At 48.9% G+C, this 283,530-nt stretch overlaps 2 protein-coding genes and 1 long non-coding RNA gene across 4 annotated transcripts; 1 reads left to right on the top strand and 2 right to left on the bottom strand.

Moving 5' to 3' along the window:
* The first annotated feature begins 29,070 nt into the window (after positions 1-29,070).
* Positions 29,071-179,416, top strand: ATRN (attractin). Its single transcript, XM_064151189.1, has 29 exons — positions 29,071-29,418; positions 62,528-62,611; positions 67,097-67,210; positions 76,209-76,337; positions 78,067-78,272; positions 79,763-79,931; positions 81,491-81,581; positions 81,738-81,981; positions 83,257-83,440; positions 84,586-84,740; positions 88,203-88,287; positions 90,437-90,657; positions 91,765-91,886; positions 92,378-92,516; positions 93,881-94,062; positions 95,324-95,540; positions 96,953-97,138; positions 98,048-98,281; positions 98,954-99,091; positions 105,315-105,408; positions 106,295-106,347; positions 108,344-108,438; positions 108,945-109,023; positions 109,423-109,580; positions 128,497-128,558; positions 140,301-140,379; positions 155,160-155,267; positions 172,491-172,605; positions 174,032-179,416. Exons 1-29 carry the CDS (start codon positions 29,087-29,089, stop codon positions 174,154-174,156), a joined length of 4,200 nt encoding a protein of 1,399 aa, XP_064007259.1. The 5' UTR covers positions 29,071-29,086; the 3' UTR covers positions 174,157-179,416.
* An 8,253-nt stretch (positions 179,417-187,669) lies between these two features.
* Positions 187,670-260,854, bottom strand: GFRA4 (GDNF family receptor alpha 4). 2 transcript variants are annotated; one of them, XM_064151190.1, is made up of 8 exons: positions 260,209-260,852; positions 200,154-200,432; positions 197,349-197,429; positions 192,752-193,097; positions 191,260-191,369; positions 190,042-190,176; positions 189,633-189,790; positions 187,670-188,627 (listed from the first exon to the last, which is right to left on the bottom strand). In XM_064151190.1, the coding sequence occupies exons 1-8, from the start codon at positions 260,246-260,248 to the stop codon at positions 188,481-188,483; spliced, it is 1,296 nt and encodes a 431-aa protein (XP_064007260.1). In that variant the 5' UTR covers positions 260,249-260,852; the 3' UTR covers positions 187,670-188,480. The 2 variants fall into 2 exon arrangements, with proteins under 2 accessions (XP_064007260.1, XP_064007261.1); XM_064151191.1 differs by lacking the exon at positions 189,633-189,790 and having other exon boundaries at positions 260,209-260,854.
* LOC135179737 (uncharacterized) lies at positions 224,741-231,101 on the bottom strand. Its single transcript, XR_010304097.1, has 3 exons — positions 231,065-231,101; positions 228,782-228,929; positions 224,741-224,822 (listed from the first exon to the last, which is right to left on the bottom strand). It is a non-coding gene; the product is annotated as an uncharacterized LOC135179737 (long non-coding RNA).
* Positions 260,855-283,530: the final 22,676 nt, after the last annotated feature.

Consider the following 283,530-nt stretch of genomic DNA (forward strand, 5'->3'; position numbering starts at 1 on the left):
CTTAACTAGGCCATCCAAAGTCCTCTAAGGGAGGTGGCAAAAAGGTGCACACAAGATGTGGGTCTTTTTGCTGGTGCATTGCCTGTAGGTGTCAGCCCTTAGGCAGCAAGTAGTTGACAATACTCTGTTGTTGCTGCATGGCCTCCATTCATCCCTTCTTGTCCACAGGAAGCAACATCCTCTTCAATTCCTTTCTTGGACCTTTAGATACCAGAGAACCCCAACTGCCTGCCCAGCTCTATTTCTGAGGTGTCTCCCCACAACAGGTTCTACCATGACCACCATGATAAAAGATCCTTGGCCTCCTTCACCTACACAGCCACACCTCAAAACAGAATTAATGAACAAAATCAAACCTCAGCCCCTCTCTTTAATTTCCTTTGCTGCCAGCTCCACAGAACTCGTTTGCTCTGAGAGATCAATATCCAAATGTCTGTGTGATTATTGCAGCTTCATGAGTCTACAGCTGGAGGTCACCTTCAGGATCATTCATAAATAAATCATAAATTGGTATTATTTATATAGTGTCAACAGTGTGATAAGTGCAACATAAGGCAAATCTGTTGTGGCAGCCAACTTCCAATCTGTTTTCCCCCTGCAGATTTCTGATCCAGTCAAACGGAACACTCTGAGTGCAACTGCTCAGCTTCTCCCAGGAGAATGATTTCTGCCCCTTGCAGTCAGTGTGGTCTCAGCATAGATCTCCATATCAGATTCACCTCTTGCACATATGCAGGGGCTGGGGGCATCTTTGGAATCTTGTTTTCCCCCCTTCAGCAATTCAACCTGAGTACAGATGCCTACAAATGTGTCATTGATCAGTTTGCCTGTCTCATAGGGCACCGTGCTGCAGCCACGAGCATGGGGCAGTGATGGGACTTACGGAATCATAAATGGCAGGAAGACATCTTTAGAGGTCTTTAGAGCAAGGACATCTGCAGCTACAGCAGGTTGCTCAGAACCCAAACAGCCTGACCTGGAATGTTACAGCAATGGGACATCTACTACCTCTCTGGCCAACCTCAGCCAGGGTCTCACCACCCTCAGGGTAAAAAAAAATCTTTCTTCTCTCCAGTCTGAATCTCTTTCTTTTAGTTTGAAAACATCATCTCTTGTTCTGTCACAACGGCCCTGACTAAAACTGTCCTCAGCTTTCAGAACTTTTAAGCACTGCAAGGTCACCAGAAGGTCCCCCAGGAGCCTCCTCTTCTCCAAGCTCAACATCCCCAACCCTCTCAGCCTGCCCTCACAGCAGAGCCCTTCCTTCCTGCTGTGGCCTCCTCTGTCCCTGCTCCAACAGGTCCCTGTCTGTGCTGAGGACTCCAGAGCTGGCCCCAGTACTGCAGCTGAGGGCTCAGCAGAGCAGGGGGCAGAATCCCTTTGTTTGACCTGCTGGCTATGATGTAGGTTAGAAACAGCTTAAGATAGAGAGAAGTTTTCCACTTCCCACCAGTCTGCTCAGAAATGAAGGCTGCAGGCAGCTTCTTGCCTCTAGCAGTGCCTGGGAACATACAAACCCTGCAATTCTGCACAGGGAATGCAGGAGAGTCAGGTTCAGAGGAGCATTTTGCCCCCAGTGTATCAGAAATGTGAAGGCAAACAGAGGCTCCAGTAAGGCAGAGCTTTGGTTGGCCAATCAGACAGGCACTGCCAAGGAGCTTTTCCCACTGCAGAAGCCATTTCTGCTGCTGGGACAGTCTCCTGTGAGGGAGAACAGCAGCAGATTGGTTCTTTCTAATTGCTTCATTTAGACTGTAAATATTATCAGAAGGTGACCTTTAGTATCTACCACCATGGTGTGAAACCTGTCCCTGCCCACACACCTGTTTCACAGAGCTCTGAAACGTTTCCCTTACATCCAAAGCACCCAGGAGACCTTTCACTGCCAAAGGGCAAACTGGGCACTTTGGGAACAGCCAGAGGAGAGCCTGCGCTCTAACTCGGGAGCCAGACGAGCTGCAGCAGGCTCTCCTCTGGCCTGGGTTTGCACCACCAAAGCATGAACCCAGCTGTGCTGACACTGAGAGCAGCCCTGTGTGTGGACTTAGAGTGCTGGGGATGGGGGGGACACACAAAGCTGGACAGGAGCTGGCACCGAGTGCTCACAGCCCAGAGCCAGCCCTGCTCTGCGCTGATCCCCAGCAGCATGGGCAGCAGCGGCAGGGAAAGGATTCTGCCCTGCTCTGCTCTGCTGAGCTCTCAGCTGCGGTGCTGAGATCAGCTCTGGAGTCCTCAGCACAGACAGGCACCTGTTGGAGCAGGGCCAGAGGAGGCCACAGCATTGCTGGCAGGGCTGGAAAGGCTCTGCTGAGAGGCCAGGCTGAGAGAGTTGGAGTTGTTGAGCCTGGAGAAGGCCCCAGGGAGACCTTCTGGTGGCCTCTCAGTGCTTGAAGGGGCTGAGGAGAAAGCTGGGGACAGTTATTTGCAGATGTCCCTGCTGAGTGCAGGGTTGGACCAGATGACCTTTAAAGGTCCCTTCCCAGCCAAAGCATTCCTGGCCCTGTGATTCTGTGAAGCTGAGGACTCCATGGCCTGACAGCACTGACAGATCTCCACATTGCTTCCAGAGGCTGCAGACGAGAAGCCAAATTTTCCAGCCCGCTTCCCAGCCCATCGTTGTCTTGAGTAGATCAGATGTTCTTTGTTTCCTGCCCTCAGTGACTGGGTGCTGTTCCCGCAGGTGCTTCTCTGCAGCCCACTGCATAAATCACCTCTGATCACCAGTGGGTTCCAAGCAGGGCACAGCTTGGGCAGGAAAAAATGCCACACTTCCAAAGCAGGTTCTTGTTCTGAGTCAGAGCAACCTTTCCCGGAGAAAAATCCCCCAAACCTTCTGGTCACTCAAAATGTTGTTTCTATTTTGACTGTTTTTCAGTCTGTAAGACACTAAAACAAAAGTCCCTTCTGAAATGAGAAAGGGGAAGGCTTCTCTCTGGCATGCAAAACAGCTCTGGGGTGATGCCTTTGGAGCACTTCTCAGCTTGAAAATGTTTTGTCAAGCTGTGTTTTAATTAAATCTTCACTCACCAGAAAACAACCTCTTTGATTGGCCTCTTCAAATGTCTCCACCTGATCCAGTTGTAGAAAATATGGATCTGGAGGGTTTGCTTCATACCCAGAGGTACAGGCTGCCTCCTGATTCCTCCAAAATGAGGGTGAGGACACTGCAGGTAGAGCTTCTCTGCAGGGACCTGTCCTTCCTCCAGAGACAAGAGGACCAGAACAAGCTCGGCCCCACTGCTGAAGCCTGTGAGTCCTGGTATCTCAGATCACTTTGCCTTCAAATGCAAGGGGGCAGGCAGGACTCTAGGTGAACACACAGGGAGAGCAGCACTCAGCCTGCTGGAGCTGAAGTGTGTGGAGCCCTGGGCTCCATAGGTCCGACAGAGTCATCACAGAAGGGGTTGGCTCGGAAGGGACCTTAATGGTTCTCTAGTTCCAACCCATGTCAGATAACCCAGGTGCAAGACTTCATGAGGTTCACATGGAAGCTCTTCCAGACACTGCATTGCATCACACTCCCAAACTGAAGGCCAAAGTGATGGTCAGGGGTTTGCACTGTGTTCCTGAGTACAGGCTCAGCAGAACAGAGCAAAGTCCCCAGTATCCCTGACTGGTTAATGGGGCAATGTGCTTCCTCCCCTCTGCCCTCCACCAACGTGGTCCTAGGGCTCTGGGCAGTTACAGCATGGTCTCTGGCTCTCTTTAAGACTGAGCTGCAAAGTGAAACAGTCTCCAGCCCTGACATTGTTTATTGAACAACCTCGATGTTCCTGTGCTGCAGCTCTGCAAATGAGTCCTGTGGCTGCTGAAACACAGAGAGACCTGGAGCAGGCTGCACATGAAAGCAAAGCCAGGGTGGAGAGGGGTTGAGTCACTGCTAGTAGGGAGGTAGGCTCGGGGGGTAGAAATACAGCCAGGGAGATCGATGTGCTCCAGTTGAGAATCGAAAGCACTGCAGAGAACCCCATCAGCAAGACACAAATCCACTCACAGAACACCCTTTACCTCCCTCCCTCCTCAGACATTTGATCCGTGACTATAAAAGCACACAAAGGGCAGGGGAAGACAAGCAGCTGTAGGTGGTTGGCATCTCTGTATGGTGGGCAACAGAGAGGAGGAGAAGCAGAGTGTGCAGCAACATGGGAAGAAAGCAGGGATGTCAGCAGGTCTTCAGATGAAGAGGATCTCTTTGGCACTCCTCATAAGGAATGACTGCAGTTGACAGCTGGTGGGACCTATACCCATGGATGCAACCTTCACCACTGCTGCTCCAGCTTTGCATGCCCTAGTCACCAGGAACCACAGCTATCCAAGTGGGGGCACAAAGCTGGGGGTGTGAGCTGCAAGGGGGGCAGAGAAGGAAAAGCAAGGAGTTCATTTTCCTAAACTAAAGCACAAGAAGTGAGCTTTTTCACAACCCCGTCAGGGGTCAGGGCTGCACCAGGCACTAGAGGAGTGTCAGACGCCCTTTGTGAGCCCCTCTGCTTTCCCAGTGCTTCTCTCAGCTAGGAGCAGCCTGTGGCTGTGCAGCCCTGTCCTTAACTCAGAAGTGCCTCAGTGAGCAGAGAGTGAGCTGAGAAGTCAAATCCTTGAGCAGAACTGGTTCTGGTCTAGCTCAGTCCAGCACAAGGCTCCTCACCTGGAGGAGAGCACAGCTGGGCTGAAGCCTGCCTGCCAAGGTCTCCCTGCCTGCAGAGCAGATTACAGCCAAGAGCAATTAAAATCCAATTACTTTCCATCGTGGTGCTGCTGTCTGCTGCTGGGCACCCTGCAGCAGGGACAGCAAAAAGACACACGGCACGAGTTTGTGAGCCCCCTTGCTCCTTCATCGGTGCCGTCAGCATGTCTTGAGCCAAGGCCATGGCTCTGTGGGTTAGGTTTAATGTGGAGGAGAGCCCTTGGATGTCACAAGCAATACTGACACTGACTGAGACCCGACAAGGAACGATCTGAGGAGTGATAGGTGGCAAAGAAGGAGTCCTGAAAGATTTGGTCCTGAAAGATGAGGAAAAATATCAAAAGTGATAAACAGAGAAGCAAAAAGCTGATGAGCTGGGTGACATATTTAGGTGAAAACCACTGCAACAAACCCTGTGTGTCAGGCATCAGACACTCTCTAGGTGAGAAAAAAGGGATGGAAATGGAATTTGAACGAAGTAACTGCATATTTATCTCCTGCTTTCAGTCTTGCTAGTTCAAAGAGAGAGAAAAAAATCACCAAAAAGCCACAAGATCCTTTGTCTTACTGTGTTAAATATTTTGCTTTCCCAAATCAATAGAAATGAAATTCCTCTTTCTCCCTCAGTCCTCTACCAGCTGTTTTGTCTCCTGTTCAAGAAAGGGCTGTGAATACATTAACATATAGATGCACCTGATCACTGCCTGAGCTAAGACTAGGAGCTTGCTCTGGAGCAGACTGAATGCTGCAGCTGGAGGAATTATCACCTCACCCATCTTGGAGACAGCAAAATTGGTCTGGGACATCAAAAAAGGAGGAAGAAAACAAAAGAGAGATTCATGTCTTCAATTTAATTAGGTGATGGCTTTTCAATTCACACAGATGAAAGTTTTCTTGTGATTTCAGCTTTACCCTTCACACATCTGCCAGCAGAAAGGGAGCAGATCAGAAGAGGGAAGTTCAAGACAAACACTTGTGGTCCAGATGGCTTTCATTCCTCTTCAATGCTGAGCTTGGGGTGGTTTCTCACTCAGGTAGTTAAATGAGGACATCTCACATCTGGATGAGCTTTGTACAAAGATGTCTTATATCCATGGCTTATTTCCCCACTGCACTGTCATGGCAGGACCATGGTTACATCACTGTCACCAATGCTGCACTAAGGCATCAATGCTGTGACTCTTTGGGCACTACTCCAGCAGCTGGGCTGAAGGCTGGATGCAGATTTAATGAAGACTTCATGATCCTCTTATGCAAGGGGTTGGACCTGATCTGCAGTCAAGCAGGCAGGAATGAAACAAATTTTGGCACTGTGCTTTTGTGCATCCTGCAGGGACAGTGAATGAAATGTTATCAGCTGGAATAGATTCTTGTGCATTTTGGGAGACCTTCCTGTGGCCTTTCAGAATTTCAAGGGGCTGATCAGAAAGCTGGGGACATCTTTTTAGTAGGGCCTGTTGTGACAGGACAAGGTATGATGGGTTGAAACTAAAAAAAAAAGGAAGACTTAGACTAGATGGAAAAGAATTATTTTTTTATGCTGAGGGTCATGAAACACTTGAGGTTGCCCAGAGAGGTGGGACATGTCCCATCCCTGGAACCATTCCAGGTCAGGTTGTTTGGGGCTGTGAGCAACCTGCTCTAGTTACAGATGTCCCTGCTGGCTGCAGGGGCTTGGACTGGATGAGCTTTCAAGGCTCCTCCCAACCCCAAACATTCTGTGCTCATGCCCAAGGCAGGTGCCAGCCAGGCTGTATAAAGGCAGCAGGGACAAAGTCCCCTCCCTTCCCCCGTGGGGGAATTTGGCAGCCTGAGTGGGTTGCCAATGCCAGGATCTGTCACTGACTCATTGTTTTTATCTCTTAGAAGCCAATAAAGCTGCTCCAGCAAATGAAAGCCACCCCAGGCATGGCTGGTGCCACGTGGCTGCTCAGCCGCCTCCAGAGCCACAGCTGATGCTGCAGCACCTCTGCTGGGGTTGGGACCAGAGGGGCAGGAAGGCCATGGCAACCTCTGCCTTGTGCCCATGGCCCCCTCCACCCTTTCCCCTCCTAGAACCACATGGCTTTTTCCACAGCCAGTGGCCCAAGGGTGATCCAGCACCTTCCTCATGCCTTTGCTGGACAGTCTCTTGTCAGTGGTGCCCAACAACAGGACAAGGGACAATGACACAAACTGGAACCCAGGAGGCTCTATCTGAACTTCCAGGAGGCAAAACTTCTTTGGTGTGAGGGTGCTGGAGCCCTGGCGCAGGCTGCCCAGAGAGGTTGTGGAGTCTTCTTCTCTGGAGAGATTCCAACCCCACCTGCTGCTGTGGGTGCCCTGCTTTAGCAGTGGGGGTTGGACTGGATGATCTCCAGAGATGCCTTCCAACCCCCACCATGCTGAGATTCTGTGAACAACCTCTGTTTTAATGAATAGGCTTCAGGAATACTGCAGAATCTGGCTAAGGAATCAAATTAACTGAATGACTGCAAGATAGACAAGTGGCATGGCTCAGTGGAAGGAAGGAAAAGAGAGAAGACATTGGAAATTGCATGTCCTTTTCCTCCAAAGATGCTGGATTTAGCTTCTCTTGCCTTGGTTCAGCCAGGCAGGTTTGAAACATGACCTGCTCCATCTCCAGCAGAAATCCTTGTACAGAGACAGAAGCCCAGCTGTGCACCCAGGAATTCCTGTCTTTGGGCAAACCCTTCACTAGGATTTAAGTTTCATTTTTATTGAGTGTTTTTATGCAAGCTGGAGAGAAATCATCTTGACTCTTCCCTTCCCTTGTGGAAAGAAGCAAGGCATGGTGTCCTAAATTGATTCCTTTTCCTTCACACAGGGATGTTCACTGTTAGCTGTCCCTGTTAATATCTTGCACTGCCTGGTAATGCAATATTTACTGCCAAGGTGTTTATGGCACCCTCGGACTTGCCAAGACCACGAGGATATGCACGATGACGTTAATTGCAGCAGAAGAAAGAAAAGGCCTGGAGAGGTCAGGGAGGTGTCTCAAGAGGAGCCCAGGAGCAGCAATAGTAAAACACCTGTGATGAAGATGTTATTTCATGGAGGTGAGGTGCCCCCTGTAGTAGTGAGCAGGGAGTACTTGCTCTGCTGGGGATGGGCATGTGCTGTGACCTGGGTACTTCAGTCTTCCCTGGGGGACATCACAGAATCATAGAATGGTTTGGGTTAGAAAGGCACCTTGAAGATCATCCAATTCCAACCCCCCTGCCATGAGCAGGGACACCTTCAACTTGCTCAAAGCCTTGTCCAACCTGGCTTTGAACACTTCCAGGAAGAGGGCACCCACAGCCTACCTGGGCAACCTGTGCCAGCGTGTCCCCACTCGTGGAGAGGAGACATTTCCACAACTAGCTCAGTGGTGTCAGCTGATGCCTGATGCCAATTTGGCCACAACTTTGAAAGAGCCTTTCTGCATTGCAGCCTTTGGCATGTGCTCTCCCCATCAGCTTCTCCCTGCTAGGAGCAGCCTCTGAGTGTGCAACCCTGCCCTGAGCTGCAGAGAGTGCCTCAGAGAGCAGAGCCTGAGCTGAGAAGTCAAATTCCTGAAGAGAATAAAGTTTTTGTGGTCTAGCTCAAAACAGGACAGGGCTCCAAGGCAACTCCCCTGGCTCCAAAGGTAGAGTTGTCAGGAAAGGGCTGATCTTTTGGTCTTGCTCTGCCTTCCAGCACTTAGAGCAGCAGTAAACAGGCTGCTATGTAGGTGCAAAGCCAAGAGGTTGTTTCTCCTGTGGGATTATGCCCAGGGAAGGGATGCTGTTAGATTTCCTTCCACTGATCTAATCCTTCTGGTTTTCCCCTCAGTTAGCTGAGGTCATGAGTCACTCCTAGCTCAGTAAAGGCAGTCCTGGCAAGTCATGCCAGCTCAAGCCCAGCCTCCAAGTGAATCCAACCTGACCCTCCTTCCAGAGACTTCAACCTCTCCTTCTTGGCATAAGTGGCCCAAAACTGAACCCAGTATGCAAAGTGTGGTCTCACCAGTGCTGAGTCAGGGGGACCATCACTGCCCTGGTCCTGCTGGCCATACTATTGCTGACACAGGCCAGGATGCTGTTGGCCATCTTAGCCACCTGGGCACACTGAATCTTCCTCTCCACTTCTCCATCTTTCCAGGAAAGCTATTCCAGTCTTCCATGGCTGATTACCAGGTTTATGACTGTAAAAAAAAGGGATTGTATTGAAGAAACCAAATGTCCTGCTGCAGGAGCTGCCTGTGAGGCACTGACGTCCACAGGGATTCCTCTGGATGTCCCTGCCAAGGGTTGTGGCGCTCTGTAGCAGAGTCCTGCAGCACTGCAGCAGGCACCACTTTGAGCTCTGTTTCACTTAGGTACATGATTAACTTTGAGGATGTGCTTAATTCCTGGGTTGGACTAGATGACCTTCAGAAGCCCATTGCAACCCAACCCATTCTGTGCCTCTTTGTGCAGCGAGAGCTGAGGCAAGCACCATCCTCCACTGCCAGGACATTCACCTGGAATTTTTCAGGAGCCCTGAGCTCAATAAAAGTGCTTTTCATTTCTTACCAGGAAACAAGTTTCTCTGTTTAAAAAACCATGATTCCACCTAGAAGGATTCAAGGCATCCTTTGATTGCTCCTTGAGTAGGAATTGAGCTGCCTTGAGTTGTCCTTGAAGAGAAGCAGTGGAAGGGGACAGAATAACTTTATACAGCTGCCGGCAATAAATTATTAAACCCTTTATGAATACAACATATTATCTGTCCCAGGGCCTTCAGGCATTTTCTGTTCCTTTTGTGCTTTCAAAGCAATTAATCTTGCAACTGCTCATCACTTTCCAAAGCAGCCTTACAAGTCTGAGGAAGGTGTGAAAATCAAAGGGATTGCAGCTGAAGAGTGGTGGCTGAGCCCAGGCAGCCAGTGTGGGTCTGCTGCATGGGACCATCCCCAGCAGGACGTTTTCTGAGGTGGTACCTATCAGAAATTGCAAGTTCCTCATGCTGGGACTCTCATCCTTTTCTTGGAGAGCTGCTGCTGTCTGTTAGAAAATGCCTGTTTCTCCTTCTTATATTAATCACATTCCTCCCAGCTCTCTCATCCCTGCGACCCCTGAGTCACTCACTTGCTGGCAGTCTTCGTCTGCTTCCAAAGTGCCAAGGAGAAAATTGAGCTGGTTTTTATTCCTTGTCATAACCCCCAAATCAAACTCTTCATTTATATCTACGCTTGTCAGGATTGGTTCACTTGATGTGAAGCCACACAGCACGCAAGTAGCTCAGCTCTTCATAGCCTCTCTGCCTAGGCAGTTTCTCATGCCGGGGGAGATGGAGCAGGGTGAAAGAGAAGAGAGAAGGATGCTTCCATTTTCTCTCTTCTGGAAGAACGTCCTAGAGATGTTCCAGCATCATCTTGGTGAGTGCTTAACTGCTTGACCCTTGGCTGAGCAGCTTGCTCAGGATAGCCCATGAGAGAGCTCTGACCCACATGGAGATGCCACCCAGCCTTCTTGTTGTGGCAAAGAAGCATTGCTGCGTGGCCTGTAGGGACCCTCAGGCTGTCTCTTTAGACTGTAGCATGGAGTTGAAGACATCCCATAGACCTTCAGGGTGAGTCCCAAGGGCAGGTTGGTGCAGCCACCACTGCCTTTACCAGTAAAACAGGGCTTCACTTGTTGCTCCAGCAACCTCTCTGCTCAGATTCTGCAGGGGGTTTTGCCTGCCAAAAATGATTTGGCCTGAATTTGTAAATAGTCTGAGCTCCTCACTTTGGCAAATGCATCCTGGTCAAGAAAGCTTCTCCTGGCTACAGCAGAGCTCCTGGAGGCTGGGCTTCTCCATGTCACAGTGGGCTGCAAAGCTTCCTCTCAGCCACAAAGGGGAAGAGCCGGTGGCTTGGGCAGGGCTTCTTATCTCGGAGATGATGCAGGCATCAGCCAAATCCCCTGGTAAGCTGAAGAGTGACTCAGCTGGCAGGTGCTACAGATCCAGCCTGAAGTATGTGGGGATTCTATCAGCTCCAAAGGAGGGCCAGATGGAGATACTTGGTTTGCATCAGGAGCACACCCTGGGAAACCCGTGGCAACTGGGATGTGATTCGACAGCTTTTTAGGGACAAAGCACAGCTGCCTGGAGAAGTGTCCAGGAGGGATCAGAGAAGGTGGTGGTGGTGGTGGCAGTGGCTCCCCAGCTGATGTTGCACTTGCTGGAAACTGGACTGTGCTCAGCAGCAGGGTCGGCGGCATTGGGGTTTGCAGAGCAGCCAGAAGATGAAGCCCACATACAAAGCTCCAGGGATGGAGCTTATCTCACCCCTGCCAAAGCAGGGTGAATGGAGAGCAGCAGCTGGTCTGGTATTGCTCTGGTGAGAGGTGGCCCTGGGCATCCTCACACAGGGGATCTGCAGAATAGGTCATGTCACCTCCCCATCTGCTCCGGAGTCCTCCAGGTACAAATGCAGAGCCACTGAAGGCTTCTTTGTCTGGATGTTCTCAACGGCCCTGACTGTCACATGCCTCACATGACCCAAAAGCAGCCCCCTGCACGTCTAGGGCCCAAACTCCTTCACCTCTATTTCAGTTACATGGTTACTCTCTGGTGGGTGTCAGTGAAGCTGCCTGGGGCAGATTGCCCACATCAATTGGCCAGCTTCCCAAAAAAGCTTCTCATCTGACTGGGAGGACACTCTGAGCAGGGAAATGAGAGCAATGATCCCACCCCCAGCACATGGGAGCCTGGATCCAGAATGGCTCCAGCAGAAAACATCTTCTGGAGATTCCTCCTTCCCTCAGCTCCCCGTGGGAGAACCTTCCTGGCACATCCTGCCTGCCTGTGGGGCCCCTGCTCATAATGTCCTTTTATAAGGCCTCACAAAGCCCTTCTTGGTTCCTATCCAGGCTGCTAAGAAAGGTTGCCAAGGGTGTCTCTGCACACAATAAGGGGCCTCTGTTTGTAAGGCGACTGTGGCCACAAACGCCTTTTTTGTGACCTCCAAATGAAAACAGCTTCTTCTTTCCCAGCAGAGCTCCTTCCTCCTGTCTTCCAGTCATAGCTGACTGCCCAAGCACGCAGGGGCTGCTCTGCCAGCAGCGTGGCAGCAGCAATGCTGCCTGGGGGGAGCCAGCTCTCTCCCTTTGCTCACATCCTCACCAGCAAGTCCTTGGTGCAAGCTTTTTGATCTCTCATGGAGTCCAAGAGCCTCCAAGCACAGCTGGCATCACCTGCTAATGATCTTAAGGAAATCCTGTCAAGTGACTCAGCAAGCTAGGTAGGAATCCTGCTGGACTGCTTGGGATGTGGCTCCTCCCCAAGCATGCCACCAGCCCAGGCTGCTTGTGTGTCAGGAGCGGTCCCAGTGGAAGGCCCTCGAGGAGTGTGCAGCTAAATCTCCCAGCTGAGGCCATTGCTGCCCAGGCACATGGCACACTGAATTTCTGCTGGGTGTAGCTCCTATAACCATCCAGACACTCAGCTGCAGAAAGTCAGTGCCACCAACATGATGCTGAGTCTTCAAGCCCCTGGTAGTGCTGGAAGGAGATGATTGTGCTTGCAAGGACATGATTTGCTATGCTAATGAATTTTACTTCTGTTCAATACATTAAAGATTTGCCATGAAATTCTTCACTATGAGTGTAGAAGAGGTTACCCAGAGAAGCTATGGATGTTCCACCTCTGGAAGTGTTCAAGGCCAGTTTGAGTGGGGCTTTGAGCAACCTAATCTAGTGGGAGGTGTCCTTACTCTTTTCAGAGGGGCTGAAACCCTTGGATGATCTTGGACATGGCCCTTTCAAGCCAATTCTATGACTAGAAGTTGTATAGAAAACAAAATTAAAGGATTCTGCAAAGACTTCTACTGTCCTGGTGGTGGCACAGAGTCAGAGTCTGAGAGACAAGACTTCCTTGAGATGCAGAGCAAAGAGACAAGATACAAGTGCCAGGAAAAAGATCCCCAGAGAGATAGAGAACTACTGGAGAGAGTCCAGCTGAGACCACAAAGATGTTGAGGGGCCTGGAGCATCTCTATGAGGAGCAAAGGCTGAGAGCCCTGGGTCCGTTAAGCCTGGAGGAGAGCAGCAAGAGCTAAAAGGCAGGGAGCAGGATGCTGGGGCCAGACTCTTTTCAGTGATGCCCAGTGACAGGACAAGGGGCAATGAGCACAAACTGGAACTCAGGAAGTTCCACCTAAACATGAAAAACAGCTTTCTTATGAGTGTGCCAGAGCCTGGAGCAGGCTGCCCAGAGAGGTTGTGCAGTCTCCTTCTCTGGAAAGATTCCAACCCATCTGGCCATTATGATCCTGGGCAAGCCGCTGTGGGTGGCTAGCTGGGCTGGATGAGCTTCACAGGTCCTTTCCAAGCACCACCATGCTGTGATTCTGTGAAATCCCAGCTCAGCAGCAGGGATGGATTTTTTTGGGAAGAAGGAAGAGTTTCACCCCTGGGCTTTCAGGGAGGTGTTGGAAGGAAGGCTGCTCAGGCACTGAAAAGGCACCACTTGGAGCAGAAGATGTGCAGCTACCTGCTGCTCTGCAGCATTGACTCTCTGCCAGCACACAGCCTCGCATGGTAGCTCTGAGACAGGCACAGACTTTGGTTCCTTTGGTTGAAGTGCTAAAGCCTAGGAGGGGTGGAACACTGCAGAGAGATGGGGGATGTAAAATTCATCAGCACATGTTGCTGCACACTTGCCTGATCCAGGCACCTCAGCCTGGCTGGTGTCTGCCCCTCTGGCTTCTCAAGAGCAGCACCATCTCTTCATTAACCTAACGGCTGAACATTCAACAACAAACACAGGCAGATCACCCAGGGATGAAAAGTCAGGTGGTGACACGAGCAACACAGTCCCAGGATGAAGAGCTACTGTCATGGCAGGATGGATTGTCCCTCCCGTGATAAAACAAAACAGAGCAGGACTGATGGCCTTGGCTTGCAGAGTTAGCTCTTGAGCAACCCTGCTACGGCCCTGCAGGAAATGCCTAGGGCTGAAAAGGGGCCACAGTGGCTGTGCAGTAGCTGAGCATCGTCGCCACCAGGTGATCATTAGCAGTGAGTAAGGAGCACTGGCCAGGCTGCTTCAGCAAAGCTGCTAATGGCCAGAGGAGCTGGTGGCAGAGCCTGAGCCCCTCCCTCCACATAAAGTGCAGAGCCATGTTAGAAAGGTCAGGTGTGAGATGAACTGCTCAGACAGAGACTTGTTCTGCTGGAGAGTCCTTCAGGGGCTCATCTCTAAGTAATATAAACTCATTTATATTGGGAATATTCCCTCCTGACCCAGAGCTAAGGATGGCTGGGTCTGAGCATGGAGAAGAGCTCTGAGGCACAGCAGCCCGTGCTGGGAGCTCAGATATGCCATAAATCCATAACCCTCTACCTCAAGTCAGCCTAGCATGGAGAACTTGCAGAGGATTTGGAAAGATTTGTCTTCAGATCGTGCTAAATCCATCACTTCACTCCATTACTTTGTTAATTGCTCTACCTGAAGACTGTGGAGGAAAAAGGCTTTGTGCTCCAGCACTGCTGCAGACATGCCAGGCCTCTCCTCTCTGCTCTCAGTGCTTACTGGAGACACAAACCCTTGGCTCAGGGTTCCTTGATGACATGCCTTGATGGATGGATCAGCAGCAGGACAGTGTGACTGCTGGTCCCAAGCTTTGAGCCACCTCTGACCCAGCCTGGTAGATTGTGGCTGACCACAGGGACCCAGAACATTCAGCTGGCTTTATCAGCCCCCTTTAAACAGCCCCATGGGAGGGACTACCCTCTTCTGTCCTCTGTGCTTGTAGCCCCGGATGCTGCTGCAAAGCCAGTTAATATTCTTAATATTACTAATAACTAGTGAGAGAGTTCAAGCTGTCCTCACAGAGAGAAACATCTTCCAGGGTAAGTGTCCTCCTCCAGGATAAACGATAACCATTTGCTTGCACACTGACAGTCCCCTCTGGCCACCTTGCTAGCAGGAGGGGGCCTTACCAACTCCCTGAAAACCTCAGCCCCCAACTCCTCATTGTTTGCCCCCAAACTCATTGTTTGCAGCCATGTCCTAAATCTGGGTTCTCCAGATCCAGCTCTGGAAGCCTGTGCAGCTCAGCTGGAGGCAGGACAAATAGCTCATCCCATTTCAGAGCCCCCAGGGCTGAGTCTGGGCCATTAGGAGATGATGCTCAGAAAAAGGAACAAGATAAAAGAAGTGCTGCCTCAGGGACGCACAGAGAGTAATGAGGGGACTGAGAGACTGTCTGCAAGGCAGGGTCCTACCGGCACAGTCAGTCCAAATGCAGGCATAGATAGAATTACAGACCCATAGAGTCAGAGAATCTTTTCTCCAGACTAAGCTACCCCAGCTCCCTCAGCTGCTCCTCATCAGCCCTGCTCTCCAGACCTGACAACAACTTCCTTGCCCTTCTTTGGACCTGCTTCAGCCCCTGAGCATTCTTCTTGAAGTGAAGGACCCAAAACTGAACCCAGTACTCAAGCTGTGGCCTCACCAGTGCCCAGTATAGGAGGACAATCCCTGCCCTGCTGCTGCTGGCTGTACTATTGCTGATCCAGGCCAGGATGCCGCTGGCTTTCTTGGCCACCTGGGCACGGTACTAGCTCATGTTCAAGCAGCTGTCAACCAGCACCTCCAGGTCCTTTTCTGCCAGGAAACCTTCCACTCTGTCCCGAACCTGGGCGGTTCATGGAGTTGTTGTGACCCAAGTGCAGGAGCCAGGACTGGACTTTGTTAAACCTTATGCAATTGAGTCAGGTCCATTGATCCAGCCTGGCCAGATCCCTTTGCAGAGCCTTCCTATGCCCAAGCATACAACGGATGCACAGATCTTGTTTAGTCCTGTAGTTAGACTTTGGAAATTCTCAGCTCTGGGTAGGAGAGGGTTAAGAGAAAGCTCTGAGCCAGGCCTGCTCTGACTCCATGGGATGCTCTGAAGGAGAGATGAAATCTCCCCGAAAGGCCTCCTAGCCCTTTGATGAGGCTCAAAAAAAGAATGTCTCTCATCATTAGAGTCAATTCTTCCAGGATGGCAGGAGGGGCATTGTCAGGGCTGATTAGCTCTGCACAGCTCAGGCCAGCTCCTCTCTCCTGGGCAGACAGACCCTGCTCCTGCCTCCCAGTTGCCTGCCCATCAGCCCTGCTCAGTGTTAGCAGGAGCAAGAGACACTGCACCAAAACCATTGCACCAGGGACAAAGCTTCAAAGCCAGGTTGGAAGCCCTGAGGTTTGTTGCTCACTGCCTTGGCTGTGGCTGTATGGTAGATGTCTGTGTGCAACTACAGCTGAGGCCAGAGGTGAGAGAATCATATGGGAGTGGGGCAGAGAAGTGAGGTCCTAAGGTGATGTGCTCTGGGAAGCAGACTACGATTCCAGGTCAGGTTGTTTGGGGCTCTGAGCAAACTGCTCCAGTTGCAGATGTCCCTGCTGGCTGCAGGGGTCGAACCAGAAGACCTTTAAAGGTCTCTCCCAACCCAAAGCTGTGATTCTATGACTTCAGTGAGCTTTTCCTTTTCATTCTCTTCCTTTTCCTCTTCCTTGCAGCAATGCCAGAAGACAACTAAATCCTATATGACAGATTTCCACCTCCTCTCCCCACAGCACCTCCCATTCAGAAGCAGCTGAACTGTGCCTTAAATGAGACAAGGACTCTGCCAGATGCCTGGAGGCTGCAAAGGTGGTGGGAGATGATGTCTTCTTCAGGGCATTTCCTGCTGCCAAAGGCTCTGTTCCCAGCTACCCATGCATCTGATTTAAAGGCTACATGAAAATCTCCTCCTCCAGCCCATGCAAAGAGAAATGGCTTGAAGTAGTCTGTGGCTGGAGTCAGCTGGGACAGGTCAAGTGCAAGGCACGGAGGAACACTCTCTTGTGTGCAAAATGAGGGTTTTCCTGTAGGCTTGTGCAGAGGCAGAAGGTATTTTCAGATCAGGAGAAAGAAAAGTGTATAGAAATGGGACCCATGTATCATTGTCCCTCACAGAGATAGAACTGCAGAACCAGGGAGGTGCTTGAGGCCCCATCTCTGGAGTTACCCAAAGTGAGGCTTGACAGGTCTTAGGGCAACTTGATCTAGTTGAGGACATCCCTGCTCACCGCAGAGTGGGCTGGACTAGATGATCTTTGGAGGTCTCTTCCAACCTGTACCATTCTACAATCCTGTGATAATTGCTTGGGTTGGAAAGGGCCTCTGAGATCTTTTTGCCCAGCCAGGAACCCAACGCCCCCATGGCCACTGAACCTCCAGGGATGGGGACTCCACCACCTCCCTGGGCAGCCTGTGCCAATCCCTGACCACTCTTGCAGCAAATAAATTTTTCCTATGTCCACCCTAACCCTCCCTTGGCACCATTTCAGGCCATTTCTTCTCAATCTGTCACCTGATACAAGGGAGAAGAGACCAACCCCACCTCACTGCAACCTCCTTTCCAGTCTCCAGGGCAGACAGCTCTCTGAAATGAAGTCACTGGTCACAACTTGGTACACGTGAGCAAATGAATGAGCTTGGAGTGTTAAAGCTATGGTGAAAGATGAGCAAAAGAAGTTTGCAACTGGCACTTTGCTGTGACACTCTTCCCCTTCACCTGCATTCTGAGAGTTTTATGAGACTGAAAAATTTGCTCTTCCACGCTGCCATTTGCTGTTTGTTTAAGAAACACCAGCTGAGCTCACAGGCATTTTCTGGAGATAGCCTTCTGAGAGGAGTTCTGGTGCTCTAACTGCTCATTAATCCCCCAGTGAATATCCTGCTTCCACATCAGTACCAGGACTGCAAGGTGTTGGTTGCTGAGGCTATAATGCAACCATTTAAAGAGAGGGTGTTGGTTTTCAGTACTATTTCAGTGGGGGGCTTGGTGCATGTCACTGAAATTCCTCCACATGAAAACCCTGGTCTTAACCCTGCATTCCCACTTGTAACTCCCCACATCACCAACTGAGTTATTTCCACCTGGTGCTCATCACTCCTTAGCTCCACATCTGTGTGCAGGAGAATCATCTGCCCCAAAGCAAATCCATTCATTTCTGACCACGAGGCCGCACCTCAAATATTAGGTTCAGTTTTGGTTTCCTTGCTCCAAGGACATTGAAGTACTGGGGAAAGTCCAGAGAAGGGCAGTGAGACAAGAAAATCCTGTGCTGAAACACTACAGATCTCTCCTGACTACAGAGAACACCTCTGGGAGCATCTCAGATGGAGCCACTGGTGCTGTTAGTGGCTCAGGACACCCGAGATGAGTCCCACCCTTTTCGACAGGGGCAAAGCTGTTTAAACAACATCAAATGCCCTGGAGCTGAGGCAGCACTTTCTGGCTGGAGCAAGGACCACGTTCATGGCTTTGCAAAGGCCACCACCTCGTCTCCTGGCTGGAACACGGTTCAGCTAAGGAATGCATTTTCTTGGCTCTCCCTGACTGTTGAGGGCTGGAGCACAGCAGCTCCTCGGCTGGTGTCTGCATGCCGCTAGCAGACGTGCTGGCCATGCCGATTGCCTGCCTCAAAGCTGCTCCTTCCAGATGAGCCTTAGCCTGTGTGTTTAAAGAGCATATTTATCTGCAGTACCAAACATAAGCTGCCTCACAGATCCCCAGATAATGCCCCTGTCCAGCACTGTTTCTCAAACACTGCTACAAAGACACCTCCTGGGAGCGTCCTGCTGCCCACTCTGCTTTCCAGCTGCATTTTCAAACACAGCCGGAGCTGCATCTGTGTGCAGCAAGTAGATCCTTTCAGCAAACACCAGCCAGTTCCTCTCTTTCCCAACCCACATTCCTGGTCGTGGCAGGTGTCACTTCACCTAGTCTTGAACCTGCACTTGAACATCAAGGAAAAGCCACCTCCAAGCCTGCTGCCCTCACTGGCAGTGTCTTTGCAGCATCCCTGTGTACAAGAAGCCATGTGCTGAGCGAGGGATGCTTTTTCCCTGCTCCTCTGCCCCACCTTTCCTTCTCTGCTGCTTTTGCTCACAGTGGACACCCAGCAGTAATGGTATTGAGGAGAGCTCAAAGGAGTGCAAAGAAAGGCAAGAGGTCTTATTTGTGCAGCTCTCACAAATCAAACACAGTTTACATTGTAATATTAATCCAACCTGAAAATAAATAAAGCAAACCAGACCCAGCCCCCCTGACCTTTCTGGATTATAATGAGGCATTGTTTCCTCCCAAGAAGCCCATGGGGATCACACAGCAATATTCTTCTCGAGCCAAGCGTTACGCTTCCTTGAACAGCTGCACAGGGTTCCAGTGGCAGCGAAACTCAACCCAGACTGTGCCACAGCACTCAGCTTTTGCAGCAGCAACCGGGAGCACAGAGATGTGAGACCTTTTGGGGCTGCAGATGGAGTGGGAGTAGAATTTGCATCTCAGGCAGGGGCAACAGGATGGAGCCACTAGCTGAGGATGCAGGAAGTCAGCCTCAGTGAGCTAATGGTCCCTCCTTGCCTCTGACTCCATCAACTGTATCCTGTAAATCCCACACAAAACAGAGCCCTGTGCTCCTCCATCTGTTTCCTTTCCATTTACCCTCTCCCTTCCTGTGCAATCCCTCTGCCCTTGCACCCCAGGTTTTACAATGCTTCACCCCACTGAGCGAAAGCCATTGCAAGCCTGCTCCCAGCAGGGTATTCCTCCTCCCCACACCTCCCCAACCCCATGTCTGGTGTTGCTCTTCTGGATATTCAAGTAAGTGAGAAGCAAGCATTCCTCCTTCCAAGTGTTATTTTCACTCCTAAAATCGGAGTTAATCCTTTGTTAAGCCTTATAATATGTAGATGTCTGTGGCTGTACTGCAGTTAAGTAGCATAAAACTATTACTCTTGCATTAGTGGTCAGAGGTGTTGATGAGCCATTTAATTTTCAGCCCCTAAATATGGTGCTGAAGTGTTTTGAGCTACTTGGAGGAAAGGGAGAGGGTTGAGCAAATTAATGTCTTCCACTGCAATTTTGTCTGTGATCCACATTTCCATTTTCTCTGTGCACAAGACAATTTGTCCCTGTATTCTGTGTGTGCTCTGCATCTAATCCTGCATCCTCCTTTTTCAGGCATTTCACAGAATCACAGAATGGTAGGAGCTGGAAGGGACCTCTGGAGATCATCCAGTCCAACACCCTGCTAAAGCAGGGCACCCACAGCAGCTTACCCAGGATCACAACGGCCAGATGGGGTTGGAAGCCCTCTAGAAGAGACTCCATAACCTCTCTAGGCAGTCTGCTCCAGGGCTCTGGCACCCTTAAAAGAAAAAAGTTTTTCCTTATATTTAGGTGGAACTTCCTTATGTGTTCTAGTTCATGCCCACTGCCCCATGCTCTGCCAAGAGTCTGCTCTCTAATGTTTTACATGCAACCCCCCAGCAAAGCCCCTGCTCCAGTGCCACCGTTATTATCCCAATTACACTTTGCACACCTATCTAGCCCTGGGGTGCCAGAGGATTTTGGGGAACTAGTTTCAATTTAAAATCAGTAAGTCCTTACTGGTTTGGCCTGCCATGACAGAAGGAAGCAGAATGTGTTGATGAAATCTGGAGACCGAGTTCCTTATGAGCTGTTTCAACAGGGCAGGGCAGGGCAGGCTGTGGGGCAGTTCACTGTTGCTGAGCTGCAGGCACAGGCTTAACACCAGCCACTCCTGGGGGTGTCTGCTGGCCCACTCACCCTCCTCATTACAGGCCACGTGTAAAAGTTTGGATAAAATGGAATTTAATGACCTTTGTATAAATGTGATCCCAGGAGACCCATGTTTGCTGAAACCAAATTAGCCTGAGGTGGCTAAACAACAGGGTTTGCATCTGCTCTGCAAACACAGTCCCAAGTCAATTATTAAATTGATTTAAACCAGTATAATTTCACCCAGGGAAGCCAGCAGCCCAGCCCTTGTCATAGTTAGCACTGCATGCACAGTCCCAGTTCTCTTTTTGCTTAGACTCTGAAAAGGGGAGCAGCTCTCCCATTGTGCTGGTGTTAGACAGGTGCTATGTCCAGTCAGGCTCTTCCAAAGCTCAGCAGACAATGTTCTGAAGCCCAAGCCCTCACTGCTGGTGTGCTGTGCAGTTTGCAAGACATCTCAAGAGGCAGACCTATGAACCTCAAACTGATCTAATCTAACCCCTGACTTAACTCCAGTGCTCAGCCATGAACGTACAGACCCAGTGCACTTCTGCTATAACAGCCTCCTGTGTAAATCTGGCTGAGAGTAAGGCAGGTGCAACAAACTCCAAGGGCACCACCACTAAGGGGTCAGTACTAAATAAAGACACTAAGGCTTTGAGAAGGAAGGTGGAGAAGACCCCAAATGCTAGATTCATGCATTTGTCTTCTCATAAAAGCCAGGATGAGGGACTTCATGCTTTCAGAGACTCTCTTTTTATACTGGTCTCTTTCCTCCTGTACAAAGTCAAATTCATAATAGCTGCTACCAGTTCTGCATGAGGGCTAGCAGAGAGTTGGTGGACCAGCAGCCCAGCCCAGCACAGGAAGGTCTCTGGGCTGAGCACAGTGAGCTGGAGATGGGGAGCCCTGGGATTGCTTTTGTCAGGAATACCAAGGAGTTAGCTGTGGAAAGGACTTTGCACTGACTGGCTTTAGCAGGGTGTTTTTGTGTACAGCCACAACAGGTCAAAGGGTCACCAAACCAGCCCTGAAGCACAAGGCTGGTGGTTCCTGCTGCTGCTTTCCTGGTCATAGTCAGGGAAGGTGGCTATGGCTTCAAGCATCTGAGAAAATGGAAATTAATATCTTCTAGATGGTGAATTACACACAGGCATCTTTCCCATGGCGGAACCAACTCTGTATGTGTGCTAGAGGATGAAAGGAAGCACTGCTTGCAGAGCTAAGAGACAGAGATAAACCTAAGTGGTGTCTAGAGGAAGGTTTATGTATCAGCCCCTCAATTCACTGCTGCCTGCTGGTGGAAGCACAGCCCGCAGAGGCTGCAGTCAACACAGCAGCCAGAGCCCACCCGGCCTGACCTCCCTGCAGCCCCTCTGATGGCCTGACTGCTGCCTGGATGCTGAAAGCTGCTACAGTGCCAGGGGCTGGATGGGGAAGGGGCTTCCCTCCCGAGTACCTGAGTCAGCCAGAGCCATGCTGCAGGGCAGCAACTGCTTCCTTGTTGCAGCATCGGTGAGGGTTGGGCGGCACCGTTTGGCTCTCTCTAGAAAGGGCAAAGGGGAGGAAGTATCACAGAAGCAGTGTGCTTGCAAATGAGCTGGGGAAGAGGAGAGGCAGGGGAGGCATAAATGCTACAGCATCTCGTTGCCTTGATCCTTTTACTCACCAATCTGATCTCTCTACAGGAGGTGAGACCTCCTCAAACATACCCAGCACCATCTGCCTGCCTGTCTGCCGACGCACCCTTGGGACGCCGTGGCTAGCAGGGTACCAGTCTGGCACCCATCGCAGGGCTGCCAAGGCTCTTGCTCTACCAAGCCACCAGGAGCACCAGCTGCTCTCCCAGCCCTGACGTCACGGAAGAGTTACCGAGGCCAGACATAGCAGAGATGCTTCTCTGTGTGAAAGGCAGAGTGTCTGGCACAGCCCCTAACAATGCGCAGCCTGTCTTCGCCGTCTTGTTGGGGCTTTTGTTTTGAACACACAAAACTTCCCTGCCTCCCTTCATCCCTCCCAAGAATGCCCCACACAATGGCAGCAGCTCCTCTCTTTTCAGCCCCTTCCCTCCAGCTGAATGTGCAGAGGGTCACATTCTACGGGGCTTTGGAGGCGGCTCTGAATGCCCTTCGCTACCCTCGTCCCTGGGCTCCTTTTGGGAAGGAAGGAGGGAAAACAGAGCTATTTTTATAGCATCTAAGCTCTCCCCAGACTGCCTCTAACTTGCTATTGTTGGTCAATGATCTTTCAATTACTTGCTACTCTTGGGACTTTTCTCTGTTCTTGCAAAAAAGGGCTGATGTATTCAATACTCTCCTTCCAGAGAGCAGGCTGGAGCTGCACGGTCAGGCTGCCCCGAAGAGCTGCTCGCAGACAAAGCCTTTCTTGTAACAAGTATCTGAGTGTAAAAGTGCAGTTGGGGCTTTTTTTTTCCTTTTTCTTCCCCCGTCCCCCTGCAGCAGATGTACCATTCTGTGGTAGTTTGCAAAACCTATCTGTCAGAGACGGCAGGCTCAAGTGGGTTTGCTGTTCCAAAGAAGTACAAGTTACTTTCCTTCGACTTTTTCCTCCTTATTCTTCACACAATGCTCTGATGTTCACTAGGAAGCTGGAGGTTATCTCAGAACAGGCCTGCAAAGGAGAGGCCTTACAGAGCTTACAGCTCTGGGTGGGAGCCACGCTTGGATCTGACTTGGGTCCCTAGTCTGTCCAAATCAATGCTTTCCCAAACAGTCTGCATAGTTACCCAACTCAGGGCAGTCAGATGCTGGTCTGCAGAGCCTGCACATCTTCCCACCAAAATCAGATGCAGATCTATGGGTTTTGTCATAGAACTCTTTTGAGGCATGACCGACCTGGAAATAGAAAATCTACAAGCAAACCAGAAGCAGAGCAGATAGAGTGCAAGCAGCTTGGGCAGAGATGTTTTTTGCTGAACCTGGATGGATCCAGCAGCCTTTGTGCTGCTGCTGAATTGCACACAAAGCCAAAGGGTTTGTAATCTCCACAGCTCATACTGTGGGCTCTGCGCAGAGACACCTAAAATAACCCAGGGCCATGGGGGGTTGTTACCATTTTGCTAGCCCCCATTCCAACAACATCTTCAGAAGGGGCCAGTGTTCATTTTCTCCTAATCCCTGCAGTTTAGTGAAGTTTGACTCCTGTTTTCCCCCCTACCCTAATGATGAAAGATCTACAGCCACTGGGCAGTGTGTTTTAGCTCTTCATCATTACTCTGCCTGCAAATCCATCAGACCTTTGTTCCCAGCAGCACTTATAGTTTCTATATTTCATTCCCTATCAAGTGTATTTTTGGAGGACCTTTGGCCATTACATCCAAGTCTAAATGAAGAAAAAAAAGGGAGGTCAGACCAGACCTCCAGCAAATTCTGAGTTTCTGCCTAAATGCACTTCATAATTGGCTGTGTGTTGTCAAACATGCTCATGGCAGGATTTCCAGAAGAGTGGGTAGAAAATAAGAGGGTTTCTGCTTACTCCTGCTGCTCTGACACTTGTATCAGATGAGGAATTTGGATGGAAAAGCTCCGGATTTGCACAGGAGAAGGAGAACTTGTGTCAGTGTGAGGTCTGGGACATGATCACAGAAAGCAAAAGAAAACAAAGGTGAGTTTTCTGCAGCAAATCTCAATTCTGGAAAGGAAAAAAAAAATAACTGAAGCAAGCCCTTCAAATGCCCCAGAGAATGCTCTGAATGGAGATGATGTGGCAGTTGTCAAGTGTAGGGTTGCATCTCCCCAGGCAGTCAGCACACAGCTCAGGGGATGTGTTTTGGTCTGGGCCTGATCCTGCTGAGAATTGAGACTACATTGGTGCTGCAGAGGAGAAGCACTGAGGGAAGAGAGAATCTGGGGGAAAAGGGCTTTTGTGGAGTCATCTCAGTCGCTTGGTCTGAAGTAGAATGTAACAAGAATGGCTTTAGTGCTATGCATGAGCTGCTTTTTGCAACGCCAGGGATTTCTTTCTTGGTGTTTCCTTTGGAAAGGTAAGGAATTTCTGGGTGCAAGAGGTGGTGTCAGTGCTGGCTAGCAGGATGTGCTTTTCATTTCTCCTGCCGTTTGTAGAGCAAGATGTATGGGATAGGCAAGAAGGACACACTCCAGGAGCCAGACAGCCCTGTGTCATCTGGATACAAGTAGGGCAGCTGGAAGGACCTTCAACAGAAAGGATGGGGCTGGGAGATGATTAAGATTTGGGAATCATAGAACGGCTTGGGTTAGAAGCCAATGCAGTCAGCAGAGACATCTGCAACTAGTGCAGGTTGTTCAGAGCCCCAAACAAGCTGACCTGGAACAGTTCCAGGGATGGGATATCTCCCACCTCTCTGGGCAGCCTGGGCCAGTGTTGCCCCTCCCTCAAGTGAAACATTTTCTCCTTCTCTAGAGTGTAAATCTCCCTCTTCTGGCTTAAAACTATTACCTCTTGCCCTGTCACAACAGGCCCTGCTGAAAAGGAAAATGAGCAGAGGATGTAGTGGGTGGAAAGAGCAGGTCAGGTGAGGAACACAAGAACTAATGATGCTGGGTTATGAGCTAATTCGAAATAGCTGGTCCCAGGCCCTCGGGAAGGGAGCTATTTCTGGAATTTCAGGTCCTGGAATACAGCTCACATCACTGGAAAGGAAAAAATACACACAGTACAGCATTACAGTTATGGCTTTGTGGGATTTTTTGACCCCAGATATCCTCACAAGTTGATCCATTTGGAGCTGTGCAGATAAACAGACCAAGCAACCACCTTCCCAGGGCAGCTCCAGTGTTTATATCTGTGATGCCCAGCTCAGCCATGACTCAGCCATCAGCAATGGTGTTCTGACCTTATTAATATCAATGGGAGTCTCCTTAACAAGGACATAATTTCACCCCAGAGGCCAATTCATTAATTAGCATCTCCATCTATCCTGTCATTGAGCATATGAAGAGGGTAGTAACTCGCCTTATATATTGAGCAAATATGTGCTGAGTAAACACGCATCTAATTGCACATGTAACAGCAACATACAGGCCCATAAAAGCTTGGCAGCAAGAGCAAACAGAAGCAAGGGTAGCTCCTCACTCCAGACATAATTCACTGCTGCTTCTACTTGCTCCTGTCTAAAATCCATGTCCAAGGAAGTGCTTGCTTAAAATTTAATTCTTGATTTCACATACTGCATGAAGTTGTGTGAGTCACTTGAGTGCTATTCTGAGGATATTGTTGTTTTAGCTGTGGTACCCAAGACTCTTCCATTTTTCAATGCAATCTCCCCACTTGGTGTGGTTTGCAAACCCACCATTGTCCTGCTGTGGCTGTTGCCAGGAGAGGCAACTCTGTCTATGTCCATTATGAAATATTTCTCTTTTCTGAAATATAAATAGCCTAGCACGCACTCTGGACTAGCCTAACTCCTCCCCTTCCCAACCATACTGCTGTGCCAGAAAGACTGCTAATAAAATAAAGAAGCATTTCTGAATGTTCTTTGCATGTTGAAATTGAACAGATTAAACTTAATCTAACAACAATGATCTCCCGCAGTTAATGTTTCATGCAGACAGCAACAGGGCACAGTGTGATGACTAAGAAGGTCAAGGAAGGATTTCTTCTGTTGTGCAACACTGACGGATGTTAGCTGTCTCCAAAGAATTTCAGACTGGCTACTGGCAGCTGCTGAATTCTCCAGTAACAGGACTACTGGATTGTGATGTCAGAACTCTCTCCCTACTCTCACTTGTTGGATGATCTTTCTTAACTCTTTATTTAAGAGAGTTTTCTTGATTAAAACCAAGCTTCAGCCACTGCACACATCAGATTATTTTAGTTATTTGGTAGAAACCCTTTCAATTTAACGATTTTAAGGAGCTACTACAGAAGAAATGGTAGGGAAATATGTAAGGAGAAATGGTATCTTGTGTTTTTCCACACTGCTGGAAAAAAACACCTGTGCCAGTTGTTGAGCACACAAGCAGTTCTGCAAAAACCAACACAGAGAAGTTCAACCCAAGTTCAGCATGGGAACAATTTCTCCAAGTTTCTTCTCCCCACATTAACCAGTGTTTTTGCTTTCAATCTCTTTTGCAACAAGTAGCTATGTTTGGCAAGGAAGAGGGGAGCAGGTGTTGTGGAAATGTAAGTATTGTTATCTACGACAACTCAAGTGAATGCAAACAGATGTGGAGACACAGTACAGGTGGTATATAACAGCAGATGCCAACCCCAGTCCTGAGCAGGTAATACCTAACTGGCCCACGTGGTACAGAAGCTGTGCCAGAGAAGTTTCCTCTGGCAGGAGCCCTTTGGCTCCAGCTGGTGGGAGTTGTGCTGGCAACACCTGTGTGACACACAGAGGACAACCCCAGTGCAGCGTCATGCGCTGGCTTTACCCTGTGCTGAGTGAGCCTCTGATCCCGACTGGCTGCTGCTGGCATCCCCTTGGATAATGGCACTGGATGGTATCCGAATCTGCAGACTCAGGGCATGCTGGCAGCCGTTTGTGTCCCAGGAATACTTCTGTATGTGGAAAACCCTCTGTGCCTCCACCTCCAGAAGGCATTCATAGCCCTTTTCTGACCTTTCACAACTTTTTGGCTCTGTGTCTCCTCTGGGTGCCAGCCCAGCATTCTGAAACCCAAACCACAATTCCACTCTCCTTCCTGAAGCCTTCAGCAGAAAAGGCAAAATATATGAACAATGGCTTTGTTAGACAGATGCCTGACTGACAAGAAGACACAAACTGGTCTTTAGACTATTTTCTCCCCCATCTGCTCAACACCTTTCATTATCCCTGTAACTCACTTAGAAATTACTGAGGTTCCCACTCAAGAACCTCCTTCAGCTCAGACAGGTAATTAATATTTTGATTTCTAAATACAAATTAACTGTTCAAATACAGTGAGCTGATTATTTCCACCCAGCCTGTTGTCTGTCTTTGCTTTACTGTGCCTAAACCCCAGTCACCCTTTTTTTTAACAGGGAAAAGTGGGAACAGGATCATTGTTTGCCTTTCATTTAAAAAAAGAAATAGATCTCTCAGCTGACCCCATCTTTCCAGACTTGAAACAAGGTGTAAAATTAACTACCTGAGTAACTCCAGACAGAATCAATGGAAACAGACTGAAGGCAGCATTCATCCAAGAATTCCAACATCATCAACCTTCCCACTCCTTCTTCACCCCACTGAAAATGAAGGTCTGAAAAATTTCAATTACTGTCTGTGCTTCTGCTCCACCCTTCCTGTTGCAAATGGCATCTCTGCTAGCGTGCGCACAAAGGAGCTGTCTGCTTTGCCTGTGAACTCAGCAGAGGACCAGAGACTGAACTGCTTCACTTCTTCCTCCCTCAGTCCTTGGCTCCTGTGAATTACGGCCTAGAAATCCTTGGAGAGCATTAGCTTAACTTGTTTTCCAGGGCAAGAAGACCTTTGTAGATCCCTGTTTTCTTGCTCCAGCAATCACATAAGAAGACAAATGCATCTTCCCAATGTTAAGCAGGAAACTTAAATGATGACAAATGTTCCATGCTGCTGAGCTTGGTGTTTTGGTGTGCCACTGCAATTCTTGCCTGCATAGCAGAATGCTTTTTTTGCTTAAGCCAGACCTGATGATGGTGGGTCTTGGCTCTAACAACAGTGTCACTTGGAAAACCCCAAAGCATAACCTGAGCACGGCTCCAGCTTGAACTGCTCCTGCTTTCAGCCGCATAGAAGAGCATCCCCTCCCACTGCCTGAATCTCTGCAGCAAACCAAGCCTGGCATCCTGTCAGTCTGGCAGGGCAATCACTCAGAGCTGTGTGGAGATCCCATGGAGGGTACACAACTCTGCTGACTTTCTCCACATAGTACAAGAAAGACACGGACCTGTGTACAGAAGGCCCTCTGCTGTGAGGCCAGGCTGTGGGGTTGTTTAGCCTGGAGAAGACTTCAGGGAGACCTTCTGGTGGCCTTTCAGTACTTAAAGGGACTGATCAGAAAGCTGCAGAAAGACTTTTTAGCAGAACCTCTTGCAACAAAACAAAGGTAATGGTTTGAAACTATAAGAGATTCAGACTAGAGAGAAGACATTTTATATACTGAGTGTGTTAAGACTTATGGCCGAGATTGTCCAGAGAGGTGGCAGATTCCCCATCCGTGGAACCAATCCAGACCAGGCAGTCCAGGTCTGTGAGCAACCTGCTGTAGCTGCAGTTGTCCCTGCTGGCTGCAGGGTGTTGGACTGGATGACCTTCAATGGTTTCTTCCAACTCAAATCACTCTGATCCATTGGGAGCCCAGGTGTGAGGAGCTGGCAGTTCGCAGAGCCCACGGCCACGGGAGAAAGCCTCTGCAGCAAGTGATGCAAGAGCGAGGATTCACCCCCCTCCAAGTCGTGTTTTCTATCTTCCCCGTCCCCGTCAGCCAGGAGGTCTCCTACACGCCTCGGTGCCACACTGAACTCGGCCGTCACGCTCTGCTTTAGGGGCCGAGTTCTGCGAGGTGACTGGGGAAGTAGGCCTGGAGTAGGCTGCACCCAGCCTCTGAGGGGCCACTGTTAGGGGACAGCCGAGGCAGGGGGCCCAGGACCCCCAGAGCCACTGGGGCTCACCCACGGCCCTAAGCCCTCCCGCCGCCGGAGGAGCGCGGTGCGGCCCCGCTCGCCACCGCCCCCGCGGCCCCATTCGCCGGCAGGAGGGAGAGCTCCGCTGCCAGGGGCCGGCCTCGTGTGACGTCATCGGCCGCGGCCCGGCGGCGCCGCCTGGCTGCTGCTGCGCGTTCGTCCGGAGCGTTCCCGCTGCTCCCCCCTCCCCCCCGCCTTCGCGGCCACCGTAGCGGGAGCGGCGGAAGCCCCTCGCCGGCCACCGTCCCGGGAGGCGCCGCGGCGGATGGTCCGCGTTGTCCCGCCGCCCCCCGCCCGCCCCTCTCGGAGTCGGCGGCGTCGGCGGTGGCAGATGGAGCGGGGGGGCCCGGGCTGGCGGGGCGGGAGGCCGCCGCCGCGGAGGTTACTGTTGGCGTTGCTGCTGTTGTTGATGCCGGCGCTGCCGGGCTTGGGCCCCGCGGCAGCTGCTGCTGCTTCGGCCGCTGAGGAGACGGCGGCGGAGAAGGAATGCGACAAGCCGTGCGCCAACGGCGGGCGGTGCCAACCGGCCAGCGGGCAGTGCGAGTGCCAGCCCGGCTGGGTGGGCGACCAGTGCCAGCACTGTGGGGGCCGCTTCAGGTGAGTCTCCTGATGGCGGGGGGCCGGGCTGCGGGTGTCCCTGGTCGGGGCTCAGTGACATTTAGGGGCAATATGGCCGTGGGTGTGAGAGGTGGGTGAGGGAGGCTTTGGGTACGTGGTTCGCTCTGGGGGACAGGTGGTTTTTGAGGCGGTGGACTGCAGGGTGGCTAGGGGACAACTGGGGCTTGGTAGTCCTGCTCTAAGCTGCCCAAGGGGGCACTTGAGAAGGGAGGAGGTGGGGGGGGGGTCGGCGTGAGAAGCAGTTTTGGGGTCTCAAAATGGTTGGGAACCTCTGCATCTGAGGTTGTTCAGGGCAGGAGGGCCGTGAGTGCGGGAGACAGACCCAAGTGACAAGGGTGCAGCGGTAAGGGCGTGTAGAAGGGGCAGCAAGGCTGTGGGTGTCTCTGGTTGAGGCTGCGCAGGGGTGAGTTTGAGGGCAGTAACGAGGGGCTGAGCCGCGGGACTGTGGTATGAAGGGCTGGGTGGGAGGCAGGTGCGGGGACAACAAGGATTTGGGTGGGTGCTGGAGGGGAGGTCTTTAAGCATGTGGCTGCGAGGGGTGACAGAAGGTCACAGGAGCGTGTGTGTGATGGGCTGAGAGTGTACAGTGCCAGGGCTGATGTCGCACAGGGGGTGCAGGTGTTCGGGTGCTGCGTGGGAGAGTAAGGGGGTGTGGGGTGCCCCACCGGGCAGCAGCTGCTGAGTACAGGCTGTTGGTTCTGCAAGCAGGCGTCTCTGAGGGGACCGAGTTTGACTGCTGGGGTTGCGCAGAGGTAGCTAGGGGTCAGTGGTGGAACCTCAGCTGTGTAGGAGAAGGGATGCGGGTATAGAGCGCTGGTTAGGTGTGGGTTTGGGCACAGTGGACCGTGCAGGCCGGAGCCTGGGAGGTGATGAGATGTACGTGTGAGTAACTGGGCTTGAGTTGTAGCAGGTCTGGAGACAAAGTAACAGTGAAGGGGGGAGTGTGCGGGGGGACACACTTAGGGCAGCAGGGGCGGGATGAAGGGTAGTGGATGAGTGAGGACTGACTTAGTGTATGATGGTGACTGGTGCTGGAGGCAGACAGGCGCAGGGAAGAATTGGTTCTCTACGCTGGGGGACAGCGTGGGTGCGGGGCCAGTTCCTGGGTGGGGGCAGACACGGGAGAAAGAATGACAAGCGGATGAGGGACTGGATCCAACTGGGAGCAGGTTGGAGTGGGAGAGGAAGAGCATGCAAACAGGTGTTAGGCTTGGGTGGAGGCAATGGAGGTGTTTGGAGCGGGGGTTTAAGGAAGCACATCTTGGCAGACAGCATAAGTACGTGTTTGTTTTGGTTAAGGGTAAATCTAGGAGAGGTGTGTACCTGGGAGAGAACAGCATCCTAAAGGGGTAGCTGGCACGTGGAGCAGCTCATCTCTTGGGTCGGAGGGAGTGTGTGGGAGAGTGCTGCTGACTCTCCAGTGGGACACTGGAAATAGCAGCCTGGTGGAAGGAAGCTTTCAGGTTTGCTGGGAAACAAGGCCAGAGTTGGAGGATTGAAAAGAACAGGGACTGGTGTGAGGGTCTTCCCTCTGGGTAGAGTGTTTGTTGTTTCATTTATTTTTTGGGAAAAAAAAAAGGTTAAATGGCAGGGAGGTGGTGACCCCCTGACTCTGCTTGTCCTGGCCATGTGCATATGTGTCTGTGCAGGAGAGAGGGGTGACTGCACAGGGACACTGTGATCTTTAGGCTTTGCCATACTGAAAGTGTGTTGTCTGCAGTTCCAAGACCAGTTCTGGTGGTGACATGATACTCAGATTGTGTTTAAAGTTATTCCTATCAGAAGAGAATTTGGAAAGGGGAAGTGGTTGGAAATGGACCCTGGCTTCTTGATAAACTTGACATTTTCTGTGGCAGGAGTTTGTGTAAGATGGTTACCTGCAGTGATTTTCTCACCTGTGGCAGTGGGAGAGCCTGTGTGTGTGTGCATGTGTTGGGTGAATTCTCTGGGCAGAGTTGATTCTTGGAAAGGAAGGAAATGACAAAAAAAAAAAAGAGGAGGATTATTCTGGGCAGCAATTGCTTTCTCAGAGAACTTACAGAGAATACCAAGCACCATTTGCCGATGCTTGCTGTAGGTTCGGAGGAAGGGGAGTCAGAATAGGCCTAGCCGATGAAGGAAGAACTCTTTGTACTTCAGGAGTTGAGGTTTCTTCATGTTTTCTTGACAGTCTGTAGCTGGGTGTGTGATGCAGCAAATTTAATGCACAAACAATGCCAGGCAAACTCTTCAAGTCAGAAGCTTCCCTTTTAATGTTGTTTTGCTGCAGTCATATTAAGAATTTTCTTCTGATTGAGAGAGAACACTGTGGAATAGCCATTTACCTGCTACTTTCCTCAACCAGTTTGGGATGTTGGCCATTGTAATGGGACTACATTGGAATAAAGGCAGAGTTGTCTTTTGTGAATAGCAAAACTGGTGCTGCTGAGTGACAAATAGAAATATTCACGGCTGACAGCCTTTTTTTAACCTGTTAACAATGTTGATAAAGCTTCTTGTTTCTCTTTCACACGTGGATCCAGTTTAAACATTAAACTGAAAAGAAAATGCATGTTTTAATAAGTGTTTTGTTTAGCTCACTCTTTATTTGTTCACGAGTTGAAGTTTCCAGTACCTGTTTGTAAACATTGAGCTCTGAAAACAGAGCAGGCTTCTTCAGCAATGTTTAGAGCTTTTCAGTCACAATCTTCGCATGCTTTGGGTAACTCAGTCTTCTATGAGAAGTGGCATTGCAGGAGTCTTTGCTGTGTGACTGTAAAGAGCTTGGCTTTGAAAGGCTGTGAGGTGTTGTTTGATGATGTAGGTGCAGAAGGGAAGTAGAAGGGCAGGTGCAAATTGTTTTCTGCCTGTGGTATGTGCCACATGCTTATCTGCCTGAAGGAGAGGTGTAATTACATTTGGCACATTCACCTTCCTGTCCTTATCTGGATGTATGTATTTGTGGTCTTGACTTTTTTTGTTTCTATTGAGCACTGGGGTTGTCAGGCTGCAAGTTGTGCTTTGTTGATCTACTGATCCCTGGCATCTTCCTTGGTTGGCAGGGAAGGAGGAATACGATAGCTTCCTGTTGCAGTCTGGTGATGTTCTACTCACCTTCTTCCTTGGGAAAGACTGTTTAAGATACATGGGTACCAAACCTGGGGCAGAGCATTTTCTGTCTGGTTTCACCCAAGCTGCAAAAGGGGAGCAGCATGCTCCTGTTCCCAGGCAGACCTGTGGGGTGTTCTGGTGCCTGTTGGGCTGCTCTGACTTGGTGCAAAGCAGAAGAGTACCTGTGTGTGGTTTCCTTAGCAATCGGTGTTGGCTGTAGGAGCAGCTGCTGAGAAACTGACCTCTGCACAGAGCATTTGTGCTCTTGAAGCCCTCCCTACCTCGATCTTCCACTCTATAAGTGATTTTTCTCTTTTTGAGATGTGGAACCAGCTACTGGAATGCTTTCAAGATAAAGGCCTTGCTTTCAAAGGAAGCTGAAAGAGGAAATATAGGACGTACCTGATGTGCTTGTCTCTTCTATTTCTGTACAAACCTCCAGCGGCTTTCACTGCTGGCTGGAGGCTGCTGCAGGCCTGTGGCTTCAAGATGCTGTAGTCTGGGCAGGGGAGGACTTCTGCTGTGAGGCTGTCATCTGGGAGGGAGTAGAAATCTCCTAGCCACAGAGCTGCAGCAGCATGCTGGAGGTAATATTTTTGAGCAGTGGGAGCTCAACAACACTAAAGAGAAGAGTGAACTTGGCAGCACTGGTGTTGCACAGTCTAAAAGAGGCTCTTCAAAGCACTTTTACTGACCAGTGGCATGGCCTCTTGTCCTGCTCGATTTTTTCAGCTGTCTGCCTGACCAGGGGTACTGAGGGAGGTAAAACACAGGTTGAGAAATGACCATGGTTCTATTGGACAGGCACTGTAGAGGATTGGATTGACAAAGTCAGGAGAGTATCTGGCTTCTGGAGCAGTAACTGTATGGGAATTGGCATAGAGGCACACTGATGGGCTGAAAATATGAACAGGCTGTCGTGGCCTGTGCAGTGAGATGGCAAATGGGGGTTTGTGTGTAAAGGTGCTGCTTCTCCTGTCACAGTAAGACTTTCTTTTGAGGTGGGAGATGGAAAATGCTGAGCACTGCTTAACATCACAGCATCATGATGCTTGGAGAATAAAAGGAAGAGATTAGAGTGTATCTTTTAAACTACCTTTTTATTAATTTAATGGAGGCAGTTATGAGTTGATGATTGAATGTTATTAAGTAGCCTGTGGTGAAACAGTGTCCTTGGCCAAAGAATAGTACAATGAAGAGGATTTTTATCTCTAGAACATTTGAGTATACCAACTGAAGGGAGTTGCTAGCTGGCAAAGAACTGTCACACTTTCTGTTCTTAAGTAAATGGGAACTTCTGGTCAGAAGCTGGCATAAAACCTCCTTCCCTTTAGAGAGCTACCTGAGGCAGTTCAGAGCTTCAGGAGAGTCAGGAAACTACTTAATGTGTCTAAGGATGTTGGCAATTGGAAGCAAATCAGTTTAAGTGCTGGGATTAGATTTGGGTGCTGCATTTATGCCTGCTCCCCCTTCTGTTTCTCTCTTTTCATTAGAACATTACCATGCTTTAAAATGATTTTCTGTTCCGTGGTGCTGTGTGAAAGGCTCGCTCAGATGTTGGGCGGTGGCAGTAAACGCATCGGCTATTCAAGTAGGAAACACTTAAGCATTATCAGTTTTAAAGGGTACACTGGGAGGGGGGGAAGAACCTTTAAATGCTTTTATTTTATTCTTGGAGGCATTATTTCCATCTCTGCTAGGAGCTGTGTGTGTATCTGTCTACAGCTGCGTAATATGTAGTTCTGTCCATGAGTATATTGAAATGATCTGTTCATTGAGAGGGAAGCTCAGGGCTAATATTTCATCTGAATTCTCAGTTTTAGTGTTTCATCTCAACACTTTTAGTGTTACTCTTGCTGTTTTATTGGACAGACTGATATTTTACTAGGACTGTTTTGAGAAGAAAAATTCATCTGTGAGACAATTCAGTATTTTTTGAAATTCATCTTTTACACTTTCTGCCTTGCACTGAGCAGCCAGCATAAATATTTGACTTGTGTGAGGTTTTGTTGCTGTTTGCAATAAGCTCACTTTAGTCTGCTTTAGAGCTAGGAGTTGACAGGTGACAGTTTGGAGCAGTGAGACAATGCAGTGCACGTTAACTCCTTTGTGCACATCAGGCGGCTGCGGTGCTGGAGCATTGGTTATTGGAATTGGTGAACACCTCATGGCTTCAGCCTGGGAGAGAGAAAGAAACAGTGTCCAGCTGCTGTCGTCTTGCTAAGCACGTCTGAGCGTTGAGACCCTCAGGAGCAGTGCAGGTAAAGGATGAGGTTTCTCTGCCTGCCAGTTCCAGGAACACTGCTGCCTCAAACCTCACTCTTTTTTTCCTGCAGTGGTCAACGCGAGAGGCATTTCTATCTCATTTCAGTGTCTGACTATCAGGGAAGAGCTCCTGAGTCAGTGTAGCAGAAATTGTCTAACTAGATTTTTCTGTTATTCCATGGTCTCAGTTGCTTCTTTCATTATGGATCCAAAATAAGCTTGTGCCCAACTGGATGCTCATTACTGTCTCAGTGAGTTTAACATTTGACGTAAGTGGCTTGGATTGGAATACCAAGAAATGACTGAGGGTAGCACTACTTTAACAGCAACAGCTTTTTTTTGTTTGTTTGTTTGTTTGTTTTGGTATTTCTAAGCTTTCAAAAGAAGTAGGACCAGCAGTGCTTTTATTGGGTATTCTGTAAAGTTAAATGACATTTGGAATGCACCTGACTGATCTCACTTCCCTGGCTTGTCCCTCTGAAGCTTTGCTGAGCAATCAAATTTAACACCAAGTGCTTACCACAGCTTGTGTCTGTGAGGATCCATGCTGAAGATCCTCTATGAGGCAATGCTGCTGCTGACCAAACTGTTGTATTAGTGCATTAGTTTATTGGTGCTCTTTTCTTAAAGAGCTGTTTTCCTTGAACAATTTCTTTGCAATTTGAAGTTACATGCACAGGGCTTGGAATTAACTTCTTGATCTGTTTGGGCTTTGTTTTCCCCTGCATTCTAAATGTGCTCAGCAGGTAGTTCTTTAGGAGCTCTTAAATCACAGCTTCTAAACTATAGTGAAAAGATACTGTAAAAGATGGAGAAGATGGGATTGTGAATGATGTGTGTTCTCTTTCGGTAGGTAAAGTGGTTTTGGTGGAGGAGGAGTAAGCCACTGCAAACTGAAGCTCACCCTAAGAAGGACCACACCAAATTTATTGCAGTACTTTGTTCCTGTACAGCCACGTGCCCACATCTGCCTGTGTAACCACTGCAGAGTCTTGAAAGCTGGGCTGGAAAAATTGATAATCAATGTTACAGTACAGGACAGGGATGATAATTTGCTTTGTGCATAAATATGCTTTGAATCAAATACTTATTTATCCCCTGAAACACTGCACCAGTAATGTTGTTTGGCTTTTTGTTTTCTGCTTTTGTTCCTTGGCTTGCATTGTGGCCGATCCACATGAAGTTAGAGCTCACTTGAGACTGTCACTAATGCTCTTCCCTCCCTCTGCTTAAAATACTTACTTGGTACAGACACAGGTTGCTGCTGTCTGTAGACCCCCTCATTAAAACTCCCTCTCCAGCCTTTCTGGAGGATCCCTTCAGGTATTGCAAGGCAGCTCTAAGGTCTCTCCAGGCTGCAGTTTTCCTCTCCAGGCTGAACACCTCCAATTCCCTCAGCCTATCCGCACATCAGAGGTGCTCCAGCTCTTGGATCATGTTTGAGTCTCTCCTCTGGACAGCTGTGTCCTCCTTATGCTGGGGACACCTCTTGCCCTGCTGGCCACAGTCCTCTTGATGCAGCCCAGGATGCATAGTTCTTGTTGCTTGGTGTAGGTGCAAAGTGATCCACATCTTGTTAGGGAGGGAAATTGTCTCTCATGTCTTCTGCCATTAGCCGGTGCCACTCCACTTTCTGCAGGCTAATGCAGGATGCATAAACACAGCTGTGACAGTCCCAGTTTCTCTGTTGTTTCTCTCTTGGTTTCCTGCTGCTCAGAGAGCTTGCTTTTCTCTTTGCTCGTTTCTATTATCTGAAAGGACACAAAATAAGGAAGGCTGCCTTAGGAAAACACCCTTGTGCAGACTTCTTTATTAGTCAGTGTTTGTACTGCATGAAAATTTAACACCCGTCTCCAAGGTGGTGCTTGGCTGCTCAGCATATAAGAAGCTTGGCACGGATGAATTAGCCTTTTTTGTGAACTCCTTTTCTGAACTCAAATACAGAAAGGTGAGAAGTACTTTTTTTCCATTCAGAAAAATTAGGTTGAATTTAATATTATTTCATTGTGAAGGGAGAGAATAATTCTGACTTGAGTTACTCTGCTTTGAAAGCCTTGCTTGTTCTCCATGCTGGTTTTTCTGTCATTAGTATTGTATGGTAAAAAAAAATACTCCTCCAGTGTGTGTAGCTTTGAGTTGCTGCTTCTGTTAATGTGTAGCTGTGTGCTGAGTGGGTTTGGGGTTTTTGCCTCAGTGTCTTTGTGCGTGTGTCATTCCCAGGCTCACAGGATGTCAGGGATTGGAGGGGACCCAAAGAGGTCATCCAGTCCAATCCCCCTGCCACAGCAGGACCATACAATCTAGCTCAGATCACATAAGAGTGCATCCAGAGAGGCCTTGAAAGTCTCTAGAGAAGGAGGCTCCACAACCTCTCTGGGGAGCCAGTTCCAGTGCTCTGTGACCTTTACAGTAAAGAAGTTCCCCCACATGTTGAGCTGGAACCTCCTGTGCTGCAGCTTACATCCACATTCTGTCCTTCCCATCATGGTTTGGTGCTGCTCACTGAGTGTTGGTGTTGTGGCCCTGTTGCCAGAGGCTTTCCTAGATTCACAGAATAATTTGGGCTGGAAAGAACCTTAAAGATCTTACAGTTCCAACCCACCTTCCACCAGCCAAGGTTGCTCAAGGCCTCATCCAGCCTGGCCTGGAACACCTCCAGGGAGGGGGCAGCCACAGCCTCCCTGAGCAGCCTGTGCCAGTGTTTTGCCATATCTGGAAAAGACCCATGACCAGAGGCCTCCCTGTGAAGGTTTGTTGGATTTTATTAGTTGTTGCCATCAAGCACATGTTTGACTTAATCTAAAATAAACTTTTCAGGATGGCTTTGCAAAGTTTGGTTTTTTGTAGCCATGTGCAGCACATTTCCTGCCTAAGTTGTGCACCTGCCTGATCTTCCTGATTAATGATTAATTAGCACAACTGATCCTCTGTGAATGCCTGGTGGAGAGTGTCACATGAATTTTATATGATTTCAGAGCTTAGTGTCTCCAGTATCTGGCTTGGTTGCATACTTTGATCTTGTGTGGAATCAGCAGAGGGGATGCCAAGAAAAGAATTTCCAGCCACTGCAGGACTTCAGCTGGGATGTAAAGTGGGACTGAAGTGCTGACTGCAGGGCTGTACTAAAAGAAAAAAAAATCAGGGGAACTCCTGCCTCGTGGCCCATGGAGAGCTGCTGTGCTGCCAGAGAATAGTCTGTTGTGCCTGAATTGTGAGCAGACAGCTAAGATATTGGTCCTCTGGAAGAAAAGTACTGAATTCCAAATAGTGTAGAATCAGAGAGCGATAGCATCCTTTGGGTTGGAAGAGACCTTTAGAGGTCTTCTATTTCAACCCCCCTTAAGTGAGCAGGGACACCTGCAAATAGAGTGGGTTGCTCACAGCCCTGAACAACCTGACCTAGAATGGTTCCACCTATCTGGGCAGCCTAGGCCAGGGTCTCAGCACCTGCAGGGTAAAACGTTTCATCCTTCTCTCCAGTGTAATTCTGCCTCTCAGTTTCAAACCATCACCCTTTTTTCTGTCACAACAAGCCCTATTAAAATGCCTGTCCCCAGCTTTTCCATCAGCCCGTACAAGCACTACAAGGCCACCAGAAGGTCTTCCTGAAGCCTTCTCTTCTCCAGGCTCAACACTCCCAGCTCTCTCAGCCTGGCCTCACAGCAGAGCCCTTCCAGCTCTGCCAGCACTGCTGTGACCTCCTCTGGCCCTGCTCCAACAGGTTCCTGTCTGTGCTACGCTGAAGATTCCAGAGCTGCCCAGCACTGCAGCTGAAGTCTCAGCAGAGCAGAGGGGCAGGATCTCCTCCCTGCCGCTGCTGCCCATGCTGCTGTGAGCACTCAGTGCCAGCTCCTGTCCTGCTTTGCACCTAGCAGCACCTGCAAGTCCTCCTCCAGAGGACTGCTCTCTTCATCTCCCAGCATGGGCTGATACCAGGATTGCCTTGACCCAGCCTCAGGACCTTGCACTTGCCCTTGAACCTGCTGAGATTCACATGTGCTCATTTCTCAGGCTTGCCCAGATCCCTCTGGGTGACAGCCTGTCCCTAGGCATGTCAGTGCATCAGGAGATAGTTTCTTCTGACGTCACTGGTGGCTCTGTGATTTTTATTCTTCTCAGTGGAGATCAGGAACAGGCAGGATTTTCATCTGCTTTTATTTTTGTTGACAAATGTGGCACTAAATCTCTTGTAGAAGACCCTCTCAATTTCCAGATGTAGGTGCTTATAGCCGCTGCCTGCTGGCAGCTGCCAGCGTGTTGATGCCCTTTTGTCACCTGATTGATTTAGCACAGTCAGACACCTCACGGCAGATCCTCAAATCTGGGTCAGTTAGCATCTGTTCCTTACAAGCACAGGTTGCAGCCATTCTTTAAAGTCAGTGTTTTTCATTTTGGGAATGGTGATGGGTGTTTAAATGTGCCCTCCTTCGACTTTTGGAGTATGAATCATTTTGAGGAGGAGGTGAAGTGCTTCACAGTCAAAAGCAGAACTTGACTTCCCACCTGTGCACTTTGGTTTTTTAAAACATCCATTATAATGGTGTGGGAAATACTTCTTTGGATGTTGTTTCTAGTGAATATCACTGTAGTTTGCTGCTTTTTTCCTGAATTCATGAGTTGATCCTAAAGTAAACTGGGATAGTAGTTTGTGGATCATTTGCAGCTCTCCTGAGTAACCTGAACTGCTGGAGAGTTTGGGAGGAGCATGTAAATGTCTCAGTATGTGCCTGATTCTCCAGTGCAAATGACATAATGGCAGTTTCTGTATGGGTTGGCTGTTTGACTGTGGATGAATGGGCATTGGGATTTCTAGTGGGAAAACAGGAATGTGTGTTTCATCTGAAAAGGCTGGAGGGAATTTGCAGCCTGTATCCTTTCTAGCAGCATCTAAGGAGGAATAGGAAGAGGGTAAGGGGGAAAGGCAGCCCTGAAAAGGGGAAGAGAGTAACTGAAGATCTGCCAGAGGTTTGCTGCTTGCTTTTATGAATGGTCAAGTGATCTCATCTGAAATGTGTCTGAAGTTGATAATCAAATTTCTATTCACCAGTTCTGCTTTTGAACCTTGTTGCCAGGTGGCTGTGGCATCTTTGTGTCAAACGTGAAAATATAATAGAGCTTGGACTTTGGATTTGAACCAGGCTAAATCATGAGTTCCCAGCATGGTGGGGATTGGAAAGGACCTATGGGGATCACCTCCTCCAACCCCTCTGCTAAAGCAGGATCACCCAAAGCAGGCTGCCCAGGATCGTAACGTCCAGGTGGGGTTGGAAAGCCTTCAGAGAAGGAGACTCTACAACCTCTCTGGGCAGCCTGCTCCAGGGCTCCAGCACCCTCACACCAGAGTTTCTTCTCATGTTCAGATGGGAGATTCCCAGATTCCAGTTTGTGCCTGTTGCTCCTTGTCCTGTCACTGGGCACCACCAACAAGAGTCTGGCCCCATCCTCATGCCCCTCACCCTTTAGCTATTGATCAGATCCTCTCTAGCGCTGCTCTTCTCCAGGCTAAATGACCCCAGGGCTCTCAGCCTTTCCTCACAGAGATCTCCCAAGCCCCTCAGCATCTCTGGGGGTTTAGAAGCATATTTTAATGGCAGTTTTATGTGGCAACTGGTATCCATCTTGTCTGTTCTGAGAATAATACTATCCTGCAGAAGAAATGTAGTTAATGTTTCTATAAATATGACTAAATCATCCTCACTGAGCCTTATTGAAAAGGATCCTGTGTGTTAGAAGTGCTGAAGTTTAAATGTGATCGTAATTTCTCTTTTCAGTACTGACAGAAATTTGTTCTGTGGAATTTAAAGGGAAGGAAAAAAAAGACTCTGTGCAAGTGGTGTTATCAAAGCTGCTCAAGGCATCAGGACATCTCATGTCCTAAGGTTTGCTTGCTTTTGTAACAAGATGTGTGTGTGCTATGGGTTGTGGTGCTGAAAAAGACATCCTTTGCCGTGCTCCCAGCCTCCCAAACGCACTCATCTGTCAGCATCTTGAGGCAGGCAGGACAGAGGCACAGTGCAGTTGAGAGCAGACATGAACGGCCAGAACCTGACCCTATCAGATGTGTACTTGGCCTCCTCAAGCAGGGAACTGCACAGAGCTGCATTTCACCTCAAGGGTCCCCAGAGCTGGTGAGGTCTTGCAGGATGTGGACTGCTGGTGCTACTGGCTTGCAGACCTGCTGTGCTGCAGAGCAAGCTGGTGTGGCTGGGCTGGAGGCTGTTCTGGGGCAGGTGGAGGAAGATCCTCCCAGGATGTGTTTTTGTAGGTTGCTGTAACTTCAGGCATCTTGCTCTGGGATAAGAGCAGAGATTGTGCTGTAGGACTTAGGGCATGCACAACTGCTGTGATCCAGACACATTTCCTGTTCACATCTTGTGCTGACTTCTGTGTTCCTTTTCAGTCCCCACATCTTCTATACCCTATCAGGAAGGAGCTGCTTTTCCATGATTTCTTGGAGAAGGATTTGAGGCTTTCTCTTTACACCATGGATGAGGAGGAGGGAAAGATGCTCTGCTCTGTTGCTTTGCAAACCTGCTGCAGTTTGGAGGCAGCAGGAGAGTGACCTTTCTGCTCTTCTCTTAGACCCTGCTTCTCTAACAATGCCTGAAAAAGAGATTTTACTTGACCTCTCTTGAGACTAACAGAAGCTGGCTCTTGGAAAGGGCTTCCTTGCCTGTGAAGCTGGAGAAGTAACTCTGTGGGAAACAGCTGTGTAAGTGCCCATTGATTTCTGGTTCCACTTGAATTTCTTGTATGTTTCCTATTGATTTAAAGTTCTGATGGAGTCACAGACCTCAGATCTTCAAAGGCCTCAGCCCATCACGTCTAGGCTTCTTGGGCTCCTCTTTGGGGCATCAAGGCTGTCTTGCTTTCCTGTAGCAGAGTCAATAAATAGTAAGTGAAGCCCTTTTGTTCACAGAAGGAAATCTTACTGTTCAGGTTTAGAAAGACTTACAGGCTGCCGTAAACAAAACTGGAACTGCTGATTCCTTGCTTTATATATGAATCAATCCTGGTCTTGCCCTGTGAGCTAAGGGCTGAGTACACAACAAAATACCTTGAAAATCCGTTTGCTGGCACCGATGCTGAGACATTCACTTACAGGTAGAGTAAACCCAAACTTTCCACCTGTGGTGTTTCGTGACCCTGAAATGGAGGGAAATGTGCTGAGCTGCCTTTTAAGGAGCACTGTCCATAGGCTGCCTGGGAGATAACCATAGCAGTGTGGGCAGTGAGTAGTTTAGGTGACTGAAGGACCTTCAGCCTTACTCCAGGTTGTCTTTAGAGATGCTTCTGCAGGAGCTTAGCAGGTAGAGATGAAGCTGAAGAGGATGCTTCATGCTGTGCTTCTTGGTGACGTCAGTTGCAAACCCCTGGCAGCAAGTGCCAACAGAACTGAACACGAGGCAAGGAAATTGCTGTGCATCACTTGATCTGTTTTGGGTTTTCTGGATTTTACTTTTTCATAGTCATGGTTTGTCCCTTTACTTCTTCCCCATGTTCTCAAGGGAATTCAGTTCCAAAGGGTGTAGCAGGCTTCCTTCTGCGAGTGAGTTCATGCAGGGAAGAATTACAGGATTGATTTATGAACTGGCTAACTGCTCTGATGCTTAATTGATTCAGCACAAGTAGGAACTTTGTGACCCTTGTAGACTGGGGCTGGAGTGTTGTCAGACTTATGATGCAAATCAGAGGCTTAGCTGTCAATCTGAAAGTGGTCTTAAGGAGCATTTTTCCCCACAGCAGTGTTCTGGGGAATGCCAAGTCCTTTCCCAAGGTGGCTGTTGGACTGCAGAGTTCCTCCTGAGCCCTGTCAAGGCAGGTGTGGCACACATGGATACATTTATCACTGGCTTGTGCTGAGGGCCCTGCAGAGGGACCTAAACAGGCTGGATGGGTGGGCAGAGGCCAGTGGGATGAGATTTAACAAGGCAAGTGCAGGGTTCTGCACTTTGGCCACAACAGCCCCAAGCAGTGCTGCAGGCTGGGGACAGAGTGGCTGGAGAGCAGCCAGGAAGAGAGAGACATGGGGGTACTGTTAGAGAGTAGGCTGAAGATGAGCCAGCAGTGTGCCCAGGTGGCCAAGAGAGTCAATAGCATCCTGGCCTGTATCAGGAATTGTGTGGCCAGTAGGATGAGGGAGGTTATTCTTCCCTTGTACTCAGCACTGGTCAGGCCACACCTTGAGTACTGTGTCCAGTTCTGGGCCCCTCAGTTAAAGAGAGATGTTGAGGTGCTGGAACGTGTCCAGAGAAGGGTAGCAAAGCTGGTGAGGGGGCCTGGAACACAAACCCTATGAGGAGAGGCTGGGGGTGTTTAGCCTGCAGAAGAGGAGGCTCAGGGCTGACCTCATTGCTGTCTACAACTACCTGTTGGGAGGTTGTAGCCAGGTGGGGTTGGTCTCTTCTGCCAGGCACCCAACAATAGAACAAGGGGACACAGTCTCAAGTTGTGCTGGGGGAAGTATAGGCAGTATGCTGGGAGGAAGTTGTTGGCAGAGAGAGTGATTGGCATTGGAATGGGTTGCCCAGGGAGGTGGTGGAGTCCCCGTCCCTGGAGGTGTTCAAGAAAAGACTGGATGAGGCACTTAGTGCCATGGTCTAGTTGACTGGATAGGGCTGGGTGCTAGGTTGGACTGGATGACCTTGGGGGGTCTCTTCCAACCTGACTGATTCTATGAGGGATGCTGGAGGAGCCTTCCTCATAACATTTGGATTGTGTTCCCCCCGAAACAGTCCTTGCTGGATGTCATCTGGAGGATGTGTGCCCCTGAGATTCCTGATCACTGCTCCAAACCATACTTTCTGCCTCTGTCATTGCCACTCTCTTTATCTAAATGCTTTGGTTAGGTTTTTGGCATATCCTGAATTCGCTCTTAAAATCCTTTCTCCATGTAATTATAGTTGAATTTTGCCCTTGGGCAGGTGTCTCATAATCTTTTAAGAGCAGTTTTAAAAATAGTGAGGGTGAAGAGCTGGTCATAGAAAGTAACATTAGCTGAGTCTTTGGACTGTGGAATAGTGATGTGAAGTGTCTATTGGAAAAAAAGGTGTGCTGAAGATGATCTGTACCTACAGGGACATCAACCTGACCTTGAGAGCAAAGGTACAAGGCAGTGGTGGCTGGAGACAGATGGAAGTTGCTGAGTAGGGTTGCTCTTTGGAAGGGATGCTGTTCTGAACAAAATGGCACAGGATCCCCTTAGGGATTTTTCCTTCCATCTATAGATGGAACCTCCTGGGTTCCAGTTTGTGCCCATTGCCCCTCGCCCTGTCACTGGAAAGAGTCTGGCTTAATCCTCTTGATCCTTAACTTTTAACTGTTGATAAACTTTGTCTGCTCTTCTCCAGGCTAAACAGTCCCAGATACCTTAGACTTTCCTCCTCAGAAATCAAAGGCAGAAGAAACAAAGTCCTCCTTGGACACCAGCCACTGAAGGAGAGGTTTGACCCTGGTGATCCCTCAGCTTTCTCCTGAGAGTGATGTCCATAGGATGCAATCTCTTGTTGGTCACTTTGGATGCCATCTGTCCTGTTTCCTTCTCGCTGCAGGTGCCACCTGCACCCCATGGGGGCACACAAGATGTGGCAGTGTCCTTGGTGTGCCCAGGAGCAAGCCTCAGCCAGAGCCTTTCTGCACTGCAGCCCTTGGCAGGAGCTCTCCTCAGCAGCATCTCCCTGCTAGAAGCAGCCCCTGGGTGAGCAGCCCTGCCCTGAGCTGCAGAGAGAGCCCCAGAGAGCAGAGCCTGAGCTGGGAAGTCAAATCTCTGAATAGAATTAGCTCTGTTCCAGCTTAGACCTTGACTGAAAGGCAGCAGTTGATGAGGTGTTAAAACAGGTGGAGTTTAAAAGGGGAGTGTTTGTTGGGTAAGAAGTTGGAGCTGGAACTTGATTCAATATTTTCATTCGTGGCCTGGGCAGAGTGCCCAGATGTGCACAGCTTGTGTCACTTCTGACGTGGTCTCTGGGCAGACAGCTCACTGTCATCCTGGGAAAGCAGGGCGGGTGGAGTGACAGAATGGGGATGAAAGAGCCTCCAGCACTGTGGTGTTCTGCTCACAGCCTTCTGCAGAAGCAGCCCAGTAAGATGAAGTTGCACAGAACAGAGGCAGAAGCAGTAATTGGTCTTTGAGTAGTGGTTATTTGTCAGAATGATGCATTTCAGAAGACAAAGTAAAAAGGCAGTGAGGAGAAGGAAGGAAAATGATATTATAATTCAAAGCACCGGGAAGAGCATCTCTTGTGTATTATCATCATCCTCTGATGAAGTGTTCTTCCTTTTAATCACCTGTTAGCAAAGAGGGTTCTTCTGTTCTTGTTTTTAGGGGGCTGGTTGTTATTTATGCTTAAGTTCTTTATGTTGATTGATTAGCAAATGCTCTTGCCTGCAGCTCGCTCTTATCAGCCTAAGAAGCAGGGAATATTCCTTCAGCAGTGCTTCACAGAAACCATTGTTTCAATTATTGAAAGTGCACTTTGGCGAGCATGTTAACAGTCAGCCTGTGCTGGGGAAAATGGAACAGATCACAATTGTGGAAGTGAAACAAGCCCTGGTGTTTAATCCAGAGAGTCTGAGGATTCCCTTCAGCACCAGCCACCTGCTGCTCTTTTGCGCTGCTTGCTGTACAGCCCAGGAATGTCCACTCAGTGCCTTGCAAACTAGAACTAGCAATTGCAGAACCTTTGTCAGACAGTCTTCTCTTGTAGAACCTATTTAAAACTGGAATAGAAGTGTTTTCAGGGTTTTTTTGCCTTCACATATTGCTTCTCCAGCTCACAGCTCCCATAGAGGTAGTTTGTTCTATAATGGTTACTGTGAAACTCAGAGCAGCCCTGCAGGAAAGGGCTGAGGGGGTGCTGGTGAGTAAGAATCACCCGACGTTAGGAATTGGAAGGGACCTTGAAAGATCATCTAGTCCAACCACCCTGCCAGAGCAAAAGCTGGACACCAGGCAACCATGTGCACTTGCAGACCAGAAGGCGTGCAGGGCTGCCTTAAAAGCAGCATGTCTGGCAGAAGGAGAGAGGGGATTCTGTCCCTCTGCTCTGCTTTCTACAAAATACCAGTCAGGCACATTTGCACACCACTCTCTCTTCCCTAGATGCATAAATAATTAGAAATGATCTTTAAGTTGTTTTCAGCCTTCCTCTTCAGGTCACAAAGTGTTTCTTTTCACTACAACTTGGAATGATACTGTGGGGCTGTGACAGAGGCAAGCAGGAGACTAAATGTTCTGCAGCAAATTAGTGGCTGGAGGAGGTTTTGGAGTATCAAGGCTCCTTTGGCACAGCAGTGTGTGCTTGTTGACAAGTCACAGCACTGCTCATGTAGAAATAATTGTGGCTTCAGAGAAAAGAGGAGGAAGAGCCACGGGATAAGGTCTGCTTTTTCGTGGAGTTTGAAGTGGTGAAGATGGGCAAAGGACAGCTCTGAACCAAACCCATAATGTATGAATCAGCCGCAGCTTTTACTACCTACTCTCCATGCCTGAGTTACTTATTGATTTTTATTCCACCCAACATTAACAGGGTGCAGTCCTGTCTGGCTGAGGCAGTAAACCTGACACACAAATAGTAACTGAATTGTTTGCTTTTGCAAACAACAACAAACACTTAGGTACAAACCTTGTGGAAAGGACCTGTTTGCTCTCTGATGTTACAAGGAGCTGCTGTGAAAGGTCCTGCCCTGCACAAGGTGAGATAGTTCAATAATAGTCTTTGGCCAGAGTCCTGTCTGCTTTCAAGGGTTGTGTGTGTTTACTGTTTGTGAAACACTTTTGCAGTCTTTGGCCACACAGAGCAGAAAATGATGTCCTGAATTAATGTTTTACATTGGAGGCCCAGCTCTTGAAAGTGTTGAGTGTTCAGGGTTTATCACTTCTTGCTTTGTCTCTCTGCACAATACCTGCCCCCTCCTTTAGAAAATGATTTAATTAATTGTGTGGCTGATGGGAAGAATTTAAATGCTGCTGATCCCTGCTGCTTTTGGGTTGTTATTGCCCCTCTCTTCTGAAACTGGTGCCAGCTGCTGCTTTCTCCCCTCTAATATTTAACTAATGCTCAGCAGTCAATGTGCTTCGATTTTGCAACTAAAATGGCAGCTTTTCCTGGGGACCATGTGAGAGTTGTTGGGTGCAGCTCTGCTTGTTGGACTTGGCTGAGATGAGAAAACCACTCCCCAAGTGAAGAGTTCTGGAGCAGGAGAATCTACCTGAATTCTTCCACTTTCTCTAAAACAGGGAGTGTAATTAGTGGAGCAATTTGGACTAGCAGCCACTTTGACCAGCCTGCCTTAATCTGAACAGAACTCACATTCTTTCTACAAGTTTTGTCTCTTTCCCAAATCAGGCTGTAATAAATAAATACTGAAATGCAAAAAGCTCAAAATAGCAGCACAGGGCTCTTGGCAGGCAAGAAAGCATCTGTTTCTGCAGGTGGGATGAAGAAGGAAAACAAGTTTGGGCACCATCCTAATCTTGCTTGGCCTCCTGGTGGTCTGTCTTGATAGCTTCCCTTCAACCCAGGGCTCATCCCAGATGGACACTCCTAAGAGCTGGGCACCACCTTGCTGTCTGCTTTCCTGTGAGTCAGGAAGGGTGTTCCTGGAATCCCTCTCCTATGAATACAGGCTGAGAAAGTTGGGGTTTTTCAGCCTGAGAAGAGAAGGCTCCAGGGACACATGCTGGCCTTCCAGTGCTTAAAGGGGACGATCAGAAAGCTGGGGACATTTTATCAGGAGCTGTTGTGACAAGACAAAGGGTAAATGATTTCAAAGTAAAAGAGGGAGATTCAGACAGGATAGAAGAAATGTTTTACAGTGGTGGTGGAGACACAGAGGTCAGAGTGGCCCAGAGAGAAGGTAGATGTCTCATCCCTGGAACCATTCCAGGTGAGGTTGTCTGGGGCTGTGAGCAACCTGCTCTAGTTGTGATGTCCCTGATGGCTGCAGGGAGTTAGACTGAATGAGCTTGTAAGATCCCTTCCCACCCAAATAATTCTGTGCTTCTGTGTTTGTTTTTGGGGGTGGCAGTTTTGTACATTCGAGTTTAAAGAGTCCAAACACAACCCAGACTGGGGACCACACCCAGTCACGTCCCTGTGGTTCTGATCCTTGGGATGCTGAGAGGGACTCTGAAATGCGATGTGTGATGTGTAAGATACCTGAGAAAGCATTGTGCAGCTGTCAGCTTACAGGTTTGTCTTTGAAACCACAGTGTGCAAACGTTTTGAAGTTCATAATTAAAAGCATCATAGAATCACAGAATGGTTTGGGTTTGAAGAGACCTTTAAAGGCCATCTAATCCAACCCCAAATAGCTCTGTAGAGTCCGCTGTGTAGCTTCTCCAGTGTCAGCAGTGACTTCAGCCCTACTGAATGTGCCTGGCTGCCTTTAAAGTGCCAATGGCAGCAGCAGGAGTAGCTTTTGGTTTAAGCCTGTGCACAGGTAATTTTAGCAGAAGAGCAAAATGGCTACTGAAAACTGTTGTCCAGGGACTGGTACCTTTGTATTTTTCATTTGTTACAGAGGAATTTATTACCATGATTGTTTCCTTTCTCATTCCTGCTCAGTAAATTATCTCTGGCAGGTTAATTTCAAATATAGGAGATGAGAGGAACTTGCTGACCTTATGATGCAGTAATATGTTTGTGCTTAGGTCTGAGGAGCATTCAGCTTGGGATTTCCTCCACTGAACCATCTGAAGCTTGGTGTTTACTGTGCTCAACAGCAGAAATGCATCCTAAGGCACCAAGACTGCTCTTAATGCTATGCCTGTGTATGTTCATCAGCACAGCAGCAGAGCAGAGCTCTGCTTTGGGCCAGGAAGTACAGTGAGAAGGGAGGAGTGCCGCAGACACCAGTCACGTCAGCACCCTGAAACCCGTGCTGTGGACACAGCATGGCTGGGCAGACAATGCACCAGTGTTGGACCGTGCCAGAGGGAAGCACTCCACATGAAGTGGAGTATTGCTTTCTGCTCCAGAGCACTGCAGAAGTGTTTCTCCTAATGCTTCCTCATAGGGTACAGGGAAGTAGCCATCTTAATTTCAGCAGTTTTAAGGCATGAGTGAACTTCTTGCAGGATTTAAGGCATACAGTAGGTGTGCAGTGTTGCTCTTAGAAATGATCATGGAAACACAGAATGGTTTGGGTTGGAAGGGACCTTTGAAGGTCATCCAGTCCAGCCTCCCTGAAGTCAGCAGGGACATCCACAACTACAGCATGTTGCTCACAGCCACAGACAAACCTGACCTGGAATGGTTCCAAGGATGGGACACTTACATCTCCTCAGGGCAACCTGGGCCAGGGACTCACCTCCCTCAGAGTGAACTATTTCTCCCTTCTCTCTGGGCTAAATCTCCCTTCTTTTAGTTTAACCCCGTCACCCCTTGTCCTCTCAATGTTTCAATCAAAACAGAGTTTTGAGACATCTTCATGAAACAGAGATGTGCAAAACCTTTTCCTTTCCTCTTTTTCTGTCTAATGTGAACAGAGCAACGTTCTATTGTTAGTGGGCATTACCAGAGCGAGGAAGAAATCCTTATTTAGGCTGAATCCTAACTGTGGAGGTGGGAATTTTATTTGGAACTAACAGTTAGTTGAGATGTGGCCAGTGAATGCTGCCCAGCTTGGCAGTGCAGCGAGAGGTTATTTCGAAACGTCGCCGAAGCAGTGTTCAGCCACCAGCTTTGTTTCTGTTGCTACAAATCTGTTGGGAGCAGATGGAATTTCGGTTTCTTTCCTGCCACTGTCCAAGAATAACTTCTTTCTAAGTCGTTTTAGAAGCAAAGGGGAAGGTGCATATGGAGATGGAAGCAATCGTTTCTGCAGCTATGCTTTCCCTTGGGGAGTTCACTCTTTGCCAGAGGGCTGCAAGCTCTGCAGTCCTGCCCCTGCGGAGCTCCTTCATGGAAGGACTCCCACAGTTGTGTTCTCCTCTAGGCTGGCCCCGGTGCTCAGCAAACAGTTCAGCTGCTGGAGCTGTTGTTTTCTGGGGGTTGAGTTGTGAATATTTCTCAAGGGAGGATTTCTTTGCTCTGTAGTGGTGATCAAAAGAGCTGCCTTACTACAAGAGGTAAAACCCCATCTGTGCCTCTCCAGCTGAGCATTCGGTCAAGTGGTGGTTGTGACCTTCCCTGCACCACCGAGTGAGTTCACAGGCAAATGCTCCAGAGCTACTTAGCCCATAAAGAAATGCTAACACATCTTGGATTAGAGAGATAAGGAGGCTGAGACTGCCATGACACAAACCATAATGCTGTGCTGTGCTGTGCCAGTGAGTGTGTTGTGTCCAAGTCTTCAACTGTTCTTCCAGACATGAAATGGTTTCTCATGGTCTTTGCTTGATTAAAATGCACTTTAAAAGTCTCTTCAGAATGATTGTCTTTTTTTTCAGTGATTTTTATTTTCTGCTTCTTCCATCCCAGTAAGGAATCAAGGTTTGGTGTGGTAACAGCCAAGGATCTGTCTCAATGGGTTAGGAAATACTTGATAGTGATTGTAAAATTTAATGAGCAGGCAGATTTAATACAGCATGGCACTTCTGAGTGGCTGAAACCACCCTTTTTCCTGCAGGATTTGTCCTTGCTGCTCCCAGCGAGGCCGACAGACACTCCAGGGTTTGAAAATCCTTCCAGCTGTGCACCTCCCTGAGTTGCTGGGTGTCTGTCCTGTTTCCCTTAATGAACCCATGTGAAAAGGGCACAGGTTTTGCAGTTGGTTTATTTTTCTTGGCTCTTGAAACACTGTGGTGGCTCAAGTGCTGTGGGTTTACTTCATTCTTGCCAGAAGCTGGTAGAACAGCTTAGTCTGGCTGGTGGAGTAAGCTGAATGTCGTTGAAGAGATCTGTGCCAGCAGCAGAAAGTTTTCATTTACGGGATTAAGATGATTCAACCCAAATCTCAGTCAGGTCTGCCTTTCCTCTGCCAGCATTTAATGTTCAGAGAGCCTGCAGCTGTATTGCAGTGACCTTCTCCAGCATCAGCACTCCTGCTGCTCAGCCAGAGCTGTGTTTGAACAGTGGCCTGGGCTCAGCTGCACCAGAACCATTTCTGCTCAAGGATTTGACTTCTCAGCTCGGGCTCTGCTCTCTGAGGCACTCTCTGCAGATCAGGGCATGGTTGCTCAGCCAGGGGCTGCTCCTAGCAGGGAGAAGCTGCTCAGTGTTTGCATTTCTGGTGTGTTGGTGTTGTCCTGCCGAAATTTGCCTGGTTTGGATTATTCTCTGGTTTTGAGTTTTGCTCTACTGAAGGAAGAGGAACTTCTCCAGGAAGCTCAGTGTGTCCATCTGCCTTGGTTCAGTGCTTGAAGCATTCTGTACTTAGCTCCTTTGTGGTGTGAAATTGCTTTGAGTCATTTGGGGAAAATACCAGTGGTGCTTTTCTGCAAGGGGTTACAAATCACTCTTTGCCTTGCTGCAGTGAAGAATTTAGTCCAACGGGCCACAGGATAGAGGAGCAGCTGGCTTGAACTGGAAAATGTAGGGGGAGGGAAGCAGGAGTGATTGCAATTCTGTCCCAATCTGTATGTGCAAATGAGAACTTCCTCTAGATCCAGAAATTAGCTCAATTTAGATTTGATATTGGGAAGAAACTCTTCCCCATGTGGGTGGTGACACACAAACAGGTTGCCCAGGGAAGTTGTGGAAGCTCCAAGCCTGTGAGTGTTCAAATCCAGAGCGGAGCCTTAGCACCCTGGTCTAATGGAAGGCATCCAGGTTCACGGCAGGGGGACTGGAACTAGGTGACCTTTGTGGTCCCTTCCAACTCAAACTGTTCTGTGATTCTCTGCTTTGTTTCCAGGGGACCAAACTTGTTCTCTCAAGTTTAAATTTGATGTTCAGTGCCTACAAGCACATTGGTGCTAGTGACCTCCTTGAGAGCAGTTTCCTCGTCCAGGTGCCATTAGAGCAGTATTTCACCCAAGAACTTGTTCTGTAAACCAAGACAGCATTTCCTTCTAAGTTCATTTCTGCCTGCTCAGCTGTCCTTGTTGCATTGGTGTGTCCTTAGTGTGGAGAAGCAGCAGAAAAGCCTGTGCCACTTGTGCCATGGGACTGGGTGCAGGAGCTCCTGGGAATGTTTGACACAAACTGTTGCAGCAACAGATCAGGGTAAACAAGCCCAGGCTGCCCCAAACACACCTTCCAGCCCCAGTTCCTCCTCATCTATAGATTCTCTGCTCTTTACAGGACATTCTCCACTCTGGTGAGATCCCACCTGGAGTACTTCAATCCAGTTGTGGTGCCTCTCACACAAAAGGGACATGGATGATTCTATGGAGCTGTTGGAGCAGGTCCAGAGGAGGCCACAAAGATGATCAGAGGGCTGGAGACCTTCCCCTGTGGGGACAGGCTGTGGGAGAGCTGGGACTGTCCAGCCAGGAGAAAGCTTCAGGGAGATCTCAGAGCAGCCTTCCAGTACCTGAAGGGGCTACAGGAAAGCTGGGGAGGGACTTTTGACAAGGACTGGGAGTGCCAGAATGAGGGGCAATGTATTTAAAGTAAATCAGATCAGCTGTAGTCTGGATAATAGGAAGAAATTCTGTACAGTGAGGGTGGTGACACTGGAACAGGTTGCCCAGGAAGGTTATGGATACCCCTCCCTGGAGATGCACAAGTTCAGGTTGAAAAACCTTGAGCAACCTGGGCTGGTGAGAAGCGTCTTTGGCAGCGGGGAGGGGTGGAACTAGGTGATCCTTTAGGTCCCTTCCAACCCATTGTTCAAATCTATGAATCTGTGTCAAAACCTCTTTCAGATCAGAACCAGATGGAAGTTAACCCTCACACCAAGCTCCTTCCTAATTTTTTTCTTTCCCAGAGAACAGTTTTCCCAGCAGGTAACACTGATATGTAGTAGCTCTGAACTGTTTTGAGTGTCAGACAGGAAGTAAAAGGAATTATTTCTGTGCCTGTTAGGAAAGTGGGTCACACTGTGATATTTATTTATAGCATGTCTCAATATTGTCATTTTCTTTTTTTTTTCTATAAAAGTGACTGATCTTTGGCTGCAGCTTTTCTGTAAATGCTGCTACCAGGTACGGTGCTCTGCCTGTGGCCTAGAGATCAGCAGTGATGGAGGAGGGCAAGCGTGCAGCTAAGACAAGAGTTCAGACTGCTGCCTCAGGGTTCAGAGGGAGTATTTTGGGTGTTTTGAGAAACCCCTACCCCCAGCCTGCCCTGCAGTGCTAGGCCAGCTCTGGAGTCCTCAGCACAGCTCAGACAGGGACCTGTTGGGGCAGGGCCACAGGAGGCCATAGCAGTGCTGGCAGGGCTGGAATGACTCTGCTGTGAGCCAGGCTGAGAGTGTTGGGAGTGTTGAGCCTGGAGAAGAGAAGGCTTCAGGGAGACCTTCTGGTGGCCCTTCAGTCCTTAAAGGAGACAAACAGAAGGCTGGGGGCAGACTTTTTAGCAGGGCCTGTTGTGACAGGACAAGGGGTGATGGTTTGCAACTAAGAGGGAGATTTAGACTGGAGAGAAGGAGTAAATGTTGTACACAGAGCATGGTGAGACCCTGGCCCAGGTTTCTTAGAGGTGGGAGATGCTTCATCACTGGAACCATTCCAGGTCAGATTGTTTGGGGCTGTGAGTAACCTGCTCTAGTTGCAGATGTCCCTGCTGGCTGCAGGGGGTTGGACTGGATGAGCTTTAAAGGTCCTCTGCAACCCAACCCATTCTATAACTGATTAGGAAGAACTAGGCAGTGATTTGCTGCATGGCTTTGGAAAGGGGAAAGGGCTGTGGCTGCTGATTCCACTTGTCCTGCAGAAACAGGAGCTGTAGTAGTGCAGCAGGGTGATGGTCCTCTGCTCCATGGGGATGACCTTAAACTCCCTTTCATTCTGATTCCTGCTGGCTGGAAGGTTAAGAGCACCTCGACCCCATTTCATTCACAGTGCAACACGTGTCCCACCAACACCTTTTGCCCAGCTTTAAATGTAGGGCTGGTGACTGGAAAGCTTGTCCAAGGAGAGTGCTCTTCAGCTGGAGAACACTGACATGTCTGCCAGTTCCAGGCATGTGCTTAAAACGTTCTAATTCTGATGCCCTATTTCCATGATACGCAGGTGCGATGTACTGCAGAGCGATCCCTGCACGTGTGCTTAATATACACTTTGGACTAATGGGATATTTGTAGTGTTGGGAAAGTGCTGAAAAATCATCAGACAAGCCTTGGGTGCCAGTTGCAGTGGAGAGGGAATGACAAGCTCGGAAGCAGCAGGGAAGACAGAACAGGCAATGAGGAGGTGTTGACTGCTAGGTGGTGGAATCAGAAGTACATCTGGAAATGGTCTGCAGTAGCTCATTTGTAAAAGAAAACAGTATTTGGGTAGCTTATGGAATTGGAATTGGTTTGGGTGGGAAAGACTTCTAATACCTTTGAGTCCAACCGTCAGTGCACCACCACGGTGGCTTTGTGAGGGCTTCTGGCCGAAGGTCACAAGGATTCATTGTGTGCAGGGGAAGGAGGGGGATTGATATATTCCTTTTTCTGCTGCAAAGTTGGTGGTGTGTGAGCTTTGTATGCTTCTGCTCTGTACTGTTGTCTCCTCCTGCCTGGCATGAAGCAGACACCACTATGAAGTACTAGAGCATTTCAGGACCACCAGGGGGGGATGAGAGTTGAGTTTTTCCAAGCATTCCAAACTCTTGCAGATAAATTACCTTCCTTTAGAAGAGCTAGCCTGAGATCCACTAAATGGCTTTGTGGACAGATGGGGAAACCATAGTGCAGGTGTTAGATCAGCTTCATGGTCAACTGTCCTATTGTACACCATCTGTGTGACCATCAGCTCAGCTGTGGACACTGTGCAAAGGTGGGCTTCAAGGGGACATGGTGAAGTGGCCTGACATCATTGGAACATTACTGCAGATCATACAGGCACTGAGGAGAGTGTTTGGAAGAATAAAAGAGGCCAATAAAGAAGTTTGGAGTTGTGGTGCAGAGGCAGACCTCAGTGATAACACCGCAGAGCACAGCCATGAAGATCTGCTCTTAGAGCATAGTGCTGGTGTGCAGAGGTGCTCCTGTGGAGTGACAGCTTCTGTTCTTTGTGTGCCCCAGTACATTTGACTGGAGGAAAGAGTTTACAGAAGTCAAGGTACGCAGTGTTTGCATTTCCACTGCAGTTGGTAGCTTTGGACAAATAAAGTGGGGTTATGAAGCAGCACGGCTGTCTCATGGCCTCTGAGATGGGGCTGGAAAGAAGGGAAGAGGAGGATAATCAGGGCTCTTGGTTTGGGATGTTTTCAATTTGAGTGTAGTTGCTGGAGAAGCCTGGAAGCAAGAACATCATGTGCAGCTAAGGCATGTTTCTCCTGAGTCCAGACAAGGGTGTAATTCCAGGCAGTGCCTCTGAGAGGTGGCTGTGAAACTACCGAAGTCATAGAATGGTTTGGGTTGGAGGGGACCTTCAAGGGCACCTAGTTCTGACCTTCCTGTCACCGGCAGGGACACCTTCCACTAGACCAGGTAGCTCAAAGCCCTGTCCAGCCTGGCTTTGCACACTCCCGGGGACATCCACAACCTCTCTGAGCAACCCCTTGCAGTGCCTCCCCACCCTCACAGTGAAGTGTTTCTTTGGCTCTAAGTGTTGGTGCCATTTGGGATCCAGCACAGGGTTTGTTCCGTGCCTGTGGCAGGAGAAGGGAAGCTGACTTTACCTTCTCTGCACCTGGTGCCGGAGCGTCGGGGCATTTGGTGTCCTGTCAAACGATTTCTCTCTAGACATAATTCACTTACTGTGACAGCCTTTGGGTTTGCAGGGTACGGCAGAAAGAAAAGCTCTGCTGGAAAGAGGAGCCGAAGTGCGTTTTAGATTCAGCGTCTGTGGGATGGATTCCTGTTCCTCGCCAGCAGCAGAGCTGGTTGAGCAGGGGCGGCTGCAGAGGGTAAGCAGGCGGCTGGGAGGAGCCCCAGGCGTGGCCCTGCTCGCTTAAGCTGAGGACAGGAGGCTTTGGGGTCAGCTCTGCTGGTGGTGCTGAAGCGGCGGGCAGCTGCGGGAGAATGGTGGCAGAGGCGCCAGGCAGCCCTGGGACAGCTGTGGTGGCATTGTGTTTTGGTGACGGCAGAAGAGCAGGAGCCGGGACAGCATGCCAAGATTAGTAGTGTGATGTAGCGCCTGGTGGCCAGCTGGACAGGGCAGCATTGGTTCCTTGTGCTCGGTCTCTGGCTGTCCGAGGTCATTCAGAGGAGCACACAAGACCTCTCTCCCGCAGCAGAGAGGGGTTTGGCAGGTGTGTGAGTGTGGGTGTCGCAGGTCATGACTCAGAGAGGAGAGGCTGTGTCGATAGGCTTTGCCTGCTGCGGTTTCTCAGACCTCCGAGGGCTTTCCAGGCTCTGCCTTTATCTCTGATCAGCAGCCAGGAAATCACTTTCCATATTTTTACATATCTCACACAGAAAGATGAAGCTAATCTCTGCCTCTGAAGGAGCAACCTTTCCCTTAGCTAATCCCGTGCCAGTCATTCTGTCGCCGGGAACCAAAGCAGCTCTTCAGAATTGCTTCAGCTGCACCATGGGAAGTCAGATGAGAGGAGAAGCCATTAAACACAGGTGGTGATCACCACTCCTCTCTGACCTCTTTGCCAGGGCGAGGCTGGCAGAGTGGTGCAGAGTGACCTTGAAATGCCCAATTCTCCCCGGAGGCAGGGCTCGATGGAGGTGGTGCAGAGAGTGGGTTTGCAAACGCTGCAGTAGCAGCAGCAGGTCTGTCCCCTTGTGCTCAGCACTGGGGAGGCCACACCTGAGCACTGGGTTCAGTCTGGGGCCCTCACTACAGGAGAGACACTGAGGGTGGCCAGAGAAGGGCAGCAGAGACGGGGAAGGGTCCAGAGCACGGGTCTGGTGAGGAGCAGCAGAGGGATGCTCAGTCTTTGGGTAGATGCCTGGCGCTACATCAGTAGTGTCATTGCCTTCCTGGCTGTGACACCTGGCATGTCATCCCTACTGTCCCCATCCGTACCTGTGGGGTGGCAGAAGAGGGGATTTAGCTGATTGAAATTCCTGCCATAGATGCCTAGATGTTGTTAATCTCTTTCTTTCATCCCCTTTGTGGCTGATCACTATTCCATGCCTATAAATGAAGGCTTTTGCTTCTAGCCGGCCCTAGGAGGATGGAGTCTTTAACCTCAGAGAAAAGGAACAAAGCAAAATTGTCAGAGTTTAGGCCAGGATGGTCTCGTTCTGGTAATAGGCTGTAACAGCCCTCAGCTTCCCATTTACCCCAGACAATGGCTTTTAGTTGTGATGTGCTTGAGGCTGAGCAGCAGCACATGGGAAGGGAAAGCAAGGAGGAGGGAAATTAATTGCTTACCTCAGTCTCTTAATTTAGCAGCTTCAGAATGAGCATGAGTTTGGGGTTGGTTGGAGCTTTTTCTTTTGTGGTTAGTGGGGTTTTGGTTTTTGTTTTGTTTTGTGGGTTTGGATAAGTTTTGTGTGTATGTGTGAAAAGGCTGTGCCAGAACTCTCCTGACAATCCTGCTGGCAAGTCCTCGGTGATGCTATACATCACAGTGTGCTGATGCTTATGCATCACTGCCTCCAAACCAGTTCTGAGATCTATTAAAAATCATCTAGTCCAGCACCCTTCGTGGGCAGGGACACCTTCCACTAGATCAGGTTGACTGAAGACTTTTTTCCAGCCCGGCCTTCAACAATTCCTGCTTCAATGCAGGCTGCCCAGAGAAGTTGTGGAGTCTTCTCTGAGATTTCAAAGCCTCCTGGACGTTGTGATCCTGGACAACCTGTTGTGGGTGACCCTGGTTGATGTCCAGAGGTCCGTTCCAACCCCCTCTCCCTCATGCTGGGATTCTGTAAGTTTTAAACAGCCCTTGTCCTGGGTTTATGACTTGGTTTGTACCCTGCTGTTAGCAAGAGCTTGGCGTTAGCTTTGCCAGGTGGTGATTAGCTAAGGGCTTTGTGGCTGGTCCTGGCTGTGCAGTTCTTGTCTCTGCAGGAATTTTGTCAGTGTCTACTAGTTTGTACCGGAGAAATCCCCACTGCTGGTATTGCTCCTGTTGTTACTGAGAACTTGGATTTATCTGGTATGCTCAGGTACTCAGATGTGGCTTCTTCCCCAGGAGCTGCTGCTGCTTACCACTCATTTTCTTGTGTTGCTTTGCATTTTTGGAGCTTCCAGATGTAGAGGGGAGTTGCTAAATACACAGAATTATTCGGCTGTCTTCGGTGAGATCTTCATCCTTTTTGTTGCTTCTCTTTTCTCTTTGTCATACAAAAGGTTGCAGTAGGCAGCACTCCAGTGTAGAGCCCTTCAAATGAGTGTGCTGTAGAGTCAGCTCCTTAGTCCCCCTTCTCCCCTTTGATTCCTAAATACTGCAGTGCACTTGAAAGTAAGTGAAATACTGACACCAGCCCACCGCAGCACTGCTGCCACCCCTAGTAACGCTGCAAACAATCCTCAAGCGGTGAGCGTGTGTAGAGCTGTGTTTTTACATCTGGAGTTTTGTATACAAACCCTTGGGACTGGTTTTCCACCCTGGAGGTTTACAGTCAATGCTGTGGGTTTGACCTGCCCTGAGTGTGTTCCTCCTCCTGGGGGTGTGTTACCAATGTCCTGCCTGCAGCCGCTTCCTTCCTGGAGTGTCTTCTGCATTCCTTTCTTAAACCTCTGCTCGCAGAAAAAGGCAGAGTAGGATTTGTCCTTACTTATCGGTGCCCACCAGTGGCAGTGTCACCTGCAGTGGCCCCAGGACAACGCTGGAAGGAACAAGGGGGTTGGTTTGCTTTTTTCCCTAGTGCCTGAAGTCAGTTTAGCTTTTAGTGTTGAATGTAAAGAGAAGATTCCAGCTTCAGTTTGCTTTCCATGCTTAGTATTTCTTTCTCTCTGCCTTGGAGTGTGTCTCTAGGAGAGTGTTTCTAGAGTAAAGTGGATCTGTTAATGCCCTGCTCACGCCAGGCACCACGTGGGAGAAGATCTCAACTGATTTTTCTTTATTTCCCTAACTATCTTGTGTCTTTGTAGCGGCAGCAGCTTCTGAAGCTTCCTAAGGAATCTCAGTAGCTTATGGGTCATAGAATTGGTCCCCTTCAACCATCACAGGATGGTGGGAGTTGGAAGGGACATATGGGTCTCATCTCATTTAACCCCTTCTGCTAAAGCAGAGTCAGCCACAACAGGTTGTTCAGGATCACAATGTTCAAGTGCATTTTGAAAGTCTTCAGAGAAGGAGACTTCCACAACCTCTCTGGGCAGCCTGCTCCAGGGCTCCAGCACCCTCACGACAAAGAAGGTTCTTCTCCTAGGTTTGTGCCCCTTGTCCCATCACTGGACACCACTGACAAGAGTCTGGCTCAATCCTCCTGCCCTCCACCCTTTAGCTCTTGCTCAGCATCACTCAGATCCCCACTGGGGCTGCTCTTCTCCAGACTCTCAGCCCCAGGGCTCTCAGCCTTTGCTCCTCACAGAGCTGCTCCAGGCCCTCAGCTTCTCTCTAGGCTCTGCTGAATCCTCTCCCATAGTTCCCTGTCCCTCTTGGGCTGGGGAACCCAGAACTGGAGTCAGTACTCCAGATGTGGCTTTCCTAGAGCAGAGTAGAGGGAGAGGAGAACCTTCCTTGACTTGCTGGTCACACTCAGTGCACTCCAAGAGACCGTTTGCCTTCTTGGCCACAAGAGCACATTGGTGGCTCATGGAGAACTTGTCCACCAGCACTTCCTGGTCCTTTGCTTATCAGAGAAACTGGATGTTGATGATTCGGGTAAAACTAAGTCCTGTGTTTTGTTTTTGCCTTGCTGATGTGTGATTAAGTTATGTTGATGTGGAAATGCTCTTTTTTATTTCCCCTGGTAGGTGATGTGGCAACAGCACTGATGGGTTTGCTGCTTTTCCTTTCCATTGCCCTTGGTAGCATTTCTGTGGTGAATGATTCAGTGATTGTTTCCAGAGAAAACTGGTCAGGGAGTTTTCTGAGCAGAGATCTTTGAGAACTTGGCAGGTTGCAAAAGGTTGTTTCTGGCTTGTGAGAGTTGCTCAGGTTTGCAGAGTCCTTTTACTCTTGGTTGCCTGCAAAGTGCTGCCAGTGTTGGAGCTTTGGTCCACTTTGACTTGCTTTTTTATTTTCAAAGCTATAGTTTTAGACAAAAAAAATCTAGGTATTGTTGCCTACAACTTGGCTTTTCATAGATTTGTAGAATGGTTTGGGTTGGAAGGGACCTTTGAGATAATGTGGTTGCAACTCCTCTGCCATGGGCAGGAACAGGTCCCACTAGCCCAGGTTGCTCAAGGCCTCGTTCAGCCTGGCCTTGAACACCTCTGCAGAGAGGACATCCATGAGCAATGTTCCATTGTCTCATCATCCTCACTCTAAAGAATTTCTTCCTCATCTCCAGCCTAAATCTCCCCTCCTCAAGCTTGAATCCATTTCTTCTAGTCCTGTCGTTTCCAGCCCTTGTCAAAAGTCCTTCCCTAGCTTTCCTATAGCCATCTTCAGGTACTGGAAGGCTGCTGTAAGGTCTCCCTGAGGCCTTCTGCAGGCTGAACAGCCCCACCTCTTCCAGCCTGTCCACACAGGGGAGGTTTCTTCAGCCCTCTGATCATCTTCATGGCCTCCTCTGGACCTGCTCCAGCAGATCCATGTCCCTCTTCTGCTGGGGGCACCAGAACTGGACACAGTGCTCCGGGTGGGTCTCACAAGATCAGAGTGGAATCGCCTCCCTCATGCGGGTGGTCACAATTCACCTGGTCACATTTGCATCTGGTTTTGCATTATTTCTGGTCAGTAGACTTTGCAGAGATTTTGAAGCCTTGAAATATCTCTCTCTGTGCATTTGTTTATCTACATCTGTGGTTGCATCTACACCTGAGTCTCCACAGAATGTTCAGATACTTCCTGGGCTTCTGAAAATTGGAGATGATTTTTCACTTGCTTCAACGTAGATCCTCAGGATGTCAGTTTTAAAACGTCTTAAACTAAATTTCTCTGGTTGAAAAGAAGTACAAGAAATTAGCATGGAGGAAGAAGAAGGTGGTTTTCAGAGTCTGTAGGATTTGCCTTTTTATTTGGATAAGAGATGAACTTTAAAAAATGGAGAAGAGTCTGGAAAACCATTTTGGCTTAGTCAAAATATTTTTAAAGGATCAGCTGATAACATTCACAGGTCACTAGGGAAAGACACAGCAAAAGATTCCAAGATCCTGGGTTTGGGAAATTCTGATCTTGCTTCCTTCCTTTTTCTGCCAAGTTGGATTTTTGCAGCGTGGTTTTATTTACTGAAATTGTATTTTAAGTAGGACGATTTAGTTTTGCCAGAAGGCTGTGGATTGCTCCAGCCACATGCCAGCAGTGGAGTTTATAACCTCCCAAGGCTGGAATCCTGCTCCAGGTGCCAAGGTATGCTCTGCCAGAACCTGGTGTTTGGGGTCTGCTGCCCCAGAGTCCTACTAGATCCATCTCCCCTAAACTCAGTGAGGTGTGTTTATCTTCTCTGTTGTCTGGTCTTTGGGAGAGCTTGCTGAGTTCTGTGGAAAGGCCAAGTTACAGCTGCAAGCTTGTAGGTTGCTGCCTTCGTTCTGCCTGGCAGCAGGGATGTGTTTGGTTGTCCTGTTTCCAGCAGGAGCACTGGAGAGGTGAACTCTGGTTTTGCAGGGCTTGGCTCACTCTTTCCAGTACCTCTCTTCATGCTCCTCACAAGTGATGAGCACACATATCCATTTCCTTTGTGCCACATTGAAGGGTTAGACATGAAATATGTCAGGAGCTTTTACTCCCAGCACCCTTCCAAGCTCCAGATTGTGTTTGCTGCTGCTTGCTTGACCATCCCTGTGAGCAGTGTCCAGGTACATGCAGCTGCCTGGAGTTTGCCCTGCGCAGTGTGTTGCAGATGTTGACAAAAACAAGTCCCTGGCTGTCTTTGTTTCCTTCTTGGTTTTGGTGCTGTCTTGGATTTGGAATGGTTGTAGGTGCTGGGGGGGGGGGTCATTGAGCATCCTGTGATGAATCATCCCAACTTCACTTGCTGCTTTTACACCTTTCTGCAGTATCTTTTGCTGCTATCAAGTTGTCACCTCCTATTTACAGACTTAATGGGGAACAGGTGTTTGTAAGGGTTGTCCTGACACTCTCCTGGCAGTGGGGACCACTGTCTCTTTGATCTCTTGAATGGGATGACTTGGGGATAGGAACATGCTACTGAAGGTGGGGGGACATGGAACTTTATTGTCCTGGTGTTGTTCTGAGTTATGCAGCCCTTGAAGGAGGAGTGAAGATTTTGCACTAGAGGGTTATGGGGATCAGTCTTCTGCTGAAGGACTTTGTGAAGAGTCGGGTACAGTCTGGGCAAGAGGCTGTGCTGTGGGCTTCACCTGAAGGTCTTGCAGAAGTTGTGTGGTTTGCCTAAATAAATGGTTTAGGAGTAACTTCAGCTTTTGTGTCGGGGAGTTCCTCTTGCTGGCTGCCTGACATTAGTCTATGTGCTTGTCTTTGTGGAGGAAGGTCGTTTTATTCCTAGGGTGCTGATTTGAAAGCAGCCCATCAGTCTGCCAGAGAAAGCATCACTCTCAGCTGCCCTTCTTTTAAGGACAGCAGCTGAGGGCACGTACAGAGAGTTCACCAGGAGAATCCCAATTGCCTGATTGTTACGTGTTGAGTTGTTGGTTTGTTTGTAGTGGCTCTTAAGTAAATGAAAATCTGATGATGGACTTCAAAATGTAGAGACTCTTTATGAATGTCAGTACCACTGCAGACTAATGCTTGTCTTTATTTCTGTTTATTTCCAGGCTCACTGGGCCTTCAGGGTATGTAACGGATGGGCCTGGGAATTACAAATACAAAACAAAATGCACCTGGCTCATCGAAGGAAGGTGAGTGTAGTAAACACCCTCTTAAGTGCTTCTTGATTGGCATGTCTAGAATGATAGGCTCACTGAATCTTTAAGGTTAGAAAAGACCTTTTGAGATCATGGAGTCCAACTGTAACCCAACTGCCATGACCACTAAGCACCACATCTACAGCTGCTTGAACACCTCCAGGGATAGGGACTCTACCACCTCCCTGGGCAGCCTGTTCCAATGCCTGACCACTCTTGCAATGAAGACGTTTTCCCCGGTAGCCAATCTAAGCCTCTCCTGGCACAACCGAAGCCCATATGTTAGGTAAGGTTTATCTCTACTGGGTGTTTTCACAGCTTGTGTTTCCTTTCTCCTTTTCCTCCTAAAGCGAGATAGGGCAGCACTTAGGTGTTTGAGTAAATAAGAGAGTTTTTGGCATCTGAGGCTTTCAAACTGACCTTTGAAGTGGAAGTTTGCTGTGCAGAGTACCCTTCACGTTGAGACCACACGTGGAAAAGGAGAGGAAAAGCATCTGTGTAAAGAAACTGAGAACTGAAGGTAGTTTAACTGTTCACACAGTGAGTCATTGGATGTTTGGGGTTCACTGTGTAGGCACTTGTTGGCAGCACAAAAAAGAAGTGGAGCAAGCTCTGTTAAAGCCCTCATTCATGAAGAACTGGTCTGTAATGATGTTCTTCAGACACTTACTCGCTAGGCCATGAGGACTTCAGAGAGACCATTGACCTTTTTTGGCAGAGGTCTTCTAAACCATGAGAGGCCCCTTAGGCTTCTTCCTCTCATCCTTACCCTTCCTATGGTTGATCTTCACAGTGCCCTGGGGGCTTTCTGGCAGAGCTGTGAGCAGCAACCCCTTCAGTGCAGACCCTCTGACCGTCATCTGACTGGGGGCACAGCACTTCAGAACCTCTGACTGCTCTCGGTGCCTTCCACAGTACCAGGCTGACGCCAGGACTGTGAAATCAATTGGTTCTGCTAGGTCAGTTGTGAAGCTGTGTGATAACAGCTCTGTTAGGGCACACTGTGCAGATGTTTGTGACTGGGAGCAGTTACTGAGAGCGGGGATGACTTCACTTGCATTGAGTGCTCCTGAGACAGGGTCTCTGGGCATCTTCAGGGTTGTTCATCATGGAGGAGAGAAGGCTCCAGGTAGGCCTTACTGAGGCCTTTCAGTACTTAGAGGTGCTGATAAGAAAGCTGGGTATAGATGTTTAGCAGAGGCCGTTGTGCCAGGACCAGCCAGAGGTAATGGGCTTAAACTGAGAAAGAGAGATTTAGACTAGAGGAAAGGAAGACATCTTTTTACTCTGAGGGTGGTGAGACCTTGGTCCAGGCTGCCCAGAGAGGTGGTAAATGCCCTAGCCTTGAAACCATTCCAGGTCAGGTTGTCTGGGGCTGTGAGCAGCCTGCTCTAGTTGCAGATGTCCCTTCTGGCTGCAATGGAATGGGCTAGGTGATCTTTAGAAGTCCCTTCCAACCCAAACCATTTTATGATTTCTTTGCTTCTGTGATCCTGGAGGATCAGAATCTGTTGAAAACCAGGGCATGCTTTTATAGTTTTCTTCTTTGCTCCATGACTGGGATGTCTGCTGGGGAAGTTGGCATTCACTTCATCTACTTCAGACATTTATTTTGTATCAATAACTTCAATACCTGAGCTCCCAAGATGCTGAGTGGTGAGGCCTGAGCTGTTCCAGAGAGCCTCATGTAACACTGAAACTGAGAGCCTGCCACTGACTGTGAACTATGGAAGGAGCCCAGTTCTGTAATGTGGTTAAGATCAGAAGTGAGATGCTGTGAGTGACAACTCTTAATTTTTGTAGGCAATAAAAATACAACTGCAGCCAGTTTGGAATTACAAGTAATTAAAAATTGCTTTGCAAGGATCTCATTACTGCCAGCCATCCTGAGCAGTCCACTCGCTTTAACCTTCACAGCTTCAGCTTTTTTTCTCAAAGGATGATGTGGGTCAGATTTTTATCAGAAGTGGTGTGCTGCTCCTGGCTCCCTGTTAATGTCACAGAATCAACCAGGTTGGAAAAGATTTCTAGGATCACCTAACCATTCTAATTAACTAACTCGTGGCTACTGAGAGACTTCCTAGAGAACTGTCACTTCTTGGGGTGTGAAGGGAGACCTTACCTGCTGTAAAGAGGTGGACAGAAATGTTCCTTCTGTTCTGATAACTACTTTAAGTGGATGTCCTTTTCCTGTTTCTGCTTGTGTCCCACTGTCAGGGGCTGGTGGCAAGCAGAGGAGATAATTGTGCTGATTGAGGCTGCTGAGATATGCGCCCTCGTGAAAACAGCCCAAGCTCTCTGCCAAATGTGGAGTTCCCAGGGTTCTGGACTTGGAAAGCAGCGTTGGCAAAGCTGCTAAATGCTGCCGAGTGCCCTCAGCGGGCTGCTGGCGTAGCAGGGTATGGAGGGCTTTTGAGGGGAGTGGGTAAGGGGCAGCCCAGGTGTGCAGCTGGGGATGCTGGACACATCAGGTGTTCAAAAGCCATGTGTGCTCCACTCATTGCCTTCTTGCACTGCTCCTGACGCCTCCTGACTGCTGCCTGTGCTGTGTCCTCATCTTGGGAGTGTCCCTTTCATTTTTCCCCGGGAGCATGAGAAGGTAGATGAGATCCATCCAGGCTGAGGAACCCATCTGAGGCAGAGCCTGCAGCGTTGTGGCTCCCAAAATGAGTGCTGCCTGCTAATGACTTGTGAGCTGTAGCAAGGATAACCTTTTTCTTCTTGATCTAAAGCTTTTATTGATTAAATATTTCTTTCTGCTCTGCAGCTGTCAGACCATTCAAACAGAAGCAAGTCCCCTGCAATTTCCTAGGGTGCTCACTTTTGGCATGCTGAGTCCTCTTTGTGCTTTTTTCTTTAAGCAAGGCGTTATCCTTGTGATACAACTGGATGCCCTCTTCTCCAAACGCCTGGAGTAGGTCACTGTCCCTGTCCCAGATTATTCTTTTGCAGAGCAGCTCCCTAAAGAATTTCCCTTCTGTGGGAAGGAAGGGCTCCATGGCAAGCTGCTGATTAATTTGTTTGATTAGGATGAGCAAGGATTTAATCTGAACTCAAGGGCAGTGCTGTTGGAGATCTAATCACTGCCTCTGTCCTTTCTCCCCCTGCAGCTGTGGGCAGGAAGAGGCAGTGCTGCTGCCGATGGATTTCTTTTTACCTGGGCATCCAAACACAATGTCATTGGTGTTTTCACCCTCCAGGAGCTGAGCTCTAAATTGTTATCTGCTATGGCTTCTGTGTAATTCTCCTTAGGCATTAACCATGAAACTGAAGATATCTAAGTGTACTTTACTTGATTAGGGCTTAGTGGCAGCTTCCATGTGTGGAATGAAAGAACTGTCGATGTGGTTTGGAGTCTGAGTTACTGTTTCCATTCTTACATCCACTCATAAAACTTTTATCCTGTTTGTACATCTCAGAGGACCAGGCCCCTTTGTACTCTTCTCTTGACTTAGGAAGTCAACAGAGTAGCCTCTTCTTGAGCCGTGGTGCTAACATCAGGGTGTGTTGGGCCTGCCCACGTTCAGGTGGGAGGCACCAAGTGTCTTCCTAGGACTTTGGTTTGCCCGGTCTTAGCTGGGCCCGGTGGGTTTTGTGGCATGAAAGACAATCAACCTGGTTGGCATTCCTAAGGAATGAGGGGCAGTGAATGGTTACTACATTGGGGCAGTCCAAGTAATCCCCAGAGACCTTGCTTCTGGCAGAAAGTAAAGCCCCAGGGCCTTTCCTCCTGCAGAAGGCAGATCTCCTTTGCATTCTCTTCACCTATTGTGTCCAGCTCCCCGAATGTGGTGAGCAAGATTAAGAATCTCTTTAATTAGCATCTGCTGAGACATGTTTCCAATTTCCAGCTTGGAAGGGCTTCCCTCAAGAAAGCCATCCTGCAGGGATACAGTAAGAGAAGAAGGAATTCTGCCAGCTTCTGGCCGATTTAATCATCGCAGGTCGTCGTGATCACACTGGTTTGCAGAAAATCCCTTGAACAAGAAGAAAAGAGCTCTCATTGGTGGCTGCGATCCTTTATGGAATCATTTAGCTTGGAAAAGACCTTTAAGATCATTGTCACCAACTCTAAACCTAACACTGCCAAGTCCACCACTGAGCCATCTCTCAAAGTACCACATCTTCAGGAGAGCGTATTGCCCATGTGGTTTTCCATACTTACCCCTGCAGAGCCCTGTTGTTAGGGGAGTCAGGAAGGAGTGGGGAGCTGGCAGTCCTTTTCAGTTCCTGCTGTTGGTGGTGAGAAGAGGTATAAGGACAGAGTTTCTTTGGCCATAAAAAATCTGCTGCTTAATAGCACAGAGTGTGTGCACCAAGAGGAAGCTACAGCATGTTTGATGCATCTGCAGTTACACTAAATCTCTTTGGCTTAGTCTTATTGAGAGGGGAGCTTCTCACCAGAGAAGTTTGTGAGTGGGCCTTGTTGTCAAGTGGCTTATTACAAATCTTTTCTGTATTCTTACTGTTTCTTCACAGGCCAAACACAATCCTCAGGCTTCGATTCAATCACTTTGCCACAGAGTGCAGCTGGGACCACTTGTATGTCTATGATGGAGATTCGATTTATGCTCCCTTGCTGGCGGCTTTCAGGTGAGTTCCCCTTGGTGGCAGTGGAGCTGTACACAGTGATAGCTGTTGTAATTAGTCTGAATCAGTGTGGCTTCTGGCTGTGTAAGTGCTTTGCACTCACCTCGGCGTGTAAGGCAGCAAATGCAGCACATACAGTAAGTGTCCTCTGGTGCAGCCATTGCCAGCAGGAACAATGCAGGAGCTGTTTTCGCCTCTACAGTGCACAACTCTCGTGACTCTGCTGTGTAGCATGTAAGGATTATGGTTTCATTTCCAAATCCTGATTATGAGAGAGACAACAAAATGATTGTCATCTGCTCCAGCTTGAGATGATTCCCTATGCAGGCTTCTTCTGAGGGAGAAAAGTGTCCCATTTATCACTTGTGAGCACAGCTCAAGTTTAACTCCTAATATGCCAGTCCTGACAGAAGGCCTCCCCAGTTCAGGAGACACAGGGATCCGTGGAGGGCTATGAGGATGAGTGTGGGACTGGAACATCTCTGCGTTGAAGGAAGACTGAGAGCTCTGGGGCTGTTTAGTCAGGAGAGAAGGCTGAGAGGGGATCTTATCAATGTCTGTACATATCTGGAGGGCAGCCGTTAAGACGAAGGTGCCAGGCTCTGTTTGGTGGTGCTCACTGATAAGACAAGGAACAGTGGGTACAAACTGGAACCCAGGAGGTGCCACCTCAATGTGAGGAGACATTTCTTTACTGTGAGGGTGACAGAGCCCTGGAGCAGGCTGCTCAGAGTGGTTGTGGAATCTCCTTCTCTGGAGATATTCCAAACCCACCTGGATGTGTTCCTGTGTGATCTGCTCTGGGTGACCCTGCTCTGGCCGAGGGGTTGGACCGGGTGATCTCTGGAGGTCCCTTCCAACCTCTACCCTTCTGTGGAAAGCCAAGTAACCAGCACTGCAAACATACAGATCTCGCAGAACTATCTATGTCTTTATGTACCTTAAACTTTACATTTGTGAACCCTTTGGAGCACATTCGAAAGCAACACCAAGGGGTGAAACAGCCTTGTGTAAAAAATAGCTATTGTTCTGCTGGGTGCTTGGCTCCTCTGTGCTGAGAGACTGACTGGTGGCTGCTGGCTAACAGTCAGCATTTCATGCCAAGACCTAAATATAACTCCTGCATGTATGCACTGCAGTCTTGAAGTGACAAGCACCACCTCATGTTTTCTGTGCCTTGAGCTGAAATCAGAAAAATAATCCCAGGTGACTTCTGGATAAAACTAATGGTTCCCTTTGGACTCTGCCCTGTCCAAGTGGTTGATTAACTCTTTCCAGAATTAACCTTCTGCTGTGCTTTCTTTCATTTGTGAAATGGACTTCGAAAAATACTGGGTGCTCGTTCCAAATAGCCTTTGTGCTCCATGAGAGGAGATCAGCATAGGAACGAGAGGCTGATTAAAAAAGTGAAAACACTACATGGTTTTGGTTTTGTTTGCTTTTGGTCATCAGCTGAGAGTGCAGAGTTATCTTGTAGGTAAAGAATGCTGCTTGTATACCTTCAGACTAACCTGAGGTCAAAACAAGCCACACAGATGAGTTGTTGTGTTACTCCCACTACCATTCTGCCCTGATGAGGTCTCACCTGGAGTACTGCATCCAGCTGGGATTCCCAACATGAGAGAGACAGAGACTTGCTGGAGTGTGTCCAGAAGAGAGCCATGAAGATCATCAGAGAGCTGCAGTGCCTCTGCTATGGGGACAAGCTAGAGAGGGGAAGGCTCCAGGGAGACCTCAGAGCTGAAAGGGGACTGGGGAGGGACTGTTTAGAAAGGCCTGTGGTGACAGAATGTGAGGCAATGGTTGGAAAGTAGAGCAGGGGATATTTAGGTTGGACATCAGGAGAGTCTGCACAATGAGAGTGGTGAAATACTGGAACAGGCTGCCCAGGGCTGTGCTTAAGGCCCCATCCTTGGAGACATTGAAGATCAGCCTTGATGTGGCTCTGGGCAGCTTGCTCTAGCTGGCAGCGTCCCTGCTGGCTGCCGGGGATTTGGACAACATGCCCTTTGAGGGTCCCTTCCAACCTAATGCAATCTGTTAGTCTAAAGAAGAGGAGAATCACCTCTCTTCTAAAAACCTCCAAAAACCCTGGAAGTGCCTGCTGGAAGCACTCTTCTTGTATGCCAGAGTGAACTGGTATGCAGGAAGAGGAGGAAATATCATCTTATCTCAGAGCCATTTTGCTTTAATCGAGCTAATTTGTCACACACTGCTGCCAAGGTGAAATGCTCATGATTTGTGCCTGCAGTTTCTCGTGTGTTTCCCCAAAATTAATAGGCTTTTAAAACAGAGGTTATAAGTAGTTCACAGCATTAACAATTATGGTTCAGACTTTAAAATCATCTGTAAATCACTGGGAAGCCTGTGCCTGAGGACCAACAAGCGTGAGCTTAATACAATAACATTTTCTAGGTAGGGAAAAAAAATCAATTATTTCTTTAATTGCTTCTTTAGATGACATTTGAATTTCATCTTTGTTAGTAGTGAGCTGTGTTGTTCAGCTAACCAAGTTCAGCAGAAAGCAGATGCTTCTCATTTCCCTGATGTGCAGGGAAGCATCTGTTTGAAAGAGACTTTTCTGTGCTTCACGTCTAAGTGCATTACAACTTTTCAAGAGCAGTGTTGATGTTTTCTCTCTTTTCTTGGCCTGTGTTAAATTTTAAAATGAAATGTGACCATATTTCACTCTTGGCTTCTTTTGGACCATGCCAGGGAATTTGCAGGATGAGGCTTGGTACAGCTGGACACTGTAACTTTCAGACTTTGTTGATAAACACTGTAAATTCCTCCCTCTTTAAAGTTCAGGTTTTGTTGCTACTCTGGATTTTGATAGGGGCTGCCTGAGTCCTTGCTTCCTTCATTCTTCTAGTTTTCCTGATCTAATGCTCTCTTACATTTGTTCACAATATGGTTTTTCACCTTGCATATAAGGTGATTGTTTGCACTGCCTTATAGAGAAACTTCAAATTGCTTTTAGCAGTTTTTAACTGCCAGAATTATTTGTGTGATACAAACATTTACAGAGAACAAGTGTCTTCATAAACTGTTTAATAAACTCCATGTAGTCTGAGTGCCCCTTGAGCAGTCCAGCCCCGTGGGGGCATTTTTCTATTGGACAGGGTTAAAAATAGCTTTGCTGGTTTATATTTGTGGTCATAGGCAGCGTGAGACTGAGCAAATGTGCTGCTTCAAAATGCAGTAGAAGAATGTGGAGAATCAGAAATGCAGCATGTTCATCTGCACAGGATGCAGAGTTGGGAAGCAGACAGACTCCACTGCTCCTCTGTGAGCTGTGCTGGCTTCGTTTTTAGCTGTACTCCCACGTTCAACAGTCAGTGGAGCTGCTTTTGCACCTCTGTTTTTGCTCTGTACCGATTGACAGGAGGTGTTTCCCCCTGTCAAACCCAACAGCTCTTGTGCGGGACCTTAGGCTGTGCCTCTGCACTTGGCACTGGGAGGTGAGACGGCTCCGAAACCCCTGGTGGCTGCTGTCAGTGCCAGCACTGACAGATGGCAGCAGTTGCCCTAGGGTCACTGGCTGAGCTGGCTGCTCTGCACAGTGCCCCATGTGAGCTCTTGTCCCCTCTGAGCAGCTCACCTTCCTTTCAGGCCTGACAGGTGAATATGGCACTTGTATACCCAGATTTGAGGCAAGGCACAGAATGGGGCATGACAGCCTGGTCTGATCCCTCACTCAGAGCAGGGCCAGCTCATGGTGGGATCCATCTCTTGCTGAAGAGTTTGCACTGCAAAGCTGTGACTTCCTCTTCAGGACAGAAATCTTATTAACCCTCTGGGCCAGTGCTTGCTCACTCTCTGTTGAAGAATAGTAACAGTTAAAAACCTTACACTGCTGTGTGGTCAGAGCAGTTTGTGTCCAGTAAACCCCTGGAGCTATCTCCTCTGTAAGCTCTCCTTAGAGAGCTGAAGGCTCCCTTGGGTTGGGTTTCAGCCCATCTCTCCGTGCTAAGCAAGCCTTGCTTCGTTTTCCTCTCCTCCTGTGTCCTATGGCTGTCCCCTTTCTGCTTTGTTTTTCTTTTTATTCCCTGAGTTCTGTGCCAGAAATGGTAACCCAGGCAGCTGCCACGGGTGCACTCATGCTCTCTCTGTCCTCAGTGCCCTTCCTGAGCTAACCTGCAGACCTTGCTTACCCTTCGTCATCGACCTGCTTTGTGTGGCTTAGAGCAAATCATCAGCTGATAACAGCAGGGGGGCTGCTAACGAGGCTTAATTATACTGCGAAAGGCACAAACTGTGCTCAGGCACTGCTATTTGTGTTCCGAGAGTATCCAGAGGACCTAACCAATTTAGAACTGATGTTAGGCAGACTTGGAGGAGGAAGTGATCCTCACCTTAGCACTTATAGGCAGAGAGCAGTCTTGAGTGTGCATGCTCTGCGTGAAGGTGGTATTGCTCTATTGGCTTCAGAGCATGCGTTGGATGCCCTTTGCTCATGTGTGTAACCAGGACTTTCTTTGTCAGTGTTCTCACCTGTCTCCGGTGGAGCTGACACTCAGAACATCATCAGCCATCACCTCCCAGATCAGTTTTTACCCTGCTCCCTAAGGCAGGGCGTGGGGATGTATTCCATTACTGCCTGTGCTGGGCTGTGTTGCAGTGTGGTCATCATGCTTGCACTGGCTTCATGGAGCAGGAAATCCCAGAGTGGTGGGGGGTGGAAAGGACCTTAAAGATCATCTAGGGCACTCACCCTGTGTCATAGGCAGGGATATCTGCAACCAGCGCAGGCTGCTTACAGCCCCTTCCAACCTGACCTGAAACGAATCCAGGTATGGGGCATCTACCACCTCTCTGGGCAGCCCTGAGCCAGAGTCTCACCACCCTTACCCTAAAACATTTCCTCCCCTCTAATTTCTTTTGATTAAATCCATCACCCCCTCGTCCTATCACAACAGACCAAAAGGTCTCTCCACATCTTTTTTACCATTCTCTTTAAGCACTACAAGGCCACCAGAAGGTCTCCCTGAAGCCTTCTCTTCTCCAGGCTGCCCAGGACCAACTCTCAGCCTGGCTCACCACAGAGCCCTTCAAGTCTTGCCAGCATTGCTGTGGTCTCCTCTGGCCCTGCTCCAACAGGTCCCTGTCTGTGCTGAGGACTCCAGAGCTGGCCCTAGCACTGTAGCTGAGGTCTCAGCAGAGCAGAAGGGCAGAATCCCCTCCCTGCCCCTGCTGCCCACACTGCTGGGGATCAGCAGGGGACACAGCCGAGTCTGGGCTGTGAGCACATGTGCTGGCTTGTGTCCATCACCACCATGATGCTTGCATAGCAAGCTGAGGAGAAGTAATGAAAGTTTGAAGGAATCCCCATTTTGCTGTGTTGCAGAGAGAGAACAAGACAGGCTGTGTGAGCATAGGATGAGAACGAAGTCTCCTTGATAGTGTTTGTCACTCTGCTACCGATCCTCCAAATGCAGTGCATGGAAAATAGAAGCTGTTTCAGGGCAGAGCAGGGGTTTGCCTTCCAGTGTGTGAGGAGCAGTGTCAGTGGAAGCTGAACCGAGCGGGAGCGTTTGTTTGCTTTGGAGTAGTGATGATTGTGAAATGTTTTGAGCGCCTATGAAAGGAAACAGAAGCGGTGCCTTGTGAAACAGGCTAATTATGGCCCCAGCCTAGGCTCTGAGGAGATTCTGGATTGTAGTTTAAAGGAAGTTTTGTGTAACCCTTTATCATCCCCGTTCTGCTATTGAAGCTTTTTATGGCAGGTAACACAAGTCCAGTTTGTGCTGGTTTGTTTAGAACGATGCTGTGTACTCAGCAATTCATTCATTGCCTTGGAGCTGCAACCTTTCAGGGGCCTGGTGCCTGTCACCTGCTGTGTTCTCTTCTTGGTTTTCTCTGAAAGAAGCTTCTATTTACCTATGGAATTCCATCAGGCTGTTTTAAACTCGTGTACGTAGGGAAAAGTCTTCTTTAGTCTATTTACACACAAGTCATCAGAGAAGGATGGAAAGAAGGAGCAGGTGAGAGGCAGTGAGAGCAGCAAAGGTATCTGAGCTCTGCTCAAGTGAAGCCTCTGGCTGGGGAGTCTGAGGGAAAGCAAAGAGCTGTCCTGTGCTAGGCCTTTCAGGAGGAAAGGTTACTGGGGGGGTTGTCTTCTCTTCACTGCTGATGTTCACTCTCTGCTTTTCTTCTTTGCTGCCATTCCTCACTCTCCAGGGCCTTGCAGTTAGATTGCTCTGTGATATCGCTGTAAGTGCTGCAAGAATAAGACTGAAGAAGAATGAAGCAGAACAAAGGAATTTTCTCTTCTCCCTGAGCTCTAATTTGCCTTACCCTGAATTCTATTCAGATGTCTGTTTTCCTGTGGAGCAGATGTACCCTCCTTTATTTTGCATTACAAAGGACACCTATGATCCATATAGCAAGGAGGTTATTGGAGTTTTTGTTCTTGGGTGTTGTGGGAGATGGTCTTTTGGGAGAGGCGATCTGCAGATCAGAAGTCTGGAGTTGTACAATGAAAGGGGCACCTCTTACATACAGAGAGCAGGGCAGAGGATTTTGCCTTTTAATCTCATATCCTTAAGGTCTGAACGAAGAAAAAATAATTGGCTTTCTCCCAAGGAACTGTTTATTGAGCTGTGTGTCTGCCAGTGTGCTGGAGCTGTTCAGCCAAAGCACAGGCTCAGGTTTCAGTGGTGGCATGCCTGGCACGTCGGTAAAACGAGGGGTAGGACTTGTGCACAGCCTGCAGACTTAGCCTACTGCCGGTAACCAGCTTCTCCCTGCCTCTGCACGCAAACACCCCCCCGACTTGCACAGCAAAGCCGGTGGCAGTGCTGGGCTCTGTGTTGCTCCCCCAAACACACCGCTGCCGTGGGTGGGGGGACAGGCAAGTTGCAGTCACACGAACAGGCAGTGTGAATGGGTCACTGAGCACTTTCCTTGGGTGCAGAAACTCATTTACCCTGTCCTGGGGAACTGCCTTCAAATGCATTTGCCTTCTGTTGTGAATAGAGCTGCAAAGAGGGAAAGTGAGCTCTTTTCAAGGCAAAAAATTCTTTTCGTTGTTGCTTTTCAGTCGGTGGTGCCCTTGGAGATTCAGAAGCGGCAGGGCACGAAACCAGGCTCGGCTGCATTCCCGAGAGAGCTGCTGCTGGAGCTGCCTTTGGTTCCCTGACCAACAGCTCAGCTCTGGGGTTTGGAGTCTCTTGTCAAAAAGCTTCCACTTAGCCTTTGGGAGTAGGGCTGAGGCTGGGGGAAAGATGGTTCTCTGCAAGAAAACAACAGCTGGCTGTGAGCTGGTGGTGGCAGACAGTGCTCCTTGCTTAGATAAAGGCTTCAAAAAATGGTAATTCAGTAGACTTCAAGTTTATGCTTGCTCTGATGTCTTCTGTGTGAGGGAGGAATTGACTTCATTGTTTCTGTTGTTGTCAGGCTTCTGTGGAAAGGAGAATAAACATTCTCCTTCAGAACCACTCTGGCTTGTGCAGCAGGTAAAGGAGGTAGCAGTTCCTCTTTTCCAGAGGCATTTCATCTCCTTGTCAGTGTGCTCCGGTTTCAGCCAACTGCTGTGTAACTCAGTCCTGTGTCCACTCTTGAAGTTTGTAAGCAGACTTCACAGAATCACAGCATGGTGAGGGAGTCTATGATTCTGTGACTTCTGGAGATCATCCAGTCCAACCTCCTGCTCAAGCAGAGAACCCACAGCAGCTTGCCCAAGATCACAATGTCCAGGTGGGTTTGGAATCTCTCCAGAGAAGGAGACTCCACAACCTCTCATGGCAGCTTGCTCCAGGGCTGTGACACCAGTTTGTCACCAGTGTCTTTTCTGTCATTCTCTCTACTACCTGTGCAAAACTAAATGGCTTGGAGTATCCCACTGAAGCTGGAAGCAGCCAGAGGTGACCACAAGTTTGAAACAGTGGCTGAGGTGGAAACAGAAAAGATGACAGCGTTGTAGGACAGCAAAACAAGAGAGCAAGTGATGAGCCAGGTCGAACTTCATGTAAGAATGAAGGGACAGAAAGATTGTAAGGGCAATTTTACTGCTTTCCCATGGAGGAAAGCCCAAGGGGGCAGTGATGGATGATCAGATGTAAAGCAGGTGTAAGAGGTCCTTTCTCTGCCATTGTAGAGTTGAATTGCAGACCTCCCTGCCACACACCTTCTGAGTATAAAGGGTATAAATGGTTGCGAGTAGGGGGGGTGAGTGGTTTATTTAGATAGTGCCAACTGGGGTGCATTCTGCAGGCCAAAGCACCTTAACTGGGATGTTTTCTGTGCCAAAATGCTCCATCCTCACTTCATTTTCACAGTCGTCCCAAAACATGTGCTGTAGCCCATAGTCAGGAGGATGTAGCATTGGCAGAGCTGGAGTTTGTCTGGGGACTTGCTTTTGGGGCACTGATTTCTGTTTTCAGTCAGGCCACCTTGCTTTAGGAATGGATCCTGCTTAAATCCAGAATAAGGGAGGGAAAATAGGTTTTTAGTAATAGTATCTGGAATTTTAAACAGCTCCAGGTTTACTCAAGTGAGATGCTTTAATGTACATTTCTCTTTCCAAAGAGCCAAGTCGATCACTTCAGGGTTTTCTGTTTGCATTGCTGTCTGCAGCCGTTGCTTCTGGTGGGGCACATGGAGGGAGGCAGTAATGCTGCTCTCAGTGTCCTCGGTTCCTTGGTCAGCGACCACGGTGTTGCACATAATGAAGCCAAGCAAGAGGCCTTGATAAACCCATCTCTGAAGAATGTGATTTTATCTTTCTGGGACGGTCTTGAGGGTTCTTAAGCCTTTGAGAATGGAGCTGTCTGTCTTGAGTACAGGTACTCAGTCTTGAGAGGCTTTCTTTTCAACATTGAAGGGGTTCTGTTGAAGAAAAACAATCTGACAAAATGATGGTTACACAATTCTTTACACTTCAAATGGATACAAACTGAGTTGCCGTTGTTGTTTAATGCTGCTGCAATTGCTATTGTTGCTTTGCCTCCTTTTATTTAACTTCTAACACTGGTTTGTTGTTTCACTTTCTCTCTTCCAGTGGTCTTATTGTTCCTGAGAAAGATAGCAATGAAACAGTGCCAGAGGTGGTAGCTACTTCTGGATATGCCCTTCTGCATTTCTTCAGTGATGCTGCCTATAATTTAACAGGGTTTAACATCACATACAAGTAAGTAGTAGTCCACCTCGCTCCAAAGCGAGGTTACAGCTTGAGCAAAAGGAGGTTTCTTCTTTGAGTTTTCTCTTGCAATGAGTGATTGTCATTGGACTGGATGAGCTTTAAAGGCCCCTTCTGACTCAGTACATCCTACGGTTCCATTCTGTGGTCATTAAAATGAGGTCCTTAGGTTTTTGGCTGCAAGCCTTGGTGCTTTCATCCTGATTAAGCACTTCAATATCTTGTGGATTCCTGGAAATACGTAGGGCACCCAGCACCCCTTGACTTCTTCAGGAGGTGAGGAGCAGTCTTTGCACAGTGACTTGAGCCCTTCAGCTGTGGCAGCAGCGCTGAGTCTGTCTGATACCATGAGCGATGTCACCACCTACTGCCAGCCGACCAGATTGCACCACTGCAAGATGCTCTCCTCAGGGGCCACCTGCTTTTTCAAATGCCTCTTAAGATATTTAATGATTTTTTTTTAACAGCTCACTTTCGTAACAATTTCAAATAATATTCCAGGACTGTTTTGCGTTCAGCTTCTTCTCTGTTGTGGTTGTAAGGTTTCCTGCTGACTCTTCTGCAGAGAGCAGATACAAAGGTCTATTTGTCTCTTACATTTAACACTCTCTGTGGTCACTGCTGGACAAACACTTGTGCAATGAGGGTCTGGCAGCTGGGGACTCCCCCTGCTACATAGCAGTGAGGGCATTGGGTGGTAATGCCTGTCTGTGGGTTATACTGGTTGCTACACCAGCAGAAGCTGGAGCTGGAAGTTAATAAGGTCTCTGATTTTGGCTCATCATCAAGAATGTGTCTGGTTTAGTCTCAGCTCCATTGCAGATATTATCAAATCAGAAATCACAAGATAGTTTGGGTTGAAAGGGACCTTAAAGATCATCTAGTTCCAGGCTGTCCCACCATGGGCAGGGACACCTTCCACCAGGCTGGGTTGCTCAGGGACCTATCCAGTGTGGTCTTGAGCAGCTCCAGGGAGGAGGCATCCACAGCCTCCCTGGGCAACCTGTGCCAGTGTCTTCTCACCCTCACTGTCAAGAATTTCTTCCTCATCTCCAGTCTCAGTCTCCCCTGTCCCAGCTCAAAGTTGGATCCCCTCCCTGTCCTGCTGTCACACTGCTTTGGATGCAGCCCAGCACATGAGTTTTGGGCAGCCAGTGACCTTTGCTGGCTCATGAGGAGTTTTCTGTCAGCTGACACCCCCAAGGCCTTCTTGTGGAGGCTACTCTTGAGCCATCCTTTGCCCAGCCTGTATTTGTGCCCTGACCCAGGTGTAGGACACTTGGCTTTGTTGAACTTCATGAATCAGAACAGGCACATCTTCAGGTGGGAATTGCTTTCAGGTGTGTTCCTGTGGTAGCAGAAGGCAGAACAGCAGCTAAAGTGCACAGACACCAGAGAAGCCTCAAGCTCTGATTAAATCCTCGGCTTACAGTTGGGTGTTCTGAGGCAGTTCATTTGCATTACAAGTGGCTGCAAATCACGTTGATAATTTTTTGGACGAGTCGCAAAGTTTTACCACTGATGTGAGGTAGTTCTGTAGGTGACAGAGTAAATCTCTGCAGGTCCAGGCTCCAGATGAGCAGCTCTGGGTGTTTTGTGGGTGTGTTAACCAAAAGCTGTGCTGACTGCTGCTCCGTGTCACTGTGGTGCTTGCGACTGAGGGGACGGTGTGACAAGCTGTGCCATCCCTGCCAAACCTCTTCTTCCCTCATCTTCACAGTTTCAATATGTGCCCCAATAACTGCTCTGGCCGAGGAGAATGCAAGCTCAACAGCAGCAGCAATGCTCTGGAATGTGAATGTGCCAAATACTGGAAGGGAGAAGCCTGTGACATTCCCTACTGCGCTGGGGACTGCGGCGCACCTGAGAGAGGCCACTGCAGCCTCAACGATACTAAGGCCTGTTCATGCTCGGCGGGCTGGCAAGGTGAGACTCCTGCTGAACAGGGGGGTGCCCTTGGGTACCTTTGATGGTTTGGGACTTACCTGCCCCTCTCCACCTCCCCACTCCCCCGATGAATTCACCCAGACTAGACTCAGCTGTCAGGAAGATGAGGAATGAAGCTTTGTATTCACAGCTTAGGACAGTATGCAAGCAGGTATTTACAATGTATTACAGATACTTAGAGCTACACACAAAAATACACTAATTAAAAGTAATACAGAAACACAATACTCCTCCCAGAAATCAGAGACCCCAGGAGGGGCTCTCAACCACCCTTCCACCTTCTTTCCAGCCCCCTCCCTGCCTTATGTGCAAGGTGAGTTGGGAGGATCAGCAAGGGGGGTTAGAAGCAGAGTGATTAGTTGGGTTACACAGATCCAAGAAGAAGAGAAACACAGACTCCAACAGACAATTGTCTTATCTGTGTTTATGTCCTTGCTTTTATACATCTCAGCAAACCTACAAGTGAAGTAGACATCGCCATTGCTTTCTTTTCACTGCCTATAATCCAATTTTTCTCATTAAAACATTCCAATTAGCCTCAAACCAGCACAATACCTTTCTGCATGGCTCTTCACTTTGATTTGGAGCATTTGAAAATGTTCTGTTTGAGAAGTATGAGCATTTTGACTAGCAATAGAAGATCCCAACATTCCAGCATGGTGGGGCTTGGAAGGGACCTCTGCTGTGAGATGAAGGGCGAACATCCATGTGGCTTTTTACTTTGCTGAGGCCTTGCTATTTGCTGGTCTTCTTCTGCCATATCATAGAATAATTTAGGTTGGAAAAGACCTTCCAGATTATGAAGTCCAACCATTAACCCTGCTCTACCAAGTCCACCAGTAATCTGTATCCCCAGGTTCCTACATGACTTTTAAACACATTCAGGGATGGTGACCAAACTGTGTCTCTGGGCAGCCTGTTCCAGTGCCCTGGGGAACCATGGAGGAAAACCTGAGAGTGAAGAAGTTGCTTTAAGAGCAGCAGAGCTTCCAAGTTAAAAATGGAAGTGAACAAATCACAAAAGTGTGTTGCTGAGGAGAGGAATGAGAAGAGCTGCAGACGCTTGGGGACTTGTATCATGCTACAGAGAAGGTCTCCTGAAGCTTTGGCAGATTGTGTTGGGCATTCTGTGGGCATGTGGCAGCTAGATGAATGCTGGAGGGTGCCTTCATCATGGGCAGGAGGAAGGGATCTGTGCTGTGCCCCCTGTTATCACAGCCAGGGAGGACAGTGCAGAGTGTTTACTGCGTCATGGGATCATCTGGAACTGCTTTTTCATTCTGGAAACCACTTTGAATTTGAAGTGTGTGGCTGTGGTTGGGAGATTGCACAGCTTGCTGGACAACAGCTTTCATCTCTTACTGGGTCAGGGGACCCTCTTTGTCACATGAGATGCAGGATGTTGACCGCTAGCTGAAACACGAGGCTTGGTTAAAATCAGCTGAACTTTTAAACCTTGTTTTCCTCAGGTCCTGGCTGCTCAATTCCTGTTCCTGCAAACCAGTCATTTTGGACCCGGGAGGAATACTCTCTTCCAAAACTTCCTAGAGCATCTCACAAAGCTGTGATCCATGACCATAAGATGTGGATTGTTGGAGGCTATGTCTTCAATCATTCTGACTCTCAGAAAGTTTTGGCGTGAGTACAAACCAAGATAATAAAGTCTAAGCAGAGGAGCTTAGATTGGAGAGTTCTGAGAAAGGGCTGCCTGGCAGACTGTGCTCTTGGCCTGTGCTCCACCTGCAGTGATCCAAACTGAAACCCACCTGTGAGATGTGGCAATACTGCTAAGGGTGCCGAGTTTGGAAGGGAAACAGTGTAAGGTTCCTGACACTCAGTGAATTTTTAACTCATCTGCTTCTGACAGCATTTAACTGTTCACTCTGGTTTCGAGATGAGTTCAGGTCTCATTTTCCAAGGTTTTGCCTCAGTATTGTTAGCCCTTCATTCTGTCTGACTTAGAATCATAGAATCAACCAGGTTGGAAGAGACCTCGAACATCATTCAGTCCAACCTGTCCCCCAGCCCTATCCAGTCAACTAGACCATGACACTAAGTGCCTCATCCAGTCTTTTCTTGAACACCTCGAGGGACAGTGACTCCAGCACCTCCCTGTGCAGCCCATTCCAATGGCAAATCACTTCAGAGTGTTTGGCTCGTTAATGCATCCCGGTCACTGTGGATATAGTGCATAGTGGGAGGGATAGCAGGCAGGAAGTGGCATTTAGGGTGGTGACATCTATGCAATGAGTTGAGAGGAATTAACAGTAACTAAAATGTTAAATAGTAATTGTCTACCTCACAGAAATCCCCCTAGAAAGAAAACAAACCAGAACAACATTTCAGGCTTCTTCTTGAGCTCAGTAGTATTGAGGCAGCTTTAGGAAAGTTGGATTTTTTCCTCAGGGATACCTGCGCACCTCAGTTTTATGGACCAGAGGGAGAGCTGTGAGATCTGCCTTCACATCCATAGGTAATAGTTCTTGTAGAGGGAGGTAAAGAGGAGCTGAAAATGCAGACTTAGTTGTAGAGTAGTTTCTGATTACATCCACATTTCACCCTTTCAAAGTCATGCCTGATTTTTCAACAGATACCCTGTGGCTTCACTGAGCACTTCCTCACAGATTATTTTCTCTTCTAAAGCTGTAAGCCTGGCGAAGATGGCTCATCCTTCTATCTAGAAAGCCATTTTCAGGGCAGAGGCTTTATCTTATTTCAGGTTCATAGGAAAAAATAGGCTTGAATGGCAAAGACATAATTAGAAAGTGCCTTTTAAACACTGCCAGGTCTGCTTTTATCAGGTAGCTGCAACTTCTACGAGCTTAGTGTAAAGTTTTTCTGCTCTTTTGGGTGGATCATGTGTGTAAGTTGTCATAGCTGAGTAGGCAATGCTCAGGGTTTGCACAGGGAGGAGTACTCAAGGCCAATCAGTGCATGGATTTTAAGTACCAGAGTAGGCTTGGCTGCATTTTTTAATCTGTGAATAGTCTCTGCATGCTGAAAATCATAGAATGGTTTAGGTTGCAAGGGACCTCAGAGATCATCCAGTTTCAACCCCCCGCCATAGGCAGGGACACCTCCAACTAGAACAGGTTGCTCAAGGCATGTTTCCCACAAATCCTGCAAAGGGCCAGCAATAAACTTCTTACCTTCGTTATTTACTTCTCAGATAATTAAATTCCACCTTTGTCATACAGGTATGATCTGATTTCTGAAGAGTGGCTTCCACTGAACAGCACTGTGAACCTGGTGGAGATGAGGTACGGCCACTCGCTGGCCTTGCATAAGGTGAGTGCAGTGCTCCTGACACTGCCCTGCACAACTTCAGCAGCAGGAGTGAGGGCAGCTCTCAGGCTCCCCGGCCCCAGGCTGAAGAGCCCCAGTCCCCGCAGCCTGGCCTCACAGCTCCACTCACTGGTCAAACTCAAATCTGACATCTTTTAGGATGACATCTACATGTATGGCGGCAAGATAGATGCGACAGGGAACGTGAGCAGCCAGCTGTGGGTGTTCCACATTCCCAGCCAGAGCTGGACGCAAGCCGCGCCGGTGGCCAAGGAGCAGTACGCTGTGGTGGGGCACTCGGCACATATCGTCACCCTGCGGGACAACAGCACTGTCATGCTCGTCATCTTTGGCCACTGCCCCCTCTATGGCTACATCAGCAACGTCCAGCAGTACAGCCTGGGTGAGTGGGGCCCTGCCTGCTTCCCTCTGCAGTTCAGCAGTGGGTTTGGGAGTTATGTGGCTGATCGCTGCTCATGTGTCAAGAGCGGGACAGACTGCACCTTCTACTCCTCTTTTTGTCGGGTGTAGCTTCCAGTGCTTGTGTAACACAAACCGGAGCAGACAGGTACCTGCCTCCAGCTGGGTGAGTCCCAAAGACAAAGAAGCTGTAGTTGAGACACGGAGCAGCACAACTGCAGGAGAGTTTAATTGTCCTCTCTCCATTTCACAAAGCAAACACTTTTCAAATCGCTTTTGTATCCTGCAGATACAAGGGTAGCTGTAAGGACTGTTTAGGAGAGCAGGAGGTGAATTTCTAGTCTTCCACGTTTCCGGTGTGATCTGGTCCCCATACCTCTGGGAGTGGTTCATGCTCTGATGTAAGCAAAGGAAGATAACAGTGTCAGTGTGAGGGTTTTTGTCAGAAGTAGTTGCCATGTCTGCACTGTTGACCTCTTATTCTTGTCCTTCGGTCATCCCGATCCAGAGACTCTCCTGCAGCCTCCTCTGGCTCGCTGGCGTCCACGTGAGTGAGCTTTGTTCCTGCAGAAGCAGGCTAGAGACAGCCAGGCCTTGTGGGGCAGTGACTTGTTCCCACACTCCTCTGTTTCCCACGTGGAGCCTTGCAGACCGCTAAATTCCTTTGCCTGTGGTGTGCCTGATCTGCCCTGGGGGTAGGGAGCCTGTGCAGGACTTTGTTCCACACTTGCTACGGAGAACTGGTGTCATTTGGCACTTTTGTTTCAGTTGCCATTCTATTATCTCTAGAGTGCTTCAGCCCGATGTTATTTTAGTGAGGGAGGTCCAGGACCATTAATCACATATTAGTTTTAACTGCAGTATTCTTCACAGTCACACTCAGCTTGGCTTCAGTGCTCTCTGGCTTTATATTGGTATGAAAGAAAAGTGCTCTTGGGTCCCGTTCCAAGTGAAGCTCTGGTGCTGGCGTTTTCATGTCATTGAAATGCAATAAATTATTTCTGTGCTTTTTAGGTCTCATTTGTTCTCTGCAAAACGTAGTAAAGGGCTGTGGGAGGGACATCTCTGCTCTGATTAAAAATACTCGGCAGCGCTTCTTGACGACAGACTCCTCGAAGGAGAATATTTTTGGCTATGAAGTGATAGAGACAATGTCTAGATCTGAGTCGAGGGGAGCCCAATTTGCTTCCCCAACAGATCTGTTGCTAAGTTGTTAATGGAGATGAGTTAACCACCTTCTGTCGTGCTCATTCCTCAGCCACAAACACATGGAGCATTCTGCAGACCAGCGGAGCTTTGGTGCAAGGAGGTTATGGCCACAGTAGTGTTTATGATCCAAGTACAAGATCAATTTATATCCATGGAGGTTACAAAGCCTTCAGTGCCAACAAGTACAGGCTGGCAGATGACTTGTACAAATATGAAGTCGATTCCCGCATGTGGTGAGTTGTTCTCTTTCCTCTCCACCACCCCTTGTTGTTTGCAGTGGATGGGGAGCTGGGTAAGGGGTGCAGCAGGACACAATCCCTTGTGCTGAGGGTAGACAGTGTGCCCCTCTAGCTGTTGTTTTTATGTCCCTTTATGAATAGGGAATCATATTACCACATACAGTCAAAGTTGTGAAGGAGCCAAGAAATCTATTTGAATCTATTGTTGTATTAGAGCTGAAAAGAAAAATATTTGATGGGATTTTCTTGCCGGCAGTACAGGCTGTGTGTATGAGTGCAGTTATTGCAGTCAAGTGAGTGATCATTCATTCTGCAGTTAAGAACACAGAAGAATTTCTATTATAACCCCATTTTCTTTTGGCTCTCTAACTTCTTGAAACACTCATTTCTTAAGCTGAAGTCTTCTGTGATTTGTTTCTGCCCAAAGCTGTATTTTATTAAGGAGCTGGAGGAAAACTTCACAATTCTGAGCTATGGAGACAAAAGGCACTTTCCTCACTTTTCTGTTTCCTTTAAAGCCTCCACATCCAGGTGGTTTGGAATGTCCCTAGAGGAGGAGACTCCACGGCCTCTCTGGGCAACCTGCTCCAGAGCTCTGCTGCTCTCATCATGACAGAGTTTTCCCTTCTGTTCCCATGGCACCTCCTCTGCTCCAGCTTGCCCCACTCCCCTTCTCCTGTCATTGGATATCCCTGAGCAGAGCCTGGCTCCATCCTTGCACATCTTTGTAAACAGGAGTGAGATCTCCCCTCAGAGTCCTCTTCTCCAAGCTCCAGAGTCCCAGCTCTGTGCTGGACTCTTTCACACAGTTCCCTGAGCTCTTTCTTGAACTGAGGGGCCCAGAACTGGACCCAGTATTCGAGCAGGGCAGAGTAGAGGTGAAGACCTACACTGCTTCTAATCCACCTGGGAGTGCCCTTGGCCTTCTTGGCCACAAGGATGTGTTGCTGGCTCATGGACATCCTTCTGTCCGCTCAGACTCCCATGTCCTTTCCCCCAGAGCTGCTCGCTGGCAGATCAGCCCTATCTCAACCTATCTTGCTGCTGTCTGACACCTGCTTCATCTTGTATTTCTGTCTTGCTTCGTTGGTGCCAGGTACTCATCCCCTTCCCTGATGGCTCTGCTTTTGTTTCCAAAGGACAATTCTCAAGGACAGCAGATTCTTCCGCTACCTGCACACAGCGGTGATCGTCAGTGGGACCATGCTGGTGTTTGGAGGCAACACGCACAACGACACCTCCATGAGCTACGGTGCCAAGTGCTTCTCTTCTGATTTTATGGCCTATGATATTGGTGAGTTCTTGCAGAAATAATCACCATAACAGAAACTCTGGGATGCTCAAAAGGAGCTGTCTGCAGAATGACTAATTCCTGTGCTGAGCGTATTATGCCAGACACTGCTAAGCCTACTGCAGGAGAATGTGCAATCAGGAGCAGCTCCTTTAGCTTGCTACACATTACCAAGCAAATGAGCTGCTGCAGTGATTTCCAGACAAATACAACAGCAGTTATTTGGCCAGCAGCTTATACACAAGCTGGGGCATTAGAAATCATTTCTTACACAGAAAGCACATTGTTACCATCTTGGGCATAAATCTGTCCTGTACTGCAGGAGAACTAACCTGCCCTCGACTGATCCCCAGCAGCATGGGCATCAGGGCCAGGGAAGGGATTCTGCCTCTCTGACTCTGCTGAGACCTCAGCTGGAGTGCTTGGGCCAGCTCTGGAGTGCTCCACACAGCACAGACAGGGACCTGTTGGAGCAGGGCCTGAAGAGGCCACAACAATCCTGGCAGGCCTGGAAAGGCTTTTCTGTGAGGCCAGGCTGATCGAGTTAAGGCTCCAGGGAGAGAGAGAAGGCTCCAGGCTGAGAGAGAAGGCTCCAGGGAGACCTGCTGGTGGCACTTTAGTATTTTTTGTGGTGGTTCAGAAAGCTGGTGATGGGCTTTAGCAGGATCTGTTGTGACAGGACAAGGAGTGATGGTTTGAAACTAAAAGAGGGAGATTTAGACTGGAGAAATTTCACATGGTGAGAGCGATGAGACACTGTCCCAGGTTTCTGAGGTTGTAGATGCCCCATCCCTGGAAGCATTCCAGGTCAGGTTGTTTGGGGCTGTGAGCAACCTGCCCTAGTTGTGGATTTCCCTGCTGACTGCAGGGGGTTGGACTAAGTGACCTTTAAAGGTCCCTTCCAACCCAAAGCAGTGATTTGAGTGTGCTTTATCTGTCTGTGACCTATCAGAAATGCAATCATTAGGACAGCTGCAGGCACCAGACCCTGCTGATGCTCACTTGCAGGTTGCAGGCTCTGGCTGACCTGTTTGGCTGTGCTCTTTGGAGGGTCAGTTTCTTTCTATCTGTGCTTTATAAGCATAAAGATCCCCCTAAGCACTATTTAACGAGGAAGCCAAAAGACTGAATGTTATTGGAAGGAGTGGGTTTGGAGGTGGTGGAGGAGCCAGGAGAGGGCAGCATTTGTTTGAGCGTGGATTTGAGACCAGAGAAAATGTGGTAGAACATGAAGAGATGGAGTGGAATTGAGGAAGCTGCATACACATCCAGATAACTCGTTCTGGACACACAGGTCTGTGCTCATAGCACATTCTGCCTTCTGCTCTCAGAATTCCTTAAATGTGGACTGTCCTGATTTGATTCCCACAAATAGTGGTGTAGCCCTGTGTTCTGGGAGTGACTGCCCACGGGGATGTCGCTCCTGCTTTGTACCAGGAGTGTGCAGGTGAACGGAGCACAGTCAGCAGCAAGGCTTGGCACCTTGTGCCGTTTTGCTGTCCTGTTGGAGAGAACGTTCCCTTTGCTCCCTGTGACTTCAAGTTGTACCCCTGTGCAATGAATTCGATGAATTAATTAAAACAATGTATTTTGACACTCATTGCTGGAGAGGTTTGCTTTGATAGCACTAGTGGCAGGTATTTCTTGCTACGTTTTGCTGTCTTCCCTGACCCCTTGAACTGTTCAGATACAAAGCACAAACTGCACTGATGACAAACACAGAGCAAGGCTGGATCCTTTCCTAGCATTTGTGCTGAATTTGAATAGTTCCTTTAACAGGTCCTGTGCATTGTAAGCTTTAGGCTTGGCATGTTTCTTAGGCCAGGAAGGATTTTCTGTAGCTTCAGAATTAGACTTCTTTTCCAATATTTGATCTTTAGCTGAAAGATCAAGTATTGGGAAAAAAAGGGGAAAGAAGCTTAGAAAGCAAAACATTCCAAGCCTTCTATTAATCTAGAAAAATGTATTTCTTGCCCTACCATAACTCACAACCCGGCAGAGAAAAAGTTGCCAACTGCTGCTCACTTTAACAGGAGTCTTCTGTTGGGAATGGGAACCATGCATACTTGCCTCAGGGGGTGCTGGGCTGCCTTCAAAATCCAGCAGATGACATTTAAAAATACACTTCAGAGTCACAATCCATCAAAATGTGAAATCCAGCCAGCTGGGTCCTGTGGCTTTTTTTCAGCAGCACCCCTGAACACAATTTCTGCTGGAGTGAAGTTTGGGATCAGTTGTTTTAAGCAGTAATTCTTCAGTTAGATACAAAAGCAGTCAAGTTTGGGTTTTTTTTGCCTTAGTTTATCTACAAAGTAATTTGGATTTGGGAGCTTTATCTTCCAGAGGTTCAGTTGCTGGCACAACACTTTTCTCTTGTGTTGAGGAATCTTCTAGTATGGGAGGACTCTGTAGAGTTTTACAGCAGATTGGCTTTGCTGTCCTAATTGCATAAACTGCATACAAGTGCCTGAGGGTTGCTAGCTCCCGAGGTGATCCCCTCCACTTTACCAACTTTAAGTGATATGAATTGGGCTGACTTCTCCTGCTTTTGCTCCTTTGATTGCTCAGTGGGTTAGATGTTTCTTAGGTTGTTGGTGATTGTTGTTTTTTTTCATGCTGCCTAAAGGAAGAAATTACCTGAGAAACCGAATAAAAAATGAAGCAGAACTTCTAAATGTTATGCTAATAGAAAAGAGATGGAATAATCTCACATTATATTAAAAGAGAAAAACAACCACAAATCCTTCAACTGTGATGAGTGAAAAATATTTTTTTGCAAACATGGATATCTATCCCTCCCCTGGGAGCATAACTGCAATGGAAAGGGGTGGGGGAAGATAAGTCTCTGTTCTCAGTGATACTGGTTTGGAGCAAAACTGCATCTAATTCACATCTAAACAGATCAAACCTGAACTTGTTGTGCAGTGGAAAATGCCACTAGTAAAGAAGAAAAAGCAGCTTAAGCTATTGCCATTTTAATTACACATGATAGCAAAAAAAATGAACTCCTTCAGCACAGTGCCCTGAAACTTTGCTTTTTTGGGGGCTGCTTATTCACAAAATCATAGGGTGGGTTGGATTGGAAGGGACCTTAAAGACCATCCAGTTCCAACCCCCTGCACGGACACCTCCCACTAGACCAGGTTGCTCAAGGCCCTGCCCAATCTGATCTTGAACACCTCCAGGGAGGGGACATCTACAGCTTGCCTGTGCAGCATCACCTCCATCTTTTGCCTTTTTCTCATATCACAGCAGCTGAGGTGAAGAAGAGCCTTCAGAAGTGCCAAGGGAGATAACACAGCTTCCATCAGCCGCCCTGTTGCACTTGTGAGGTTTTGGTGGTGGCTGCAATGGGTTCCCTATAGTTATTGAAGTACCTTGGGGTCTTTCAGGAAGAAACGTGCTGCCTATGTTGAGTTGTTACTACTGAGAGACTTTTCTGACGTGAGCTTTCCTTAATCCTAGCCTGTGATCGTTGGTCTGTCCTTCCACGCCCTGGGCTCCATCACGATGTCAACAGGTTTGGACACTCTGCTGTGCTCTACAACAGGTAAGGCTGCAAACACTGGCCACTGGTGGCGGTTCTCCTGGAGTCACAGACTGGGTTGGGTTGGAAGGGACCTTATGTAGCAGTTCCAGCCCCCTGCGGTGGTCAGGGACACCTTTGCTAGAGCAGGAGTCCCTGCAGAGTGCCAAGTTCATGCACAGCTGTATCAATGCCCCTTGTGCTGATACTGTTAGGTCAGTGGCATGGAGACCAGAGCTCTGCCTGGGGATCTGTTGCAAGCCTTTCAAACTTCTCAGATCTTCACTCTTGCAGTGAATTTGTATTCTGCCTGTCCTTCTCAGCCTTTCCTCACTGGACTGAGCTGTTGCAGCTCAGTTCTTTCAAAACTTAGGGTGTTTTTTTCTATTTCTGCTTATTTTTCATTTCCATATGTACGTTTCTAGCTCTTTTCTATTTCTTAATTCCACTTATTTCAGATTTCTTTCTTAAGAAGTTGCCCTGACAACTTCAATCTCTAAATCATGCTGTTTCTAAACTTGCCTGTGTTTCAGCTTACATATCTGTATGCTGCTTCCTTTGTATGGTGTTTGGGTGAACTCACAGATGAGATTCCTGCTCTTAAGCATTAGGTCACTGTAATAATGTCTGTGCTTTCAGGTGACCATCTGTTATTGTATTTGAGTCTGCAGAACTGACTTTGGAAGTGATGTTTCTTAGGAGCTTTTCCTTCTGATTCCTTCATCCTTTGAGGATACTTGCTGTAAATCAGTAATGTGATTTAAAGCTCAGGTTAAGGCAGGCAGATAACTTTTGCTGCCTTGAAGAGGAAAGTGTGCTTTGAGATACTCCTTTTGTCTAAACATCACTCCCCCTGTAAAATTCCTACCCCTGCCCTGCTGAGGCCACATCTGAAGTGCTGTGTCCAGTTTTGGAGCCCTGAGTTCCAGAAGGGACCTTGAGACAGTCCAGCACAGAGCCACAAAGCTGCTACATGCAGTGCAACATCTCCCTATGAGGACAGGCTGAGGGAGCTGGGGCTTGGAGTAGAGAAACCTGAGGACTGCCCTCATTCCTGTTATCAAAAAAGGGCAGTGTCAGGAGGATGGAGCCAGGCTCTGCTCAGTGAGTGCCAGTGACAGGACCAGGGGCAATTAGTACAAACTGCAGCTTCCGTGGATAAACTTTGTCAGTGTGAGGGTGCTGGAGGCCTGGAGCAGGCTGCCCAGACAGATTGTGGAGCCTCCTCTGGAGAGGTTGAAAACCTGCCTGGATGTGTTCCTGTGTAACCTGCCCTGGGTGACCCTGTTGTGGCAGGGAAGTTGGGCTGTATGATCTCTGGAGGTCTCTTCCAAGCCCTGACATTATGTGATTCTTGTTTCAGTGTATGCTGAATACCAGCCAAGCAGTTGCTCCCATGGAGGACAACTGATCCTGTGCAGGAGTCCTTTGCATCTTAAACCAGGCTGAAAATCACATTGAAGATACTTATTATTTGATCAAAACTTGGATTTTCAGCTGCATTGAGTCTCCTTCACTATCTTTTTGAATGTACACTTCCAAACATGGATGCACGAGGGGTTTTGGGTGGCTTTTTATGTAAACTATTTATATTTGATGTTTGCCTGAAGCACCTGTGATAGTAAAGATGTAAAACAAACACCTTGCCTTTCCCCCAGATACTCTAGGTTTTGTTCAGCTGGCACAATGACTCTTCGCTCAGCTGCTGACAGCCGTGGAGATAGCTGTGGGTCTGTCACAGGCGTGTAGCAAGATGTGACAGCACTGAGTTGTTTTGTTACAGTCCCTGAGCACTGCTCTGATGGTGTGAGGATGCTGTTTCCTTGAGTTTTAGCCTCCCTCTTGCCCATGTTCTTTGCAGAAGGGTCCCACATTCGTGCACGCAGTCACCTTCATCAGGTGTCACTTAGATCTTTGGCTGAAGGGAAAGGTCAGCCTGTGACCTCAGATATGTTAGGGACTGGCCCAGCACCCATGTGTTGATACTCTGGCTCTTCTGAAACAGTGGCATGTGGCTGCCCTTTCCCTTCGTGCCTTCTTGAACCAAGAGCTGTTGATTTGGGTTTCTGCATGCTGGACCACTTTGCTCACACCTCAAACTGCAGTGAATTCCAGCAGTGCATGGTTTATAAACAGGCACAAATCTGGATGTCTTTACTTCCACTTTGTCTAGCACTATGTATATCTTTGGAGGCTTCAACAGCCTCCTCCTGAGCGACATCCTGAAGTACACACCCAAAAGATGTGATGCTTTTGCCAATGAGACTGCCTGCCTGCAAGCAGGCCCTGGAGTCAGGTGTGTGTGGGCTGCCTCCCCTCCTGGCTGCATCCCCTGGGAGAATGCGACACTAGAGCAGCAGCAAAAGATCTTGGAGGACTGTCCTCCCAGGCCAGGTATGTGTCACCTTCTTGCCATTTCCCTTTTCCCTTTCCTAAAGGTGTCTAGCATCTTGCTCTTTTCCTGATTCTGTTTCCTGCTAGCTGGCTGCCATTATCAGATCAACTCTCAGACGGGGACTGTAGTTCTATTTCCTTGCATGCCTGGGGACACCTTCCTCTGACCAAATGCCTGCAGCAACGTGGAGATATTTCCACCTCCATCTCCCTGTAGTTACTTGCTCCTCGGGTATTCTTTTTTAACTACTGTACTGCTTGTACTTACTTTACTATCCCAAGGAGATGTCACCAGTGAGAAATCAGGCCTGGACCATGGCTCTGTAGATGCTTGCTCTGATAACTGACCTTGCGAGAGCCAGCAGTTTGCCTCCACAGGTCACTAGGGTCTTGCCCTGAGCTCTTCAAGAGAGTCAGCAGGGGGTGTTTTAAGAAACGTCCCTTTAATTGTCCTTCTGCAGAGCTGTATGGAGAGGGACATACAAAAAGAACATTTGTTTTAAGGTCTGATTCTCTGCTCTCCTTTCCTCCAAGCAACTTCTCCACTCTTTATCCCACTGCATTCATTGCTGGGAATTGAGTTTTATGAACCTTGATTCTGTAGTAGATAGCCTTTAATTATTTGAAAGAAATTGATATAAAGGGACATTGCTTTGATGGGCTCTCAACGTACAATAAATTGTCTCACAACACAGGCAATAAGCAGTTGGAAAGATGAAGTGGAAAGCTGAAGCTTTGCATGAGAATGCTGCGTGTAACCAAAGGGCAGTCTTGCAGCAGGATGGGGCTGCAGTGGGAGATGGTCCTTGTCCTTGTGGAATGACCTTTGCACTGACTGAACGTGCCTGCTGTAACTCTGTGTGCTACCATGGCTTGGTGCATTTTCTGGTGATGTGTTTTCAGCTCCTTGGGCCCTAAAAATGGGTTGTTGCTGCAAATGAATGCAATTTTCTCTGGGTTCCATCACATGAAAGGAGCTGATTTACTAAGCAGTCCGTAGCGGCAAGTCTCCAGGTGCTGCTGTTTGGCTTGCTGTATATAATCAAGTTCTTAGAGCTCTGTCAGGAAATGCCTGTTTTTGGTCATGCAGGTTTTTTTCTTTAATAGCTGTAGACAATGAAAAATGTGATCAGATTACAGACTGCTATAGCTGTACTGCAAATACCAACAGCTGCCAGTGGTGCACTGACCAGTGTGTCTCCGTGCACAACAACTGCACAGAGGAACAGGTAAATTTCCTTTGATAGCCTTTGAAATGTCACATGTCCAAATGCCTTCCACTGCCAGGCTTATGACCCCTGATGTTTGTGCATTTACAGTGCATTTAGTTGTAAAATCCTGCCATGCTGGAACTGTTTTCAAGTTGGTCTAAGGGCTTTCCCTTGAGTTTGGAGGATGGCTGTGGGCAGGGGAGGTGGTGGAAGTTTCACGGTGGTGAGATTAGTCTGTAAAGCACATAGACATTGGGGTTGCCCAAATAGAGCCTTTCCTTTGGGTTTGCCCAAATAGAGCCTTCACTAGGTAAAAATCTAACCCTTTTGTAAAAGCTCTAGTAAGGAAAATGTGTCAGCTGGTGGCTTGGGGAATGTCTTCAATACATAAGACAGATGTGTCCAGTGTCATAGTTGTTGGAGTTACTTTGTAGCTGAGCTGGGAAGTGTAGTGTGGTAGTTGAGGCATGGGCTGGATGGAGAAGCCTCATCTGTATTCTTTATTTTAGGTTCCTATTACTCTGTATGAAAATTGTCCAAAGGATAACCCTGCCTATTACTGTAACAAAAAGACGAGCTGTAAAAGCTGTGCCATGGATCAGAACTGTCAGTGGGAGCCCAGGAACCAGGAGTGCATTGCTTTGCCAGGTAGGCAGCCTGTGTTTGGTTAAGAGAACATCCCAAACTTGCCCAGCCTAGAGGCTGTGGATGTTGATCCATCTGGTTTTGTTTTTTTTACCCCTGAATTTATCATCTTTTAATGCTGAGCTGGAGTAAAGAATGTTGTTTAGTCACAACTAGCTTTGATAGGGAACTTTATTTCTAGTAAACTCAGAAAGTCTGATGGAATATTTTTCAGTCCCAATTGACTGGAGTCTGATCATTTGTGTAATTATTAGACTGTGTTTCATCTCTCTCTTTTCATTTGATGAAAGCAGTACTGTTGATAAAATAGGCTTCTGCAAGATATTAGATTTAATAATGCATGCTATTTAATTTCAGGGGCTAAAATTGTGCCAAGTGTAATGGCACATACTGGACGAATTAGGCAAATAGCACCTAAAGTGTGGAAGGGAAATTCTCTTATTAGAGTGTTTCCAGGGGGAGCTCACAGGACTTGATTATTAGTTCCTCTCTAGTAACATTTTTTTGTTTCCCAGAGACTGGGAGAGAAACCTGAGACCTTCAGTGATTAATACTTACAGTTAATGAAACATAGGGAAAGGGAATAAAGCAACACAGGCAGGACCTTTTAATGGGCTTGGGAAGTCTTCCCCTAGTAATTCTGATAGGTCTGGATGTGTCCAGGTCTGGTGGTTGCTAGTCTGGAGAAGTGAAATAATAAAGAGACTTTGAAGAAGAGCCAGGAGAAGAAGAAAAACTTATTTTAATGAGATAGATAAAGAGCTTGATCTGTTTAATTTGTGGTAGAAAAGGAGATTACTTGATCCTGTGTGCACAAAGCCCATCTGGGACACTGCCACTTCAAAGTTTTCCATCTGTCCAATAAATCTGAACTGAGGAGTTGGAGCAGAAATCCACACTGAGGGTGTCAAGCAGGTTTTGGTGTAAGGGAAGTAATTAGCCACAAAGTGTATGGAAATATTCAGCAGTGGGCATGGCTGTGCCCAAGGTGCAACAGGGATTAGTGACCCTGGAAGTGTGCTCCTATGAATAGGATTAGCACAACCACCCTCTTCTCTTGAAAGGTATCCTAACAGGGATGTTCAAAGAAGTTCTCCTTTGCTTCTCTTTGCTCTCCTTGTAAAGTGACTTTACTATTTGATGCTGTAGGAAGTGCTTTGAGTACCTCCTGCAGATAAGTAAACACAGGTCTCACTTCAGCTCCCCCAGGCAGCTTTCCTTCTCCTCTGGTGGCGTCCTACACAGATACTGCTAAGCACCCTGAGTCCTGCTGCTCTGGGCTGGGGCTGTGGGTTTTGTTTTGGTGGGAGGGCTCTTTCACCATGCTGCATCTCTGGGTTTACCTTACTTTATCATCTCCCCACCAGAGAATATTTGTGGAACAAACTGGCACTTGGTTGGCAACTCCTGCTTGAAAATTACGAATGCCAAGGAAAACTATGACCATGCCAAGCTGTCCTGCAGATCCAACGGGGCTTTGCTGGCGTCTCTCACCACTCAGAAGAAGGTGGAGTTTGTTCTAAAGGAGCTGCAGAAGATGCAGTCTTTGGTGAGTGCTTCTCTTCTATGTCCTCTGAGTAATGAAGCCCTGAGTGTGGGGAAGTCCTCGCTGTGCGTTGTGTGCTGTGTAGAGAACAGACATACCTCTAAACTAAAAAGGACCTGATTTTCCTTTCGAAATTCCATGTCCCCTCTGGGTGCTTTTGAACTGAAATTGGAGAGAATGTAAATGTGAAAGATAAATACTCACATACATGGTGCCTCCGAGTTACCACTTTCCATAATGAAATCACCCCTGCCTTTCTCTTGTGGGATACACCGCTGCAGCAGGAGGCCTCTCCTGACTTGTACACAACATATTTATAAATAAAGGTCCCTTTGGGGCACCAGAGGTGTTTATTGTAAAGCATTGCAAGTTATTTATTCCACTCAGAAAAGAGGCTGTTTAAAATGTTGCCTTCTTCCTCCGCGGAGCTGCTTGGCTTATTTGGAGTTATTTATGTTTGATTTAGTGGCAGGTGCTTTTCTGTCAGAGCCAGTGAGAAGGGAATTGGAATCTGTCCCTCTTTGTGCATCAGTAAAATAGACAGATATTTCTTTCCTGGCCCTGGCAGAAGCACGGAGGTATTCAGGGCAGGTTGTGTAGGTGGTGCTAAAGCCCTAACGAAAAGCCATGCTGTGCAGCTTTGCTGAAAGCCTGGTTTAGGTTTCAGAGCTGCTGTGGCTTGGTAGAATATCAGAGCAACTCCTCTTGGGTCCCAGAGGCTACTGTGGGCAGAGTTGGCAATCAGGAAGAGTTTTATCTGGGAAGAATGAGACTGGAGGCAGTAGGATTACTGCTGCTCAGAGGGAGACATACCTCAGTACTAAAGGGAAATATTCCCTTGTTGGAACAAGGACATTCCTTGCTTTGATTCCCAATTTTAAAGTGGCATTTTTAGAATTAAGGTGTTTTAGAGGAGATTCAATTTAGCCATAGAAGGCAAGGTGCAATTCAAGCAGTATTGATTGCTAAATCTTTTGTACAGAGGGAAGTCAAGCCTTGGCTGTTGTGGAAGGTTCCTGCGTTTACAGCTCCCGGTGTGCCTGCACATCCCAGGGTTTAAATGTAGTGTAAAGCCTTAAGAGGTGTGGCAACCCTTCCCTCATGGTGTCTGAACCTTTACACTGGGGCCAAACATTTTGTCAGTGTACAGCCTTTTTGTCTGACCTGGCCAAACTGTTGTGAGCTTTAGCCAGTGATGTGTTTGCTTTCCATATCTACAGTCATTAAACTGCTCGTTAAATCAATCGTTTTCCTTTATTGCTAGCCCAAAACTCTGACTCCCTGGGTAGGACTGAGGAAAATCAACGTGTCCTACTGGTGCTGGGAAGACATGTCTCCCTTCACCAACACCCTTGTGCAGTGGCTCCCCGAAGAGCCCAGCGACGCTGGCTTCTGTGGCTACTTGGCGGCACCTTTCCAGCAGGGACTGAAGGCAGCCACCTGCATCAACGAGGTCAACGGCAGCGTCTGCGAGAGGCCAGGTGACAAAACCTACCTGCTGTGTCTGCTGGCAGTGTGTTACACAGTCCCAGCATGGGGGCGCTGGAAGAAGCCTCGGAGGGTCATCCTGTCCAGCCTACTTGATAGAGCAGGGGCACCCACAGCAGGCTGCCCAGGATCACAATGGCATGGGGTATTGGAATCTCTCCAGAGGAGACTCTGCAACCTCTCTGGGCAGCCTGCTCCAGGGTACACTCAAAGGGAAGTTTTCCCTTGTGTTCAGATGGAACCTCCTGTGTTCCAGATTGTATCCCCTGCCCCTTGTCCTGTCACTGGGCACCCCTGAAGAGTCTGACCCCAAGTTAGCTATTTGCATTTCCTGAAGAGTAAAGAGGATCCCATTCACTGCGTTTAAATTGACCTGCATCCTGAGTTTGCCAAGGAAAAGGAGCAGTGAAAGAGTATCTTGTGGTTCATATTGCAGTGGGAGACTTCAAAAAGGGCTCTACACTTAGGCTGTTAACTGTAAAATGTTGGAACTACATCATAGTTTAATTATTTCTCTCTAAATTACATACCTGAGTGTGACATTTAGGTTAATTATGATACAGAGCAATATCCCATTAAAAGGAATTAAAAAATAAAAGTCACTTTCCAATTGAATGCCTCTTCCTCCCCTCCCCTGCTCCACGGCCAGAGGAGGGTTTGATCAAAGTTGGAAATTAATTTGACAGGACACTTTGGAGATGTGAGAACTCTGAAAAAGAAGCTCTTTGCTTTTGGGCGAAGTCTCCCAGCTGTGTTGGAACCACAGATCTCCTCCAGTGGCCAAGGCTGTTAGCTCTCCATTCCAGCTGATACTTTCTGAATGCCAGCTTCAGCCTCTTCCTGTTTGAACAAAGTTGGCTGATGGCATAAAATTTTGAAAGTAAGATACACCACTTCAGATCATTCCTTGTGGAAGTGCAGGACACAGATTTGGGGTGTGGAACCTGAACTTAGCATTTGGGGTATTTGAGCTTGCAGCACTGAGTTGATTGAAGCTCTAAATTGGTTTTGATGGCCTGAGAATGGTCTCTTGATACAGATGATGAGGCCTGGGCAGCTTTACACCCAGCAGCACCCCCAAGCCCTTCATCCCCAGCCTATGTTGATACTGCAAGTTGCCCTGACCTTTGTGCAGGACCTTGCTTCTGGCCTTAATAATCCTCCTGATGTTCACACGATCCCACTGCTCAGCCAGTGCAGTGATTTCAGGTCCTCTCTGCCTTTCACATGTTCACCTTGCTGCGAAATGCCTCCAACCACATCCAGCAACACCAAACCAGGCCGTGACGCTGAACAGTTTTGCAGCCTGAATCAGGCAGGACTTTCTGTCTTTTGCCTTTCTGCCCTGGGGCTGCCTACCTGTTTATTTCTGGGAGGTGGCTGACCCTTGTCCTCCTGCCCACAGCCAACCACAGTGCCAAGCAGTGCCGGACTCCCTGCGCCCTGCGCAGCGTCTGCGGGGAGTGCACCAGCGGCAGCTCCGAGTGCATGTGGTGCAGCAACATGAAGCAGTGTGTGGACTCCAACGCTTACGTGGCCTCCTTCCCCTACGGGCAGTGCATGGAGTGGTACACCATGAGCAGCTGTCCACGTGAGTGAGGGGTGGCTGGGCTGCAGCCTCCTGTCTATGGCAGTGTGCTAGCAGAAGTCATCAAGGACACTTTGTGCATCAGTTATGCTCAAAATCCCCAGGGTGAAGGTAACAAGTACCTGACTCCAGCAGCTTGTTCTGTGCAGCTCACTCCTCAGCCATGAAAGAGTTAATCAGAATTATCATGGAGTCATCCAGTTGTCTGGTTGGCAGAGGCTTTAAGATTATCAGTTCCAGCCATGACCTAACATCTCCTGTAGGCAACTGTTAGACCATGTCCCTAAGCTCCTCATTCAAGAGCCTTTTAAACACCTGCAGGGATAGTGACTCCACTACTTGCCTGGGCCAGGGCCCAACGGCCCTTTCAGTGAAGAGATTTTTCCTAATGTCCAACTTAAACCTCCCCTGGTGCAACTTGATGCCCTTTCCCATCATTCCCTTACTTGAGAGAAGGGGGCAGCCCCCACCTTACTACAACATCATTTTAGGTCTTCCCTCAGGGTCTTCCTAGCTGTACAACCCCACTGCTGGCTCATGTTCAGACAGCTCTTGGCCAGCACCCTCAAGTCCTTTACCACTTGGCAGTCTTCAGCCACCCTTCCCTGAAGCCTGGCCCATTCACAGGGTCATTGTGGCCCAGGCATAGGACCTGATGCTTGGCCTTGTTGAGCTACGTGCAGCTGGCCTCAGCCAGTTGCTGCAGCCTGCTCATGTGCCTATGTCTGAACAGATCTCTGTGTGTCTGTTCCTGTGCCTATCAGAGTAAATATTTACTGAGCTGTGTTTACAGAATTTGGGGAGGCAAATATTGAAGGTCACAAAAGACATACAAAGGCTTCTGCTTTTGTTGTCTCCTGTGTTTTGGGACATTGGTTTACTCTTTTATTTGGTGTTTTGTTGTTTTTCTAGCTGAAAACTGCTCTGGCTACTGCACTTGTGCTCACTGCCTGGAGCAGCCTGGCTGTGGCTGGTGCACTGATCCCAGCAACACGGGCAAGGGGAAGTGCATTGAAGGCTCCTTCAGAGGCCCTGTCAAGATGCCAGTGCCGTCTGCAAGCGGGAAGCACAGCTTGGAGCCCGTCCTCAATGTCAGCATGTGTCCTGTGGAGAGCAGCTATAACTGGTCCTTTATTCAGTGTCCAGGTAAATGAGTAATGTGGAATTGTTCACACATTTCAGCTGCAGTAACAATTAAATGCAAGAAGAGAGACTTCTGAAGACTCTGGTGGTGTTTGGGCTCCCTCTGGTTAATGGTGGGAGGAAGAGAGTTTGGAGGATAAAGAAGAACCCTTAAGTCATTTCCAACCCAACCTGATATCTGAAGGGATCCTACAGGAAGGCTGGAAAGGGACTTCTCATGAGGCTGTCTAGAGACAGGACAAGGGAAAATGCTTTTAAGCTGAGGGAGAGAAGGGTTAGACTGGAGTTGAGGAAGAAATTTTTCAGAATGAGGATGGGGAGGCTCTGGAACAGGTTGTCCAGGAAGGTTGTGGCTGCCTCCTGCCTGGGAGTGTTCAAGGCCATGCTGGATGAGGCCTTGAGCAGCCAAGTCTAGTTGAGATGTCCCTGAGCATGGCAGGGGGGTTGGAGAAGATGATCACTAAGGTCCCTTCCAACCTGAGCCATTTGGGATTCCATGGAACTCAGCTTCTATGAATCCACAGCCCTCCTGCAGCACACAGAGTGCTGTCCAAACTGCCAGAGCTGCATTGGAGCTGCACGAGGTGGTTTTGTTCACCTTCTGCAGACCTTCTGAGGCTCTGTGCTAAGCCCAGTCTTTGAGCACTGACCCTCATCTTTCTCTGCTCCCTTCAGCCTGCCAGTGTAATGGGCACAGTAGGTGTGTAAATGAGAGCGTCTGCGAGAAGTGTGAGAACCTGACCACTGGCAAGCACTGCGAGACCTGCATCTCAGGCTACTATGGTGACCCTACCAACGGGGGAACTTGTCAGCGTAAGTGCTGCCTTCACTTCTGCCCCAAAGCCTCACTTCATGTTGCTTTTCACTCCTTCCTCTGCTGTTAGCTGAAATGATAGCCAGAAAACACCATTTGTCTTCCCTCCAAGCAAGGCACAGTCCTTGTTTCTTCAAGTCAAAGGTACAGAAACTGCTGGTTTCAGGTCTTCAGGTTTCATGGCACAAGACAAAGATGATTATTTTTTTTCACTCTTCTTTGTAAATTTTAAATGACCACAGTGAAAAATGTTTGTGTTTTAGTGTCTGACAATCCTGTTTTGGAAGCAACAAAGTTAATCCTAATGTCTTGGACGAATTTCTGCTTATCTAAATTCCATTTCCTATTACATTTGGTTAATGTGTTGTGGGGTTATTGTTATAATTGTCTGCTTTGTAAAAGGCTTTCCATATTTCACTGAAGAGTTGGCTGGGTTTCAGTAGAGGATTAGGTGATCCTTGTTAAAATTACATTTTAAGTTTGTAAAGTGCTTTGGGACCCTTTGGCACAAAGAACTTCTTTTTCATTGTGCAAGATCCAGTTAACAAACTGGGGAAAAAAAAAATCTTTCTTGAAAGCTCAGGACAAGCAAGAGAGAGAAGTGAACATAGGAGGCTTGCCCTCGGGCCATGCAGCATTTTGTAATGCTGTAGGATGGGGAGAGCAGAGTGCAGCTGCGATAAGTAACACAGGTGTAAGGGAAGTGTGTCTTGCTCTGAAGGGCTTGGCTGGATTGCAGCTATGTGGAGTGGTGTTACTGGTTACAGGCAGAGCAGCACTGACATTGGTCAGTGGCACAGCAGAATCAGTACCTGCAGGATGTGAGTGTGGCTGCTTTGTAGGCATGGAACAGCTCCAGAGAAGGCCTCAAAAATGGAACCTTTCTGCTGTGAGGCTAGGCTGAGGGAGCTGGGGGTGTCCAGACTGCAGAAGAGAAGGCTCCAGGGAGACCTTCTGGTGGCTTTTCAGATCTTGAAGGGGCCTGCCAGAAATCTAGGGACAGACTTTTTAGCAGGGCTTGCTGTGACAGAACAAGGACTTCTGGATTTAAACTATAAGAGAGAGATTCATATTAGAGAGTTAGAAGGGAATTCTTTACACTGAGAGTGGCCAAACAGTGCCCCAGGCTGCCCAGGGAGGTGATGGATGCCCCATGGCTGGAACCATTCCAAGTCAGGTTGTTTGGGACTATAAGGAACCTGCTCAGGTTAGAGATATCCCAGCTGGCTGCAGCGGGGTTGGACTGGATGAGATTTAAATGTCCTTTCCAACCCAAAGCAGTTTGAGATTCTATCATCTCATAAGAAATAAGTGAAGTGATTAATCAGGGGACATTCAAGCCTTTGAGTTGCTTCTCCTAAATGTGGAGACAGTCCAGGAGAAAATCCTTGGTAGTTCATGTGGTGTGCTTACTGGAGGTAGCATTGGCCTGTTGGATGGTGATCAGAGTCTGTAGCTGGGGCATGATTGCCTCAATTCCTGAAGTAAGAGTAAGTGAGGCTGTGAAGAAAAAATTCCCAATGGGCGGGTTTGAGGAAGGAGGTGGAAAGATTGCAGGCAGTGACACAGCTGCCTTGTGTAGAGACAAGGGTGATGGAGCAGCTGGGATATGCAGTTACAGCAGACAGCACAAAGGGCAAGGGGCATCTCTGCCACCTTACTGCAGAACGGTGTCTGAGAGATTAAATAGTTCTGGTAGTCATAAACTCACCTCCTGCACTTCATATGATTCTCCCACAAATTAATAAATGGAGGCTGAGTTGGCCTGAGAAAATGCATCATTGTGCTGTGAGCATTCAGCTCTCAGCCCTGCCTCACAGCCTGCCCTCTGATGTTTGCTGCTTTTCTGTGTGTGTGGCAATTGCCAGGCAGTTACTTTGCACTCCTCACGTGAGGGTTGTCCAAGAAGAGTTTGTTGTTGTGGGGATAATGAATGATAGACTCCAGTCACCCAGCTTCCTGAAAAAGAAATTAGAAAAGGTTCTGAGGGCTGCTGAGCAGCTTTCAGCCCTGATCTGATGAAAGCAGCAGCTCATGTCAAAAGTGCTTTGCTCTCAAGTGCTTTGGGCCTGGGTTTCTAATTTGCTGTGATTTAACACTCTGTGCTGTCAGGGCAGGAGAATGTGGGAAGCAGGAAGCTGGGCAAGAAGAGTGAGGTGGATTGGAAGAGAGGAAGTGGGAGGAAGTCGTCCTGATGCAGCCATTAGTGATTTCTGTTGTGTGGAAGAGCTTCCAAAGGGTTTTTTTAAGATGAGGATCTCCTGACAGGCGCAAAGCCAGCTCCTGTTTTTCCCTTCACCTGAGCCATGGTCCCACCTCCTTTTCCTGTTAATGATGTGCTGATTCCACTCTTTTTTGTACGTTTGTGTGCAATGTTCTGTGTGCTCTCTTTGAAGCCCACAGTCCCTTCCCTGCTGCAGGTGGCTGCTGGCATACTCCATCCTGATGCACGAGTGTCCATGTGTTTGCACACTTAGTTCCTGCTGGGTGTCCTTGGACTTTGCAGGGCTGTGAAGAGGTGAGGGGCCTGGAAGGACAGGCTGAGAGCCCTAGGGTTGTTGAGCCTGGAGAAGAGCAATGCCAGAGGGCATCTGAGCAATGCTTAGCAAGCATTGAACGGTGGGGGGCAAGAGGGTGGGGCCAGACTCTTGTCAGTGGTGCCCAGTGCCAGAACAAGGGGCAATGGGCACAAACTGGAACCCATAAGGTTCCACCTGAACATAAGGAGAAACGTAGTGCTGTGAGGGTGTCAGAGAACTGGACCAAGCTGCCCAGAGTCTCCTTCTCTGGAGACGTTCCAACCCCACTTGGCCACTGTGATCTTCGGCAAGCTGCTGTGGGTGACCTTGCCTTAGCAGGGAAGCTGGACTGAATGATTTCCAGAGGTCTTTTCCACCCCCTGCCATTCTGTGTGATTCTGTGATCTGCAGTATTAGCTCAATATCCCCATCAGCACTGGGACCATAAATATCCTCGAAGTGGGAAATGCTCAGTGATGGAAATAATGTTTGGTATTTCCCATTCTGCTGAGCCATCAGGGATTTGAAAAAGCCTTTGGGATAACAGTAGCAGGTAAGGCTGTGCAGAGCTGGAAGTGGTAGTGATGGGGTTCAAAAGCCATGGAGGAAGAAGAGTGGATGAAATGAGATGCCTTTTCCTGCTGCTCTGTGCCACCAGGGCAGGTGAATTTTGCTATATTGCTTGTGTTGGAAAAAAAAACAACAAATGTGGACAAAGTGGAGTTGCTTCTCTGAAAGAATTGTTTGCAGATCAGCCAGGTATTGGTGTTGGTGGAGCTGGGCAGATAATGACCAAACAGCAGTAAAGCACTGCTCAGCAGCTGCTGTTAGGAAGTGTCTAACCTAGGGGAGAGTTAATCGGGAAGGGCAGGGAATGCAGCACATCAAATGTAAAAATAGCTGCAAGGTGCTTTCTCTGCATTCAGGATGTTCTGAGTTTTCTGATTAAAGTTTCCCCTGGAAATCTGTTAGTGGTAGATAAGAAAGTTATTTGCAAGAGAAGGGGAAGCTCTATTATGCCTGGAATCAGATTGCTGCTGCGGCAGCGCTGCTGAACGCCTCTGTGGAGCGTTTGCTGGTGGCCCAGGATGAGCTGTGCTGGTGCCATGGTCCTGCCAGCCCTCCCCTCCCAGGGCTGCCCAGTGTTTTGGAGTACTCCTACAGCTGTTGGTGTGCTGGGCAGGATGGTCACACTGCTGCTGTTAGTATTCTAGACCAGCATAATGCAGGAGGAGGAGCAGCCATCCCTGTGGCCATCTCTGGATGAGGCTGTGACCCACGGTTTGTGAAGAAGGTGGAGGAAGCCTCACTGTAAGGTGGTTCACCTTCAGGCTGTGACCATGCCTCATAGTCACAAAGCCATTTCCAGGAAGTGTTGGCTTTCTGCTCCAGCATGAGACTCTAGAGGGGAACTTTAGGGCTCCAGTGGGGGTGTCTGGTACGTTTGGTCGGTAATTTGTTTCTGCAAAGCAATGAGAACGTTTCTCTCTTTTGTGTATGTTCCAGGACTTCAGTGAGTGAGCTCCAGTTATGGGTTGGTAGGAAAACAGTTAAGTTCAGGGTCAGGTTGTGTGGGGCTCTGAGCAGCCTGCTTCAGTTGCAGATGTCCCTGCAGGAGGCTGAACTAGGTGAGCATTAAGGGGCTCTTCTAACCCAGAGTAGTCTGTGATACTGTTCTGTGAGCTAGGACTGTTCTCAGGAAAGACATTGGAGCATTCAGGCTCGGCAAGCACTGGACTGTGGAGCTGGGTGAGGAAGCATTAATGGTAGTGCTGAAGGTACTGGGGGTCTAAGCAGCATGGAATTGGAGATATCTCTTGGTGTATGTGTACTAGTGCTGACTGTTGATGGAGTCTAACTTTGCTTAGCTTTTGCAAAGCATAGGGAAGGCAGCGTGAGGCAATCTCAGTAGTACAAAGAATTACAGTTTGCTCAGATGCCACTAATGAGAAGTGTGTTGGCTTCACAGAATGCAATTATTTTGTCAAATCTTCATTCACTCTGCCTGTCCCCACAATGAGCCTTCATATTTTGTTCCGTGTTGCTGCTAGGAAACCACTCATCCACACCTGAAAAGCACAATTAAGTGTCCCTGATACAATGCCCCTTCCATTGCATGCCAATGTAAAGAAGTCATCAAAGGGGTTCATAAATTAGCATCCAAGGTTGGCAAGGATATTCATAACAGGGACTTTGTGTCTAGGAGTCTGCTGGTGCCTGGAATGGGACCTGTCTCCTGAATGAGAAGGCTGATATCTTCTTAGCAAAGGCACCAGCCTTCAGAGAGTCCTGTTTGCAGCAGGCTCGGAGACCTTGTGTGTACTGTACCCTCCACCCTGCACAGCTCCAAATGAATGCACCTTCCACATCACTGCTGCATCTTCTGAAAGGCACCTGCCCTCTGGGCACAGCTGTGACATCCATTCTCCTAGTTACAGCAGCCACTGGACCGAAGGCAACTGCTTGTGTTGGCTTGGTTATCAATCTGCTTTGGGGTTTCTGTTACGTGTGCCTCCTCTACTTCTTTATGAGCAGAAGTCTCACAGTGTCTCAACCTTGGCATTTAAATTTGAATCGGGAGTGAGAGATTTTTGGAGTAAATCTCCCATCTGTCACACCTTGGTTTGCATCTAAGCAGGCTTGGAGTCTAGGAGCTGCTCTGTTTTGGGCATGCCACAAACCTTATGTAGTCAGAAGGGCCACAACAATGCTGGGAGACCAGGCTGAGAGAGTTGGGGTTGTCTAGCTTAGAGAAGGCTGCAAGGAGACATTCTAGTGGCCTTTCAATACTTAAAGGGTTGGATCAGAAAGCTGGGGACAGACTTTTGAGTAGGGTCTGTTGTGACAGGGGCCTGTGAGTGATGGTTTGAAAGAGGGAGATTTAGACTGGAGAGAAGGAAGAAATGTTTCACACTGAGGGTGGTTAGACCCTGGCCCAGGCTGCCCAGAGAGGTGGTAGATGCCCCATCCCTGGAACCATTCCGGGTCACGTTGTTTGCTCTAATTGCAGATGGCCCTGCTGGCTGCAGGGCGGTTTCACTTGGTGAGCTTTAAAAGGTCTCTTCTTACCCAAACCATTCTGTGATGATCTAGGACATGCTGATCTGCTTCAGCCATGGCTTAGTGGCAGCTCAGCTTGTGAGGCCAGGCTACAGCTATACTGCAGTAGATTGGGGCATGCACTCCAAACCCCACATAGACCGTGGGCATCACATGGTGAGCAGCAGCCACTGCTGACAGTGACAAGATCTTCTCAAAGGCTCATTTATTTCTAGAAGAAGCCCCCAAAACACCAGGAGATTTGCTTTGCTTGCAAAAAGAGTCTTCTCTCAGGAGTTTGGAGTTGGAAATGTGCTTGCCAGCCCAAAACTGTTCCATGTTCTATTGTCTCCATGCCAGTTATGGTATCCTCAGTGCTGTGCAACAGCAAGAAATTACATACTTTTCTGAGGCTGAAGAGCAGAGTCTGGTGGTGATTTCAGCCTAACCACCAGTCCTGGAGCCCTCACTCACCGTGTTTTGACACGTTTCTATTTTTGGCTGTGTTCTGTATCACAAAGAAACCAAAGAGTACCAAATGGGTTTTCATGTGCACTCTAATTGTTGATGTATCTCAATTTGGCAACCAAAGGACTTAATTACTATCAAAGCTCTTGCTCTTGCTTCATTCAACATTGCATTTTTCCCCTCCTCTGCTCAACAGCTTGCAAGTGCAACGGCCACGCGTCTGTCTGCAACACAAATACAGGGAAGTGTTTCTGCACCACCAAGGGAATAAAAGGAGACGAATGTCAGCTGTGAGTTCATTTCTCTTGGTGATTTGAAATCCAAAGGCCAAGCCCATACCCACATGGAACCCTGACTTCTAATGAGTGTATTTATGATGTCCTGCTGGCAGTTACCTAACTCCACTGATGGGACAGCCAGCCACGCTCCCTCTGGGGACAGGGAGATGAGCACAATGAGTTCCACAGGATTTACATTTGGAATAACATTTCAAGTGGGAACAACATGCAGAAGGCATGAGGTGAAAAAATCACACCCACACCTGCTAAACTATAGCTACCCCTTTGCCTTATCCCCCTGTGGTTTCTTTTTAATTGGTAGATTTGTGCAATCTGTGTGATAGGCTGCTCTGGGGGGGAGGGTGCAGACAGATCTGAGAGCAGACTTTGACACTGCGGTATCTGAATGGAGCAGTTTCACAGCAACCAATTTGCTGCGGGTTTCTCTGTAGCGTAACAGAAATGCTTTCAGTGTAAGGTTAGTGGAAATAATTTCATTCCAAATCATCTCTTTGCCAGGTCTATTTTTAAAGCATTGCTCACGTGAGTAACCATTTATAGGACTGGATCCTGGAATAGCCTCAAATGTAAATGGAAACTTCAGCTTTTCCCTGTAGTAAACGAGTTCCTTCAGTTGTGCAGAGCTAATAAACAACATTCCAAGTGGATGCAAAGGTTAATATCCCAAGCTTTACGTTTCATTTTTGCTGCCTACCCAGTAGACTTGCAGGAATCATGGAGTTTCTGCAGCAGTTCACTACAGCTCAGACATGCATCTTTTACTTTTGATTCTGCCCTGCTATCATCACAGGAAGTGTTTTCTGAGTTTTAGTGGCTAGGACTAAAATAAAACTGGAAAGAAAAATGTCCATTGATTAAAGGCTGTTATTCTTTTCAGGTGTGAAGTTGAAAATAGATATCAGGGAAATCCACTTAAAGGAACGTGTTACTGTGAGTACTCCTGGGCTTTTGTTTGGAGATAAAAAATGTGCAGTTTAAAAGAAGTGATTCAAATGCTATTTTTATGTGAATGGTTAAGAAGATTGTTATTCTGTGATTATGTATTAGATTAGGATTCTGTGGTTAAGAAGAGAGTTGCTGGCAGGGCCAGGGAGTTTCTTCTGTCCCTCTACTCTGCCCTTGTGAGGCCACATCTGGAGTTGTGACTCCAGTTCTGGACACCTCATTTCAAAAGAGACAGGATGCTACTGGAGCGTCTCCAGCAGAGGCTGTGGAGATGCTGAGGGGCCTGGAGCATCTCTGTGAGGAGCAAAGGCTGAGAGCCTTGCTCACCAAGAGCTAAAGGGTGAGGGCATGAGGATGAGGCCAGTCTCTTGTTAGAGGTGCCCAGTGATAGGGCAAGGGGCACTGGACACAAACTGTTCTCAGGAGGTTCCATCTGAACATGAGGAGAAACTCCTTTATTGTGGGGGTGCTGGAGGCTGCTCAGAGAGTTTGTGCAGTCTCCTCTGCAGATTCCAACCCCATCTTGTGATCCTGGGCAAACTGCTATGGGTGCCCTACTTCAGCAGGGAGGTTGGATTGGATGAACTCCAGAGGTCTCTTCCAACCCTTACGATGTTGGGATTCTGTGATTTAAAACTAGCTTTCTTTACCTCAGCATCTGTTTAGAAAGTAGATTATTACAGGAAGGACTAATATCTTTAGAAACAGGAATTGTTTCAGAAGTATTGTTCAAAGGGAATAATCAAAGCCTTCATGTTAAGATCTGTGTGATGTTTGGATCTTTCAGAACAAACTATCAGATATTTTTTGTGTGTCTTTGAAATGAAATATTGTCCTTTAGAGAATACTCTAAAGTCTATACCTAATAAGTCAGAGCTGAAGCCTGTCTCTAGTGTTTTGTATGTGCAGAATGCTGGTTTCAGAAGATTCTGTCCCATGTTGGACTGGGTGAGGCTTCAGCATCTCCACATTTCCTCTGGAATGAACAGTTGGAGGCCATGATTTGCCAAGATTCAAATTACTTAATGGAAATTCTCCAGCTTCTATTTACAAATATTAGCAATCAGCACATTGGCAGGCCTGGATAGATCTGATCTTAAAGTACACAGAGCTGGGAGTCTCAAAGACTGGTTTTCTGCAGCACAGAAATTGCCACTGAGCTCCATTTAGTACAGTTGCATTCTGCTTGTGCAGCCAGACAAGGTCACTGAGGGCTTCTCATGGCAGTCTCTCTGCAAGGATAAGCCAATTCATTACTGCCAGTGGCAGGGGTGCTAAGATGGGTAAAAGGAGGGAAAGTCAAAACTTTACAGATCTTCCAGGAACAGCTTCATGCTAGAGAAGCAGCCTTGTGCCAAGGCTCACTTGGCTTTTTTCCATTAAAATTTCTTATTGCTTCCTAGGAGTTGTGTGTAGATGGCAAAAAGGCTGTCTGGCTTGTGGCCATCCAGCAGAGGGGCTCCAGGAGCCAATATGACAAAACCAACCTAGTCTGTAGCTTCACATTTGCTACTGCTTGCAATATCTCTGCATGGCTTTGGGAATGTTTGCCAGCATCCTGTTCCTCAAACAGTCTCATGACTGAGGGTGGTGGATGTATGTCCAAAACTGACTGCTGATTAACAGAGGGGCAGGCAGGCATGGGCATAGGAGGGCTTACAGGTAGAGCAAAAACTGGCATGCTTGGACATGATGTGACCCAGAGTGGACTGCCAGCTGGGTCTGTTAAGAAGCAGCTGCTGTGTGGGAATCCTGGCTGAGCCATGCCCTTGCAGCCCTCGTTATGGGCAGCTCTGCCCTCTCTGCAGTGAGGGCTCCATGGCTGATAGAAGGAAACAAGTTCTTACTCTGGGGGTGGTGGGACACTGTCCCAGGTTGCCCAGAGAGGTGGGAGATGCCCAGTCCCTGGACACATTCCGTGTCTGCTCTGCAGAAGCTTATTCCAAGCCACAGGATAACTTCCTCCATTCTTTCCTTGCAGATACTCTTCTCATTGACTATCAGTTCACCTTCAGCCTGTCTCAAGAGGATGATCGCTATTACACAGCAATCAACTTTGTAGCAACACCTGAGGAGGTAAATGTTCTCCTTTCCAACTTCAGCCTTTGCGTATGTGTTCATTGTTCCTTGGCTGCAGGGACAGGGAATTGTTACAGGTTGTGAGTCTGTGTAATGTGGCAGGTTCGTGCAGCTCCACAGAGCAACCAGAGCTCCCCTTGAGCTTCTCTTGGCCGTGCAATTTCAAGTCTTCATCGTAGAATTTCATAAAGAGCCAGAGCTGGTTCATTGTGGTTGTTTGGACAGTTACTGAGCATCTCTAGTTGTGCTTGTGGTTCACTCACTGTGTTGTGCCTCTCTTCTTCCTGGCTTATTCTATGCATGTGGATTGGTTTGTTTTTTCTTCTGCTTTTCTTGGGGAGGAGAATGCTGCTTTCAGAAAATCTAAATAGTGTTTTGCTTGATGTGTTTGCTTCATGGGAATAACAAATTCCAAGATTACATTTTTCAGTGCAGATTTGCTAGGAAACAGCACAGTAAAATTCTTATCCTGAAAATGTATTTTCCTTTTTTTTCTCCCCAAGCAAAACAGAGACCTGGACATGTTTATCAATGCTTCTAAAAACTTCAATCTCAACATCACTTGGTCTACAAGTTTTGCAGGTAAGATGGGCATGATCTCCATTCCTTAGTACTCTGTTTCCTTTACCAGTTTTAAACAAATGCAGGTGTAATTGGAGAAGCCTAGTAGGGGGTTAACCTGTGAACTCGCTCTGTAGTGGCTGTGAGTATTAGGCTTGGGGGGTAGAAGTGAAACGGTACAATGAACTGTGGCTTCCTGTCTCAGTTGTGTAATTTGGAAAGGTGAAGGAGGGGAATAGTTTGTTTGTTTGGTGGTGCAGTGTGTTGGCATGCAGTGATTTTGACAATGCAGAGTGGCTTGGGATAGTCTTGTTCAGATGAGAAGTTGGTTGTGGGACATTACAGTTCATCTCCCTTTACCCTTTTTGTTTGCTTCTTGAAAAGTGCATTGAAACCTCTTTTCTCCCTCCTTTGCCCTAGCTGGCACGCAGGCTGGGGAGGAGGTTCCAGTTGTTTCCAGAACCAATATCAAAGAGTACAAGGACAGCTTCTCCAATGAGAAATTTGACTTCCGCAACAATCCGAACATCACTTTCTTCGTCTACGTCAGCAACTTCACCTGGCCAATAAAGATACAGGTAGGGGCTGCTTGGGGGGGGAATTCACTGTTCCAAAGTACTTCCTGCTGTCCCTCAAGCAGTGTAGCAGTTTGGTGGTGTCCATCCCAAACCAGCTGTAAGCTTAATCCTGCAGCATGCACGGGGTTTGATGTCCCTTGTTAAGAGCAGGGAGGTTCATCTCGTTCTGATGTTGCCTCAGCTCAGTGGGGCTGAAAATGTGCTGTGGAATAAAGTCAGATGCTTGCTGATCTGCAGGGCTGTGTTCAAGGCCAGCTTGGATGGGGCCTTGACCAACTGCTTTAACACAAATTATCTCTGCCCACAGTTGGGGGATGGAACTGGATGGTCTTTAAGGTCCCTTCCATCCCAAATGGGTGTACAGATCTGTGACACATCTGACTTCAAACATGTGGATATTGTTGTTGAGCTAAACAGAGACTCACTTAAAATACTGCTAACCATTTTCCATCTGGAGAGTTTTTACTTTATGAATCATTATCTAGTCCTAATTATTAGCTATGAAGGAGTTTGCAAGAGCTGCAAGGTGCTGTCATTGGGTACCAAGCAGGTCCTAAGCCTCCTTGTTTTCCTTTAGATAAACACTGCTGTCAGAGTGTAAGGTCCTGCCTAGAAAGGCGGGCATCTGTGTGGTGCTTTATTTAACTGTTCAGGCTTCTCTTTTATCAAGTCAGTGATCACAGGAGTCAGAACAAAATGAGGTTTTATTTAATTTACCAGTTAGGTTGGCTGATAGTTGACTTTCCGTAATCAGTGCTGGACTGTGCCTCAACCTGATTTATTTATTTGCTATTTCTTGGTGCAGAACTGAGTTAAGACCTCAGATGTTTAAGAACAGTGCTGCCTTCTGTCCCCTAAGCTCTCCTGTGTGTACTCCAGTCCCCACTCCACCTGTACTTATGATGAATTTCCACTTACTTTTCCTATGTCAGTGTTGTCCTTGAGCTTAAAGGTCCCATCCATCTTCTTGTTTGGCAGCTGAGACTCCTGCTCTCCCTGGATGGATTCGCACAGGTCACATCCTCTATCAACCTTTAGTGTTTGTTTGTTGGCATTAAGCAAGACAAAGCCTCATCATCTTGTCCTGTGAAGCAGGTTACTCAGGTTCAGTTGCCTCATTTGTTTCTCCTCTGGGCTCCCCTGTGTTAATCTCACTGGTACAGTTTTGGTCAGGCTTTGCTTTCTCCAGTGTACTGCTGCTGCCTTTATGGACCCTCTTAGGGCCTTTTATGGCACTGTTGTGCTTTGCTCATTCTTGTGGCTACATCTGTAACTGCAGTGGGTTGCTCAGAGCCCCATCTAGCTTGACCTGGAATGTTTCCAGGGATGGGGCATTTACCCCTCTAGGGAACCTGGGCCAGGGTCTCACCAACCTCAGTGTAAAAAAATAAAAATAAATCTTCCTTCTTTCTATGCTGAATCTCCTTCTTTTAGTTTAGACCCATCCCCCCTGGTCCTGTCACAGCAGGCCCTGATCAAAAGACAGCCTTGCTACCAGAGGTGTTATTTCCCATGTCTTGGAGCCTCGCCTCTGCTCTGGCCCCGAATGCATCAGAACATTGGAGTTTTGTCCCCTCTTTGGTTGTATCCATCCTTAATCACATTCCTGTCAGATGTGCTTTGCCTTGCACTTATGTTCAGTGTTCTTGTCCTTAATTAAGGCTTCAGTGTAGTTTTTAGGATGCAGCTGATGGGTTTAATCTGTTGCCTATCCTCACAGCACACTGACTTTGCTTTCCCTTTCTCATCTCCTTTAGCTATGTGGCTGCAGTATCTCTTAGTGTTTGGTTTGTTGTGTGCTGATGTCTAGCAGAGATTGACATTTGGCAGTTCTTAGTTTATCTCTGTACTGCTTGCTGGCTTATTGCTTCCCTTTCACCTCCATAATATATAGATTCCTTTAATTGCTCCTCATGTCCTTTGGAGATTAGTTCTGAAGCTACAGCTTTGGAACAGTTTTGCATCTTTGACCCGAGAGGACTGCTTTCCCATTCCTTATCTCCTTAGGTTACTTTATTTTACTGTACTACTTCATTTTGCATAGTTAAAAAGAGTGAACTTTGGTTCTCTGACAACACTTGCCTTGCTTTATCCTTAATTTAATGTGAATGTGCTTGTGTGCTCTCAATCCAAGCTAATTTTGTATCACCAGTCCTTCTGAGTGCCCTTGTTACTTGCCAAAACAGTCCAAAATAGCAGTAGCTTATACTGCTTGGAAGAGCCTTATCATGGAGAGGTCTGGCATCAGTATCAACATCCAGGAATATCTTATGTGGTCTGTATGATTTCTGTTAGTTTGCTCTTCAGTTCATAGATTACAGAAGCATTTTTTGGTCCAAATTAATGTTACTTTGTCATCTTTAATATTAAATTGTCTCTAACATTAAATTGTTAAATGTCTTGGGCCCAGTAGTTCTTTGTTATGTGGCTATGTTCCTGGAGAAGGCCACTTGCATCTCCTTTGCACAGAACCACAGAATCAGTCAGGTTGGAAAAGCCTCTTGGGGTGATCAATTCTAACCAGTAACCCTACTCTACAAGGTTTGCCCTAAACCATATCCTCAAGCACCACATCCAAATGACCTTTAAACATCTCCAGGACTGATCCAAGCTGTTGGCCTCTTAGCCACCTGAGCACATGCTGGCTGTATATTTCCCTAGATAAAAGTTGCTTCATGGAGATACAGAACACGTTTCAGTTTCCCTTTTGGAATGGGAATGTTTTTAATAGAAGAAGGCTGATGAAGTCAGTGAGACTCTGCTGCTGCCAGACTGCTGGAAAACATTCCCTGCTTGTGTGTCTGCGTCACCTGGCAGCTCACACATGTGTCTGCGCTGTTCCTGTGCAGTGTGCCATGGCTAGCCGATAGCTGGGAAGGGTTTCTGTGGTGGTTTGAATATCACAGTGAGCAGGCAGAGCAGAGTCTCGTTTTCAATATTTTGTTTTCACTATTAGAAACTTCAGAATAAAGTGCTTGGTTGCAATCTGTCTCGCTTTCTCTCTGGCCTTGGAGAGCAGAAACGCGCTTTTGTGTCAGAGGTAGCTCTGTCCCTGCCAGCCCTGCATTCTGCCTTCCTTTTCTTTTTTTCATTCTTGCTCCACCTCTCTTCAAAACCACTTCAGTTCAGGGATGGTGTTTTTTGGTTGACTATGTTGGTTTAAGAAGTCTCTGCAAGGATTTAAAGTGATTGTTGAAAGAGCTAAAGCTGCAGAGTGCAGGAATGCTTCAGAAGGCAGCAGTCTGCTTCCTGACACCACCTCTCTGAGAGGTTTCTGAGGAGGGAGGCTCCGTTGAAGAGGTCACTCAAAACCTTGGCTTGCCAAGCTCTGTTGAAAACCTGGGTAAGGTTTTGTCAAAAACATCTTGGCCTTGCCTTTCCTTTTGCTTTGTAGCTCCTCTCTGCTAGCAAACTTTCCCTGGCATTGGCACAGTAACTTTCTAGGTGGTGTACAAACCTTTAACAGCTCTTCACCTGCCTCTGTCCTGCTTGGGAAGAGTTGCCCAAAGTATTCCTGATCTTCTACTCAGAAGAGGACACAAGTGGATGTTTCAGGATTGATTTTGTCAGGTGAATGCCATATGGTCTTTTTCCCCTCACTGTTTTTCCTGGTTTCTACATATTTGTTGTGGATGTGCTTTGCTGTTTTTTTAGTATGTACCTCAGAGTAGAGAAGAGCTGTGGGACATAAACAACAGCACAGACATGGAATGCAGATGATCAGATCCACAATGTTACAGTAAGAAGCAAGGGAATTAGGTGCAGAAACTTTCCAAGGGCCTCTTCTTGTGGGTTACAATCCAGTCAGCTAGCTCCAAGGCAGAAATTCAGTTCTGGAACTGGCAAGCAGTTAGTGGTGAGAGCTGTAAATTCTCTTCAGTTCTGGGTAGATGTCAGCACTTTTTCATGGGGTTTACACTAGAGCTGCTCTGCCTGTAGTGAATTCCAGTGAGCCAACCCCTCTCCTGAAGGCACAGGGGGTGAAATTCAGACCAGCCAAAACAGCAAATGTTCACCCCGTGTAATGACTGTAAGCTGCTCCCTTCCAGCTGTTGTCGCTGTGCTCTACCAGACACAAACTTGTGTTCTGGTCTCCTTCCCTACCCAAACTCTTGTTTTCATTAACTTTCTGTCCCATCTCATTCTTGATCTTTGTTCTCCCAGACCACCACAGAGCCTTTGGCATTGATCTTCCCTTTCTGAGTGGTGGAAGGTGCCTAGCAGCTGATTAAGGGCAAAGCAGAGTTTGTAATTGTGTCATTAACTGGCAATTGCCTCCTCTCTTTCTCTCGAGTTGCTTGAAGTATTTCAATCTGAATGTGCTTAAACCTTAATTATGAGCCAAATGCTTCAAGGAACAGGAAGAGTCAAAAAAGCATTTTTGCAGCCTCTTTCATACAGAATATGCCAGTTGCAGAATCTGAGTGTGTTGTTTGCTTGGCACTTCATGGCCACCTTGGGCTTCAGAGAAGCACTCCCCAGCTCCTCAGCGTTGCTGCACGTGCTGCTTGATGGAGCAGCAGTGGAGCCCTTCCAGCCTGCCCAGCATGGCTGTGGCCTCCCCTGGCCCTGCTCCAACAGGTCTCTCTCTGTACTGTTCTGAGGACTCCAGAGGTGCCCCCAGCACTGTAGCTGAGGTCTCAGCAGAGCAGAGGGGCAGAATCCCCTTCCTGTCCCTGCTGCCCACACTGCTGGGGATCAGCCCAGGGCAGGGCTGGCTCTGAGCTGTAAGCACTCAGTGTAAGCTCATGTCCAGCTTTGCACCCCCAAGTTTTTTCCACAAGGCTGCTCCCTTCGTTCCCCATTCTGTGTTGATAACAGTATTGCCCTGATCCAGGTGCAGGTCTTTGCACTTGGCCTTGTTGAATCTCATGGATCTGACACAGGCCACTTCTCAAGCTTGTCCAGCTCAAGAGCTGTGATTACTGATTTTGATACTGGTTTTGTGACCTTTCCTTCTTTCATTAGTTGTTAAAGTAACAGCATAAGCTCTGTTTATCCCTGTGCATGAGGAGACTTCTGCACTCCTTGCAGCTGAAGACTGCTCTGGGTTTGCATGAATTTCACTGATGACTTCCTGTGACCTGTAGAAAGTTGCCACTGGTTTACAATGATAGGCTGGAAATGTATGGAGGGCTGTGAGAGAGCAGAGTCTCTTCTCAGTAGAGAAAGAATTCTTTACAGTGAGGATGGTGAGACACTGGCACAGGTTGCCCAGGGGTGTTGTGGCTGCTCCCTCCCTAGAGGTGTTCAAGGCCAGGTTGGATGAGGCCTTGAGCAGCCTGTTCTATTGGGAGGTGTCCCTGCCTATGGCAGGGGGTTGGAACTGAATGAGCTCTGAGGTCCCTTCCAACCTAAACCATTCTATGATTCCCACCTCCTTGGCTTTGCAGAGCTGGCCATGGCTTTGGAAGTGTGTCTTTTGCTTAAGCCAGTAGATACTGCCAGCTTGAGCATGCAGGCAAGAGTTCACATAGAGCCATATGCTGCTGGTGTCAGCTGGGTCTCAGAGCAGAGAAGACTTACAAACTAGGCTGAAATTCTTCTCTTCAGGAGTGGCTCTCTGGCTGATTAAAGCAGCTCATTTTTTTTCTTGTGCTGAACATGGCTTTGTAAGTGGGGAAGAGTAGCCAATATTTTATAAAGTGCCAGGAGCTACATTCCTAAAAAGTCTTCACAATCCTCAGACAAAGCTCTCACTCTGATCTTTATCATCATGACTTTAATGTTTCATGGTTCCTGTGTCCAGCAGTATGCAAATACTGAAATCTTCTCAAGTCCTCATTTTTCAAAGGAATCTCCTTCATTAAAGCAGTTTGGATTAAATTTCTTCTTCTGATGCTTATTCTCCATCCTGCTATTTTTATTGCCATCGTTGCCCATAAAACAGGTGGTCTCCATTATCATGAATCTTAATACCAGTTTCAGTTAAGCTTTGATTTTACTTACCAGTCTGTGTTTGATGTGGTTGGGGAAGCATTTGTTTCCTTGCAGAGCCAAGTGATGGATGACACTTTGCTTCAGCCAGCCAAAGCTTTGGGGTACCCCCAGCTCCTGCCAGCTGAGGATCACAGTAGCCCTCAGCTTCAAAACAGAGCTGGAGGAATGCTGGATCCCACACTTCCACCTTCCTTTCATTTAAGGCTTTTGACCTCTTTAAGGTGACCTGAATGCTGCTGGTGGTGTTGCTCTCTAGGGTTACCTCTTTGAGGTTTGCAGCCTGACTGAAAGGCTTTGATAATGCACAGAGTAAGACAGAGTGAAGAAACCCAACCATGGGTAAAAAGCAGAGGCAGCGACTGGTGTCTGGAGGAAACATTGGGTATTTGATACAGGGCATAAATATCCCCAAGGAGTGGACATCACCCTGGAGATTTCCAGCCTTGCTCCACATTCATGTCCGTCTCCAGTCAGAAGCCACAGGCTAATCGACCGAAAGCTCTCAGTGAGAGGGAAAGGAAAACTGGCTTTATGGTTGGCCAGAGAGAATAAAATACATATAGATAGGTAGTGATTGCTTTGATAAAATAATTATGGAGGCATGGAAGCCTCCAGAGAAGGGTGAGCTTCATCACTTTCCTGCCAGCAACTCAGCGTGCCTCATGCACTTTTAATGAGGAACAGAGTAGGTGTGAGATGCAGTCAGCCCCAGCTCACTGGGACTCTTCTTTTCCCAAACTGTGCTTTTTCCTTTGCTTCTGAAAGCACTGGAATGCCAGAGCTGTTTGCTAATGATGTCCCTTGCCTTTGTTTACAGCCGACTGCAGGTGCTTTGGAGCCTCTCTCATTCCATCTCTGGCTGTGGCAGAGGTTCCCTTTAAACCGAACAATGAACGTAAATCAATTTGTTAATCTGATGAAATTCGCTGTTGAATGTAATTACTTTTGGAGCCCTGCAATTACATACTGGCTTTTTTCAGAGCAGGCAAACTGACATCTTCTGCTGGGGATGGAAAGATTTAAACCAGAACAGTTAAATGATACTTTAAAACACCACACAGCTGCTTCCTTTTCGTCTGCTCCTGTCGCCTTGTTTTTGGCACCACAGGATGACATCTTTGTCAGTGACATGGGCGGTGGCACTGAGTGCACCCTCAGCAAGTTTGCTGATGACACCAAGCTGTGTGGTGCAGCACACACACTGGAGGGAAGGGATGCCATCCAGAGGGACCTGGACAGGCTAGAGAGGTGGGCACATGCCAACCTCATGAGGTTCAACAAGACCAAATGTGGTGTCCTGCATCTGGGTTGGGGCAATCCCAAGCTGTGACTGGCTGGAGAGGAGCCCTGAGGAGGGGGACTTGGGGGTGCTGGTGGATGAGAAGCTCAACAGGAGCCAGCAGTGTGCACTTGTAGCCCAGAGGGCCAAGCAGATCCTGGGCTGCAGCAGCAGAAGTGTGGCCAGCAGGTCGAGGGAGGTGATTCTCCCCCTCTGCTTTGGTGAGACCCCACCTGGAGTACTGCATCCAGTTCTGGAGCCCCTATTACAAGAAGGATGTGGAGGTACTGGAGCATGTCCAGAGAAGGGCCACTAGGATGCTCAGAGGGGTGGAGCAGCTCCGCTATGAGGATAGACTGAAAGAGTATGGGGCTGTTCATTCTGGAGAAGAGGAGGCTCTGAGGTGACCTTGCAGTATCTGAAGGGGGCCTACAAAAAAGCTGCAGAGGGACTTTTCAGGACATCAGAGAGCGACAGGGCTAGGAGGAATGGAGCAAAGCTGGAGATGGATAGGTTCAGGCTGGAGATGAGGAAGAAGTTCTTCACCATGAGAGTGGTGAGAGCCTGGAATGGGTTGCCCAGGGAGGTGGTTGAGGGCCCATCCCTGGTGGTGTTTAAGGTCAGGCTGGATGGGGCTCTGGCCAGCCTGATCTAAGGTAGGGTGTCCCTGGGCATGGCAGGGGGGTTGGCACTAGCTGATCCTTGTGGTCCCTTCCAACCCTGACTGATTCAGTGGCATTTCCCCCCTTTCAGAAGCTGGGCCCTTTCGTATTGAGTAGCATTTTTATTGGTAGCTTCTTAAAGCCTTCCAATCGAGGATTTCTCTCAAAGGTAGTTAACCCTCACTGGGATGTGTTGCAACTTCTTACTGGTGGTGGTGGCTTCAGCAGCCTCAGCAGTTGCTCAGGCTGAACTTCCCCCAGGTGCTCTTGTGTTTTTTGTCCTTTGTCCCAGCCCCTGAAGTCTTGGGGTTTTATATCTCCAACTTAGGCTGAACTGCAGTGACTCAACGCTGGCAGAGTTTATTGTACTGTCTTCACACAGCATTGGGAGTCTGCTCGTGTGGCTGCTGCAAAACTATAGCTGCATAAATAAACAAAGTTATAGGAGAGCAGAGAGATGTAGACTGAGCTTCAGATTTAATAACACCAGGAGGATTTCTTAGGATGAGGGCTTTTTGGGTATGAGAGGAAGATGTGTATGGATTGCCTTACTCGTAAGGAAGCTGATCTCCTTTTTTTCCCCTTAAGATGCAGGTCTGGAAGCATAATACCAGAACCTGCAGCAGTCATCTTCTGGGGAAACCAAGGTCATGTCAGGCAATGAATTTCTGCTGGGCAAAGCCCAAGGTGATGCTGTGCTGACACTTGCTGTATTTCTGTGCTGAGTAGCTCTTGCATGTAGCCTGTGCCACCACCGGGTGTAAATGTAAGCCTCAGGCTCAACTTTATCTCAGGGAAGGAGTGATGTGGGCTGGTGCTAGGGAGCTTTTATGACTACCCAAACAGCTGGATAGATTTCCTGGCATGGAGGCTGGTTTAAAGAGGTGAAGAATAGTGGGCAGAGTTCATGAAGATAAATGCACTGGCAGTGAAATGCAAGAGGGCAGGGTGCTCCAGCACCACAGTAGTGAGCCTGGCCAAACCAGGAGGGGAAAGTACATCCCCTGCTAACAGAGAGTGACAGACCAGAGCCTCCGGCTTGTTGAGCTATCAGAGGTGAAGATAGAGCCCTCAGCATGCAAATAACAGCTCTCAGACAGCTCTGTGGGGCTGCTTTTGTTCCTGTAGTGTCACTGAGACTTCTTTGGCTCTCACTTAGTTTCCTGACTTCATATTTTTAGGGTTGTGGATTTATTTATTTAACCATATTGTCGAACGTTGCTCATAGCAGCATTGCCCAGCAGGGTGGAGAGCTAGCACAGGACATACAGTTTGGGGACAACTTCTTTTGTTGGTTTTGGGGTTGTGTTTGCTTGGTTGTTTTTTTTTAATCCCTTTGTTTTTATTTTCCTTTTTTCTCCTCAACAATGTGTGTCATGGGTAGTTATTTCTTACAACAGTCTGCTTTGCATGCTGGACTAGCACCATCCTGGCCCCTACACCTTGACCCAAAGTGTCTTCAAATTACCTGAATATTTTGGCTGAGGGGTTGAAACCAATCGTGGCAGATTGGTCTGCCAGTGCAGCCTGTTGGTAAGAACTTCTTTATGAGAGAAAATGTTGAAATACTTGTTCTAGAAAGGCTGCAGTGATAGATAGCAATGCCTTAATGCTAACAGAGGAGCTTATAAAAGAGAGGTTGTTAATTTTCCTCTCTCCAGCAGTGTTGTTTTTCTCCTGTTAAGATTTCTGTAACACAGAACCACAGCTGAGTCTCTGGACAGGTAACACCTTGATGAGCGTAAGAGCCCAGCCTATGATTTCTGACTTCACAGCTCTTGGAGCTGTTCTTGACCACACATGCAGAAGCAGCTCTTGGATCAGCCTTCTGTGAGCTCTCACACGCAACTGCAGAGTGTTAAGGGTTGGAAGGGACCTCGGAAGATCATCCAGCCCAATGCTCCTGCCAGGGCAGGATCACCTCTGCTCCAGGGCATAGCATTTCCTCCCTGAGTGCCTGATGTGTTCCCTCTGGTTTTAGGGGGTGCAGATCAGACTGCCACTTCTGCAGCTCCTGGGCATGTGCAGTGGAGAAATGCACGTTAGTGCTCTCAGCATTTGATTCATAATAGTAACTGGTGCATCACTTAAAGCCCCAAAATCTGTTGGCCATGCCTCTTCGCTGAGGGAGTTCAAGGCCGTGCTGGATGAGGCCTTGAGCAGCCATGTCCCTGCCCATGACAGGGAGATTGGAGGAGATGACCTCTGAGGTCCCTTCCAGCCTAAGCCATTCTCTGTATTTTTTCTCTCCCTGCAGATAGGTAGTTTGATGAAAGTTTGGCTTTTTTCTCATTACTCCACTTCATGTAGTGTTGTGACAGCAGGTTTGTGTGGCTATAATGTTGTGTAGTGATATGGGAAATGTTGTCACTGAAAGGTATTTCTATGGGGTTATTTATAGAAATATAAACTTCTTTTATATTGAACTATACAGAATCACAGAACAGTTTGCATTGGAAAGGACCTCCAATGGCCATCCAGTTCAAACCCCCTGCAAGATCAGGATGCCCAGAGCCTTGTCAAGCCTCACCTTGAATATCTCCAGACATGGGGCCTCAAACACCCCTCTGGGCAACCTGCTACAGTGTTCCAGCAGCCTCCTGGTGCAGAACATGTTCCTCACCTCCAATCTCAGTCTGCTCTGCTCTTGTTCCAAACCATTGTCCCTCATCCTGTCCCTGCAGGCTTTTGGGAACAGTCTCTCTGCAGCCTTCTTGTGGTCCCTTCAGGTGCCGGAAGGTCACTATTAGGTCTCCTTGGAACCTTCTCCAGGCTGAACTATGTCAGCTCCCTCAGTCTGTCCCCGCAGCAGAGGTGCTCCAGCCCCCTGAGCATCAATGTAATAGTACATGGCTATAATAATATGTAAATCTATACTTTGAACTGTCTATAGTTGATCTATATGGTATATAAATGTGTATCTTTCTTTTGATAGTTTATTTTGAGGATGTAAAATCTTTTGTAGAGAGTTTGTGGCTGATGTGTTGCAAACCTTTTGTGGTACAGATTAGTAAACAGGTTAAATCTCTCTTCCCATATGGTACTTACAAACCACAGCTTCCTCAGAGGAGGAGCTGGAGACTTTTCTCCACTAATACCACCACACCACTAGTCTCTGTCTTGTATACATTTCCAGTGTCTTGTCTGGTCAGAAGTGATCCAATACATAAGGTTTTGCCTGTTTCCATCTGCCAGCTATTTTGCATCAGGAAGAAAGGACAAGAAAAGGCTAAAAAGGCTTTAGCTGCTTTACTCTGCCTTTTCCTCTTGATTCCCACTTGTGTATTTTCACTGCAAGCTCTTTAAGAAAACAACTTTTATTCCTTCTAAGCTTGTGGCACACAGGTGCTCATAGAGCATAAAGCTCATCAGTTAACTGGACTTCAGGGCTTGAGAGGATGCTTGAGCTGGTGTGCACTTCAGTTTTAATGCTTTCCATGTTGAAAACCTCCAGAAATAGTTGGTTTGCTGAGCGATGTCGCTTACCCTGTGTTCAAGTGGTGTCAGAACTGTGCTGGATGCTAAGGAACAGAATCCTCCACCAGTACCTCCCAACAGCAGTGTCTGCTGCTTAAGAGAGGTGAGCGGCTAGAAAGCTGCTCTGTGAGGTGGGTGTTGGTCTTTTCTCCCTAGTGCCAAGTAATGGGATGAGAGGAAGTGGCCTCAAGTTGCACCACGGAAGATTCAGATTGGGTACTGGGAAAAATTTCTTCTCTAAAAGGGTTTTTGAGCCCTGGCCCAGGCTGCCCAGGTCAGTGGTATAGTCCCCATCCTGGAAGGGCTTTGAGTCTTTAGTTCTAAGGTGTTTGCCCAATACTCATAGAATCACAGAAGGAGTTGGGTTGGAAGTGACCTTAAAGATCATAGAATAGAAGCCCAGAATGCATTGGGTTAAAAGGGAACCTCAAAGGTCATCTTGTCCAGTCTCCACTAGGTCAGGTTGCTCAGGGCCCCATTAGGTCTGACCATGACTATTATGGCTGGGGTCTCTACCACCTCTCTGGGCAGCCTGTTCCAGTGTTTCACTATACATATTTTGAAGAACTCCTTCCTTGTGGCCAGCCCAAATCTCCCCTGCTCCAGTTTAAAGCCATGGCCCATCAGCTAGTTCCAGCCCCTATGCCACAGGGCAGGACCCCTTCCATAAGACCACATCCTTTGTCCAGAAGTACTGTGTTTTTTCTGGCCCTGCCTCAGCTTTCCTGTGCCATTTGGTGATGTGTTACTGTAGTGGGAAGGTGTGCAGGTCTGATCTGAGATTGCTGTTCCAATTATAGGACTTTGCAGAACATTGTTTGCTAGTGCTCTTTAAACTGAGATGAGCATCACTATTCAACACCTGGCTGTTCACTGAGCAAATACTTCCCCTTTGTCAGATTTGTGTGGTAATTTTTCTGATGCAGAGGAATGGAGGTGGGGAGGAACTAAATCTTAAGCCCTGTTTGTAAATTAGAGGCAGCTCTGGCCCTGTTTGCTCTGCGCAGCCATCTGAGGGTTCACATGGGGAGACAAAGCTCAGGTAATTGGCATTTCTGAGCCAACTGCTGACTGCAGCCAATTAGCTGGAAAGTGACAATTTGTGACTGCTGCAGTAAGGAGGTGCAGTATTGGAATATAAATCGATTTCCAGCTCGCTCCGAGTTCACAAGTGAACTAGTTTTTATATTTGCACAGTATCAAGTGTTTGCGCCATAAAGCTCAATGGCTTGGTGAGTGTTGCAGCAAAGTGAGGAGGAAGTCATTTGTCTCTTTCATTGGCCCTCCCCACAGCCTGGCTTCTGGAGTAGCTGTGGAAATCAAACTTGAGTGGGGATTTTATCTTCAGTTGTTGTAGGAGGTAAATCTGAGCAGGTGCTCCGAGTTGGCCAAAAGCTTTTCTTCCACATGATGTGGAGCAGCAGTCTGCTGAGTGTGCCTGGATGGGCTTTGAGCCTCTCATGAGCAATGAGTGATTCTTTTACTGCAAGCAGGAGCAGATCGATCTGGACTTCGGTCTGCAACTTCTCTGCTTTCTATGTTCCATCTCTGCTGGCCCTTTAGCTTTCAGCTCAGCTAATGTTGCAGTTGTGGGTAGTTACTTTCTACTCAACCTTGTCAGCTTTCACTTGACTGTCACAACTCCTCCTTCCCATGTCCACACCTACACCATAAGGTGTCTTACAGGCTCTCTGGGATCTGTCACCTCTGAATCATGCTGCACTTGAGTTGGTTTTGTGTCAGTTTTCTAAGTTACAGTTAATTGCTGTGAGACCTTACCTGCTCTCTTTATGGTTAAACTTTTCTGTCTAGAGAATCTTTCCCTAAAGATTCATCTCTTGAAGACTTGCAGAGATCAAATTTCCTTCCTAACCTCAAAATGTAGTCTTGCTATTCATTTGAAATAGGTCCACAGTGCCTCTGAAAAGAAATGTCCTCCTGCCTTCATGGTGTGAGTGGTGCAAGTGGGTGTGACCTGAAAGCTAGCTCAGAAATGATGAGTTTTCAGCTGCAGTGAGCTGTGGAATCTGGTTTACTCTACAGCTGCAAATACACTTCACACTTCTGCTGGGCTAGGAGAAGTATGGGAAGAAACGGTTACAGGGAGCAGCATTGCTGGAAGGGTTAAGATGGTGGTGAAATCTTGGTCTATAACAAGCTTTGCTTCTTCCCTCGGGGATGCAAATATCTTTTGGGATTTTTTTTTTCAGAGTAGGTCCTGCTCTGCACTTAACTGTGCCCAGAGGTGAGGAGCTGTAGTGCTGCTCTTCCCTTCTGAAAATTCAACACCCATCTCTCACTGTCAATGTCTTCATTCGCTGAGATTTGTATTCTGTTATTCCTCTGTTAAAAAGCCAAACTCTACTTGGTGCATCTCAATTGAAATAGTTTGGGTCTTGACAGAGACAGGCCTGCTCAATCCTTCTCCAGATGAAAGAGGACCAAGGGCAGCTGATTCCCTGGCACCCAGAAAGAAACTTTTGCCATACTGTGACCCAAAGCTACCAAAACAAAGCTGGAGTGCTCCTAGAGCACCAACAGTGAGAACAGGACCTGCAAAGTTGTTATAAGAAGGTCATGGCTTCTTAGGCTGTGGAATTTCCTTCTAGGTTGTGGGGTCTCCTTCTCTGGCGAAGTTCCAAGCTTACCTGGGTATTGTGATCTCCTTTGAGTTGCTGCTGAGTTTGTCTCGTCCTTAATGAGCAGGGTCAGTTCAAAAATAGCAACAGAGTCCTGCATTCCTATGGTTATCTCTCTGCTGGCTTACCCACTTGCCTTGGCTCAGGAGAGATGTTCCCAGAGCACATGAGACAGCCACAGCCTGTGGCAGAGCCAAGGCCACCTTGCAGGTGGTGGAGCTGGCTGGCCAGGTTGGCTCGGGCTTTCCTGGAGTCTCCCTGCTGAGACTGGTGGAGTTGGCTTCTTGCTACTGCTGAGTGCAGAGCACCAAGAGCTGTGTTTCCTGCCTCGTGTGTCATCAGAGCTCCTTTTGATTGTGTCTAAGCAAGAGATGAACTGAGCAATGATGTTCCTCTTGAGCAGGACAACCTTTGCCCCACTGCTGTTGCAGAGGGCGAAGTGACAGCTTTGATGACTTTGACATTGCTCAAAAATACTTAAAAACTGTTTGCTTCTGGGCTCTCCTTTGGCAGAAGCACAGGCACTCAGCATTCAGGCCACAGAGCCCTTCTACTGTTGTCTGTGTTCTCCAAGGTCAGATTAAATCCTTGCCTCTAACCATGAAGAAAGCAGACAGTGGAGGCACTGAGGAGGGAAGAGAAGGAGGTGTACATAAATGTCACCTGCAGCTTGTCTGGCTGTTGGCTTTGTCTCTTCAGAAACCTTGGAGCTTCTCTCCTCTCAGTCTTACCTGCTTGCATTTCAGTTCTTTGGGACTGAATTTAAATAAAGAAATCTCTGAATTTCTGTGTTTTTCAGGGCTAGGTGGGCCTATAGGCTTTGCAGACACCAGTGCTGTGGCCTTCTCCCACCTGCTGGGTGAAGTTAATGGGTCTAGCAGTAGAGACCTTTTGAATCTTCTCAATTCACAGCAAGCACCATGCTCTAGCAGCCTGCTTCACATTGAGCCTTCTCTGTTGCACTTCTCTGCTTTCCTAAGTTGGACTTGCTTTTCTCTCCTTTATGCTCCTGTTGTAGGAGTGTGTCCTGTTCCAAATATCATTGCCACTTGCCTGTTTACTGATGTCTCATGTGGAGTGTGGTGAGGGAAGGAAGACAGTACTGATATGAATTGAGTCCCTTTGTCCCCAGTGGAGACAGAACATGGTGTGTGAATGGTCCTGAACTGCTAGCGGAGGAGGAACAGGGGAACATGCGAGGCTCTCCATCTGGTTTCATAGAGTGGTTTGGGTTGGAAGGGGCCTTAAATTTCACCTAGTCCAACCCCCCTGCCATGGATAGAAGCACCTTCCTCTAGATCAGTCTGTTTAAAGCCTAACCTGTCCTTGGAACACTTCCAAGGATGGGACATCCACAACTTCTCTGGGCAACCTGTGCCACTGGGCTGGGTAGTCTGACCACTTCCACAGTGAAGGATTTCATTCTTACATCTAGGCTAACTCTGCCTTCTTTCAATGTAAAGTCATCACTCCTGTCCTATCACTATTCTCCTGTAAAAAGGCCCTCCCCATCATTCCTGTTGGCCTTTTAGTCACTGCAAGGCCACCAGAAGGTCTTCCGGAAGCCTTCTCTTCTCCAGGTTTGACCCCCCCCAACTCTTCCAGCCTGACCACACAGCAGAACTCTTCCAGCCCTGCCAGCATTGCTGTGGCCTCCTCTGCCCCTGCTCCAGCAGGTCCATGTCTGTGCTGTGCTGAGGACTCCAGAGCTGCCTCCAGCACTGCAGCTGAGGTCTGAGCAGAGGGGCAGAATCCCCTCCCTGCCCCTCCTGCCCGCACTGCTAGCGCCAGCCCAGCACATGGCTGGGTGTGAGCTGTGAGTGGATGGTGCTGGCCCCTCATGTGCTTCTTGTCACCCAGCACTCCCAGGTCTTCCTCAGGAGATCCCAAGCTCAATCAGTTTGAAATGCTGTTTGTTACTGAAATGTCAGTTGAGTTCAAACTGGTTTTCCTTTACTCAGGACGTTTTGTGGCCAAATACTTTGCCACTAACTCCTTTGACATGTGTCTTTTGAGATGTTGTTGGCTAGTTAGAGGTAGCCAAATTTTCCTCTCTGCTGAATATTTTATGCTAAAGAAACGATAAAGACAGCAAAGCTCTTAATGGCACAATTTAATCAGTCCATGTAGGCAGCCAGTTTTATTCCTCTGGAAAGCAGCCAGAGCTTTTTCATCTTTCCATTGATGTGGCATTAGAGGAAGCCTGATAAGCTCTATGCTGTTTTCAGGTACCTTTTCAGATCAGATAAACACAAGCTTTAGAATATTCATTGGAATTAACCTAATTAATTTTCTGATCTGTTTTGATCTGCACTGCTTAAGGATACAGCATTGTTCCTGAGAAGGTGGTGTAGAACATCTTTGAAGGCCATGTATGGTATGAAAGTGGTGGTTGGGTTTTGCAGCTGAGCTGGTGCTTTGCTTGGCACTTGGGAGGAGGCTTTGCCAGTCCTCACCAGGAGATAGATGATGGTTCCTGTGGTTACCCTGCTGATTCCTTCGGTGCACAATTAGCTTTTTGCAAGTGGGTAAATGAATCTCCTACTGTCATCTAAACTTAATTAAAAATCTGTACTGCTAAGGAATGTGCAGCATATTTTTGCTGTACCCAGAATGAAGTCTCTGTTAACAGCTATTTCTAACCAAACTTTTTTTCCTAATGTAACTGAATTAATTAAGCCCTAGATTACATTAGGGGAAATTAAGCTCTAAGTAAGCAAACTATTAACAATTATGATCCTAAATTGCCTGTGACATAAATTGGTCAGGTTTAATAGCAGATAGTGTTTTTAGCTTGTGAAAAGTAAATTGCAGAAAGCAACCTAGGCATTTATGTTGCTGTGTGTGAGGAACAGATCCTCAGCTGGTCTTTGCAAGAGAAGAGCTCCAGCAGGTAGCAGAAGCAGCACCACTGGTGAAGCATTTGTAGTGCTTTGGTGGGAAATAGGAGAGATGTTTTCTCTTCTGTTTTCTTTCTTCCCTACTCTTGTATCATCAACCAGAGTCCTTCTCTGGTAAAGGTTGCAGTCTAATTAATGTGCCACAGAATCTCTCTCAAAATGAGCAGAGTGTGTTCTTACTGGTTTCCATCACAGAAACTGGTCCTAATGGTCATCTGAAGCGGACTAGCCCAGTGAAAACTGCATGAGGTTCAGCAAGTCCCTGTGCAAGGTCCTGCGTCTGGGCTGGGTGCAGAGTGGGTTGAGAGTAGTTCTGAAGAAAGCGACTTGGGTGTGTTGACTGATGAGAAGCTCACCACGAGCTAGCAGTGTCATGCACCAAGAGGAGTGTAGTCAGCAGAGCAAGAGAGGTGATTCTACAGCATTCCTGTGTGACCTGAGCTAGATTGTATGGTCCTGCTCTGGCAGGGGGATTGGAATTGATGATCTCTTTAGGTCCCTTCCAACCCCTAACATCCTGTGATTTGGATGGGTCTTGAAAGGCCCTGAAAAGGAAACTCCACAACCTCTCTGAGTAGCCTGCTCCAGTGCTCCAGCACCTCTGCAGTGAAAAGTTTTTCTGCATGCTAAGGTGGAAGAGTTCTGTGAGTATGAAGCCACCTCGGCTGCAATGCACTGAGGTAAAATGAACAGTGAAGTCATACTCACTGACTTTTTCTAATCAAAAAGCTATTGGGAAACACTTTACAAGAAGAAAATATCACCAGGAAACTGTTCTCTTGTCTTTTCTGGGCATCACAAGCATCTGATCTGCAGGTTCAAGTTAGCTTTTCAGTGAAGCTGTGAGGGAGCTTTCAGCTTAAGAGCATTTCAGTATATTTATAAGAAAATTAGTCTGTTCAGCTTCTGCAGTGAGTTACAATGACTATTTAAAGCAAGTATGGTAATGGAAGGTGTTTTTGAGCAACAGAAATCCAAGCAATAACTCATTTAGTGTCTATTCATGATCTGTGGAATGTGACTGTTGCTGGGAGGGCAGATTTGTGTGCATGCTAACGGCACCACAGCGTGCAGTTTATTAAGGAGAAAAAAAAGAGCACATCATGCCTTAAGAGAAATTAATAGCTCTGGAATTGTATAAGTGATGTTTTGAAATCCATTCAGTTACTTCATGAAAGAGTTAATAGCCTGCTGCGGTGCTGCGACTGACAGTCAGAGGAAATAGGATGTATCTGGGAAGAAGCTGCTGAGCCCTGCTCTTGCAGAAGGGGCTGTGCTGCTGGCTTGCCTGCCCTCTGCTCCCTTACTTTTAGCTTAGTCTTCTCCTCTCTTTAGATAAGATTAACTTTATCCAGGTTGGAAGACATCTCCAAGGTCACCCAGTCCAATATCCCTCTCACCACCTCCCACCTTCCTGTTTTCTTCTTCCCTCTGTTTTTTTTTTTTGGTCCAGAATACTCACTTGTGTTTCACTTTGCCATGCAGCTCGAGGGGGTTGCAGGGGAGGGAGTTAGGATGAATGCTGTAGCTGTCCTTGCAGCATCTGTTACCTTCTGCCTTTCGTGCCTCTTTGCTGCTCTGGCTGTAAGTTACTCATTCAAGGAGACATTGGTGTGTAAATAATGAGTAGGAGCCTGCATCCTGAGCCTTTAGATGTTGTATTCGGGCTGCTGTGGACACGATAATTAGAGGTGCTCCAATCTGATCTCTGTGAAATGTTTGTGTTCTCACTTTCTGAATTGTTTTTCTCTCCAAGGTAGTTAAGGTATGCTGGAGGCTATTCCTTAAATGTCGCTGGGAGAGCTGTTCCTTGTTCAGATGCTTTTTGGCTCTATGGCTGTATCATTTAACAGGACAGAACATGAAGCTCCAGTTTGTTTTCTTTCCCCTCAGAATATTGCAAGTTTTTCCCATAGCAGTGTTAACTAAGTAAATACCTATTTCATTGTACTTTTCTGATCCCAGCAGCAGTGCATCTTGGATGTGAGTTGACTGATCAGATTTGTTTTTCTTTTGCAGATTGCGTTCTCACAGCACAGCAACTTTATGGACCTGGTACAGTTCTTTGTGACATTTTTCAGGTACTTTCCATTTAAGATATTAAATGTTTCTTCTCTAGGTGCTGTTCTTCAGTGCAGCATTTCATTTTTTTTTGGCTGTACTGTCTTACATCACAGCCTAGAACATGGAAATCTGCTGTTTGGAATATTTTACTAGGAAATATGTGAAGAAAATTGCCTGTCAGTGTCTGCAAATGCATCTTGTCTGGTGCCTGAAGGAAAAGGAGAGGTTGGAGGTGGGGGAGGCTTTTTGAAGTGAAGAAGCTGCCTTTAAAATGATGTGAAGTCATGGCCTGAGTTAGCACATCCTGGATAGAATGGCTGCTGACAGCAGGGCAGGCATTCACACACCCTCAGACACACATCAGAAATGAAGGAAGTGGTTTTGCTAAGAGCTAGGTCTGGGCTTACTGCAAACTGGGTTAACCTTGGACTGATGTCAGACTCCTTGGGTAACACCTTTTGGTTTTAAATTGAGCTTTGAAAACGTGTCAAGTGGAACACAAGCACACACTTCAGTACATTGGAAGCCAGATACCCTTTTGTCCTTCATGAACTGCTTGGGAAAAGTTAATTTCCTAGTGTGAAGTGATCTGATGAGTCCTCTGAAGTTAGGACCAACAGAAACAATTTCAGTGTTTGTTTTCTCTTCCATCTGCTGAGAAAGTGTAGCCTTAGCAAAGAAATGAAATGCCTGCCTCCCAGCACCACAGGCCAGCTCTTCCAGGCTTCAGTTCTCGTGTCTCAGGCTCTGGTTGAGAGGAACTGTTACCAGTCCTCAAATCTAAACCAATGCTTGATTGATAAGAACTCCCTCAGGAGAGGATATATCTGGAGTAAACATCACCGCAGGTCCTCTAACCTCTTTTAAAGTAGGCAGCGTTGTACCCACTTTAACATGAGCAGTGGGACACCTTGTTTTAGATTCCATGCTGAATTTAATTAAAGCAAGGAGCTCCAGATGGGTCCTTCAGACAAGTGGTTTGGGTAATTTATTTTTTAAAGTATGCAGCAGCTCCAGAGTGGAGTGTGCTTTAATATAATCCCACATAAACAGCGTGCTTGAACCACCACCTTGCTGCCATTGATACAGATCAAGTGTTTACTCCAGGTTCAGGCTTAAGCAGTTGTTAGGCTGAATCCAGCGTGGTCAGAGTCTGCCCTAAATATTTTTGTGACAAGGTAATTACTTATAAGGAGGATGAATAGGAAAACACTTGGGTTTCAGTTCCTTTTTGGTGGCACAAGAGTAATCTGGGCTTTAAAGCCTATCCATCAGGTCTTTACTGACCCAGATCCACCTGCATATGAGAGTCTGGAACTCTTCAATATGAGGGACTCCTCTAGCTCTCTAACTGGAAGATACTGACAGGTCAAAGCAGAAGATTTGTGCATGATAGATCAGTGAGCATACACAGCTGAAAATACAAGCCTGAAATGCAGAAAACAGAGGAGGTCTTCTCAGTGCTTAGCAACTTATAAAGGGTCAACAGGGTGAGATCAGATTGTTCTCAATAGTGCCCAGCAGCAGGTCAAGGGATAGCAAGCACAAACTGAACCAGGAGGTTCTGTCTGAACAGTAGGAAAGAACTTCTTTGCTTTGAGGTGCTGGAGCCCTGGAGCAGGCTGCCCAGAGAAGCTGTGGGGTCTCCTTCCAAATCCAGCTGGATATTGTGATCTTGGGTGACTCTGCTTTAGCAGGGGGGTGGGCTAGATTCTGAGACATGTTAGGCAGACTGAAGATAGCCAACAGCAGTTTTCCTTCCTCCTTCCCTGCTATCCCATGGGTCTCCTTATTACGCTGCTGTGTTGTTTAACATGCCCAAGGAACAGGAAGATGTGTATTTAGGAGCAGACACTTTATTGGTGTTTTTCAAGTAAGCATTTATAATGCATTACAAATTCTTCCCTTCCTTAGCTGTAACTGCTGCTGAGTTCCTCTCCCAGTATTGCCTTTTGCAGTCACTATAACTCACTCAATAACCAGTGAGTCAGAACAGCAGGATCCATCTCTGCTGTTTGTAGGGGAAGCGATTGAAACGTTTGCATTTCCAATGCTCTAGGGTGCATTTCATAATTACAGTTGGATCCAGTTTAGACCATAAATAAGTAATGCCTGATAGCCCCCTGTGGTGTTAATGGGAGAGGATTGGCTAGAAAGTCTCACATTAAAGAGAGGCAATGAAAATGCTTTCTGCAAAGCCTAAAGACAGTTGGTAAAACCACCTTGGAGATACAGGCCAACTTTCACTCAAACATCCTTTTCATCTCTCCACTGCTGCCCTGGACAGCCTGGGCCAGGGCTTGACAACACTTCTGAGGAAGAAGTTGTTCCTCATGACCAATCTAAACTTCCCCTGATACAACTTGAAGCTGTTTCCTCCTGTCCTATTGCTTGTTCCCTGGGAGAAGAGACCAACCCCTACCTGGCTTCAGCCTCCTTCCAGGTACTTGCAGAGAGTGAGGTCTCCCCTAAGCTACCGCTTCTCCAGGGTGAGCAACCTCAGAACCCGCAGCTGCTCCTCACCAGACTTGTGCCCTAGACCCTTTACCAGCTTGGTTGTGCTTCTTTGGAAGGACTCCAGCACCTCAGTGTCATTCTTGGAGGAAGTGGTTCAAAACTGTGGCCTCACCAGTGCTGAGTACAGAGATACAATCCCTGTCCTGGTCCTGCTGGTCACACTTGTATATCTCAGGCTGCTCCTGCAGCTCTTTCAGGAGTCAGTGTTGAGCAGGCAGCCTGGCATGGGGCTGGGTGTTAGTATTCTTTTATTTAAGAACACGTTAAGGCCTCATTTTAAGCTAAGTAAATGTCACTGTGTAAGGGCTGGGTGGAAGGGTGAAGTTATGCTGTCATTAATGCTGCATTAGAATGGGAGCTGCAGCAGAAATAATTTCTTGACCATTGTTAACCTTTACAGAGTTAAATCAACTGTAAGCAAATTGTGGCTTTTTTCCTGTTTCCTCCTCTGCTTTCTGTAGCAGAGGTCTTTAATTTATAAACCTTGCTGTTGTCTTTCAGGAGGTCATTTGACCTGTTTTGGCAGTCAATAGGAAACATTTTGTTAGCATGTCTGCTTCCTCTGTGGCTGCCACCACACCTCCTGGCAATAGGCAGCTCACCAGTGTGCTTCTGCATACACAAGGTGTGAAAACCTCTGGCAGCCTACACTGGTGCTGCTCACCAGTGATTCTTGCACTGCAAACCAAAAAGTACATCTGTGGTTCATGCATGTAGTCAGGAGAGCTCTTGCTCCAAAACTAGGAGAGTGGTAGGAGGGTCACAGCACATCACTGCTGCTGTTCCTCTTCCCAGCCATAAAAACCTCGAAATGAGCAGGTGGGGGCAGGGACCAACAAACTTCCCTGAAATGTCTGCAGTGTGAAGTGACCACAACTGAAGCCAGAGCTTCCTGCCTAAGTAGCTTTTGAGCCCTGCAGGGTATAAAAGACCTATAAGCAGGTTGGCTGTCTCCAGGCAGGGAGCCAGGAGATGTGGTGAGGACCTGACAGCCAACATCCCTTGTCCTCTTTGAGATGCAAGTGATGGTGGCCAGAGCAGCTGGCCAATATATTTGGCATTTGTGGGTGTGAGACTGCAAATGGGAATCACAGGTTTTGTTAAAAATAATCATCTTAGTCTGGAGAAGGCTCTGGGGAGACCTTATTGTAGCCTTCTAGTGATTGAAGGGGGCCTATAAGAAAGATGGGAACAGATCTAGAGCCTTTGGCAACAGGACAAGAGGTGATAGTTTTAAACTGAAAGAGAGAGATTCAGACTAGAGGGAAGGAAGAAATATTTTACCCTATGAAGGTGGTGAGACCCTGGTCCAGAGAGGTGGCAGGTGCCCCATCCCTGGAACCATTCCAGGTCAGGTCGGAGAGGGCTGTGAGCAACCTGCAGTAGTCACAAACATCCCTGCTGGCTGCAGAGGGGTTGGCCTCGATGAGCTTCAAAGATCTCTTCCAGCCCAAACCAGTCTGTGATTCTAAAGGATCATCTTACCCTCAGCTTCCTTGCACTGATCTACCACAGGCCTCTGATGCCTGCCTTCAGTTGTGTCCTCACATGCATAGCTCGCCTCATTTCTTAGCTGCTGTCTGTCTTGTCTTTCATATTTACCCTTCAAATGTCCTCCTCAGCGTGCTCAGCACTGCCTCTCCAGTCCCACTGTAGTCCTACAGTGATGATGAAAGCAATGGGGGTAAGGCAAACCTTGCCAGTTCTGCGTTTTCCTGGCAGCTCAGGAAACCTCATGTGAAGGTCTGAGTGTCAAATAATGTACACTTAGTTTGATGCAAATCACTGGACTGAAAAGCTTTGGAGGGAGCAGTGGCTGACTTGGTACAGCAGTCAGGCAGATGTTCCTTGTGCTGTGTGTTGTTCTTCTGGCTGTGAGGACTTCCCAGTGTTTGCATGGACTGGGAACAGTAATTCAAATCTGGAGTGTGCTGCAGATATTTGATTTACTCTCTTTGCTTATTAAGTTGTTTCTTTCTGCAGCACAAATGGCATCTCTAACTAAGTGCATAAAATATAGTCTGAATCTCTCTCTTCTTTTTTCCCTGTAGAAAAAGGAAGGACTTGGGAATACCTTCACATTATTTCTCACAAGATGAAGTAGTTTATCAGTTTAGCATTGATGGTTTCTTTCTTCCCACGTGGTCTTTATGGCCCTTTATTTTGTTACAGACCAGAGCAGTGAGGGCCTTTGGTCTTTCCTCCATTAATTAGTCTCATCATTACTCGTAACTATATATGCTTTTTAAAAGCCTCTTGTGACATCACAGTGGTTTGAGGTGTAATAGAAGCACTTTGGGTTTCTGAGTCTTTATTGAGTAATTAGTTGATGGCTTTGATCCTGTGATTTAGGTTTCTGTGTGGTGGGTTGAAGCTGCTATTGGCACAGCACAGCTGACTGACACCGAAGAGCAGTTCAGTTACCAGACACAGGATCCACTTCAGTGTGAGCCACATAGCTCTCCACAGCCCATGACTCACTGGGGTGTTTCTCAGAAGTTGGCAAGATGACCCAAGCTAGTGCAGACTACACAAAAGGAGAACTGAGAGTGGAAGGAGTCTTCAAGGCCAACCCCATTCCTACTCTTAGCTGCAGCCTACTCAGACATCCTTTGGAGAAGCTTTCTCCTGTCAGGATCAAGGTAGCATGAGAGAAGAGAGTTTGAAACATGTGTCAGAATGGCAGTGATACCCACTGTTTTTTTGTGTGTATCGCATGATTCTTGGTGTGCTTACTTGAAGCTTCATCTTTTGTACCTGCAGGATTATTTTTTTCCCCTTATTTAATGTTCTGCCCTTTGTGGTAGCATAGGACTTGCAAATCAGAACCCTAAAAGGCAAAATTAAACCAATTCAAACCCAACCAACCAAAGGCAAATACACTAATACCCGCTTACCCCAAAGCCCTCAAACCTGGCTTTGTGTTTATGGAGCTTTCCACCATGTTGCTGGATGTCTGACTGGTGATGCCAGCCAGGGAGTAGGTTTTAAAACAGACAAGAGGGGAGCATCACCTGCTGCAGACAACATGAGCTGTGGCATGTTGGCTGGGGAAGAGATTGTCTACCTCTGCATGGCACTGGTGAGAAGGCATCTCCAACACTGAGTTCAGTTTTGAGCCCCTCCAAGAAGGACATCGAGGTGCTGCAGCATGTCCTAAGAAGCACAGCCAAGCTGGTGAAGGGTCTAGAGCAGAAGTCTTGTGAGAGCAGCTGAGGGAACTAGGGGTGTTCAGCCTGGGGAAGAGGAGGCTGAGGGGAGACCTTCTGGCTCTCTACAAGTCCGTCAAAGGGGCTGGCCTCTTCTCCCAGAGAACAAGCAATAGGACAAGAGTTAACAGCCTCAAGTTGTGCCAGGGAGGTTTAAGTTGGACATGAACAAAAATGTCATTGTAAAATGGTGGTTAAGCTCTGACCTGGGCTGCCCAGGGCAGTAGTAGAGTCCCTATCCCTTGATGGATTTAAAAGCTGTGGAAGAAGTGTGATGCTAAGGGACATGAGCTTAGGTTAATGGTTTGATTTGATGGTCTTAAAGATCACTTCCAAGCAAAACAATTCAGTACTTCTGTGAATGTCAAACCTTGCTGTCGTCTGCAGCAGGAGGATGAGGTCACCCATCTGTAGATCAGAGCTGCTGGCTGCAGGTAGATGTGCTACCAAGAGCCAACTATGCAAACCTTCAGTGTTATGGCCTTGTTCCAATTATTTTGAGCTTTAATGCATGGAGTACTTAGAAAACATGTCCTGTAACTCTCCAGCATATTAAAATTTACTTTCAAATAGCACTTTAGATAGCTTCCAATTCATCAAAGTAATTTGGGATGTGTTTCTAGTAATCATCACAGTGCTTTCTGAAATCATTAACTGACCTATAGATGTTAAAGCATAGCAGTATTGAAGCTGCTGTATATTTTGGCTTTTAAATGTGCCATTTTTTTACTAGCAGTTGTGATGCTGACAAATGTGGTAGGAGAGTTTAATAATTGGGCCCTAATGCAGCAGAGGGATGCTTCATATCAAAGTGCTGATGAAGTTTTCCAGCTATTTCAAAATGAGAAAGATCTTTAAGGATACCTTGAGTGGAAAGAAAATCATCTCTGCTATGAAGAGGAGCTTGGAGTGTGCAGTCTGACCAGGCAGGGAGTGTGGTTTCAGGGTTTCCTGCCACGGGGGAATGCCCTGCGGTGCAGCTACCAGCTAACAATTAATGCTTGAAACATCCTTCTGGGTGTGTTCAGCATTGCCTCTGTTAACCCACTGTAGTCTTAGAGTTGTTATTATTAGAGCAATGGGGGAAAGAGAAGGTATGGAAAAAAGGCTTTTGCAAAGCTTCTGATATGAGGACAGATCTTCTCAACTTACTTCAGAGTGGTTTAGGCTGAGCAAAAACCCAGTAGATAGATCTTGACTTCACTCTATCCTCAGGGCTCTTCCAGCAGATGGTGACCCCAGCCCAGCAAGCAGGCACTGCCCTTTATTCCTCCCCAGGTGCTGCCAAGGGGTTGTAGTGCAAGGAAGAAAAGAGTTTTCTCAGTCATTTTCTGGCTTCCGTGGGTGTTTGCTGCCTCCTTGTGACAATCCCAAGATGTATGGTGCTGTTCCTCTGAGACACAGGGGGCCGTGGCAAGGAGGAATTGTTGGTCCTTCATTGTTCATTTCTCCCTGTGCTCTCTTCAGAAGGTCCTGGCTGACGTGCCAGAGCGAGGCAGGGCAGAGAACTGAGAGAGGCTCTTGGTGTGCACAGACATGTGCAATGCTGCATTTTGGGAAGGGGATTTAATGTAAGGGTAATCATGATCCTCTGGTTCTCTACTCTGGCGTTCTTCCCAAGGGAGTAAATGAATCTGTAGGGACATGCTGATTTTAAACCAACTGAAACAGAGGAGGTCCAGACCTACTCTTCCAACTTACTGAGGACAACCTTTTCCTGCAAAGAAGCTTTGGCATGTGCCTTCAGTTCAGCATGTGTGTTTCTGGTGCTGTCTGTTAGATCCATGGAGCACACATGTCCTGTAAGGGTCACCTGCAAAGAGGTGGAGATTGCATTGACTGTGCTGGTTGTGCACAGCACAAAGCAGCTTTCATCTCTGAGCTTGACCTGAAAAACTCCTCGTGAAGGTAAATCCCTGAAATGGGTGCTGGGGGCTGATGAAGCATCTGGTTTTTTACTTTTGCCCTCTGGATTTCCATCTCCTCTCCCCAGATAAAGGGGTATCAAGGAGGGAGATGTGGAATAGCCATGGCAGTAGCTACTGCCCATGACATGCATGCAAAAAGCTTTATCCTGAGATGAAACTTCTCACTGGAGTCCTGACATCAAGGTCATGGCCTGGCAGGTGCTGTGCTTAGGCAGCATGTTCTGGGCACTCCTGCAGAGGTTTTGAATGTTGTCATTTTCATGGTTGCATGAAACATGGAGCCAGGAACACTTTTCTGCTGCTTTCAGGTGGGGTTGGTCTCTTCTCCCAGGAAACCAGCAACAGAACAAGGGGATGCAGTCTTAAGTTGTGCCAGGGGAGGTATAGACTGGATGTTAGGAGGAAGTTCTTCACAGAGAGAGTGATTGGCATAGGAATGGGCTGCCCAGGGAGGTGGAGTCACCATCCTTGGAGGTGTTCAAGAAAAGCCTGGATGAGGCACTTAGTGCCATGGTCTAGTTGATAGGGCTGGGTGCTAGGTTGGACTGGATGATCTTGGAGGTCTCTTCCAACCTGGTTGATTCTATGATTCTTCAAGGTTTGGTTTTATTTCTACCTTGAGTTTGTACAGTGATGTTAACATTTTACTGAGAACACAGCAGAGCACAGACCAGCTCATGTTTGGCTGTGCTGGTTTGGCATGGAGAGATTCAGAGAATGGGTTGGGTTGGAAGGGACCTTAAAGACCACCTAGTTTCAACCTCCCTAGCATTGTCAGGGGCACCTTCCACTAGCCCAGGTTGCTCAAGACCTTGAACACTTCAGGGAGGGGACATCCACAGGCTCCCTGGACAAGCTGTTCCAGTGTCTCCCCACTCTCACTGTGGAGGTTACTGGTGTTTAGCTCTTTGGGTCTCAGGGAGAAAGTAAATGTTGCTTTATGTTTCCTTAAGGAAAAAGGGTGTTTAAAAGAAGCAAACCAGTTCACCAAAGCCTTTGAGTAAGTGTGGTAGTATTCATGCCTAGAGGAAGTCCCAAGACAAATGTAGGCACTCAAGAATTTTGCTAGTCCATCACTCACTCCTGCCTGTTCAAGTGTGGCATGAACAAAAGTCCATCTGATGTAAACGTGACCCTGCCTAGGAGAGAGATCCTGCTCCCAGCTGCCATGGGTGGGCTGCTGCTGCTTGGTGCAGGCAGGGAGCTTCAAGAGAGGAGGTGAAAGCTGAAGGTATGAAGTCCTCAGTCATCAATAATGCATGTTCCTTACCAAAACAGGCACTAAAGATTTAATGTATACTCTTTACCTTAATGGTGGCACAGTGTTTTTTTTACTGCAGAAGTCAGTAATAATCCAGTACCTCTCCAAAAGGAAAATAAAGCAGCCATTAAAACTGCCTGTCTGGACTATTAGTGTTTGCAGGAGAAGGGGCAGGCTCTTGCAGTGAAATAATGTCAGATTTTAATATTTAGAGAAAGCGTGGGGGAAGTGATTTGGAATGTGGACCTCTTAAAATGCAAAAGGCCAAACAAATCTCCCTGTGATCCTGCCTGAATTCGTCAAGAAATAAGCTCCATAGGAGTCTGTAAAAGCTGTGCAGATGTTTTAATGCTGCAGTCATGCAAGTGCAAATCTTTTAATAGCATCTACTACAGGATAGTAAAACACATTTCTGTGCATATCTGAGCTCAAAAAATAATGAGGGTGCATCACATGGTGCCCATGTGTCACAACTAGACAGTGTCCTTCAGCACCACATCTCCATGGCTTTTCATTCCCTGCAGGGATGGGGCCTCCACCACTCCCTTGGGCAGCCTGGTCCGGGGCTGGACAGCCCTTGTGGGGAAGAAATTGTTCCTAATGTCCAACCTAAACCTTCCCTGGAACAAATGGAGACCTTTTCTTCTTGTCTTACTGCTTGTTCCTTGGGAGAAGAGACCAAGCCCTTCCTAGCCTCAGCTTCCTTTCAGGGAGTTGTAGAGACAGAAGATTCAGCCTCCTTTTCTCCAGGATGAATAACCCCAGTCCCCTCAGCTGCTCCTCACAAGACTTCTGCTCTAGATCCATCACCAGTTTGTGCTTCTTTGGACATGCTCCACAACCTCAGTGCCCTTCTCGTAGGATATGGTGTTCAAGGTGTTGCCCCACCAGTGCCAAGGGCAAGGAGGTGGTCGCTGCACTAGTGCAGCTGGCCACACTACTGCTGTTGCCCTGCACCTGGTGGCTGAGATGCTACCCATCAGGAGTGCTTTGTCAGTCAGCACTGCAACTGTGGCTTCCTGTTCAAGTAGAAGAGGTCATCATCAGGGACATGGACATTTGAGTGAACTGGGTGTAAGAGTACAGTGCAAACCACAGTGCTCTTAGGCTCTGTGATTCTGTGAAAAGGAAGTTTGAAGATCTCCTAAAAGGATTGAGCAGAGCTGAGCCTGTTCCTGAAAGAGGGAGTGCTGAGTCTTTCTCCCACTGCAGTCATAGAATCATAGAATCAACCAGGTTGGAAGAGACCTCCAAGATCATCCAGTCCAACCTATCCCCCAGCCCTATCCAATCAACTAGACCATGGCACTAAGTGCCTCATCCAGGCTTTTCTTGAAGACCCCCAGGGACGGTGCCTCCACCACCTCCCTGGGCAGCCCATTCCAATGGCAAATCACTCTCTCTGTGAAGAACTTCTTCCTAATATCCAGCCTATACCTACCCTGGCACAACTTGAGACCATGTCCCCTTGTTCTATTGCTGGTTACCTGGGAGAAGAGGCCACCCCCCACCTGGCTACAATGTCCCTTCAGGTAGTTGTAGACAGTAATAAGATCACCCCTGAGCCTCCTCTTCTCCAGGCTAAACAGGCCCAGCTCCCTCAGCCTCTCCTCATAGGATTTGTGTTCCAGGCCCTTCACCAGCTTTGTTGCCCTTCTCTGGACATGTTCCAGCACCTCAACATCTTTCTTGAATTGAGGGGCCCAGAACTGGATACAGTCATTCCTGCTTGGTTGTGAGTCTCCAGTGGGGCACAGCCTGCCCAGGGAGACAGAATCCTAGCACAATTTGGGTTGGAGGGGACCTCTGGAGATCATCTAGCCCAGCTCCTCTGCTAAGGCAGGGTCTCCAGATTACATTACCCAGGATCACAGTGTCCAGGTAGGGATGGAATCTCTCCAGAGGTAGAGTCTCTACAGCCTCTCTGGGCAGCATGCTCCAGGGCTCTGGCACCCTCCCAGCAAAGAAGTTTCTCCTTGTGCTAGGAAATAAATCATCTGTTTTGGTTCATCATCTTTTAAACACTCTCTCTAAATATCCACTAGAGCATGGGGAGGGAGGTCTGGAGCCACTTTCTCCTACACATCGTCACAACACTTGAGGAGAGGCTTTCACTGGGGTTCAGATGTATGAAAGGCAAAATGTTAATCTTGCAAGCCTGTGTGCCTTGGAGTTGCTCATTAAGTATTCAATGTGATAAGATCATAACTGTTGATAAAGTTGACTTTTATTATTCTTTTTATTATTTTAACTGCTTTTTGTTAAATCTGCTCCTTTGCATTCTCTCTCTAGTGTTGATAAATCTGCTCAGCCTTTTCTCCTCTTCAGAATGAAGGAAAGCAGTATAGATTTGGGGAAATCAAGAAATGTCTGTAGTTCTGCAGCAGCCAGTTGGAAAGAATACAGCTCCCCTATGCTTTATCTTAGTTTTGTCATTTGGGAGAGAAAAAATCATCTATTTTCTCTCTTCCTTTCACTCTCTTGGGTTATCCTCTCCCTTGAAATACCTCCCAAGACAGCCAATGCTGACTTTTCCAGGGTGATTAAATCCTTGGGTCTTACTGTTTTGATTTTTCTGGTGAAAATTAGGGGATGGATAAGGAGGTTGAAGAGGTACCAGTGGCACAGTTTTCTCAGCAGACAAATGTGTATCACTCCTCACTGGGTGTCACAAGCACTGAACTGTGCCAGGTGCTTTGCTCTGCTCTATTATCTCTCCTCAAAGTACCTCTAAGAATTCTAGGAACTTACAGTTGACTTTTTTTGACTTGCTTGAGTTTCTCAGCTGCCATTACATGATGAACAAGGTCAATAAGATATTTCTCTTTCTTTTTCCCTCCACAGTTGTTTCCTGTCTTTGCTCCTGGTGGCAGCTGTGGTTTGGAAGATTAAACAAAGTTGCTGGGCATCGCGCCGCAGAGAGGTTGGGATGGCAGAGCCGAGTGCTACCTCTTCAATGGCTTTTTTATAGTTGTATTTATTCACAAATGCATAGCATTAACCTTCAGATGAGGATAAGCTCCACTAATCTATAAATGCCTCTGTTTGGGGATTTATAACAGTGTACTTTCCACTACAGTTTCACTGACAGATGATGCTATTTTAGTATCCTGATGCTGCAGTTTCGGTGAAGGACAAAAAAATGGGGGGTGAGGTCCTGAGTTCCAGAACTTGGGTTCTGGACAGGCATACATACAGCCTCCCCCAAATGAAAGGATTCTTTACATCTGGTTCAAAAGAGAACATTTCAGCACTGAGCCTCTGAATGGCATTAGCTCCCCCTTTAATCTGTTAAAAAAGGCTAATCCTCATTTTCAAATTAAAAGCTCCTGGAGAGGTGGGTTTTTAATTCCCTGGGGCACAGTAGCATAAGAGAAAGGTGGGAGAAGCCACCCACAGCTTGAAGAGCTGTGGCGTACTGGTTGAAAAGGCAACTTCCAGTCCTTCAACGAGGCATACACCATACCAGCTCCCAGACTTTTTCTTGCTTGCAGTATACAAAAACCTTTGTGCCTTCCACCCCCAAGAATTGTTGTAGATAGAAGAGACCTTTAAGATCATCAAGTCCAAATCTTAACCTGGCACTGCCAGGTCACTGCTAAACGGTGTCTGTCAGCATCACAGCTATACAGCTTTTCCATCCCTCCAGGTATGGGGCCTCTACCACTGCCCAGGGCAGCCTGGGCCAGGCCTTGATAACCTTTTCGGGGAAGAAAATTTTTCCTCCTGCCTGACCTAAACATTCCCTCTTATCCTATTGTTTGTTCCTTGGAAAAGAAACCAATCCCCCACCTGGCTCCAACCTCCTGTCAGGGAGTTGTGAAGAGCCAGAAGTTCTGCCCCAAGCCTCTTTTTCTCCAGACTGAGCAACCCCAAGTCCTTCTTCACAGGCCTTATGCTCCAGACCCTCCACTGTCTTCACTGCCCTTCTGCGGCTATGCTCAAACACCTCTGATACTGTACCAGTGTCTAGCAGAGCACCAAGTCCTGTGTGACCACATGTTCTGGGGTCCTCTTGCTGTACTAAGTGCTGACAGCATGGAAGGCAGAGTCCTGTGTAAGGTAGAAACAGAGCAGAGGTTAGGCTGAGCTGCACCTGGGATTCTTTTTAGGGGCTTTGTCTTGTGCAGTCTGTTTCTTGCCCACAAGAAGACAGCAGCCAAACTTGGTTCAGGTGAGCCCATTTGCATGTTCTGTGTGAGTGTCTGTACATTGACACCTGAAATCAGGTATTTTTCTCTAAGGATTGGCTTGTATTTGTCCCCTGCTTTTGAACCTCAGGGTGAAATCTGCCCTTTTCCATAGACTTCCCTTCCTGCTCTCTTGCTGGGATGAAGCTCTTGGCAGCCAGAGGCACCCCAGCCATGTCACTGTTCCATTCAAGGGTGGTTTATTCCTGCATTATAGCTGATCACCACCCTTCTGGGGATTAATTTTTACAGTGCTGCAATTCTGTGCAAGTGCCAATGTCTGCATATCCAAAAATCTACTTCCCAGTGCAGAAATGGGAATAGTATCAATGTGCTCTATCTGAGGATCACCTTTCTTGTAATACAGCAGGCTGATGCCTGATAACTCTTCTCCCCTTCATCCCCTTTCTGCTTCAGCTGTTTTTGCTCTTCCTTGTGAATTGAAATGCATAATCTAATCAGCAGTTTTCAAGCAGATAACCCTTAATCTTTGAAATCATTTCAGTCTTTGAGGTTTCCTGTACTCTCTGAAGGTAGATAATTTTTTACTGGGGTGGCTGATTTTTCCTTCTCTCTTTCCTGGCAAGAAAATAAGCTGGAGTCGGTGTAACATTCCCTGGTGGCTCCTGGGCTTCAAGTTATCTAGGAAAGTATAAGGAATATAGACTGAGAAGTAAATTCTGTGCTTTGGAGCTCAGTTAAAATACTTCAGCAATTGCCCAAATGAAAAATAGCTCCAGAAATTCAATTACTTTCAGTTTGCTGCATGTTTCAAGTTAAAAAACAGCCAAGCTGGTGTAGCAGCAGCCCACTGGCATGCCAGGGTCCAAATTCCCTATACATGTGTGTGTTCTGCCTGACAAATTCCTGGCTTTGGCTGTTATTTGTGACTGTCTTGTAGCTCACAGTTCTCTGCTGTTCCCTTCCTCTTTTGTCAGAAATCCTTGTAAAACTTGAGCCATGGTTAGATATGGCTGGCTCCAGAAGCAGGAACTCTGACTTGTTGGTAGTAAGATGAATTTATAGCTTGCAGAGTTATATTTTTTCATAGAGATTCCCCAGAAATCCTAGCAAGGCTCTCTTTGGCCGTTACTGGATGAGATAATGCAGTACTGCAAGTTTTAAATGTACACAGGTTTACTCATCTCTTGCTCAGAGGATTTTGAAGCATGTGACTTTCAGATTTGTTTTCTTCCTTCCTTTGGGGGTGGCTGCTCTCCTTGGTTTTCTCCAGTACCCTCAGGGGAGTTTTGTGTCACAAAGTTTGCAGATTGTGTTTTATTGCTTACCCTCATAAACTGCTCCTGCAGTTGTTGGAATCACAGAGTCACAGAATGGTTAGGGCTGGAAGGGACCTCTGGAGATCATCCAGTCCAGCCCTCTGCTAAAGCAGGGCACCCACAGCAACTTGCCCAGGGTCACAATATGCAGGTGGGGCTGGAATCTCTCCAGAGAAGTAGACTCCACCACCACTCTGGGCAGCCTGTTCCAGGGCTCTGCCACCCTCACACCAAAGAAGTTTATCCTCCTGCTCAGATGGAACCTCCTGGGTTCCAGTTTGTGCTCATTGCCTGTTGTCCTGTCACTGGACACCACTGAAAAGAGTCTGGGCCCAGCCTCTTCCTCTGCCCTTTAGCTCTTGCTGAGCATTGATCAGATCCTCTCAGTCTTCTCCAGGCTTAGCCACAGTGCTCTCAGCCTTTGCTCCTCACAGAGCTGCTCCAGGCCCCTCAGCAGCTTTACAAACCACCTTGAAACCACCTCCTCCACCTTCTTCCACCACATGACAATTTAGAGGCAGGGTGCAAGGAAAGATAATCAAGCAACACTGACAGGACATCTGATTCAGACAGCATATTGTAAGCTTTACATTACTGTGCGCTGAGCCCTAGGAGGAAGGTCTTTTTCTGCTTTGGGCTGCTTTTAGAAGTAGGCAAGTTACAGTTGCCTGTCTCCTATGGGTTGTGCTGCAGTAATTCTGTGCCTGTTCTCTAATCATAACCCAAAAGTAAGTAAAATATAATGCAATCTGCTGGTAATTCCCAGCTATCCATCACTTCTGCTTCCAATATAAGCACAGCAAGTGCCTGACTCCTTATCACAGTGCAGGGTGAAAAGTTGATAGCTGAAGCTTAATCTGAGATACGTATAGGACAGAAAAAGGGAGCGTGCTGAAAGGTCTGGCAGTCAGAATTAGTCAGACTTATTGCTTGGAAACTGCAGGGAGAAGTTGTACAGCTGTGCTTGGGCGATCAGCTTAGCCAAACAGAGCAGCAGCGTTTGCACTGCACCTTCCTGGGAAGTGTGCACAGGGCCAGAACCTGCAGCAGCACCTGAGGTTCTCCTGACTCCTTTTGTCCTTGCTGCAGCCAGCCCTTTTGAACTATGTGCTTGCCACATGTCCGTGCTGATGTTCCTGAGCCTTAAGGCTAAGAAGGACTTTGGGGTATGCAAACTTGGTGTAGCAAATATGTAGTTGTAGGAGAATGAGTCTGGAGCACTGAGCAAAAGTTCAGGGCTTGCAGAGTATAAAACTTGGTCTGAAGTAATCATGGGAACAATTTGTGTCATATCAGGCATGGAGGAGATGGGATTGTAAATTGTCTGTTTATTCTCTCTCCAGTGAGCACAAAGTTTAAGTATCTTCAAGATGTCTTAAAGAGGGAAAATGGAAATAAAAAGGCAGTTTTTATAGGAGGCTTAAGACAAGGTGAATGATATTAGGAAACAGGGACAGGAAACCTTTCTGTCTTGTCTTGAGAACATGACACTTAAATGTGTCAAGGTGATAACGGAGAGTAATGCACAGAGCATGAGGCTGGCTCTGGAAATTTCATGTGCTCATTTGCTGTTGTGAATTTCCTCTCCTGTTGTTTATTCTGGCATCCATATCCCTGTTTTCTTCACCCTCAGCCTGCTGCTTCTCCACCCCTTGGAGCAAGAAAAGCTGCTCTTAGCCTTTGCAGCAAATAGAGCACAGGTAGTGATCTGGCCAGCCTGGGGTGACTGGCTGCAGGAGGGTCAGCTGGGTCACTCTCCATGCCCTAGTGGAATGTGTTGCAAGCACCAAGACCAAGCACTTACAGGATAACTGAATTTGGGCATCTAGAGCTGAATTCCACCCTCAGCATATAGGCCCTTGTCTGGATTTCTCTTCCTCTCTTGCCAACACTATCCAGTGCTGAACACTGTTACTTGGTGCACTGCCCAGTTTATTCAGGATGAGTTTTGTGTATTGATTTACTGCAGAGATTATCCTTCTCCTTCCTGACCTCATTGCTGAAACCTTTTTTTACCTCCCAAATGTGTTCTAAATGTATCAGTACTTTTTTTTTTCACTGGCATCCTCCCCTGGAGCATCCATGATCACTGAATACCATTTAGGCAGGTGGCTTTCTGTGTTCCTTTTTGCAGCAAAGGCTTTCCAAGAGATGCGAGCTGAGAATTATTTATTGCTCTGCCTTCGTGTGCTTCCCTTTCTTGCTCTCACCTGTTAGGATTTCATTAATCTCTTGTACCTCCTCTCTCAGACTGTGATTAAGGGCATCCTTTGTTGAAGAAAAAGATTCAAGACTGGAATATTTCCAGACTGTAATTTTTAAATCAGTGTCTTTATTGCTGTCTAAAATCTTTGGCAGTGCAGAAATCAGAATCGCAGAATGGTCTGGGTTGAGATAGACCTTTAAGGGTCCTCTAGTCCAACCTCCCCAGCAGAGAGGAGGGACATCTTCAACTAGATCAGCTTAGTCAGAGCAGCCCTCCATTAAGGTTGTGAAAATAACCCTAGACTGGGGCAATCCCAGGTGCTTTGTAAGACTTGTAAGAAATGATGTGTGTTGGTGCCAAAATTTGCTACTGCGTGCTCCAGGCTCCCAGTAGTCCTTTGTTATGTGGGTCTGGCTTGATAGCACCAGCAGCACCCCGTGTCCCTCAGTGGAGAAGCAAACATTAACTTCTAAGTGCTGTGATTTGTGGAGACAACACAAATGGAGGAATGAGAAATCATGGCAAGCAGGTAGCTTCTAGAGGTCTGAATTCCATGGTTGGCATACTTGGTTGTCTCACTGCAGTGTGAAATGCAAGCCTGTCTATATTTTTTAAACAGTTAATGTGAGTTTACTTCCCAAAGTAACTACTCCCTGGACAGTAGACTGAAAGGGCACTGGCTGGGGTGAGTTATTAACTGTACATCAGTTCTCAGTTCCTGCTTTGGTGAGCAGAGTAGTGAGAGCAGCACAGTGCTCTGTGTAACCAGTCCAGAGTCACAGAATCCCTGCGTGCTGGGGTTAGAAGCGACCTCTGGACATCGTCTAGTCCAGCTTGCCCAGGATCACAGTGGCCAGGTGGGTTCGGAATCTCTCCAGACAAGGACACTCCACAGCCTGTCTGCTTCTGCGCTCGGCTACCCTCAAAAGAAAGATTTTTTCCTTATATTTAAATGGAATTTCTGCATTTCAGTTTGTGTCTATCTTATCTTGTCCTGTCAGTGGGCACCACTGACAAGAGCCCAGCCCTATCCTCTTGCCCCTGACTCCTTAGTTCTCTGAGCATTGATCAGATTCCCTCTGGGGCTCCTCTTCTCCAGGCTTCACAGCCCCAGGGCTCTCAGCCTTTACTCCTCACAGAGATGCCCCAGGCTCTTCCTTTAGCTACACAGCCTCTGTTGGATCATTGGCCTTGGCCACAAGGGCACACTGCTAACTCATGGGCAGCTTGCTGTCCACAGGGACTTGATGGTCCTTTTCCACCGAGCTCCTTTCCAGCAGGTCTACCTCTGAGCTATCCTGCACTGCCTGTGCTTCCCCAGGCAGTGTTCTGGAGCCAGTGTCCGAAGCCTTGCTCAAGTGCTGTGGCTGCTCTGGTCTCAGCAGTGTCTTGGGTGTTGCAGATGGTACAGAGCAACGCTGCAAGATTGATTTGTTCTCTGGAAGATAAGCGACAGACTAAAGCATCACAAATTACTCATTTTATCCGAGGAAGAACACATTGAGATGTGATGATGTCAATTGGTGTCTGTGAGAAGGAATCATAGAAGATTCATGATGGGATTGAAGGTCTAAATGATCAGCCAACAGCATAGCACCCATTGCCTGCAGCTGGGGGCAGAGCAAGTCAAAAGCTGTTTTGTTTTTCTGCTTGTAATGGTGAGAGCAGCAATGCCAACAACAGTTATTTTAATTGGTTTTAGACTCGGGGCTCAGGATTCCAGTGCTTGTGGAAGGCTCTTTTCTAGGTCGCTCACATGATGCAGCCCAGTGGCTGGAGCCACGCAGGAGGTCAGCTCAGATAATTGTAACTTTCCACTAGCCCCACATGTAAAATCAATGAATGAGAGCCAAACTCGTGCTGCCTGTAGGCTTTTTCCAAAATACAAACCCTGCACCCTCTGCAGTGACCTGCGAGGCTGTGGTCACCAGCTGAGGGACTTGGAGCAGAAAGAAGAGATGCCCTGAAAAGCAAAACCATCCCCAAATATTGATGTTGACGAGAGATTGCAGCCTAGGGGGACACTGATGGGCCAGTTTGCTTTGAACAGACTACTGTCACTTTGTGCCTGTTGAGCTCACCTCTGGTTGGGTGTGCAGATGGCTTGCTGGGGCTGACCATTTGTAGCTTCAGTATGTCCATGTAGGATACTATCATCTTGTAGCCCCAAAGGTGCCCTCCCTGGTGTGCAAAGCCAGTTGCCACATGAGTTGAGGTGTTATTTTTCTTTGGGTCCTGAAGAAATGGGTGCTGGGCAATACATCACAAATCCAGCCCCTGTGAGCTCAAATAGCAGCAGCTTATATATAGAACCAAAACCAAATAAACTGTGTGACTGGTTACATGATTTTGCATCTCAGAGTGGTAGGGCTTGGGAGTGACCTGCAGGGATCATCCAGTCCAACCCCATTGCCAGAGCAGGATCACGTAGAGCAGGTCACACAGGGACACATCCAGGTGGGTTTTGAAAGTCTCCAGTGAAGGAGACCCCACAGCCTCTCTGGGCAGCCTGTTCTAGTACTCCAGCACCCTCACAGATCATTTAGTCTGGAGAAGACAAAGCTGAGGGGAGACCTCCTTGCTCTCTACAGCTACTTGAAAAGAGGTTGTAGTCAGGTGAGTGTTCATTTGTGCTCCCTTGTATCAAGTGGGAGAATGAGAGGAAATGGCCTCAAGTTGCACTAGATGAGGTTTGGGTAGTAGGAAATACTTCCTTCCAGAAAGAGTGGTCAGGTGTTGGATCAGGCCACCCAGGGAGGCAGTGGAGTCATCATCACTGTAGGTGTGCAAAATCCTGTAGACAGGGCACTCTGGGTCGTGGTTTAATGGCTGTGGTGGTATAGAGGTCTTTTCCAAGCAGGATGATTCTGTCATTATGTTCAGATGGAACCTCTTGGGTTCCAGTTTGTGCTGTTGCCTCTTGTCCTGTCACTGGCCACCACTGAAAAGACTCTGGGCCCATCCTCTTGACTCATTTGCTTTAGATATTGGTAAGCATTGAGAAGTTCTCTATCTCAAAGCTGTTGTTATTTCTGGGCTCTGAGGTGTGTCTCTTCAGGATAGGCATTGGTGTGGAGGTATCTAATTTAGCTGTTTGGGAAAATGGAGGAGAGAAGCAGTCTTGTGTAATTATGCTAGAAGAGCTCCAGTCAATCAGAGGTTTGCTCTGCTATTGTGTAATTATCTGCTCCCGGTGTTAGGTTTTTGTCTGCGTGGGCTGGGTACTTCTGGTCCTTTAAAACAAAATGATATCTTATTCTTCTTACTAAAGGTCAGCTTTGCTGTGCCCTCCTGCTGGGCATGATTATGATGAATGCCCTACCTATCTTAATCAGCCCTGAATTAAACATCTTCTGTCAGTTCAGCATGAGGCAACTTCCCAGCAGCTTTGCTTTCTGTTACGTTATAGTTTTGAAGTGTGGAAATGCCTGTTGAGAAGCATTTGAACATTAATTCTCTCCTCCTCTCTCTTTCGACGTCGCCTGCAAAGTCAGTTACAAAACTAATTAGCTAACATTAATATGTGCACTGCTCTAGGGGCTTAGAAACTTAATTTTCAGTGATGATGGAAGCGTCAGAGAAAATTGTTTGTTTGTTGCCTTACATGGTAGTGAATGTAATTGTAGCTAAACGCTCTAAATCACTTCTTTCTGAGACAATGGGGCTCAGCTTCCTGCCGGAGATGTTCATTGCCTTGCCCATGCCCCTTTTCGTCTGGTAGGTAACTCTGTGGTCTTCTCCCCTTTTCCCCAAGGTCATCAAGTAACTGGCATAAGGCAAAGGTTCCCACCCCAAGACACAGGTATTGCTTCCAAGTCATGCACAGGGATGCCTGAGGACTCATCAGTGCTGGCTCTATCCAGCTGTGGTCGCTGTCAGGAAGGGCACCTTCTGCAGAGTTCCTTGGAAGCCCAGGAGGGCAGTGCCCCTTTGCCAGGCTGGCTGTCAGCAGCCTGTGAGCTGCAGCTTTGGCAGATGTCATTACAGGAGAGCTCTGGGACGAGTTCTCCAGACAGTTCTAAGTCAGTCATGCCTGAAGTAGATAGTTGATGCTTTATGTGCATACACAAATACATATCTGTGCACAAGCACCACAAGCTGCCTGCTGAATTCAGATGAAGCACTTAGAGCAGCCCAGGATCTGCAGGAACAAGCCTAACAGTTCAGCCACTCTACCCAGTGTAGTCTGGATGCATAGGAGTGCTCTCCAGGTTCTGATCTCAACAAAATCACTGTGACTTCAGTTAGCAGGCAGCCAAGTCAGAACTAATAAGCTTTGCTGGGAGGATTTTGTTGCCTTTGCTGGGGTACACAGCAAGACCTTTAGGTGTTTGATTAGGTTGTGTGTTCTGTGCTCCTTGGAGGATCATGGAAGAGGACTAACTTTTCAGAACTGATGCTCTCTAAAAGACTGTTGAGAAAGAAGGAGATGTCTTTGTTCTGCCCCAAAATATTTCTCTTTTCCCTTAAATGTCTTGGACCTTTTTTACTCTGGTTAATTGTTTCCTTATCTTTTTTTTCTCCCTCTCCTCTTTCCATGGGACTGGTGCTGTTGTTTTCTTCAGCCTCACTGCTGGTTTTGAGGTCTATGGGCTTTGGCCCGTTGGACCAGTTTATCTTTACAATACAGACAGTGCAGTGGGTCAAAAAAAAGAGCTGTTTTCATAATCTCCTGGTTGGCTGTGGACACCATGAAGGACATAGCTGGTGGCTTTGATTGTTCATAAGAGAATGAAGCTTGATGTTTTTCCATGGTGATAGAGAAATACAGCAGCAGAGACCCCTTTCAGCAGGAGGCTGATCATAGCCTTAGCTGTGGAGTGCCATCCCACGTTCCTTGCAGCCTGGAAGGCTATAATGTGGATCCTCAAAGGCTGACCTTTAGCTGTACTTGTCTCATCAAAGCAGGGCAAGGTGGTGCTTGCTCTGCTGAAGTACCTTCAGCAAAAGTTCTTCCAAAACCAAACTACTATCTCCTGAGGATGCCCAGAGCAGCTCTTCTGAAAACAACAACCCCTGGGTCCAGAAAGCTCTGAATTTCAGAAATACTTTGAAGGATTAGATCTACAAACTCCCTGGAAAGCAAACCTGTTGATGAGACTGTTGCTCACTTCTGGCTCCCCCTGGTGAAGTTCACCCCCTTCAGCCACAAACTGGTGTACACTGCCAGGTACTCCTGCTGTGATACCCACCTCAATATGTCCTCTCTGCTTTGTCTTGTCAGACCCTGCTGGCTTCTCTTTGCCTTCAAAAGGAAGCTCATCCATGCCCCTCTTTCACTTTGCACACACATGGCTTTTTTCCTCCTTGAGTTTCTACTTTTTTCCTTTTCCCCTCTGTTGAGAATTGAGATGAAATGCTCTTGCTGAAGCTGGGCTTTATGGTGAGTTCTTGAGAGCTGGTGGAGCTGGCTTTGTATGAGGCCACTGTTTATAATGGCTGTGATATTTCTGTTGAGCTCTGGCTGTCATCTCTTTGGACTTGTGTAAAGCCTTAGACTCAGTCCCTCACAGCATTGCTCTCTGTGATTTGGAAAGCTGTGGATTTGATGGGTGGACTCTTTGTCGGATAAGGTGTTGGTTCTGTGGTCTCATCCAGAGGGTAGTGGTCAGCAGCTTAAGGTCTAGATGGAGATCAGTGGCAGTGAGTCTGAGAGCAGCCTGTTCCAATTGTAGATGTCCCTGCTGACTGCAGGGTGGTTGGGCTGAATGACTTTTAGAGGTGCCTTCTGACACAGGCTGCTCTGTGATTCTTTGATGAGCAAATAAAATCCCGACCACGTGGCTCTCTTTCAGAAAGCAGCACAGTGTCATGATGGAAAATACCAGACCCCCGAAAGGTCCCCTGGCCTTCAGGTTATAAAGGAGACTCTGCAGGGGGCAGTTGCTGAGATGGATGGGGCAGCATGGTTACAAAGAGACTGGTGACTGCTTTATTATCAGGGATAAACCGCGGGGCCCTTCCTTGTCACGAGCACAGCATAGGTTATATTAGTCAATTAACCTGCTCACCCCAACTGCTGTTTTTCTTCTGCGCCAGAGCAGCTGCTACTGCACGAAAAGTTTCTCCTCGGTTCTTCTGGTGGTTTTTCTCCTATCAGTAACACACTTTTCATTTTGGATTATCCATTACTCAAGACATATGAATCTCAACAATCACTGGGATGAAACTGCTGCGTTTCTGCACCATCCACTCCTGGATCTGCAGCTCTGGGCCTGGCTGCTCTGAGATGAATCCAGCAGGCTGTTTAGAAAAGACCTCGGGGGATCATCCAGTCCAGCCCCACCCTGCTAAAGCAGAGTCACCCACAGCAGGTTGGCCAGCATCACAGTGTCCAGGCAGGTTTGGAATATCTCCAGAGAAGGAGACTCCACAACCTCTCTGGGCAGCCTGCTCCAGGACTCCAGCACCCTCACAGCAAAGTTTTTCCTCCTGTTCATAGGGAACCTCCTGGGTTCCAGTTTGTGTCCATTGCCCCTTGTCCTGTCACTGAGCACCACTGAGAGGAGTCTGTCCCCATCCTCTTTGCCGAGCACTGAGGAAATCTCCTCTCAGTTTGCTCTAAACAGCCCCAGGGGTCTCAGCCTTTCCTCTTCACAGAGCTGTTGCAGGCCCCTCAGCATCTTTGTAACTTCTGTTGGACTCTTTCCGGTAGTTCCCTGTCGCTCTTGAACTGGGAAGGCCTGAACTGGACCCAGTAGTCTAGGTGTGATCTCCCTAAGGCAGAGTAGAGGGGGAGGAAAACCCTCCTTGACCTGCTGGCCACACTCCTCTTACTGCACTCCAGGATGCCACTGGCCTTGGCCACAAGAGCACGTTGCTGACTCATGGTGAAGTTGTCCACAAGCACTCCCTAACCCTTCTCTCACTTTCCATCAGCTCACCTGTACTGGTGCAGGGTTTGTTCCTCTCCAGGTCCAGGAACCTGCACTTGCCCTTGTGGAAGTTCATGAGGTTCCTGAGCTCCCTGGTCTTCTCCACTCTCCACTGTTGAGTTTGTTTATCATCAGGTTCTCATCACCCAAACCTGCAGATGTGGCTTCAATGTTCCCCATTCTGCACTCGCTTTAGGTTGTGATCTTTTCAGATGAAGTTTTGTTGCTGATAGTGGAAAAAAAAAAAAGGCAGAAAACCCAAAAAAGCAAAGTTGTGCAGGTCCTGCCAGGCTGCAGTTATTTAAATATTAAAGGCCATTGGTGTGTTCCAGCCCACACTTCTGGATGTGTTTTGTTGTGAGCCTGTCAAATGTTTTGCCTTTTCAGACCTAAGTGATTTAAAATACTCCCAGGCTGTCCTATTAATTGTGTGATCTGGAAACCACAGGGTGGCTTGGGAGAGTGGTGAGGTTCATTATGTTAAACCTCAGCAAGCCAACCCTTCCAAGGGAGCGTTAGCCAGGTTCTGGGCATCTTGATGTTAAGTGCTGCTGATTTCTAATGACAGACTCAACGTCTTGGCTGGGGAAATGCCACAGTTTCTCCTTCACAACACGGCTAAACCTTGTAATTAAAGTTTTAACACACCAAACAAGTGCTGAAGGTTATGGACATGCACAGATTAAGCAGGCACAGTGCCTGCCTTTCAGGGGAAGAGTGACATACCAGCACAGAACAATCTGTCCTCAAATTAAGCCTTAAAGTTTTGGGGGGAACTTTGTGTCACAGTGATATTAGGAAGAGACTTGGCTCTGTGGTTTTACATGGTTTGGCCACTGTGATGCTGCCTTTGGGACAAGCGTGAAGCGATGGCTTCTGGTGGGCAGGTGAGGAAGGGAAGATGACCCTGCCACTGTCAGCATGGCATATCATAGAATCAACCAGGCTGGAAGACACCTCCAAGATCATCCAGTCCAAACTATCACTCAGCCCTATCCAGTCAACTAGACCAGGGCACTCATCCAGTCTATTCTTCAACACCTCCAGGGACTGTGACTCCACCACCTCCCTAGGCAGCCCATTCCAATGACAAATCATTCTCTTTGTGAAGAACTTCCTCCTAACGTCTGTCCATTTCCTGTGATTAGTCTTGCAGCAGGTCTCTGTGCCTCAGGGGTTTGTTTCTTGAAGCCACTGTTGACTTGCCTAGGAGTCAGGATGCCAAATTGCCCATTGTCTTCCGGAAACCAAACTTCTTTCAAAGAGCTAATAGCTTTTGGTTCCTAAGTCTCCTAGACTTCCTCATCAAGACAGCTTGTTCTTTGATTTTATAGCCATTAAACAAAGCTCTTCGTGATAGCTGAAGGGGACAATTGCAGGAACAACAAACCCAGCAATCTGTTTCACACTTGCTTTCGTCTGCAATCTGCTGGTGCGCTTTAAATATGCGCAGGCTCCTCGTGTTCTTGGAGCCAAGTGTGAGCTGCACACAAGTTTGTTCAGCACAGCTCTGTTGCTGTGAATCCCTTGGGTTGTGTTGCTTTCTGGCTGTCTACAATCTGCTCTGAAATGCCTTTTTTCTTTCTTTTCCTTCCCTCCCTTCCGTCTCACTTTTCCTTGTCCTTTGCCAGTCCTTTTCCTCTCCTCTTTTCCTTTATTTTCCCCTTCAGAAAGGTAAAACTTTGCCACTTGCCTTTTCTGTGATACACTGCACAGAGACTTTAGTTATCCCCCTTAGCTGCACCCATCCCATCAGCATTCTTACTGCCTCACCTCTACCCCAGGCTTATAGAGACAGGCATTTGTCCCGGCAAAAAGCCCTCCAAAACTAGAAGATGGCTGGCAAACAACAGACTGTAGAGGGTTCTTTCTTGTGGGGTCACGCAAGCAGTGATGTAACAAGCTTGGTCCCTACAAGTTGAGCACTGGACAGCAGCATCCTCTTTCTGCTGTGCCCTGGGTGTGGGCAGTGTATTCTCCTGCGTTATTTGGGGCATGATGCACTTTTTGGTGTTTTCTTCAGCACTTTTTGAGTGCTGTAAATGATCAGCTAGGGCTTGGAATGTCAAAGTGCCCAGACTTAATGGGGATATGTGGGTGGTAATGGTGGAAAATACAGAGGGCAGTTGGTTGTGCCTCAATCTAGCTTAAAAACAGACTGCAACTACTACTGTTGCAGCTAAGTAGCACCACTAAAGGTGTAAAGCAATGTTCAACAAGTGGTTTTAGGCACTTAAGGGTAAGACTGCTGATTTTCACATGTTGTACAAAGCGTGTGCCTCTTCCAAGTCATATCAGACCTATTGCTTTTGGGAATTAGGGTTGTGTCTCTGAGTCCACTTACAGGTTGTGTAGTTTGCTGCTAGTATTAGAGATTAACCACTGGAGTCGCAGAGCAGCTCAGCTAAAACTGAAGAGCTCTTTCCAGCCCAGACATGGGCAAGTCTCTTTTGTTTGTGTTAAAAAAGGGAGCAGCATCATAACACTTAAAAGTGCTTAAAAGCACAATAAACTTAAGAGTGTAATAAACTTGAGTACTATAAACTTAAGAGTACAATAAATAAGGTTAAGAGCATGATAAATTTAAGAGCACAGTAAAAAGATCTCTTGTGCCTTGAAGGCTTGCAGAGGTTTACCCAGGAAAAGGTTTTCTGTTTCAATAAAGCATATCACAACAGGGCTAGTTTGTGCCTTTTCATAGCTTGGCTGTGTTCAGACAAGGAACAGTACCAGAAGATGGTTATTCAGTATGTGCCTGACAGCATTTTGCTGTTACAGAAGTACCCAATTTTACAGCAGCTACATCCTGCTGCCAGTTTAATTTTCAAATGGTCCCCACAAATCCTGTCAGGCCCCAGACAGGCGATGACAAATAGGGTGTCAGAGCTTAAAAAGTAAGTAGCTGCTTTATGGAGACGTACTCACTAATGGGTCAGTGCATGCAGCTGGATTTGCAATAACTTACTGAGTTGTGGTACCATGTATAGTTACAGTTATCTGTCTGCACCCTTGAGGCCATTACATCACCAGGAGGTTATCTTCCCATATTCATTGTCATCCTATCAGGTCTGGTAAAAGCTCTGGGATAGAAGGGGTTTGTTCCTCTGTGTTGGAACAGTCTGATGATAATATTTTTCTGTTTATTAAATTAGCAACTGCTCCGTGAGATGCAGCAGATGGCAAGTCGCCCCTTCGCCTCCATCAACGTTGCCTTAGAAACAGATGAGGAGCCACCAGATCTCATCGGGGGAAGCATAAAGGTGAGAGCTGCTGCTTCAGGATGGTCCTTACCACAGTTAATCATGGAGACTTTCTTTCAAACTGTGATTAATGCAAGAATCTTAAATCCTTTTTTATGTTGTGTAGCCGCAAGAAACTGTAAGGCCTGGAGGGCCAACAGGTTGGTAGAGTCATAGAACTGTGTTGGGTAGAAGAGACCTTTAAAATCCATAGAATCATTAAATGGTTTGGGTTGGAAGGGATCTTAAAAATCATCCAGTTCCAAATCCCTGCTGTGGGCAGGGACACAACCAACTTGCCCAGGTTGCTCAAAGCCTCATCCAACCTGGCCTTGAACACCTCCAGGGAGGGGGATATCCACAGCCTCCTTAGGCAACCTGTTCCAGTGTCTCCCCACCTTCACTGTAAAAGCTCCATTCTAGGGTATAAGATTTTCTGTTTGCCTTGTTGGTTTTTATGCCTTGTGATAAGAAAAATGCAGCCCCACACAATGGTGTCTTTGGCTGGAAATAGCTGTAGGTGCTACAGATGGAAAACATTTTGCTGTGCTGCCTCAAAGCAAGCAGGGCTGCAGTGATGCCTGTTCTGCACCAACCTTAACATATTTCTGACTGTAACTCTATGTTCTAATACCTCTTGTGGTGCACAAAAAGGAGCATGGAGAGATCCTTGTCTGGCATGTTCCGAGACACAGCACGTTGTATTTTTAGGCAGAGCATATTTAAAAGTAGACTAATGAATTCAGAGACCTTTTTAATGTGATGCTTTGCCTGGCAGACTTGTACACCAGCAGAAAAAAATGCAGAACCTGAGAACACTGCTTTGGTTTGTTTCCCATCTGAGGGAGCTGCTTTGTTTTATTTCAAATTCGCTGTGTTGGAAGTCTTTCTCATTAGTTCAAGCACAAACTTTCTCACTTTCTATTACTGTGACAAGAGAGCAAGATCTGCTCTTCTAAAAAAAGAAATGGAGAACAGTCTGACCTCAGGTCTTCTCTTTGGTGAGAAATACTGTGTAAGTCTTGGCTTTAGGGTCAACAAATGGCACAATTAAGCCTGTATTGCTTAAAGCCTTCCATAACCACCTGTAAATAAAGTCTCTCATGGCATGTTGCAGCACTTTTTCCACCTGGTCGGTGTCTTGCAGCATGTTCTGGATGGGCACTGCGTAGAAGGTGGCACTCTGTGCTACTCAAACCTTTAGTTCCATGCTTGGATGATGCCTGTGGTGGACCCTAGTGAATTAATTGCAGTTTTCTCTGTAGTCTGGGCTGGTCCTCACAGTTTTGCAGAGATAAACTTTGGAGCATAGTAAAAATCAAGTGAAATTTGCAGAGGCACTCAGCAGTTTGTGGTGATAGAGTGACTGGGCAGCTGAGCTGAGCTGGCTCTAGGACCTGTGTGTGGATCCTTTGAGTGGTTCTGCTCCCTTTGGACTTCTTTCGAGTCCAGATCATTTGGTTTTTCTGAGTTGGTATCATTTCTGTACTTGCTGCAAGGATGGTAGGCACCAAGACTGTGCAGGACATGCTGGTGCCATTGGCTTGTCACTCTGCAAACTAGAGTGAGCCTCTCTTGCATGGCTTCGGCAGAGAAGCTGTGGGATGGATACCCATGTTTCCCTTGGGGTGGAGGCAGGTTGGAGGCTGTAGCCTGGCTGCTGATGTTTTTGGGTTGTGGTCTGCCTGAGGCAATTCCTTTCCCCTCTTGCCATTTTCTGGAAATAAGCTAACAAAAAGCTTATTGCCTCATCCCTGGCAACACTGCAGGTCAGGCTGGGATCTGAGCAACCTACTCTAGTTGCAGATGTCCCTGCTGACTGCAGAGGGTTGAACTAGCTGGTCTCCTCCAAGCCAGAGCACTCTGTGATGCTATGAGAGCCCTTCTGCTGTAGAGTCAGACCAGCACAAAGCTGTCCGAGGCCTTTTGACCTCTGACAAATTTGCCCTCAAAAGCTACAGAGAAGGTCTTTGGATCTGCCATGTTCTGATTAATGTTTTTTCTTCCTCTTCTTCAGCTGGCAGTGCTTTTTCCTTCTTCAGCTGGACTTTGCTGCTCACTTTCTCTTCCATACCTCTCTGCTTTTCATTTCCTGCTCAGTTTTTCTGGTGATTATAGGAAAATTTGACTCTTGTCTTTTGAAGTGCTTCAACAGCCAGCAACACAGACAGGATTTCATCTCTCTCTCCTCTCTTCCTTCCATATCTCACTTGTCTGACCTCCTTGGGTTACTCAAGAATGGATGGAGAAGATGGCTTTGAACATAAGCAAGCCTGTGGACAGATGTCCTTTTTCAGACTCAGAAATTGTTACCAACTGCTAATTGCTCTCTGTGCTGCTAACTCATAGAAATGTTTCTTAATCTAGTTCAAGCGTAAATGAGAGCGTCTGGTTCAGGGAGGCAGCACAGAGCCTGTAAGTAACTTGAAGCCAAGTAGGGAGTGTGGACACGTATGCTTGTGCCAGCAGGTAACTCCATCTGCTGGAAGGTCTGGTTGCAGAATCCTTGCCATACTTCCCCATGGCAAGGAGAGTTGCTGAATTTTGGGGAGCTATTTCTAGTTTTTATCATCTTGGAGAGTTTGGATTGGAGATGAAAATATGCATAAAGGTGTGGAATGTTTGAGCAAAGTTGGCTGCATCTGGAGAGGAGAGAAGGGTAGTTTTAGGTTAGACACAAGGAAGAAGCCTTGCACGGGGAGAGGGGTGAGATACTGGAACAGGCTGCCCAGGGATGCAGTTGAGACCCTGGAGATGTTCAAGGTCAGACTTGATGTAGCTCTGGGCAGCCTGCTCTAGGTGTGCCAGCTGCCTGCAGAGGGTTGGGAAAGATGACCTTTGAGAGTCCCTTCAAACACAGTGCCATCTAGGAACCTGAGAGGGGGCTCAGGAAGTCTGTGTGTTGTGAGCAGCCTGGGGAATGACCCTTCTGAGATAGTCTGGCCTTTTGGGTGCTGTATGTGATGTGAAAAAGCAATCACTGGGGGTCAGCTGCAGGTTCTCTCTCTTTCCTTCTGCACTGGCACAGAAAAAATCTCTTAGCAGGACAGAGGTGCAGGAAGAGGGACTGGGATGTGCAAAATGGTGGAACCACATTTTTCTTTGTGTTTGTTTAGTTATTAGCCAAGCAAAGAATGAGATGTTGCTAAGCCACTGGGCTGTGAGCCCTTCTCCAGTTACTCTGCCATTTGCTGTGTCAGAATTTGTGAGCCTTTGAATGCAAGAGACCCTGACTTGTGTTGCCATAAATGCAGTGATGTTTTTTTCCCCTCGTGTGAATCAAAGCCTTTGGTTAATAATGAGTTTATTTGAGGGTTACAAAGGAGAAGTGGAAAATGGGACATCTTGTCTGCAAGAGATTAATTCCCTTTTCCATTGTGCATAGCCAATTGGCAGCCAGTGTCAGGCTAGTTCCATCCTAAGCTGATGTTTTCCAGCTGGACACTATTAGAACCATGTTTTCAATTAGTATTTTTCCTGGGGTACTTAGAAGTGATAGAAAGTGATTTACCTGCAGGGGAACTATTCATATTGGAGTCTGCAGCTAGGCAACACATAACTACCTGCTTTGGTTTATTTCCCACTCAGCAGATACCCACTGGATCACAAATCTACCACTAAATTTGCTTAGTTATTACAAAATCCATTGGCTTTTCTCTGCAGCTTTTTTCTATGTTCAGAGGTGCTGCATATCACAAGTTCTTTTTTTCTGGGAGTGTTTAACATCCTTGGGTATCTGGGACTCCTCCAAGTGTGGGAAATGGTGTTGCTGTAACCCAGGGGTGTTGCAGTGTTGTTAGCTCGTTAATCAAAGCTCTGTAGTCCTCTGCAGTCATTTCTAGAGGAAACTTCCTTGAAATAATTTGGAGAGTTTATAATTTTGACATTGATAGCTGCAGTGCTGAGGCCAGCTCTGGAGTCCTCAGCACAGACAGGGACCTGTTGGAGCAGGGACAGAGGAGGCCACAGCAATGCTGGGAGGGCTGGAAGGGCTCTAATGTGAGGCCAGGCCAAGAGAGTTGTGGTTGTTGAGCCTGGAGAAGAGAAGGCTCCAGGGAGACCGGGTGGCCTTTCAGTGCTCAAAAGGGCTGATGAGAAAGGGAACAGACTTTTGAGCAAGTCATATAGTGAGCAGACAAGAGGAGATGGCTTTAAAGGGAATAAGAGGAGATGTAGTGAGCAGACAAGAGGAGATGGCTTTAAAGGGAATAAGAGGAGATGTAGTGAGCAGACAAGAGGAGATGGCTTTAAAGGGAATAAGAGGAGATGTAGTGAACAGACAGGAGGAGATGGCTTTAAAGGGAATGAGAAGAGGTATAGTGAATGGACAAGAGAAGATGGCTATAAGGGGAATAAGAAGAGATATAGATCAGATGCAAGGAAGAAGTTGTTCACTGATGGCAGTGAAACACTGACCTGGCTGCCAGGAGGACATGTGGATGCCCTGCCTCTAAAAGTGTTCAAGGCCAGGTTGGATGGGCTGCTGAGCAACCTGCTCTAGTGGAAGATGTCCCAGCCCATGGCAGAGAGGTTTGGAATGAGAAGATTTTTAAGTCCCCTTCCAAGCCATTCTATGATTTCCAAGTATCTCGAGGTGAGGTTGGTAAAAGGCAGGAAGTTAACCACTTGTAGGTTCTTGGGAAAAGCATGTATGAAGTGCAAACAAATACTCAGCTTGAGCAAAACCCCTATGGGATGAACAAGAAAACTGCTGCATGAGGAAAAAAGGATCCTTAAGTTGGGAAAAAAAAGTCTTGAAAGCTCTTGGAGGATTTGAAAAGCACTCTTGTAAAATAGAACATGTGCCTGTCCACAGAGCAGCCTCCACTGTGCTGTTTGAGCATCACAGAATGGGTTGGATTGGGAAGGCGCTTTAGAGGTCATCGAGTCCAACACTCTGCACTGAGCAGGGACATCTCCAACTAGATGTAACATGCAGAGCCAGTGCTGAGAAGGTTAACAGTGCCAAGTGAGAGAGGTATTTGGTGAGCAGAGTCCTGGTGAAGCTCATTTGGCATGTTCTGTACCTCTGTGCTAACGTGCACTGTGTTCTGCTGGGCAGAGGAGCTTCCCGGCAAACCCTCCATCAGGCCTCAGCTCACCACCCTGCCCAGGTCCTTAAAAATAGCAGACAAACTGATGAAAAATAGCATCTCCAGTAATTAGTTTGCTTTGTTATAGAAGAAAGTGCTGTTGAATGGTTTAAAGACTGCCAGAAGGTCCCATCTGTTCAAGAAGTACAGAGATGAAGTGGTGAGGCTGATTTAGGAGTGGGCAATGGCACAGATTTATCTTTGCAGGCGACTCAGATTCCGCTTCTGAGCAGTGTCCTTGTGAAATTCCTCTTACACTGCTATGAAGTTGCAGCCATCAGTAATGAGCAGGGAAGTGAGAAGTCCTATGCCATGGGGTGGTGGGTCTGGGGAAGCTGCAGGGGTACCACTGCAGTGAGGAATGGTTTGAAATGAAGCATAGCCCAGCTTCAGCACTTCCACAGGGCGACTTCATCTTAATTTGACCATGTAGCTCTGAGCCCTGCTCTGCTGGGCTGATTCGTGCCATGGGAGATCAGTGAGGAACAGCTAAGGGCCCAGAAGCTGATCATTTTTAGGACTGTTACCCTGTTCTGCTTATCTCTATGGGTGACTCATTTTCCCTTCAGTTTATTTGTTGTTGACCTATTATTAGTTCACCAAATTTGCTTCTGTCACTGCCTCCCAACTCATTTTGCTTAATATGAAGTTGGGGATTAGTGCAAGCAGGTGGATGTGGAAGGGCAGGCTTGGACTGGGGTATCAAACATAGCCTGAAGCAGAAATGACCAAGCTCTCAAGATGCATTGCAGTGGCACAGAACTGGGGTGTTCAGAGGTGGTGGTAACGGGCGTCTCTAATTTTAAACTTCCCAGAGACTCAAATATAGTTGATGGAACCAATAAGAATTTATAGGATGCCCTTCCCTCTTCCCCCTTCTTTCCCAAAGAAAAGGAATTAGATGGAGAGAGAGGAAAGATAAGCACACCCAAATAAATAATCTCACTGTGATTTTGGAAGTTAAAAGAAGAAAAGTTTAACAATAAATAAAAGGTATATGAAGTAGGGAAGTTGCAAAGGTATAAGGAAGGGAAATCAAGATACAAAATGTGTAAATACAAGCAGATTTGGTGGCAGTGGGTTTGTCTGCCTCGGGTGATGGCCACGTGCTAGAGCAAATAGCAGCAGGAAATAGGATGGTGGTTGCTGGTAAGCAGGGAGAGAGAGAAAACGGGTAGTCCCCTTGCTTTTTATGGCTCTTAGACAGGAAGGGGGAGTGGGCTAACCACCACACCTGATAGTGTTTAGACCCACTCTCTGGGAGGGGTCAAGACTGCTCCCCTAGGAGAGTTAACCCTTTGCAACAAGCTGAAAGGGAGAGCCACTCATTATCCTCAGCAGGAGAGTGGTGGGAGGAAGGGGCTGAAATTGAGGGGTGAAAACATGAACTGGCAAATGCTGATGTGTTGTGGCAGTTGCTGGAGATGGTTCACATACAGCCTTGGGGGAAGCCAGTCTGAGTTTGCTTCTCCTGAGCTGTGTGAGGCAGGCAGCTCATGCTCACCAGCTTGCCTTGTGAAATGCAGTTTGACTCTTGATGCTTTCTGGGCTTTTCAGCACTTGCTGCTTCTAGGATCTTTGCCTTCTGCTCAGGCTAAAGAGTTCAAAGCCTGTCAGTACATCTCTCCTTGTCATTAGCAGAAGCACTTTCACTCGTTGGACTGGGCCTGTGTGCAGGAGCCCTCCCGGTGCACTAGTGACAAGGGATGGACAACAAGAAGTGACATCCCAGCTTTTTTCTCATACTCAGGATTAATGCTGCCTGTGCTGGTCCACTTTCTAGCTCTTGGGAAAGAGTACTGATCCCCTGGGAGGGACCTTCAGTGAGAGCTGGAGTTGCCAGGGTTTCACGGGTCAGGGCTGGTCCGGTCACAGATAGTCTCCATGAGCCCCTCTGCCTTTCCAAAGGGAAGAGAAAGGGAATAAGGGAGAGAGACTGATGAGGTGGGAAGGAAACTAAACCAGCTGGAATGGAAATGAGAACAAGCAAATGAAATAGAGATGGAGAGATACAAACCAATACCCAACCCAAGCCCTGATGGCACTGATGTCACCGTTGTCACACTGATGCTGAGGGCAGGCCCAGACTGAGCTCAGCAGCAGATGGGATCCAGATTCCAGAGCTGGATTCTGGAGCTGGATTCAGGAACACACAGATTGGAGTCAAAAGGCAGAAGGGCAGAATCCTCCTTGGGCACCAGCCACTGAAGAAGAGGTTTGACTCTGGTGATGCCTCATCTTTCTGCTGATGTCCATGGGCTGCAATCCCTTGCTGGGCAGTTTAGGGTCACCTCTCCTGCCTGCTCCTCCCCACAGGTGCCACCTCTGATTTCCTGTGCTCCAAGGTGACACACAAGCAGGTGCTCTCCCCATCAGCTTCTCCCTGCTAGGAGCAGCCCCTGGATGTGCAACCCTGCCCTGATTTGCAGAGAGTGCCTCAGAGAGCAGAGCTTGAGCTGAGCAGAATTAGGTCTGGTCTAGCTCAGTCTAGGACTGAGATAGTGGTAAGGAGGTGGTGTTGTCTGTGCAAGTGAGGTGTGTAAAGCTGGAGTGGCTGCATTAAGGGTGCCTATAGTCTGGCTGTGATCTGTACTACTAAAACAACACCAACACCATCTGATGGAACTTTCCCCTACTGAATTATTGCCAGTTAACTAGTACCAGGTGTCTGTTTTGATTTCTGCTGCAGAATTAGGGACTTGAGGGGAAAACTTTTGCCACTTTCATGGTATAATACAGAATATAAATATTTGGAAGGGAGATCAGCAGAGACATCTGCTAAGCCTGCCTCGTATTTAGGGAGTATTTGGCTCATAATTGAGATTTAACTGCTTTAGGAGTTGAAGACTGTAGATTTTTCGGCAGGATGGACTCTGATTTTAGCTGATAAGGAGGAATTTGCTGGGGGGAGAGGAAGGAGTGTGAATCCTGCAGGAGAGTTTTTTTCTGAGCTGTTTTTTCCCTGTAGTGCAGATGAGTGTCTCTTCTGATTGAAGCACTAATGACTCCAACAGCTCCTCAGAAGCATTATCAGGGACCTGTTTGCATTCTTTTCTGCCGAATAGCCGGTTTGTGCATCTTATGTTTGCAGTCTTCACCCTGCTGCCCTGTTTTGCTGGGCGTTGTTTTATTCACACTGTCCCATGTGTAAAACCAGCCAAGTGGTCAGAAGGAACCAGACTAATTCTGTCTCTCCACCTGGACAAAAGCAAAATAAATACCCATCACTAACCATATGTATTTTGCTACTCGTGGCCTCATCCATCGCATCCCCTCCCCGGGGCATCAGCAGGGAGTTGGAAGAGCGTTTTTGGCAGTGCTGTGACAAGAGGTTTTGTCGTTTCGGGGTGACTGCTTGTGCAGCGCAGGCTTGCCGAACGCAGTCCTTCCCTGCAGCCTGAGCTGCTGTCCGTTGCGCTGGGCTGGCAGCGAGCACTTGGGGACAGAAAGCTGCTGTTGGACGTGGCAGGAGCAGACTGGCGGCCCCGCAGAGGCTGCTCTGCCTGCCTGCCTGCCTGCTCCCGCACAGCAGCACCTCCGCGGGCTGGGCTCTGCGCTTGCGGCTGCAGGCTCTTAGCATTCCCTGCAGGCTTGCCCGTGAGTTTTGTGTGGTGCCTTCCAGCAGGGGGGCAGCATGGAGGCTGTGTGGGGAGCAGTTCATTGCCCAGCCCACGTGTCACTGCCAAGGGGACAGGTTAAATGCAAATGGTTAATCTAAATTCATTTACTGCAAATTATTGCTGCTATCAGTTTTGGGCTCTCCAGTTTAAGAGAGACAGGGATGTGCTGGAGAGAGTCCAGCGGAGGGCTACGAGGATCATTAGGGGACTGGAGCATGCCTGATGAGGAGAGGCTGGGGGACCTGGGGCTGCTTAGTCTGCAGAAGAGAAGAGTGAGAGAGGATTTAATCAATGTTTATAAATATCTGAGGGCTGGGGGTCAGGAGGTGGGGGAACAGGCTCTGCCCACTTGCTCCCTGTGATAGGACAAGGAGCAATGGGTGGAAGCTGCAGCACAGGAGATTCCACCTCAACATAAGGGGGAACTTCTTGACTGGAAGGGTCCCAGAGCACTGAAACAGTTTCCCCAGAGAGGTTATGGAGTCTCCTTCTCTGGAGCCTTTCAAGGCCTGTCTGGATGTGTTCCTGTGTGACCTGAGCTAGATTGTATGGTCCTGCTGTGGCAGGGAGTTTGGACTCGATGATCTCTTTGGGTCTCTTCCAACCCCTGACATCCTGTGATCTGTGATCCCTATCTCAGATGACATAGACATTACTCAAAGAATATGATTTTTAAAACTTAATGCTCTATTTTTTTTTATAGAAAAAAATGCTTGTAACTTACTGTACAAACCTTCAGTCAGCTTTTAGTGGCACCATCTGCAAACTTGCAAGTGGAATCTGACCCCTTTTCTGCAAGAGCAAAGTCATCAGACGAGCTGGAGTCAAATCATGGAGTTGAACTGGTTCAGCAGTGCTCCTCTTCCCCCACTCCCAAGATAGATTATTTTCTTTTATTTTAATTTCCTTGCTGGAAATTGAAAACCATGGCAGAGTTATTCGATCAAAGCACACAAATGTTTTCTTGTTAAGAAAAAACAATCAAGTTCTCGACAGCACTCTGAGTCCCAGGTTCTGCCAGGCAATGTGCCGGCAGCGCACAGCTGCCAGAACGTAGCCACAGTTGGTGCTGTTTTTCAGGGTGCACAGGATGGTTACTGTTCTGAGTGTCAGCCTGATGTGCCAGGCTGTTAACCTTCACATGTGTCCAACGTAAGCAGCTTCAATGGAAGGCAGGAGAGCAAGGGGGAGGGAAACGTGCAGAGTGAAGCTGGCGTCATTCGACTTGATTGAGGAAGGCTCTTGGCTGTGAAATTGTCTCCCAGGAGAGCTGGTGCTGCACATCACACCCTGGGCACCTGGAAATCGCCCAGACAGAGTCCTGCAAAATGCTCTCTTTGTGCAGAAATTCCTGCTGGATAAGGCAGACTTAATGAGGTGACCTAATAGGTCTCCTGCTGCTTTCAACTCCTGTAATTGTTGAAACTTTACACATATTAAGTACATATCAGAACTCATCAACAGATGAAATTAGCTGTGGCTTCTCAGTGCTGCCTTTGGCTACTGAAGTCATCTGTGGAAAACAGCTGTGGATGGGTTTGCTGCCTCCAGGAACAAAAGGCTCATGTCGCTGCTTAGTAAAATACCTCTGACTTTGGATTTTCATCCCAACGGGATAACTGCCCATTTTCAGACACTTCTTAACACAAGGTACAGAGTAGGGCTTCCCAGATCAAAGCCAAGTGCTGCAGTGCACTGCCTGGTGGCCCACATCTCCCAGTGAAGCTGTTGTCATCTGTGCACTGGGCTGACAGGGCTTTGCTGGGCTCTTGGCATCCATTTGCATTGCCCTGATTCTTACCTGTTGGCTTTTTCCCACCGTTTCCATTGATTGCAGTTTTGCTGGGATGGAGAAGCAAAGTCCATTGCAGGAGAAAGGTTTAGGCTATTACTGGCCAGCAGGTGGAGGGAGGGGATTCTGCCCCCATGCTCTGCTTTGCACTGCTGAGACCCCCCCTTCCTGCTGTGCTGGGGCCAGCTCTGGAGTCCTCAGCATAGACAGGGACCTGTTGGAGCAGAGTCAGAGAAAGCCACAGCAGTAGTGGGAGGTCTGGAAGCCCTCTGCTGTGAGGTCAGGCTGAGAGAGTTGGGGGTGTTTACCCCGAAGGACAGACCTTCTAGTGGACTATCAGCACTTAAATCAGAAAGCTGGGGACAGACTTTATATCAGGGCCTGTTACAACAGGACAAGCGCTGATGGTTTGAAACTAGCAAAGATTTAGATTAGATACAAGGAAGAATTTTTTTACTCTGAGGATGCTGAGGCACTGGCCCACGTTGCCCAAAGAGGTGGTAGATGCCTCATCTTAGATCCATTTCAGGTCAGGTGTTTGGGGCTGTGAGCAACCTGCTCTGGTTGCAGATGTCCCTGCTGGCTGCAGAGAGTTGGACTGGATGCCCTTCAAAGGTCCTTTCAGCCCAAGCCAGTCTATGATCAGTGTGTAAGATTGTCACTGCAGCTCACTCACAAGGCTTGGCTGAGGACAGGCTGTGGCTGGAGGGAAGGGTATCTGACAGGTAGACCAAATGCAGTTGTCTGTTGCAAGCACAGATACATCCTGGGTGCTGCAGCATCGCCTTTGCCGACCTCCATCCTCTTGGCAGCCCCAAGGGCCATGGACTTCTGGCTCCACATTTCTCACTGCTGCTGTGTCTGCTGGCTGGGAATAAGAGTGCTTTGTGTTTGTCAAGGGCACAGCTCCTGCTGATGGGCTGTTGGATGCCAGTTTGGCTCGTAAGGACCACCAAAGGTGAGATCTTGTACCCTTAACTGTGATCTTCATCCACATGCTCCAGCAGCTGGGCTCCACTCTCTTTTCTGTGTCCCCCCTCCCAGTGGGGAGCTCTGCTGTTCAGGCACCACGTAAAGTAGTCATGTGCCAAGTGTCTGAGTGATGCACCTTATTTGCATAGATTTGAATAATGTCTACTTTATTGTGCCATTAAACCTTCAATAAAAAGGAATTGCTTCTGTAATTCAACAATGGGTTTATCAAAACACTCCACATCAAAGTCTCTGGTTTTAACCATCTGACAATAGGTGGTACAAAGTTTGGAGTTCTACCCAGCTGATCTTTCTCAAAGTGGACCATGAAAGGCCACCTGTCAGTCTGAAGCACAGCCTTTAGAGTGACCTGATCTCTGCTCTGTAAGTCCACTCCAAGCCTTCTTGCAGAAAAGCTGCTTGAATCTGTAAGAGCATTCAGAAACCACACAAGAGGCAGATGTGGTGCAAAGGTAGGGAAGGAAAAGCAATGTGCTGTCTTCTTAGGCCTCCCCACAAAAATTCAGATGGATGAAGCCAGCCGGCTCCTCCTTAGGGGATTTGTGCTGTGGTAGCACCTGCATTGTTCCCATGAAAATAGAGTCATGGCAGGGCCGGGTGTGGAGGAGATCCACAATCAAGATGGCCATTAAGAATGACCAGCAGGTGAACAGACATTCTCCACCTCTGCCCTGGAGAGGCCACATCTGGAGTAGTGGGTCCAGTTTGCAGCTCCCCAGTTTGACAGGGAACTACCGGAGAGAGTCCAGCAGAGGCTACAGAGCTGCTGCGGGGCCTAGAGCAGCTCTGTGAGAAGCAAAGGCTGAGAGCAGCCCCAGAGGGGATCTGATCAATAACTGAAGTATGGGGGTCAAGTGAATGGGTACAGACCCTTTTCAGTGGTGCCCAGCAATGGGTACAAACTGGAACCCATCTGAACAGGAGGAAGAACTTCGTTGGTGTGAGGCTGCTGGAGCCCTGGAGCAGGCTGCCCAGAAAGATAGTGGAGTCTCCTTCTCTGCAGAGATTCCAAACCCACCCGGGCATGGTGATCTTGGGCAGCCTCCTATGGGTGCCTTGTTTTAGCAGTGGGGGTTGGACTGGATGATCTCCAGAAGTCTCTTCCAACCCCCTCCCCAGAATCTTGGCGATTCTGTGGCCAAGCTGCTGGATGAGTTCCCCACGAGCTTCCCTCCGTATCAGCAGAGCAGGTCCCTGGGCTCCACATCTGCCCCTGTGTCCCTTGCAGGGTGCAGGCTATGCCCTTCACTTCCAGCTGACCTCATGTGTGCATCCCTATCCTGTCACTGGTGTGAGTCACTGCAGCAGGCTGTGCTCTGCTGGCCTGGCGAGCACACACTTGGAGCTGAGATGCTGGATGAGTCACAGGGCAATAAGCAGGTGCCTGAACTGCTGCTGTCAAAAATAAACGTGCAGGATGACTCTGGATGCTGGGTTTTGCTGCTGTGAACAGCAGCTTGTCACAGGAGCACGGCTGGGTTTGATGGACCATAGAGCATTTTTCCCTGTTTAGGTTTGAGATGGAGTTGCAACAGGAGGAGCTTGTGCTGAATTCCTTCTGAATGAGCTTGCGACTGCCTGAGGGATCTTGGACGTGTCCTTACAGAAAGTATTCCTTGCTTTGCACGGTTCAGAGACAAAGCTCCTCCTGGTGAAATCTCACCCGGTTTTGTCTGAGCAGGTTGACAAGGGAAGGAAGGAGGCTCAGAGATGTGTTCTCAGCTGTCCATACTGCATGTTCCTTCACTGCAAGGGTCAGAGTACAACCAGAGAGGCTGTTTAGTTGCTGGGCTGCTTTCTCCCTAGATGTACAGTCCAGGAAGACTTGCTGATGTTTTGTTTTACCTCTACTGCTAGGTAGCACCCTAATAGACCTGACACTTGCTTTTGACAGGCAAAGGGCTGTCAAGTCTTGGTACAGGCTGCCCAGGACAGTGGTGGAGTTCTCATCCTTGGAGGGATTTAAAAGCCGTGGAAATGTGGTTCTGAGGGACATGGTTTAGTGGTGAGCTAGTAGAGCTGTGTTAACAGTTGGGCTTGATCTTAGAGGTCTCTTCCAGCCTAAACAATTCTGTGACTCTGATTCTGTACGTTGAAGAGATTCAAGATTCCCTGCAGTGTGAAGGCCAGACTCAGCCCTGTGCAGTAACATGAGAGTGAAGAAGTTCTACATGGAAAGAGTGATTGCCCATTGGAACTGGCTGCCTGGGGAGGTGATGGAGTCATCATCCCCGGAGGTGTTTAAGAGGAGGGTGGATGAGGCACTTAGTGCCATGGTTGAGTTAATTAGAAGGGTTAGGTGATAGGTTGGACTCGGTGATCCTAGGGGTCTTTTCCAACCTCGGTAATTGTGTGATTCTGTGAGTGCTGAAATGTAGCTATCTGCATGGCCCAGGGCTGTTGTTGCTCACACTTGCTGCCTCTTTGGGCCTCTCTCAGCACCACTGATACCTTGTGCTTCTGACTGGGAGCAGGAGAATAGAGATGAGGTTCAGAGCATTGCTCCTTCAGATGAACCAAGTGAAGGCTGAGATATGCAGTAGGATGAAGACCAGGGAGAGGGTTAAGGTACAGAAGAATGCCAGTTGGATGAATAAATTCAAGTGGCAAAGAACTGAGGTTACAAGAAAGTTTCAGTGTCAGTGGGGAGGTCCAGTGGCAGAGAGCTTTTGGAAAGGTCCCAGAGAGGTGATGGCACAGGCTGAAAGTGTAACTGCTTTTAAAGCAGGTCATGGAGCTTTCATGTGCAGTTGCTTATCTTAGGGAAGAACTGGATTTGGTGGCCATGAGAAGTATTTTCCACCCTCCTGTTTCTACATGTGGGCTGGAGGATGTTGAACATACTGCTGAGTATCCCCAGGACACTGCAAAGCATGTTAGAATAGAGTTGCACTGAGCAGACTGTGTTGGGGAAAGGAGAGCTGCAGGAGCATTTTGATTTGAATCACAGAACGGTTTGGGTTGGAAGGGACATTTAAAGCTGTTCTAGACCAACCCCCTGCAGCCAGCAGGGATATCTGCAACCAGAGCAGGTTGCTTACAGCCCCAAACAACCTGACCTGAAATGGGTCTAAGATGGGGCATGTACCACCTCTCTGGGCAACCTGGGCCAGTGCCTCACCACCCTCAGAGTAAAAAAAATCTTCCTTGTATCTAAGTCTTTGCTAGTTTCAAACCATCAGCCCTTGTTCTGTCACAACAGGCCTCACTCAAAAGTCTGTCCCTAACTTCCTCACTGAGCCATATAAGTATTGAAAGGCCACCAGGAGGTCTCCCTGGAGCCTTCATTTCTGCAGGCTGAACAACCTCAACTCTTCCAGCCTGGCCTCACAGCCAAGGATAATTTTTGTGGCCATTAATCCAGTTTGCCTCACAAGTAGATACATTTAAAATACATTAGAAGAGAGAATCTCTTCTTGGCTTGTTCAGCAACCCCTTCATCCTTTGCTCTGCTCCACTACTACTTCTCTGCTTGGTCTTTGCTGCTCATACTACTCCCTGCTAAGGATGAGTATGCAGTACTCAAGCCCCTGCTCCAGCCTGGGTGATTCAGCAGGCCTGGTTTGCTGGCAGTGGCATATTGAGGTCCTTGGCTCAAGCCTACAAACACAGGGCTGAGTGCACGCTGCATCTCCTGCACCCAAAGGCTGTGGGCTGTGTTTGTGCAGTTGCTTTCCCTGTGCTCTCTCCATTACCTCTGGTAATTGCATTGCCTGCAGGATGCAGCAGCAGGGGATGCTTGGCTGCTCGATGGGGAAAAGCCTTCTGCTGGATGTGATCCCCTTGCTGGGGGTGGGGAGCAGCGGAGGAGCTGCGCAGCCGTGGCACAGGCAGTGCCAGCCCCGGCAGTGTGTCTTTATCTGCCTTGTGCAGGCTGGCAAACTGTTGTTGCAATCATTCCAGCAAACGGCAGATAGGAGAGCAGCGTTCAGCTGCCTTTTGCTCGCTGTCATCTTTCTTTCTCTCCTTTATTGAGAAGCAGTAATCTCACAGCATTGTTTGACTGCACGTTTTCAGTGCCTGGCATTGTATTGAGTTGCTGTTGGACATTTAAATACAGCAGCACAGTTTTATGCCTAATGGAAAAAGCAATAATTGTTTTATGAGTACCAGGGCAGAATTTGTCCACAGTAAGCCAGAGACCAGAAAGCACCAAGTGTGTCAGGTACAAGAGTGCTGCTCAGCTGGTTTTGTTGTGTGGAGCAAAACCAGCACTCCTCTGTTGTACTCCTGGTGCAAGCTTGCAGCAGCCTCTGCCATGCCACCACACAAGAGCACTGACCGTAGATAACTGTGGGTAGCATCAGGGTCAATTAAGGACATCGTCCAGTTTCTGGGCTCTGCTCTTGTGCTTTGCCTGTCTAGTGACCTACTGAAATAGCTGTAGAACAGTACCCTGGCCTGTATCCAGGAATGGTGTGGCCACCAGGAGTCTGGAAGTGATTCTGCCTCGCTGCTCTGCTGAGACCTCACCTGTGGTGCTGGAGTCAGCTCTGAGGTCCTCAGCACAGGAGAGATGTGGACATACTGGAGCAGGGCCATGGGAAGCCACAACTGGGCTGGAAGCCCTCTGCTGTGAGACCAGGCTGAGAGAGTTTGGGGTGGGCAGCCTGGAGACTTTCTGGTGGCCTTTTGGTACTTAAAGGGCTGATCAGAAAGCTTGGGCAGACTTTTTATCAGGGCTTGTTGTGACAGGACAAAGGGAGTTGATTTGAAACAAAAAGAGGGAGATTCAGAGTGGACAGCAGAAGGAAATGTTTTACACTGAGGGTGGTGAAACCCTGGCCCAGATTGCCCAGAGGTAGTAGGTGCCCCATCTCTGGAACCATTCCAGGTCGGGTTGTTTGGGGCCGTGAGCAGCCTGCTCTAGTTGCATATGTCCCTGCTGGCTGCAGGGGCGTTGGGCTGGGTGAGCTTTAAAGGCCACTTCCTACCTAAAGCATTCTGTGATTCTGTCAGGATAGAATCATAGAATCAACCAGGCTGGGAGAGACCTCCAAGCTCATCCACTCCAACCTAGCACCCAGCCCTGTCCAGTCAACCAGACCATGGCACTAAGTGCCAGCCTTTTCTTGAACACCTCCAGGGACGGCAACTCCACCACCTCCCCGGGCAGCCCATTCCAATGCCAATCACTCTCTCTGGGAAGAACTTCCTCCTGACATCCAGCCTAGACCTGCTCTGGCAGAACTTGAGACTGTGCCCCCATGTTCTGTTGCTGGTTGCCTAGGAAGACCATTAGGAAATGAACGCAGCCCCTTGGGGGAGAACAGAAATTGAAGACAGGACGGGGGGCACACGTCTGAAAGCAAGCAGCAGTGGAACGGTGGTTTGAGGGTAGGCGCTCTTCAGTAGGGTGCTGTGAGGGCGGCAGGAGCAGCTCAGCAGCCAGGTCGGCGGTCAGGTGTGCTGATGGGTGTTTGTGCTGTGTTGCTGTTGGGTTGAAGGAAAGGAACCTCAGCGTTCTCGTTTAGCATGGGCTGCTCCTTGGCCTTCGGGGAGAAGCGCAGCCCAGCCTGGTGCGGTGCTTGGCTGTTCAATGGCTGGGTTGTGGTGAGGGAAACGCGCTTTGGATTGCGGCTAACGTTGGGTTTAGCTTTGCCAGCTACGTGCTGGCAGTCCGCCAAGCACAGCAGCGCGGTTCGTGCCCTGAAGCGTGTCGGATCCGGGGGAGAGGAGGCAGGGGCGGAGGCAGGGTGGAGGGCGCTGCTAACGCTGTCTTCTCCCTTTGCCGCCCTGCCTGCAGACCGTACCAAAGCCGATCGCGCTGGAGCCCTGCTTCGGCAACAAAGCCGCCGTGCTCTCCGTGTTCGTCAGGCTGCCTCGGGGGCTCGGGGGGATACCACCGCCCGGACAGTCAGGTGAGAAATCTGCCGTGGTGTTAACTCCTTCGTTACTGACTCTTCCCCAGCAGTACTGACTCGTGATCCCGCAGTGGTTGCAGTGCCCAGGCCGCTGCAGAGGATATGCTCTGCTTATTCTGGGCTCTGCTCGCTTCTGACCTGAGATTTGATTCAATGTCTTGGGTCAGTTGGTGGATGAACGTTGGATATTTGGGTTACAGTTTAATGTGTGGCCAGGGAAAAGGAGGCATCTGGTACAGATAGGTTTGCAGTAGTTACTTAGCAAAGAATCCTGTCTTGCAGCCTGTCCCCTCCATCCCCACCTCCACCTGTAGACGGACATCAATCCCCTCAGAGCCTCCATGCCCTCATAGGAGTGCTGTACAAAGAAGTGTTCTCCATCCAGCTTAAGATGTCCTTATTCCTGTCCGTTCCTCACTTAGGCCTGCTTGCAGAGCATTGAGACAACCTCCTGGGTAGCTTGTGATTTAGCTGGGGAAGCAGAGTGTCTTAAAAGAGCGTTTGCTGGGCCCAAGGTGGGGTGGTTTGGTTGTGAGTTGTACAGGGCTAAGTTCCAGATGGGCAGTGGTGGCTCGTCTGTGCATCTACCAGGAGCAGGTCAGAATCAGAATCATGGAGTCATTTTGGTTGCTGAAGACCTTTAAGATCATCAAGTGCAACCATTTACCCAGCACTGCCAGGTCACCACTAAACTATGTCCCTCAACACCACATCTACACAACTTTTAAGCCACTCCAGGGACGGGGATGCCACCACTGCCCTGGGGAGCCTGGTCCAGGCCTTGACAATCATTTCAGGGAACAAATTGTTCCTCATATCCAACATAAACTTTCACTGGTGCAAGTTGAGGCTCTTTGCTTACAGGTTTTGTGCTCTAGAACCCTCACCAGCTTTTGTGCCCTTCTCTCAACACACTGCAGCACCTCAGTGTCCTTGGAATGAGGGGCTCAAAGCTGAACCCATTATTCAAGTGCTGAGTGCAGATCCCTGCCCTGGTGCTGCTGGCCACACTGTTGCTGCGCCAAGCCAGGATGCTTCTGGCCTTCTTGGCCAACACAGTTGCAGAGATGATGGATGCCAGGGAAGGCCTCCATGCACGAGTGCCTTGGGAATTCATTCTAGCACATGTGCTGGTGCAGAGGGACACCTCCCTGCAGTGTTACAGGTTTCATGTCCACTAAACCCCACACTTCTTATTTCCAGCTTTTCCTGTTGCAGATGCTCCCAGTGAAGCATGCAGTGTTTAAAAGCTGCATTGAGAGTAGCTGCTGAAGTTTAATCTCTTAAGCCAAAATGCTTTTTTTAATAAGAACTCCCAAAATGGTATTGATTCTGTGGCTCAGAGGGGTTTGTCTCAGCAGTGGTGCAGGGATTTGTCCCCGTGGCCATTGTGTTCCCTGACTGCTCTGTTCTGTCGCCGCAGGTCTGGCGGTGGCCAGCGCCCTGGTGGACATTTCACAGCAGATGCCAATTGCCTACAAAGAGAAATCAGGCGCAGTACGGAACCGCAAACAGCAGCCCCCTGCACAGCCAGGAACCTGTATTTGATGCATGGACATCAGAAACTGTTTTAAATAAAACGGAAAAGGAGAACCCGAGAGGAGGAAGAGGAGAAAAGATTCCCAAGTTGTGTCGCAAGAGACTAGAAGCACTCAAAACCCCCCACAAAAAACACCACCACAACTTCCTTGCACCCAACTCTCATCTGCGTGATAGTTGGCTTGTTTGGCAGCTGCTGCCCCGAGCTGTGCTGACACCTGGCTTCAGATGGCTCCTGCAGCCCGCAGGGTTGCAGTGAAGTGATTCCAGTGCAGGCCAAATCAGGTCTGGTGGGCTGCGTCTGACTGTCAGTGTAAATACGACAACAATCCCAGGGGAAGGAGACTCAGGTTTAGCCATGGAAAGTGCTTTGTAGTTCCTGTATCTATCAAACTGTGCAAAAGCAAGCGAGCAGCGGCTGCAGCAGTCAGCTCCCAGCACACAAACGCTACTGCAGCATCTCCGCCCTGTTCTCCTTCCATGTCAGCTCTTTGTTCCTGCAGTCTCTGAGCAGAGCTCTCCTCCAGACAGAGCAGCTTTGGAGTCACCATGGTCCAGAACATCAGCAGTTGGGAAGGCTTAAAGGTTGTTACCTCACCTTGCTCAGACCACATGCAATACCTGGAGAAGCTGAAGGCTGCTTTTGAAGGACTCAGTGTTTACATAGTCTTAACCTGCTTGGAGTACACCACACACAAGTGCCTAGACTTGAACAGATCTAGGGAGGGAGGAGGCTGCTACACACACTGATGTTTAACATGATTCTCTTCCCTTTAAACGTCTGTGTGCACACAGACAGAGCCACCCAGGGCAGGCTGGGTTCCTTGTGGTGTGCCACATGCAGTTGGAGGAAAATGTCATTTTCCTGACCAACGAATGACTCAGCCAGAGGGGAGTACCTGAGGGGAAAGCAGAGTGTCTTTGTCTCCTGCTTTCACCAGTGTTTCTGATAGAAGCAGTTTGTGTTGCAGGTCAGACACATGGTATTTCTTCTGATTTTCTCTGCCCATTTGGCCTCTTTCCCTCCTCCTTCCCTCCTGCCATTCCTCTCCATGTGAGCTGTGCTATGCTGGAGCTCAGAGCCATCTCTCCTCAGCAGCACGATTTGCTCCATCTCCTTACAGGGTGTAAAAGGCAACACTCCAGGTGCCAGATTATTTGAGGATGACTTTAAAAACAACTTCAAATAAAAAGCAAGCCGAGCAGCTGCATTTGGCCACGGGTTTGAGCTGCTAATGTTTCCCATTGGGATTGAGCTCACATATGTTGAAGGTGGCTTGTTGGTGACAGAAGGGACTTGCAAACACCAAAGAGGAGACTCTGCTCTCAGGGGATGTCTGACCACCTGACTCACTCTCACTAGCTGGGATTGTGTTTGGAAGTTCAGAGTTGGGCTTGGCATATCAGTCTGTGCATGCTGGTCCCCAGTGTCTCCCCCGACTCTGGAATGTGGTGCGGTGCCAGGGCCACAGAAAGCTGTGATCGTGAAGCTGGTAGGAACATGTTAGGTGAGAGTGCCCAACGAGGCATGCAAGCCTTGCTTAATCACAGCTAGGATGACTCCATCCAGGTCACTGAGCTGCTGGCTTCTGTTGAGGACATCTGATACTTAGAAAATGGAGACCTACAAAGCAAGGGGAGTGAAGGGAAAAGAGCTCTGGAGCTTTCTGGCCAGGTAGCACCAAAACAGAGCACAGATAGCTGCAGCTGTGCGTGTGCTGCTTAGCTGCTCTGCCTGCTCTGGGGCTAAACCATGCAGTCTGCAGGAGCTCTGTGCAGCACCACAAGAGAGACCTGAAGGGCTGTGTGTTTCCAGAGAGCAGTGGCGTGCAGACTGGGATGGGGTTGAACTGTGATTTAATGTGCCAGTTTAATTGTGATTTAATGTGTGTTACCTCAGGCAGCTTCATCTCCTGGAAATCTGTTCCAGCTTCCTGTGTGTGTAGAGCTGACCTGAACTAGAGAAATAATACTGGACTGAAATCCCTCCCCTGTGCTTGCTTTACATGTTCATGGTCTCCACCCTTGTCTTCAGAAATGTCTTCTTGCCTCTCCAACACTTCCTTGGGAGGAGAACTGCCAACCCAAGTGGAGAAAGCTCTTGGGCTGAAGTCTCCATATTCAGGACAGCACTTAACCAGGTGCTTGAAGTTGTTGCTTAGGTTTGCCTGAACAGAAGCAGCTTTCAGAGCAGCAGGCCTGCAGGGGTGATATATTTTTACACTAACAAAAAGGCAGGAATGTGAGGGTTTAGGGTTTTTACCTCCTCCCTGGCCCTGGAGAGCTGAGTTGTCTCATCTCAAATGTAGAGTGTGTCCGGAATTGTAGCTAGAGAGTTCCATGTCAGAAAGAATAGAGTGGAAGAGTAAATTAAAGATGTTGGAAAGCTGAGCAAAAATGATCAAATGTTGAGATTTAGCAGATCCAGGAGCTAAAGAGAGGGACAAGAGTCATCCATATAAAAGAAAGAGCTCCTACAGGATGTGGCTCTGCTCTGCATTCTCTCCATGCTGATGAGGGAAAAAGAATTCTCGTACATTTCTCTGCTGCAAACACTTTCATCCCAACTGGAAAGTAAAATAGAGGCAAAGATGGGAATGGATTGGGGGGGGGGAGGAAGAATCTCTGGTGGTTATCACCGAGTCGGTATCTGCAGTGAAGGATTCATGGGTTTCTTTCTTTGGGAGATGATAGGACAGGGGAAGAGTGACCTTATTGGGTGGAGGATCTGTACATAAATGACAGCACACCAGTTTTGCACTTGTACATAAACTATACAGCAGCGTGCAGAGGGTGGGAAGATTTCCAGTGTATATAAACCAGAAAAATATTGAATGTATTTTTGATGCATTTTCAGTGATGTATGAGTTTTGTCTTAATAACTTCTTCATACAATGAGTATTAGTTTTTTTTTCCAGAGCTTTAAAGAAGCATCAGAAGGTCTTGGGTGATCTCTGGCAGGATAAGGCAGAGAGGCATATCCTAACTTAATTCAAATGCATTTCACTGAGCTGGGTAAGCCAAGGGATATGTGGCTCTTCCATTTCAAGGGGGGAAGAAAACCCAACACTTGGGTAACAAATGTATTCAAAGTAGTCATTACCTGGAGGATTAGGTCAGCAGTTGAAGCCTCTACCCTTAAGTCTGTGCCAGTGATTTCCATTCAGAATCACTGTTCCCAAGTGTTTGTAGCTAGCTGCAGCTCAGCATTCCAAGGTTTCAGCCCTCGGAGCATTTTTAGCCTTTGAGAGTAGCCTTTTGAGAAAATGGTCTGAAAACTCAGCAGTGTTACAGCCCTTTTGTTCTGGGAAGCAGCAGTGCCCCTGGGGCTCCAGTAACAGCCTCCTTTCTGCTTCACCACTTCTCCAGTCTCTTTAGCCCAGGTTTTCCCTTTGACTGTTGTAGTGTGGGTGACAGGAGACCCTGCCCCAGCATGGGTCAAGATGGTTTGTGGGACACAACTTCCTTGGGTTTTGAAATGCACTGTACTGAAATTGCCAAAATAAAGCTGTGCACGATGGGGTAATGCTTGTGACTGAATCAGAGACTGGCTTGGGTTGGAAAGGACCTTGAAAGTCATCCAGTCCAACCTTCTGCAGCCATCAAGGACATCTGCAGCCAGAGCAGGTTGCTCACAGCCCCAAACAACCTGACCTGGAATGGATCCAGGGATGGGACATCTGCCTCCTCTCTGGGCAACCTGGACCAGGGTCTCACCACCCTCAGGAAGAGATTTTTTCCCTCTCTCTCTAGTCTGATCTCCCTTTTTCAGTTGAAGCCACCAGCCCTTGTCCTGTGACATAAAGGCACAGCATACAACACACCAAGCTGTGCTGGCATGGTGCCAGCATGGCCTGGCTGTCCCTGTTGTGGCAGTTTATGAAGTAAATACTTGTCAGAAACATCCTTCTCTCTGCAGTCAGCATTTGCCAAAAGGCAGTCACAGGGGTTGCTGCATGGCTTTTAAAAGGCAGCTCAGCTCGCCGGGGCCTCTTCGAGCTGAGCTATAGATGAAACCTCCTCAGTCAAGAGGCTGAAATCAAACTTCTGCCTTTCCCCTAGCCCACTGGAACGCCAGTGCCACAACGATGAGGCTGCTTCTCCACCCTGAACCACTCCTGGTGGCAGCAGCTTCGGCCTTGCATTAGGGGCAGAGCACAGCTGCATCTGTGGCCTTGGCAAAGCCTTTTCCCTGCGAGCAGAGCTTTGCCTGCCTGCAGGACGACAAAGCAGGACCCTCGGTACCAGGAGTGCCTGCAGCACCTCGCGGGAAGCTGCAGCTGTCTTTGCTCTTCCAGCTTCGTTTGGGAATACCATATGGGAAGGGGGGGTTGGGTTTTTGGAGCCTGCTGAGCTAAGCTGCAAGAGCAGGTTGGGAGAAGGAGCTGTGCATGCTCCACCTGGAAGACACAGGAGGAAAGGGAAGGGAGGGCTCGGGGTGTGTCTGTGTCTTCTTGCTGTGCGTGGGGCTGCTAATGTCAGCTGCATTCATGCTGCTTCTGTTGGTAGCTGCTTCCATGAGAGCTGTCCGTGCCGGCAGTGCCCCGGTGGGGGGATGTGCTGGGTCCCTGCTGCGGCGGCAGGGCAGGTTGTGTGCAGGTTCTCTCTCAACACTACCTAGACCCTTTTGGCTCATCTCCCAACTACTGGAGCTCTTTAGACATTTCCTCTCCATTTATCTTTGACTCCACCAACCTCAACCGGAAGGGAAGGAAAAAAACCAAACCAAACCCAAACCCCCAGGATTGTGGAGGAGCCTGCCCAATGTCAGTCCATTATTGGGGTCTGTTAAAAAAAAAAGCAAAGCAAAAAGCAAACAATGGAGTTTTCTATGACTCTGAAATTTGTGCACAATAAATGTTCTTTAAGATCCTTGGATTAATTCTAGTCTGGATTCTTTTTCTTTTCGTTGGTGTTGTTGTTGTTCTTTGTCCTGTAATTATTTCCTCTCCCTACCTGTGTTTGGACCTGAGCTTAGTTTGTTAATATGTATAATTGAGCGTTTCTTGCATCCATCTGTAAATAGGAGCGAGTGCTGTAAGCTATTTCAGTGCCGGGGAGGGCTGGGGGTGGCCTCCCCGCAGGCGTTCAGGACGGCAGGGTCGGGGTCGTTCTTTTGTATTGTACAATAACAGCTCCTTTGCAGCCGGCAGGAGGAATTCTTGGGGGGCCTGTGCATTTTAAATACAAATGTGAAGTACATGTATATAAACACCAGTAAACAATGCAAACCTTTCCTCTGAAATAAAAAGTAGCTGATCTGGTTAAACTCGCCTGCTCCCACCTGGTTGGTTTGGGGTTTCTGTTTGGGTTTGTTGGGCGTTTGTTTGCTTTTGTTCTTCCCTTTCATGAAGTGAAGAGATGGCTCCAGGTGGTTCTAAAAGCTTCTGGCTGGGAGAAGGGGGAGATTCTGCCATGCTGGTGGTTGATCTCAAGGTGTTTGTGAGGTCACATCTGGAGTACTGGGTCCAGTTCTGGACAACCCAGTTCTAGAGAGACAGGGAACTACTGCAGAGAGCCCAGCTGAGGCTACAAAGCTGCTGAGGGGCCTGGGGCAGCTCTGTGAGGAGCAACGGCTGAGTGCCTTGGGGCTGAGAGCCTGCAGAAGAGCAGCCCCAGAGAAGATCTAAGAAAAGCTCAAGAGCTAAAGGGTGAGGGGCAAGAGGCTGGGGCCAGACTCTTGTCAGTGGTGCCAGTGACAGAACAAGGGGCAATGGGCACAGACTGGAACCCAGGATGTTCCGTCTCAACAGGAGGAAAAACTTGTTTGGTGTGAGGGTGCTGGAGGCCTGGAGCAGCCTGCCCAGAGAGGTTGTGGGGTCTCCTTTTTGGGAGAGTTTCCAAACCCACCTGGGCATTGTGATCCTGGGCAAGCTGCTGTGAGTGCCCTGCTGGGGCAGTGGGGGGTTGGACTGGATGATCTCCAGAGGTCTCTTCCAGCCCCACCATGCTGGGGTTCCCTGTTTCCCTGAGCAGGCTGTCCCTTCCCTGTGCCAGGTGGTGCATTTGGAATGAGTCAAAAGGACTGTGTCCTCCATCGAAGCACAGGGCTAGCTGCTGTGCCCACACTGCCCTGCAATCTCCCAAGCCCATTACCCTCCTCCTGTGGTGCCCTCAGGAAGCTCTTGTCCCTGATCTTCTCCACTGCTACCTTTGAAGGCTGGTGGAAGGGAGGAGCATCCTAAAGTGGTGTCCAAGACTCCATTGTAGAGGACAATGGAGCTCATCCTCCATGCTGGGTCGAGGAGGGTTTTTGTTTGCGGCAGCCTCCTCAGCGCTGTCCTTGCTGTCATGGTGCACTTGGTCTTGGGCCACTGCTTTAGCTCCACAGCTCAGGGCTTCTGCACTCAGGGTTTAAATAAGCCCAATGGAAACAGAGTATCTCAGCCTCTTCCCTTCCATCCTCACTGCTTTTTCCCACTGACCCACTCCTTCTCCTGAGTCAAAAGAGAAGAATCTGAGCTCCCTGAAGACTGCAGCATCCAAGGAGTCTTGCCAATGATTTTTGCAGCCTTCTCAACTCTTGGTGCCAGCTGTGTCCTGGATGCATACAAAAGCTAGGGGAGTGAAATCAGAGGTGACCTCTTCTCTCCCACCCCTTGGAAGCCTGCGTGCAGCACTCCCTGCCTCCAGAAGCAGCCTCCTGCCACGACGCAATCCGTTGTTCTTCATTTATTTTTATGTCACTCCTCAGCTCTGAAATTAAGCACTGCTGGGATGAAGCAGAGTTGAACCTGGTATTTATGAGCCATGAAGGTTTCAGTCACCACCATCTCCTCAGACCATTGTGCTACCTCTTCCCATGGCACTAAACTTGGATGCCAAACCCAGTGCACAGAAGTTGCTGCCAAGCTGAGTGGAGCAGCTCTCTGGAGGCACAGCCTGGAGTGCCCAGCCTGGAAATGAAGTGCACAGGGGTGGGGTGGGTTTAGAACTTATTGAAGCTCATTTTGGGCAGCAGGATAAAATGTAGAGGTGTGGAGCTGTATTTCATCCCTGCTCTGATTTTTTCTTCTCATGCTGTAGCAAAAAGGAAGGAGCAGAAGAGAGGATGGAGATGTTCCAGGGCTCTGCATCTGGCCAGGAGAATGCTCCTTGCTGTGTCACCTGTGGACACAGCCAGGTCAGGAGCCAGAGGTGTCCAGCAGACCTTCTTTCCACAGGGCTTAAGTGTTCACCACCTGCAGTAGAAGAGCAGCAGTCAAAGACCTTTTCCAATGCAACCTATTTAGCTCAACCACTTGAAAGCTGCAGCTGCAGGCAGCCTGGGCTGGGCTGGCCTGGAGGATGTTTCTCCTTCCTCAGGAGAAAGCTGGGCTTGGGGGCAGCTCTTGGGTGTGTTGCACATCGCAGAGTGGTGGTGAAATCTCTTGGTAGAAGCATAAATAGTTGAGGGTTTTCCCCATGAATAGGCAGAGGGGAGGAGAGAAGTGTCCAGGTGAACCAGAGCTCCACAGCTGGCAGAGAAATCGTCTTGGAATAAAACAGTTTGCAGCAGTTGTGTTTCTCCCTGCCTGGAGGGGCTTTGTCTACCCTCACTTCAGTCACATATCCAGGTCTGGCTATGGCACTGGCTGTGCCCTCAACAAACCTGAGCTCCCACTCCCTTCTCTGGCCAGGGACATCAGACAGGGACATCTCTGAAGCAAGAGCAGATACAGATTTTCTGTAGCCAGGGGTGATGCTCCTGCTCCAAAAGCTTTTCACCCTGAGTTCCAGGCTTGCTTGAAGCCAGTTGCTGTGCCCCAGAGCCAGGCTGTTGTACCCAGCCCCACACTTCACCCTGTCACTCACAGCAGCACACTCTGGCCTTTCTAGAGCCCTTTGGACTCCTTCACTGCCAGGTCCCCACTGACACCCAGTGCCTGTCTGGCCCTAGTGGGGTCCTGATGACTGTCCCCATGCCCACAGACCAGGGTGCTGAGCTTGGGTGAGTGGCCACCTGCTAAGCAAAAAATGGAAAATGAATCAAACCTGAAACATTTTCACAGCACATTTCAGGTTCAACCAGCTGGAACTTTCCCAGGAAATTTTCTTTGTGTCCAAAAAAACTCCAGGTGGTGAACTAGCCCACACGTGATGGGGAAGGAAATGGCTTGGATGAGGCTCCCAAGACTAACCCACAGACTCACACAGAGTGAAGGGGGTTGGAAGGGACCTCTGGAGATCATCCAGTCCAAACTCTCTGCTAAAATAGGGCACCGACAGCAGCTTGCCCAGGATCACAATGCCCAGGTGGGTTTAGAATCCCTGCAGAGCAGGAAACTCCACAACCTCTCTGGGCAGCCTGCTTCAGGGCTCCAGCACCCTCACACCAATAAAGGTTTTTTAATTTGTTGAGGTGCAACATCCTGGGTTCCAGTCTGTGCCCATTGCCCCTTGTCCTGGCACTGGGCATCACTGACAAAAGTCTGGCCCCAGCCTCTTGCCCCTCACTCCTTAGCTCTTGCTGAGCATTGCTTAGGTCCCCTCTGGGGCTGCTCCTCTGCAGGCTCAACAGCCCCAGGGCTCTCAGTCTTTGCTCTTCACAGAGCTGCTCCAGGCCTCTCAGCATCTCTGTAGCCTCCACTGGACTCTCTCTGGAACTGGGTCGTCCAGAACTGCATCCAGTTTTCTCCCCTCTGCATCCTCAGCTGCTTTGATCATGCATGAAGAGCAATGTGGTGTTCAGGAAGAAAAGGGCATCTGCGGGTGCAGCCCTGAACTCTCTTTGTGTTTGGGCACTGACTTGAGCTTCACTTGGAATTTTTATGTAGATTTTTTATACATTTGTTTTCTGGAAGAGCTCTTTCCCCCCGAGCTGGCAAGAAACCTTTCCATTTGCCTCTAATCACTTTCTCTGTGATCTCTCTCTTTTTTTTTAAGGATGCCAAAAATAACTCACAGATGTTCATGGAATGTGTAGAAGTCTCCTCAGTTGGCATGAACCACCACCCTCCCTCCTCCTCCATCTGCCCTCCCCCTGTGCCCAGAGGGAGGGTGCAGCGCCAGCCACCCTCAGTTATTTTACCCACCCAGGGTGCCCAGCAGCATCTCAGGCTGAGTGGCTCCACGTGCCGCTGCTTGTGCTGCAACTGTTCCCGTGCCTGCTTCATCTTCCAATGCTTCCCTCCTCCTCCTCTGCTGGCACCAGCCTTGAGCTAGATCTTCCCAAATTGCCCCCAGATCTCTCCACATATCAACCCCACTTGCAACAGAAGCAGCACAAGGACTTGTGTGGGTTTGTGTCCCCTTCTCAGCTGGCACTGCTGTCTCCATCTCAGCAGAGTTGGTTTTTCACCTTCATGCTACAGAAGCTGGATTTCCATCCAAGCCAGGGGCAGCTGAGCCCCACTGCTCTTCCACTCCAGAACATCCTCCCCTTTTCACAGAATCCCAGCCTGGTGGGGGTTGGAAGGGACCTCTGGGGATCATCCAGTCCAAGCCCTGCTGCTAAAGCAGGGGCATCCATAGCAGGCTGCCCAGGACTGCAGTGTGCAGGTGGGTTTGGCACCTCTCCAGAGAAAGAGGCTCCACAGCCCCTCTGCTCCAGGGCTTCAGCACACCCACAGGAAAGCTTTTCCTTATGCTCAGATGGAACCTCCTGGGTTCTAGTTTGGGCCCATTGCCTCTTGTCCTGTGGCTGGGCACCACTGGCAAGAGTCTGGCCCCATCCAGTCTGCCCTTCAGCTCCTGCTCAGCGTTGCTCAAATCACCTCAGGGGCTGCTCTTCCTCAGGCTCAACAGCCCCAGGGCTCTCTGCCTTTGCTCTTCACAGAGATGCTCCAGGGCCCTCAGCATTTTGGAGCCCATTTCTTGCAGCTGCCCTTACAGCCCAGGAGCAGGGAGCTCGGCAGCAGCCTGGCTATGCGGGCAGGAGCAGCCTGGCATCACAGACAGGAGCAGGAGGGTGAGGAAAATGCATGTGTGCTTTATTCGTGGATATGTTTGGCTACCGAATGTACAGAAGAGAGAAGTACAGGTCACAGCCCAGCAGCACAGGCAGGCACCGGCTGCCCTCACCGCCCCCTGCTGCCCACCAGGTTATTGCTCTAGCACCAGCTCCACGCTGCAGCATCTCCCACCCTGCTCCCACTCCTGCTTGGACAGCCAGGTGGTGTCTGTACAGACACCACAGTTCAGGGCCTTTAAGCACTCCAAACCACTGGGAACGGTGCTGAGCTGTCAGAGCTCAGTGGCTGCAGGAAGCTTGGCTGCTGTTGTCCTGCTTTTCTTTTTGCCTCCCATGGCTCTTCTTTGTGCTTATTGAAAGTCCCTCAGGTATGGAGCATCTCCTTAAAAATGACCTCCTTGGCTTGGTCAGGCCTTTGCCTTTACAAGCAGCTGCTTGCAGTGGGTAATCATGAGGCTTTCCAGTGAAGATCTGTGGGTTAGGTCACAGAGCTCAGCATGAGGGAGATTCCACCCAAAGAAGTTCCTGACTGTTCCCTAGGGACCACTGCACCCTTGTGCTTGAGGGCAGGGAGGGATGGGACAGGGTTTGCTTCCTGCAGAACAACTCAGTCCCATCCTGGTTTGGCAAAGCTTGATCAGTGAGCAGGCTGGGAGGGAGCTTAGCTATTGAACCTTGGCCAGAGGGTGAAATGATCAGGCTAAAGTCATGCAGGATTGGGGACTGCTGCTGCTGCTTCGAGTGCTGTGGGATACGCCAGCCCAGCCCAGCCCCTCGCCCTGTGCCACACTTGCTTCATTTTGAAAGCAAGCCCAGAGCATGGGGAACCCATGGGAGTGGAGAAACTGGGCTGAGGCAGTGTTTGAAGGATGCTGGATCCAAATTCACAGCACAGGACAGAGACTGTAGACACTTTTGAAGTCCCTCAATCAAGGGCCCGAAGAGGAGCCCCTCCAGCAGCCAGCCATGCACACTGCCTCTCTGAGGCACCTGCAGGCATCCTGGCAAACCTTCACCATGGGTTGTGAGCTTCTCATGCAATGCCTCTCTGATAATGATCCATGGTGCTTGGCCATCACCTTCCACAGCCTTGGGGCACTTCTAGCTGTTGAGCTGCCATCCTTCCACAGCTAAGGGACTCCACCATCACCCTGGGCAGCCTAGTCCAGGGCTTGACAACGCTTTTGGGGAATATTGTTCCTTGTGTCCAGCCTGAACCTCCCTTGGTGCAACCTGGGGCTGTTTCCTCTTGTTCCATTCCTTGTTACTTGGGAAAAGAGACCAATCCCACCTGGCTCCAACCTCCTTTCAGGGTGCTGTAGAAAGCCAGAAGGTCTCCCCTCAGCCTCCTTTTCCCCAAGTCCCTCATCTGCTCCTAGCCAGCCCTGTTCTCCAGGCCCTTCACCAGCTATGTTGCTCTTTCTGGACACACTCCAGCCTTTTTGGACTGAGGGCCCCAAGTACCATTTGAGGTGCAGCCTCACTAGTGCCCAGTGCAGGGAGATGATCCCTGCCCTAGCCCTGTTGGGCTGTGGCACTTTGAAGGGAGCTAAAGGAGTTTCCTGTCCCTGGCACCACCTCTCTCTCTGCTTTCCTGATCTGAGTGAGCCTCTTGGCACTGAAGATCTTGTGTGCAGGTTTCAGTTCAGGGTGTGATTGCCACAAGATCTGGATCTTGGCATGTTCCTTTGCACAGCCCTGGATTAGGAATTAGGTGCTATAGTCCTGAGAACCTTGAGGAGCAGAACTTTGGACAGGACACAGCCAGGAGGATTTCTGTGCATGTTTTAGGCATCCACAGATGCCCAGCTGAAAACAGGAGTGGCTTCATGTTGGACCAAACCCCAGGAGAGCTGCTGCAGCCTCTCCACAACACCTGAAGCAGCAAGCAAGGGAAGGTGTTCTGCAGGGAATGGGAACATGAAGGAATGGACTTTGGTGTGCCAGCTGCTGCCAAGCCTTTCTGTGGATCCAAACACTTAGGAGACAAAGAGGTTCTTGGAGGAGCACAAACCAAGGAATAAATGAGCTGCTGCCAAGCCCAGGCCTGGGCTCTGAGGGAGAATCAGGACCTATTCCTTGTGTCCTGTGGTGGTCACCCTGGGCAAGCATTTAACCTGGGAAACCTTCTCCTGGCCCCTTAACATTGCCTCGCTCGGCATGAGGGGTTCAGTGCTCCAAGGAGGCAGTGAGAGTCCTCAGCTCATCTCCCTGGGGGAAGATCACCAAATGCTCAGGTAGGCCAAGGTCACACATCAGCTTCCTGAGGATATCTGTCCTCAGCCTGCAGCAGGGCTCTGGCTGAAGCTCAGCAGAATGGAGCTCTTCACCAGCCACTGATAACCTGAGAGACAGCAGAGACCTTCACAGGCTAACCTGGGCCCAGCTGCTCAAGAAGGGCAACTGTAGCACCCCACTGGCTGCCTATGACATGAGTGATGCCTTGGCCTTCCCACGGACTGGCTGGGTACTTCTGTCCCCACGTGCTGCCTAGCAAACCTTTCCTATCCTGTCTCTTCCTCAGAAGTCTAATGAGATGCCCTGACTGAAGCCCCTCTGCCAGACTGGTGGGCACACAGGTGGCACATGAGAATGGCTAGTGTTGGGTTCACATCGAGTCCTGCCCACAGGATACCACAGTCAGCCCTCATGGAGAAAGGTCAGCTTGGAGTGGGACAGTGTTGGAGCCTGGTTGTTTGGACATGACAGTGAAATACCTATGCCAAAGGTTTTACAGGAGAAGAGAAGAGAAGAGAAGAGAAGAGAAGAGAAGAGAAGAGAAGAGAAGAGAAGAGAAGAGAAGAGAAGAGAAGAGAAGAGAAGAGAAGAGAAGAGAAGAGAAGAGAAGAGAAGAGGAGAGGAGAGGAGAGGAGAGGAGAGGAGAGGAGAGGAGAGGAGAGGAGAGGAGAGAGGAGAGAGGAGAGAGGAGAGAGGAGAGAGGAGAGAGGAGAGAGGAGAGAGGAGAGAGGAGAGAGGAGAGAGGAGAGAGGAGAGAGGAGAGAGGAGAGAGGAGGGAGGAGAGAGGAGAGAGGAGAGAGGAGAGAGGAGAGAGGAGAGAGGAGAGAGGAGAGAGGAGAGAGGAGAGAGGAGAGAGGAGAGAGGAGAGAGGAGAGAGGAGAGAGGAGAGAGGAGAGAGGAGAGAGGAGAGAGGAGAGAGGAGAGAGGAGAGAGGAGAGAGGAGAGAGGAGAGAGGAGAGAGGAGAGAGGAGAGAGGAGAGAGGAGAGAGGAGAGAGGAGAGAGGAGAGAGGAGGAAGGAGAGAGGAGATAGGAGAAAGGAGAGAGGAGAGAGGAGAGAGGAGAGAGGAGAGAGGAGAGAGGAGAGAGGAGAGAGGAGAGAGGAGAAGAGAAGAGAGGAGAAGAGAAGAGAGGAGAAGAGAAGAGAAGAGAAGAGAAGAGAAGAGAAGAGAAGAGAAGAGAAGAGAAGAGAAGAGAAGAGAAGAGAAGAGAAGAGAAGAGAAGAGAAGAGAAGAGAAGAGAAGAGAAGAGAAGAGAAGAGAAGAGAAGAGAAGAGAAGAGAAGAGAAGAGAAGAGAGAGGAGAGAGGAGAGAGGAGAGAGGAGAGAGGAGAGAGGAGAGAGGAGAGAGGAGAGAGGAGAGAGGAGAGAGGAGAGAGGAGAGAGGAGAGAGGAGAGAGGAGAAGAGAGGAGAAGAGAGGAGAAGAGAGGAGAAGAGAGGAGAAGAGAGGAGAAGAGAGGAGAAGAGAGAAGACTCCTGTTTCTGCCTGAGTATGGCACCTTTCTCTAGAGGGAGCACACCAGGAGGAGGTGACAGCCTGCAGATTCACACTGGCTGCATGCTGGCCGTGGTTTCAAGTGGGGGGATAATCCCTGCCAGCCAGTTTGCAGCATTGCTACTTGGTCCACCCCAGAGGTGCTGCAGGACCTTTTCTGGTGACCAAAACCAACACCTTCCCACCACTGCTCTGGGCTCTTCAGTCTGAACCAGCTGGGCTGCCTCTCAGGTCCTTAGCAACCTTGGAGACAGACTGAACTCCACATCACTTGACATGTCCTGTTTAGAGTCCCACAGCACGAGTCAGGCCTTCAGGAAACCTCCTGACAGCTCATCCTTCAAAAGTCTTTCCCTTCTTGGCTGGGGCAGGAAAAATAATTTCCTCTGTAGCTCTCATTTCTTGGCTCAACTTTCTCCTTCAGCTTTTCCAAGGGAATTGTCCATGGCTCTGTTCTGGTCCACAGAGAGCTGGAGTGACAACAACCAAGCTGTGAGGTGGAAAGGTGGCCAGAACCCAGAGTGAAGTGGTTGTCAATAATGCTGATTGTATAAAATCAAACCAGTTGGCAGGTGGAGGAGGGGGAAGGGATGTCCACATCCTCGCCTCTCCTGCCACCCCTCCCTCCTCCCCAAAACAGTTACTGCTCTGCTTGTTTTGTGAAGAAACCAACACAAAGAGAGTCTCTACCCGGTGTGTGCCCACCCTGCCTCACATCACAGAGAGGCTCAGCACGGCAAGAGAGGGCAGAAGCCACATCTGCAGCGAAGAGGCTGCCCAGTGGGAGGGAGCTGCTGAGCTGGAGGTCCCTGATGCCAGGCGAGTGGAGCCCCGCAGGAGCCTCTCCTCTCCAGCCACCTGCAAGAGAAAGGAGGCAGCATGGGGTGAGTGGGGTAGGTGTTCCTCACCTTGGGCCCTCTGAGGAACCTTCTGGGGCTCTGCAGCCTTCCCACATGTGTGTGTGCAGAGGGAGGCAGGGCTGGCCTCATCCCACCTAGGCTAAAGGTCAGCTCAGCTCTCTTGGAGATGGTGGTGAAGGTAGTTGGCAGCACTGTGGCATGCAGCAGGGTCACCTTGTGGGCGCTGCACTGGGTGTGCAGCCCACAGGTTTGGGCACTGGTTGGAGAAGTCTTTGTGAGTGCCTGGGTGCCCACTCTGGTCAGTGGAGATCCATGCAGCCCATGGAAGCACTGCTGGCCAGCATCTCGACCTGGTGGCCTCTTCAGGTGGAGGTGTTCCCTGGTTGAAGGACATGCTCCAGCCCCTCAACGTCCTTCTTGCAGTGAGGGGCCCAAAACTGGGTCCAGCATTGGAAATGCAGCCTCACCAGTGCTGAGTGAGAGGGACAAGCCCTGCCCTGGTCCTGCTGGCCACACTATTCCTGCTCTGAGACAAGAAGCCTTAGGAAGTCAGCCAAGCCTCTGTGTTATGACCTCCAGGATCCTCATCTAACAATGGAGAACCTGTGTTCCAGGCAGCCAAAATGTTTGGCTGATGCCATGCAGTTGTTCTGCAGGAGAGCGAGGAGCCAGAGCAATGGTCCTGGCTCCCCCTCCACACTTCTGAACACCCCGAGGGGCTCCCAGCACTTCTACATAAACTGCATCACTGTGGCACCCATGAAAGAAAAGAGAGGTGGCCAAAGGCAGGAGAGCAGGTTCAGCCCTGTGCTGGATGGTGGGAAAGAGTATGTGAGGGCATGAAGAAGAGGGTGAATCAGGAGCTCCAGGAGGTGGAGGGGAGGTTGGAAGTCTGCTCGTAGCTGAAAAGACACAGATGGAAGAGGGAGTCGAGGTGAGAAGGGCATGGAAGAGGTAAAGACACAGCCAAGCATCTCTTGGGAGCAGGTCAGCCCTCTCCTACCTTGGTGGGCTGGAGGTGCTCGAAGATGTTCTCTCTGAGGGTTGCCACAGCCCTGTTGGCATTTCGCTCCTGCTTGTACATCTGTGTGGTGGGGGGGATGGATGGGGCCACAGCTGCGTTCAGGTAGGTCCCATTGCCAAAGGCCAGGATGGCATTTTCTTGGTGTGGGGAGGAGATGGAGAAAAGTGGTGTCAGGGCAACATCTCCAAGGGGAAGCACACACAGAGCCCTTCTGCAGTCTCCCTTGGCTGCACCACCCACACTTGTGCCCAAGGGGCTTCAGAACTCCTTTGCTGAGAGAACAGGGAGCTGAACACCTACAGCCTGGTGAGGAGTAGGGTACCTGCATTCCCCAGAAGCCTCACCAGCCCACAGGGGCCACTGCCAGCCTGTGGCAGGTGGCACTTACGGAGGCAGATGTTGTGGGTGAAGAGGCGCAGGAAGCTCTCACACTCTTCCTGCCTGTTGCCGCTCGCGTTGCAGGTGCACCAGGGAGCTATGCTGGAGGTTGAGTTGTCAACGTAGTTGGGTGTGATGGGGCTGCCTGCCAAGAAGGAGAGAGTTACCACAAGGCTGCTACTTCAGGAAGGGGCAAGGAGTCCCCTCCTTGCTGCTCTCCTGGGTTGCTTACAACTCAGCTCAGCCCCTCCATGAGGGCAGCACAAAAAAGCCCTTCCAGTGCTGGTGGCACAGGTTTGGGTTGCTCCCAGGGAAGAGAAAAGGGCAGACGTGAATCTTGTGCCCACCTCACCACCACCAGAGCCTGCTGTCACTCTAAGCAATGGGCATCTCCTGGGAACTCAGGTTCTCCAAGAACATTCCGATTCTGTTTGGAAAAGCCAAGCTCAGCCTCCGGAATGGTCAGAGGCAACAATGGAAGGAATAAGCCAGAACAAAATCTTGACCCTAAAGCCTGTCAGTCTGTCCTACTGATCAGGGTGGGCCAGGGCCAGTGGCTGTTGATGCCTCTCTTCTGGCTCTGGGTATGCTTGTGCTGATAGAAACCCAGATGGGTTTCTGCCATCCTCTGAAGGCAGCAAGATGGCAGTGGATGATGACTTTCAGTGACACCACTGGTAGTAGCACCCAAAGAACCTCTGATAGAATCATAGAGTGGTTTGAGTCAGAAGAGACCTCCACAATTCACCCAGTCCAACCTCCCTGCAGTCAGCAGGGACATCCCTGCAGGGACATCGAGCCTGTCCTTGAATACCTCCAGCAGTGGGGCCTCAGCTATCTCCCTGGGCAACCTGCTGCAGTGTCCCAGCACACTCCCGGTGCAGAAACTTGTTCTAACATCCAATCTCAATCTCCTTTTTGGTTTCAAACCATTGCTCCCTCGTCCTGTCACTCCAGGCTTTAGAGCAGACGCCCTGGCACAGCGCACATTGTTCCGCCTGAGCCAGCAGCTGGGGTCTTGCAGCAGCTCATGGTGCATGGTTTCTGCTTCCACTGCAACTGGCCCAACATTACCCCACACTCCTGGCTTAGGCTTCCTCTCTGATGACTGCAGAATGCCCAGCACCTCCCTTAGGCCAGTCCCAGCTCGCCGCCTCAGAGCGCCAGAGGAGACATTTGCCACCCAGGAGTGGGGATAGCAGCCTCAGGCCAGAGCCTGTGGCCCTACCTATGATGCCTGTGTAGGCCAGCAGACAGGCGGCGTAGCTGTCCCTGCGGCAGCCACTGCCAGCCTGCGGCGACGGTTGGCAGTTGAACTGGAACTCGGCGTAGCGAGACCTGCGGGCAGAGCACAGAAGGGCACACGTTAGCACAGGCAGGCAGGCCAAAGGGCTCTGGGGCCACAGGCTTATGAAAGACAGGGACCTGCCCGAGTGGGTCAAGAGGAGGCCATGAAGATGATCATAGAATTAGAGAAACGTTTTGGGTGGAAACCCCTGGCCTCAGTTTGCACAGTGTCTTGGTCAAAGCACCAAATCTCTTGGCACAAAGCAGCTTTCAGTCACACTCTGGGCTCACTGGGACTGTCTGGGCCGTGCTGGAAGCTGGTGCATCATTCAGACACTGCCAGGCTGCCCTTGGCACTTAGCTCTCTTGCTGGCTTGGGTGGGTAAACTCTGCAAATCCTGCTGCCAGCCAGATCCTTGCCAGCTAATCCTGGCAAATATCTGTTAGCAAGTAAGCATCTAGTTTGGACATTGATGGACATCTAAGATGTCCACGTGAGGCTTTCAGGTAGGACACAGGACCTAGTGGAGATTCAGATCTAAACAGGCATCCCACAGCCAGGTCAGAAGGCATCTCAAGTGGCATTTGAGCTGCTTAGGAAACTCAGGCAAGCACTGGCACTGCTGCTTGAAAGCAGCTCATCTGTGAGTGCTTCATCCTTTTAGATGGCAGCCTGCAGTGCCTGAACTGTGACCCTCAAATGCTGGCGCTGCCTGGGCAGTCTCGGCAGAGCTGAGCTGCTCCTCCCAGACAGCCTGTATCTCCTGGCCATGTGCTGCCGCTCCGCCCCGGCATTAGCACTTGGACCTGAGCTTCCTTGCCCGCTTCTCTCCTCATCTTTTCTTCCTCTTCTTTGTTTCCATGTTTGCCCCAAACCAATCTCTTTCTCCCAAACCCCAGTCACCCTATTTTGTCCTGCATTATTTAGGGAAGGAAGGCACTGATGGGTTTGTGTTATTCATGGCAGTAGAGCCCTCCCCTCTGGGTGGGAAATTCAAGGGGTTACAGCTGTGTAAAAGCTGCAGGAGGACCAAGCAGTGCAGGCAGGGTCAGCCCTGGCCTATCTTACTCCTTTTCTTTCAAGGGCCATGATTTGTTACTGCCTTTTCTCCTGGTTTCTGCACTGCTGGCTGTGACCGGGTCACACATCCACCCCTTGCTCCTGCTGTGTCTCCAGAGGATGTTTGCTGTTATATATTCAGAGAGCAAAGAAGCAAATAATTAACAGCTGTGCTGCTCACAGGAGACAGCTTCCAGCCTCCTGGGAAGCGATTCTCTCCCCTTTGATTCTCTTCTCCCCTGCTGTGCCCGCTTGTCTTGTTAGGAAGAGGCCAGTACCCCTCCGTTGCGGGCTGCCTGGTTCGGCAGGGGATCCCTGAGCCAGAGCTGGTGCGGCACAGGGGTTAGCACCCTGCAGAGCGCATGGAGGCTACCTGCAGACGTAGTTCTCGCGGCAGGAGTCCAGCGGTGCCAGGCAGTTGGGCTTCTCCTTGGACTCGTAGGAGCAGGCGGGGACGATGGTCTGGCGTCGCCGCTCGGCGCAGGCGGTGTCCTCGCAGGGGCAGAAGAGCAGCTCGTGGGTGTACTCGGGCGGCACGCGGTCGAAGAACTTGCGCAGGGCCTTGTGGCACTTGGAGCGGTTGCAGGCGTCGGCGCGCGCCAGGCGCCTGATGCAGAAGGAGACGTACTCGGTGCGCAGCCGCTGGCACATCTCGTCCACGTTGCAGGCCTTGGCGGCGTCCAGGCACCGGTTCACCTGCGTCACCTCGTTCTCAGCCCCTGGGGATGGAGGCAGGTGGGGATGGGGTTTGCGTTCACCACCCTGTGCCAAGGCTGTCCTGCTTGTCCCACTCCCACCTGTGGCACCTCAGTGAGACGGACAGAGACTTCCAGAGTGAAGTCCACATTTTCCCTCTGTGCCTTGGCAGGACCAACTCTCTTTTCCCTGCTCACCTTTCCCAAGAGATGCCACAGCCACCCAACAAGCTTCACTACTCGAAGTCCCTCCACCAGGCTCCTACATTTAATAAAGAGCAGTCTCCTCTACCCCAGACATCTCATAACACTTTACCAACCTGAGTTAACCAACCTGATGCCAAGGAAACCAGCAGGCATTAGAAAATACATCTATTTATGGGCATAACTGGGTCCACCTTCATGATGAAGTCTCCTCTAATGGACCTTCCTTTACCAAAATGTTGCTTGAGATCAAACATTGGCTCAGTGGCTATGCCAGGCTCTGGATGAGTGATCTGCACTAATCTTTGCCCTTCAGACTCTCTGCCCTGTGCAATGAATTTTCTCAGAGCTGTCGAGGGTCAAGTCTGGTTTTGACAGCAGCTGTGCTATGCTCATTCCAGGACCCACCTGAGCAAACAAGAGTCACCTTGGTCTGAGGGCACATCATTAACAGTGCCCTGACTTGCCCTACCCAGCCCAGTTCTGCCCAGTGTGCCATGTCCTAAGCAGCAACAGTGCCTTCCCAGGATGAAGATCAGAGATCTCATCCAACTTGATGCCTCTGAGACCTCACTGCTGCCTGGTTGTGAGTACACATGAGTCTGTCTCCACACCCTTACCAAGGTCATCCCAAAAGCAGCCTGGGTGCGAGAGCAGGGCTGTGCTGAGGGCATGCAGGGAGGGTGGAGGAAAGCTTACAGCAAGGAGGACAATCAAGAAGAGAAAGTGAAACCTGTGGTGATGGATGAGAAGCGCATTGATTTGGGAGGCACAGAAGGGGCTCTCGAGTTGCTGTGGCAAAGGCCTCCTCTGCACGTGTTGGGCACAGGTGAGAGCTGAAGGTATTTGTGTAACGCTGCTTGTAGGGCTCCAAAGATGGATGAGGATGTTTCATGCAGCGGGGAAATGCTAGCAGGAGTCAGTGGAAGCATTAGGCTCTATCTGATCAGAGAGATATGATGAGGATCCTCCAAGCGTGAGGGAGAAAATGAATCTGAAGCCATTTTTCACCCCTCTGAATTAAACTCATGACCTGAGGCACACTAGAAGGGCTTTCTCCCAGCAGAGAAGGATTTCTTCATAGAGAAAAAAATTGCCAGGATGATAAATTTCCAGAGCAGAGTCAAGCCCTGTCTTTGGCCAGGATAAAACCAGCCAGTCCCTGCTGGCAAGTGTTAAAACCTGGACAGCCTCTCTGAGCACCTCAGACCTGGCTGCCTGCCTTCATTCTCACTCATGTTACCATGGAACGGGTTTGGTTGGAAGAGACCTTGAAGATTATTGAGTCTGACCAGCACTGCCAGGTCACCACCAAACCATGGCCCTCAGCACCACATCTCCATGGCTCTTAAACCCCTCCAGGGATGGGGACTCCACTGCTGCCCTGGGCAGCCTGCTCCAGGTCTTGACAACCCTTTCACAGGGAAGAAATTCTTCCTCATGTCCAACTTAAACTCCCCATGATGCAACTTGAGCCTTTTTCCTTACCAGGCACTTATTCCACTTCTCCTCTGAACATTTATTTTCCCTTTCCAGTTCTCTCCACTGCTTAGAGGGAGCTGGAAGTGCAATTCCAAGTGCTGCAATGAAACTTTCCCTTGGTGTGGTCCCACCACGTGGGTATCTCCCTTTAAAAATGCCCAGAGGTTACCATTGATAGAGCTTTGATCTCTGCTGTCAGCAAACATAGGAGACAGTGACTGGGAAGGTTCCATTCCCCTGTCAGCTGATGGAGCACAGGGTACAGCCCTGCTTTCCTCCTCTTCCCACACCATAACAGAGGATGTGTTTTATAGATCACCATTGCAATTAGTGCAGGCATATGGAGTTCCCAGTTCAAGTGAGACATGGAACTGCTGGAGAGAGTCCAGCTGAGGCTGTGAAAATGCTGAGGGGCCTGGAGCAGCTCTGTGAGGAGCAAAAGCTGAGAGCCCTTGGACTAAGAGCCTGCAGAAGAGCAGCCCCAGAGGGGATCTGAGCAATGCTCAGCAAGAGCTGAAGGGCAGGGGGCAAGAGGGTAGGGCCAGACTCCTGTCAGTGGTGCCCAGTGATGGGACAAGGGGAAATAAGCACAAGCTGGAACCCAGGAGTTTCCATCTGAAGATGAGGAAAAACTTCTTTGGTGCAAGAGTGCCCAGAGAGGTTGTGGAATCTCTTTCTCTGGAGAGATTCCAAACCCACTTGGCCATTGTGATCCTGGGCAAACACTGTGAGTAACACATTCTTGGGAATTTGGGGTTTAGCATATATGAAAAAGAGTCCTCTGGCACTTCTGGTGTGATCCTAAGCACTATACAGGGTCGGGGTGGCAGGTTAGAAGCTATGTTACAGAAGCTGTTGATGAAAGTAAATCATAGAATGATTTGGTTTGGAAGGGACCTCTAAGATCATCCAGTTGCAACTTTCCTGCCATAGGCAGGGACACCTCCTACCAGCCCAGGTTGCTCAAGGCCTCATCCAACCTGGCCCTGGACACCTCCAGTCTCTCCCTACTCTCACTGTAAAATATTTCTTCCTAATATCCAGTCTAAATCTGCCCCCTTTTATCTTAATCTGCCATCTCCCAGCTTGTAAAATAATTAATTAATAAATAAAATAATATAATTAAGTAATAAATAAGTTTTAAAAAGGTTAAACCAAGATACTTCATGTCCCTAGATGGGTGCTGAGTCCTCTGGTGTGTTCTCTTGCTGCTCTGAGCCCTTTTGCCTTGCTGCCCAATGGGTTTTCAGTAAAAACCTGACAGTGCCTTAACCAGGCATAAAAATTCCCATCCCTAGAATTCACTGTGTGCTGAAGAGCCCTGTGGGACTTCAGTGAAAGGGGGAAAGCTACAGCAAAGGTGGCCATGACCCAGCAAACAGCTTTGTGCACGCTTCAGTTCCCATGCTCAAATCAGTCAAGTGCAGTTGATAAGAAGCTGTGAGGTCAGGGAGCAGCCCCCTGCCCCTGGCTGCTCACATTGTTGAGGGCTGATGGCTTAATTTGCTCCTGGACGTTTCCACCTAACAAGTGCCTCACCATTGTGTGGACTGCAGACATCCATTGGCTGCAGGGACCTGCTGCTCTTTACTTGCTTCGGTGCACTCCAACTGTGGATGCCAGCCCAGAGTCAGAGGCATGCTTGGGATGAGCTGCAAGAGCACCACTGATCTGGCACAGCTGCCAGAGACACACTAGGGCTACATCAGCCTATCCCAGATGGGGTAGTTTGGTATCCAAAATCACCGTCAGGAAAGCTTCCCCATGGCTGTGGTGCATAAGCAGAGTCAAACATGGGTTGTGGTGGCAGCTGTGTTGTTGGTGATGGATGGCTTGGCAGCTACTGCCCTGACCCTGGGCCAGGAGTTCATGCCCCCAAGGGGGTTAAAAGGTGTCAGGCAGCTTTGCTTACGTTATTAAGTGGGTTGCACGATGCAGAGCAGAGCATAGGTCTGAGTCCTGAGGTTGCCCTTGGGGCATAGGGTTAAAAGCTGCGGCCGGGGTCAACCTGTAGGTTGGGTTATTGACCTTTTTGCCTGCAGAGTGTGACCCTGTGACTGATGTGGAAGTACATACTCATGCCTAACCAGAGCTGAGCACCCCTGCTTGGCAGGATGTCTGCGTGGCAGATGCCCCATCCTCAGAAACAGGCAAGGTCAGGTTGTTTGGGGCTCTGAGAAGCCTGCTCTAGTTGAAGATGTCCCTGCTCACTGCAGGGGATTCTACAACAGGGCCTTTAAAGGTCCCTTCCAGCCCAATTAATTCCGTGATTCTACGGCACAGGTCATCTACTCACTATGAAGAGCCAGCCTGTTTGTGATGGCTTATTAGAAGGGACTTTCCTACCTCCCTCAATCCCAGCCCAGAGTGAGAAAGCCAAATAAAGATCTCCAGTGCTGCTTCTGGGGCTTGTTCTTCTACCAATAGCTGAGCTCAAGAATGAGAAGCAGCTCCCTGGAGAAACAACTGCAAGCTCTCAGAAGTGATTCATGAGTCCCCAAAGGATTGCCTCGTCCACAGCACTTGATCCCACAGCCAGTCCCCGGCGACTGAGCCCAGCAATACTGTGACACCTCTCCCCCCACCTACCTGCGGTGATGGATGCCAGCCGCACGTAATCAAAGCCTCTGATGAAGGGCTCATAAGGGGAGCTCTCCAGGACGTTCATGCCTGTGTTGAAAAGAGAAGTCAGTGAGAAGGCAGCTGAGGCTCTTGAGGGATGTCTGCAACGTTTGAGGTTCAGCACACACAGTGCAGGTTTAGCCTGGGGGGGTCCCAAGCAAGGGGCCATGTGCCCTGAAGACTGTAAGTAAATGGCTACTCGGAGTCACAGGAGCCACACGCTCAGAGCAGGGAGCAGATGGAAGTGGCTTTTGCACATCTCTCACAGCTCTGGAGGAACTCTCAGGGAACTGATAAGCTGCAACCCTCTATAGCTCAGGTCTCAGCCTCTTTACAAGGCTTGTCACTGAGGACACCGAACTGCAGCACAAGCTCTTGCTGCTGAGCAGAGCCCAAATTGCCAATGCCCTGCATGGGGTTTCCATTGCCATTCTTGCTGCTTCCTACATATCCCTCCCTGGGTCGATGGCCCTCGCCTGTTTCTAGAACAGCTCGATGCACACCTTCATATTTATTAACCCTTCTGCCCTTCTCCTTGCCACCAACCCTTTCCAGTATGGCACAGAGCTAATGACCCATGACTCCCAGATGCTTCACTGGAAGTTGCTGGGCAGCTCATCTGATCCCTTGGCACCCACCTGCCGCCCACTTAGCACTCTGCGGGCACTGCTGCCCCATCAGCCTGATGGGTACCACCAAGTGCTACCGAGGCAGCAGCTTGCCAGCTTGTTTGGATTTTATTAGGCATTTAGATGGAACAGGACAGCAGCAGCAGAGGCACTCTCTGGGCTGAAAGCACTATCAAACCTCGTGCTCCAGGCATATGCTGATCACCAGCTGAGGCCAGGAGGAAACGGTTCCCAGGGCAGGGAGCCCCCTGCAATTACCACAGGTGCAGCACAAGGCAGCTTTACACCTTCCCTGAAATATCTTGCATCGTTGCTGAGTGGAGAGGGGCCCATTTGTATGTTCCAGCATAGCAGTTTTATGTCCTGATGATATAGCACCTTATCAGGGAATTGTTATCGGGCTGTCAGCCTGTTATTGTGTCTCCAAATGGGAAGGTGGCTGAGCACAGGCGCTCAAGAGGAGCTGAGTAAATAGTGTGCTTTGTAAATTCCCTGAGCACACACTTCCACAATTGATTTTATAAGAGGGCTTCTAGGAAGCTCTTTACAGCCTCCTGGGTAGGTATGACAGAGAGACAAAGCTCTATACAGAGTGTATGGGTTGGCTGCCTTGCTCAGTCCATTAAACTTGTGTAAGGACTCTGCAACATGTGATGGGTAGGAAATAGATTTCCTCAGGGAAATTAAAGCAAGGATCTCAAAGGTTCAGGAGTGCCAATCTGTGCTGCAAGTGAACTCCATGTGCAAAAACCGTGGGGCTCAGGACATGACAGTGGAGGAGAAGTAGGACAGGGTCCTGGAGATCTCCCATAACAGCACTATCAACAGTCATGCCCAGGATGGAGGTCGCGAGCTGCTGGGCAGGAAGCCCATCCAAGCTGGCTGGCCAACACTCAGCCCTCGGTCTGCAGCTGGAGACCCACACCTGGCCCAAGCCTTCTCCCAGTACTCCCTGCCATCCTCTCACTGCTCTTCCAGATGTGGTCCCAGAGCTGGAAGTGCCCCTCACACCACTGCCCTATTGAGAGGAAGGGAGGGGCTGAGTTGTCATCTCTTCCCCAGGCTTCACTTCCAAGCAAACAGATTCACCTGGTGCTATGGCAAAGATGGCATCCTGGAGGATGCTGAGGCTTCTTGCTTCCCCAGTACAGTCACAGGACCACACTTTGGACTCTGCAAGCTGTGCCACCTGAAAGCTTTCTGGGAAGGTGACCAAGAAGCTGCCACTCTGGCAAGCCTGTGCATCACAGCTCCTATCCTCATTTTGCTTGGCCTTTTGGCCCATGTCATCACCCCTGGACCTCTCCTTCCAGCTTTCAGCCAGCAACCCTTTACTAATCTGCTTTGCAGCCCATGGCTGAGAGGGTCTGTTTTATTCCCTGTTTTAATTTTCATGGTGCATAAAATACTCACCAGCCTGACACAGAAGAGTTATGACCACTGAGGTGCACTTTTATGATGACTCCTAAAAAATGTCAAAAATGCAAACTTACTAAATGCTGGCTCTGGGAACACTTTGCACTGAACTTGATCTCACCAGCCCCAAATCTTCACTGCCCCAAAGGCAGTGGTGCATTTGAGGCCTTCCAAGGGAGTGATTTTTATTTTTGTTTTGAGTTCATGCTGGTTTCTCCTCAGTGCCCATAATTTACCATGAGGGTAGTGGAACACTGCAACAGGTTGCCCACAGAAGTGGTTGGGGTCCCATCCCTGGAGATATTCAAGGTGAGGCTCAACAATGCTCTGGGCAACCTGATCTAGATGAGTATGTTTCTGCTGACTGCAGAGGGGGATTGGACTGGATGAGGTCTGGAGGTTCCTTTCAAGCCAAACCATTCTATGATTCTCTGAACTTGTATCCTCTTTCTGCCAAGTCCATGCTCTTAGCTGCATTCCCCCAGCAGAAGATCTCAAGGTAAGAAAGACAGCAGGTTAAGAACAAAAGGGAGGAGACATCTCAGGCTTTCAGGATTGCTTTCTCCAAAATGCATTACCATGGGGGTCAGTAGGTCTGAGAGGAGACAGAATGCTGTGGGAGTGACCTTCCTTGTGGCCACTCTGGTGCTGGGGAGCTCTGCAGAAAGCCCCAGCAGTGATGGTCTGTTAGAAAGCTTCCCCAGCAGCGAGCTCCCTGCTGACTGACCTTCCATCAAGGTGTGGTGGATGCTCCAGTAGACGCTCAGGCAGTGCTTCTCCTTCTTCATGCCTCTCTTGCACTTGCAGCCGTAGAGCTGGCTGGAGAGCAGGGCTGTCACCGTGCTCCGACACTGGCTCTTGGCGTCGGGGCCCAGCTTGTTGGCTCCATTGCCTGCGATGCATTGCCGCAGGGTCCGGAATTTGGCGCTGCAGATGGGGTCGTTGGTACAGGACTCGCCTGCTTGAAGGCAGTCCCTGCTGGAGCTGACAGCTTCTGCCATACCTTCTGCAAGAGAACAGAGAAGGGATGTGAAGGTGATGGAGAACCTCGGGTGGAAAATGAATTGTGTCTCCCATGAGCTGGGCCAGGCTGGGACATTCATCTTCACACACAGAGATGGAAATCCCTTTCATCACCACCCACCCTATAAGCAACAACCCTGCTTCTGAAGTCTGTAAGTGGGCAGATCCCTCTCCAACAGGTCAGCTGAAGGGTCGAAATGACCAAGCTCGCCACTCCTGGGTATGAATTGCCCACATGATGGGGAACACTGTCTGCTTGAGTGTGTTTGCATTGAAGGGGAAGCTGAATGAGTGAAAGGAAGATGGAGCCGTGCTCGCTGCATGGCTAATGGTCACATAGGTGTACCCCAACAATAGCAGGGTCAGAGGCTCAGCCATGCTCAGCAGGGCGTGGTGGCACCTAGGTGATGGAGAGACTGGGATAAGGACAAATTGCCCTCCTCCCTGTTGATGTGGTGTTCTGGAGCATGTTGACATAGGCTGGGCACAAGTGCACCACAGTTTGGGGCAGCAATGAAGGGGAAACCTGGTTTATGGAAGGAGAGAATCAGTCCCTGTGCCTGTAAGGTAATTTTGGATCTGCTGTACTATAAATTTGGAAACTGCTGTCATGACCTTGAAGGAGGACTTCTCAAAGGAATTCCCTGTCCCCAGTACAAATTGTCTTCCCATTGGACTGCAGCCAGAAGGATAAGGGCAGTTTACCCTTCACAAGGTAGATAAGGTGGGGACAACTTCTAGTTTTCAAACCCCTCCAGGATCTATTCCTGCTGCGACCCAGCTGTGGCAGTGTTAGAGAATCCTCTCTCCTGAGGACATGTGGAGCCTTGGTTTCCATCTATGAAGGCTTTGTGAGATCTTCCCTCTCCCCAAGAGTATTGATCTCTCCACAAAATCCTTTCTTCCCTGCCTCTCCTGCCTTGAACTTCTGCACCTGTCTCTGCTCTCCTGCCAGTCCAGCGCTTGAACCCAGCAAATCCATTTCTCCTCCCACAGCAGTCACAGTGTGTTTGCTAAGAAGGAGCTGCTTCTGTTACTCCTGATTAGAGTAGAAGGTAGCAGCTGGAGTTCAGATACTTCAATTATGCTTATTACAAACTTTGGGCAAACTCACCAGGAGGTTTCCTCCCGAAATATCTCAATGGCATCTCAAACGCAGAACCTTCTATCGAGCTCCAGCCTGTTTCAAAGTGCCTGGTGGCCAGTGCCTACCTCTGATTTATTCATAAACCTGCTTTATTTAGCACTCAAGGCTTGTTTGGATCTGCCAAATGTGGAGAGGGAAATTATTTCCAACACATACAAAACTCTGCCTTGGGCTGTCATATCTTGAAGAACTCGGAACCCCAGGAACAAGTTCCCTTGCAGTATCATCTGGAGCTGGGGCTGCTGAGAGTCTCTGCTTACAGACAGCACTGAATGCTCCATGCACACATCTGAGCAGAACACAAGATGGGTGGGAGGGAAGGTGCTTGACTTATATCGTCCTGCCTTTCTCCAAAGGCTCTCCTCTGGATGAGTACAAAGCATGGCAGGTTTTCTTCTAGCAGACTTTGTCAGTGTCATGTCAACTGCTAGAAAAGTAGAAATTATGACCCCCTCCTTCCCGCTCTCTGCTACACAAACTGCTGAAGATTCTCCCCAGGATGGTTATAAACACAGCCAGCCTGCAAAAGCTGCAACCCACTTTGGAATCCCACTTGAAATAAATCTAACAGATTGGCCAGCTGAAAAAATTTCCTGCTCAAAATTTAAGTAAATATATCCTGGAGCTGAGACTTCCTTACAGAACAAAGAGCAAGGGAGGGGGGAATATTTACAGCCCAAGCCCAAAGCATAAAGCATCCTCATTCAGGCTTTATGACAGAGGTGATTGAAGCACCTTGAAGTGGAACGTCACGGATGACCCATTCCATAATCATGTCACTTAAAACCCAAATCATTCAGGAGCTTTCGTTGCTGGCAATGCCTCTGCAACTAAGACAACACAGCACCACGTTTTCCTGCTCACACTGCCCCTGAGAGAGTCATTTTATGCAACATTAAGAGAGTGCCTCCTAGGGAACAAAAAGATCATCTCTGTGACTTATAAAATAAAAGGCAGTGACAAAGGCAAACCCAGGTCTGCTCTCCCACAGGTCAGAGAGAACAGAATCATGGAATGGGTTGGGTTGAAGTGACCCTTAGAGCTCATCCGATCCAACCCCCTGCAGTCAGCAGGGACATCTGCACTAGAGAAGGTTGTTCAGAGCCCAAAGAGCCTGACCCAGAATGGTTCTAGGGATGGTGCATCTACCACCTCTCTGGTCCTTTTGAGTGCTGAGAAGCCACCTCAAGGTCTGCCCAGAGCTTTTTCTTCCCCGGGCTGAACAATCCCAACTCTCTCATCTGGCTCATGTCCTGCTTTTCACCCAGCAGCACCCCCAAGTGCTTCTCCACAAGGCTGCTCTCCAGCCCTTCATCCTCCATCCTGTGTTGGTGCTGAGGGTTGCCCAGCCCAGGTGCAGGGCCTTGCACTTGTCCTAGTGCAGCTGGAGCAGCCTTTCTGTCTTTGCCTTCAAAATCAGCACATTGCTGACCCTGCACCAGAGGGTTTGCTCTGCTTCTGCCCCTGACTGACCCAGGGGTCAGGATATGCACCAAGGTTGGGCATGCCTTGGGCTTTCCACGTCTCTGCTTTTCTAAGAGCAGACCTTCCAGCTCCCTCTGCTCTCTTTAGCAGGCCATTTGTCTGAGCTTTTATTGCTCACTTGCTGCTAATTTCACACTGTTTACGGTGGGCAGACGGAGTAATGAGTTTATTTTCACATCCTGCTTGTAGCTGTGCTCCACATCTGCTTCTGCTCTTGCTTACCTCAGTGGCACTTAGGTGAAGTAAGTCCTAACATGCAGGAGTAAGTAACAAATCTGACTCTTCCCACTGCCTTATCAGACCCTTGGTCCACCTACAGGCATCTCAAAGTGCATTTTGCTGACCAAGAAGGTCTGACTCTGCTCTCAGGAGACCATTTCCTTGACGAAGACCTTTTTCAGGCAGCCACCCCACATGCCTGCTACACTTCAGAAGTCTTCTGCTGACCAGACTTATCACACGCAGCACATCATGTTCCATGAGAGGTGTCCCTCTACAAGTTTTGCTTTGCCTGCAAAGATAGTCTTCAAGCCACAGTCACACTTCCAGCCAGCACACTTACCATGGGAACAGCTGGGAGAGGGCACTGCAAAGCGTACTTGCACCTTGTGTGAACACAACAGCAGAGCCAGAGTCTGGACCTGAGGTGGGCACCGAATCATCTCAAATGATTAGGGGACTGGAGCACTGGCTTGTGAAGAGAGCCTGAGGGACCCTGGGGCTGTTTAGTCTGGAGAAGATAAGACTGAGAGGGCATCTAATAAATGTCTATAAATATCTGAGGGCTGGGGGTCAGGAGAGGGGACAGGCTCTGCTCACTTGTTCCCTAGGATAGGACAAGGAGCAATGGATGGAAGCTGCAGCACAGGAGGTTCCACCCGAACACAAGGGGGAACTTCTTGACTGTAAGGGTCCCAGAGCACTGGCACAGGCTCCCCAGAGAGGTTGTGGAGTCTCCTTCTCTGGAGCCTTTCAAGGCCTGTCTGGATGTGTTGCTGTGTGACCTGAGCTAGATGGTATGGCCCTACTGTGGCAGGGAGTTTGGACTCGATGATCTCTTTGGGTCCTTTCCAACCCCTGACATCCTGTGATTTGTGATCTCTCTATGTTCAGCTGTGAGAGGTGCCCATTGCTGACAAATCCTGGTGGGCTGGGTCAGACAAAATCTGCAGGACAGATGCTGGTGCAACTGCCTGAGATCCAGAAACTAGCAACCCATCCTGAGCTGTCAGAAATAAATTGCTGCACAGAGCAGGAATGAAAAATGATGAGAAAGGGAGTCGGAAAGAAACATTCCTAATATTTCCTACATGCTCACAAGCCAATGATGATGCCTGAGTGGGGCCAGGTGGCCAGTGCAGGTGGTCTCTGCTGAACCTTGCTTGGATTATGCTCTTATTTCATGATTCTACAGCCAAATGTTCACCATTACCTCAGGAATAAGCTAATGTATAAAGCTCGAATGTCTTTTCCCATTGAATGCAGAAATAGCTGCAGAGGGCAGAGAGCTGCCCCAGGAAACACCTCTGCCATACCACTGGTCCCTGCACCAAACCTGCCTGAGAACAACCCTCCCTGCAGATGCTCCACACCTTGTCCAGAGCTCAGAGATGTGGTATGGATTTTGTAGTGCTCAGCAGTTGCTTTCTGGATACTCTTTTCATTTCCAGGCAAGAGAAAGTTTTTTTCCCTTCCCTATGCCTTGCCCTGAGCTTAGAGCGTGCTCACTGCTCCACCACCGTCAGCACTCTGGGGGCTGGCTCAGGGCTTTGCTGATTAAATCGGGGCAGCTCATGTGAACAGGATGACAGCACTGGTTCGTGTTTGTAGGAGGAGATAGTTTTACAGACATGTAGATGCACTGAAGTCCCACCCTACAAAATGACCTTCTTCTGCCAGTGATTCTTCCCAGTCAGCACTGAGGTGGTGGAATCCACTGAGAACACCTCAGGAGGGCAGTGTCTGAGGGTGTCAAAGCAGCAGTGTAAAGGTCAGGCCAACCACATACTGCATGTTTCCAGGTATTAGAAATGTGCTGCCTGACTCTTGGCACCTGCAGCTTTGCCCTTTCTCCCCTTGCTTTCAGCTTATAAGCAATCTTATGTCTCTGCTTGCTTGGTGCCTTGGAGCAGGACTTCACAGGCACTGTGAAACACAAATACAACAACTGACCAAGTGCTTCCTTCTCCTCTGTAGCTGAGCCATGGAGAAGATAATTCACTCGCTGTGTGCAATCAAAACCAGAAGAAACCACACTCTGCTATGTCTCCTTGCTTACTATAGACTCATACAAGACTCCCAGGCACTTCCTGAGAAGCCTGAAAATTTGAGCTGTCCTGCAGGTCAAGGCTCACGTTGTGACAGCAGCTTTGTTAAGCAAGCCATCCCACCTGCCCTCTAACAGGTCAGATGAGGCACCTGCACAACTCAAACGAGGTACGAATGTTTCTAGTGTGCTGTTCTCTGCCTTGTGAGGGCTTACAGTGCAAAGTGAGAGTGAAATGTGGTGGCCACAAATGTTAAGTGAAAGCCAAACAGGACTCAGCGAGTTGGGGTTTAGGCATCTGCTGAGATGAACTCACTAATCTCCAAATTGTCTTTGTCTTCTGTAGCATCCTTAGCCATTTGCCAGAGAGGAAAGTGTCACTATGACTTTGATGAAGTTTGAAAAGATGAAACCATTTATTTGTCCCCCACCAAGTCAATGACTAGAACCTGGCTGTTAAAAAATAACCCTGGGCTGAGGCAGGAGCTGTTGGATTGCATCTGCAAACTTTCAAGTTAGATGACAATCTGGAGCCCTCTGGGTGTCTGTGGTCTGGTGAAGTTACATCATGACTCCATTATCCTTAAGGATAAAAGAATTCTTCATGAGAACTTGAGATGAAGTCTGCTACCCTAACACATCTTTCTTGACAAGGCTTCAGCCTTTGTTTTCCAAAGATGCCTCTGGAATGCCCTGCCCTGCTGGGCTGACTCAGCCAGGCTAACCACCAAATTGGCTCTAAGCAGCACTCATGGGAAAGGAAGCTGCAGCTCAGACCATTGGCCCAGCACATGGTCCAGCTGCAGAGTGCTGTGTAGCTGTGCTGAATAAGAATCCACCTGACCAGCAGCAACTTTGGGCACCCCTGAGGCCTCAGACTGAATGAGCTGCTCTGAGACCCACACTCTGCATGGGGTGAGTCCTGGCAGGGCACACAGAATGGTTTAGGTTGGAAGTGACCTCAAAGCTCATCCAGTTCCTATCCCCTGCCATAGGCAGGGACACCTCCCGCTAGAACAGGTCACTCAAGGGTTCATCCAACCTGGTCTTGAACACCTCCCTGGGCAACCTGTGCCAGTGTCTCTCCACCCTCACTATAAAGAGCTTCTTTCTAACATCCAGCTTCAATCTCCCCTCTGCCAGTTTAAACCCATTCTTCCTGGTCCTGTTGTTACAAAACCTTGCCAGTAGTCCCTCCCTGGCAGGAGACATGATCCACTGGTTGCTGAAACCTGGGACCATCATGATACTGATATACCAGGGGGCTTCAGTTTGTGATTTCTGCTGTAACAGCAGCTCTTAGTGGCATATCAAACTCCTCAGACTGCAGCTGCTGCTGTAAGAGGAGTCATTACTGCCCAAAGCAGAGCAACACTCAGGGAGCTGAGAGAGCTGGAGTGGAGAGAGTTGTCAGCATGCTCCACACGCAGGTGACTGCCATTGGCCCTGGCCAATGCTGGGACACTGCACTTGCGAGAAGTGAGCCACACAGCAGAGCTCTCCACTGCAAAGCTGAAAGGCACAGTCCTGGCAAGGTCTTTCTCTAAAGAAGGGCTGATGAGAGAAGCACCACAGGTGAAAGTCCATCCCCCACTGGAGGGGCAAGGGTGATTTTAAGCATGTTCCCACCCTCAACTGTAGAAAAAAGGCAATTTGGGGAAAGTGAAGACTTAAAATCACAGAATGGTTTGGGCTGAAAGGGACCTTTAAGGGTCATCTAGTCCACCTCCCATGCAGTCAGTAGGACGTCTTCAAGAGCAGGTTGCTCAGAGATGCATCCAACCTGAGCTGGAATGTTCTGAGACATAGGACTGCCACCACCCTGCCCCTGTCCCGTGAATAAATCTAAGATGACAACAAATGTAGTATTCTGCAGGCAGGTGCAGGAAGCGTGGGGCAAAGGTGGCACCATTCTACACAGAGTCGTGTAAAGAGGTACTGGAAGTCTCTGTATGGGAGAACTAAAGAGTAATATAACCAAAGCTACCCATCCATCCATCTATCTGTGCATCCATCCATCATCTATTTATCTATCCATCCATCCATCTATCTATCTAATCTACCTATCCATCCACCTACACCTCAAGATCAGCTCAGCTTCCCAGCCCAGATCTGAACACAAGGCAATCTAATCCTCAGCTTTCTGAGCACAGTTTCAGAGAGCAATGATCAGTGCCTTCAAGGCAGTCTTCAGTGCAGCAGAGAGATATAGATCTTTATGAGAGCCTGGAATGGCTTTGCACACACACACATACAAACACAGGTCTGCTATCTTTTAACTCCCTTAACTCCACTTTGCTTCAAATCATTTGACTGAGGAATTCTGCCATCCACCAGCTCTTCAGAATCTTGCATAGTCCTGTCAGTTATGCACAGACTGATGTCAAACATGACACTTTTGGGAAGTCTTTATCTGACAAATAAAGTTTTACTGGTTCCTGCAAAATGTTGGAGAAAATTCTTCACTGAAAGGGTTCTCAAAGACTGGAATAGGCTCCCTAGGGAGGTGTTTGGATCCCCATCAGTGCAGAGGTTTAAAAGAGGCAGAGATGTGATGTTAAGGGACATGGATTAGCAGCAGCCTGGTTACAGTTGGAGAATGGCTGGAGCCCATGAGCTTGAAGGTCTTTCCCAGCTGAAGTGGATCTGTGATTCTAGGACTCTGGGAGTCTCTACTACTGCAGCCTCAGAGCACTCTGGATAACCCAACAGCCCTACCCTTCCTGAGCCACCATCACTGCTTTCTGTCTTTAAGGTAGAAGTTATTGCCATGCTTCCTGCACATCCATTTCTCCACTGCCTTCAACCCTTTGGCCATTTGTGACAACTGCAATACATTCTGCAAGATCTCACAGATTCTGTAGAACACCTCAGGGCTGTTGTATTTTTGGCACTACTAATTTTTGCATCTGCACTCTGTGCTATCAATTACAGCAAGCTCTGATCCGGATTGATCTGTAACTCCCAAGCCTTCCTTCAGTGACACTGCTAATAGCTGTCTGCAATGGCTTGTCTTTTCCGTGGCCTCCAGAAGTTTATTCCCTACTGTGCCCGAGATGAGAGAAATCTCTTCTGACAGATTTGCACATCTTATGCTGCTCTCTAAAGAGTCTTCAAGAACAAGCTCCTCAAACCTTCTCAGAACTCTGCCTGTTCTGGGCTCCTCCTGGTTTGCAGACTACTCAGGCGCCACGGCTGCAGCTGGAAAATGAAAACAAAACTCCCTCCTGCTGCCAGCCGAGTGACCTTCTTGCTTTGGGGACAACGAATCTGGGCTCTGCTCTTTATTAGGATCCATCCTCCCTGCCTGAACATGTGTCTTTACCATCTGCAGCAAGATGTCCCTCTGCACTTTAAGGTGCTGTTTCCAGTGTATTTCTGTGTCCTGCTCTGAGCTAGAACCCAATCATTTCTGCCCAGGAATTTGACTTCTCAGCTCAGGCTCTGCTCTCTGAGGCAGCTCAGGGCAGGGTTGTACACCTAGGGGCTGCTCCTAGCAGGGAGGAGCTGATGGGGAGAGCTCCTGCCAAGGGCTGCAATGCAGAAAGGTTGTAGCTGAGGCTTGCTCCTAGGCATACCAAGGGCACTGCCACTTCCTATGTGTCACCTTGGAGTGCAGGAAGCCAAAGGTGGCACCTGCAGGGAGGAGCAGGCAGGATAAGTGATCCTAAACTGCCCAGCAAGGGATTGCAGCCCATGGACATCATCTTCAGCAGAAAGCTGAGGGATCACCAAGGCCAAACCTCTTCTTCAGTGGCTGGTGCCCAAGAAAGATTCTGCCCTTCTGCCTTTTGACTCTAATCTGTGTGTTCCTGAATCCAGTTCCAGAATCCAACTCCCATATATGGGTCCCATCTGCTGCCGAGTTCAGTTTGGGACTTCCCCAGGGCCTGTCCCAGCATCAGTGGTGACATTGGTGACACCAGTGCCATTGAGGTTGTGCTGGATATTGGTTTGTATCTCTCCCTCTCTATATCATTTGCTTGTTCTCATATCCATTCCAGCTGGTTTAGTTTCTTTCCCACCCCATCAGTCTCTCTCTTTCCTCTGAGAAGGCAGAGGAGTTAATGGAGAGCCTCTGGCACACCTCTGGTTGCTGGCCCAGCCCTAACCCTTGGCATTCTGACAAGCAGTGCCACCAGTCTGCAGAGCACACAGTTCTGTCACACTGTCCCAAGCCCTTTACCAGAGGGCTTTACTGCTCAGGTGGTTCATCGTTGGCCGACACCACTTGCCAAAACTCAGATGCTTGCCTTCTTCTCTAACTTCCAAACTCCCCTGTCCAGGTTGTCAGCCTTTCTAAACACCACCCCAGCAAGAAGAACTGTCATTTTAGTCCAGGAGCCAGACTCTTCAAATCTTTGTTCCCTGTCAAAGCAGCTGTTCTGCAACTGGCTGGCTCTGGCCAGAACCTTTGTGTAGGCTCACTTTGTATTTCCCCCCAAATGCCTCAGGTTTCTGATCTTAAATGAGAAGTCTCTTGCCATGCCCCAGTTCCTGACCCATTTCTGTAGCTTTCTGCCATCCTCCCCTTTTGCTGCCCCCCCTGCCAGCAATTTTGGAGATCATCTATGCATCTTGCAATGCCTGCATCCCCTTCAAATACTTCTTGTGCTTTCCTGCCAGAATCCTCAGGAGCAAGTTAAATTCCAGAGGGAAATTTGTACAAGCAACATTTTCCATCAGGGACTTTGGAACTGCAGACTTTCAAAGTCTGCTTGGTCAGGACAATTTGCAAGGACCCAAGAGGAGCAGCTGATAGCATTAAAGCAAACACATCTCCAACTATTGTCTTGAAAACATCTCCCCTGACAGGCAGAGGCAAATATTTTCTCTGAACATTGCTACTGGGTTCTTTGGGATCTAATCTCAGTCTGAGGGACTTGTCCTTCTTCCTGGCTGTTCCCAGGGGCAGGCACATTGCAGTGGCTTCTATTTTTAAGCACTATTTGCAGCATTAGTTGATAGCCCAAACCCTTCCCTTGGTTTCTGCCTCACGAGCAGAGCAGCATTCCCGGAGGCTGAGGCCGTGCAGGATCTGACAGCGCAGATTTCTGCGCCCTGCTCCCCACCGCCTTCAAACACAGCTCAACTGCAGCTTCCTTTGCCTTCCCTTTTTATTGTGTTCTAACCAGAGTCCTTCTTGGATTGACTTAGTTCAAGTCACAACCTCACCCCTCTCTGCCCTGTGATTCCCCCTCACTGCTGCCGAGGTTCATTTTTCAGTTTATTAAGGCTTTAGCTTAATTTCAGCCCCCCCTTAACGCCAGCACTCCTCTTTCCTGCGGTGTACCCCTTTCCTGCTCCCGAGAGCAGCTCATCTTTCAGGTTCTTTAAAGATGTAAATATGAAAAAGGGTTTACACTGGGGACAAAAGGAAACAGTAACAGGCTTTGCACCTGCCCTGGGCTCCGGTTGCAGTCAATTCCTGAGAAGGAGATGCTAAGCAGTAAGCAGCTGATGGATTTCCAGGAAGTTCTACCTAATGACAAGGGGGAAATCTCTTTGCTGTGAGGGTGCTGGAGCCCTGGAGCAGGCTGCCCAGAGAGGTTGGGGAGTCTCCTTCTCTGAAGATTCCAAATCCCACCTGGGCATCACGACTCTGGGCAAGCTGTTTTAAGTGACTCTGTTTTAGCAGGGGGTTGGAGTGGATGATCTCCAGAGGTTCTTTCCAACTCCCATTGTTTTGTGATTCTGTGAGAGAGTCTGGGGGTGCAGGGAGGGATATTTGTGCTGGTGATCTGAGGATGGATAGGTACTTGTCCATGAATCAGGAACACAAATGTATCTGGCATGTGTGTCATAAGCTGAAGGAAGTGCAAGACCCTGAACTTTTGCTGGTGCCCAAGCCAGGATGTGCTGGAGGACAAGATGGTCAGCAGTGGCCAGGAGATGAAGCACTTTGAAGTGCCTTTTGAGCTGCATCCAGACTGTCAGGAACCACTGCACTCTCCACAGAAGAGATTTTCCCTTCAGATACTGGTTTAAAATCCACATCTCTCATGTCACACAACTACTTACAAAGAAATATCCTCAAAGGTCCCTTCAAACCCCTACCATTCTGTGAGATTGTGTGGTAAGTTCTGCCAAGGGCTGCTGGTGTCTGCTAGAAAGTTTGTGTATGTCAACCACCTTTGTAGTCCCAGCCCTCACCAAGAATGAGTTCCCCAGTGAGTGGACAAAATAGTGCAATGTCCCTTTTAGAGGAGCAGCAGAGCTAGATGAGTACAGACCAAACACCTGGACAAGCCTGGTCAGGAAAGTAAAGGATGCCATGGGACGGTTTTACTTCTGCAAGCTGCCTGGCACAGGTCCTTATGACATGGCCTCTGAGCACTCCTGGGTGCTCATCAATACTGTGCCCCCCGCAGGGCAGCTGTGGCACATCTTCAGGCTGAGAAGATCTCCAAGGGTCTGCCCTGAGTCTGGGACTATTCAATATTCTCGTAATGACTTGGCTGATGGAACAGAGAATAGATTTCTGTAATTTGTGACCGACAGAAGATGAGGAGGGGGTCACAGCCAGTGTGCAGGACAAGACTGGAATTCGAAATTATCCTGACCTGCTAAAGGCAGTGTCTGAGATCAGGAGGATGGTGCTGAACAGAGCTTTGGCACTGGAGGATGCAAATGTGAGAGGGCAGGAAGGGGAAGCAAGACTGGGAAAGAGGTGGCTTGCAGCAAGAGTGGGAAATGCGACCAAGGTGTGGGGAGCAGTCACAGGCTGCCCAGGAGAAAGCAGCAGCATGCAAACCAGCAAGCAAGGCTGGGATGAGTGGTGCATATTTATCACAGGAAGCAATTAGCCTGCACATCTCAGCTCCAGGCAGGCTTTTGCTGGGGTTCAGGTCCACCTCTTTAATGGGACAACAGACACTGAGGAAGATGACAAGATCCCAAGGGAACGGTGTTCAAATTACAAGTGGCATTCCAGGGTGAGGAGAGGCTGAAAGAAGCCAATTTGTTGTGTTTAGGAAGAAACAAAGCTGGAGCAGTCAGACATGTAAACAAGAGAGCTGGGAAGAGGACAGTGACAGATCGTCCTCTGCTGTCCTGGGAGGTTGGCTGAGAAGCAATTTGGAGCAAATGTGCAGCAAGGGAGATTCAGATAGATATTAAGAAAAATGTTAGATGGGGAGCTAAAAAGTGGAACAGATTATGGAGGGTCTGTTTAATCCCCAGCCACAGAGGCATTTACAGAGTCACAGAGCTCCAAGCACATCCAGTCCAACCTAGCACCCAGCCCTAGCCAATCAACCAAACCATGGCACTAAGTGCCCAATCCAGTCTTTTCTGCCACACCTCCAGGGATGGCGACTCCACCACCTCCCTGGGCAGCCCATTCCAATGCAAATCACTCTCTCTGGCAACAACTTCCTCCTAATAGCCAGCTTAGACCTTCTCTGGCACAACTTGAGACTCTGTCCCCTTCTTCTATTGCTGGGTGCCTGGGAGAAGAGACCAACCCCACCTGGCTACAAACTTCCTTCAGGTAGGTGTACACAGCAATGAGGTCTGCCCTGAGCCTCCTCTTCTCCAGGATGCACACCCCCAGCTCCCTCAGCCTCTCCTCAGAGGGCTGTGCTCCAGTCCCCTCACCAGCCTTGCTGCCCTTCTCTGGACACATTCCAGCACTTCAGCATCTCTCTTAAATTGAGTGGCCCAGGACTGGACACAGTACACAACACTGGTCAGGCCACACCTTGAGTACAGGAGGCAGAATAACCTCCCTGATCCTGCTGGCCACACTGTTCCTGATGCAGGCCAGGATACCATTGGCTCTGCTGCCCACCTGGGCACACTGCTGCCTCATGTTCAGCTACTCTCTACCAGTGCCCCCAGGTCCCTCTCTGCCTGGCTGCTCTCCAGCCACTCTGTCCCCAGCCTGTAGTGCTGCTTGAGGTTGTTGTGGCCAAAGTGTAGAATCCTGCACTTGGTCTTGTTAAATCTCATCCCATTGGTCTCTGCTCACCCTTCCAGCCTGTCACGTTCCCTCTGCAGGGCTCTCTTATCCTCCAACAGAAGCATCTGTCAGGAACAGCTCTGGCAGCCTCCTTTCCCTGCTGAAGCAGCAGGCATTGGAGTGTGGTCCACTCCTCTCCATCCCTACAATACTGTCCAGTCACAGCTATTGAAGACCTGGTGACAGCTGTGGACTTGTAAAGTGGGAACAACTGCCAGAGCCACAAATAAGCCACACTGGTGTCAGACACAAAGGAAGTGAGTGCAGCCTGTGTGACACCTGCCTGCCCAGAACAAGACATCTCCCTCTGCTTGCAGTCCTGCTGGTGTCTGTCAGCAGTGGCTTTGCTGGAGCAGCCAGCATGCAGGTGTGCAAAGGCACAGCTCAGAGGAAGAAAGCCTGCTAAGGCTGTTGTGAAAGCAGCAGCTTCTCCTCCTCTGAGGATAATTCTCAGGTCAGTAGCTGGGGACTCATGGCAAGCAAAGGCCATGGGTTTGGAAACTCTTCCATCAGTGAAGGGCTACCATCACCACACTAAGCTGTGAGAGACAAGCTCCGAGAGGGAACGCAGCATTGGACATGTACTAACTGAGCCATCTGGATTATCCTGAAAGTGAAATACAGAGGTGCAGGGGCTTACTAGCTCAGCACAGGGTTCTCTTCAGGATGGTGGAGATCCCATGTGTGGCAGGTTGACCAAGCCTCAGACAGCATCCAGATGCTAGGAGATGTTTTCTTATTTCCATTTAACTTTCAGATCCATGAGTGCCTCTGCCTTCTTCAGTAAACAGACCTGGCCAGAATTCCCCCAGTAGCTCTTCCCTGCTTCACCAGGCTGTAAGGCAGCTACTGAAGCTCTGTAGCTATCCATTGGCTCCCACCAAACTCTGATACTCTGCTACCAGACAGCAGAAAGGTAGTTGGATCTAAATCATAGTTCAGCACTTGCTGGGTAGCTGTGTGCTCCCTTGCCATCTTTGCCAGAGGGTTGGGGGAGCTGCAGCTCAAGGGCAGCCTGAGCCCATTTGTTCACTCTGGACCCTCCTTTGTCTCAACACCATCTCTGCAAGCTCGATCTTAAGGCAGAGCACGTAGCAGCTTCTTGTCCACTCCTGCCAATAGCAAAACAAGCACAATGCCTTCAAAGACAGGGAACATGGAGTTCAGCAAGCTTTTGGAGGGAGCTGTGATGCCCACAGCATCAAAGCATCCTAGGACCATGTCAGCATCACTGCTTCAGCAGGGGCTGGGACTCATTCTCAGGTTACCATTCTCACTGTAGAGAAGCAAGAGACAATTACATTTTCTTTGTTTGATCTCTGGTACTTTCTGGATCAGGAAAGTCCACGGGTGTCAAGTTTGAAGCGCTGCCAACCTAGCAGTTGTTAGCTAAAAAGGACACTGTTTGGATCATCCCTGCAGTGGTTTCAAAACACTCCTGTCTGTCCTACACATCCTTACATACAAACAAGCACTGAAACACCTTCCAGCCCTGCCTGTGAAACACAAGAGCATCCAAGAGGGGCCAAGACAGCCAAGTAGAGCTTGAACATTCATTGATGAGTAGAGAATCTCACCCATTTGTCAGCGAGCCCTCTTCTTAATGTACCTCTTTAATACACTCCCATGGCAGTGTGTTCTTTGCTGCACTGCTATGGCAGAACCCAGTCATGTGTCAAGCAGGAGCTGTGACCCCTGTTGCTGTGATTAAGTTCAATTTTGTGCCATCCATTTTTTATATTAAAAAAATATATATGATTAACTGGTGGCTAAAAAGGCTCTTTTTTATTTCTCTTTGCAAGGGCTGGAGCAGTTTTAATCATATATAATTCAACACTTGCTGTGTGATTTGCATTCCCTGCTTTAAGATGAATTTGGCACAATACCAGCCCTCAATTATGCTCCCCACCCCAACCCCTCACCTCTGTTTTCTCTGGAAGTCACAAAATTCATTCAAACAAAAGCTAAACCTCCTTGAAGTTTTATGGAGATGAATGATGATTAAAATGGAAGAACAGAGATCCTTCTCCTGACTCCACAAAGCCTCAGGCTCCCAGTGGCACTTTTCCAGGCAATCTTGGGCTCAAAGACAAAATTGTGTTCACAGCTGTACCAACCCAGGTCATTCTGTCTATCCATCATTCCTTCTCCTCATGCCAACCTTTTTTGGCTTCTGACAACAGATATTAAAAGGTAAAGGCTGAAGTTTGCAAGCCCAAAGCATAAGAGAGGCTGAATAAGGAAGAAACTGCAATTAGAAAAGGAAACCCAGTGGGAAGAACTGGATTAGCTTCCTGCTGAAGAGAAAAGGCAGTGAGAAATGAATGCTGCTGCAAGACAGCTGGAATTTAGATGTGTAGCTAGAGATCTTTATTTACATATAGAAAAACAGATATTTTGTATACATGTAGTCCAAATCTAATTTTGTTAGTTTCAAACCATCACCTTTTGTCCTGTCACAACAGATCCTGCTAAAAATCTCTGTCCCAAACTTTCTTATGAGCCCCTTTAAGCACTGCAAGGCCACTAGGTCTCCTTGGAGCTTTCTCTTCATCAGGCTCAACATCCCCAACTCTTTCAGCCCTGCTGTGCCCTACTCCAACAGGTCCCTCTCTGTGCTATGCTGAGGACTCCAAATCTGGCCCCAGCACTGCAGGTGAGGTCTCAGCAGAGCAGAGGGGCAGAATCCCCTCCTTTGTCCTATTGGCCATGCCATCTATACAGGCAGAGGATAATGTATGCTACAGCATCACTGCAGAGAGGTAATAAATGTAGAGGTGATTAAGAGTGAGGCAATCCACAGAGGACCCTAAATTAAGTGCTAGCAGTTCCTCTCTGGAAACACTTACATTCCATCACCATCTATAGGAGAGACTAGAGACCCTACTTAGGTGTGACCACCCCATAACCAGCCAGGCTGATTAGGAGAGACAGGAATAAACATGGGCTGGGAGGTGGTGGAAGCAAAAAAAGCAGATGTTGGAAGAGCAAAAAGACAACACCCTGAGAGCTTCTTCTGAAATGAACAGAACTCAGCACAGGGACTGGAAATGCAAAGACTCACAGGGTAGGGCATGTCAGGGAGGAACACAGAGGGAGCTGAAATCCACCCTTCTCATCCCAAACTGGCATGCTGGTATAGTCTGCAGCCATACAAACACATAGTGCCTCCAGTCTATGCAATAGCAGAACTTTACACATGAGAGTGTTTCTTGCTATGTGTGTCTACATTGCCTCAAACCTCAGGGGCTCACTGCAAGGCAGACCCAGAGGTGCTATTTCAGTCACCAAACTCGGGTTAAAAATCTACCCTTGGATGCAAGGCAAGCCTTGTACTTGTGTTTAGAGTGCAGTAAGAAGCAGTGTTGCAAGATCTAAGCAGCTTTGGCAGGGCTTTGCAAATCCATCTCATAAAAGGCAGAGCAAAAGAGATATTTCATTCAGCTAACTGCTGGTAATAAAAGGCATAAAACCAACGTGGAGGCCACAGAGCAGAGAAGTGCTGTGCAAACAGCATGGCAGAGAGACAGAAAGAGTGAAGAACTACTGACCATGTCTTGGGGTTTTTCTAAAGCCAAGATGTCCCCTTGGGATGCCGAGTTGAGGCAATGGGCAGAAACCAACCCTGAGGGTAGGGTGTTCAAAACAATAGAAGATACAGAATAAAAAGCAAACATTTCCTCTGCTCATTCAACAAGTTTCAGTTAACTTCCTCAGCAAATCTGTAGCAGCACTACAGGCTGGGGACAGAGTGGCTGGAGTGCAGCCAGGCAGAAAGGGACCTGGGGATGCTGGGTGACAGTAGGCTGAGCATGAGGCAGCAGTGTGCCCAGGTGGCCAGGGGAGCCAATGGCATCCTGGCCTGCATCAGGAACAGTGTGGACAGCAAGACTGGGAAGGTTATTCTGCCTCTGTGCTATTCAGCACTGCTCAGGCCACACCTTGTGTACTGTGTCCAATCCTGGGCCACTCAATTTAAGAGAGATGTTGAAGTGCTGGAATGTGTCCAGAGAAGGGCAGCAAGGCTGGTGAGGGGCCTGGAGCACAGCCCTGTGAGGAGAGGCTGAGGGAGCTGGGGGTGTGCAGCCTGGAGAAGAGGAGGCTCAGGGCAGAGCTCATTGCTGTCTACAGCTACCTGAAAGGAGGTTGTAGGCAGGTGGGGGTTGGTCTCCTCTGCCAGGCAACCAGCAACAGAATAAGGGGATACAGTCTCAAGCTGTGCCAGAGGAGGCATAGGCTGGATGTTGGGAGGAACTTCTTGCCGGAGAATGATTTGCATTGGAATGGGCTGCCCAGGGAGGTGGTGGCATCACTGTCCCTGGAGGTGCTGAAGAAAAGACTGGATGTGGCTTAGTGCCATGGTCTAGTTGACTGGCTAGGGCTGGGGGGTAGGTTGGACTGGATGTGCTTGGAGCTCTCTTCCAACCTGGTTGATTCCATAGATAACACTGACCTGAGTGGTGCAACTGATATGCCTGTTATTCAGAAGGGTCTGGACAAACTTCATAAGGGGAGCTGTGGGAACTTCTTGAAGTTTAAGAAGGCTGAGTGCAAGGTCCTGCACCTGGGTCAGAGCAATCCCCAGTATTGAGACAGGCTGGAGGATGAAGGGCTGGAGAGCACCTTGGGGATGTTGGCGAGTGAAAAGCTGGACACAGTGCTGGGAGAGCTTTGCTCTGAGGCCAGGATGAGAGAGTTGGGTCAACTTGGAGAAGGGGAGTCTCCAAGGAGACCTTTTGGAGGCCTTTCAGCACTGATCAGAAAGCTAGGGACAGACAAGGGATGATGGTCTGAATCTTAGAGAGGGAGGCTTAGTCTAGAGAGAAGGAAGAAATGTTTCCAGACCAGGTTGTTCAGGGGTCTGAGAAACCTGGTCTAGTTGTAGATATCCCTAACAACTGCAGGGGTTGGACTACATGGGTTTTAAAGCTCTCTTCCATTCCAAGCCACTCTATGTTCTTCTAATCATTTGTCATAGAAGGGCTGTGCAGAGGGATTGAGATGGGAATTGTCTTGTATCCATTTAGCTGATCCCATCTGAGTTTGGTATCTATGTTTCTTTATCACTAGAGGAGCCAACTGCTCACCTGTGGGTGCTTTATACCATCTGAGATGCTCCAGAGTATCTAAGACATGAACAAGGCTGCAGATGTTACACAGTCCCATGGGAGGTCTGCACATTTCTGGAGCAGCAACTGGAAGCTGAGCAGCACATTAGCCAGGGCAAGCAGCTCATCTGTAGACAGACACTGCTGTGAAATTAGAGGGACATGACCCTCGGGCCTTAATCCTGGTCACATAGGAGCAAGCTGCTTGCTGAGGGTGCACCGAAACAAAGAGAGATGGCAGGAAAAGTCTAAGTGCCAGGTGTCAAATGTGGCCACGGCAGGGATCATTAACTCCACTGTCAGGGGAAGCAGCAAGCTGATTAAAAAGAAGACCTCTGGCTTGTGTCAGAGATTAAATAAAGCATCTGGAGCCAGCCATCTAGAATCAGAGTTTGCTTGAGATGGGATGGACTTCCAGGCTGCAACACAGGTGCAAAGTGTCACCTGCTGGAACACTGGAAGGAGACAAGGAAGGAGGCAGCATCCTAAAGCTGTGGTGTTTTCATCTGAGTCAGACCTGCATTTATGACAATTATGTGTTCCCTTACCCCACAGATTTGAGGGGCCAGGGGGAAATTAAATAATAGTAACTTATTAGGCAAGCTGGAACCTTCATGCTGAACTTTCTTCCTACATCTTCTCTACTTCTGTCCTGGAAATTTGTTTTCAGGCTCAGCTCAAATAACCAAAGAAGAATTTTGCTGTAAGGAATGATTTTGTAATCCAAGACAACTTGATCCATATAGAGGGTTGGTAACTTGCTCGAAGGCTTCTCTTACCCCTATAAAGCAAGAGTTCACCCAGGAAGAACAGCAGAATCCTCAAATGTGATGACTGGCTGGAGCACACAATTATTTCTACCACACTTCCAGTGATTACTCACAGCATTCACACAGGGTGGGAGGGAGGTCACCAGGTTGTGAACAAGCCTGAAATACAGAATTGCTTGTTGGGGAGAGCAGGGGAAAGATGATTATAATGGATAATGCAAGAGAAGGGTGTAAGGGAAATTGATTGTGAAGGGTTACCAGGAACATGTGGACTATTAAAAACTCTATTGCACATCAGTGGATTCCAGACACTCAAATCGACAGGACCTTTACAGGGAAATCACATTTCCTATCACCTAATCAAGGCAGGGAACACTGTGGCTTGTCTCCCTTTCCTGCTCTCTGCTGCCTTCAGTTTCGCAGTTCAGAGAGGTTTAATGTTTAACCTGTTAAGTGTCACGAAGTTTGACTAGACCAGAGGCAGCTGAAAGAGCCAGAAGCAGTGAAGTTCTGCTGTCCTCCTAACAGCCTGAACAAACCTCAGCTAATCACAGCTCTCCCCAAATGACATTTGCTATTCCAAGATCTCTTTCCCCAGCACGCACAGGGCACATCGAGGCTGCTCTTAGCCCTGTGCTGCTCTGCTGAAGACAACAGCAAACCCTGCCAGCAGCTGGCTGTGAGGAGCCCCTTCCTTCATTACGCCCGGGAAAGCAGTTCAGAGCTCTTTGAGATCTGGCCAGGGAAAATGCTAGGAGCCCAGCCTGGTTCCTCTGCCGCCTTTCACCTTATAGAGTCAAGACTCCTGCTCTGGAGCGCTGCCGCGGCGGGGCCGGAGCGGCGGGGCCGGAGCTCCAGGCTCTGCTGGGGATAAACAAGGCTAAGGGGCTGCAGCAGCTGCTTTTCATCTGCAAGAGGTTTTTGCAGCTGTGGATGAGCTTCATGCTCCCAGTGCCTTAGGAAGAGTTATTTCTTCGTGGTGCCCTGCTCAACAGCAACAGGATGCTAGGTACAGGCACCCTGCTCTGATTGCAGATGCTCGGGCTCACTTAAGGGTGGTTGGAGCAGGTGACCTTTACAGACACTTCTATGGCTTTATGATTTTCATACTGGGAATCACCACACAGGGCAGTGACCATAGTGCTCTTTGGAGAAGATTGCTACACCCGTGTAAAACCACAGAAAGCAGAAGGGAGAGATGGCTGCCAGGAGGATGCTGGCATCAGCCTGTCTCCCAGACAGACATGCTCCTGAGCAGCTGACACAACCCCATCCATGCTGGACATGCAGAAGGGTGTTTCCTGGTGTCCTTTAGACACTTCTAGGATGTCTGTGTGAGTGCACACCTGCTTGCTGTGTGGTCTCATGTTGAGTTGATTTTAGCTGTTGCAGCGTAAATGAGGTCAAGGAGAAGCAGCAAATAAGGGTAGGCATTGGGATTGTAGGAATAAAGGATCTGTGTGGGATGAAGAGAGGGTGGCTGTGGGTGTTGACCAGAACAGAGCTAATATGCATAGTTAAGTGGGTCAGTGTAGGGTTATTTGGAACGAAACTCAACCCTGGGTGGAAGAGGGGAAAGGTCTGAAGCGCTTGGCTGCTTCCATATCAGATCTGCACTACAGCCAGGATGCACAAGCATCACCATTCTGCTGTGGTCAGCACGAAGCTGATTAAATCCCTCAGTGTTGCCTGTGTGAGCCCTTCAGAAAGCAAAAGGACTGTATGATTCACAGGTTCAGAGGACAGGAGGTCAGAGCTGGCCTCCTCCCTTATGCAGACCAAAGGACAGCATCCACTTACAGCGGTCATGTCCCTGTAATTAGTCTTTGGCTCAAGCTTATTATCCAGAGAAGAGCCCTCACTGACGAGGAGACCTTAAGAGAAAGAAATCTCTTCTCATCCTGGGTGGTGTGTTAGAATAATTGATCACCCTTCTTTTGGTTGCTTGGGTTGTATTTGGCCCAGCTTCTTCCCTTGCCTCTTGTTAGTCTTTTCCCTGGGAGATTTAATTGTATTTCCCCCCTCCTCCCCCTTGAAAACAGAGTCACTGCACCACTTTCCTCCCTCCTGCAACAGCTTCACTCCTTAAAATCTGTCTCTGGAAGGTTTTTGCAGAATTGCAAATGGTTTCTGCAGTTCTTCAATCCACTGATAGAATGGTTCAACACCTGCCCTTCTAGGCATGGGAAAGGGACTCAGCCCCACGTTTTTGGCATCTACCCCAGCTGTGCTTGTCTCCTCCAGCATTGAGTTTTCATTTCTCTGCTTTCAGTCCTTCATGCAACATCCCAGCAAGTCCTCAGGACTGCCTGTCTGCCACGGCCCCAGGCTCCTCTCTCTGCTAAAACATTATCACCCTGTGACAAGGGAATGTGGCTTTCCCTTCCATCCTGGAAATCCAGACCCTGCATTCAGATAAAGCAGCAGCTTATTGCATCTGCCCCACGTCCATTCCAGTGCTGAGGATCAGGGTCTCCATCACCCAGTACCTCCACACTACAGATTGTTGTCTTCTCCAAGAGCAGTATCAATAGTTTTGATCACCATAGCAGAGATGCAGCAGAGGAAAGGAACTACTTTGCATGGACAGCTGTGGATTTATCATGGCTGCCTTTTGACTGCTTGCCTTTTCTACATTAGCCTTCTGTGATAAGACCAGGCCATTCCTCCCCTCCAAGAGATTAGCAGGTGTGATGCACCCTTTGGAGATGGAAATCCTACACTAGTCTTGTGCTGTGCATTCCCAGCTCCCTGCAATGTCATTCTCCATGGAGAAATCCCCAGTTTCATGAAATTAGAAGCTGGCACAACCCAGTGAGGATGTGGCTGACTCGGGTGGCTGCGCCGGAGCTACGCTGATTTACAGCAGCCTGGGGGAAAGCCACAATCATTTCTCTCTCCTCCAACTGAGCAGCCGTGGTGACAAGAGACTGAATAGATGACAAAATCAAACAGATCATGATCTAGAACATGCAGCTGGAATTCCCCCAGCAGAATCACAGTGGGAAACATCCCCAGAAAAGGCCTGTGAAATATGAATTGATGTAAGGACAGAGTTTTAATCACCGCTACACAACTTGGAAGTCACAGCAATTCCACAGAGCTCAGCCTGCTGACTCTGGCTCTTTGCTGGTATCACAGCTGCCTCTGAGGCACTAAGGACAGACCTTGGTCTTATTTTTGGTGGCATCAGTTCCGCAATGAAGTCAGTGATGTATAAAAGTATGAGATTAAAGTTAAGTTTCATGGACTGGATGATTTCCTGGCATGACTGAGCACCTCTGCTTCCTCTTCTGGATACAGAACTCTTTCAGGGATTGTTTAGCCTGGAGAAGAGGAGGCTCAGGGGTGACCTTATTGCTGTCTACAACTACCTGAAAGGTGGTTGTGGCCAGGAGGAGGTTGCTGTCTTCTCTCAGGTGGCCAGCACCAGAACAAGAGGACACAGCCCCAGGCTGCGCCAGGGGAAATTTAGGCTCGAGGTGAGGAGAAAGTTCTTCACTGAGAGAGTCATTGGACACTGGAATGGGCTGCCCGGGGAGGTGGTGGAGTCGCCGTCCCTGGGGCTGTTCAAGGCAAGGTTGGACGTGGCACTTGGTGCCATGGTCTAGCCTTGAGCTCTGTGGTAAAGGGTTGGACTTGATGATCTGTGAGGTCTCTTCCAACCCTGATGATACTGTGATACTGTGAAATTGTTCCTAATGTCAATCCTAAATCTCCCATGGCACAACCTGAGGCCATTTGCTGCCCTGCTGCTTGCTTCTTGGGGGAAGACTCTGTCCCTCACCTCATTCCAACCTCCTTTCAGGGAGCTGTAGAGAGTCAGAAGGTCTCCTCAGATGCCTTATCTCCAGGCTGAACAGCCCTAGTTCCTCAGCTGCTCCTCACAAGCTGTGTGTTCTAGAGCCTTCACCAACCTTGTTGTCATTCTGTGGACATGCTCCAGCACCTTGGTGTCCTTCTTGAAGTGAAGGACCCAGCACTGAACCCACTATTCAAGGTGAAATTGAGTTCTTGCCTCTCTACACAGTTAACGCACAGTCATCAAGAGAGGAGAAGAAGAGTCACAGAAATGAGCAGTCTTGGTCCACATGCTCACTGGATCCTTCCAGGCTGTGAGTCCAGGTTCCCTCTCTATGGAGACTAAAGCCTAGGCCAAAGTAGAGCCTGCTGTGTGCTGCACCCTTGATGCAGAGTTGGACCTGTGCCAATGCACAGCAATGGGTACAGACATGAGAGATTCCTCCTGATTTGGTAGCCTGTGAGACACACTCCTAAATCTGCAGAACACTTCTAGAAATGAGTTCCCATATCTCAGAAATGCTTCTGAGTTCAGACCTCATTATCTGACAAACACAGTGGTGCTCAGGTCCAGAAGGACAGCAGATCAAGTGGGAAATCAATGTCACTCCTAGTGAATGAAGAGAAGTAGAGTATTGACATGGCATCTGCATGGCTGGCCAAAGGCAGAGTCGATGGCTACTCAAGGGGAAGATCAAAGAGCCCCTGTCAGCAGCAGCAAGCTTGGTGCTCCTGCCACAGAGCCCTGGGTCAGGGGAATGAGTTCTAGCTTTAGCTGCAGAGTCACTCTACAAGGCAGAACTGGTTAGAAGCCTCATTGAAAACCAAAGAGGAAGGCTGCTTGCAAATTTCTAGCCAGCCCTTCCCTCCTCCAGGTGAAACAATATCTTCCTTAACATTTTACCTTGGGCAAGACCTATTGTGAGGGGAAAAAAGTTGTTCCAAATGATAATTTTGAGGAGAAAATCTGTTATAATTAGTAACACTCTGCCCATTGGCAGCAGCTCTGACCACTGAATTAGTTCCTAAGCATGGATTGGAACTGTCTAAGGTCAGGGAAAGACATATTTTAATGGGAGTGGAGAAACTCTGGAGATAACAGGACTCATTCAGTTGGTAATTTAGTGAAAAGTGGAGATAGTGGGACACCAGGAGAAGCAGACAGCTGCAGCATCTCTGGGCAGCAAGGGCTGCCTGTCACCAGTAAGGTGACCCTGTTCCGTTCATCAGCCACTCTCACTGCACAGACCCAAGGACAGCAGCACAGTAACATTGGCAGAGGGAGTCCCTGAGCTGTGGGGGTGCAGAAGCAGCAGTGGGACACATCTGCCCCTCAGACTCCATATGAGCCTTACAGTGCACATGGGGAAGCCAGTGGCTGTCAGTGCTTGTTTGCAAGAGAGCCCTTTCTCTGGGCAGTTTGAACTGGTTCTTGCCCAGCTTTGGGAGACACTCGAAAACAGTCTCTCCAGGCACTGTCTCCCAAAACGCTGCAGGATCAAGCATTTCTTTTTACCCACTCAAAGCCTTACACGGAGCAAAGGGAGGTGCACAGACCAAGAGAATATGAAGGCTTTTTGCCTTTGAATCAAAAAGCCAAATGTCCCCCAGACTGAGACAAAAGTGGCCTCAGAACTCTGGCCATGGCAAGTCCTGCAATCTGGCTCACTCCTGCTCTGAGCTCTGCAGCTGGAGTTCATCTCCCAGCATACACTACAGATGCAGATCAGGATCCAAATCACCTTCCTTTCAGCCAAAACCATTTTCTCTCTTGCCAAAAATCCAGCAGGCCACCGGGGCTCTCTTTCTTGCCTCTGGTTTTGTCAGTATTCCCTACAGAGAGGAAACAAAACTCCAAAGGCTCTGCAGCCTGCTCTGCTGGCTTAGAATAAGCACCTGCTCAGTAGGGGTTGTTTTCAGGCAGTGTCTGGCCTGACCCCCAGCAAGCTTTTGTCTTGCTTTTGAAGTGAGTCCTGAGCTGCTGGGGTGGCCTCTGGATGAAGCCTGCAAAGGGCTCTTTTATCAGACCAACCACACAGGGCTGCAGCCAAAGTGCCTTTGGTTGTGCATATGGAATAAAGCAAATGCACTGGAGAGTCGTAGAATCATTTTGGATGGAAGAGATCTTTGAGACCATCAAGTCCAATCCTTAGCACTGCAGAGTGCTCTGAGCAACCTGTTCTAGTTGCAGATGTCCTTGGTCCCTGCAGGGAGGTTGGGCCTTAAAGATCAGCTGCTTTCAGCCCCTCTATTGTGGGCAAGGACACTTCCCACCAGACCAGGCTGCTCAAAGCCTCACTTAGCCTGTTCCAGTGTCTCACTACCCTTGTGGAAAAGAACTTCCAATGTCCAACCCAGATCTAACCTGCTCTAGTTTCAAACCGTTGTCCCTTGTTCTATCATCACAAATAATCCCTCCCCAGTTCTCCTGTAAGTCTCCATAAGGTGCTGGAAGGACATTATAAGGTCTTACTGGAGCCTTTTCTTCTCCAGACTAAACAGACCCAACTCTTCCATCCTGTCCTTGCAGGAGGGGTGCTCCAGCCCTCTGATCATCCTTGTGGCCTCCTCTGGATCCACTCCAATAGACCTACATCTCTTTCATGTTGGAGGCTCCAGAGCTGGTTGCAGTGCTCCAGCTGAGGTCTCACAAGAGCAGAGGGGCAGAATCATCTCCCTTGTCCTGTTGGCCACACTGCTTTGGATGCCACCCAGGACACTGTTGGCTTTTTAGGCTGCCACAGCATGTGGCTGGCTCATCAACCAGCATCCCCAAGCCCTTTTCTGCAGGGCTGTTCTCAATCCAATCATCACCCAGCCTGTGTTTGGACTAGATGACCTTTAAAGATTCCTTCCAACTCAAAGCATTCTATGATTCTAGCTAGTCTGGGGCAGACCTAGGGCAAGGTCCATATCTAGACAAACCATCTTGCTATCACCAGCAAACAGTTGCTTGCCTAAAAAGAAAACTCTCCCTTTCACAGCAGATCCCAAGTTCTCTTCTGCTTCCCAGCTCACCTGTGGAAACTCATCTACAGGGAGAGCAGCTTACCTAGAGAATTTGGTCAGGTAGAACTTGCTGAAATCAACTTGGTGCTGCCTTTCTCCCTTGGTCATGTACACTTAGTAAATATGCCTTTAATCTCATTAGTGTTAGGCAGAAGCAGTAGTGGATGAATCATCAGATGCAAATGGAACAGTTTAGGGAATACATGCATTTTCATTAGCCTGACTTCTCCTCCAGTGCTAGGGATTAGCCTAGAATTAACCCATTAATTCTATTGATCTCTATTAATATGTGCATTCCATCAGTGCTCAAATCCCCCTGGTCTCCTTTCCAGCCATCTATAGGAGCTGGTTTGTTTAATCAACAGTGCAAAACTAATCAAGGCAACTGGTTGGGTCGTGAAGTGAAGAAGAAAAATGGTTTCTAATTGAGAGTACAAGAGGAATCTGGGGAGGCAAGTTATTACTGCAGGAATGGGGCTGGGCTGCAGTGATCACAGTCATCCCAGAAGTACCATGGCAGCTGTTGTGAGCATAGCTGATAGAGGCAAGAGCAGATCAGTTCACCTGTCCCAAAACCCAGCCAGCTCCACACTGCTAGGAGACTTCATTCTAAAATCCACTGGGATCCTCTCTAACATCTCCTGTCTACCTGTCACAAGCATAGATCATTCTCTATCAATATCACAGAACCATATAATCAAACAGGTTTAGACTGGAAGGGACCTCAAAGATCATCTAGTTCCAACCCCCCCCTCCTAGGTAGGGACACCTCCCACTAGAACAGGTCACTCAAGGCCTCATCCAACCTGGCCTTGAACAATTTAGGTTGAAAAAGACTTTCAAGATCATTGGGTCTGACCCTTACCCCTACTCTACCAAGCCCACCACTACACCACATCCCCAGGCACCACATCTACACAGCTTTTAAGTACAACCAAGGATGCTGAGCCCACCACCTCCCTGGGCAGCCTGCTCCAACACATGAAACAACCCTTTCACTGACCCTGTCACCATCTGTACTCTTTGTATCTATCTTTACAGCACCCTCTCTGCCTTGTGCATGTCTGCTATACCATTGCTTGCCACACTGCCCCTCTAATGGTGACATTGATGAGCCTTGTCTGGGATGGAGTCAGCAAAGATAGCAGTCTTTCATACACAGAGATGAGAGGAGGCAGGCAAATTGCCATGTTTTCATGTAGGATAAAGTACCCACAGCTCCCCACTGGTTTAGTACCATTACACAAAGGGCTAGCATCATCCAGAGAAGCACAGCAATCAAGGGGCATGGAGGATCTCTGGAGATCCTCAAAGTCAAGGTAGGGTCGCAAAGATGCTTCTTTCATGTTTCCAGCTCAAAGCTGCTGGGTTTTCCCTACTGCTCAGGTAGCAGGGTGGCTCTACCTCTTGCAGCCTTTTGCTTGGAGGAGAAGATAAATGAGGTCTTTGTTAAAACCCAAATGAAAGCAAACACGACCAAGCTGCTCTTTAAACTTGGCTTGTTCACCAGCATCCAGCTCTGGCAGCCTGCTCCCCAGGCAGCGAGTGCAGCCACCTTGCCTTCCTGTTGACTCTGCATGCTGAGACCATAGCCATGGCAATTTTTTACACCACTCTTCCAGCAATATTTAGTGTCAAATTGCTTTTGCAGAGGGCTGACTTCATTCTCATCATAAGCCCTGCCTCATTTTCAGCACCAAGCTGAATCCCATCCCCTGCATCTCAGCCTAATTATTAAACCACCCTGTTGAAGTATCCAGTCGTTTGCTGGTATTTTACTCATAATTAGAAGTATCAATGTGCTCCATTAGGATTCTAATATCCTTTATGCTCAGCCTGACATTTGGGGAGCTGTTTTATTAGATCTGACACTGTAGGAAATGGGGCTGCCATAGTTAGCATCAGTAATGGCATTATTGACTCCGGTTTTGTGAACACAGGAGGGGCTCTGAATGTTACACACTGATGTACCTGGAGGGCTCTCACTGTCTCACACCAGTGTTTGCTCTGGGAGATGACAGGATAATAGGGATGTGAAAGTGTAGGGTTCTTTTCTCACTTCTCTGCAGCACTGAAACACTTCTCTGATCAAGTATTTAGCAACCAGTTTAACACCCAAAAAATCCCATCAAGATGTGGAGGATGAGGGTTGAGTTTCTCATTGCAAAACCTCTTGGCATGTTGATAAACATCAGAAACTGCTGAGAAACCTCAGGGTCACACTTCTGACACAAGCTGGTGGCACAGTGCTGGGCAAATTACTTCACTTCTGTTTTCTCACTCTGGGTCTGATGCTGGTGGCCTCACAATTTTTCACAGCACCAGAGTGGTTTGGGTTGGAGAGGACCTCTGGACATCACCCAGTCCAACCTCCCTGCTAAAGAGGGGCACCCACAGCAGGTCACCCAGGATCACAATGGCCAGGTGGAGTTGGAATCTTCACAGAGTAGAAGACTTCACAGTCTCTCTGGGCAGCCTGCTCCAGGGCTCTGCCACCCTCACAGCAAAAAGTTTCTCCTCCTGTTTAGGTGAAACCTGTGTCCTAGTTTGTGTCCATTGTTCTTTTTTTCTATCCCTGAGCACCGCTGAAAAAACACTTTTGTATCACCAGAAGGCTGTGAAGGCCATCTCTGTATCACCACCTCTCTCTGAAGCATAGGGAGAGATGGTCCCTTCCATGGAGATCCTCAAGCCAAGTCAGAAAGGTCTGATCTCAGAAGGGATCATTTGGAAGGTGAGAGGAGGCTGTGAGTATTCTGATTGCACAGCTGCTAATCACTCACCTCCAATCCTTGCTGTAGACATTCAGCTCTCTGCTGTTGCTTTTCTGACCACTCATTAAATGGATCTCAGTCAACAGGAGGTGATCATTGAATGTTTCTGATTCCTGCCATGCAGCAAGCCCAGCAATCCCAAGCAGAGTCTCAATCCCTGAAAGGTTTTAAAGGATGTGGTGTGGAGGGATATGGTGGTCTCTGTAGTACTCAATTCACAGCTGGGCTTCTCGATCTCAAAGGTCTCTTCCAACCAAAGCTATGCCTCGATTCATGCACCAGCCCATACAGATGCATCCCTTGCCTTTGGGTGCTTTGAGCTGGCACCAGAGCTTCAGAGGCTACATCACTCTGAGCTCCCACCTCTCCCCAACAAGGAAAGGAAGTTTTAGACCAAATCACCATCCAAAAATCCACCACAGCAGTTCTTTTGCCCCCCCCATCTGGTCTGCCCCTGGCTGACGACACAGATCCAGCCCTGTGCCACCTGGTGCTGATACCAAGCAAAGTTTAAACGTTTCTCCTGCTCTCTGTGGCCTCCCCCAACACTCCCCACACCCCTTTCTGCAACAACAAAGCTCCAGTTTCTGCCTCTGAAAATTAAATCTTATCTCCTCAAACCACTCCAGCTCTGCACACCTAGGATCCCATCTCTCCCTCTCATCTGACATAAATAACACCACCGTTCCTGCTTCAGAAGGAGGAGGACAGAGCCCAGATTAAAAGGAACCGTTTAGCTGGCAGCAACATTACCTTCCCTTGCCCTTTGATTTCTGATTTTTGTGGTTGTTGTCACTCCTGCATTTTTTATTGAGCACTGGGGTTGAATGGCTGGATAAAATGGAACTTCCCAGCTGAGAGCACAGATGCTCAGCTGTGCATACCTTAGGGAAAAGCAGCTCCAACTTCCATTTGGGCCAATTATTATGCAGGGGAATCTTTTCTCCTGGTGGGAAGGTGGCTGGGAGGAAGGAAAGCCTTTGGTGGCACTGATTATCTTTTAAAGCAACACTGGCCATATAAAACTGGTGAGCCAGAACTTCAGCAGCCACAAATCAGCAGAGAGCTTTCATAAACACTGGGATGAAGAGCTAAGAAATGAGTTGGCAATGTGGAGGTTTGGGTGTGGAGATGTCTGCTTTTCATTAGATACCCCTGCAGCTCTCTTTAGTGGCTGGATTTGGGGCTTTCAGGGTTTAGCTAATTCTTTATTTTCCCCTGGAGATCAACTGCTCTGCCTGGGGTCACATTTCTTATGGTGAAATTAATCCCAGGGCAGCAAGCACTCCTTCCTTCCACCCTTGCCAAGTGTGCGTAGATCCTGCACCGATGCTCTTCGCACCAGCACAGCCTCCTGACTCACCAAGCTGGGCCACTCCTGGCTCATGCTCAGACCACCCAGCCCAGTTCCCTCGCCTGCTTTCCTTCACCCTTCCTCACTCTGCTATCTCACAACTGGCTCTTAGCCTTAGAGCCTGTTTGAACTCCATGGTTGCATCCTGAGCTGGGTTCCTCCACTGCATATAGATGCATAAAACTTCTCTGTGGGGAGCAGGGGCTGGGAGTCCTGGGACTGTTGGGAGGCAGTCCCAGGGGGGATCTGAGCAATGCTGTGGGAGCAGGAGGCTGGGACCAGACTCTTTCCATTGGTGCCCAGTGGCAGCAGGCACAGACTGGAGCCCAGGAGATCCCATTTGAAAATGAAGAGAAAATTCTTTGCTATGGGGGTGCTGGAGCCCTGGAGCAGGCTGCCCAGAGGGGCTGTGGGATCTCCTTCTCTGAGGGGATTCCAGGCTCACCTGGGCATTGTGGCCCTGGGCAGGCTGCTGTGGGTGCCTCTGCTTTGGCAGTGAGGTTGGCCTGGATGATCTCTGGCTATCCCTTCCAATTCCCTACCAGTCTGGAGCCCAGGGGTTCCCCAGCACCAATACTGCTGCAGACCTGGAGGAGTCACTCACTGCTCCTCAGTCCTCTGTAATTGGAGGACTTTAAGTCTCCCACGTTAGTCTGAGCTTGAAGACCTTGGAGGACTCTTCCAACCAGAGCAATTATATGACAACACAATTACTACTGCTCCATGAGTTCCAGTTCAGCCAAGTATTTAAGTTCATCATAACTGAGCAGAAAGCAGCAGCTAAACAGAGAGGAGCTCAGCCTAAGTGAGAAGGCCCAGCCAGCACCCATGGGTGATGACAGAGCAGCAATCATCAAGCCTATTCCTGCCTAACCAGGGGGCCTGGTGCCCCCCCCACCTTTGATGCCCTCCACCCAGCACACACCATGGGCACTCACCAGTGATGAACAGGAGGAGAATCCCTCTGCCCAGCTGGGCAAGCATAGGGCTTCTGCCTTTCCTGGGGCACATTATAAAGGGGAATGGACGGGGAGAGCAAAGTGGCCACACCTGGAGTGGGAGGCTACTCCAACAGAATCCAAGTGCTGTGGGTTTGGGGAAGAAAAGGGGGGAAAAAATGCAGTGGGGGCTGGGAAAGGAGAGGTGGTGCTAAAAAGGGGAAGATGGAGAGAAAAAGAGAAAGAAGGGGGAAAAGGAAGGAGATGGAGAGAGAAAGAGAAAGATGGGGGAAAGAGGAGATGGAAGGGAAAGGAGGAAGAGGGGGGAAAGTGGGATAAAGAAGGAAAAAAAAGGAAAAGAACACTGATCTGTAAAAAAACAACGAGGGGACAGAGCCACAGAGTCTCAAGTTGTGCCAGAGGAGGTCTAGGCTGGATATTAGGAGGAAGTTCTTGACAGAGAGAGTGTTTGGCATTGGAATAGGCTGCCCAGGGAGGTGGTGGAGTTGCTGTCCCTGGGGGTGCTGAAGAAAAGACTGACTGGGGCACTTAGTGCCATGGTATAGTTGACTGGACAGGGCTGATAGATAGGTTGGACTGGATGAGCTTGGAGGTCTCTTCCAACCTGGCTGATTCTGTGATTCTATGACACAAACAAAACTCAAAGAGAAAGAGGTGATCCTGCTCTGGCAGGGGGGCTGGACTGGATGATCTTTTGAGGTCCTTCCAGCCCCTAACATTCTGTGGTTCTGTGATCATCAGTGGTTAAAGGGAAATTTGTCAAATACAACCCACTCCAGGAGGCAGCTTTGCAAAGCAGGACTCTTGTGAAGTTGATATGATTTCCCCTGCCCGAGCCAGCAAATGCAGATGGCATTTGAGTCCTGAGAATGTCTGGGGGTAGGAGCTGCTGCTTTTGATCTCCTACAAGGCCCAGGACCATTTTGAGCACTGCAGATGAAGCCAGGAGTAACTTGTCACAGTGCACTTGCTCCCTGTTGGATTTCAAGAACTTCAGAGGTAAGCTGACAAATGGGAACAAAATTTGATCCCCATCCAGGACCAGACTCAAACCAGATCTCCTAACAGAGTAGCTCTGCAGGAGTTTATAAAAACCTCTTTAAATCCTGCCCTGTCTCAGCCATTCAAGCACCACCACATCCAACTTTGCTGGGAAAAGTCCTGCCTGGTGCAGAGGTGAGGTCCTGGGCATCCCTCTAGCATAAGCATGTCTACAGAGCTCCATTTTTCCACAGCCCAGCAAGGAGCAGGCTGAGCAGCCAGAGCAGGGGGGAGAGGGACAGCATGGGGCTGGTGGGCTCAGAGAGCAGGCAGCAGCTTTGCCCTGGAGGAACGGACTAGAAGCTTGTCCTTAACTTTGATCTGCAGGACTTGGGAAGAGTGTTGGCTCCAGGTTTAGAAATGAGCTCTTTAAACCCTGCCCCTCCACCCCTCTGTCCCCAAGCTGTTGACTCAGGGCTCCGTGCTGCGAGCAGCTGCCAAGGACTTCAGGTAGCAGAGGCTTTTCTCCCTCCTCACTTCGCAAAGATATCACATCCTTCCTTACCCCAGGAGAGAGGTTTATATTTCCCTTCTTCCCTCACCTCCCTGATTAGCATCAGAAAGCTCCCTGGGCATGAGCTAGTCCAAGGATTAATCCCAGCAACCCATGTCTTCTTCTGAGGTGCTGACACCCTCCCCCTTGCACTTTGCTTCTCCCTTCCTCCCCCTCTTAAAATATTTTCTCCTCCTGCTGGGTCTTTCCATCTGTTCTTTGTCCATTTGCCTTCCTTGCTGGGCTGGGAAGTCACAGCAGGGTTGTGGCACAAGCCCAGGTTTGTGCTTACACCAAGCCTACCCTGTCAGCATCAGCGAGCATCTCTGCCCCAGCGCCTGCTCCAGAGAGCGTGGCTGCATTGCTGCTGGCAATTAATGTCTTACACAGCTAGAGCCCAGGCTGCAGAGGAATTAAGAGTCCAAGGAGGAGGATGGTTTTCGTTCAGTGGTTTGGGGTTTGCTGTTCCAGCTCTTCTATAACCAGATTACAGCCTTAACTCTGTTCATCCATGGAGCTCGGACTGGAAGTGCTCAGAAAGAGAATGCCAAAGTGTGAGTCCTGGATCAGACCCCCTGTCCCAGTGGGGTGAAGCTGCAGCACCCTACGGTGCTATTAAACAGGAGGGACTCTTTCATTAACAGGCACAAACTGGAACCCAGGAGGCTCCATCTGAGCAGAAGGAAAAACTTGTTTGGTGTGAGAGTGCTGGAGGCCTGGAGCAGGTTGCCAGAGAGGTTGTGGAGTCTTCCTCTCTGGAGATTCCAAACTCTTCTAGGCACTGATCCTGGGTGACCTGCTGTAGGTGATCCTGCTTCAGCAAAGGGTTGGACTGGATGATCTCCACCTCAACTGGATGATCTCCCACCTATGCTGGGATTCTGTGATGGGATGCACCCTTTGAGCTGGGAAGTTTTTAAGCTGCTGAGCAGGGGGAAGGATGGCACTGGGTAGATGTTTTGCTCTCTGGTCCTTAAATCACACACTGAGCCCACAAAGAGGTGTTTAACTTTCTCTGACCCAGATTTACACTTACACTGTTCATATTAAACACAGAATCACCTCACCCCAGGGCTGTCCCTCTGGAAGGGTTGGTCAGGAGGACCTTTATAAAGAGCATAAATATGCTGCTGATGGGCATTGGGTGCAGTGTGCAAAATGAGGCTGTGTGATGCAGGTTGCCAAAGCCTCCTTAAAAGATTTCAAATAAAGAATAAGTATGGAAAGGCTGAAAAAGGAAACACTGTTTTGTGATGCCAACAGATTTGTCCAGAGTAAACAAGAGGGGGGAGAGAAGTGTAGGATGATTTAATTACTTGGCTTGGGTTATTGGATCTTCTCTGCAAAATTTTGGGGAAAAAATAGAAGGGAAAAAAATGACTTAGAGGGAAAAAAAAAATCAAGAGACATTTGGAGTGGTCATGTAACAGCAGCCCTGGGCCACAGGACAACTGCAGCCAGGGGGAACGTTTTCAGTATTGCTCTCTCTGCCCTCTGAGGGGAAAAGAGTGAAAAGTGGAGTACAGACATGAGGGAATGGATTTCAAACATGTCCAGTGCAGAATGGTTCTCAGCTGCTGGCTTTGGGACTTGAAGAGTGTCTTACTGGGCCCGGAGTAATCTCTTCACCCATCAGGGTGTGAAGACCTGAGGATGAATGGATAAGGAAAGGACCTGGAGAGAAAGGCTCCAAACTCAAAGAGCCCTGAGAAAAACTGCCAATAGTTACATCTGTGCACTGGCACAAGAGACATCAGACCCAGATCCTTAAAAGGGAACCCATGAGGGCACTTTACCCATTTCAGAGAGCATTGAGAAGAGTGCGACCAGCAGGATGATGGAGCTACTCCTCTCCCCTACCAACTCTTCTACCCCAGGGAGCCCACATCTGGAGTACTGGGTACAACTCTGGGCTCTCCAGTTTCAGAGAGACAGGGAACTGCTGGATAGAGTCTAGCAGAGGCTACAGAGATGCTGAGGGGCCTGCAGCAGCTCTGTGAGGAACAGAGGCTGAGAGCCTGGAGAAGAACAGCTCAGAGGAGATTTATTCAAAGCTCAGCAAGAGCTGAAGGGTGGGGGGCAAGAGGATGGGGTAGGACTCTTGTCAGTGGTGCCCGGTGCCAAGACAAGAGGCAAAGGGCACAAAGTGGAACCCAGGAGGTTCCATCTGGACAGGAGGAAAATCTTTGTTGGTGTGAGGGTGCTGGAGCCCTGGAGCAGGCTGCCCAGAGAGGTTGTGGAGTGTCCTTCTCTGGAGAGATTCCAACCCCACCTGAGCGTTGTGATCCTGGGCAAGCTGCTTTAGCAGGGAGTTTGCACTGAATGGTCTCCAGAGGTCACTTCCAGCTTCTACTATATGAAACTCCGTGTGAACCTCTCATCAGAGGTTAGAAATCCCAGTGCATGCTACCAGCACCCTGGTCCCCAGTGCGTAGCATTAAGAAGCATTTCTGTTTTGCTGAGCACAGAGCTATTTCTTCTCCTCTCAAATATCAGTTAGTCCCCAGTCCTTGAGAAAATCTGCATTAAACATGTTCTGACAGCCCCTGTGGGTATAACCTTGAAAAGAGTGGCTTCTCCCCAGCATTGTCTTGCTATTAAAGCACTTCATTTTTTTGAGCCAAGGCTGGTGATGCTTCCTCAGATGCAAGGAAATGAGTTAAAGGTGATAGGTCTCTGAGATGTTCCCCATGACCCAAAGGTACCCACACAGCTCATGCCCAAAGGCTGAGACCAGGGGCTCTGTAGCCTGGGGAAGAGAAGACAGAGAGGGGAGCTTCTCAATGCTTATCCATCAAGCAAGGTGATTTCTCCAGAGGTCTCATCTGTGTGATTCTGTGATCTCTGCCCACAAACTGCCTTGTCTTGGCTTTTCATTTTAGTTGAGTTGCTGAGCTTAAAATCTCTGCTTTTGACTTCTTCATGCCTCTGCCCTAGCCCAGCCTCCTTGAGTGAATAGCTGCTCCTGCAGCCCAGCAATAGCTATAACCATTCTTATAACTCAGTCTGCAAACACAGCACTTGGCTTTTGCATGGATTGCCTCTGCTAACCAGTTCCTATCTGTGCTTACAGGGCAGATAAAAGCCTCCTTTAGCAGTGGCTTACAAGGAATTGCCCATGGCAGCACTTCTCAGACAAAGTGTTTTGGGGACAGACAGAGAATATTGCAAACTATTCCAAACCCAAACAATAAGAGATTTGCACATTTAAGGGCTAAATACAAGCCAAGCAAACCCACAGAACCAGAGGCCACCTGCCTCGGGTGCTGTATCAAGAGATAGAGCTCCTACAGACACGACAGGAGTGTGCAAGCTTTCCTCTGCTGCCTGGGGCTTTGCTGGGAAGGAGATGTGTGTTTTAAAGCAAAAACTCACCGCTTGCTTAGGTCTTAGGCTGATAATTTATGTGCTCATTTCCATTGATTTGGAATGATTCGTCTGTACTGAGAGAGGGATACAACTTCAAAGATAAATGCTTCTGAAAGGGAGAAAAAAAAGTGACAATCTGAACAATCTTTGTTTTCTTTCATACTGCTGGAGAAGAAGACTCTTCTGCAGACGGGATCAGCTCTGGTGTCCCACAGCAGGGTTTGTGCATGATGGAATCCAGCCCCTCCATGGTGGGGGTTGGAAGGGACCTCTGGAGATCTTCCAGTCTGACCCCCTGCTAAAGCAGGGCACCCACAGCAGCTTGTCCAGGGTCACAATGTCTGGGTGGGGTTGGAATCTCTCCAGAGAAGGAGACTCCACAGCCTCTCTGGGCAGCCTGCTCCAGGGCTCTGTCTGGGTTGTCTCCAAGTAATACATGGTTTTAGTTGTAAGTGGGCTAGAGAAAGTCAAAGGCTTTTTGTTCTTCTCCCTGGTTGCTGCCAGTTCTTTTTCCTTCTCTCCTCCCACCTTGGTGTCACCTTTGTGGAATGCTCCTCTAGGTGCTGGGACTGAGCTTTCACCTGTGTGTAAGGGTCATGGTGGCTTGGTGTTTGCCTGGGCATGAGGAGGTGCAGCTGCCAGTGGTCCAGGATGGGAATTTAGTGATGGTAGTGGGGAGCAGAGTGGGGTAGGACAGGAAGCTATGAACCATAAGTGTGGGGGTAAGGAGAGCCATGCAGCTGGTGCCTCTTGGAATCAGGCAAATGCTTTTCTTGTGAAAAAACAGACACAGTGACTATAGAGCTCATGATGTAGTGAGGGGCTGAAAAAGTGCCAACTAAAGCACAATAACACTGAAGAGAAGCAGTAAAACTCTGCACAGGGCTGTCACCACCACCACCACACACAGATATGCCAACAGCAGTGTGGCCAAACCCCTTCACTGTCCAGCTCTGATATGGCTGAAATCCCTGGTCAGGGCTTGAGAGAAAAGTCAAAAGGAAACAGCATCTGTCCATGAGTGAACTCCCGGTGGGCAGTGAGGAGAGCCTGTGCTTTGCCATCTCCATCCACCACAAACTCCACGGCAGCCACTGAGACCTGGTCGCAGGTCCTCTCTCCAAGCCTGGCTGCAGGGGCTGGCAGGGGTTTGCTTTCCTCGGAGCCTTGTGTAACCAAACCAATGCTGCAGGATCACAGAATAGTCTGTGTTGGAAGAGACCTCGAGAGGCCATCTAGTCCAACTCCCCTCAGTCAGCAGGGACAGCTTCAGTTAGAGCAGGCTGCCCAGACCTGAGCTGCATTGTTTCCAGGGCTGGGACATCACTGCCTCCGTTTGTGAGGACCTGTTCCATGGCCTCTCCATCCCCTTTGTAAAACATTTTTTCCTTATATTTCATCTATGTCTCTCCTCTTTTAACTGCAAACCATTGCCCCCTGCCCTGTTGTACAAGCCCTGCTGAACAGCTGTCTCCATCATTCTTCTAAGTCCCCTTCAAGCACTGAAAGTTGCAAGTGCTGAGTGCTACAATGGTTCAAGTCGAAGGAGCTTAACCTCGGGAGTCTGCTCTGTCTTCTCCTGTGACTTCTGGTTGCTCTTCTCCACACAGCTGGTTTTATGGCTCCCTTGCTTTTCAGAGGCTGACTGTCTGCTACCCAAATCACATTTCCCTCTTCCCAGCCACTAAGAAAATCCCATCTGTAAACATGTGCTCTCGACCTCTCCCAAGATGCCTTTGCTTTCAGACACCCTGTCAGCTCCTCTGGGCAGCAGTCTCTGATCTGAGCAGGCTCCCCAGAAATGGCCCTCTGCCCCTCCAGGGACTGGGAGGGTTCACTGCCTCCCAGAAGCAGCTATGGTGCTGGGAAGGCTGATAATAAACCAGCAGAACCAAAGCTACTCCAGCTATGGAATAGCAGTGAGTGCATCATCAAGTGGGGAGCTTGGCTTGAGCTTTCTACAGTTTGCATGGCTGTGTAAGGAACAAAAGAGCGACTGTGGTGTTTTAATTAGCACCTCAGACTTCCTTCACTTCTCCTTCCAGTTCAGTCTGTAATTTCTGGAGTACCTCTCCTTCATTTAAATAAAAAGTCTCAAAGGCTTGAGAGTCTGCATCTCCTCTTTTGTACAGCTGGAGATCAAGGCTCAGGCATTTCAGACACATTGCTGCTAAAACACACTTGAAGTTGCCTCTCCCTGCACATCAGCTGCTGTAGTCCTCTCCATCCACAGCCAAAAAACAAGAGTTTTGGTTCTCTCTCAACATCTTTGATCTCAAATCCTCAATATGCTTTCTGACTGGTCATGAAATGCAGCAGGAATATGTGTGGTTAGAGTGGTGGGCACTGGTGAGGCTGCACCTCCAATACTGGGTTCAGTTTTGGGGCCCTCACTCCAAGAACGACATTGAGGATGCTTGAGGGTGTCCAGAGAAGGGCACCAAAGCCAATGAAGGGTCTGGAGCAGATATCTTGTGAGGAGCAGCTGAGGGGACTGGAGATGTTCATCCTGGAGAAGAGGCTCAGAGGAGACCTTCTGACTCTCCACAACTCCCTGGGAGGAGGTTGGGGCCAGGTGGGGTTAAGCTCTCCTCCCAAGGACAGGACAAGAGGAAATGGCCTCAGATTGCACGAGGGGAGGTTTAGGTTGGACACAAGGAACAATTTCTTCCCTGGGAGGGTGGAGTGTCCATCCCTGGAGGGCTTTAAGAGCTGTGTATAGGAGGTGCTGAAGGTTCAGTGGTGGCCTGGAAGTGCTGGGCTTCGGGCTGAGCTGAATTGCCTTACAGGTCTCTTCCAAGCAAAACGATTCTATGATTCTAGAGTCACAATTTCCCCTTCCTTGAAATTGCCTCTTCAGCTACATTTTCTTGCAGTATATCACAGCCTCTCAGCTGAGCTTCCCAGCCTCAAAGGAGGTGTAGAAACTTCCTCTCCATGCTTCACTTATTTAGGAAATATACTGAGCTGTAGCATCGTTCGAGGGCTTTGCAGGAGGCTTTCTCGATGGCATGCAGCTGAGAGGAGAAGGATCTCCTCATAGGATGGCAGAGATGCAGTGGGAGAAGCAAAGCCAGTCTGGACACCTTTTGAAAGGAATTAGCACAGGGGAAGGGCTGCTTGCATCCTAAAAGGCATGGGAGGACACAGGCTTCTACACTTTCCTTGCTCTCCTCCCTCCCTGTGCATGACAGATGCTGCTCAGGGGAAAGAAATTAAAATCTGGAAGGAGACAATTGTAGGAGCTGAGACATTCAAGGAGAAGTGCTGAGTCCCCTGGCCAGGTTTGGGAATGGAGGAGCACACTGGGACACTGCAGCAACCCAGCAGGCTGAGCAGCAGCCACGGGTGAGGCTTCTGGTGGTCTCTGACCATGAGACATAGCAGAGAGATTCGTGTTCCCAGCGTGCTAATATTTGGGAGGAAGAGGTGGGCAGAACTCCAGGGAAATGGGATGGCCCAAAGAAACAGCCTGAGGCATTTGTGAGCAGGCAAACCAGGACGCTCCTGTAACGGAGGGGTTGCTCTGCTGTTAGTCTGCTGTAAATCTGATCAGCTTTAACAGCAACCCTGCAGCACTTTCCCTGCTTCCCTCCTGCTCGATCAAAAAGAAGAAAAAAACAGGAAGAGAGAGAGATTATTTCTTCCCACACACAGAGGGAATGGGGCAGTGCCCCACTCAAACTCACTCAGACCCAGGATGGGGCTCAGCTTTTGCCTGGATGAGACATGAGACAGCACAGAACTGCCCTGGGTGCATGCTGTGGTGGCTCTGACAGGTACCCACTCTGGTATTTAGTGGCTGTAAGGAAGAGGAGCAATTGCTGTTATCTTCTGGATATCTTTTTAATCCTACCCCGAGCTTGTTTTCCATCAGGAGATGGAGTTAAAGGAATTCAGACTCTGCAATCAACACGGATGGGGGATGTCCCTACTTGACAAGAATCATGAGGCTCTGAGTGGTGTGCTGGGTGGTTAATGAAGAAAGGCTAGGAAAAAAACCCTAGAAAGGCTGACATATTTGCATTCATGTTGGAAGAAAACAATAATAATAATAATTTGAGGCTGTTGAAAAGTGCTGCTCTGACAGCCCTGGAGAGTCCTCTCAGTCCTCTCATTCACCCTCCGGCACAGAGCAGCCTCTGTTCCTGCTGTGCCACTGCTCTTTGGACAGAGATCAGCCTGGGTTTGGACTCTGCTGCTCCTTTCTGAGGAGGAACCCCAGACCACCCTGCAGCCCATGTGGCTGCTACCTCCATCCTCATTTCCCAGCCTCAGAGACAGCTGCAGCTCCTGCAAGCTGCATGCCCAGACATAGCTACACCACCAGCTCATGGCCATGGCTCATCCATGGGGCAGCTGTGGGTTGGGAGCTGAAGCAAGAAGACCCTCCTTGACCTGGAGTATCCCAGGCCCTTTCTGCTAAGCTGGGGAGCAAACTTCAGTTCCAGCACATGCTCTCAATTAATCACAGAACTGTTGAGGTTGGAAGAGAGCCTTGAGATCATCAAGTCCAAACACTAGCCTAGAGCTCACAAATTAAGCAGTGTTTTGCAACAAGAATCTTCAAGGCATTGCCCTTGCCCCCTTCTTCCTTCCTTTCCTTTCCTTCCTTCCTCCCTTCCTTGGAGCTTTAGAAGCTCTCTAGTCAAATCCATAGTTGGCCTTCAGCACTTCCAGGATTTAGTGGCTCCTATCACAAGGGCTTTCTGGGTCACTTTCTCACTTGTCTCACAGAAACAGCTCACTGATGTTCCACCAATGTCAAGTCTGAGGTGACAGAAGAGCCCCTAGGACCCCAACTGCTGTAACTTGTTGCTGCCCAGCCTTGGCTGACTGCATGGTTTCTGGCCACACTATGCTGAGATCTTCTCAGGAACCTTGACTGCAGCAGAGCTTTGGGCTAGGAGAAAGGTTGAACTTCCACTGCACACTAAAGCAGCTCCCATTCTCCATTAGGCTTTGCCAAGATGTGCTTCACTGGTGAGAGAGGCAGCAGGGAGGAAAGCAACAGGGAAAAACAGCAAGGAGAAAAGCAAAGGGAACTAAGGACTGGGTAATTTCTGGCCAGCAATTGTCTGTAATAAGGTTTGACTGTATTAATTAATTGAGATGTGCCTTGGAGAGCAGGAGCTGCTGCTGCTGCTGGAAGTCAGCCAGGAAGCCAAACCCCTCATTTTCTCTGCAAAGCTGCTGATTAGAGCAGATCTCTGAGGTTCAGGCTCTGGGGAGATGGGCAGCCCTTCTGGGCCTGTGACACAGCCACAGGGAGAAACTGGCTCCCAGGAACTGCCAAAAGAGGTGACCAGGGCCGGAGGTGGGCAAAGTATTGCAGTGGACAGAGATAGGCTGTCCCTACATATCCACTTCTGCTTTGTTTCCCACATGAAGTCGAAATGCAGATCTCCCCTGTCTGTGTAGGAAGGAAAGCAGCCAAAAGGGTACCTGCACCCAGCAAAGTTCAGGTCATTGATACAACTAAGGCTACCTTTGAATCCATTCTGTCAGTAACTGCCACATGGTCCTATCTGGGAGGCAGAGACATTGATGGACAGGATGGACCAGGGCCACAAAATGTAACCTCCTGGTCTCCAATAAGCTCTCCCTCAACACCCTGTAGATATCATGGACCTCTGCTCCAGATGGATGCTGAGAGAAACATGGCTGTAAGGTCCCCAAGGCAGAAAATCCTTCAGTCTGTTCTTGAGCCTGTCCTGCTCCTGGCTCAGTGGCTCAGTCCTTGGAGGTCACCAAACATTGGTGGCCATGGCTGAGTGTGTGTGGCCAAACTCAAACCCCAGGGATCTGAGCAGCTTCCCAATCCAAACACCAGTGCTGGCCCAGCTGGGAGAGGACAAATTGGTCCTTTCCAATCCCACTTTTCTCCAAAGCAAAGCAGTGTTGCTGCTTGCTGTGAACGAGTGTGGAGGAACCAGCAGGCAGTCTTTGTGTCCTCAGTCCCTCCTGTCTGTTTCCAAGAACAAGCCTTCCACTGTCACCCTCAGAAGTGACAGAGGTCAAGAAACATTCTGCAGCCCTGTTGGCTTGACATTGGAAGCCTGATCTGAGGTTTAAACACCACAGCATGGACTCAGAAGAAAGAGAATCACTGGAACAGAGACACCTCTGTGGCAGACTCAGTAGGTCCCACCTGTGCCTCATGGAATTCTCTCTCTCAGGGATTTCCTGTGGGAACAGAAGGAGTCCCTTGTACAGCTGCTTCTAGAAAATGTAAGCCCTGTGGCTTAGATATTTGGGGGCTGCTTGCTGCAATTCTTACAACTCTGCTTGGCTTTCTATAGCCAGCATGTGAGAAGATGCTGCACAGAAATGGGTGGGGTTCAGATGTGCAGCAGTAGGAGATCACAGAATGCCAGCATGGAGGCATGTCACCTCTGGAGACCATCCAGTACCATAGCTGGCTTGGAAGAGGCCTTTAAGGTCATCCAGTCCAACTTCTCTGCAGTCAGCAGGGTCATCTTCAAGCAGAGCAGGTTGCACAGAGCCCCTCCTAAACCTGACCTGTAGTGTTTGCAGGGATGGGCATCGACCACCCCTTGGGCAACCTATTGCTAGCCACTCACAGGCTCACAGGATGTCAGGGGATGGAATGGACCCAAATTGATCATCGAGTCCAGCCCCCCTGCCACAGCAGGACAGTACAATCTAGCTCAGGTCACACAGGAACACATCCAGACAGGCCTCAAAAGGCTCCAGAGAAGGAGACTCCATAACCTCTCTGGGGAGCCTGTGCCAGTGCTCTGGGACCCTTGCAGTCAAGAAGTTCTCCCTTATGTTGAGCTGGAGCCTCCTGTGCTGCAGCTTCCATCCACTGCTCCTTGTCCTGTGCCAGGGAGCAAGTGAGCAGAGCCTGTCCCCCTCCTCCTGACCCCCAGCCCACAGATAGTTATAAACATTTATTAGATGCCCTCTCAGTCTTCTCTTCTCCAGACTACAAAGCCTCTGTCTCTCTGCACACTTCCACGCAGGCAGATGTGGCTCCTGCCTCGCTTGGTGCATGCCCGTGCTTGGCTTCAGCAGTGTGAGCAGTGTGGGTGTGGGAATGCTCTCAGATGACTCCATGGCCATGCACTCGTGTGTGTGTGCCCACCAGGAGCCTGCCAGCCCCACGGGGCACCTGTTTTCTGCTGAAAACGCCTTTGCCTTACAGCGTAAATTAAAGCACGACCGCAACGAGAGTCGGGAGGGAGCCCACGAGAGAGGAGAGAAGATTGAGTATGTGCATATTTAAAGTGCTTCATGTCTGTGAATGTTTATTTGGGGAAGAGTGGAAGAGAGGCACTGACACTACAGATAAAAATAATACAGGGAAATACATCTCTTTTATTATTAAATTATAGATTAAAATAGGGAACGTGGGGGAATACAGAAGCATCCATCTCCTCGTGGAGCCTTTCCATAACAATCAGCATAAAGTAATGTAGCAGTACCTGACAGCTTAAATAAAGATAGGAGCTGAGGCTCCTATCTGCACATTTATCTCCCCTGATCCAGACAGGGTAAAGAGGCATAACAGGCTCAGATAACAGCAGCAGCTCCCAAACCATAGGCAGATTTTATACTCAGTTACTCCACATAATGCCAGCATTGTTAGAAAACAAAAGCACCATGAAGGAACATTTGTTCCCCCTCTCTCTCCTTCATCTTTTTTTTCCCCCTCTCCCTCCTTCTGCTCTTTCACCTTGTGATGCCTGCGTGAAATACTATGGGGCAGACCTGAAGCTCTGCACCTCAGGGACCAGGCTCTGAACCCGCAGGGCAGCAGGACATGGGATGAGGGAAAGGAGAAGTGAGGCTCAGGTGGGTGCACACAAACCCTGTGCACAGAAGCAGAGGAAGCAGCTGCCAGTTCCCTCAGTCCCTGCCCTGCTGCAAGCTGTCACCATACCTACTGCAGTCTCCAGCTATCGACCATTGCATGCCAAGCCATTAACCTTTGCCACCCAACACGTCAGACACAGGGACAGAGGGAGCTGTGCCACAGCCCAGCCGAGCTGAGCAGCAGGTGGGAGGTGCAGGCAGAGATGCAGTGCAGACTGACCCAGCTGGTGAGCTGAAGAAGTCGTGCTACAGCCAGGTGCTCCCAGGTGCCCATGCTTTGCTGAGGTGCACTTCATCTTGGAGCTATTGCTCTGGCCCCACAGACCTCAGTATCTGAGGTACAGTCTCATCAGTGCCAAGCACAGGGTGATAATTCCTTGCCCTCCTGGGCCTGCTGCCACACTATTGCTGATCCAAGCCAGGATGCTGTTGGCCTTCTTGGCCACCTGGACACACACTGGGCCATCTTCAGCCTGCTGTCAACCACTACTCCCAGCTCCTTTCCCTTGGCATGTTTAAGGTCACACCACAGCCATAAAACTCAACTCAGGCGAGTTCCTCAAATTTCCATGCTAATATCCATGCCTCTGGAAAATGTGGACCTCCTCAAAAGGTGCAAATGGCACAGGACCATTGTCTGGGCATCAGCTGAGAGACAGCACATGGCATCAGCAGCTAAGGCCATGCTGCTTTGGGGTACTTAACACCCAGAGGACCACACTTCCCTGCTGATGTTGCTCAACTGCCTTTACTTCCAAGGAGCAGTCCTGAGCCCCCCTGCAGTCCTCACTTCACCTTTTTCTGCTGTGTGGGCAGCCTCGGTGGTCCCAGGAAGCTGCTTCTCTGGCTCTGCACTGATCTGCATCAGGTCCTTTAGTGCTCAGTTGGGAAAAAGTAAGTAGCACCATGGAAGGAGCCTGGATTTCTACCTCTGCCTTCCCATACACCTTTCCTGCTATGAACTTTACCAAATTTCCCCCCAGTGGGTGACATAAGAAGCTCATTTGCAGACAACACCAAGCTGGGAGCATGTGTGGATCTGTTAGAGGGCAGGAGGGATCTGAACAAGCTGGACAGATGGGCACAGCCCAGTGCCAGGAGTTTTAACAAGGCCAAGTGCCAGGTTCTGCACATTGGCCACAACCACCCCATGCAGTGCTACAGGCTGGAGACAGAGTGGCTGGAGAGCAGCCAGGCAGAGAGAGACCTGGGAGTGCTGGTTGACAGTAGGTAGAATATGAGCCAGCAGTGTGCCCAGGTAGTCAAGAAGGCCAATGGCATCCTGGCCTGTATCAGGAACACTGTGGCCAGCAGGACCAGGGAGGTTATTCTGCCCCTGTACTCAGCACTGCTTAGGCCACACCTTGAGTACTGTGTCCAGTTCTGGGCTCCTCAATTTAAGAAAGATGTTGAGGTGCTGGAAAGTGCCCAGAGAAGGGCACCAAGTCTGGTGAGGGGGCTGGAGCACAGCCCTCTGAGGAGAGGCTGAGGGAGCTGGGGTTATGCAGCCTGGAGAAGAGGAGGCTCAGAGTAGACTCCATTGTTCTCTACAGCTACCTGAAAGGAGGTTGTATACAGCTGGGGTTGGTCTCTTCTCCCAAGCACCCAGGGAAAGAGCAAGAGGACACAGCCTCAAACTGTGCCAGGGTAGGTTCAGGCTGGATGTTAAGAAGAAGTTCTTCACAGAAAGAGTGATGGCATTGGAATGGTCTGCCCATCCCTGGAGGTGTTTAAGAGGAGGCTGGATGAGGCACTTAGTGCCAGGGGTTAGTTAATTAGAAGGGTTAGGTGATAGGTTGGACTCGATGATCCTAGAGGTCTTTTCCAGCCTGCTTGATTCTGTGATTCCTTTTGCCACAGTCATATGAACATAATCATAAACTCACAGAATTAGAGAGTCATTTTGGTTGCAAGCTCATCAAGTCCACTGTCAGGTCACTGACTTCACATCAGCCTATGGGACCTGAGCATCTTCTGAGGCTTCCATCGAATCTATCTAAGCTGGCCAGTGGGCTCAGAAAGTGTTTGGGGTGGACAGCCTGACCCAGATACACAGGAGTCATTCTCTCAGGACAGCACAGGCTGAAGAACAACATCATCAGCCTGTGTGCCTTAAGCTGAAGCAAACATTTGTCCTTACTGTCCTGAAGGGGTTTCTCCAGGGGCACCTATATTTGGCTAGTTGATTTGTTATGAGAAGAAAAGGTTCTTGGCACCACTTGCTCCAGGAGACAGGAACAGTTTTGGCAGCAGCTACCCAATTTTTTTGGCAAACATTTACTTCTGAGTCCCAGCATAATGGAAGGTGACAATAAGAATGATTGTCCAAGCCTGACTTGGAGCCAGTGCCTCAGGGAAGTTCCTGCCTTCCTCACCATCCAGGGAGGATGGGGCCAGGTCTGAAAGCAGGATGCCAGGTCTCAGAGCAAGATGCCTCTGGTCTGAGGAGCAGGGAGGGTCTGGGAGATGGAGTGGACAAGACCCGGTGTAGGGCACCAAGTGAAGGCTGTTTTATTAAAGAGGAGGAGGAGTCACATTCTCACCTGTTAACAACAGGCAGTGCCCTGGGCTGGCCAAGCCTCTTGGCTGACCCAGACTCATCATCTATCACTGAGACCCCACTCAGCTCTACCATCAAGTAACCATTAAGACCTTTGGCTGAGCAGCACCATCTTCCCATGGCACCTTCACCATGAGTGTGTGGTACATGGGGTGAAAGGAAAAGGAGAGATGAAAGAACTGTGCCCAGCCCTCAGGGACAGCAGGGTGACTCTGTGCCTAGTGACATTGCTCCTGCCCCAGAGGCTACCCAGACCCCTCGCTGAGCTCACAGACACACCTGTGGCCTGCAGACCTTACCCCACGCTGCACCATTTAATCCTCAGAGTCATCACCCAACAATTTCCTGGGGAAAAAATACTCACCAAGCCCCAAGTCCAGCCCAAACTGAGACCCTGCTGTTTCTTTTCACAGTAGGACTAAGAAAGAAAAATGGCCTAAACGTTTTGCTCCCAACACTCAAAACCTTTCCTTCCCCTGCTTCATGCTGTTGCTCTCTCTCCTCCCCTCTCTGCCTCACAGAAGTGTGACTAATCCTCTGCCTTCCCTTGTGCTGTTACCTTGAAGGTATTTATAGAGTGGGATCATGTTCTCTCCTGTGTCTTTCTTGCCTTTGCAACTCTGGCTAAACCAAGCTTCCCCAGGTTGCTCTCCTGTGTTTTATCTTCCCTGAGGTGGTGCTCACTGCAATGGGAAGCCAGGAAAGGCTTTGCCTGTTGGACAGGACACTTCAGAGCTGATGCAGCCACTGCACAGATTGTGCAAGGAGCTTGGAACAGAAACAGAGAATCATTTCTGTTGGAAAAGACCTCTAAGATCATCGAGTCCCAAGGGGGCTTCTACCCAACAGCCACACTTCTGACGGAGTAGCTTGGCACATGCTCACCTCCAGCCCCTTCTTGTGTCTGTGCCCATCTGGGTGTGCAGGTTCCCAAAGCAATTACCCAGCACAATCATTTCTTTGCAGGTGAGGTCTCAGCAAGGAGCAGAGGGGCAGAATCCCCTTGTTGCCCCTGCTGCCCAAAGGAGGCCTGGCTGACTGTGGCCAAAACCAGCTGAGCACTTTTAATAGGTGTGGCTGTCAGAGCCCCATAGCTCCAAAGGCTCCTGGGTGTGCTGTGACTGATGAGTGCCTTCTGTGACCCTCAGCAGAGTCACCAAGTCCAGGTCACATCATCACTGTGGCTGGAGCCATCAGGGACATGGAACAGTTGAAAGTGTTCCATTGGATTTCTTCCTTTCTCTTTTAGCCATCGGAAAATGCCCTCCCTGGGAAAATTTGGAGGGTTTCAGTAGAGAAACAAAGTGCTAAATAATGCTTTAATGATACTTTATTCTTGTTTGTTTGTTTAACTTTTCGGTTGGGTGCATTGAAATGACAACTTCTTGACTGGTCCTTCCTTCACCAGCTGCTCTCTTGGAGGACAAGAACCCTTGGTGGCTTAGGCAGGATTCATCTCATTGCACTTAAAGCAAAATCATAGAATCAGTCAGGGTTGGAAGGGACCACAAGAATCATCCAGTTCCAACACCCTTGCTATGGGCAGGGACACCTCACAGTAGATCAGGCTGTCCATAGCCTCATCCAGCCTGGCCTTAAACACCTCCAAGCATGAGGCTTCCACTGCCTCCCTGGGCAACCCCTTCCAGAGTCTCACCACCCTCATGCTGAAGAACTTCTTCCTAACATCCAGTCTGAATCTACCCATTTCCATCTTTGTTCCATTTCCCCCAGTCCTATCACTACCTGACATCCTGAAAAGTCCCTCCCCAGCTTTCTTGTAGACCCCCTTAAGATCCTGAAAGGTCACAATAAGGTCACCTCAGAGCCTTTCTCTCTCCAGACTGATCACCCCCAACTCCCTCAGTCTCTCCTCATAGGAGGAAAGGTCTAAAATGATCACCTTGATTCAATTCATGGTCCTTGGAGATGACATTGTGGAGAGGGTAAATGTCCCTCCTGACCTCTCAACCCCTCTCTGCTGATTTAAGGGAAAAGTTGAGACCAGGTGAGAACTGGGTGGGGTGAAGCTCATCTCCTGCAGCCTGCTGGGACCATCCCTCTCTGGTGGGAGAGCAGGAAACGAGGAACAAGGTCCACTTCTCTTCTCTCAGGGTCCATCTGGAAGACGATTTTCTGTTTTCTTAACAGAAGCAAGTAAAGCAGAACAGAAACGTCCAGGGCTTTATTTTAGTCCTCATTTTCCTTCCCCTGGAATTATCCTTAATAAGCATTTTATTTTCCACTTGCTATCTTTTATTGCAGTTTTTACTGGTCCTGATCTGTCACTGTTGTTCTGAAGCCAAATTGTGCCAAAAGCTCAGTATTTTTCTGGGGCAACGAGCTTAGTTTTTTTCAAGTCTGATCTTTTACTGGAGGCTTTCTGGTTTTGCACCCATTTCTGTGGCACATCACTGAGCTCAGCCCTCTGTCTTCAGCAGCACATGTCTCGCCTGTGCAAAGCAGGACCCCTCCCACCATGTGTGGAGGATGGGAAGATTCTCAGAGCAGACTGGGCAGCCTCTGCGCTGGGATTCAGTTCCTGCCTGAGTACCAAAATGGGAGCTGGGTAGATGGAGTGCCCAACAGGTGATGCTAAAAGTCACCTTGTTCCTGATGTGCTGCTGAGAAATGGTCACCCCAGCTTTTAGTGAGCTGCTTCCTAGGTTCAACATGGCCAGGTGCTGGCTCCTAGACTTGGGTCACAACAATGCCATGAAGGCTCCAGGCTTGGGACAGGGTGGCTGGAAACTGCCCAGCCCAAAAAGACCTGGGCCTGCTGATCATCAGCAGCTGAAGTTGAGCCAGTGAGTGCCCAGGTGGCCAAGAAGACCACCATCATCCTGGCCTGGGTCAGCAGTAGTGTGGCCAGCAGGACCACGGCAGAGATTGTTCTCCTGTACTCAGCACTGCTGAGGCCTCACCTCACCAGGGCAGTGGTGGAGTCCCCATCCCTGGAGGGGTAAAAATAACAAAGCTGTGCAGATGTGGTGCTGAGGACACAGTTCAGTGGTGACCTGGCAGTGCTGGGCTAGTGGTTGGGCTTGACCAGAAAGTTCTCTTCCAAACAAACAATTCTATGATTCACACAAACCCAAACATCCCAGGACATGCTCTGCACTGCCACCTGGTTCTGACTCAGAAGACTTCCCCTGCCTTGCCCGTGTCCTGTTTCACACTCATGCATCATGTTCCAAAGCCCGGGAGACACCCGGGTGCAGATGCCATAAATCCTCATCCCGTAGGACAGCATTTCAGCAGCACTCTGGGAGCAGTTCCCTGGCTGCCTTTTCTTATCTGGGGAGAGGTTGCTAATTTGTTTGTTTGGGTTTTTCTTTTTGGTTGGGTGGTTGGTTGTTTTCTCTGGCTCTTCTGTTTATAATTAATAGTTATTGTTAATGTGATAGTACATAAAGAACTTGACTAGAGATCTGAAGCCCCTTGAGTCAGGTACTTAATTACTAACAGGCTTTGCAGCACACATTAAGGATTGTCCTGGCTGAGTCTGTAGGGAGGAAGAAAGAAGTAGTATCAGGAGAGGGAGATAAATTTCCTTGCATTAGTCCCAGGAGGTTGGTAGCTCCAAACTGCTGTACCCAGTGTCTATGGCTCCACACTCCACGCTGAGGGATGGGGCTTGGAGCTGTCACTTCACATCCACTTCCCGTATTGAGACTCACATTGCCTTTTGCAGACAGGGGAATCCAGCCTTTTAGGGCTTCACCAGCTCCAAAATATCTCTCAGACCTTTATGAACTTACACTTTCCCCCTCTCAGTTTCTGGGTTCTCTATTAAGCACATCTGCATCTTCTGTTCAGCTTCTCAGAAGCCCTTTCTCCCCTGCTTCCCACCTCCAGGCCAGAATCAGCTCAAGACCTTCTCTGATGTTCCATCCCCACATCTTCTAAGCCCTGATGGAGAAGTCTAACATTGCAAGTTTAATGCTGATCTTGATCCTTTCCCCAGACAGTAGGAGATCCAGGAGAATGGATCCTGCAGAGGCTGTTCATCTGAGTCCCAGTCATTTCCATTAGTTTGTCCCTGCAGTTAACATCCTAGATCCTCACCCCTAAAACCCCAAACAAGCAAAGAAAAAGCCTGAACCAACCAACCAACCAAGCAAAGAGGTGACCTTTCCAACTGAACAGGAACACCCAGGCTTTTCTCTGTGATTGGGGCACCTGAGCACATTTCAGGGGTTCCCTGGGGCAGCACTGCTTATGGCTTTAAGGTGTGCTAAAGGCCACCAAGCCTGATAAGCTCCCGAGTGAGCCCATAATCTTCCCAAAGGGAAACCTGCTCTTCTCTCTTCCTTTAAGCAAGCAGAAGTTGTCCTGGCTGAAAGCAAAGCTTCACTCTTGATGAGTGCTGGGGGTGCAAATCTGGACATGAACTGGCACTGAGCGCTTACAGCCCAGAGCCAGCTGTGACCTGGGCTGATCCCCAGCAGCGTGGGCATCAGGGGCAGGGAAGGGATTCTGCCCCTCTGCTGTGCCTGCTAAGACCTCAGCTGCAGTGCTGGGCCAGCTCTGGAGTTCTCAGCACAGACAGGGACCTGTTGGAGCAGGGCCAGAGGAAGCCACAGCAATGCTGGCAGGACTGGAAGGGTTCTGCTGTGAGTCCAGGCTGTGGGAGTTGGGGTTGTTGAACCTGGAGAAGAGAAGGCTCCAGAGAGACCTTATGATGGTGATGCACTGACCCATCCCACCCAGAGAGGTGCTGCGTCCCATCCCTGGAAACATCCCAGGTCAGGTTGGATGGGGCTCTGACCAACCTGCCCCTGCCCACAGACTGGGTGATCTTTAAAGGTCCTTCCAACCCAAACTATTCTGTGATTCTGTTCCTATTGTATGCAGCTCAAGTTTCTCTTTGTTCCACCTCCTTGCCAGTCAGACTTCATCATCTTCACATTACCCTGAAGGTATTTGTAAGCTGTGAACACCAGGACTTCCTGAGCACTGTTTCCCACACTGGAAGGAAAGCTCAGCTGAGATGACTCTGTCCATGCCCCCTCTCCAAATGATGATGTGGCTGTGACAAGCAGCCCAAGGTGTGCACTTTGTCTCTCAAGCAGCCACCCTGGCTTTTATTCTCTTACTAAGAGGAAGAAACACAGCAAATGGATTGGAAGGGAGGGGGAAAAAAAAAGACCTCCCACGAAATTGCTGTAACTCATGTGTCAAATCAGTAACCCTTGCAAGGAGGAGTGCAATCCCTCACCATGCAGAGGAAACATTTAGGCAAACTCAGCCTTGTCTGGGGCTTTGCACAAACAGGTCAAATGGCTTTGATTCATTCCAAGACCTGTCTAATAATTCAGCATGCTGCTTGGCTCCCCTCTCCATTAGGAGATGGAGAACACATCCTCCTAACCTGCAGACTTTATTACAGGAGATTCACAGTGCGGGGATTTATGTCGCTGCACACCTCCTGACATCTCTTTAAGGTGCCTTCTGCTCTACATGCCCAATATCAAAGGCAAACACAGGCAGCAACCAAGCAAAAAAAAAAAAAAAAAACATGCCTGGTGCTACAGGAGACATCTGCTGCCTATTTCCAGAGTGCAGGTAACGGAGCCAGCTGTATAATATCTGAGAGATACTGCCGTCAAGCCTGTCACGGGGAGATGCATTTTTCTTCCCGTGCATGGAAGTTAAAATCTCAGCAGAAATAGCCAGCCTGATATTAAGACTTGTTTATCCAGAGTCACAGGGACAGGGAGTGCTGAGAAGCTCTGAATTCCCCCCTGACTTTTCTCCCTGGGAGAAGTCTGAAGAAGGGGCCAGGTTGGCTGCCAGCCAGATCGTTGTATCTGCCATACTGTGAGAGCCAGTCCACAGGACCTGGACACCAGTTATAGAATGGTTGGGGTGGAAGGGACCTTGAAGATCATCCAATTCCAATTCCACTGTCATGGAATTGAAACTGGATGATCTTCACCACCTTCCACTAAGCCAGGTTGCTCAAGTCCTCATCCAACCAGGCCTTGAACATCCTGAGTGAGGGCGCATCCATAACCTGTCTGGGCAATCTGTGCCAGTGTCTCCTCACTCTCACCATAAAGAATTTCTTTCTCATCTCCAGCCTAAATCTGCCCTCCTCATGCTTCAATCCATTCCCTCTTCTGTCACTCCCAGCCCTTGTCAAAGGTTGCTTTCCTGTAGCTCCCTTCAGGTACTGGCAGGCTGCTCTAAGTTCTCTCCAGAGCCTTCTCTTCTCCAGGCTGAACAGCCCCAGCTCTCTCATCCTGTCCCCATAAGGGAGGTTCTCCAGCCCTCTGATCATCTTTGTGATCTCCTCTGGACCAGCTTCAACAATTCAATTGCCTTATGCTGGGCACCCCAGAACTGGACACAGTGCTTCAGGTGGGGTCTCACAAGAGCAGAGTAGAGGGGGAGAAGAGGAGGAGAATCACCTGCCATGCCCTGCTGGTCACACACACATGGTTTTGATCCAGCCCAGTATACAGTTGTGGGTGATGCAAACAAGAAATGAACAAAGAGAAATTCATGGTGGAGCTGATACATATGGAGGGTCCAGAGTGGGCAACAGGAGGAGGCAAGAATAAAGCAAAGATTTCAATAAAAGCTATCACAGTCTAAAGGTAAAAACAGCTGTACTAAGAATTTCAAAGCCCATTATGATTGATTTGAATCTATGTGAAATTCTCAGGGACAGGACCACATGAACTCTCTATGACTGGTGGCACAGACACCAGGTTGGCCCCAAAAAATTCACAGCCAACATCTAAGTGAGAGAGCCCTTCCCACGAGCCTGTAGCTGCCCTGTGTTTTCTTTGCTCTGTTTAATCAAGGCTGATAGGATTTCCCAGGTGGCTGCTGCAGCCAGCCTCATTTGATGCAAAGCTTGAAACAAAGTCTGATCATTTTCCAGAGTTGTGTTCCATTTGCCATCTCTCAAGGCACCCTGGAGCTCTCCCAAGACCTGTCCTGAGCATTTCCTGGGTCCAGCTCACATCTGAGTCTCCAAAGACCTCAAATGATGCAGTCAGAGACTCCCAGAGATGCTCCTGTTGCTGCCTCTCTGAAGAGTTGAGCATTTGGCACAGGCACCCCCAGTCCTCCTGGGTTTTGCAGCTGTCAGAAGCTAAACTCGGCTGAGGCAGAAGAGACCTGAAATGAATTTGCAAAGCCTCCACAAGGCAGTCTGCAGCACAGGCAGCTTATGGTTAAAAACTGCAGCTGGGACAGAATCATAGGGTAGAATCATAAAATCATTTTGGTTGAAAAAGATCTTTAAGGTCTTCGTGTGCAACCATTCACCCAGTGCTGATGAGTCCATTGCTAAACCACATCCCTCAGGACCATGTTTATAGAGGTTTAACATCCCTCCAGGGATGGGGACTCACTGCTTACCTGGGCAGCCTGCTGCAGGGCTTGACAACCTTTTCAGGAAGAAATTGCTCCTCATGTCCAAGCCTGGTGCAACTTGAGGTGATTCTATCTTGTCTGACCCTCACCTGGCTCCAAACTCTTTTCAGGGAGCTGTAGAGAGCCAGAAGGTCTCCCTTCAGCCTCCTCCTCTCCAGGCTGAACACCCCCAGTTCCCTCAGCTGCTTCTCACAAGACTTCTGCTCTAGACCACTCAGCAGCTTTGTCACCCCTCACGGGACATGCTCCAACACCTCAATGTCTTTCTTGCAGTTAGGAGCATTCAAGTGACAGACACTCAAGTTTAGTCTTGTCTTCTGTCTTTGGCCTTTTTCTTCATTTTACAAGTAACAAGAAGAGAGGAGAGACCAAACCTCACCAGTTTCTCAGGTCTTTCCACAGCCCTTTAGCATCTGGACCTGCTTAAAGTCCCATCCCAGAGCGGACCGCCATGCCCTGGGGTTAAAGAGAGGACATCACTTAGCCTGGCAGTGTATGCAAGAGGAGCAATTCGATCCTGTTGTTGGAAGAAGCACCATAAACCCTGCCCTGTTCTCTTCTCCTCAGCAAACTGGAAAGCAGCTGCCTGCTCTTGTGTGTCAGAACGACCTCCCCAGCCCATATGTCAGCAGTAGCGTGGGGAGAGCTGCTAATAACTCTGTCAAAGCACTCAAGGCAGGCAGGTATTGCAGACAGGATTTTCCAGTTGGATTCAATAAATCAAAACCACAGCACAACTATTTTTATGGCATTTTTCATGCAAACTGCTCCCCAGATGGCTTTGGACAGAAAGAGGAACATGTGCACTGAGGAGCTGCTGGTGGAGGAAGAAGAGGGATTTGCATGAAGGGACGTGAAAAGAGATGAGACAGGAAATGGCCAAGGCAGCTTGGACCTGGGGATTACTTCTGTAAGCCAAGAGGACAGAGGGAAGCACTTCTTTCCCCATGAGGATGGTCAAGCAGTGCACCAAGCACCCAGGGAGGTTTATTCACCTACTATCTCTCGGGGCCACTCATTCCCTCAAGGCACTTGCTGCAGACAGCTGAAACCCAGCCTCTCCACAAAGCTCCAGAGAGTGCAGGAGATGGCCAGGCTCTGAGAAAACCCCAGAGGTCTGGCTGTGCCCAGTAGCTTGCATGAAAGCCATTCCCCACAGCAGGGAAAGGTGTTAATGCTGAGTGACTGCAGAACCCCCAGGGCAGACCCACAGCTGGGGTAGGACTCTGCTCCCTGGGTCAGGTGATGGAATGAGAGAAAACAGACTCAGATTGTGCTGGGGAGGATTAGGATGGATGTTGGGAAACATATCTTTTCTGAAAGAGTGGTCAGGCACTGGAGAGGTGATGGACTCACTGCCCCTGGAGGTGTTCAAGAAAGGTCTTTTCCAACTGAAACTGTTCTGTGATTCTGAGACTTCTTAGCAGCTCAGCTCCAGCAAGCTCCAGGGAGCTGCTTGGAGATATCCATAATGGTAACAACCTTTCCTAACACCTATCAAGTTCAGTAAGTCAGCTGTGGTATCACTTGTTATTAGACCCAAATCCTGGAGGAGTCACTTAATCCTTGATGGAGATCCCCATCCTTCATGAGCAGCTTTGTTAATTCCCTGTGGCAGCACCAGGTTCTCCTCACCCAGGACAAATGGTGGCTTCACCTCCTGAAAATCCTTTCTGCTCTCTGTAAAAACATTCCTGGGTTGTTCTACTCCATCTCCTTAACCACTATGACCCCCTCCTGGACACACTGCCCCACCCAGTCACACCACTTTGATTTTCCTCCTTTTCCAATGCCCATCCATGGCTCCACTTTCTATCAAGCTCTTCAAACTCATTCTCTCAGCCATGATTTTCCACTCTGCTTTCAGCAGGATTCCAGCTCATCTTTGAACTTTTGAAGCTGTGGTGGCCAAAAGAGATGAAGGCAGTCCGCACGAGGTGGTGGAAATGTCTGCCCAGCCCTTTTCCCCCACCCACTATCACACAGCTCCCTCCATCAGTCCATCCAGGCTTGAAGTTCACTGCCAGGAGGCGTTACCAGAGGGGATTTTGACAGATGTGTTTGGAACAAGGGAGCTGTGCTGGATGGGAGATTGGCAGGAACAAGCTTTTCACAGCTTTGTTCCTTTGTATCTTTTTAGTGTCCTTCTGAAAGAACTGTTTTAGCAGGAGAACTACCTTTGAATTTGTCCTCTTCCACTGTTGGGTTGAGAAGAAAGAGATCTCTTTTTTTATTTTTAAAGAAGCAAAAGGAATATAAAGTCCACTGAAGGTAAAAGGAAATCACAGATAACTTGGTAGCAGAGTATTTTTACCATAAAGTGGCAAACTTTAGTGACATTAAAAGTCATGTTTTAAAATGACCAAGAAGAAAGTTATAAAAGTGAACAAGGCTCCTGCAAAAATGATGAAGGGAATTTCAGGCACGATAGAAATTGTCCGTGGAAATTGCTAGGAGAGCAGAGAAGGCATTTCAGTGGTGCCCAGGGATAGGACAAGGGGCTGCGGGCACAAACTGGAGCCCAGGAGGTTCCATCTGAGCAGGAGGAGAAACCTCTTTGGTGTGAGGGTGCTGGACCCCTGGAGCAGGCTGCCCAGAGAGGGTGTGGAGTCTCCTGCTCTGCAGAGATTCCAAACCAACCTGGGCATTGTGATCCTGGGCAAGCTGCTGTGAGTGCCCTGATTTAGCAAGGGGTTGAACTGGATGATCTCCAGAGATCACTTCCAGCCCCCCACCATGCTGGGATTCAGTGACTGTGATTTCTGCCTCCAAAAGGAAACCAAACCTCTACTCACAGTGCTTCATATTAATTATTAGACTTAACTAGCACCAATCTTTACCCAGCAGTAATTACTGCTCCAGGCTCTAGAGCTGTGGAAAAAAAATACTTCCTGGGTGTGCTGAGATCCTTGCAGAGGAATTTGCACAGGGTTTGAGGACAGCCTGTTGAGGGAGAAGTTTTATTTCTCCTTTGCACCAATCTGGAGAGACATAAATATCCCAACCTTATTGATGCAAATAATGGCTCTCTCCTGTCAGAACTGACAGGGGCACTAATTTAAGAAGCTTTCCCCCTCTCTCAGACACTCTGGTGCATTTTAGAAATGATTTTTCCTCATCCCCTGGGATCTGAGCTCCACAACCAGGTGGAAAGCTGCCAGATGATCTCTTGTGTTTGCCTGAATCAGTGAACAACCTCTGGGAAACATATGCCAGAAATTATGCTAACGACCAAGGGCAGTGAAACCTGACAGATAAACACAGCAGTTGTCAGCAGAAGACAGCCCAGATGCCTTTTTGGGATCCTGCCCTCCACTGTAATGGGGCAGGGATGATTCTTTGTCCCATGGAGACTTCACCATAAGCTTCTGCTTTCAGTTCTAGCCCAGATACTAGTTCTCATCCTTTAATTACTGTTCTGTTAGGATGTCCTCTGAATGCTGCACAAGGGATGGGCAATGCTTCAGGGGCTGCTTAGAGGTGTACGCCAACGTCCCTGTAAAATTAGTTCTACCCTTTCTACTCAATCATATCAATGCTTTCTGGAGCATTTACTTCGCACTAAATCTTCCTGCATGCCACACCACTGTCCTGTGGGTAGGATTTCATAGAATCAGGGAACTGCCTGAGTTGGAAGGGACCTTAAAGATCATCCAGTTCCAACTCACCCACCATGATCAGGGACACATCTCACTAGATCAGGTTGCTCAAACCCTTGTCCAGCCTGGTCTTAAACACTTCCAGGGATGAGGCACCTGCATTCTCTGGGCAACCCTTTTCAGTGTCTCATCACCCTCATAGTAAAGAACTTCTGCTTAATGTCCAAACAAAATGTATACTGCTCTAGTTTAAGAACACTGTCTCTCATCCTACCACCACAGGCCATTAGAAAATGTCCCTCTCAATCTCTCCCTTAGGCTTCTTTCAGATACTGGAAGAACGCTATAAGATTTTCCCAGAGTCTTTTCTTCTCCAGACTGATTAGAGCCATTTCCTTCAGCCTACCCTCCCAGGAGAGGTGCTCCAGTCCTCTGATCATGCTTGTGGCTGGCACTGGTATTCATGTGAGACAGGTCAAGGAGCTGATCTGGTTGAAATGTAGCTGAGGAACATAAAAATTGTGTTCAGCTCTATGAGGTGCCTGGTCTGGGTCACCCTGCATGTCTTTGCCAACAAGGGGGTGGATATGAAGTAGCAGCAGGAGCTGTCTATCTAGACTGGATGATGACAACCACCTTGAAGAGCCTTAATTTCTCCAAGCCCTGTCTCCTTCACACATGATCCTCCTAAAAATGGCAAGGGGCTGACAAACAAAAAGGAAAGCTCCCACTGCAGCCTGCACGGTGTTCAGCTAACACAGATGAAGCTAGGAATTGCCATGCTGAGGCTGCTCTCTCCAGTCCAGAACCCCTGATCCCTGTGGTGGGTCAGCCCAGGCACACCTAAATGAGTAGCCCTCACCCACCCAGAACACAAACATCCACATGCATTGAATTGCATCTGCTGTGCTGGGATAGTGCTGAGTCTGCAAAGGTCAAATGTCAGTTCAGAGATGAAAAGGTCCTTCTGGTGATCCCAGGATCAAAAGGCCAAAAGGTGAATGCTAGCTGTGATGGTTTTATTCTGGGTTGGATTGGAGGCATTGAGTGTATCCATACCACCTGCCTGCTATTCCCAGTTCCATTGCTGACAGTGGAGAGCTGCCCATTTGCTCTTTTCTTTGAGTCCACTTTCTCTTGAGAAAATCAATCAGTCCACCAGGCAGTCAATCAGGCGGTCAATCAGTCGGGCAGTCAACCCAATCCACTTGGAAAGTGGATCCTGCAGAGACCTGGACTCCCACCCAGGGGCCCTGTGAGACTCACAGGAAAAATCTCCAGCTCCGAGGGAGGCTGAGACCTTTCCCAGCATATAGTGCACAGTTCCAGCCCCTGCAACGCAGCAGCTGTCCCGTCCTGGGGCATGTCCAGGTCCTAGCGTTCCTCCAAACCCCTGGAACAAAGCCCTCCCAGGCTGGACCTGTTCCTCTTGGGGGTGGTCTAAATCCATCTCCCACCCCCACGCCTGTGGGACTTGCAAGAGTTGCTGCTGCTGACATCTAGTGACTGGGAGAGAGGAGAAAGAGGAGCTACCTGGAGCTCTGGCAAAGCCATCTCCACCAACAGAAAATCTCCTCGGGGTCTTCTTCAGGAGGTGGGCTCCCAGCGGGGATGCTCAGGGCACAAGAGACGCAGTGCTGGACCGTGTCGGGCGGGCCGGGATGTCCCAACCACTTCGATGCATCCTTTTCCCCCCCAGTGGCCACCCGAAGAGGACCAGCTCATCCTCCCCGCAGCCTTTCCTCGTCTAGTGAAGCTCGGGCGCCTTCGAGGGTTTGCTGTCTCAGAGAACCACGGGGGGGGATGGGGGGGGGTGGGGGGGTGGAACAAACACCAAAGCCGCAAACACCCTAAGGGGAGCTGCAGCCAGGCAGAGCCAGGCAGCGAGGTTTCTCCCAGCAGCCACTGTCCACTGCCAAGGGCTCCTAGCCCCGGGCTGCAGCCGCTCCGCGCACAGCTCTGATCGGGGACGCGGGAAGCTCCCGAACTGCAGGCAGGAGAATCGTCCGTTCTGAGCTGAGGAAAAGCAGGATGCAAGCGGGATGCTCAAAGACAAAGTGCTGTAGACCACATCCCTGTGGATGGACAGCCCCCGGTCATGCCACCAGACAAAGGGCTGCTCTTAGAGCTGACGGAGGGATAGAGAACATATCTCGGGACCTTAGCATCCTGCTCCCGGGAAGCAAAAAACAACCACAGAAGCGAGCACCTTGAGGACAGTCTAATTTAGGGGGAGGTGAGTGCGAGGAAATCTGCAGCACGCAGAACCTCCGACACACAGTCACACATGCTGGGGTCAGACCACTGCTCGGGATACGGTGCACGGTGCTGCACATCAGCAGCAGAGTCGGGGCTGCCAGCCCTCTCCCACCAGTCCGGAGCCCCCATGTTCCACCTTCATCCACAATGGGGTAACCTGGGGCCGTGCAAAACCTCCACCCCTAACATATCCCTCCAAGCTCCTCTTCCCTAGCAAGAAGCATCTCAATTCCAACCCTCCAAGTTCCTCTTTCCCTCACAAGAATTGTCTCCGCTCCAAACCTCCAAGCTCCTCTTTCCCTCACAAGAAGTGCCTCAATTCCCGGGGTGAAACGGAGTCATGTCGAGGCAAGCAGGGACTATCCACAGAGGCAAGCGCCAAGATCCCAGCGCAAAGGAGATGACAGAAACATGGGAGATGCTATCCCACCGCTCCTAGGACGCTGGGCAGAGGACATCGCCCTTGCCCCCGGGATGCTTGTAACGTGTCCCCCGATAGGCACCGCAAGCAGAAAGTTGCCGTCCCGTCCCCCCCACCCCGCCGCTTCCTTTCGCCCGTGCTACTCACCCAGGAGGACCAGCGTGCAGAAGCAAAGGATGCCCCTCATCCTACCGCTTAGCACGGCTCGGATCAGCCCGACTCGGCGCGGCTCGGACTGACCGGCCGGCACGGCTCGGTACGGCTCGGGGACGGCTCGGTACGGCTCGGGGACGGCTGGGCACAGCTCGGTACGGCTCTGCACGGCCCGCGCAGGCGGTGCCGGAGGATGCGCGGAGACTTGGGCAGGGCGAGAGGCGGTCCCGGCCCGGCCCTCCCGGGGCGAAGCTCACACCACAGCCGGCTCGGCCCCGCTCCGGGCCCGGGTCATGCCCGCAGCCGGGCCAGGCTTCGCGGGCTGCCGCCGGCCGCTCTGCGCCGCATCCCTCCGGGGCTGCCGCTTGGCTGCTCTCTTCTGTAACGCCTTTTCTTTTTTCTTTTCCCTCTTTTCTTTCTTTCTTTCTTTGTGGCCTTTTCCCCCCTCTCTTTTTATTTAATTTCTTTTTTTCTGCCTTCCTCTTTCAAACTTCAGTCCGCGGGGCACAGCCTCCACCGTGCCCGAGCGCCGGGGCAGCCCTCGCCGTTTTCCCGGGGCTGCCTCCTCCGTCGCCCCCGCCTCTCCGCGGCCCCGGCCCCGCGGGGAGGGGCTTGGCTGGCCGGACCCGCTCCTCCCCGCCTCCCCGGCCCCAGATCCCTAGCCCCGTGAAGCGAAGGGGGTTCGTTCACCCGAACAGGAGCAGCTTGTGGACCCCAGGGCACGGCCCCTTTCGCTCCTCGCCGGGATGTCATCTTTCCACCTCGCTGCCCTCCTGGAGTCTCCCGGCAGCAGCCCCATCCCAAATCCTCATCTCTTTGTAGCTTCAAACAGGCCCCTCGCTCAGGATGACAGCCCCAGCTCCATACCCTTGGGATTTGTGCCCTGATCTTGACTGTTTGCTACCGGAGCACTGAGGTCTTGAGCCACATCCTACATCCCTCCCAGCCACACTATCTTCCACTAATCACCTGCAACACGGGCACCTTCCAAATCTCAAAGAAACACCTCTACAAATTCAGGATATGTGGTTCCATAACCTTCCATCCACGTCTTCATATCTTCTTTCCCATAGAGTCCATCTAGTCCCTGCAAGAGGTCCCTTGCCACCATCACCTGGTGCTTCTTCCACCTCCCAGCTTCCCATGCCTTTACTGCCCATGTCCCACTGTTGAACCTTCTTTTGCAATCCAAGCCACAGAGCCTGGCACCTACAGCCACTTCTTAATCTTTATGATGACAAGTGAGCCTCGCTTCCCACAACCTCCATTTCATGCCTGGAGTAGCTGAGGCACAAAATGTGAAGTGATGTCTTCAGGTTCACCCGGCAATTAACTGTCTGACAGTTAGAAGACTCATTTCCAAGTCAGTGCCCTGTAAACCCAGCCAGCTCTGCTCCTGCTCCTAACGCAGGTTTGCCCTTTCAAAGGCTCTCCTCTCCTGTCCCCTCCCCTCCTTTCCCCCCATCTATTCCAGCTAATCAGGTATTTAACCGCTTCGGGGCGGTTTGGGGTTTTTTTTGCCGGAGCTGTTCAGGGTTCTTAACTCGCCTTTCGTCCTGGCATCACCTCATTAATCCTCCAGCAAGTTCTCCTCGAGCACCAGAGGAACTGCACATTTTTATTTTTCATGAGCAAAACAGGGAAGGGAAATCATTTATACAGCTGTTTGTAGGTTTAAAGTATAAAACAGTCAAGGAAATACTTCTTTTTCTTGTGTCTTTTTTTTTTTCCCCTCTTGGGAAATCAGAAGGAAAGTTTCATCCCTGGCCTTCCTCCCCTCTGGAAAGCTTCTACCATGCTGCAGTCATGCTCACATTTAGTGAGTTCCTAGTCCTGTCAGCACTGAAATGCTGTAAACACCTGAATGCCTTTCATCGTCGTGTTTCACACCCAAAATTAGCATCTGGTGACCTGCTGGGGCAGGGAGCGAGGATTAGCCTGAAAGGGGCTGTTCTGCATGCTGGTCAACAGCTAAAGGACAATGGCAAGAGGCTGGGTCCAGACTCATTTCAGTGGTGCCCAGCAATAGGACAAGGAGGAAGAGGCACAAGCAGGAACCCATCATGTTCCATCTCAACTTCCATGAGGAGAAACTGCTTTGGTGTGAGGGAGCTGGAGCCCTTGAGCAGGCTGCTCAAAGTGGTTGTGGTCTCTCCTTCTCGGGAGAGATTCCAGCTTCACCTGGATGTTGTGATCCTGGGCAAGGTGCTGTGGGTCTCCTGCTTTAGCTGAGGGGTTGGACTGGGTGATCCTAGGATCATGGAATCACAGAATCAGTCAAGATTGGAAGGGGCCACAAAGATCATCTAATTCCAACTCTCCTGCCATGGGCAGGGACACCTCATACTAGATTAGGCTGTCTAGAGCCTTGCCCAGCCTAGCCTTAAACACCTCCAGGGATGAGGCTTCCACTGCTTCCCTGGGCAACCTGTTCCAGGCTCTCACCACCATCATGCTGAAGAACTTCTTCCTAACATCCAGTCTGAATCTCCCCATTTCCAGCTTTGTTCCATTCCCCCCACTCCTATCACTACCTGACAGCCTTGAATAGTCCCACCTCAGCTTTCTTGTAGACCCCCTTAAGATACTGAAAGGTCACAATAAGGTCACCTCAGAGTCTTCTCCTCTGAGCTTCCTTCTAGCTCACACCATTCTATGTGAAAAAAATGAACTGGACAAAAACTTGTCGGAGTAAGAAAGCATCACTCTGGAGCTGGTGGATTTTTTTGGTGGTGGATTTTGGGGGTTTTTTTGTTGTTTTTTTAAGGGGTTTCCCTCTCCTTTTTTTTTTTTTAGCTTTGCAAGGAGAAGTGTGATTCTCTTCCAGCAAATTTCAAAATGAAATTGCAGTGAGGTGCAATTGGAGCATCTCGCTGGGAAGCTGGGGGACGTGATTGCATTTTCCTCTTCATTTATTATTATTATTATTATTATTATTATTATTTTGCAGATTCTTTTTTTAGGGTTCTATTTTTGAAGTAGCTCTTTTATTTTTTTTCTTCTGAGTCAGCTTCAGTGAAGGAAAAATAATGGTACTGGAACATATGTGACTTTTTATGGTGTTTGATTTTTTTTTTTTTAGCAAAGAAAAGAATATTTTCCTTGGATAATATCTCTGTTCTCCTCTCAGGAATGAGATATTCCTATGCCCTTGGTCCAAAAGTTCAGACCTCCGTCACTTCAGGCATTAGAAAAACAATGAGTCTGGATCAGCCTCGCCTCACACAAAGGTGTGGAGAGGTGGGACATGAGCCAGCAGTGTGCCCAGGTAGCCAAGAGAGCCAATGGCATCCTGGCCTGGATCAGGAACAGTGTGGCCAGTAGGACAAGGGAGGTTATTCTGCCCCTGTACTCAACGCTGATCAGGCCACACCTTGAGTACTGTGTCCAGTTCTGGGCTCCTCAATTCAAGAGAGATGTTGAGGTGCTGGAACATGTCCAGAGAGGGGTGACAAAGCTGGAGAAAGGCCTGGAACACAAACCCTATGAGGAGAGGCTGAGGGAGCTGGGGGTGTTTTGCCTGCAGAAGAGGAGGCTCAGGGGTGACCTCATTGCTGTCTACAACTACCTGAAGGGAGGTTGTAGCCAGGTGGGGTTGGCCTCTTCTCTCAGGCAACCAGCAACAGAACAAGGGGACACAGTCTCAAGTTGTGCCAGGGGAGGTCTAGGCTGGATGTTAGGAGGAAATTCTTCACAGAGAGAGTGATTGGCATTGGAATGGGCTGCCCAGGGAGGTGGTGGAGTCACCATCCCTGGAGATGTTCAAGAAAATCCTGTCTGAGACACTTAGTGCCATGGTCTAGTTGACTGAACAGGGCTGGGTGCTAGGTTGGACTGGATGATCTTGGAGGTCTCTTTCAACCTGCCTGATTCTATGATTCTATGAGGACTTGTTTTCCCTGGCACTGTCTCTTATCCCTTTGTTCAGGTCTCAGCTGCAGGAAAACTTTCTCTTTGGTCAAATCAGGAAATCTGCATCCACCACCTTCACCTGCACAGCTGCAGGAGGCAACCTGCAAGCAGCCTTGTTGTGTCTTCCTGGGCTAAGGACAGGATACAGCCTTCCCCTCCAGACAAGGGGAAGCTGTGAAAGAAACAGTGCTGTGGAAGCAGAGTTTCATGGGCTCATAGAATGGCTTGGGTGGGAAGGGGTCTGTAAACGTCATCCAGACCAAATCTACTGCAGGCAGCAGGGTCATCTACAGAAGAGCAGGCTACTCAGAGACCCTGGTAAGCTGACCTGGAATGCTTCTCGGGATAGGACATCTACCGCCTCTGTGGGTAACCTGGGCCAGGCTATTAACATGCAACATTTCTTCCTTCTCTCTAATTTAAATCTCCCTCTTTCAGTTTTAAACCATCATTCCTTGTCCTGTCACAACAGGCCCTAATAAAAAGTCTGTCCCCAGCTTTCTTACCACTCCCTTTAAGCACTGAAAGTCCACCAGAAGGTCTCTCTGGAGCCTTCTGTTCTCCAGACTGAACATCCCCAACTCTCCCAGCCTGGCCTCATAGGAGAGCCCTTCCAGCCTTCCCAGCATTGCTGTGCCCTGCTCCAACAGATCCCTGTCTGTCCTGTTCTTAGGACTCCACAGCTGTCCCCAGCACTGCATCTGAGGTCTCAGCAGGCACAGCAGAGGGGCAGAATCCCCTCCCTGCCCCTGCTGCCCACATTGCTGGGTAGTGAGCACTCGGTGCTAGCCCACATCCAGCTTTACACCCCCCAGCACCCCCAAGTCCTTCTCCACAGGGCTGGTCTCCATCCCTTCATCCCCCAGCCTCTGCTGATACTGGGGCTTGCACTGAGACAGGTGCAGGACCTTGCACATTGGTCCTTTTGAACCTTCTATGTCTGAAGAAGAGAAAAGAAAAAAAATAGGGGATGAGGATGAGGATGAGGAATGCCCTGGCAGAGACAACTCCCACAGCCCATGCCAGCAGGGAGGCATTTCCTGCTATTTCTGTAATTCCATGTATGCAGGGAGGGGGGGGGGGGGGGGTTGGCAGAATGCAAGCAGTGGGAAAAGCCACCCGGAAGAGACACACTGAAGAAAGAGGGATCATTGTTCCTTGCTGCCTTATCTATGGGCTCTGGGCTTTCTCCTTATAGCCAGATGGGTGCTGGAGTGAACAGAGTTAAGTGAAGCACACACACATACCTGCTTATGCAATCAGCTGCTCCCTTTCCTTGTAAAGAAAAGGAGGTACGGATCAGTCAGATGTAAAAACATCCCATTGTTCCTTACCTATCCCTATCCCAAAACAGCTGTTCCCCAGAGCTCCAGACAATGCCTTTAGCAAAGGCAATGAAAGAAAGAATTGTCTGGGTAGGTCCCTGGAGGAATCACTGGGCAGGGAGGGCACAGAAATGTGCAGATTAAAAGCAATGCACTTGTGAGAGTGAAACTGGTTACAGTGGAAACTAGAATGGAAACTGGGCCTGTCTTCCTTGAGTAAGATCCCTGTGGAAGATCTCTACCATGTACCATCCCACAGATGGTCCAATCCCCTCACCCCAAAATATCCACAGGTACAAGGCAAAGGGACCGGGCTTGGTGGCCTTAAAGGTCTCCTCCAACCAAAGCGATTCTATGACTCTAAAAACCAATCCAACCTCCCAGTAACTGTAGATTCTGCTGCCTTCTAAGAAGATCTGAATCCTTCCAGGGACTCGAGTGTGGCTCAGCACCTGTAGGGTATTTAAACTCGTTATCAAGCCAGCTCTGAATGTCAAGGAAAATGTAAGCACCTTGGGACCTCTTTTATGCTCTGCAAACTCTGCTGACCTTGCACGTCTCCAGGGATGGGGCCTCAAACACATCCCTGGGCAACCTGTTCCAGCATTTCACCACCCTCACTGTGCACAGCTTCCTCCTGATGTCCAACCTCCATCTGCCCTGCTGCAGTTTCAAATCATTGCCCTCATCCAAGCACTTCTAAACAGTCCCCCCCCAACCTTCCTGCAGATTCCCTTCAGATATTGAAGCGCTGCCCTAAGGTCTTCCCAGAGCCTTCTCGGTTTTGAGATGAATCCTTGGATTAGACAAACCTAAGCAGGTGTTTTGGATGCCCTAAGGTCTTCCCAGAGCCTTCTCTGTTTTGAGATGAATCCTTGGATTAGACAAACCTAAGCAGGTGTTTTGGATGCCCTAAGGTCTCCCAGAGCCTTCTCTGTTTTGAGATGAATCCTTGGATTAGACAAACCTAAGCAGGTGTTTTGGATGCCCTAAGGTCTTCCCAGAGCCTTCTCTGTTTGGGGATGAATCCTTGGATTAGACAAACCTAAGCAGGTGTTTTGGATGCCCTAAGGTCTTCCCAGAGCCTTCTCTGTTTGGGGATGAATCCTTGGATTAGACAAACCTAAGCAGGTGTTTTGGATGCCCTAAGGTCTTCCCAGAGCCTTCTCTGTTTGGGGATGAATCCTTGGATTAGACAAACCTAAGGAGGTGTTTTGGATGCCAGGATGTGACGCAGTGTCTGGTCCAGCTTCCGCCTGCCGAGAGGGAGCCACTTCTCCCGAATGCCCTGGAGACGTGCAAACAGCCCTGTCAATAGCAGCTCACCAGGCTGTGTGCTGAACTCTGCTTTTCTCTGGGCTGCAGTAGCCTTGGTAACTCTCGGGGGGGGAGGGAGAAATAACCTAATTTTCTCTTTCATCCATAAGCCGAAGCTGTTAATTTGCTTTCAAGTGAATTAAACATAAGCCTCCGTTTTTCTAATTCCTTTGTCCTAATTTAAAAGTAGTGACATTTATCACAGGAGTTTTTAGATTTCCCACTTCCAGCTCATTGTTTCAGTGGTTTTTTTTTTAAATCATCTGGAGATTGACATTTTTACATCTGAAATGCTTCCCTTTCCTCCTCCTTTTCTTACGAGCATGGTGAGGTTGTGTTCAAGTCTAACCTTCTTCTGACACCAAGGAGAGCAGCCTGTGGCCTGCTGCGTAATCAAGGTGACCATGGTTCAGAGTTGAGCTGGACTGGTGTGATGCAAGAGGATCTTCAGAAACAGATGGAATCCCAGAAGCCCAGAATCCCACTGTCCCAGAATCCCATCGCAGTATGAGTTGGAAGGAACCTCTGGAGATCACTTAGTCCAACCCCTCTGCTAAAGTGGGTTCACCCAGAGCAGATTGTCCAGGATATCATTCAGGCAGGCTTTGGAACAACCTCATTCACATACCCCAAAAGTCACCTTAGTCTCTTTAGTGTTCAGTGCATCAAGTGGGCCATGGCTCATCCTGTGAAGCGGTTCAAGGTCCCGGGAATACAGAAATCACCACAAGGCTGTGGAAGCAGCAGGGTTTATTTTGCTCTGCATTCTTAGAAGCAGCAGCTGCCTGAGTAGCATCCATCCTGCAAAGTGAGTTTGGTGCCCTTGACTCAGCTGCTCCAGCTTGCCTGAGAAAGGAATGGCTCTCGATCAGTGTTTGTGTGATCCCACACACACTGAGGCCATCCTCTCAAAGGCAGCTTGAGCACAGACAGGGGCTATGAGCAGCATCTTGCTGGGTTCTGGGCTGGCACTGATGCTGAGACCCACAGATGAGGCCCAGGAGTTGCCTCATTTGGAGCCCAGGGTGGTGAGTCTTTGGCTTTCTCTGCACATTCCTGGTTCAAAGAAGGGCAAGGAGCTGGTGAGGAGTCTAGAGCACAGGTTCTATGAGGAGGAAACTGAGGTTGTTTAGGCTAAAGTAAAGGAGACTGAAAGGAGGTGGGAGCCAGGTGGGGTTTGGTCTCCCAAGGAACAAGCAATAGGACAATAGAAAATAGCATTGAGTCTCTGCAGGGCAGGTTTCAGTTGGACATGGAAAACAATTCCATCCCTAGAAGGCCTGTGAAGGCCTGGACCAGGCAGTGTTATTCCTCATTCCAGCATCAGACTGGCTTTCAGTGGCTCATGACCTATCTCCATTTTCTCTCACAATTTTGAGCTGTGCTTTTTCTTGTTGCTTTCTGACACTCAAAACCATTCCACCATGCATTAAGTTATCAAAGAGCTTTGCTCTTCCATCTGTGTCAATCTTTCCCATTCTTTTGCTGGGATTTTGGGCATCTTCCATGGAAGTCTCTCCTCAAGATGCAATGTTTTAGATGGCTCAGTACAGAGCATAACCCCAGGATCTCATATTGCAAAGCAAAGTGGAGAAATGGACCTCACAGAATCACAGAATGGGTTGGAAGGGATCTTAAAGATCAGGTTTAGGAAGAAGTTCTTCAGCATGAGGGTGGTGAGAACTTGGAATGGGTTGCCCAGGGAGATGGTCACAGTCTCACAGGATGTCAGGGGTTGGAAGGGACTCAAAGAAATCACCGAGTCCAACCCCCCTGCCACAGCAGGACCATACAGTCTAGAATAGGTCACACACAAACACATCCAGACAGGCCTTGAAAGTCTTCAGAGAAGGAGACTCCACAACCTCTCTGGGGAACCTGTTGCAATGGTGAAAGCCTCATCCCTGGAGGTGTTTAAGGCCAGGCTGGATGAGGCTCTAGATAGCCTGACCTGGTGTGAGGTGTCCCTGCCCATGGCAGAGGGTTTGGAGCTGGAGGATCCTTATGGTTTCTTCCAACCCTGACTGATTCTATGATTCTATGATGATCCAGTTCCAAACCCCTGCCATGGGCAGGGACACCTCCCACTAGACCAGGTCACTCAAAGCCTCATCCAATCTGGTCTTAAATACTTCCAGGGATGAGGCATCCACAACTTCACTGGGCAACCCCTTCCAGTGCCTTACCAACTTCATAGTAAAGACCTTCTTCCTAATGTCCAATCTAAATGTACCCTGCTCTAGTTTAAAGCCAATGAGGGCAAGAATGAGCACTGAGAATCCTGTAAGTTCCTAATTTCCACTGGCAGTAGCTTGGCTTCAACACTTCACTGCAGAGGAAGGGAGGAATCATGAGACCTTTGATCACTGTAGGTCTGTTGCTTCTGAATCCCTCTGAATCCATCCATTGCCAGGAGCTGAACCCTAAACAGGCAAACCACTCAGAATGTTTTCCAGTGGACTTCTGTCCCTCATCCTCTGTTGGAAATTTTCTGTGGAATTGCTTTGCAACTGTAAAGGTTTTGGTTTTAAAGCTGGAAAACATCCTTTCAGAAGCAAGGTTTGAATCTCTTCTGGCAGTAATTAGAACTGGAGGGTACTGCTGCCTGTGAAAGCTGAGCCTCTTATTTAACTGTCTAAACACACACTTCATTTCCCTGCTTTTGGCACCTAAGCTTGAAAATGTTCTCCTTACAGGTAAAACCAGAGTGTTGTAGAAGTGGAGGCTGTGCCAGTTTTTTTCTGCTTCGTGAGAGGTATTGAAAATAATTAATTAAATAAATGAACCCAAGAAGAGGACCATTTAGCAGTATTGGCACCTCTTTTGTTTTAACCACTTTGATTCGAGATCCCACCTGGATACCAGCTCTATGATATCCTGGGTACACCACAAAGACTTTATTTTCCTCCACAGACCCAGAGTTCACCAAACCATGGCAAGTGGGCAAGTGTTAGTTGAGCTGTTTCTCTCCAAGGTCTCATTGAGGTTGTGCTGGGAACGTGGCTTGCAGGTGAGAGGGAGGGCAGCAAAGGGACTCAAAATTGAAGTGGAACACAAAACCTTAGCAGAGTCTTGTTACCACACAAGATGCTGCATAGAACAGTTTTTGGGAGGTCTGAGCTTCCTTAAGCCTTGCTTTCCAGCCTGGTTCAGGTTGGAAGATGCCACCTTTTTGGCATAGCTCCATCACTCTTTGTGGATGATGAGGGGGCTGGAGCAGTGCCTTGTGAAGAGAGGCTGAGGGACCTGGGGCTGCTTAGTCTGGAGAAGACTGAGAGAGAATTTAATAAATGTTTCTAACTATCTGAGAGCTGGGAGTCAGGAGAGGGGGACAGGTTCTGCTCACTTGCTCCCTGCAATAGAACAAGGAGCAATGGATGGAAGCTGCAGCACAGGAGGTTCCAACTCAACACAAGGGAGGAATTTCTTGACTGTAAAGGTCCCAGAGCACTGGCACAGGCTCTCCAGAGAGGTTGTGGAGCCTCCTTCTCTGGAGACGTCACTTGCCCATGCTGCAGGAGCACCTGAGCTCCTCCTCTGAGCCATGGGAGATGTGGAACCTTCTGTGCTGGAACTTACACCCATTGCTCCTTGTCCTATCCCAGGGAGCAAGTGAGCAGAGCCTGTCCCTCCCCTCCTGACCCCCAGCCCTCAGATAGCTATAAAAAGTGATTGGATCGCCTCTAAGTCTTCTCTTCTCCAGACTAAAGAGCCCCAGGTCCCTCAATTTCTCCTCATCAGACAGTGCTCCAGGCCCCTAATCATCCTCATGGCCCTCTGCTGGACTCTTTCCAGCAGATCCCTGTCCCTCTTCAACTGGGAAGCCCCAAACTGAAGGCAGTACTCAAGATGAGGTCTCACCAGGGTAGAGTAGAGGGGGAGGAGAACCTCCCTTGATCTGCTGGACACACTCTTCTTTGATCTCTCTGGCAGTCTCTAGAGGCTCCCTAGAGGCTGGCATTCCATTAAGCAAACAAGTGCCAAGTGGGAGCCTGGGGTGATCCACACCTGCATCCCCTCAGCCCCTTGCCTTCCTCCATCTCTCGTGCTGGGTGCCTTCCCCAGAGCGCTGCACAGGGCATGGGGCCCAGCTTCGAGGAGCCATCCCTGTAACCGCAGCTGCAGGGCACCATGCAGCAGATCAGCTTTTCAGCCAAGCTCTTTTCTTGAGGCTTGAGTGAGGGGCTGGGGGGAGGGCTGGGGACCTGTCTGCTGCAGAAATGGGAAGAGGATGTCTTCCTCCCTCAGCTTGGGTGATAATGGGGGAAACAGAGCAGCCTCTGGTGAAAGCATTTCCTGAGGAGTGATGAGGTGCTCTGACAGTTTGTTGTGTTTGGGTTTGCTCCCAAAGGCTGAATTAATGAAGAAAAATTCAGCAGGGAAAAGGGAAATGCACAGACAGAGGGAAATGTCTCTGCTGCTGGAGGGGAGGAAGGATGAGGAGGTCATCAGAAGTGTTTCCACATTTATGGTTAATTGGACAAGTCCAGGCAGGTGGACCTGCCAAAGTCATTGATGAGCTGAGCTGTGGGGACCTCTGAGGTTCTTCCCACACCACCACCTTCCAGCCAGGTGACCTTTGGACCTCAGACCTCCTTTCACTACTATTTATAGAAAGATTCAGCCTCAGGCTGAGCCTCGGCACTCTGCAGAAGTGCTGCCCTTGCTCTGCACGGCCACTCGGGGGAGCGAGCAAGAACAGCTCACACATATCAGAGATGCTCAGCCATGTCCTCACCACACCTACCCTCCCCTGCCCCACCAGCCCCGCTGCCTGGTACAGCTTCCCAGCCACGGTTTGATGTCTGGAGGATCACTGTTCCCTGCAGCAGCTCTGCCCTGCCTGTGCTGCCTGACAAAATCTGCCCCTTTGTCCCCAGAGCCAGAGCTGCTGCTTCCCCTACCCGAGGAATTCACTCTAATTGCCATAATCTGCTGCCTATTAAAACTGATAGCTCTGTTATCACTGTTAATAACAACTAATTAGTGAGGCTGTCACAGGGAGTGGTTCTGTAAGGGAAGGTATTTGTCCTTAACAGACGGCACAGGGCTTCAAGGGCACTGGAGCTTGGGGACTCTTAGTCCTTAGAAGTGACAAGGAAGTGCTTCACCAGCTGTGGTAAGAGGAGATTCTCTCAAGCTGATCAGTGCCTAAAGGGCAGGGGGCAAGAAGATGGGTCAGACACTTGTCAGTGGTGCCCAGGGACAGGACAAGGGGCAGTGCACACAAACTGGAACTCAGGAGGTTCCACCTGAACAGGAGGAAGAACTTTGGTGTGAGGGTTCTGGATCCCTGGAGCAGGCTGCCCAGAGAGGTTGTGGAGTCTCCTTCTCTGGAGAGATTCCAACCCCACTCAGGCATTGTGATCCTGGGCAAGCCGCCGTGGGTGCCCTGCTGGAGCAGTGAGGGTTGGACTGGATGAGCTCCAGAGATCTCTTCCACCCCCCACCATGCTGAGACTCTGTGACTCTTCCAGAGTAGCTGGCTTTGCACATTTACCAAAAGAAGAACATCCTCTGGAAAGGTATCACCAAAACTCCCAGTTGGCAACAAACAACAAAAGCAAGCAACAGCAGTGACAGTGGCACAGGAGTGGGACCAAGAAAGAGCAAGGAGCAGGCAGCTCTGGGGAGATGTGAGGCAGGCAGAGGAGGATGCAATTAGAACACGGAATAAAAGGGGAAAGGTTTAGATTCTCCTGACATCTGTGGAAGTCCCAAAGCCTGTGCACACCCTGAAAGCTTCTCTGAAAGCTGGCAGAGGTTGCACTGCAGAGTGAGCAATGTTTTCAGTGTCGGTGATGAAACATGAACACTTCTCCTACAGTCATTTTTTCCTGGTGAAAACCTGCTCGGTAAAAAGAAAAAAAAATAGCTCACATTTCTCATTCCTAATTCTCTGATTTCTTCCATATCCCAAAAGCTCCATAAAGAAGAAGGTAAATGGCTGCTTTGTCAAGAGAGGGGAGGCACTTGAAGGGAGATGATTTCTTGCCCCAAAGCCTGATGTGTGTCACTTTGTGATGGGATTGCCTGAGACCTCGCTCAGCTTTCTGCCTTTGAGAAATACACTCCCAGAGCTGCTGCAGTAGGAACAGAGATTGAGAGATAGAATGAACCATTTTGTTGGAAGAGACCTTTAAGATCATAAGCTCTAACATTAACCCAGCGCTGCCAGGTCAGCACTAAACAATGTCCCTCTGCATCCCACCCACGTGGCTTTGAAACACCCTCCCTGGGCAGCCTATTCCAGGGTTTAACAACTCTTTGTTTGAAGAAATTGTTCCTAACATCCAACCTAAACCTCACCTGGTGCAACCTGAGTCTGCTTCCTCTTGTCCTCTCACCTTTTTGTCCGGCAGAAGAGACTGGTCCCTACCTTGCTTCAAGATGCTCAGAGCAAGGTGCAGCAAATTAAATACACTCTAATTTTTTTTTTCCCCCATGTAAAAGGACATCTTTAAGACCAAGTCCACATCACAGATGAGAAGTGAGCATCCCCTCCCACAAGGCAGTGTTGAACTAGAAGAAAGGCTACGCAAACGAACTCCCTCCCAAGCTCTGCTCTGTGCAGAAAGGGACCCCTTTGGTCCTGAGCAGAAAGAAACCTTCAGCATCCATCAGTGGTGCCTACTGAGTGGCACTCCTGCTATGGACAGCGACTGAGACCTTGCTCACAGTGAGCGCTGCTGCTTTCCCACGTCTGGTAACACCCCCAAATCTTTGCCATCTCTCTTGAACCCCGGCAGCAGCCATGGTGGGAGAAGATGGATGATCCCACCACGGCTTTGCCTCATGCTGCTGCCAGGTTCGGGAGGTGAATCTGCTGCTTTGCTTTGTTTTACTGCTGCTGCCACTTCTGGGGGCTTGGCATCTCATCTAATTTGTAAAACAAAAAAAGAACTGGTCCTAAAAGCTTCCTTAATGGACGTTTGGGACCATGCAAAGGAAAATGGTTGTGTGAAAAACGCCACAAGGGAAAAGCTTTTGGTTCTGTCCTTTAATCTTCCTCCTTTTCCCTTTCCTCTTAAAACTGCTGCTGGCAGGACACCTGCAGCCAGTATTCTTCCCCCTAAGTTGGAGGGGGAGCAACAGCACATCCAGGAAGGTCCAGCTTCTAATGCTCACAGCACTGGCCTCAGACACACAGCCTTGTCCCTTGGCCTTGGCACGATGCGGTTACTCCCTGTGACTGCCTCCACACTGGGCACTGGTGAGGCTGCACCTCCGACACTGGGTTCAGTTTTTGGGGCCTCATTCCAAGAAGGACATTGAGGTGTTGGAGCATGTCCAGAGCAGAGCAACAAAGCTGGTAAAGGGTCCATAGCACAGATCCTGTGAGGAGTGGCTGAGGGAACTGGAGAAAAGGAAACTGAGCAGAGACCTGCTAGCTCTGTATAGCTCCCTGAGAGGAGGTGTCCATCTCTTCTTCCAAGTAATAAGCAACAGAACAAGAGGACGTGTCCTCAAGTTGCTCCAGCAGAGGGTTAGGTTGAACATGAGGAACCATTTATTCCCTGAAAAGGCTGCCAAGACCTGGATCAGGCTGCCCAGAGCAGCGGTAGAGTCCCCATCCCTGGTGGGATGTAAAAGCTGTGTAGATGCGGTGCTGAGGGACACGGCTTAGTGGTGACCTGGCAGTGCTGGGTCAAGGGTTGAACTTGATGATCTTAAAGGTCTCTTTCAACCAAACCCATTCTGTGATTCTGTTAACATCCTTGGAACTGTCACTTCTGCTGCCACTGCCTGCCTGAGTTCCCCACTCGCAACACAGCAACAAAGCTTAGGGGAGATGCTTAAGAGCTGGGGGTCAGAAGCCATCCTATGAACCATGCTTTTGTAGGGAGCAAAGCACATCCCTCTACAACTGTCCTGCTGGGTTTGATCCCTTTTGCTTCCGTGGGTTCACTATGGGTCATTGCTGTCAGCACACACAGATGTTTGCTCAGGGGACAGATGTTGCAGTTCCTGCAGGTGGTGAGCAGCTGCCAGCAAAGTGCCTCATTGCTAGGGCTTTTCCTTCTTGATGTACCGTGATCTTGCCCTGACTTATCTCAAGGGGATGTCTGGTGGTGTGATCTCCTGGTAAACATGGAAGATATGGAATTGGAAGTATATGGCAGGCAGATAGAAGGAGACTCCACAACCTCTCTGGGCAGCCTGCTCCAGGGCTGTGTCAGCCTCACAGCGAAAAAGTTTCTCTTCACATTTAGGTGGAACTTTCTGTGCCTCTCACCCTATCACTGGTCACCAGCAAAAGAGACTGGCCCCACCTTCTTCATACCCACCCTTAAGGGATTTGTAGAAATTGATCAGATCCCCTGTAGCAGTTTAAGGTTTTGGGGGATTTTTTTGCCACAATGTAAACCAAGACCACCTTTAGTGGTGTTGAGTTTTGCTGCCTTGAGCACATGGTAGATGTTCCAACTGCAGAGGCACAGACCAAAATCCCTGCCCCACATGGCAGAGAGAGATTTGCTTGGGAAAAGAAACTTTGAGCAGACAGATGCTTTCATTTGTAGCCTGCGAAGTGTGGGGTTTTAGATGCTGGGTTCTGATATCATAATGTGGCCTATTTTCCATCTTTCAGGTATGCATAATGGAGCGTTGTGTCTGCAAATGCACCAGGTCCTGGAGGAAGAGGCTCTCTGGAGGTCTCCTGTCACTGCTCTCCTTTCATTTAATCCTGGGGCCAGGCAATTGCTAGAAAGGCACTGGGAGGCCAGGAAGAGCTGCTCTGACTGCCCAGGGAGGAGCAGTCAGCAAGCCTCAGGAAAGAGCTGGCCAGCTTCACTCTCCATATCCACCCTTTGGATGGATATTTGGATGAGTAAGTTCTTGAGCTGGACACCAAGATCCTCAAAATACTGGAATATGTCAGCCCCAAGTGGGTCCTTCAGAGGAGACAGCTGTAACCTTTGAGGGCTTGAAGGTGTCAGACTGGCAGGAGGAGAGCTCTGTGCAGAGGAGGTTGGAAACTTGGCTGTGCTCTTGACATGGCCACACTGACCCAACAACAGAGGCAGAAGTGTTCTCCACATTCATGCTTGGGAGAGATTCATCCACTCCTGGCAAAGGCTTGGGATGGTGCAAACCATCAGGGAACAAACCTCCCTTCTCATTTGGATTTGGGAAGGATCGTTTTCTGCACCTGAGGGTTTGCTAACTCAGGTCCCTGCTCAGCCTCAATCTGGCCCCAGGTCATTGCAGTTTGACTGCTCTGGCGGCTGTGGCAGGGAGATGCTAAAGCATCCCACAGCAGGCAACCTCCATGTGCACACTGCCCTTATCACTCATCTCGTCCTCCCTTTTGCTGGCCAGCAATGAAAAATGAGACAAACAGAAAAAAATACCCTGCTGCATGAGTTGGACTTGTCCTGCTTCAATGTTCTGCTGCCTCTGATGGTTTTGGGAGGCATTTCTGGATAGGAGGGAGATGTTTCCAGCAGAATTCAGATCCAGGCTTTGATTTGAGGTACATTTCAAAGTGCTCAGATCTTGTCTTGGATTAGGAGGAATTTGGATCTGCCTTTGGAAGCCATTTCCACAGTTTGGAGAATTCAGAGCCAGAAGCTGGCACTAATTTCAAAGCTCTTTTTCATGACTCTTCAGGGCCTTGTTGTTATCTCAAGTGATGTAAGCACAACCCAGAGGCAAGTTTGAACTGAAACTTTCAAGACCCTGTCCAAGTTTTCTAAGATATTCCAAGATTTTGACTTTGCCAACCTTTAAGGTGAGCATGGCTGGCAAATGTTTTGTTCTTTCCTGCAAGCAGAGATAAAATCAAAACAAAACCAACTGAGGGAAAGAAAAGAAAAAGCTTCTGTTCTTTCAACGATAAAAAAATAAACCTTTCATGAACCCAGTGTTGAGTGAGGCTCTGGCAAAAAGCTTCCCTGAGCTCAGCCTTTGGTGAGGCTTTGCAAAGGGAGCAGGCACTTCCCCCTCCCTCCCCCCCCAGTAAATAAATAAACCAAAGTGATTTCATCCCTCTCAAATCACTCTTACAAATGGTGTCATTGTGAACATTTTAACAGCTGCCCCCTGGATGCACTGTCACTTTCTGGTGTCCTCAGTCACCTTTAAGAAGAAACCCTGTCAAAATCTGCTTCCCTCCAAGCCCAGACCTCCTCATCCCGCATCGAGTGGCTAATGGATGTCCTCACTGCTTCCATTCACACTTAGCTAGCTCAGGACATCACACACCATGATGGTTCCCCTTGGCACTTTGTGCTCTCTGCAAAGTCAATGCCCAGACAATTTTTTTCCTTTGATGGCTTCCAACCTCACTGCTGGGCCAAACACTTCTGCCCTGCAACCCCTCCTGGAAGATGACTCGTTGTGTTACTACTTCAGAGAGTGCTTTCCAGTTTATTAGAAAGGAATCTTCCATTTCATTAATCAGGAAGTTTTATGAGTTTGGGGTTTTTATAAAGCCTCATAGCATTCTAGACCTTGTGCTCTCCAATTAGTGTTTCCAATAACCACTCCAATGGTGAGGGAAAATGTTATTTTCAAGGCCTGTGTTCTCCCACATCTTCTCTCATGGCTTGTAAAATTGCATGCTGTGATGACTTTCCTCCAGGGAAGCATTGGAGGATATTCTTTGCTTCCAAACACAATTATAATATATCCCCTTGCAGTTCATCTTCCCCTTGGGCTGCAGCACAGGAGTGCAGAAGCAAAGCTTCCTACCCCAGGATTTCATCAGCCATGATAATTTGCTATCTGCTCCAGCAAACCAAACACGAACTGAGAAGGATGTCGGTGGGAGGTCTGCAGAGTTGTTTTTCCACCCTGGTACTCCTGGGGAGCCTTCTGTGGTTCAAAGGGAAAGGTGCTCATTCTCCCCCTGGTCCTTGCATGGCATCAGTTACCAGAGCACCTCTTGTGAGATTGCTTGAACAGACTGCAAGCCTTGGGAGGCACTGGGCATGGCCTTAGCACAAGGTACTCCAAGGGAATGAGTTCTGCCCCTTTTCTGTTCTCACTGCCCTGTTCCCAGGGGAGAATGGGATCAGATGAAGTGCAATGAGCAGAGATGCTCTCCTCAGGGAGTAAGTGGGAGATGAGCTCTTCCTTTCTCTCAGGGTCCTTCTGCTGTGGGAAGAGAACAGGCTGGCAATAACATGGTGTCATGTTCACTGATGTAACCCAAAGGTCATAGAATCACGGAATCATAGAATCAACCAGGTTGGAAGAGACCTCCAAGATCATGCAGTACAACCTAGCATCCAGCTCTAGCCAATCAACTAGACCATGGCACTAAGAGCCTCATCCAGGCTTTGCTTGAATGCCTCCAGGGACAGTGACTCCACCACCTCCCTGGGCAGCCCATTCCAATGCCAATCAACCTCTCTGTGAAGAACTTCCTCCTAACATCCAGCCTAGACCTCTCCTGGCACAACTGGAGACTGTGTCCTCTCATTCTGTTGCTGGTTGCCTGAGAGAAGAGACCAACCCCACCTGGCAACAGCCTCCCTTCAGATAGTTGTAGACAGCAATGAGGTCCCCCCTGAACCTCCTCTTTTCCAGGCTAAAAACCCCAGCTCCCTCAGCCTCTCCACACAGGACTATGTTCCAGGCCCCTCATCAGCTTCGTCACCCTTTTCTGCACACATTCATTGCCTAACCCCTTCTATGCCCAGCACCTTGACCCAGCACCATCTCCAGCCCTGTCAATCTTGTAAGGATTGATTTGCTTCAAGCAGAACCCCCAGCAGACTCCAGGGCTGACAGCAGAAGCTGGTGAGCAGCTCAGAAAGCTTTGCTCCTTCTCTGTTCTTCTGTTGACTCCTTATATTTACAATCAGTGTCTATAAGCCCAGACTATTTATAATGAGGAGAAGGCCCTCCACCCACAGCACCAGGAGATACAGCACGGTTCAGAGCAAGGTTCAGAGCCTGGGAATCATTCTTTTTCAAGTCTCTGGTTTTACTGGAAAATCAATAAAAAGCAACTGATGTAAGTCAAGCCCAACTCTTCCCCTTCTCATTTTCACAAAATTGGGGGGAAGGAAAAAAGAAGAAGCTGAAAAAAAAACCCCAAACCCATTGCTAAGGGTCAGCCCAAAATATTTCCCTTGACCCTCTAATTAAATTTTGCAGTTCATTTTGAAGTTATTAAAAACAAACAGGTCCACTCTGAGAGAAATTCCACTTTGAAATGACAAATCGAAGCTGAAAGGTTTTGCTTTGAAATTGCTCTGGTGTTTCTGATGTGAAACACAAGACAGGTTGAAAAGAAACATTTTGACATTTCCCTTCCATCATCCTCATACTTTTATTTTCAGCTGAAGCCATCAGCTACACTCAAGCCACATTCACAAATAACACTCTGCCCCCAACCCTTCACTGCTAATTGAATGAATTCTTGGTGAAAAATGACTCGCTGGACTCTAACAATATTTGGTCCAACTTAGTCAACAGCTTTTAATTTCTGCTTTCTTCCTTTGGAGTTTGCTCATCACCCAGCAACAGGGGGGACAGCCAAGACTTGGTGAGTGCAACCCAAAATGAGAAGGGGAAGAGATCACTTCCTTTCTGCATGGGAAAGGGGAGAACAGACAGGAGATGTGATACAAAAATCTTTCTTGAGAAGAAGCCCAAAGCAGGAACCCCGGAAGGATTGCAAAGCTCAACCCATTGTCAGAGGTGCATTTGACAGTCTGGAGAGGAGAAAGATCTGAAGTGACCTTACTGTAGCCTTTCAGTATCTTAAGGGGCCTACAAGAAAGCTGGGGAGGGACCTTTTAGGCTGTCAGGTTGTGATAGGACTGGGGGGAATGGAATAAAGCTGGAAGTGGGTAGATTCAGACTGGATGTTAGGAAGAAGTTCTTCAGCATGATGGTGGTGAGAGCCTTGAATGAGTTGCCCAGGGAGGTGGTGGAAGCCTCATTCTTGGAGGCCAGGCTGGATGAGGCTCTGGACAGTCTGATCTTCTGTGAGGTGTCCCTGCCCATGGCAAGGGCGTTGGAACTGGATGATGCTTGTGGTTCCTTCCAACCCTGACTAAGTCTATAATTCTATGACTCATAAGGACCAGGCTCAACCCATCATCTAAGATATATATGACCCATCAAGACTAGGCCAGATTACCAGCAGCCAGATGCAGGTGGAGAGCCATCAGTGGTCACCTTATCTCTTAAACCAACTACAAGGAAGAAGAGGAGAGTGAATTCTCCCATGGGCTGTCTCCCATGGGGGGTGGATTGTAAAGGAGATCCTCTTTGTTTCTTTGAGAAAAATCCTCTTTTTAGCATCCCTATTCAGACAACATCTCCGCAGACCTCCATTTTAATGGGATAATCATCTGGGGTGAAGTAAATCTTCCTCTTGTTGCAAACTGGACATTGTTCTGCTGAGTTCCCAGCTCCTTTCACATGTCTCTGTAACTGCATCGAAGAGAGGGGGCAGCGCACCTGCTAGGTACAACCACAGGGAGAAGAAGACTTTGTTCTGTGCTGTACAGCATCTACCCCACAAGCACCCACGTGTGTGCCATGCCCCAGCACAGGCCTGTCTAAGAGAATGGAGGCTGGAATAGGTCGTAGGAGGAAGAATTTTGCAGGAGCAGAGGACCTTGCCAACAGCACTGATATTTCCAACGGCATGTGGAAGTGTATCTTTGGTAGTCCCAACCCTGCAACGGTCCCAGCTTTGCTTAGCTCTCACTTTAAATGAGCTGTGATCAATTAAAAGCTCTGCTCACTGCTTATTCAAAGGGCATATAAATCTTCAGAGCCTGATTTGGCTTTTGGGCTGCCTTTGGAAGACTGAAAATAAAGCCAGTGCCAACTCTAAATATTTCATGTCTCCATGTTCCCAAGCTCAAATGAGTCTGACTGCTCTGGTAAAGCTGTAAGGAAACAACCACAACAGAGCAGAAATCTTGGGGAAAAAATTCACCTCTTTTCACCTCGGGAGGGAAAATTCCTTTTGGCTTTCTTCCCTTTTTAGGCAAACGTGGGGGGAAAACTCGAGGGCTCCAGCACTGTTGTTAAGTTGCTGTTGAAATCTAGCTGTAGAGAACCAAAGGAGCTTCTCATTGCTTCATTGCTATGAAATGATTTCAGGTCTGAAATGAAGTTATCCCAGCAAGCTGCTGTGAAGCAGCTGTAAATTGGCTTCAAGAGGTGGGGGACGGAATCCTTCCACCTGGAGATGCATCTTCCTAACTGGTAGGTCCTCTTGAAAGATAATGGGTAGAGGAGATGGATTCCGTGTGACTTTCTTCTCTCCTGTCCCTCTTTTCAGGGTAAATGCAAGACCTTGCTTTCCCAGGCTGTCAATGTGGCACTTTGGAACACGTCCCACAGGCAGTTAAAACAAATAAATCTGCATCGGACTGACTTTCTCATGCTAATCAAGTCATTGGAGACAGAGAAGACAAATGGTGTAGGGCATTGCCTGTGTTTACCAGGGTGGGATTGACATTTCTGCCCCTTGCCAGGGCTAGACGCGTAACAGTGTGTCCATAACCCTCCCTGAATCAGGACAGTTTGGTGCTCCCCTCCCCTGTTTTAAAACCCCAGTCCCTAACAAGAAAAGCAGCTCTGGTGTCCTGTATCCAGCACAACTCTGCTCCTCAGAATCCTACCTGGTAGCTCATTTAAGGGAGGCAAGGAGAGTGGCTTGATTTGCATCAGGTGGTAATCCAGTCTGGTGTCTAACAGCGGAGAGAAGAGGCAAGGTTCCATAAAACCAGAGGTGGATGCAAGGGAAAGTCATTTAACGCCCTCAAAACACAATGGATAATGAATCCTCTGTGGGCCATGCTGCCTGCGTAACCCAGTGGGCAGCTGACACCACATTTATCTTCCAAATGTTACCTCCAGTCCCTTAAAACACATTATCAGAGCAAATTTGTGTTGCTGGAGGACTGGCAACATAAACACTCCAATTAAAATCTTTATCAGTCAGACAGCGCCTGAGAATTGAAGTCCTGTGCTGAGCCTGTCCAGCTGCCACTGATGCCCCTGAAGATACACTCCTGGGAAGGCTTTGCAAAGGAGATGTGGAAAACACCATCCTCCTGCTGCTTGCCATCTAATTGTGCCTTGTTCTGGCTTTGTTGCCGTTGCTGTTGCCGTGTTTTGGTTTTTCTCTGTCCCTCACCATTGAACGTTCATTAGTCACAGGGGCAGGAGGTTAAATGGCTGCGTGCAAATCGCTTTGATTTGAGGTTGCATAAAGCTTCACACGACTTCTGCCTGATGCTCCTGCATTCCCACATGCCCTCTCCTCCTCCTTTCCATTATTGTTCTCAAACAACTAACAGGACTGGTCTTGCTCATTGCTTTCTGATCCCTGCTGCTCCTCCTCCCAGCTCCTGCTTTACAGTAGGTGTTATTGTGCTGCAGCTGAATAGGGAAGCTTGGCAGGCACCAAGGCCCATGCGGGACTGGCTTCACGTCAGGCTCTGGTGAAGCACAGGTGGCTCTGGTGCCCTTGAAATCTCACCAGCATGGAGGAACTGTGGATTCTTACACTGATCTTCAAACTAATCCTCGCCTCACTCTTGTTCCACCTCTTCCCAGCTTCCTTCTGGAACTCAGGGTCACTGGTCGAGGAGTACGGATGCTCAGAGAGGCAGTAGGCTCCCAGCAGCTGGGCAGCTGACCTGTAGAACCTGTTTAGTAGCAGAGCATGTGGGCTTGGCTCTCTGATTTTATTCTTCTTCCTTATTCTGCAGCACCATAATGATACTGGAGTGTCTTTCCTTCCTATTTACACTCTAATTACAGTAATTTCGATTCACATCATTTGAAGTCTTTAAACTTTAACTCTTGGAGGCTTTAAATCAGTGTACACATCTCCATGTGATTTAGCTGCCCACTCTAATCAAGGGAGCAAAATGGGCACTTCTGGGAATGACTCATCCCTTCCTAAGTCAAAGTCTAAAATTGACCAGATGGCCTGGATCTTGTTTCACTCCACTGCCTAGAAAGGAAGCCCAGGGCACTAGCTGCAGTGGACACTTCAACATTGCAGGTTTGGCCAAAGGAACCCACTGGAGACAGCCCTGAGTAGGAAACCCAGGCCCAGGAGTTGGTGACGTTTAATATATGCTCAAAAAACAAACCACAAGCAAGGATGTTCATGTTTATCCACCAGGAATGCAGTGTTAGGATACATGCAGAAGGGAGACAAGAGCCTACCCTAAACAAAACACACGGATGGGGAACATGCAATGCACTTTTTGGCCAAAGTCTGTGCTCTGGGCCAAAGCATCAGACCCTCTCAGGGAGCACTTGCACCAGGACTCTCATTCTGACCTTGAACAAAGAGGATCAACAGAGCTCCTGTGTTCTGTTGATGTCCAACAGGCTCAGCAAAGCTTGCTCAAGACACAGTTCAGAAAAGCATTGTCTCCCCTCTGTATTGATGGACACCAACCAATATGTCCATCTTGGAGTGTAAAAAGGACTCCGAGAGACTTGAGCTTTTGTTTTTCATCAGAAATATCTGCTTGGCATAAATTGACCTCTGCACCCACAAGCCATGGATATTCCCCTTTGGAAAATGTTCTTCAAGAAGCAAATTGGGGAGGGAGATGGATGGGAGAACAGTTAGAGGCCAGCCATGCACTCTATCAACCCTAGACGAATGAGCTGTCACATGGATATATAGGGAGAGGGACACAGGTCTGTAAATTAAAGCCCTGACAACTCCTGAGTCCAATCCAAAGTGCTAATTGGAAAGACTTCAACTGTTGCTGTCCCCAGAGACCTGTACCTCAATCACAGGCCTGCCCTCCCT

Source organism: Pogoniulus pusillus, chromosome 11 (genome assembly GCF_015220805.1).
Source record: "Pogoniulus pusillus isolate bPogPus1 chromosome 11, bPogPus1.pri, whole genome shotgun sequence".
Classification (NCBI taxonomy): domain Eukaryota; kingdom Metazoa; phylum Chordata; class Aves; order Piciformes; family Lybiidae; genus Pogoniulus; species Pogoniulus pusillus.

Bases quoted from the DNA above. Each gene is read 5' to 3' on its own strand.
- ATRN (XM_064151189.1), top strand. From the start codon at position 29,087: ATGGTCCGCGTTGTCCCGCCGCCCCCCGCCCGCCCCTCTCGGAGTCGG. The intron at 105,409-106,294 runs GTGAGTTCATTT...TATTCTTTTCAG, and splicing joins AAAGGAGACGAATGTCAGCT to GTGTGAAGTTGAAAATAGAT. The intron at 140,380-155,159 runs GTTGGGATGGCA...TTATTAAATTAG, and splicing joins GGGCATCGCGCCGCAGAGAG to CAACTGCTCCGTGAGATGCA.
- GFRA4 (XM_064151190.1), bottom strand. From the start codon at position 260,248: ATGAGGGGCATCCTTTGCTTCTGCACGCTGGTCCTCCTGG. The intron at 190,177-191,259 runs GTAGGGCCACAG...CCTTCTTGGCAG, and splicing joins GGCCTACACAGGCATCATAG to GCAGCCCCATCACACCCAAC. The intron at 188,628-189,632 runs GTAGGAGAGGGC...TTTCTCTTGCAG, and splicing joins AGCACCTCCAGCCCACCAAG to GTGGCTGGAGAGGAGAGGCT.